The 288,358-nt window shown below is 33.6% G+C and overlaps 3 protein-coding genes and 2 long non-coding RNA genes across 12 annotated transcripts in view; 3 read left to right on the top strand and 2 right to left on the bottom strand.

Moving 5' to 3' along the window:
• LOC129225603 (uncharacterized) overlaps positions 1–5,639 on the top strand; it is an 11,917-nt gene extending 6,278 nt beyond the window's left edge. The window contains exons 2-3 of the long non-coding RNA XR_008580741.1: positions 1,259–1,303; positions 4,813–5,639. This is a non-coding gene — a long non-coding RNA (uncharacterized LOC129225603). The remainder of the gene's footprint in view (positions 1–1,258; positions 1,304–4,812) is intronic.
• An 8,235-nt stretch (positions 5,640–13,874) lies between these two features.
• LOC129225604 (aryl hydrocarbon receptor nuclear translocator homolog) lies at positions 13,875–201,345 on the bottom strand. 8 transcript variants are annotated; one of them, XM_054860066.1, is made up of 16 exons: positions 201,160–201,345; positions 178,930–179,012; positions 177,895–177,943; positions 91,874–91,954; positions 67,948–68,105; positions 55,321–55,493; positions 38,919–39,036; positions 38,261–38,290; positions 32,743–32,931; positions 30,444–30,624; positions 28,729–28,835; positions 25,206–25,356; positions 21,828–22,039; positions 20,055–20,320; positions 18,165–18,270; positions 13,875–15,777 (listed from the first exon to the last, which is right to left on the bottom strand). In XM_054860066.1, exons 4-16 carry the CDS (start codon positions 91,912–91,914, stop codon positions 15,578–15,580), a joined length of 1,932 nt encoding a protein of 643 aa, XP_054716041.1. In that variant the 5' UTR covers positions 91,915–91,954; positions 177,895–177,943; positions 178,930–179,012; positions 201,160–201,345; the 3' UTR covers positions 13,875–15,577. The 8 variants fall into 8 exon arrangements, with proteins under 8 accessions (XP_054716041.1, XP_054716037.1, XP_054716036.1 ...); XM_054860062.1 differs by lacking the exon at positions 178,930–179,012; XM_054860061.1 differs by lacking the exon at positions 178,930–179,012 and having other exon boundaries at positions 91,862–91,954.
• Positions 201,346–201,987: 642 nt separating this feature from the next.
• On the top strand, positions 201,988–215,579 carry LOC129225808 (uncharacterized). The gene is made up of 3 exons (XR_008580751.1): positions 201,988–202,071; positions 206,714–207,007; positions 215,511–215,579. It is a non-coding gene; the product is annotated as an uncharacterized LOC129225808 (long non-coding RNA).
• A 7,948-nt stretch (positions 215,580–223,527) lies between these two features.
• LOC129226770 (zinc finger protein 599-like) lies at positions 223,528–233,778 on the top strand. Its single transcript, XM_054861399.1, has 3 exons — positions 223,528–224,168; positions 229,231–229,408; positions 233,516–233,778. The coding sequence occupies exons 1-3, from the start codon at positions 224,100–224,102 to the stop codon at positions 233,776–233,778; spliced, it is 510 nt and encodes a 169-aa protein (XP_054717374.1). The 5' UTR covers positions 223,528–224,099.
• A 9,029-nt stretch (positions 233,779–242,807) lies between these two features.
• LOC129226771 (gastrula zinc finger protein XlCGF57.1-like) lies at positions 242,808–244,427 on the bottom strand. The gene has a single exon (XM_054861400.1). It carries the CDS (start codon positions 244,425–244,427, stop codon positions 242,808–242,810), a length of 1,620 nt encoding a protein of 539 aa, XP_054717375.1.
• Positions 244,428–288,358: the final 43,931 nt, after the last annotated feature.

The raw sequence follows: 288,358 nt of genomic DNA on the forward strand, positions 1-288,358 counted from the left end.
TTACAATTAGTTATTTAAAAAATTGTTCTCAGAATTTAGTTGCTTATGAATGGAACAATGGCTAGTGGCCAGAATCTTTTTAGCTCATTTGAACAGGTGATAAATAGATATTCTCATGTTGTATTTGGATTGCACTAATGATAACAGCATGAATAATTAATTTTTGTAGATAAAAGCTGAACTAGAAACAAAAGTTGGTTCAGAACACACAAAAAATCTGAAGCAGATTTCAGTAAAGCAGAGAAATGAGAGAAGCTCTTCTCACATTTTAATAAAATGAATCAGTTATTAAATGGAAAAATAATGTAAGAAGTATATTTTAGAAAAGAAAAATTTTAGTTTCTCTATTCAAATATATCCTTATCATAATGTTCTTCATCTACTGCAATTGAAACGTTGGTGTGATTATTGTTTTTTGTGCTTTTAAAAACAATCTCTAAGAGCAACCAACCTCCATTAACAACCACTTTTTTCTAGGAACAGAGAGTGGTTGCTCGATAGAAGTTTCACTATTAAACTAATAGTGTCTGTAAGATGTTAAAACATCAACGAATTGTTTTTTCTTTTGCATACTTTTTTGTTATAAGTGAAGTTTCTTCAAACATAGTTATTTAAGTCATTGGTGTCATTTTTGTTTTTGAACATCTTGTTATTTTGTTTCATTTTATGTTTTCTTGTAATTTGTAAATAAATAAATTAAAAAAAAAAAACTTAATGAAATTTTTTATCTTGTGTTAAGAAAATAATTATTACTTTTTAGATTTTTCTTTTAAAAGTTTCTTTTAAGAGTTGATTTTATGTATTATTTGTAAAACTATTAGATTGAAAAACAAATAATCATTAATATGTATTGTATAAAATGTTCTTGTTATAGTTTAAACTATCTTATGACTTGTAAAAATGTTATTTCAATAAGTATTAAATAAATTGACAAATTTTTAGTACTTATACGATTTAGTGTGTGCATTATTTAAATTTGATTTTTTATAGCATTGATTGTGTTTTATTGGGCATTTCAAAAATCCTCTTGTTAATTTTTGTGACTTAAATATAAATAAGATCCTATACCCAATACATTTAAATGCTCTTGCATTTTGTAAGTTGTTTTTAATTTTTATTACTAAAACTCTTTTAGTTAATATTTAGCTGTTATTTATGTTATCTTGGTTTTTTGGTTTTGCTTAAAAGATTAAAAATTTAAAGTACTAAGATGTTATTTTCATACTGAGATAATTTTTTATATTTTACTTTTCTGTAGGAGGAATAAGAATTATTATTCCAAGTTCAACATGTCCAGAAAAAAGTAAGAAATTTATTTACTTCATTGCTGAAATAAAATTTAACACTTTGAAATTAATTGTTTTAAAATATTTTTTTACAAATACAGTAGAATCTCTCAAAAGTGACACTAAGGGGACCAGACATCTTGTCCCTTAAATAAAGGTGTCCTTTCTTCAGAGGTAAATAAATTGATGCATATGCTGTGTACTTAACTCAGTATCATCTTATTATAAGCATAAACTAGTAACACTTTCGATTAAGTACTGGAAATGTTTCATATATACTAAATAAAATTCAGAATTATTCAAACTGAGGAAAAAATACTTAATTTTTATCAAAAATTTTGTAGCATCAAAGTTTTGTAATTTATTTTCATTCATTACAATTTTGAATTGATGTATCACATGTATTTGTTTAATGTCATGTAATTTGCAATGCAAAAAACAGTGTGATCACATTTCAAGTGTTCTATAAAAAGCTTGTCATGGGCAGCAGCACTACCTGTCAGAGCTGAGCATGAAGAAATTAATGAGAGGGAAAAGTATGAACTCAACAAGAGTTTTAAGAAGAAATATTTGTTTATTTGCATATAAATGTCAAGACAAACTTTTACCACTTAAATTTTGGGCAAAAAGTGAACCTCTGATCAAAATAAATTCAATTTTTCTAATGCTTTTATACATTTTTTTTTTTTTTTTTTGTGATTTTTCTCTGCCTGTCCCTTAAAAGAGGTACTACTGTCTTCTTGAGCTCTAGAGCACTTGGTGAGCCTTGACTTGCGTCACAATCCTGTCCCACACAACCCATTGTTCGAACTTCTCCTTAAATTGCAAATTTTCGCTATAGATTATAGGCAAGTCATTGAGTATGTCGTCTTTTAGTTTTTTCCTTGGGAATCCTTGGGGCCTAGTTTGTATCCTTGTACAGTTTAAGTTATTTTTCAGGCTGCAATTTGTGAGGCTCTAAGGTGATTTGATAAATTGCACAATATTTTTTCCTTTTATACATCTGTCGATTTCTAAGTTTAACCTTATTCTCCATTGGACTAGTTCACATTGGTATCCAGTTGAGATTCTTTTCCAAGCTGCAATTTGAGGAGCTCTAAGATGATTTAATAAATCACGCAATATTTGTTCCTTTTATACATCTGTCAATTTCTAAGTTTGACCTTATTCTCCATTGGCCTTTATTGCTACAGGTCCAATTATTCTTGGTAATACCTATCGTTCGAAAACAAACAAGTCATTTTCATCTTTTTTTTGTCCTTGTTCAGTTTTCACTACTGTATGTCATAATTGCATCTGATAATCGTTTTGATGTCTTATTTTTGATGGAATTGTGAGCAATTTTTAACCAATATATTACAGTTAATTTCCTTTTTAAAGCAATCTTTTAGTTGTAAAAAAGCCTTTTGATAGCACCGATTTTGATTGACTTTCCTACAAATTGAATTTTTTGTTTATGTTTTTCCACTTATGCTTTAATTCATGATTTATCCTTATTTTTGAAAAATAATTTTTATCTAGCAAGTCTTAAGCACCAAGATAAATATAAATTTACTGAATATGAATTACAATCGAACCTCCATATATCAAACTTCCACATATCAAAATTTTCCATTTATCGAAATACCAGCAAATTTATATGTTCATTACATAGAAAAATTATTTCTATGTATTGAAAAAAAATCTCTACATATCGAAAAAAATTTCGAGACATTCGTAGGTTTTTTTTCCCACTTACTATTTGTCGCATGAAAAATGAAGGTTAGCGGAGAAAATTATAATCACTAAAGGTTGCTACAAAACTCATAAGGAACCTGGGGTTTAGGGGTGTGTAGATAGGGTCTTTGTTCCATTCTGAAGTTCTTACATTCCCTCAAGTTTATTTCAAATCTTAGTTGCAGCCAGTAACACTGTAAAATCAGTTTCAAGTTATCCCTTTTGTCTGTTGATTCTAATTCCTAGTATTTCTAGCTTCAGTAAAAATCATTCAAGTTAAGTAGATTGATTTTTTACTTTTCTCTCGATTACATTGTCAAAACGAAAATCCCCTAATGTGCGGCGGTTCAAGTTGAATTGCCGAAGAATGAAGGTGTATGAAGGCGCAAAAATGAAATTTCTGTTAAATTTTTAATTATTATCTTTCATTTAATCCGATGTTCGTTTAAATTAGAAATTGGGTTTCATGCACGTAAATTAGTTTTAATTTTAATGTTTTAGGATTTTTTTTTATGACAAAGTAAGATCGTTTCTATGTATCGAATTTTTTTCTGGCAATTTGCTACTTCGATATATGGAATTGCTGCGGTTTTTTTTTTCTTTTCATTAAAAAAAATATTTTAATTTTAGTTACTTGTTCCCATTTGAAAGTAGATGTGACAAATTAATCACTGCATACAGTAATTGCAAATGAAAAGGGAAATTCACCATTTGAATGTTATTATTATGGAAACAAAATTTTAAATGATTTACCATTATTTGTAACTTTCCCAAATTGCCATTATTTTGGATCTTATTCGTTAGCGTTGAACAACAGCTAAGAAAAGAGTCCAACAAAAGATTGTTGGACTCTTTTTGACTACAGACCTGTTCCATGTGGATTCTACATGTCTCAGCATTTTGGGGTTTAGGCAGGTGCCAATCAAGTTTTAAAGAGTGCTTTTATTGTTATTTTAAGTCAGTCGTAGTCAATTTGACCTTTTTGAACACTATTTAAGATTGATTTCAAAGTTTTTTTAGTGTGGTGTAAAAGGTTTTTGTCTTAATCCTGTAACTTTATCTGACCAAAATTGATGCCAAATTAGCACTTTATTACTTTATTGTTAGGAAAAAAAAACTAGTATTAGTCCTAACTAACGCTAGAAAAAAGCTTGTTTTATCCTTAAAAAGTCCATGAATACTCCTTGGAAAAAATTTCCATTGTGTATGCACCATGTTGCTCCTAACTTAGTGTATCCCTACTTCATTCTTCAATTTGTGTGATTATCCTTTGTATTTTTTAAAGCTGAATCTAGTCATTATGATTGTTTTTTTATAACTTGAAGAAAGGCTTTTATGCTCTCTCATCTCTACTGTATCCTAAACTTGAGGCAGCAACTCCCTGCTTGCTGCAGCACTCAATCCCCTTCTGAAATATTTGCATGTGCTGGGTACCCTTCTTTTCAAATAAGCAGAGGAAAAAAAATAGTATAAACTTTATATAAATATTTCTTTGTATTTCTTAAGTAATAAATTGGGCCTAATTTTTCAAGGACAGCCCAAGTATGCATTATCTTCATTCTAGAAGTTGGCAGACAGAAAGTTATTAGTCAGGGCAGTGGGCTTTCCATTAGTCTTAGTTGGCTGAATGCTCAAGGTTATTTTTTCCCTTCTAATGTTAATGTTCAGATAAATTGCTTCTGTTTAAAATCAGTAAAAAGTTAAATTAATATGAAATAAAAATGATTGATTGAACTAGTTTTTAGATACAACTTTTTTGTTTTTATCAAGCCTATGTATTTTTTGTAATATAAATGTTTCTTTATTGTAGGAGAAACTACTGAACCTTCAAAAGAAAAGCCTTTCCATTGTCAATATTGTGGAAAGTCTTTTATGACAGTTTCAGGTTTGACTCGACATGTTCGTGTGCATACCGGTGAAAATTTGTTTCCTTGCGAAGAATGTGGTAAAAAGTTCACTCAGAAATGTCACTTGAAAGGACATCTTGAGATTCATGAGAGAAACAGAAATAACTGACACTCACCAGATTATTGGGAATATCAACTTGTATACAACACTTAATGTTTCAAGAACTGATATTTAAAATTCTCTTGTTATACAAAACATTTTATTAAATGCTAGCCACGGAAAAACTCGATTTCTTTTCATTCAAACTCGTTTTTTTTTAAAAATCTTTATGAAATAAGTATTCTAAAATATTTTTTTGTTGATCTTATCACATTTGTAAATTAATTTTTTACCCTTCCCAATGTGTTTCCACATACAGTAAACACTCGATTATCCGCGGATCTTTTCACATGCTTTTTTTTATAAACTCATGATTGTGTTATTCTTCATTTTCCCTTTTCCATATGTTTTTTACATTCAATGTTAGTAGATGAAATGTAGCCATGTTTGTAGCTATAATTTAAATATATTTATGAGTGTTTTTATTCTTACTTTTTTAGGTATTGTATTGAGTAGCATCGTTTTTTACCTATTATTCAGATTATCTGCCGTTACCGTGCCACCCTATTCCGCGGATAATCGGGTATATGTACTTTGTGTCAATGAAAAGATTTTAATATTTTCATCTTCTTAATTAGTAATACTAAGTTGTGGAACTAGTTGTAATAAATTTGACGTTGTTTTTGAACATTTTGGGGTTTTACAAATAAATGATTCATCATTTTCCTGAATTTTTCTTTTTAAATTTTTATCTTTAAATGTTCCAATGTAAACAAATAAGAATGTTGGAAACTTCAGAACAGACCTCACACTAAAAACATTTCTCCTCTGGTTAAATCCCTCCAAACAGCCTACCTTGATAGCATTATGGCATTTCTATTGGGAGGCAGTACTATATAAAACACCACACAGGAAATGAATTCTTATTATCAGGGGTGATTGTGAGTTCATCAAAAAATACCTGAAAGTTTCAAAGCGAGAACGGGGAAAGGGGGGGGGGGCGGTAATCTTTGGCCCCAGTTACTTAAGTACATTTTTGCCATAGTATTAAATAGGTCTGAGTCAAAATATTGTGTGTACATTTGATTACATTTTTTATGGGTTACATAGTTACTTTTGAGCTAGTGTTATACAAATTATCTTGACATTTGTCCATCTTAAGGGTAAAGTGTCCATCTTAAGGCTCTTGGGGGTATATTTGGTGAGTATTACATAAATTAAAAAAATTGCGGAGATAGGGAGATAAAAACGTAACAAAAAAAAAAACATAATTCCGGTATTTTCGGACATAAAAATACCGGAAATACGTCCGAAAATACTAGAAATTCGGTAAAATACCGGAACACAATCACACCTGTATTATAATTATTCATGGTCAGCCTGATTGTTATGGTATCTTTAGTTTGAGATGTAGCTTTTAAAGATATAGTTCTCAAGCAATGAGACCCCCATTCTCCATCTGAAAAAGTTTGCTTATGTTAAATCAGTGGTGCAATTTAGAGGAATGGCATCTCTTACTTTTTAAATTTTACTATAGTGCCTTTTGATTTTTTACTATAGTGCCGTTCTATTTGAAGCAATCAAAGTTCTTTAAAAAATAATAACACAAGATGTACCTTACACTTTCATTTCATGTCTACACTGATGGTTCCTCAACTGATGGAAAAATCAGTGCTGTTGTCTTCTGTAGAGGATTATTAGAGAAATCTTGTGTGGTTGAATTTCATGCTTCTAATTCTGATGTCTAAACCATAAAAGTCACAATTTCAGACATTCTGAGACTGGACACGACGCTTGAACAGGCAGTATTTTTTGTAGACTCTCCAGTTGCAATCTTGGCAACTGTCTTGCCTTCTCTCAACGATTGCTTTCTTGTTAAGGAGGTAAAGACTTACTTTTCCCATGCTATCATCGCTGGCTGGAGGATAGTTTTTCAATGAATCCCCATTCATTGCAACATGCATGAAAATTTAGAAAGCGGATATCTATGACAAAAATGGATCTAAATTGCAGCAGCCACTTTTCCCATCCTCCTTTACATCAATTTTTTATTCAGGTTAAAAAAAAGGCAGAGATTTTGCAGAAGGAATTTACACAAGTTTCAAATGGGGAAGCATAAAGGTACCTGCTCCTGTGGACGTACCTCATGCATTTTTTTGTGCTTTCGTCTTGACTTTCTATATGAACACCTACATCACATTGGTTCAGTAAGTAAGAATAACTGTCCTTTATTCTCCTTAGATGAAGTAATGAACCTTTTACATTTGACAAGGTGCTCTGCACACTTCATTTTAAAGAATGTTATCCCCAACAACTTTGCCATGGCTAAACTATATTGGGCAGCTAGGAGGCTTATGGTGGATATCATGACAGCCTTATGACATAGGGGAAAAAAATTAATAGCGTTATCTTATGTTTGTGTTTGCTACAATTCCCTTGCCTTTTTTCCAGGACTATACCTCTGCTAAATGTAATGTTCCAGATAATTAAGGATTCCTTTTATGGTCGGTTTTTCAGCACTTTTTCACTGCTTGCTTCACTATTTACTTCTGAATTGTATAAAATTAATCTATTTCCTTCCAGAATAAAAAACAACTTTACAATTCTGTAAACTTTCATTTCATTTAAAATTAATTCTTCATTCTTTGTATGGCCCCACCAGCATAAAAACTGTGACTCTGTTGAAATCGCAATCTACAGCTTGCTACCTTGTGGTGTAGATAAAGTAATCTTTCCAAATAAGAGTTCAAAGCTTACCAGTTTTCAGTGAAATGTTAAAAAAAAAAAAAAACTCCCGAAGAAGCTGTAGGGTATTCAAAAGTTCAAAACATGTGTTATTGACTTGTTTTGAAAACCTGGTGTCTTGTGCTGTTGTACACTTGATGAAAATTGATCTTCTATTTGAAGCAATCGAAGTGTAAGTGCTTTTTCATTCCTTTTCTTATCTTCTTTTAATTTTCCAGAACAAGATCCATTGTGTCCCATCCATTAGAATGTACTAATAAAGCACAAACATTCTAAGAGATATAACTATTATTGTAAAGCTTTGAAATCCTCAAGTCATCATTCCAACATCAGGGTTATTTCAGTTTTCACTAAAACTGTAATGTTAAAATAGTTAAGAATTCTTGGTAAAAATCATTAGTTGGGCTCTGTTATGTTGATTATTAATCATAAAAATGAAAAATTAAAAAAAAAAATTGTGACCAACTCTAACATAACATAACCGGTGGTTTGCTTGTCATTTTTGTTGTATTTAAAAGCCTTTGTGCTGGTATTTTGAAAATGGCAGCATTGAAAGTAAGTGCGGTTAAGACTTAAAAGCTATAGATATTTTTTTCACATCATTTATTGTGCTTTGAAGTGGCCAAAGGCACATTCAAGTATTTTTCTATTGATTTATAATGTGTCACAATATCCTCCATTAATACATTATTTTTTAGAAAACTGAACCACATACTAAGACAATGAACTTCATTTAATTGAAATTAAATTACTACTTCCCTTTTTAAAATCCTTACTTTTTTGAAATTGTTCAAAATTTTCTACTAAACGTTTTATGAATTTATAATCACTTTTCTCCACTTCTTTTCAGGCAAAATGTTTTTTTACAACCAACACCTTCATGTGCAAGATCTGCTTCTCCTCTTTCATTGATGAAAAAAGCTTACTTCTGCATATTCCTACGCATACTGCAAAAAAATATGCTTGTGAATATTGTTCAAAAACATTTGGTAAAAGATCTCATCTAAATGATCATCTTTGTTTACACACAGGCGAGAGACCATTCAGCTGTACAGAATGTGACAAAAAATTTATTCAGAAAACACATCTAAAATTGCATCTTCAGTCAGCTCACAAAATATATTTCATAAATTGAACTTTGTTTTTAATGTGTTTAATGAAAAGTTTTTTGAGTGACCATTGCATCATTTCTTCAATCATAAATATTAAAAATATGTTAAACCATGTTCTTGATGGATTTTTTTCACATACAATTGATAGAAAATTGTAAAAAATGCTAATTTAATAAATTACTTGTTAAAAGTAATCTTGATGTTTTCATTTGAAATTAAGCAGGTAGTAAGCGGTAAATTTTCACAACTGTAGCATTGCATATGCTTGGAACTGAGTTTAAGAGAAGCTTTTCTGAGCCTTAAAAAAAATTGGTAAAAAATCAAGTCGGCAGCTTTTCTCTTACAGAGATCAAACAAGGACCTAGGGGGTGAGTCAGGAGAGTTATACCTCTCTTCCCCTTATAGCAACCAATGATAGGCTATACCTGCATTTTAGGGACTTCGTCTTTCGAATATCATCTGGGGAAAGCCTTAAATTCCTCATTTCTTCCTTGAATATTGCATTTATGACACCCCTTGCAGTTTGTGTGGTCATATTTAACCCTATACTGCCCATATTAATATTTCCTGTAGAAAAAGATATTTATAAGCACAGAATGTTGTGTATTTTTGTTTTAAAATTTTTTAACCTAGGTTTGTAACTGAAATATTAACTTGTATCAGTAGCACAACTGGTTATAAGTTTTCAAAAATTCTCAAATAAATTTTCAAATTTTATTACATTACACAGGTTGAGTCTCTTGGCAAAACTCTAAGGGATGTTAGAAGGAAGGATAAGAAGAAACTTTTTTTTTTTTTAGGAGCATATGGTCGTAAACGCAATGCTGACGAGCTGCATGCACACAAAACCCGAAACTGGTAATGCAAAACAGGTCACAAATTCATTACGTAAAAACAAATTTTACACAACATTTTTAGTTTTTATGAAAGGGTAAAGCGGCTGTTGAACTTTGCGGCCTGCAGTTCTAATATATGAGTCGTAATGACAATCCATTTTGACAAACTTTCATCCCTCTGCACCTTTGTTGCGAAGCATGTATCAGAGCTACTACAAGCGCTGTAACTTTTAACAACTCCTCTAAACCTTTCTTAAAAACAAAACTTTTGTTTAAAATTGTCTTTGTGTAATAAATTTGTGACCTGTTTTGCATTTATTAGTTTCTGACTTTGTTTGCATATAGCCCATTAGCAACCATATGTTCCTATATGACACTTGTTTATTATCGTCCTCTCTAAACACCACTTAAAGTTTTTTCCAACCTGCACTGTATTGTTTTCATTATAGTGTTCAATGTTCTGTGCTATTTTAAAATCAAGTAATATATAAATAAAACAGTGGCTTATATATGTTTCAGGGTTCATACCCTTTAGGCAGAAAAAAAATTCAAGCACTTTTCAAGTACTTTTCAAGGTAAAAAATTTTGTTTTCAAGGCAATATCATAAATTTGTACTAAAAATATTGTATGCAGATTTCATTTACTACAAACACATAGAAATAAGGCAATAATACAAAAAAGTATAGGGAAACAAAATTGCTTTTTCTACAACGAGAGACGCTTTGATGAAAGATCTACTGCGTTGAAAGTTTTTCTGAAAATGTTTGAAAAGTTTGGTCATAAAGAGAAGCAGATACCAAGAGGTTTAATTTTGAGGTTTTTCAAAGGTTGCAGCAGTCAGATGTTTGTATATTTTCTAGAATCAGCAAATTAATACTTAAAAAAAAACCTTTCATAAGTGCTTTTAACTTTTATGGGAAGAAACTAAAATACCCAAGTTCAATGGCATTGCCAGAGAGGAGTTTTTGAAGTCACTCCCCCCCCCCCCCCGGTTTCAAAATTTATTTCCAATAGTCTATAAAGTGGTTTATTACAATATGAGGGCGGTTAGGACAAAAACACTAACCAGAAAGTTATTTCAGTTTGCACTATTAAGTTCTAAAAATATTAGGTTTGCAAATCATTTATAAGTATGCAAATCAATTATTCGTATGTATTTATTAGCTGTTCAGCCAATAAGGCATTTCAACTGTCCTCGAGTAAATTTAAAAATTAGGAAGTAAGATAAGTTGATGAAAGTCCACAGTCCAGTCTCTACACCTCAAAATATATAAAAGCAGCTTAAGCAGTGATAAATACTCTGAATGTAAACTTGAGCCTATTCAGCTTTCATTGATAAACTTGCAATAGACAATAAATGTGAAAGTTCAGATTTATAGAGCCATATTTCGAAATTGAAAAGATTCACAAGAAGTTGACATATATTATGACAAAAGTAGTTTTATTTTGGGAAAAAAAAAGGGTTATTGTTGAAATTAGAATTTAAATTTAGAAAAGCAATAATATTCAGGTGTAATTGTAATTTGTGAGTTCATAAAAAATTACCTGAAAGTTTCAAAGAGCAAAATGGGGCAAGGGGGGGGGGGGGAATAATTTTTAAAACTAAGACCCTGTTACTTGAATATACATATGTACAACAATAACTTTTGCTATGCATACAATTCATAAAATAGTTTATTAAGTCAAAATATTCTGCATAGAAATACCATGCCCAGTGCCTGTTGATAACCAGCAGCAGGCACTGGGCCTAGCTAGGCTGGTACTGGTCAATTTATTAGATCCAAATGAAGATGAATGACCCTCCTTAAGCTATCTACCCCTTTGCTGATTAAAGCCTCTTTCAGTAAGCTCCAAGTACCCACAACCTTAATAAAGTAGTAATTTTGAACATTTGAGGAAAAGGGGAAAATTGGAGATATAGGGAGGTAAAAGCATAAAAACGAACACTACTGGATTTCATGTGAATAATCATAACACAACCACCCCTGTTATACACCTTATTTATTTTAGCAGACATAAAAAAATGATGTACTTATAAATAAAATTATATAAATCAACTTTATATTTAAAATACAAACTTTAAGTTAATTTGTTAGGTGCTCAACTGCTGAAATTTAATTTTTTTTTTTTTTTAATCTGTTATGACCAAAAATTAGGTAAAGATAATCATTCAAAATTGCAAAAATAAATAAGCAAATAATTAAACAAGACCAAGGTAATAAATTCTTTAACTCTTTAGTTATTAAAATAAAAAATAAAATAAGCTAATCTGATGTAGCAGTGTCAAAATAACTACTAATTGCCAAAAACATAAAAATATTTACAAAATGCAAAGGGATTGAAATCTCATACAAGGGAAGCAAATTTTCGCGAATTAAGTTTAATGTTGTCATGTTTCCCATAAAATAAACTTATATTTTACTGAAATTAAACATAAAATATGCTAATCTACGGTAGCAATATGAAAATAACATCCGATTAGTGAATATATTTAAATATTTGCAAGATGCAAAAAGATTGAAATTTCAAACACGAGAAGCAATTTTTCGCAAAGTCTGAGCTCGTTCGACGTGGCATGTTTCCCATGAAATAAATTTATTTGTTTTTTATTAAAATTAAACAAAAAATATACTAATCTAAGGTAGCATGTGCGAAACTAACATTTGATTAGCCAAAATATTTAAATATTTGCAGGATGCAAAAAGATTGAAATTTCAAACACAAGAGCAATTTTCCGCGAAACCCGAGTAAGTTCAATGTTGTCATGGTTTCCAAATTAATTTCTTTGTTAATTAATGAAATTAAACAAAAAATAAACTAATCTAAGGTACCATATGTCAAAATATCTTTCGGTTGTAAAAAACATCAAAATATTTACAAGATGAAAAAGGATTGAAATCCCAAACACGGAAGCAATTTTTCGCGATGTTGCATACTGAACACATGTTCAGAAAATTGCATTGGTGAAATACTTTTTTAAAACTTCTAAGCACAATTCGTTGATTTTTGAGAGAATTTAAGCACTAAGAAACTTTTTCAAGGTTTTAAAACTTTTTCAAGGTTTTCAAGCACTTGAAAATGAACTTTTTTTTTCAAGCACTTTTCAAGGTTTTTCAAGGGCGTACGAACCCTGTGTTTTTATTTTGGAGGGGGGTGTTCCAATATAACCAATATTAGCTCTCCTCCCCCAATTCTTCTTTTTTTAATAATTAATTTTTTTTAGGGGGGGATGGGGGATCAACAGTGCCCTCAGCTTCTCATTTTTTTCGAGGTGGGGCAAGGACTTCATACTGTCATCCAGTGATGGCGAAACCAAAAGATAGTTTTAGGAGGTCATTCTTAAAAATGTTCGCTTGTGAAAATTTTTTTGAAATTGTAGTCCTAAGAACAGTTTTAGATAGTATCTGGTGATGATATAGGAAGGAAAAGTCTGGGGGCCTTCTGCTGAAATTTTTAGTCTTTAAAATGCCATTACGGGCTATATTTGTTGAAGTTGGGGTGATGAAAGAAATGGGACTTTTTGAAGTTGCCTCCGATTGATTGTGTAAAAAAAAAAGCTAAATTGATCCCCCCTCCACCCAATTTTTCGAAATTGAAGTTCAAAAAGCAGTTTCAGATTAATGTCGATGTTACAGGCAGGGCGGTTCTGGGGCTCTCCTCAAAAACTATCAAAATTGAAGTGCTAAAAACTAAGTTTCAAAGAGATATTCAGTGACACTAGGTGGGGGGATTTAAACGCTTTCCACCTTAAATTTTTTAAAATTGGTAGTTTTTTCATTCTCAGATTTCATACAGGAGCAGTCGGGCCCTCGTTCGAAATTTTTTCGTAATTGAAGTCAAAAGAGACTGGACCATATTTGCTAACGTTAAGGGTTCGGCAATTTTTTTTTAATGTAGATAAATTTTTGAATTAAAAAAAAAACTTTGAACATGAAATTAAAAATAATTATGGCGTGGATTAAATACTTTTTTTATTTAAAAATCTGTTAAAAAAGATCATTTCATTTATTTTTAATAATTAAGCTTGGCTTCAAGACTAACAATAAAAAATGACCATAGTTGGATAATCTATGGTTTCAGTACTGTGTAGACCTCTTGAGTTGTGTCCCTGTTGGTACACCTAACGTTTGAGCTTTTGTTTTTATCAATTACATAGGTTTTCTGAAAATAATGAAAATTTCTCTCATATAATAAATAGACGATGAACTAAACACTAAAGAATAACAAACAATTGAACAAAAAATTATACATTTTATTGCATCTTCCTGCAGTTTTGTACAATGTTTAATTTACTAAAAAGTTCATCTAGCGCTGAAGTTTAAAATTCAAAGAATTATTTACAGAAAATTTCAATTTGAAGTACATTTGAAAAATGATATAATGAGGCAATGTGAGAATCAAACCTAGATGAAGGTGAGTTAAACATTTTAAAATGTTCTGCATAACAATCAAAATTTTATACCAACATTTAAAAAATTTCAAGCTGAAGATGGTTCATCAATTATAAAAATATGAAAATTTTATTTTGAAATTGTAACAAGGTATTATGTCTAATGTACTGATGATTGAGAAATGTGAATGGGAATGGACAGGCCATATTTTTTAAAAAATAGCGGAGCCTACAAATGTTACAAAATACAACAAATAATCTGAACATATAGAAATAAAATCTTTTTTTTTAAAGTAAGCTTAATTTTGTGCTGTTTTTAATTTCACTTTTGTGAGACATATAAATTTGTATTGTAAAAAAGTAACCAGGTCTATCATTTAAAAACTTTTCAAAAGGGGTTTAGGGGTATTAATTCAATGCAAATTATGATCTAGGCTCTGAAAAGTTGACTTTCAATCTAATGAGGCTTAAACCCTTTCATTTGTTGATATAAAAGGCGAGGAAAGCTGATTTGCATTCGATTATGGTTATTGGTTTCGAACCAATCTAAGAATGTTTCCTCTTTAAACGCAAACATAAATAAGCTTGTTCTAAGTCGAGCATCAAGTAGCGAGAGCCACACTATATATTGGGGGGGGGGGGGGGAAATAAATGCCAACATATATAGAAATTCACTTATTTATCATAGTGTCTGGGGAAGGCAATTGCTACCCCCCAAACCTCTCCAAATGACGAGCTTGAGCATAACACAGTTAATTTATAAGTAACCCCATTGATAATCATAAAAATTAAACTCAAAGAGAGGAACAGAGATGCTGTAGCGATTCATTCAATGATTTTTTTTTTCAAAATCATAAATGGATGATTATGAAAAAGTAATGCTGTATAATATTTTAAAATCAAATATTTTAAATGCATAAAAAAAATCAAAATATAGTTGGGGCAAACCTAACTTGTCAACACTGTAATGCTGTGATTAGTATATGCATAGCCTTCACAATGCTCCCAAGTTAAGACACACACTTATTACACTTACCACATACTAACCACTCCAACTATGAACTCTTTTTTTTTTGTTGCTTAAACGCAAAGTTGATAACAGCAGACAAAACATTTCATGTTAAAAATCTTTTTTAAAGCAATCGTCTCATGATTTCTATATTTAAAAAAAGGAATGTAATTTGAAACTATTGATATCATCAAATCACGAAGAGACATAAAAACAGGCATTGGTTAAAATGCCCTAAAGACGGCAATTTTTGATTTTTCCATCCTTTAAAGAAATGTGTAGTAATCTACTGTTCGGGAAGTACAAAAGAAAATATCAGCATTATGTACAGTCAATTCCGAAAATATTTCCAAGTGTGCCAGTTATAGGTGCACAGCAGCGAAATGTTAAATAATGTAAACTCTCATGAGCAAGCGTGTATGAAATGAAGAGTCACATAAATATGAGTACAATGAGTTTCTGATAAAAATTATGGCGAACACTTTCCAGTGACAGCAATGCACCGAGAGTTTTCGTGAAAATCACACTTTTCTTGTTATTCGGGGAATGTGTTGAACATTGACAGTTCTTCGAAAGACGATGCACCACCTTGGTCCAGCATTTGTAACATATCAGAAAGTTCTTGTTGCTGTGGTCCATTTCCACCAGGTCCATGACTCTGAGGGTGTGGACCAGCAGTTGTAGATGATGGTGGCCCATCTGGAGTTCCTGGACCTTGCCATTGACCCCAAATACCTAAAAATAGTTAACTATAAATTAGGAAAAAGAAATGAATTTCACCAAAAATTGTAAAAATCCAGAAATCGCAAAATTGTATTAATAATGTAAGAATTAGCCTACGAATTGTTTACTAATTTTTTTATACTAAAAACACAGTATTTTGGGTTGTTATTTAGTTTTAGGTTGAGTCACTTAGCTTACATTTCGAAAATAGGGCTAAATAATTGTTATAATAATAGTTGTTATAATAATTGTGCTACAAGTTAATTTGCACCTGCTTTTAGTTTGCTGAATTTTTACAAGTCTCAAGACAATTAGCAACATCAAATATACATCACAAACAAAAAGGAATATTTTGTTTTCTGCAAAATCATACTATTTTTACTATACAGTGGAACAACGATATTTCGGACACGCTTAAAAACAAATCACTGCTAAGACGAATAGCCTTTGTGCTCCCCATCCTATTGTGTGTTGTTTTCAGATAAGACAAACAACTTCACTTTAATCAAGGCGAATAACAGTTAAGAAGAACTGATTCAAAATGTCCATTTAACAAGGTTCGACTGTATAATTATGCTTTAATTTAGATGTTTTGTGTTATTTGCAGATGAGAAAATATCTTAGAATTTTTGTGTAGAGTAAAAAAGATTATTTTTTTTTTGCGTAGTTTAGAATGTTTAGGGTACAACTAAATTTATTGATAATACAGTAGAACCTCTCAATAAGGGACACTAAGGAGACTGGACAAACTGTCCCTTAATTAGAGATGTCCCTTCTTGGAAGGTAGATGAATTGATGCATGTTGTGTACTTAACTGAGTATTATATCATAATAAATGCAAATTACTAACATATAAGATGTGAGTATTGAAAATATTTCATATCTATTAAATAAAATTTAGAATTATTCAAACTGGGAAAAAAAAAGGTTTTATCACATTCTCTAGCATTGAAGTTTTGTAACTGGTTTTCAAAAATTACAATTTTGAATTAATGTGTTATATGGATTTGTTGGATGTTATGTAATTTCCAATGCAGAACCAGGGTTCGTACACGTCCTTACAAGTCCCGTGTTTTAAACAGTGTGACCACATTTAAATGTTTCTATACGAAGCTTGTCATGGGCAGCACCCTATATGTCAGGTCCATACGAAAAAACTATTGAGAGGAAAAAGCATGAATGTAGGGCTCAGCAAGAACTTTAACATAAAAATTAAGAAATATGTATTCTAATGTCCAGACAAACTTTTACCAGTTAATTTTTGAACAAAAAGTGAACCTTGAATTCCAGTATAAATTCAATATTTCTAATCCATTTATACGTAATTTTTCTCTATGACTGTCCTTTAAATAGAGTGTCCCTTAATGAGAGGTAAACACATGGAGGTTTCTATTCAAAGGGACTGGGACCAGAAAAAGTGTCCCTTAAATAGAGGTGTCCCTTCAAGAAGGTACTGCTGTAAATACTCAATCTTCACGATTTTTAAGTTTGATTTTCCTCATTCTTTATAGTTACTGTTAATCTGCTAAACAAAGTTGTTGATAGGAAAAGTAGGCATAGCAAATTAGTATTAGTATATGAACTGGAGATAACATAAATAATGAAAGTTTTTAATAGATAAAAGCATTGCATTTTATAATATTTTATAGAAGCTCAATAAGCAAAGGGGAAGTAACTCTCAATTGAATGAAAGCAATATAGTGAGTGAAAAACTTTATTTATTCATGAACTAAATTAAATTTAGGAAGTAGCTTCCTCACTCCTAAACAAAAAGGAGAGAATTGAAGACACAAGTCTAACACATTTTTTTTCAAATGTTTACGATTTATGACTTTAATAAGAAAAGTCAAATATTGTATTGTAGCATATCTAGTTTTAAAAAAAATGTGTCTTCAATAACAATGTAAAGGGTATAAAGTTTTTGATTCATTATGCCCAACTTCCAAGAACTCGGTTACAGTATAATTTCCATTTAACAATTTCCTCAATTTAACGATACATTTCACTGGCCTGGATTTGACAGCATTGAATGTCTATGGTCCTTGATTTAACAATATCCTCAATTTAAAGATTACTTTTTTCAGTCCCTTGACAATCGTTAAATCGGAGTTACACTGTATATATTTTTTTTTTCTTTTGGATATGTGATCACAAATGATAACTAAACCAGATACAGTGAAACCTGTGTAAATTGACCACTTGAGGTGCAGTACTTGAGTACAGTGCTCAACTTAGGCAGGAGGTAAACTTATAGAGGTTTATATACATGATATAGGACTAATTCTGTACCAGACAAAAGCGAACAACTTAGACAGGTGGTCAATTTTACAGGTTTTACAGTAGTTAGTTTCTAACATATAATTAACATGCAATAAATAGCACTAAACAAGTACACATACCTCTTGGACCAGGAGCTGAGCCAAGTTGTGTATAAGTTGGACCGGATGGACTGCGAGCAGGAGAACTCATTTGGTTATAATTTTGGCCAAATGCTTCTGAGTTCGCCTAAAAGAAACAAGTTAATTTAAAGCAAAAATAATTTGTTATATGAAAAGTATTCAAATGATATTTCTGTCTTATCGAGTCTAATGGTTAGGACTACTGCCTTTGACTCAGGCTAAACTCCTCACATAGAAAGCACTCGGCCAATTTTCCCCACCACATGTTGCTACATTAAAATGCATGCAGCACTGCCTAAGGTTTCTAGCCAATATATAAAAGGTTTAAGAAGAAATGTATGATTTTGCTTTAATGCACTTAAACTATAAATTTTTTACAGCTTCAACTTTTCAAACTTTTATAACATCAAGCTGTTTGAGTTAAAATTGAATAGCTTCTACTTGAGTTGGAAAGGGCAATATTAGAAAACTCTCACAACCCGGACAATGGATACAATTTGAGTAACATTGCAGCCAGCATGTCAACAACTTAGATCAGTGATTTAAATCATTTCTTAGCTTAAACCCTGGAAATCTTGTTAAAAATTTGAAATTTTGCTGGTGTTGGGTTTTTTTTTAGTCAGTGTAACTTTTTTTAATCATATATATTTTTTTGCTTTTCAGGTTTATCCTTATTTGATCATTTTTATCTTTTCATATTATTTCTCCTTATTTAATTTAAAACTCAAAATTTAAATCAGTAGCCAGTAGAAACTTTTATATTAGTTCCTATTTTTTAATTAGTAGCCAATGTATTCAGGGATTTCCTTTTAATTGGAAACCATAAGGAAATCTCAAGTTTGGATCCAACAATTTCATTTAATATGAATTTCACCAATTAGTTTCATATTTAACACACAACTTCAAGGCAATTAGTTGAATGTAATTATTTAGAAAAGAAGTAATATGCAGTTAAGCAAATAACTTCATTTTGTTACAGTACTAACTAGTCAACTCAAAATGTTCTTATAAAAAGACTTACCAAAGTTTATGTCATGATCATTTAAGTATATGTGTTAAACGAAAAATGGTGAATAGGTAGGAAAGATGAGGTGCAATGGAAATGGAGATGAAAAATGAAGTGTTTGTTTAACTGTTTCTCATTATTCACACTCAATGCATTGAAAATAAGTTTTAAATATGAATTTAATTTTGTTACCGAACCTGTTTATTCTGATGATATTAAATAATGATTTAAATGCTTAATAGACATTGAAGCATTAATTAGCGATAAGGGCATGTTTGTGGTATTGATTAAAATTCTAAATGTCTCAGATGGATTTTCAATACATTAATTTTTTTTAACAACTATTGTTTTTTTTTTCAATAAAACAAGATAGATGTTTGCTTGAAATATTACGGACTACTAGCGCAGCCAGAATTACTTTCTATAGTTTTTTTTTTATATTGAAACAGTCCTTACATGTGTACAAACTACTATATTATGATTGGCAATAGTGTTGAAACCAAGGTCTCAGAAGGTGTTTATACCACTGGTTACACCAAACATATATTTCATATTGAAAATATATGTTGTTTACAATTTTGCAATGGGAAAAAATAATTTCCTTCCAATTTAAAAATTTTGAATTTTAACCCATGTGTGTGTGTACACTTTCATTCATATCTTATGAAATCTTCAGTTTTCTTTTTCTTTTTCTTTTTTTTTTTTTTTTTTTTGAGACTCATAAACTGGCACTGGTTTCTCAAACAAGACTACTTATTGACACATTCATGACTAAATTATTGGGATTCTTGAATTTAGCCCCTCACTTGCTCAAGTTTTATTTTTGAACGGCAATTTAGGTTGGACGTCTGAGTGTCTGAGTCCCGTTTTCTGTCTTCATATACCTGAGCTAGATGTCTCTGCACCCAAACTGCCTGTGGTGATGATGATGATGACGTAGTCGCAGAAGATTTTGAAATTCGAGTAAGAACACCTCCACTCGCGCTTACCACAGCAGATGGAGGTGTTTGAGGCATTGATCCACCAAGACTGCCAGCTCCTCCTACGCTTGTGTTCGGATAACTCAAGCCAGAGTGTTGACCACTGCTTTCGTAATTGGCGTAAACAGCTTGACCAGATCCTGGACGCCGTTCTGGAATACCTTGAGAGCCTAAAAATAAAAGTGAAGGTCAAATTTCGTGTGTGACAGTAATATCAGTACCAGTTAAATGGAACATTAGAAATAATTACTTGAATGATATTTGACAAATGACATTATTTATCATGATGATTACAAATTAATTTTATCTTTAAAGACAACATGAGTGTTAAAAAAATGCAATCAAGTTTTGATAAGTTTGTTATAAATTATAACTTTCATCAACATTTATTTATTTATTTTTTGTAAGATAACCTTTACAAAATTTTTGCTTTGGAGTTTATATAACTTGAAATCTCATTACAACGGAAAATGTTTAAAAGAAATTAATTTTCAGCCCCAATTTTATTTCAATTACACTGCTTGAATTTTGTTCTAATGAATAAAATTTGAGGTCTCTTGAAATTCGTTGCAATGGGACTATTCGTATGAACAACATTGTACGTGCCTTTAAACTTTTCCCCCACTACTCTGTAAATACATGTCAACTGAAACATTTTTACGATGGAAAAAAAGTTGAGTGGGATTTTTATGAAGCCTGATTTTTAGGGGGGAAAAAAACATTTCAGAATAAAATATTTCTTGAATTTGAAACACTATTTGAAATTTATATCATGTTTTTGATTTCTGATCAAATTAACAACAAGCTACTCATTTTCAGCTGATTAGATTTTAATATTTCATAATGACTGCCAGAAGAAACTCTTTTCACTAGTCCAATAGTATAATATCTTGTTATATAAACAAAAAAACATGGATACAGAATTTTTGATACCTTAAGGGCTATAATAATATTTGAAAAACTAAACAGGCACTTGTGATTTATGAATTCATGTTGCATTTTTGTCTGTTTGATTATTTTTACACTTAACATTTTCAAATTTAAGAGAAAGATTTATTAAATTATGCATAGCATATCTTAGAAACTTATTCTGATTAATTGTTATTCTGTAATACCTCTCAAAATGATTTTTTTTTTCTGATCACAGACACTGCAGACCATTATAGATTTCCCTATACATTTTTTTAAAATCATAACTAGAGTAAGAGCTTAAAAAGCAATCTCTTTAAGGGTGCAGTTTTTATTTTTTAATAAATGCTATTATCATTTAAGGTTATCTTTCTCACTAGTCACGTTTAGGTGGAACATAAGTTTTGAGCAATTTTAGAACATTTAAAAACATTATGTGTGCAGAGCGTGCTAGCATGCATTATGAAAACTTGTATGTGGAGATATGTCAGTTAGAAGACAAAGGAAAACAATAAACTAGAAAAAAGTTCTTTGGGAAAACTTCTTCAACATTAAACACATGATAGATTTGAAAGAAAAAAAAGATGTTATCCATAACTTTTCATGAGCAACCATTTTGATTAGATAATCACAATAAAGAAAAAGTCATTCTTTCCTATTTGGCCAATAATAGAGCTCTTCATTTTAAAAGTGAAAAAAAAAAAAAAAAAAAATTCAAGTATGTGAAAGAGATGGGATTAAGAGCCATGGTATCAAGTTAAAACATACCAGGATGGTGGGCACGTGGAACAACAGATGGATACACTTCACCGGACCGAGACAAACTATAATCAAGACCTTCTGCATGTGGCTTAGAAGATGATAGCAAATTTCCTGGTCCCATGGTATGGCTATACTGATTCATGGCATTTTCTCCAGAGGAACTGACAGGACCTTGGTCAGGACCTGATACAGGAACATCTTGTTGGTGATGTAGGCTTCTGTAAAAATCCCAAACATTTTAGAAAAGTTAAATTTTAGCATAAAAAATATATTAGTATTTGTATCGTTATTAAGTTTCCTCTAAACATTTCCAACATTAGCTTTTAAAATTAATTTTCATTTTACCCTATATGTTTGTTTTATTTTTTAAAACATTCTTAATGTATTTCACCTCATACATGTCAAACTTGTCTTAGTATGAATTTTTATGGTAGTTCTTTGTTTTAAAATTACTTAAAATATACCAATTTTGATTTCAAAAACTAATTTGTACAAGGAATGAATACAAAAAAAACAATGCCATTTTTAATTTTTCTGTATAAGACACTTTTGACTAAGAATTTAAAAGATGTGAGAAAAGTTCATTAATTAAAAATCATGTTTCATATTTTTTACAGCTTTGTCAGCTAACTTTAAGCATACAAAACTTTTAAAATCTAACAGTCAACTTCAACGACTGAAAAAAAAAGAGCTTAAGTAGCTAAAAGCATCGAAACTTTTTTCTTTTGTAAAAGAGTGCAGGGATTGTGTGCATAAATTATGCAGCATTTTGTCAATATATAACAAAAAGCACAACTGTACCAAAAATATAAAAATTTCTTTCTGTGGAAATACCTAACTTTTGTCTCAACTAGAGATGAGAACAGTCGGAAAAAACCCGGAAAATTTCCGAAAAAAACCGTTTTTTTCCCGAAGGAGTTAATTTCCACTTCGGAAAAATTGGGGGAAAAAAATTGAATTTTTTCAACTTTTCAGGGTTTTAATCGAAATTTTCAGCAAATAGTGATTAGAAATTTCTCACACTTCAATTCTGATGCAATTCCCCCCCCCCCCCGTTTCATGTTAAAATACTATCTAATGTTAATGCAAGTTGTTGTATGATACTATAATTTGCATATAGATCAAAAAACGTTCGATAATATTTTTTGTAAAAAAACTTAAACCAATAACCGTAGTGAAGAATCTATTTCCCTTCTTCATAAAACAATCAAGCATAACTTTAATCACAAATCATGTTTCTGCCGACTGTGCGAACCAAACGTACAGGATTAAGCAACAAAAAACCCGGGCAAGCAATTTTCCGAGAAACTTCATTAAAAATAAATTAATTAACAAAACACAAACTTTAATTGGTTTCAAACTAGCAGCCTTATGCAATAATACAGAGATGCAAATGCTTATCGAAATTTTCATTCAAGGGCCGCAACTCCTTTAATCAATCATATTTCCTTCAAAGCAATTGGTTTAGAGAGCTCAAACTTATCCATAGTTTAGGATAGACCTTTGACTCTAAAATAGGCCGTACAATGTAATGAATGGGATTGAGGTCTAGCGAGTAAAGCATCCACTCAAAAGATGATATCATGTCAAAAACAATGCATCTTGCAACACTCTTGTCTTTTTGGCCATATGGATCGGTGTGGAGTTTAAGGAAAATGTCCAGTTTACATTACTGAAGTGCTCTTAGGACCACAGAAGTACAATAACTTCAAAAATGTCCTTTTGGTTCACTTTTTAATTCATTTTACGGCCCTCATCCACAAAAAAAACTTAGAGATTTTTTGTCGCTTGTGCTGGTTCCATTGCAAACAAACAAAGCCTGACTTCGGATTTTGGTGATGTTAAACATTTTCTAGGGTGCTTGTCGTGTCTACAGACCAAATCCTTTTGTTCGGGGGGATATGAGCTAGCTGAACGGTAAATCAGTTAAAGGTATCCGCCTCTTCCAGCTTGGACTTGCGGCCTATCTCAAACGTTTCTGGCATCTTTGGAGTCATACGAATGCCTGAATTTTTTGGAACTAGTAAATCTTCTGTTTGAGCTGTTTTTACCCTTATCGTTCACAAAATTCCATCTTACGAACGACTGCTGCCGTGGAAACCCAAGGATTTCATTGAACTTACTTTTGGATGACCTGACGAGAAATTTGCAAATTGACCTGAAAGTGGAATTTGCAGTTGGGCTCAAGCTGAGATATTGTGTTTTAAAGTTTGGCTCTTCCATATATTTGATTCAGATGTCTTTTTTTTTTTCTTTTTTTAAAGAATTTTTCAAAAAAAAAAATAGTTTTTGATCAAATGACCCTAAAACATATTATTTATTAAGTAAAATACGAAACAGAGAACAACTTGGTTATAATAACTCAGTTTTCTTCAAAAATTGCTGGTATGACTACTTTTATTACTGTGCTCTGCACGGCTGTATGACTGAAACTCCAATTTAAGTTTTGGTTCAGCTTAAGAAAAACAAATTTAGTTTTGATTTGGACTTGGACTGGATTGGAAAAAATCAAAACTCAATAGCTTCCATTTTCAGGCAGTAACATTGTAGTAATTTTCTTTCAAAAAAAATATCAATCATGTTTGAAAGTCGAAAATTTCAATTAATATTTCAAGTTTCAAAGGCAATCTAAAATAGAAAATGCAATTGTTATGATTAGACACACATTACCCAATATTATAGATTGAATGACGACTTGACTTATTTCTGATGTTTGACCATGAAAGTTCTCAGTTATAAAACAATAAGGTTTTTTTTTTCCTAATTAAGCTTACTTTTATGTGTATTTCTGTCAAGCAGAAAAAGATGTGTGGATAGCATATATTTTTTAATGCTTAACCCTTTATATGTTCCAAGAAACACAGAGCTATTAAGAAACCCTAATTTTATTCATACAGAAATCAAATTTTCCATTTTTTCCAATTTGTCCCGAAAAAAATGGTAAAAAAAACGGTTTTTTTTTCCACCACTTCAAAATTTCCGAAAATTTTACATTTCTAGTCTCAACAAAACATCCTAGTATTAAGTTTAATTTACAATCAAAGACACTTCTTCAGCCAAAACATACTAACATACAAATGTAAAATAGTTTTAAATTTCAAATTTTAATTCGTTACATATTTGCTAAACAAATTTTAATTCATTACATATTTTCCAAGCAAATTTCAATTTATTGCATAGTTGCAAATTTTAAGTTGTAAAATATTTGCAGATTTTAAGTACCATACAAGAATAATTTTACATACTATAATTTGCAAAATTTTAAAACAGTAAAATTTCAAAAAAATTTTAAATAAATTAACAAAAAATATGTAGATTAAAAAAAATAAATAATAAACACAAGCAAGTGTATATTTGATAAAAATTTTACAAAATAATACTCACTTGGCAGATGTGTTTGTGCAAACTATGTACTCTATATCGTTAGTATAAGGGTTGAGGAAAGCAAAACTACTGGTTCTCAGCCAAACCCACTCACGATTTTTTGCTCGAAATCGATACATGACCGACATCACTTGACCTTTGAGTTTCAGAACTGAAACATTAGAAATGTTAAAAAGATAAATTAAATCAAATTTAAATAGATAAAAAATGAGAAACAGCCAAAAATTTATAAACTCTACACATACAGATGAGAGACAAAATAATATGAATATCCATGAAAAAAGCATAGTCCACTTCAGTAAAATAGAATGTGCATGCCACTTTGCACTCAATTCGGGAACTTAGTGGTCAAAGAGGCAGGGGCGGCAAATAGGGGGGTCAAGAGGGGGCGGTCGCACCCCCAAATTTTTTGCGCAGAATGATAGAAAATGGGTGAATTCAATTTATGTAAGTTGGAAATCAATGTTCATTAAAAGAAATCTCGCTGGTTCTCGGTAACTATTTGATGAAACTCGACACATTCCCAGACTATAAAAAGTGTTACTTAGGAATTCTTGAAGTATTTTCGAGCCTTTTCAGAACATAGAAAACTGATAGAGAACCATGGTTAATTTTATTAACTAAAGAAGACATTTTCTCATATAGGCTAAATATTTCATACTTGTGTGCCCAGTGTAACTATGGTATGTCCAATGTGAGAGGCTCGTGCAAAGTGGTTTGGATGCATGGTTTTCACAAGAAAATTTCTTGATATTTTATATTCACTTTACGCTCATTTTTTAAAGTATATTTATTTAATGAGTGTCCACCGCTTTCTTCTGTTAGAAACACGTTTCAGCTGCTCAATGCATTATATGCTTTCAAAAAAACTTCTTAAAAATGCATGTGATTATTGAATTAAAAAAAAAACATATCAACAAATACCTGTTATGCATATAATTATGCAAGCTCGGAGTGATACAAAATGGTCTTCAAGAGTTAAAACCATAAAAATATTTCTCTATAACTTCAAAGCAGTGATATGACGACTGGAAGAATTATTACAAAACGATTCTTTCAATGATGAAAAAGCTCATGCCTTTTAGCATGTTTGACTTCTTTTGAATTTTTATTCAATTTTTTTGTACTGAGGAAAGTTTTTGAAAAATACTTTACTCTATTAAAACATCTTCAATCCATTACCCTTAATTTTCGAACTATTCAAGCCACAGTTCAATCTACGACTGGTCTGTGCACCACACTACCATAGTTCAATTTACAATTGAAACAGAAAATAGATTTTACATAGATGTGTGTTTCAATCAAGGGTGAAACTTAAAAAAAAAAATACAAAAATCCACATGATGATGTGAAGTCAAATATTGATTTTTTAAATTTTGTATGAAGTAATAGATTCAGTTTTGAATGAAATTAACACAAGATTTAATGATAATTATTTTTCTGTATGGTTGGCTCTATATTATCTGGATTGGATTTTTGAAACGAAAAATAAAATGTTTCAGTTATGAGTAAAATTTTTAGCACGAGGCATGAAAAATTACAAGCAATATAGCGACAGACTGGTTATCACATCTAGAGACTGCAGTTTCGTCTTTGTTATGGACTTAGCAGTCTTGAATAGTGAATAACAGAGCTGGAGGCAGATGACATCTCATTGAAGCTGAGAGCAGCGACGAGGCTAGATTATTCACTGATAAAAAATTAAGCAACTCACAATTTTTGAAGTTGCCCTGGGTGATTTTGAAGAGCAAGATATAAAAAGAGTTCTCATGCATCACTTTGTTACTTCAATTATTAGCAAGTAGAGAAAGATTTTTTATGTCTCAGGAGGTTAGAGAATTATTTTCGAAGCACAATGGGCAAAATATTCAAACGAAGTCATACATGCTAAATGGCATGAGCTTTTCCACCATCTTTTATATTTAGCTGTACTGGCAAAACAGCACGACACTGGGCACTGATAAATTAGTAACACGATTCCGTGCTCTTCCGAATTCCAAAAATCATGCATTTAAAACTTTTCCAAAAGGTATAAAAACTTTAGTATCGAGATGTTTTGTATAACTTATTAGAAAGTGAATCAAAATTTTAATTATTTCTAAACACTAATTTTTATTCATATTAAACCGATTTTATGACTACTTCCAGTTAGCTAATATGTGCTTGGTACCGCACTGTGGTAGAACAAATATTTAAGAATCTCGACCCCCCAAATTAAATGCTGAAATGCCGCCCCTGCAAAGAGGTAAGGTATTAGCAGCTTAAAATCAGTTAAATGTGTTGCATTCATCTGCCATACTCTCTCAAAAACTAATAAAATCAGTGATTTGTCATAGGTTGAAAAAGTGATGATTGTTCAAATGCAGTGCACTGGTTTCTCAGAGAAGGAAACAGCCAAAGATTTGGGGCATGCAAGACAGCATTTTTTTGATATGAATAGCAAAACGTTTTTTTGTTATTTAAACCAACCTTTTCTTGCACAAAATGAGGATTGATAGAAGATTTTGCATGTGCTTTCTAGTGTTTGAAAATTTCAAATGCTTTTTGTTTTATTTTTATTTATTTTACTTTTGGAATTCTTATTTAACAAGTATCATCGATTCAATTGCTGATAGCATATTCCATTTTCACTTTTACTGGCATTTGGAGAGCTGTTGCAGACACTGTAGAGAGACTCCACAACTGCATTTTACTTCTCTTTCATTTTTCTTAAAACCAAGGACAGTTGCTTCATTTGTGTTAAGTACTTTTACAATATGAACGGTTTTTTTTTAAAACCTTTTAATGGACAATCCAAAATTTGTATCTTGCTTCTAAAGAATTTGATTTTCAAATGACGGGTGTTTATTTCCTTTTATCAAGCATGGTTTATAACCCAAAACTAGTCTTTAAAACAAAATTATGCAGACTAAATTTTTTTTTTTTTTTTTTTTTTTTTGTGGCATTATTTCCAGGTGCCAATGAAATAAAAACTAATGAAGAAAAATCTGCCAACCAATCACACTTAGCAAAAATTTTAAAACTTTCTGAAATATATCTACCAGAAGTCTAACTACAGTCAGCCTGTAAACTATGATTACACATTTCTGCAAGTATAAACCGTCTGATGTAAAGTCACTATAGTACATTATTTCCTTCTCTCAATAGTTTTAGGTTAGCTGGTTTTGGAATAAGCTATACAAAACAATGATATCAAGTGCTCTGGAAATAGTGCTATACAAAAACTGATACACAAGAGTTTCCATAATTCAGCCTATTTTGTTGAACTGAAACTATTGTAGTAAGAGGCTGTGTTTTGTTAGAGCAGGCAGGGCTATCTGTGTTAGAAAAAAATATGTCGCTACTGCTACACTTTTGACATTGATTTCAATTTTTTTATTTTTTATTTTAATCTTTTGAAAAAGAAATTACAAAAATATTGATACAAAGCTCAAAAATGTAAAATATGGTAAATATTTAAAAATACCAAGTTTAATTTAAGAAATAGATAAATTACTAATAAAAATAATTATAGAAGAATAACCTTGTTCAAAGCTTTCTTTCATATGCGTCTGATCTTCTGCATGGAAGAAGTCAAAACATGTTTTGCCTAGGAGTTCTTGAGGTTGATATCCCAAGACACCTTGAACCCTAGAAAAAATCCAAATTGACACTAGTGAGAACTTAAATTTTTAAAAACAGCATTTAGAGTTTTGTCTGAATAAAATGCCATGAAATAATTAAATAAATACAGTTTAGCAAATTCGTCACCTTTTATTTTACAATCAGTTCCTAGAATTTTGTTGTTCAGTTAACATATTTCCAGTAAACTTCCAATTCACACGAATTATGGATGTTTAAATAATGATTATATATCTGTGTAAATACATGACTGTAAACTGATTTTTCTTTCTTTGTTGGGATGAAGGGGATTTTAATATGAACTGTCATCCTTCTTTTGATGATTACTTGAGATACATTATGTAGTTCATTTTTTTAGACAGTAGGGGCATTTTAGAAGGACTGATGATGTTGATATTAGAACAGTTGCCCTTATTATGGTTGAGATTTTAACTCTTCCTTATCATAATAGAGATTTTTAGAAACTGCTGCTCTTATTTAAATGAGTTTATCAACAACTGTTGACTTATACAAATTGAGATTTTTTGGGAAATTACTAATAAAATTCAAAAACTGATACCCTAAATATTAATTGGGATTTTTAGGGACTATAGTGCTTATTGGAATGAAGGGATTTAGAAATTATTGTCCTTTTTTCAATTAAAACTTTTTGCCCTTATTTTTATGAACATTTAAGAGATACTGATGTCATTATTTCAAAAACGTTTTTAAAAGGCAGTTATTCTAATGGAGATTTTCGGAAGAGCTATTGATGTTAATAAGAAATTGTTTTCCTATTGTAATGAGAATTTTCAGGAAGACATATCATAACTAGCCACATTGCTAATCTCAATTCAACATTCAACACTCAGCTATATTACTAACTAGTTCTCCTTAGAACATTGTTTGTATTAAAAAAGTCATGAAATATCATTCTTGTTGAAATTCTGTCCACAATTACTTTTTTAATTAAATAACATAAACATTTGTCTTTTTGATGCCCCAGCCTTAAAAATAAAATAATCATAATATTATAAATCAAATAAATTATGCCTTCCTTAAAAATAAAATTCTCAGGAATTTTCTTGAATACTTTAAAAATTCAAGAACCAGCTGGTTTGCTTATGTACAATGAAGCATGTTTTTGAAAGGACTATATGAAAAGAACGTATAAATGAAAAAATGCATAATAGGTATACATTAATATACAATGAGATTCTAACAGAACCGATTACAAAAGTGTACAAATGATTAAACCATATAAAAAAGAAACAAATAAGCGATGCTTCACTGTATATATATATTTTTTTATTATGCTGCCAAAATAAAAGGAAATGGGCACTTATCGATTATAAGGATTAAAAGGCCAAGTTCACCCACTCGGTTTAGACTGGTATATAATGTATCAAATAAATTATGCCTACATCCAAAAGAAGGGATACTGTTAACAACATTTTCCAAAAATTCAGTATCATTTCAGTCCTAGCACTCATAAGATTTTATGAGGGATCCAGAATGTAGTAATAGTTCGTTTCTTTTAATCAAATTCTTTACATGCTTTCAAAAGTTGAAAATTTGTAACGTAACAACTATGACAATGCAGCAAAAAGCATTCAAGTTTATTAAGCAAATTCTCACCTTTGATCGACAAAAGAAAACTTTCCTTCAATATTGTGCCTTGAAATGAATTCATTCGATGAATTAGAGCCCATGAGATCACTGTTATTAGGTGTGCTTGTCACTTGCAGTCTTCCAATAGCTACAAGACAACAATGGCTAGCTCCGTGATCCTCTGGGTCTAATCGTTCAATTTGTACACCTGGAGGCAAAAGATCTAATCAAACGATTTCAAATGTTTTAACTGTTTAAACTTATAAAAAACATAAAAGTAATACAATTTTATATGAATTTGTATTTTTAAATGCAATAAAACTGTTCAAACCAAAATTTGAAATGAAGTGAAAATTCAATGTCTAACTCTATCAATAAAATAGGAATTTCAACTCCATTAATGCTGCATATTGGGACTGGAAAAGAATTTGAAGAAAAAAATATATTTACCACATAAATTTTGTATTAGTATTGTATTTGTAATATGAAAAATTTATTATATCAGTCTGTTGGTTACAATGCATTTAGAAACTAATGAATGGATCGTTGGCAGAAATTTGTTTTATGTGTGGGAGGGAGGAGGGGCGATTGAAGTTATTTCTGTTTTTTGGAATAGCTCAAGAATTAATCCTGATATTGTAAACATTTTTTTAGAGACAATTGGGAGCATTGGAAGAAAACATACATTCCACAAAAGTTTCATATTTTAATACAAATAAAAGAATTTTTTTTGAATTAATTTTCATGTAAAATTTCAATTACATGTTTTTGGTTAATACTGACAGCTTAGAGAAAAAGAAGAAATAACTAGTGTGCATTTTTAATTTAAACTTGCAAACTTTAACTAATGACTTGAAACATTTTCTTTCAAAATGCTCTAATTCCTAGTCTTTCCTATCAACTTATAAAATTTAAGCTGGAAATTATAGTTTAAAATAAACAAATTCTGTGTTATTATTCAAGAATATATTCTGCACTAAAAGTCACAATAAAGCCAAAATAAATAATAAGCTTGATTTTTTTCAACACAATAAACTTATGGCATAAGAAATTAAAGAAAAAAAAATGTTAATATAGTCATGGATAACTCACTTAATGTTATTGATTTTGAGATATATATATATATATATAAAGTGAATCTCAATCACACATGTGGTGATGAGAAAATTTGCTATGAATCAGTTTATAATGTCAAAAATAATAAAAATTCATTAATGCACCTAATACACAGAAACTTCCAAGGATTTAAGAAAATAAATAAATGATTAGAAAAACAATTTAATAATGTAAGAAAATTTTTATTTTATTCTACAACAGTATTTTAAATGTAGATTATTCTTCAGGCTGATCTTAATCCATTGTAGAAATCCACACATGCAAGATCTTAAACAGTAAATTCATTTCAGACAAATAAACTATACTTATACATTCCCAAATGAAATACGTTTTAATAACCTTGTTTTCTTGTTTTAAATGATGTTCTGAAAAGTATTTTCCATGTGAAAGTAAGTACCGTATTACCCTGCATTATCCGGCATGCCGCAAAATTCGGGGGTCGCCAAATTTTCAATTACACATGCCTGGTCCCTTCCGGCATGTTGGAAAATTCGAGGTTTGGAAAAAAAATTAACACTATAAAAAATATATGTTCAGCTTAAAAATGAATATTAGTTCTATACACATCTTATTAGTACTAATAAACAGTTTAATTTTGAAAAATATTTACTAACAATGTCATTTGTCCTTCTAACAAGAGAAATATTGTTTAATAACGAATAATTTAACAAAAATTAAATTAAAACTAAGTAAGCAAACATTTGAGCAGTAAGTTACCGCCTCTAAACCAGCACTAAAGAATTTACCATAGCTATTCAATAAATAAAAATTAAACTTACCTCTCTAAAAGAAACCTAAAATAATTTGCTTAAAAATATTATGAGCAAATCGCAGTAACGATGATTGCTTTCAAATTGATTACTTTATTGGTATATAAGTAAATTCATTAATAATGACCTATTAGAAATAACAAGCACATATTATATGCAACACTTTTTTTTATTTTAAAGAAGGTAACCTTCAGGATTTATTTATTTTTTCATACAGTGGTTTGCTTTCTTTTTGAAACGGAATGAGGAAATTTACTTTTGTTTTGTTGCAAAATTAACCTCAAATTATCCGGCATGCCGGAAAATTCGAATTTCCCGGCATGCTGTGGAACCTCGCTTTTTTCCAGCATGCCGGATAATGCGGGGTAATACGGTAGTAAAAATAACAAATGGAGAAAAATTTCGATGCTGATTTGGAGTGATACAGGTTATTTCCTTACCGCTAGGGGGATAGTTCTTTATATATCCTGTACAATGCACAACTGCGTAAGCATTGCCATCAGTAGACGGACCTAAACTATTCCTCTGTCGAATACGGTGCAAATGACCAGAACACTCTGGCTGAAAGTTGCCAATCTTCATGCGGGTAATAAAGCCTCTTCGAGACCCCATACATAATCGCATTGATGCTGTAAAATGAAATATTAATAAGTATAAAAAAATAAAGGCAGTGATTCTCATGTTATTATCATAAAACTCGGATTACTTGAATTGAAAATGTGATGAACATTATATTTATTCGATATTGTTGTTAAAATATTAGAAAACAGTGATAAGAAAATTGATATAATTATCATTCCCTATTATTTATTTTCAAATGCAACTATAAACACTTGATTTTTCAAATCAGTGCATTTTTTTTTCAGGAAAATACAATCAAAGTTATATGTTATTAGTGACTACATAGAGTGGTCCGAAAGTAAGCTTACACCCCCCCCCCCTTTGTTTTCAACATTATATTAGTTATAGGTAAATAGTAATTATGAGGCAAATCCAGGGTAACAGACTTACCAATTGTGGCACGAAACAAGTTATACTCTTGTTTCATTTCCTGAACTTTATGAAGAACCTGAACTCTACTTCAATAGAATGCAATCCACTTCTGAAAGTTTCCAGAAAAAAATACTTGTTTTTTTTTTTTAATCCAGTAACGGATATATCCTATAAGATGTATCTACCCCCCCCCCCCCTGTGGTGAGTTTGCATCACCACGATTTGTTTTGTTTCGATTTCGTGATTTCCGCTGGCGAAAAGTGCTGTTCAGAATCGGTTTGCGTTCTCCTCGCTCCTTGCATGGTGTTTGGTTCTTTTTGCGTAACTGATTGTGTCGCCCTGTTGGCGGAGCGCCAATTGCTCCGAGTCTGTGACGTCATGATAACTTTCTCCCTGTATGAGCTGTCTGTCAGTTAGAATTGGTTTTTGTTTATCATTCCAGATTTTTCTAGATGCTTTGGTTCGTTGTAACCGTTTTGAGTTTTTTTTGCTGTAGCACCCTACGGGGTCTACAGAGTTTGAGGGAATGGGGGACGCTATCGGAATTTCGGTGAGACGAGATCGGGCTGCCGTGTGAGATGGTGGCGTTGTTGACTGTATGAGTACAGTTCCGTTCTGAACATGCCATGAGAACGAGCATCGGGGAACGATTACGCAAGGTCAACTGATGACCATAATGGGAAAGTACTCTTCGTCCGGAATGCCTACAGATAAGTACTAATCTTTGAAAATTTGTATATTTTGGACTATTTTCTATATTTAAAAGTTGGAAATTTTTGCCATGGAATCGGCTCTTTTGATAAGAAAATGAATGAACTGAATGCTTTGAACAAATCAAAAGGTCTACCGAGTATTATGGTAACTTACAAATTTTGGGCCTTTGCCGTGAATTCTTCGGCATGAAATTAAATGAATATGAAAAAAAAAGATATAGTGTTGTAAAAAGCATGCAATAATTTCCATAATTATCAGAAGTAAACTTGGAATTAGTTTTTGTTCTCTAAATCTTTGGGAGACTCGCTAACGATGCTTTCTTATCACTGGTCGGTTGAAATTGAAGTTTTGCATTTTGAAATGCCGCTTTGCTATGTGCTCACTTTTCAAGAACATTAGTAATCTGAATTTATTTTCGATGTGTATGGGGCCAGAACAGAAAGTGTGATATTGGTAAAAAAAAGGTATATTTTCTGTGTGCTAACGTTGGTATGAAGCTATATCTGTTGCATGAATATAGTCGGGCACTTGTGTTTTTTTAAAGAATTTGGAATTGAAGATTTTCTGATGTAAGAAAATATTACGTCTGAAGGATTGGTATTAATTTTCTGAATATTAATTGTGAGACACGCCACTGTTTTGTTTTGATTATGAAGATTAATTGAAATTAAAAAACTGTTTTTTTATGAAAATTCTGACTCCTCATGTTTGAGTCTGGTATTCTTATTACATTACCATAGTTGTGCATACGGTATTTTTTTAAAAAAAGGAAACTGTTCTCATCACCGCGGATTTGGGTTTTTGCGACATATCGTTGAGACAACGCAATGGGAGGTAAACCAAGAAAAGTGGAAACGATCGGGAAGGTTTTGAAAATAATGTTGTGGTAAATGATTTTGCTTTCATTTTCAAGTTTCACTATCTTTATATTCTTCCCGGAATGCTAGCGTCAAGAAAATACTCCGTGATGACATTTCTGAAAACCTCCTTTACAGCCATGAATGCGAGAGGAATCACTTACGATCCGGCCATCTTCAAATAACCGTTCATGTATCGATAAGTACACCAATCTTCGTTATCTTTTATCTATGATTCTTTATATCATACACCATAATATGACATCCATGTATTTGTCACCCCTCTTCAAGATATAATTATTCTCTTCTCCTTCCATCTCCCCACCACTTCTTCAACATAATAAATAATTTTTTTATTTGAAATTCAGCACCCCCCCCCCCCCCCATGCTTGAAACCTTATGAATTACATCAATAGGACACCATCTATGTCGTGGCATAGCTGAATTCTGTGCCATGTTTTTGCAGATAAAAATGTGAGGTAAACAACTTCATTGGCGTAAACTAGGGGGGGGGGGCATAGGGGGGCAAGTGCCCCCACCTTTTTTGAGCCATGTGCAGAGTTATTATTTTGCCACCCTAGTTTTTGAGCAAAGGATTTTTTAAAATTCTTTGTCAAATGATCTATACCTTATTTTCAAACAATAAAATGTAATTCGCATATTACCAATGCAATTGTTATGAATTATATGCGAAAGTTGTACCCTAGTCTTCAACCACCAATTAGTAATTTCAACCTATAGTTTATCTATTTTTAAACTGCACCACAACAGCGCAATCTGAAGCACAGAAGAGGCCCGTGTACCTGATCCCAAAGTGATGACGAACCTCCCCCCCCCCCAATATATATAGCATGTGATCCTAGTTTACTAAATTTAGGTAATAAGCTAGGATTACATGCCCAAAAAATAAGTGTTTTCGAAAAAGAGCGGACATTTCGCATTCCCGAAGTTTTCCTTAATGTGAAATTAACTTTTAATCCTTTAACTGGCTCTAACATGAATGAACAGCCAACCATGTAATACATGGGTCAAAGTAGAACAGTGGTGCAATCAGAAAGGAGCTCACAGCCTCCCCCAGAATGCTGAGTTGAATGTTTTTCAAAACCTTTATTATTGATGAGAAGAAAAGAAACACGTCTTTGGAAAACAAATTGATTTTTAGAAATTAATAGTAATGTTAGGGGAAGATCTTAATTTCTTTTAAAAATAAATTTTTGAATTAAAAGTACTCAAAAGTATCAGCTTATTGATCAGGTATACCCCCCCCCCCTTCTCCCGTCCTATTTCTTCTTTTTTTTTTGTTCGTCTGATAATAAGAAAGTGTCGAAAATACTGCTCCTCCAAAGACCCCTCCTCTCCCCTCATACACCGGAAACATTACGAAGCATCTTAAATTTCATTTTCCAGTCTTCAGTTTCGTGAATTTTGCGAGGAAATACCCCAATTACCGAACAACATCGAGAATCGCTTAAAATTGCGTTTTTGGAGCTTTAATTTTGAAAAATTACTGCTGTACTATTACAAAATATGGCCTTACAATACAATCGCATTTTTAAGACTTGAATTTCAGAAAATATTCGGGCAAGGGTCCCTATACCGACTTTCTCCGACATCATAAGCAATTAGGTTTCTTGAACTATACTTACAAAAGTTTTAAGTGGAATAACCCCTGAATATAAAACATTGCTTTAATTTTTAGCACCATAATTTTGAAAACTTTACCAAAGAAGAGTTTCAGAACCTAGTTCCTGTAAAATGTTCAACGTTTGTCTAAAATTGCATTTTTGAAACTTCAATGTCGAAAGCGGGGGGGGGGGGGGGGGGGGGGGAGGAATTGAATTCAACTTAAACAAAATTCGATCGGGGACAGCCCTTGAGCTCTTTCCCTTGCCCTAAAGCCGATAAATATGGTCTATAATCAGGTTTTTAAAGCTTCAATTTCTAGAAATTCCGCTGAGACCCCTGTACCTATTTTTCCCCTAACATCGACGAAAGTCTAAAATTGCGTTTTTAAAGCTACAAGTTTCAAAATTTTTGGACCCCCCTTTCCTATCAGATCTCCATTTTTCTTTTGTTTCTCGATGTGCCCTCCCCCCCCTCCCTCCATTTGTTTCTGGTTGTGTCACTGAAATAAAATATCACTTTGGTACAGGGCATCACTGTACAGAGTCTTCATTCCTGGGATCCTGGAAAACAACTTCAGAAGAAAGAAAAATCCTTTCCAAAGTACTTAGAATTTCTTGAGCTTTCTATAGTCCATGGAATAATTCGCGAATTAAAAGTAACGCAACTTAGAAAAATAAATCTGAATTTTAGGATTACAAAACGTAAGCGCAACTGTTTGGTGCCATTGATCGTGTAAACTAGAAACACAACAAGAAAAGAGGGTCAGCAAGTTTTTTTGGAGAGAAATTTCATTTTTTTAAAAAACTTCACCGGATGTATGTGCGCACTACTCTTTGTAGCTTGGTTCTGTTTTAATACTTTGCATTAAAAGTTATTATGATTTCTTAAATTTATTCATTTATTTTTTGAAAAAGTAATTTTTTTCATTATTTTGGTTGGATGGCAGAATATGAATCAAATAAATTTCCCTTGAAAAAAAAAGTTTGCCCCCCCCCCCCCCCCACTTTACATGGCCAAGTTACGCCTCTGAACAACTTCAAGATAGCTGTATAACATCTTTCAACTATTACTGATATAATGTTGAAAGTACAGTGGTGATACATCCACTTCGGGACTACTCAGCGCAAAACCTTAGTTCACACTTTTAAGCTCAAGATACTTTTTTAAATAATAATTTTAAAAAAACAGCAAAAAGTTATTGCATTAAAATGATAATATCAACAGGGTGCTCCATAGGAGATCTCAGTATTAGGTTTTATTTAGCTTGATAATTGTTTAAGATAGTTGGCTGTTTGTATTACAAGCAAAGTACTATACAAGCATTACAAGAAAATGCAACAATATATAATTTTTGCTCTTGTAAAAGCAAGTTAAAACCATTGATCACACAAGAAGTAAAATAGAAACTTGAGGAGACACAATTATCCATATTCTACTCATGCTGAAGCAATTTTAAAGAATTATTCAAAGAAACAAAACATGGTAGCATAGAAACTTTACATTTTTTTTTTATTTTTTGGAATTAAAAAAAAATCTTTAAATGCACTTTTTGATCACACAATCATTAACATATCAAAAAATATAAATGAAAACATCGGACAAATGTACACTATGCTGATGTAAATTAACTATGGTGCATAACCAGAATACAATTATTCCTAGACCAATGTGTTTTCTCAACGCTTTTAAAAATACAAAAGTGGAAGAATATATGGAGGAAAGTGTTTATAAATAACCATGCAAAGTGCCTTAAATGACAATTACTTACATTGGTGACCTTCTTTCTTTACGGTTCCAGCTGAAAAGAAAAAAAGAAATATAAATATACACAAAGCACTAAAATTGATATTAAAGATAGCAGGACGTTTCATCACAATTATGAAAAAATAAATAATAATATTAATTTTTAAAAAAAGCAAACATCCAAAAAAAAAAAGTCACGCATATGAAGTGTCATTAAGAAATAAGTAGATAAAATAAAGAATTATTAAAACTTCTCAGATTGGTATCAAATTTTCTGATAATAAAACACAGTTCTTGAAGATTATTTTGAGAAGGCTGTGGGAACTTCCCATAACTACAACCATCAATAGCTTGAAGGTTTTAACTGGTAACTTGGGACTTTTGAGTTATCGAGAGTCGACTGTATATCTTTATTTTTTAATGTGTTAATTCCAAAGCACTGTTAACATTTAATTCTTGTGAAAATTGTCCTTAACTAAGAACTCTGTCGTCCATGTAAAGGAATTTTCTACAGAGTAGGGTCCAGGAGAGCAAAAAATTAGTCATTATACAGAGAACCAATTAAAATCAGCAACATATGTCATTTAAAATGAATGAGTGTTCTACTTCAGTGGAAGTATGAAGTGTATGTAAGACTGTATGGTGAGAGTTAGAGGAAAAGCCCAATAGGCAAAAGGACTTACTTTTCAAATCAAGAATGCGTCCAGCATTAGGAGATTCTTGCGTCGTCAGTTGTTCTCGCACTTTTTCCAAATCATCAGGATGGACAAGATCAAAGATACAAGCATTGAACCAGTCAGCCTTAAATTAAAAATAATTTATTTCTAAATTAAAAAAATATCCTTTCAGAAGAGTTTTTAAAAAATTATTTCAGTCATACAAAAGGATAATGATTTTAAACTAGACTAGTAAGGGGACTTTCAGATTTAGATTCCAGACTTAATATGTAAGGCATATAGCCTGGAGCAAAGGAGAATTTGAGGGGACATGATACAGTTGTTTCAATTTATCAAAATGAAGGATGTTAATAGATTAAATTTTTGCATGGAAAGAGGACGAGGGGTAATTGTATTAAGCTATTCAAATCTCAGGCTAACCAGGAAATTAGGAAAAAGTACATCTTCAGTAGGGTCGTGGGCACTTGGAACAGCTTATCAGAAGAGGTGGTAATGAGCGAGGGGGTGGATAACTTTAAGAGGGCCATTGATCTTCATTGAGGACTAATAAATTGACTAGGACGACCCTAGCTGAGCTCAGAGCCTGTTGCAGGTCTTTGTATTTGTATTATTTGTAAATCTTATACATGATTTTAGATAAATTCATTTAACATTTTTTTTTCTACATACTGGAATACTACATATCCATAATGCTAAATTTATCCCTAATTTTGTGGTGTGATTGCTACACAGGAGCAGCTACAGAAATAGTTTCTGGAGGGGGGGGGGACTGGAGAGTAGAAAGCAACCTTCTCCCCTCCCATTCAATTTTCCATAGCAAACTTTTCAGGAGGTTATTTTTAAAGGTTTCTAAGCTCCTTCAATGTTAATTCTGCCTCACTAAGCACAAAAATCACCAACATCTGCACTTTTAATCAAAATTGAATTATTCACACGGGATGGTTCTTTGTACCTATATACAATGTACTACAAGACCGTTATAACGCCGATTTATATAACGCTATTCTCTATAATCGCACTACTTTTCAGAAGTAAACAATAGGTTTTGAAGTTAAAAAACTCCCTCTGTTTTTTCTTGAAAGCATAAAAATTGTAAGGCAAATTAAATTTTTAAAATTTTTCCATCTTTCCATCTTAATTCAAAGTTTTAAAATGAAAATTAGCGTTCACAGTAAAAAGAAAATATCAGATGGCTCTTGAAAATGCAGCTGTTATGCGCAAACCATGAAGCTAGCAGAAGTGCAGGATAATTCACTTTCTTATGATTGTGAAACATATTTACTTGTGAATGACAAATTGTAATATTGGTGCTTTAATACTCATTGCAGATAAAACTCATTCTGAAGTGCTAATAGATAGATTTATTCTGAATATTAGTTTCAAAATTCGTGAAATGATCTATATAATGCAAAAACCTGTATAACGCAAAAGCTTTGGTCCCAAGGTGTGCGTTATAACGGTCTTCTACTACATAATGATTTGTAAATATGAAATATTTTTTAACAAATTCTGAGAAAGTAGAATCTGAATCAAATATATACAAATACAAATACAAAAGTGACGACCAGCAACAGGCTCTGGGCCCAGCTAGACTGGTCCTAGTCAATTTACAATCCCCAGTGAAGATCAATGGCCCTCTTAAAACTGTCTACTCCTTTGCTCATTACCACCTCTTCCGGTAAGCTGTTCCAAGGTTCCACTACCCTGCTAAAATAATAATTTTTCCTAATATCCATGTTAGCCTGAGATTTAAATAGCTTAAAACAATGACCCCTTGTCCTGTTTTCAGTGCTAAACTTTAGCCCCGTAACATCTTTCGTTTTAATAAATTTAAACAGCTGAATCATGTCCCCTCGGTCTCTTCTTTGCTCAAGACTGTACATTTTTAGCCTTCTAAGCCTGGAATCATAATCTAAGTGGGAAAGTCCACTTATTAGCCTTGTAGCCCGCCTTTGAACCCTTTCCAATACATTAATGTCTTTCTTAAGATAAGGAGACCAAAACTGAACAGCATACTCCAAATGAGGTCTTACCAAACTTCTATATAAGGGCAGAAGAACTTCTTTAGATTTATTTGAAATAGATCTATTGATAAACCCAAGCATCTTATTGGCTTTGTTGCTAGCAATGCTGCACTGTTGGCTAAACTTTAAATCCTGACTTATTAGGACCCCCAGATCAGTAACTTTGTCTGCCTGACTAATGACTGAACCTTGCAAATAATAACTTGTACACTTATTTCCATGCCCTAAATGTAGCACTTGACATTTCCCAACATTAACAGCCATACCCCATTTATCAGCCCACTCCGTAATATGATCTAGATCAGCGGTTCCCAACCAATGGGCCGCGGCCCACAAGTGGGCCGCGAACAGCGTGCGACTGGGCCGTGGACACTGGTCGAGAATCAGAACCAAAATTAATCTTGGGGTCTCAATTTCCGCCCTTTGCGAAAATTTCACTTTTTAAATGTATCGTCACTCAAAAGCCAATAACTAATAGTAAATAAGGAACTTGAAGATTAAGATTTTTCATATTTCTTGGGAACTTTCCCCTACAATAGAAGATGAAATCTAATGAATCAGAAACTCCTTCAAAGAAAATTGCCCAAAGAAACTAGTATTAGCTTCTAACTTCAAGTTAGAAATGCTCTTCCTTTGTTGAACTATGGCATGACTAACCAGTGTATTGAGACACTTGAGGGGCTTTTCGACAACATACCTATTTGATTGAGACTTTTGATTGCAGTTAAAAAAAAAATCATATAGAAATGCATTGAATGTTACGAGTTATTTGAGACTAAAACTATCCATGTTCAAACCAGATATCAACTCTCTGGTGGAGAAAAAGCAGCGTCTTCGATGGAGCTTTAGCTTAGATGACTTGTTTTCGAGTTTTCTTACAGCTATGCCAACTAAGTGAATGTTAAAAAGTTATTTTCTTTCTTAAAAAATATTTTGAAAAATTGTTCTTTGCAGTATATTTACATCAGTGGTGCAACATGAGGGGAAAAGGACTCTTCAGAACTCCTTCTTTTTAACTCACTTTTAATCCTAATACGGTATATTATTTACACTTCAGGACAGTTATGAGCAGATGCCCCCCCCCCCTCCTTCAGAAGGTAAATTATGGCTGCGCAAATAATATATAGTACTTAGTGGGCCTCAATGGTGTTTTCTACGAAATTGGTGGGCCGCACAACTAAAAAGGTTGGGAACCGCTGATCTAGATCCTCTTGCAGCTGATTTGCTTGTTCTTCATTTCCTACAGTCCCCATAACTTTGACATCATCAGCAAAACAATTCATGTTCCCAGAAATATTTTTGTGAATATCGTTCATAAAGACAAAGAACAAAACAGGCCCTAACACTGATCCTTGAGGAACCCCGCTTAAGACCTCACTCCAATTAGAATAATTTCCCCTTACAACTACTCTTTGTTTCCTTCCAGTCAGCCAATTTTTTACCCAAATGAAAGTTTTCGCTCCTATTCCTATATCAGCTAATTTGCTAAGTAGAGCAACATGCGGTACCTTATCAAAGCTTTTTGAAAATCAATGTAAACAACATCTACAGGCTTCTTATTGTCCAAAGCCATGGTAACTTTGTCACAGAAATGTAATAAATTAGTTGCACAAGATTTACCTTTCCTAAAACCGTACTGAAAACTAGTCAATAGATTATTAGTCTCTAGAAAATTTACTATCTTAATTTTCATCAATGTTTCAAAAATTTTGCAAACCACCGAAGTTAGACTCACAGGTCTATAATTTCCCGCACTCCCTATAGACTCTTTCTTGGAGAGCGGTGTAATGTTAGCCAGCTTCCAGTCCTCTGGCACTGTCCCCGAATTATAAGAAGCATTGAAAATGTTTGCGATTACATCTGCTTATTCCTCTGCACATTCAAGTAAAATTTTCGGATAAATATTATCTGGCCCCGGAGCCTTAGTCTCTTTAATTTTTTTCAAATGAAGTAAAACGTCATCCCTGGAAAATACAAAGTCCTCAAGCTGTACTATAGCTTGTGTCTTGTTGGTGTCAACTGTTGAGATACAGTTATCGTTAAAAACACTCGAAAAAAAGTTATTAAGAACATTAGCAATATCACTATCGTCCTGAATTAAAATTCCGTGCTCATCAACCAGTGGCCCAATATGACTATTTCGAACTTTCCCCGAATTAGCGTATGCAAAAAACCTCTTGGGATTCCTGTTTATGTTATCTGCCAGTCTTTGCTCCAACTCTCTTTTCTGAATCCGTACCAAATACTTAAATTTACGCCTTGCCTTACAATATTGGAGCCTATCTGCACTGTGACCTGTTTCTCTAAACCTATGAAAAGCAGCTTGCTTGTAATTTAGAGCGTCTTTAGTTTCCCTGGAGAACCACATTGGCCAAATTTTAGTGTTGACACCCTTTCTCCTAAAAGGAACCTGATCCCTAACCGTATTTGCTAGATTTTCCTTAAACTCTGCCCACTGAAGATTCACATCGCTATTGTCCAATCCAGAAGAAAAAACTGCTTTCAAACTCTGCCGAAGTGCCACAAAGTCAGTATTTCTGAAATTGGGCACAAACCTAAAATTCTCTACTTTGTGCATATCAAATTTAATCCCAAACCTAATACTGTTGTGGTCACTATCTCCAATGTGTTCCCCTACACATAACCCCTGAACAGAGCCTTCCATGTCGCAGAAAACTAGATCTAAAATCGCGTCCTGTCGAGTACCCTGAGTTACAATTTGATCTAAGAAACAGTCACCAATTACTTTCAAAAAATCCTCTTCTCTGCTATTACTATGGTAAAAATTATTCCAATCAATTCCTGGAAAATTAAAATCTCCCATTATGATGACTGACCCCTTGCTAGAAATGTCACTAATAATACTAAACATCTGTTCGTCTTGACCCTGGCTTAAGTTGGGTGGCCTATAAATATTCCCCAAACGTAGTTTTTTGCCCTTATTACTAATCAACTCCATCCAAACCATATCAATCTTATTAGGTTTGTCATTAATTACCAATTCATTGCAAATTAAAGTGTCTCTGACATAAAATAAAACCCCACCGCCTCTTTTACCTACTCTATCTTGTCTAAACAAATTATACCCAGCAATAGATAATAAATCATCATCACTTTCGGTAGCCCATGTCTCGGTAACTCCAATAATATCCAACCTCTCGTCTTTAATTATGCTTTTCAATTCTTCCATCTTGTTCCTAATACTACGAGCATTTGTATAAAAAACCTTAAGTAAGCCCATCTTACTTTTATTTAATGCTGCACGATTGTTTGAATCCCAAGTGTTAAAATCTTTTCTCTTATTAGCCACCCTATTTCCGTTTCTACTAAAATCCCGATAGTTAGTACCCTTTCGAATTCTGCTCCTTAAACCATGCCCCCATTTCCAACTCAGTTTTTTGATTCTGAAGCCTCTAAAATCAAACCACTAACCATTTTGACCCCTGTAGAGCTCAGATGTAGGCCATCCCTAGCAATCCAATCTCGTTTACATCTACTCCACACATCAATAAACCTGATACTACGCTTAACGCAAATTTCCTTGAGTACCAGGCAGGGCCTGATTAACGCACGGTCCCGTGGGTCTGCGGACCTGGGCACCACAAATTTAGGGGCACTAAAATAGCCTAAATTAACTTACTTACTTCCTTTTTTTTCTGTTAAAGTGAACGTTCCTTTTCAGCTTTGAAAAGAATCAAAAATCGTTTTAGAAGCTGCGTTTCTCAGGATAATTTACAGGCGTTTCCGTATTGACCATTGAAAATTCTGTGACATCAAAATTAGATTTCGATGATGTGATCGACACATTTGCCTCTGTTAAAGCCAGAAAGAAGCCTTTTTAAAGCTTGATGTCAGAATTAGTTAGTTTATTGCAGTTTTAAATTGTTTTTTTTAACTCATTTTCACCTTAAGGTAAGGCAATTTTAACTATGTGGCTATCAAATGTTTGGTATTCAAATCCCACGTTTCTGTAGTAATGTGTAGATTTCTTAGTATATTAGGTATCTAGTATAAAACATCGACTTTAAAATTGTGCTGATTTTCCCATGGGGGGAGGGAGGCAACATCTTCTTTCCAGGACCTGGGCACCAGTTTGTCTTGATCAGGCCCTGGTACCAGGTTCATACACCTAGCCCATTGGTTTAACCAACTCCATTATATATGCAGGCCTAAAACTTTAAGATCAGTTTCGCATTTTACGTTCAGCTGCAGATGCAACTTTTGTTCTCAGTATGGTAGAATTACAGATTCTAACAAAGAAGAATTGATGGACCAATCAAGATATTATGTAATTTTGAATTTCAAAATTCTAAACCAGTGAATTAAATCAGTGAAACGTATTCTTTCATGCTGACCTTCGACTTCAACTTTACTCCTATAGGAAACAAAAGTAGTTTTATTCATATATGCTTGGCGTTTTTTTTTTTTTTTTGAAATAATAGTTTGCAGAATTTGATTTGAGCTAGTTAAAAATAAATTGAAGAATATTTATGGGATAGTTAAAATTATTTTATTCCTTTGGGAGGCGTGCCCCCTCCCTCTCTTAAAATCCTCCACTGCAAGATTGCATCATAAAGAGACAGAGATAGTTTTTGAAAGGGACACTGGGCAGTAAAAAGTGTCCCCCTTCACACATACAATTTTTATGCTATGAGTGTGAGTTTGTTTTCCTTAAATAAATTCCAAAACATTTTTATCTATGCTGAGGAGAAAATAATATTAAAATATTTAATGGAATAGTTAAGATTTATTTCATCCTCTCAACGGGGCCAGGGACCCCAATTGTCGATGATCTTCAATTATTATATTATCAGGGAATTCAGGCAGAAATTTTTTTCAAAATTGAAGCTTTAAAATAAATTTTAGACAATCTTTGATGATATTAAGTTGAGGGGCAGTTTGGAGGATTCCTGGAAAATTTTAGATTGAGGTCCTAAAAACAAAATTTAGACAATCGTTAATGGTAAATAGGGTGCGTTTCTCGGGGATTTGAGTGGGAATCTGAAAAGCTTTACGGAATTGACATCCAAAATATGTGAAAGCCATTTCTGATGCCAATAGTGGAAAGGATTGGGTTTGGGAAATCTCCCTCGCCATTCTTTCAGAATCAAAGCTTCAAAAACACTCTTCTAGGTTACCCATGGGTGCAAGTTTGGTGATGTGTTCAAGACGGAAAATATTTTCAGCTCCCCCCCCCCCCCCCCCCCCGCCCGCATGCGGGCTTATAGAAAATTTTGTATGTATAAATGTTGCAGATTTTAACAATGCCAGTTTTGGAATCTGTGTCATTTAAATTTTAAGCCTTAAAATTGTAATATTTAAGTGTTTTGACATCATAATTCCAAAAAATCTAAAATCCGGCAGAAATTTTTTCAAATTGAAGTCCAAAAAACGCTGTGGTAGGCCATTTTGGTAAAGTTCAGGGAAAGGAGGGGTTCAGGGACTCTTACATCAATTATTTCAAACTGATAGTCCCAAAATCACAATATTGGGCAACCTTCAAAAAATATTAAAGAAAGAGGGGGGGGGAGGAGACGCCTATGGGCTTTTCCGAAATCGAAGATTTAAAAACAAAATTGTAATTTAAATTTCATAACGTTTATACGCTTTTTGAATGCACTATTGAAAGGATGGATTTCAGGAACCCTTCTTCGGCAATATTTCGAAATTGAAGTTTCAAAAACGCAATTTTAGACGATGTTGGATAATGTAAGGGGTAAAAGCGTTTTGCAGCATCCCACCATTAGTTTTTTGCCGATCCTAAACATTTTTGTTGTAGCAATAAAATCGCTTAGGACATAAGATTTTCACTTTTGCAACATAAATCAGTTCTGATTCGAAAGAATACCCAAGGTAGCGCCAACAAACTAGAAAAGAAGGAAAGGTGGGGGAAGGGTAAGGCCGACTAATGATAATGAACTGTCACCATTCCCCCACAGTCTTCATTTGAAAAAGAATTCTTTTATAAGATAGCAGGTGGTGAAATTAGTAATAAAAAATCGCTTCAGTGAAGTAGATATATTTTTTAAATAAGGTACCCTTTCCAACATTCATTAATTAAAAAAAGAAATAGGGGAACTGAATCCTAACTCCAGGCAGGGTTCCCGAATCGCATCCCTCTTAAGGCACTCAAATATAGCCTAAAGTGGCGCTTTAAATATTTTTGAGCATCAAAGAATTTTCAGAAGAGAACTCCCGAACCCCTTCCTCTTTCACCACAAATGTCCTAAAATTTCAATTTTTAAGGCTTCACTTTCTAAATTGTTTTGTAGGAATAGCACCCCTCTTACCTATAAACATGACTTATGACCGCCTTAAAAATTTTAATACTTTAATTTTGGAAACTTTTTGAAAAAATCTTCCTACATCCTTCCCCCTTAAGTCATCCAAAGATAGCCCAAAACAAAGCTCTTAAAATTTCAGAAACTAAAATGTTTCGGGCTGGGGGTGCGGAATACCCCCCCCCCCTCTCATTGTGTTTACTAAACGCAGTGTAGGTAAGTTTTTGTTTAAGATTTATTTTTCTATTGAGAGAGCAACTCCCTTCCAAAACATCGCCAAAGACAACCCAAAAGTTTTAAGACTTCAATTTCGAAAATGTTTCGAGAAAGACCACTGAATTCCCTAACTCTTAACTCACTCAAAAATAGCCAAAATAGCATTTCAATGCTTCCAGAGAGAGAGACCCCCCCCCCCCCCCCCCCGAACTAAATTTTACTAAAATTTGCGGTTTCCCCTATTCATCACCGAAGATTTAAGAATTTAAATTCTGAAACGTATTGAGAGAAAGCCTTCGAATTCCCTCTTCTTAAGTCTTCCAAAGATTACCTAAAGCTGAGTTCTGAATACTTCAGCTTTGAATATTTTTTGGGAAAGGAGAACCCCGAACCCCAAGACGGTTCAAAGTTGCGCTTTTAAGACTCCAATTTCGGAATTTCGCCTAAAGAGAGCCCCCTCCCTCCCTCTTGACATTGCCAAAGACAGCCTAAAAAATTTAAGACTTCAATTACAAACAGTTTTCGGGAGAGGGTTGCAAATGCCCTTTAACTTAAGTTATTTAAGTATAGCCTCAAATAGTTTTTAATACATCAGCTACAAAACATTTTCATGTTAGAACACCAAAACCATCTCTCATAAATTCACCAAAGATTGCCTAAATTAGTGTTTTTAAGACTCCAGTCTTCGATTCATTTTTAAAACCCACTTTTATATCATTAGAGACAGCCTAAAACTTTTTGACTTTTAAATTTTTAAGAGTTTGCACTGGAGAAATATCAAACCACTCCTAGCTTCAAAAATATTTTCAATTCAGTTTTTCGATATTTTTTACTGTAACCCGTGAGTAACCCCACACCCCCTAGATTGTGCAAGATATCAACGTTTTAAGACCTTAGTATCGTGGGTTAATTTGCGGACAGATTACCCTCTTTGCAAGAGCAGTAATTTTTCGCAAACTCGTGCTGCCGTTTTTTTTCTCCTTTCCTTTCTCTCCCTCCCCCCACCCATATTTCCATTCTAGCGAGTGTTCGAATCGATGACATTAGAATTTAATGATTCCTCAAGTCATTGTCAAAAATGTAGGAACGGTTTTCCCATCGGTGTTTCCAACCAGCTAGAAATCCCCCCCCCCCTCGATTATTTCCAAAATTCCCATTTTCATTAAAATCTTCAAAATCTTGATAAGTTTCTGTTTTACATGGTATGTGGACGCCCTTTACTGTGGCGAAAATATTTCATCTTGTCAGCAATCACTCTCAATCAGTGATGCAGATTCAACTCTTAAGACATTTTAAGAGCGTACATAATTTTCATTTATGCGTGTCAAGTTTGCAAAAAAAAAAAAACACAAATGAAAAAAAACGAAAGGATGATCGAAAATAGCATGAGAAAAGGCTAAATTTTCAATTAGAGCCGATTGCTTCGAAAAATTAGAGAGAATAGCGAGCAACTCCTCGGTCTGCAATGCAGCGAGTTGGAAATAAAGCTATACCTAAAAAAAGTCAAACGGCGCGAGCCGAAAAGTCACTCCTCCAAAAGCACATGGCGGAAAACCGCGAGAATGTCGATGTAAATTCGTGGTTATGGAACGGTCCAGTAATATTAAAGCATATTTTTCAAACACTCAATTTTTCTTTTTTCATTCAAAATTAAAAGAAAGTCATTGAATTTCTTTCCGTCCCGACCTCCGTCTCGAAAATTTTGTCAAGACGGAAATCCGTCCTGAGACGGAAGGTCTTGCACCCATGAGGTTACCTTTGGTAAAGTAAAGTAAAAGGATAAGTTTCAGATATTCCTTCCTTCCCTTTCTATGCTATTTCCCTTTCTTCTTTTTTGTTTTAATTACTGATAAAATTATTGTGGAAACTCAGTCCCAAGTTTTCTTTTTTAAAACTATTTGAGTATTTTTGGTCATAAATGTTGAGAAATTTTCAATTTCCAGTCTGATAATTTTACTTGTTTGAAATACAAGCATGTGCAGTCTCTGTAAAAATACTTTTAATAATTTCGACTTTTGTGATACTTTTTAGTGATACAGGAGTGACTCTTTCCCAGAGTGTAACAGGAAGAGGAATCATAATTTGTCAAGATTATTTCGAAAAAATATGAGGATTACTTTAATGATTTTTTTCGAAGAAAATTGGTTTCAATAGAGCCAGAAGAAAAAATAGACTCTCACTAATGCATCCCCCCCCCCCAAAAAAAGAAGTATTTTGCATGCATGGCGCATCTTCTGAGTCAGCTTAATACTTTTACATTGTAGTGACTTAACTAGGAGAGGTGAGGGACATTATTTAAATACCCTACAATAAAAATTACAAATTAAAAGTGGAGTAAACTCCTCCCAAAAATATTACAAAAGATAAAACTAAACCTGTGTTTCTATAGCGAAAAGTTCAAAACTTTTCTCGGTCATTCAAGATTGCCTAAAATTTTGACTTCAATTCGTTAATGTTCCGACTAAGTACCCGAAATCTCCTCCACTAACATTATCGAAGGTCAGCTAAAATAGCATTTCTAGAGTTCCAATTTCCAAAAGTTCCCAGAGAGGACTTTGAATCTCTCCTCTCTCTAACATCACCTGAAATCGTCTAAAACTACGTTTCTCGAACTATAATTTCGAATATTATAGGGAGAGAACCCTTGTAGCCAGAGGCGTAGCTAGACCCGACTTTCGGGGGGGGGGAGGGGGGGTTACTTATATAAGTATATATATATATATATATATATATATATAAAAAATGTATGTATGTATGTATGTATGTGTGTGTTAACTTTTTTTCAGTATTAAAAGAAATAAGAGGGAGGTGAATCTTACATATTTGGAATGGGGTGCCCCAAGTCCGATGCTTGTGTCAAACAAAACAAAAGCAAAGAATTTTTTTTTTTTTTTGTCTTTAATGTTGTGGAAAATTCAACTTTATTTTTCTTTTCCCTACCTTTAATTTAAAGTGAAATTTTCTGGCAACGGGGATCTTATCAAAAACAGTCTATCCAAATCAGGGGGAAATCAAATATCTGATGAGCGTGTTCCGTTCATTTCAGTGTGACTGATTAATTTAGAGGGTAACGCACATCTACAAAAGCTGGCCTCCTTGAAAGCTAATACTAGATACTTCCATTTCCGCCTTTAAACTGGATGTTTGGCTTTCAATCTCATCGGTGATCAGACTATAAAGACTATTTTTACTAACTTCGTTTGCACTAAAAGTATGAAATAAAATAAAAAAAGACTTCTTGAATTATAAACCGCAAAAAATGAAATTGCTTTTCATATCGTTATATTTATATGTTGCTTTTTATGTATTTACATTTGGGCTAATTCTAAAGCAGTTAATAAAACCTGAATTTAAAAAAAATTAAGGAAGAAATATAGATGTTAGAAAGTCACTCGCTCAAAGCTGCATACCATCTGTTCTCCTCTCAAGTTTTTATTTTTAATTTTATTACCTGCTTTAGAATTTACATAAATATCTATTTGAGAGAGCAACAGCAAATTTCAAGTGTTATAAACAGAAGTCTTTTATTTTCTACTTTTTAATGCGAACCAAGCTAACAGAAATAATCTAGATTAATTTCGTTTTTAAACATTTTATTCGTGTAATGCTATGCAATTTTTCTTTTGAATTAAAATAAAATTGCCTTTAGAACGGTCCGATGGCTTTGCAGACTGTACTTCGTTTTCTTCAGACGACGTTAACTTTCTCTTTTTAGAGCAATCCTTTTCGTCATTTTCATTCTTTTCTTTGGGTTTAAAAAAGCTTGTTTTGCTCGCTTCATTATGCAGCTATTTTCACTTAGAATGTACTATTCTAAACAGGCTGTACGTTTCCAAAAGAATATTTAGTTAATACTGGTTGAAAAATCAATGTGGATTGTAATGGATACTCTGGTTAGCAAAGGCAGTTTTTGACTATGACCTTTGACACACAGGAGACCAGATCAACAAAAACTTCTATCGTCTCGCATTCCGGTTATGCTATCATTTTCGGATTCGAAGCCCTGTGATCTTTAAAGTAGCAAACAAAAACATTTTCTTCAACTCAGAAACAGAGGAATTGTCTTCAAGAGCGGACAGCTGAGGAGCAGTGGAAAAAAGGGAGCAATGCGAGGAAGATTAACAAAAGGACAGTCGTTTCGCGCACTTTCTTGGAAGAAGCGTAAAGGGGTGAAATTCAGAGGTTTGACATGTAAAACTTTTCAATTTCATGGTTAAACGTCATTCAAGTTAAAAGCCATTTCGCTCTGTTATCTGGATTAGTACTGTTCTTTGGTTGCTCTCTCTTTCTTAAAATTGTGATTCCTAAGAAAAACAAAATGATAGGAGTGACAAGAAAGTATAAGATTTTTTCAAGTGATGAAAAAAATGAAAATCGTAGAATATTGGCCAAGTTAGATTTTCAGCAATTGCTAACCTCAAGAGGATAAATAATGAATCCAAAAAAAAAATCAGGGACCAAAAATCAATAAAAGACTTTTTCTTGAAAAAGATATGCTTAAAGTTTCTTTTACTGTCAAAATGATTCCTTAAACTCGCAATAAAGCACTTAATAATGTAATAAAGGAGTAAATACCTAACAAAACTGATACAGAGGAATTTTATATCAAAAGCCCATATTGTCTTTAGTATCGATTTCAAATTTTCACCATCATATTCCAAATTTCTATAAAGTTTCTTAAAGCCCCCATATCTCCAAACCTCTTTTTCTCGATTTTTTTTCTTTCCTGTGAAATTCGAACTATACAGATTCGACTGTATGCGGGAAATTCCCACTGTGCCGCTCATAAAATTAAACAAATTTAACGATTTGCAGAATCTATGACAAAGAAAGGCTACATATACGTGGATGTAACAAATCAATCTCATTTCTGAAGCAAAGTGTCAATTTCACTCAATTATCAAAAAATTGTTGCAGCAGAGGGAGGTGTCTTTATACTTGAGAGTCACTCATGGAGCAGATTTTCAATGGCATTGGGGGGGGGGGGGGGCAAAGTGAGTTTTTGACCTTTGTTACTCAGAAAAAAGTCGTTTTGATTTTTTTCTTTTTCTCCTTTTTTTCTTTCTCTTTTTTCTTTTTTTTTGAGACAAACGTTTCGGGGGGGGGGGGGGGTTGTCCCCAACCCCCCCTTAGCTACGCCCCTGCTTGTAGCCCCCCCATTTAAAACAGTCCAAGATAATCTACAATTACATTTTTAGAAATTCAATTGCAAAATTTACTGGAAAGGGAACCCGAATCTCTTCCCTCCGGATGCCTCACATTATCAAAAATCGTCTGAAACTGCGTCTGTACTACTACTACAATTTCGAGACTTTTCTAATGGAGAAATCCCCGAATACCCCTACTTCTGCGTGAATATTTTATTTACGATTAGGTTCTAATAATTTCATAATTAATTGCTAATGTTATTTTCAGTAATGAATTTCCATGAAGTGGTATGGGGGGAGGATGCTATGGGGGGAGGATGCTATCTTTTAAGTTCACCAGGGATGCTTTAGACCCCATAGGTACGTCACTGAGCACCTTTAATTTTCACATGAGTATCTTTATTTCTCTTTCATGAAAAGCATGATGATATTCCTTGATATTTTTACTAAGTGTTAAAATGTTTTAACTTTCTTTGTGTAAGAAAGGGGGTAAAAATTCATTTGAAGGGTGTCAGAAAGAGCTCTTTCTTATCAAATTTAGAACCTGACTTGATTTCGTGAAACATTAGTTCCTCCTCTCTGCAGCACCGTTTCATGAACACATTTATTTAAAAATTATCATGGCATAAATAAAATGCATAGAAGAAATGATGAAAGCTGGGTGTATGTGATGTAGAAGCTGGTTAGGAGAAGCTTTGTTGCCAGTCAGCCACAGCAAAACATTATGGACTTTTAACCTCGTCTATTTTTTTTTTTTTTTTTTTTTTTTTTTTTTTTTGAGCTAATGGTAGTACCGCAGTACCCCTGGTGACCCACCTGGGCACACCTCTGTTTGTAATATACAAATACAAAAGTGACGACCAGCAACAGGCTCTTGGCCCAGCTAGGCTCTCCCTAGTCAATTTATTAGTCCCCAATGAAGATCAATGGCCCTCTTAAAGCTATTCACCCCCTTGCTCATTACCACCTCTTCCGGTAAGCTGTTCCAAGTGCCCACAACCTTACTAAAGTTGTAGTTTTTCCTTATATTCAGGTTAGCCTGAGATTTGAATTAGTTAAAACAATGACCCCTTGTCCTGCTTTCGGTGCAAAATTGTAATCCATTAACATCATTCATTTTGATAAATTTAAACAACTGAATCATGTCCCCTCTGATCCTCCTTTGCTCCAGGCTATACATATAGATAAAGTTGAAGACTATTGAATTAGTTTTTAGATCTCAGTAGTAGAACTGTTTCAGTAGTCACACAGATTAAAATATTCTATAACGTAAATTGCATTTTTCAACTAAAAAATAAAATGCTCAGAAATTTTTTAAAAAATTAAAATTTTTTGATAATTCAATTCAAAATGAAATGGAAAACTAAATAAATAACTAAAAGAAATAATCATAAGTGCTATGTTTTGAAAACTTGAAATATATATATATTTTTTTAATTTGCATCAAGTATAAACTTTATTTTGAATTTTCAAAATCACTCCTTTTGTGGTTTTAATAAGTTGAAAACATGGCATTTTTTGCATGTTTTGGCGTTTCTTTGCAGCCACATTTGATGAAATACACGTGATTTGTTGCGCAATCTTTTAACATCTGCTTTCCATAAACAACATTTCATAATATATTCTCATTAGTATACAATACAAGCCATATTGAGCAAAAATACGAAGTTATTTTTTAGTTTAAATACGATTTGTTTTTAAACATCGATCGGCATGTCGCAACGAATAACGCATGATAAATAACAGACAACTCATTATCCGCCACTGCACACTATCAGCCGGCTTTTAAACACAACAAAATATGCAACCTACTGATTGTGCTGCAGAAAATAGGTAAAAGTCGGCAGCAATCGCAGATTCCCCCCCCCCCCTCCCGCCTTTGCCTCACCGTCTAAAAAAGTCTTCTTCCTAATATTATTATTTTCAATCAAACGTATTATTTAATTGAAAACGTTGACATATATTTTGTTGCTGAAGAGTTATAGTCTAAGATCCCACTAACGAATTTGTATCCACATTTGCTTCTTTTTAAACAAAACACAATTTTTACACATAATTATGATTTGAAAATATGTTTCTGCCAGGTTCAAAATATGGGAGGAAGCAGGGGGGAACTCGCACCGCCGCACCTTGCATTTTAGGTTTTTTTTTCTTTCAGTATTTGCTTCATATCTAAAAAGCTATTTACTTGCGAGTGAAATCCTTAGTTAATAAATTAAAGAACATAAAATTACCTTTCAAAAGGTGTTTATATAGTTATTGTAGCTGCAGGAGGTGAGGAGACATTTAAAATCAGAGTCCGTGATTTTTAACCTGAGTCCGAGCTAAAATGAAGTGATTTGTACAGGCAAGGTCCCAAAAATAAAACAAGGGTAGAAATAGTCTGTTTTTCAAAAATTCACGAGCTTTGAAATTAGTATCTCCACTCTTCTTACAACTACCATAAAAATAACTTTTTACTGTAGGTACTTTTTTTAAGGTAATTTTATGCTGTTAAAAATAATAATGAATGTTTTTACTCGCAAGTAAATAGTTCTTGAGAAATGAAACGAAAACTGAAAACACGTACCCAAAATCCAAGATGTCGGCGCGAGTTCCCGTTACTTTCGGTCGTATTTTGATATTCCTCTGGTCATAATTATGCACAAAAATTGTGCCTCGTTTAAAAAACGGACGAGGGTAGAATTTCGTAGAAAGATCTTGTGCTATTCGGTTTTATACTAAAATAGGTACAACTTACCTGAGATTGATTCAAAACTGGAGCAACGCTGTCAGACACATATATGATTCTTCCAGTATCACAAGCAACAACAAATAAGAACCCATCGGCAGCTTCCAGAATAAGATGCTTTAGCTCTTGATCAGTCAGAAAAGAAGGTTTGTAGCTGCCGTCAGAACTTGTATTACCAGTGCCTGAAAGAAATCAAATAAATGGAAATGAAATAATAATAATAATAAAAAGGCCGTGGAAACAGTATTAAGGTAAAAATACCATATATACTCGCGTATGAGTCTAGTTCCTTACTTTTAGGTGGAAAATCGGGAAAAAATAAAAAACCCATGTAAAACCCTACATTTTGAGAAAAATCAAGAATATTTTTCCCCAATTTTTGAAAATAAGCGTTTTAAAAAGATCGAAAGTTAAATATAACAAGCATTCTTACGATCGAAAACGTGTGCCTTTTGTATATTAAGGATTCATTTCTGCGATAGCGATTTTTATGAAGAGTTCGTTTTTGCGGTTAAGGTTACTGTTGGCCTGTTGTTTTTGATTTGAGTTGACATCAAGAAAGTTTTGTTCTGCAGCTATATTACATTATTTTCTTTTAAGTAAGCATTGATTTCCTCATAGACAACTATCGGAAAAATTCGCGAATCAGGCAAATCCTGCACTTTTCGAGTAGTCTGTCTTTTACTGCTATTATTTAGTCGTAATTTCACAGTGATACCATCTAAAATTAAAGCAGAATGTGTGAGTATTTACTTTAGCGTCTGTTTAAAAGAGTTGGACTAAAATCGGAAAAATATTCATTGTTTTTCAAAGAATTGTTCGTTGAAATTTTTTTGGAAAATCTGCCCCCCCCCCCCGGATAAGTCGATCCCCCCAACTTTTAATTTCATTTTTTGTACTAAATTTCTCGACGTATAAGTACTATATACGGTATTTAATTTAACCATTCTAAGCGCAGTCTATTTATTGAATTAATACCAGTTTTCTAGAAAACCTTTTCAGGTCTTCTTTAGGCCTCTAAGATCGTACAATCATTTCTTAAAAAAAAAAAACTTCATTATTGTCTTTTTAGGCACCAAACTGAGATTTGCAATTTTAGAATTTTCCCAGTCTTAAATGCCATCATTAAAATTATTTCATCAAAAAATTAAGCACTTATTCTTCATCCCCTCCCAAAAATTAATCAAGGTCATTTCGAAACTTTTTTTGTTAGGATATAAATATTTTCCATTTTAATTGAATGCTTTAAAATTTTAATTATTTAAAATTAAATACCTTCAGATAAATTCTAAAAGGTACTTGTACAACAGTGGAATACTTGTGTGTGTTTGTAATGCATTTTTTTAAAAGTTCATTTAAATTTATAACATTTATTATTTTTCATAGAAAATTAAGATTTCGGGGTAAAACTTAAAAAGGATTGTAAAATATATTCGAAAGTCAAGTTATTTTTAGAAAAAGTGAAGGTTCAATAACATTAAGGAGAAATGATTTTGATGGGGAAAAAAACTTTCCTTCTGTAAACACAAAAGGATTAAATGATGTTAGTTAATCGATTGAAAAAAAAAAAAAAAAAAAGAGGAACCCCACAAAAGTTATTGATTACAAATAATGACGATATGTACTTTACAAAAGGCTTGATTGGCTAAGCTTGAGCTTAGAATCCTTGTTAATCGCCAGTTTGTTTTTTTTGGGGACAAATGTGGAGGTTTTGTAATTACTTCTCGAAGTAAAGTTTTCGTTTTTACTATGGAAAACACAAAACAATGTATGAAAAGTCTCTAATTAGGTGTTTGTGCGAAGGAGGGGAATAGGGCACGTGTCATCTACAAAAGAGCTCGTTCAACTGATTTCGTTTGTGTGTGTTTATTTATTTACGAAAGTAAGTTTTCTGTACAGTACAAATTCGGACAGCTTTGACGGGTATGAATAATGACAATAATTCTTAATTTAACACCCCCTCAAACAGCGTATTTTATTTAAATGTTTTCAGCAAGGGAGGGGACTTGTACTTTGTTCGAACTGTCCAAGTGTAGTAAAATAAAATGCTTTCTTTTTTGTGTGTGGGGGGGGGGGGGCATTTTGTTTGGATTGTAATGCGTGTTTGAATGAAACGCATGCTATGTTTTAACATAGAGCGAAAAGACTGCCTTCTTGCTTTCACAAAAATGAAAGTCTTGGATTAAGTGGTATGTAAAAATGAAAAAGTTGCTAAATAACTGAATTAAAAGTATCATCTGACAACTTCCTATTGAAAATTTTTTTAATTTTCTATAGGAGAGCTTGTTTCCAAATGCTTTCAAGTAAATTTTTAAAAAAAAGCGATTTTGTCGTGTAAGATTTATATTGACTTAAAGGGAAAATACCATTTTCCAGTAATCTATGAAAGATAATAACAATATATTACATGGTTAGTAAAATCCTGACAGTATAGTTAAACATTTAGAGCAGGAATTAGTAAATGGAGGGAGCTAGTCCAATCTCAGCAAAAGTTTGCCAAAGAGCTCAAGTCACGTGGCTTAACAACGACGAATGGTCGACACGTTTTGGGTGAAACTGGTGAAAGAAATCCGTTTTCTTCCAATGCTTTGCTTCAAAATCAGTCACGTGACTTGGGGTCTTCCTTCACGAATGAAAGTCTTCCCTCCCTCCAATTCATCCCTTCTCGATGGTGAAACCCTTTTGTAACAAAACTGTAAGACTTACGCCCTTTAGGCAAAAAGAATTGTTTGGGGTGACATGGGGAAGACAGTAAGTAACAAATTTCGAGTTTTTCGTTTTTCTCACGGAAAAACAGTAAACGCTCAAGCAAGCCCGACATTTCAAAGTTTTTCGGTGAGGGCGAGACGGGGGGGGGGGGGGAGCAAAGGGTATGAACTCTACGCATTTTATGGGTAAAAAGCATCATAATACAAGCAAAAATGCATTATAACATTTTTTTTTAAAATGTCCCTCTCCCTCCCTCCCTCCTGATTGCCCAAATGACGGGCCTGCGCTCAAGCATGGAATCAACAGTTATCCAATCCAATCAGCAAAATAGTTTAGTTTCTACGAGCGACGGAAGATATGGCACTTGTATACGATATACTTGGCCTGGCGTTTTTGCCTTCCAATATAAAATGTACCTTTTGTGACTTATTGTTTTCCTCATGTCAGCCCTTCAATTAATGAAATGATTCCAGCCCATAGGTCAAATTTTTCCGTGCTCGGAGTTGAACGAGTTCATCTCAAAACCGGTTATAAAACAAGATAAGCATGAGTTACTTTTATCGAGCGTCAGCGAAACAAGTTTTTCTATGTTAACAATAAGAAATAAATTTCAAAAGAAAAATTGTCTAAAAGGGTATTTCAGTTGTTCAATTTCGAAAAAATTCCGGTAGGGACTTTAAAATTTCGTTTTCATAGCCTCAACGTTGAAAGTTTTTTAGTAACAAGTTCCGAACCTCCCTTTTCTCCCGACATTACCAAAGACATCCGATAAATGTAAATTTAGGTCTTCAATTTCGAAAATATTCCGAGGAAGAGCATTAGTCCTCTCTTATAACGTCTGAACATGCAGACTAAAACTGTGGTTTTGAAATTCCTAATGTCGACAAATTTACAGGAACGGCACTCAAAGCTCTGACCCTTCCCAAACAGTCGAGTAGCAGATAGATGGGGCTGCTACTCAGGCGTGAAGCAGTTTTGTCTAAAATGCATTTTTAGGACTTCAATTCTGAAAAATTTCCGGGGCATTCTATTAGGGAAAACTTTTTCTCCAACGTCACTACCAAAGAAAACTTGTAATTGTCTTTTCAAAGTCTAAATTTCGAAAGTTTTCCGATGGAGATCTGTAAATCTTCTCATTTCACCTAATGCCTCTAAAGACGGCCTAAAATTGTGTTTTTTAAAACTTCAATTTCGAAAATTTTCCGGTTGAAAGCTCCCGAACCCACTTTCCGCTAACGTCAGCACACAGATAGCTTATTATTATTTTTTAAATATATTTTTACATATATACATTTAAGTGAGAGAGCTGTCTTTGTTGGCGAGGGGGCTAAAGCATCCTATTATCACCAAAAAGCCTATTATAGCTAGTTCTTTAAGAAAGAGCGGCAAACAGAGGAACCATTCAACCACTCAGGGCGGCAGAAACTGTAGCTCTGACACTGAAGTATTGATATCTTTTCTATCAAAAAGTCAATTTTTGAAAATTTTGACTTAACGCCTTTTAGAAACAAGCTCTTCAAAACAAGCTCCTGAAAAACCCTCATTTTACAAATGACTGAAATCTAAAACTTTAAAGCGGAAGGTCTCTTTTTCAAGGAATGCAATGCTCAATGACAAAAATCAATAGTTGAAAATAAATCAAAATTTAAAAAGTGGCTATTTGGAAAAAAAAAAATTAAGTTTTTTTTTTTTTTTTTTTTTCAAAAAGCTGTAGCAAAATAAATAAATATATATATAAATAAATTTATGAAAATAAACACATATTTTCAAAGGATGCATATCATTTAATAGAAAAAAAAAAGTTCGCCGGCCGTCTTGTCGAGTGGTCTGAGAAATCCGACCCGGGTATGTACTTTCTCTCTCCTTTAGTGTCCTTTCTTTGTGTGAATGTGTTGTTGTATTGTGAATGGCTGCCTGGTCCTTATGGCCAAGCTGTGTACTTTGGAAGTATGGCTTCACACCAAATTACGGTACAGTTCGAAAAGCACAGAAGAAGCGCATCCCAAACATTGGATGTAGTACTCCTGATGATGTACTCCTATTGTTCGATATTTTAAAGCGAAACCTTACTCGAATTTGCGCATGCGTCAGGTCTTTTCTGATTTTATAAAAACAGGGGTGATAGCAAGAAGGAAGTAACGAGCAAGCAAAAACTGAATGCATCGGGAAAAAGTGCGCTTCCTTTAAACCATCACCCTTTTTTCAATTGGAGTCTGCTAGTCGCGGAGTTCGAGAACAAACAGTAGCTCCATAATCCCAAATTACCGATCTAGCTGGCACAACAGACTGACTTGCAAATAAAAGAAACTGCATCAAAATATCGTGAATCGTTCCAGAGATACGGCACTTAAATTTTGTTAAAAATCGCAAGCACCCAGCCATCTTTGGTGCCCTGTTATCTCGGGACAAATTTTTTTGGGGGAGGGGAGGGGGAGGGAATACACCTGTATCTTACTTACTTTTGAATTTCAACATAATGTTGAATTCAAAAATTTCGAGACTATGAAGGTGGACCCTGCCTGAATTGACATGGACAGTGAATATGAATGCCCCTTTGCATATTTTAATGAAATCCTTTTTTCTTCTAAGAAGTAATGGTTTTTTTCTTTGTTCTAATTTTACTATGCGTTTTAATTAAATTCTTATTTCTTCGGGGGGGGGGGGGTTAATTTGTTCTAATGCTAATGCGTAGTTTAATAAATTATTTTTTCAGCGGAGAAAAGAGGGACTCCAATAAAAGGGGGCCTTTGAGGTACTAATATGGATTTTTTTTTCCATTAGGACACGTTTTTAGTTCTGGCGAGACAGATATTTTCGTTACTTCAAGGAAAGTTATTTTAAATTAGAAGCATGGGCATCGTCGTGCGGGTACATTTAGTTTCAGATATTTTCAGAGAAACTTTTCTTGAAGCAAAAAGGAACTTTTTCGAAATATAAACTACAACAAAGAAATATTGAGAATTACAAAGTATTTTGGAACAAAACTTCGCATTGAAATAATTCGCTATAAATTTGTACATGGAAATAGGGAAACACGGGGAGGAGGGGGGTGGAAGCACATTAAAAGATCTCTACCTCGCATTTCTATCAAAAGTTGAACAGTGAGCAAACGGTTCATTACTGTATTCTGCAGTTTGACTTGGCAATCAGCACTGGTACTCTGGATAATTATTGTGGAAAAAGTTTCAGAATGCCACGGATTTAAAATTATTTTAATTTTTTCTTTTGTAAGTTACGTTTCTTGATTTCTGAATGCAATATTTTCATATTTTTTAATTAAAAATAGGCTATAAGATACAGTAAAACCTCGCTACAACGATATTTTGGGGACCAAAGAAATCTAACTGTTGTAAAGGGATATATTATTATATAGAGGGCCTACCATATTTTGGGAATACAATAGGTTTTTTTTTTATTTTAATGTTATAGTATATGCACTACTTGGGTATAAATGTCTTTGGGTGATTCTCCAAAATCCTAACAATATTATGTCCCAGGAGCCAAACACAAGGATTGTTTGGCCTAGAATTCTTTTTCTTTTTTTAACAGTTAGAAATAACTTTTCCGATGTTATTCCATTCCTATTAAAACAATAATTCATTTATTTTTTCCTTTTTTTTTTTTTTGAATAACCAGTAAGTCACTCTTTTGGCGTGTCTCCATTCGTTTCTCCAATATACTTAAATTATTTTAAAATATTAAAATCAACATTCCACAAATTTTATTTGAAGTACTAAATTAAGCATACTTAAAGGTGTAAATAACATCCTTGAACTACATTTAATTATATAAATAAGCAAGGTACGTCATTTTAAAGTTTGTCCCCAGGTTTCATGTCATTCTCCTGTCTTAGGAATGAGTTTATTATTATAGATTTAAAAAAGGAATTTTTAATTTGTACTACAAACCCTTACTAGTTGGGTAAAACTTATTAGTTGGATTTGGAAGTTATTAGTAGTTTTACCTGTTATTTTGTTGGATTCCTTAAGTATTTTGTTAATATAATTTGTCTGCTGTTCTTACTAAAACTTTAAAGTTCAAAAATGGGTATGTAATATTTTTAATAATTCTTATAGTGGTGAAAAGAAATAAGTGCACAATAAGCAGAAAGTCTTCTCTTGTCAGAAAAAGCGGAAAAAAGGGCAAAAGTTGATAAAATAGGATTATTTTCATTATTTGAGAACCAAATTTATCGTAATAATGGGGGGTTGAAAATTTAAAAAAAAAATAGTTTTACAGGGGTTTATTGTTGCAGAGAATATTGCAATATTGAGAGGATGATAACATTAATTCCTATGCGAGTTCACCGGAACCACGAAATATTACCGTAGTAGAGGGATTATCGTTGTATCGGAGAGCGTTGTAGCGAGGTTTTACTGTAGAAAATACAATATTCAAAGCCAAAAACAGGAATAAAATGTAAGAAAAGTTTCGTGAATATGTATGATAATTGAATAAATTGTTTTCCTTCTTGAAATTAAATAATAGCACACACAAAATTTGCAAAAAAACATTAACAGGTTCTCCGTAAAAGAAGTCGGACTGCAACATAATAAAACAAACTTAATACAAACTTCTAAATAGGAGCAAAAAAAAAAAAAAGGAAAAAAAATCATAATGCACAATTTATTCAAGACTGTACCACTTTAAGACGGATGTGAAAGCAAAGAAAACATTTACAGTTTTTATTTCAAAAACATTATTACCAAAACTTCATTCACTAAGTGAAGCTGGTTTTCTCGCTATAAAAGAAATAAATATCCAAACCCTCTCCTCCATCCACGAGTGAAAGTCCCTAAACCATTCACTTAGTAGTACACCCCATTTTGAATTGTGTGAATAATTTAAGCAAAAGGAAAAACGGAGATGGATAAATTCCGTCAAGAGCAGGCCATTAAGGAAGCAGTTTCAAATTCGTGGTCGAAGATGGAGTTCCCTGGAGATTCAGGGAAAGTTATTCAAGAAGTGCAGATGACATAGCATCCATTAAATATTAAGCCATCTCAGCGGCTAAACTGATCCTTCTCTACTCCGACCAATCACGGTAGACGCTGTCGAGCCACGTCACACATTTAATGAGCTTTAACTATATCAATAATTTGGCGCCACTGGACGCCCCAAACAAGGGATCACGAAGAGAAGGCTCCGGCGATTGCTTTTGAGTCGCCCTTTTCTCACGCAACCATACGAGTTTCAATTGATTAAAGTACACTATCAAATTACAGTTTGATTACTAACTGAATAAATAAAGGACAGCGAACATGACTCAATAAGTAAAGATCCGGTAAAATTCATTTCGATTAAATATACAGATAAGATGGCAACGAAGCATTCTCTTTAAAACAAATAACAAGTTCGTTCAGAATTGAACGATCCCCCGCTTTCACGTTTACCGAATCGATTTTTCGACAACCGCTGAATTTCTCTCAAGTAATTTGAGGTTGTAAATTTTTCAGGGAACCTTCTTGACATTTACAACAGAATTTTGAAAATATCTATATTTAAAAAGAAAAAGAAAACATTTACTGGATCGACGGTTGTGGGAGTTCTCGAACTTTCTTCGAACTTCGGTTCGCTACTCTCATGAGTGAAAGAACAGGCGCCAGTTTAAGCAATGCTTTCCGAGACCAAGAGACTGGATGTCGAAACTTGACAATGAAGTTAAAATTTAAATGTAAAGTAGATTATAACGTGTGCAGCATATACGCCAGGTAGAGGTTTTTTTTTTTTCATTTGAAATTAGACAAATTTAGCCTAATACATTTGTACTCTGAAGCAAAATTATAAACAACAACGTTTAATACATTTAAATTAAAAAAAAGCCTTCAAAAAACACCTAGGAGCTAAAAAGCAAAAAATAACCGATTACACTTGCATGCTATTTCCTACCCAAAAACCTAGAAATAGAATTTATTTTACAATTTCAGTACAAAAATAAACTAAACTTAACACCCAATTATAAAATAAACAATGATTTTAATGATTACACGATGAATTATTTTAAACACCTAACTAATTATATACGATCTCTTAATTTTTAATAACCTTTTGAAGTCGGGGACTCCTATAATTACTACCTAACGTAACTGACAACCCACCGAATCCTGCATTAAACACTAATTTATCTAAACACGATATTAGTCTTTAAAACTAAATCTACTCAGTTACATTAGGTAGTAGTTTGTAGCAGTGATGTGCCGGATCGTTAAAAAAGTAGATCCGCGAATACGGATCCGGATCATTAGTTTCAAGATCCGCGGATACGGATCTCAAAAATGTTTTGACAAATTCAACTATCCAAGTTCCGATTTTATTACGGAAAGTATTCCCGTCATAATAATAACACTGTTTCTTCAAAAAAATGTCATCTATGGCGAAAATATAATAAAGACTATGATTTACTCTTTAAAGAAATCTCCGTTAAAATTGAGGGAGAGTTGGAAGGAACGGGTCAGCGCTGCATTAATGCTTAAATAGAATGTGAAAAATTATTTCTAACTTGCACGGTAGATGTAGAATACAGGAGCAAGAGTGTAAAGCTGCTACTGGATAGGCTAGAAATAATTTTTCGCATTTTATTTTAGCATAAATACAGCGATGACCCATTCCACCCAGATTACTCCGACCGACGGAATAACAGAGCCGGGAACACATTTACAAACAATAAATAGAGAATTTTGTCTCACTTGTTTTTGAAGAATGCAGAGAAAAACCAAAATGAAGAATAACAGAAATCCCAAATCAATAACAAAAGCTAATATAAACTAAAAATTAAAAAAAAAAAAAAAAAAAAAAAAAAAAAACAATCCTCAGAGGGCCGTTGGTGTCTGAAATGATACCTTATAATTTAAATAGGGAATAAAATCTAATTTAAACGGAATTTAAGAGTCTTTTTTTTTAATATTTATGAATTTTTAGAATAGAAAAGATACGTCAAAAAAAATAACGGATGCGGATACAGATCTTTATTTTTCCTCGGATATCCGGAACATCACTAGTTTGTAGGAGGCCCCGACTTCAAAAGGTATTAAGAAATTGGGATAAGATTAGGAAAATTAAGGAGATTGTATATAATTAGTTAGTTATTTAAAATAATTCATCGTATAATAATTAAAATCAGTGCTTATTTTATAATTGGGTGTTCAGTTTAGTTGATTTTTGTACTGGAATCGTAAAATAAATTTTATTTCTAGCTTTGGGTAGGAAATAGTATGTAAGTTTAATCGGTTATTTTTTGCTCTTTAGCTCCTAGGTGTTTTTCGAAGGCAGTTTTTTTTAATTTAAAAGTAATTTATTTTTTGCTTTTCAGTGGTGTAAATATAAAATAAGTTCGTAGGATAGAGTATGTGGTACATGACGTTGAGGCCTTTCTTACGCGCATTTTGAGTAAGAAAGCGTCTTGCACATAAGTCTGAAAACAACTAAGATGAGCATGGTAGAGAAAGAAATAGACCACAGCGTCTCGGAGACTTCCGACGACTGTGAAGGAAGGCTTTTTCAAATGCGCAACATGTACAAAAAAAAAAAAAAAAAAAAAAAAAAAAAATGTCTTCATCATTAGTTCGACTTTATCAAAGAGTGCTTTCCGAAAACAAATCCACGAGTCACTAAAAAAACAACAGAAATCACTTTAAGTTTAAAATTGTAACATTGTAAATTATATTTCACAATAATACGTATCACACAACCCTCGATAACGCTGTCATAGATTTAGGAGAAACACTTTGCGAAAGGATGAGTATACGTAGATCTCTCAACAGAGTCAAGACTTGAAGTAATAGCTCGATCTGATTTAGAACCCTTTAAACTTTTAACTAAACCTCACGATAAACGAGCATTAGCAGAAATGCAACAATTGATACATCTCATTTCTGATGAAAGGTACTGGATTCAGTATTTAGTTAGAACCATTTAAATGTTTACGGTTTCCCAAACTACAAATAAACTGTAACTTGCAAGTTGTAAAATTGTAAATTATAAATTGTAACATTGTAAATTGTAAAATTGTAATTTATGTTTGACAACAATACGTGTCATGTAACTCGTGATAAAAGTCGCATGGTTCTTCAAATGCCCCCATTGTAGATGAAAATAAAAAATTCCGTTAGAATGAATTTTATGTTTGCTTCAGAGAATCCTTGATTCAAAATTTTCATTGCGATTACTCTAAATAATCTTGTTTTTTAGTACTTTCTTTCACTATAGGAAAAGAAAACACATGTCTTTGTTTTATGGCATTTTTTTAACAATGGGTTTTATATTTAATCGTTTGTGAGGGAAATTAAATGAAATTTATTGTTTTTTACCCATAACTTTTCTCTAAAGAACAAATAGGGTAAATCAAAGATTTGGAACCTTAGACTGGACTACCACCTATCCATTAAACAAAAAAAAAAAAAAAAAAAAAAAAAAATTCATAAAAACCGGTTCACTAAGTGAGACGATATACAAAGTTAAGAACAAATCGCTTTAAATCTGAGTATGATATTTGAAGAGTTCCCTCAATTTCATCAAACCCGAACTTGATTACCATTAGACCGGCGGGGAAGTATTCCGTTTCAAAAAAAAAAAAAAAAAAGATCCTAATCGGTACTGGCAGGGGCTGCTTAGAAATTTTGGGGCCCGTCACAAATGATTTTTCCGAGCCACTCTCCATATTGTTTACCCCTATAGTTCACCACTAGTTTTAAAAATATTAGGCCCCCTTCATTCTCAGACCCGGTCCAACAGGTGTTTTCTCCCCCCCCCCCTTGTGCACGCCTCTGGGTACAGGTGTCTTCAAGTATTTATGGAGCATTGTACAAAACAAATCCGACGAGTTCAGAACCTCTTCCTTTTTTTGCAGCATGCTAATTAGTATAACCCTAATTTCAAATTAAACTGGTGGCATTGTGAAATCGGACAACAGTTACAACATATTAGAGAATATGAATTAAATAATCGGGGAGGGGTGTTCTGTATTCAATTCCCTTTAGATTAAACACTAAAGATGTTTAAAAACTGAACTTAAAAAAATAATAATAATAATAATAGTGACTAAATAAAGTTCAGTTGAAAATAATATTAAGGTAATTGATTCAGCTATTAAAGTAGCAAAATATATTTAATTTACTGCTATGCTACGTAGTAAAACATTAATAACACCTATAAGTAAAAATTAATAGGCGGCGAAAATTAATCATCCACATGCCGCGAGAATTATCGTTCAAGACGAAAGCAAAATCTTTGCTCTGAAAATACACCGGTAACGGAAAAACCACGTGACCGCCCGCTGACGTAAGCTAGATTAAGTATCCACAACGTCTGAAATTCAAAATTTCTTCGATTTCTCCGGGACCCCTTACCCGATCCAGACCAAATTACCATGGGACCATCTGGGAAGTATACCCTTCCAAACAAAAAAATTCTTTTTTTGTTCGATTCAGTTGTCTTGGAATAATACGAAAACATACATAAAAAAGCCGCAAGACGAAATCATAACCTCCTTTTTTGAAGTCGGTTGAAAATACATAATGTGAAAGAAGCTATATATGCATGATCAGAAGTTATACTGAACACCTATTTCGATGTGAAAAGGAAAAAAAAAAATGTAACTTATGGACATTCGACAAAAGGCTGCCGCTTCTGCCGAATGCCTTTACTTCCTTGTAGATGGCTCATCTCCTTTTACATAGAAAATAGGGATTTTTATAAATCTGGAACACATGTGCACTTTCAAGCGCTCTTGTTTACATTTTTTTTAAACTTTAGTGTAAATGATGGCTGGTAAACCTTTTTTGCTTCAACGGTTTTGTTGACTTCAACCAACTTCTTACCTGGTCATTCCTAAAAGAACAGCTGGCCAGAATGCTCAAGATCTATTTCCTAAAAACCTAAGAAAAACATCGAATACAAAAACTTCAATAGTTTACTAAATTAGGGGCTTACCTCTTAACGTTTTCATGTGTGCCACTGCCATGCGTAGGATGGTCAACTTATCTGGCTTTCGAGCTAATGCAGAACAAGTAGGCACCATGTCTGATAGCTCGGTAATGTAGGCGGTCATTTTATTTCTCCGTCGTCTTTCGATCTCACTGTGATTTTCCCTACAATCACAAGTGAAATTCAGCATTAGTAACGATACAGAATAAGGAAACTAACATAACGTATATAAAATATAATCAATACTGAAAAGTAAATGAATCGCTAACTGCAGAAAGGAAACGCGACCAAAAAATAGTACCTGTACAGGAATGACTAACTACTAGTTTGCTTCTCTCTCTTTATTTATTTATTTATTTTATTTTATTTTTTTTTTTGCAAGACTTCATAATGTGTTAATCTTTTTTTTAGAAAAAGGCACCCGCAATCTAAAAACCAAACAGAAGAGTTTTCTTTCTTTAACATAATCAGTTCATATAACTACCTAATCAATAATTTAGCATAAAATTCAGTTCCGTAAGTTTTGGATATCAGCCTTCTGCACTTGGCGAATCTTTTTCAATGAATAAAGGTTTTGTTGAGGTTAGTTGAATTTATGCAAGTACAGTGCAGAACCTTTTATCCGGGAACCAAAAAACCGGGAAACCAGAAAACCGGCAACCTTTTGCCGATTTTCCCGTCATTTTTTAAAAATACGCATTTTTTTTCAATTTTTGAAAAACTAAGCATTTTTTTTTTTTTTTTTTGAAATACCTAAAAGAAAATGAGCGGTTTCTTAATATATATCATATTACTGAGCTATAACTCGGGAAATCATTTACAAAATGAACTTCAAAGGGTTGTCTTTAACGCAGGGAAAATTTTCCAGAATATTTTCTTGAACTAAAGTACACACGTAAGTCTGAAACTTTTGTGTTTTATTCCAACTGAAAACTAAAGAAATAAATATTGTCACATTATAATGCAATATTTTATTGAACGGCCTTTAATTAAAACCGTTTAGAGCGAAAGTGACGTCGCAAAAACGCGTGAAACGCCGCGATTCTCGAATTTTCCGGATAGTTGATGGTGGAATGTAGAAATCGTTAAACACAAGACTATAATAAGACTGCAGGAACTCATAAATTAAATTTCAATTGGTATTAACTTAGTGCAAAAGCAATAGTTATCAATAATCGCTAACGCCAAACCTTTACAAAAAAGTGAAAAAACAAAATGCGTTCATGAAAACAAAGACTATAGTAGAAGAATCGCACATTTACGTTCAAAAAAACTTGTTTCTTGTCCTTCCCTTCATTCTCTTTAACTTTACAACATCGAAACTTGGTGTTTTTCTTTCCTTTTCAAAATGAATGTGAGGGTCTCAGGTCTTATTAAATAACTTAGGGTTTTTGGTTTTTAAATTATTCTTTCACTAGTAATTTTTAATGTTTCGTTATTGATAAGCATTTCCGAACTGTTTTCTTCTTATTTAAATACGTATTACTATTTATTATAGTAATTCAAGTTTTATAAACAATGGGGCAAAAGCTCTTTTTTGCGATCCAGAAAACCGGGAAATTCAAATATCCGGGATAGCTATGGTCCCGAACTTCCCGGATAATTGGTTCTCTACTGTATTTGATTTCGGCTGATTTTGGTATGATGATTTAATCATCATGATTATAGCTGCTACCTAAAAATGGCTTCCACTGAGCTGCACAATCGAAGGTAACACCCAATTTTCCATGCAAGCCAGGCATAAAATAGCAAACAAACTAAATGCTTTTCCTGCGAGACAAAATCTAAATTCCACATCCTTTTTCCAGAAAAGAGAAACTTATGCTCATGAATCAAGCAAATTCTTTTTTTATAGCCTGGAGACTAATACCCCAGCTGCTTTTTTGGAAGAGGCCAAACTAGGTATATTAGGTTATTCAATTCTGCTTGAAAAATTAAGGGTCTAATGAAATCTCGTTATCAGGAGATACAGAATCTGCAAATGTTAAAACTATTCCAGGAAAGGTCTTATAATGAGCACACATTTCTTGTTCTTGCTCGCTAGTTGTCTTCAAATTCAAACTAGGTAAAACGTCGGAGACATTGAAATTAGGGGTTGCTCGGAGTGTGGAATCGGTCAAATAGCGCACGGGAGAGGGGGGGGGGAGTATCAGGGCGGTCATTCCAAGCTCGTCAGCTTGCGAGATCGAGATTTTTGCTCCCGTGATCGGTTGTGACATAGAAATGTCGCAAAGTAGTATTCTAATCTACTCGAACCTAGCCGCCACCTAAGTTCAAGTAGAATAGAATACTACTTTGCGACATTTCTACATCACAACCGATCACGGGAGCGAAAATCTCGATCTCGCAAGCTGGCGAGCTTGGAATGACCACCCAGGATCGACGTTGAGCCGATTTTTCTTCCGACAACACTCTTCATGTTGATCATGCAAGAATCGCAGTCCTTGTATAACAATCGATGTTTACCGCCAAACCGCAGAAATTCTGAGAGTTAAACCTTTTTGTTGAAATGAATTTTCTAAAAACTTTCACTAGGGACTATATTATTAAATTGCATAAAAACTGTAGCTTGTAATAAGAACTCAATTGCAGACTTGAAATTAACAATGTGAAAGTATCCTAGGTCTGTTGCTCGATTGATTCCTGGCACTCTTCTTAATTTTTAATTTCAATGAAGATATTTAGCATGTGAAATTAGTTTAAAGAATTCTGAAACTTAAAATGCTCCTTTAGAAAAGATTCAGATCCTGTATTTCATTGTTTTTAAATCAAATAGTGTGACTTAAATTTTAAAAAGTCCGATTTGAATTGAAAAATCAAGTCCAATTTTTCGAAAAATGTAAATAGTGTTTTTTACCATTTATGCTCGATATGGATTACGGATATCACCGAATAAACAGGAACGTATTACGCAGCTGTGAATTTTTGTTAAATATAATCAAAAAGAGACAGATTTTATAAGAACTGGTCAGAATTGATTTCTGATTTTAGAGAAGGGGTACAATTTTGAACTCAAATTACTCAAAAGTACTGCTTGGTGGGTTGCCCGTTTTTACACAATACCGTCATTATACAGAGCAAAATACTTCACAGATGCCATTAGAAAATTTCTGGGACAAAAAAAAAAAAAAAAAACTACTATAAAAGAGGAATACATTAGGAAGAGTAGGCCGATCCAGCTCACATTCTTACTCGTACACTTCATAGTAGTATCATAAAAAGGAAAAAAATGGAGAAAATGACGGTTATATATCATTGCGGCAAAAAAAAAAAAAAAAAAAAAAAAAAAAAAAAAAAAAAAAAACATTTTTGAATAGAAACACTTTATTTTGAAGGTGCTACAGAGATATTTTTTAATTTGTCAATTAAGCTAATTTTTTTAAAAAAACAAACATTGCTTTTTGACTCTTATTTTTTCTTCTATTTTTGGCTGCCTATTATTGCATGGAAAACTATTTCGTTTTAACTAAACTACTATGATAACAAACAAATATTAAGTCATATTTTATGACTTATGGTACAAGCAAAATACATTGTAGAAAAAAAGGGTGTGGTTGCCTCCTTGAGGCTTGACTAGTTAGATTTAAAAAAAAAAGTTTGTAAATCGAATGAAACTAACTACAGGGTTCATACTCTATTTGGACAAAAATTTTCCATGACTTTTTCATGACTTCATAAAAATTTTCATAACCTTGTTACTCAAGAATGTAGTACTATTTAATGTCAAACTTGCCAAATTTCAGAAATGGTCTTTAGAAAAACTTTTACCTGAATGCCCCTACTACCTAAATGCGAATACTACACACCAGCACTTGTAACTGGAAAAATATCAGTGCAGAAACTAATAAATTATTCATATTTGTCTTTGTCATATAAATTCAAGTAGAGTAAAAATATAATGAATTCAATACACTGAAGTTTAAATGTTAAATAAATATTTTGTAAATGGGGCAGAATAGTAATGAATGGGACAAAAATTGAATGAGTTGTTATTAAGTGTCTAATAATAAATTCACTTGATAAAAACATTGGTGTCAATAGTGCATCTAATCGCTCATGTTATTTGACAGTATATTCGTTTATTAAAGTAAAGTCACGTTTTTCAGAAAATTCATTTTTCTAAACCAGATATATTTCAACTGGCCACAAGGATCAGTTTTGTGAGCTGTATGTTGGGCACCTCCGTTTTACAGTATTATAATTCCCCTATTTCTATGCTATATTGCCTGACTAAAGTCTTCGTTTCCTAAAGCCTTCAAAATACTGAGATAAACTCTGATACATTAAATAATGAAATTTATACAAGTAGTTGAAACGAACTTGGATGCAACTGAATTACTTTTTGATGGGTGTGGAAAAATCAAGAATGTGCATGTCCACTATTACAAAAAATAAAATACAAGAAATGCTGAAAATAATGGTGAATTTAAAATTATAAGAAAAATAACATTACAAAAAAAAAAAAAAAAAAAAAAAAATACCGCGAGCGGTTGTTACAGAAACGGATGAAATTGGATTCCAAAGCTCGGATTTGTTTTTGAGATCGTTCAATTTATATGAAAATATTACTAAATCACTCAATATTTCCAGCGCTCTTTTAGTTATTGTTACTTTCTTACTGCCCAAGACATTTTTCATGACTTTAAATAAATTTCCATGACTTTTAATGAAAATATTTATTTTCTATGACTTTTCCAGGTCTGAAATTTGTTTATTTTTTTCCATGACTTTCCAGGATTTCCATGACCCGTACGAACCCTGTAACTAGATGCTTCGTTAAAGCATGTGGCATTTCCACATCTTGAAGTACGCTTAATGAAGAACTTACACGAATAGTTAGCTATAGTTATGTCACTTGTGTTAAAAGCATTGAGAAGAGATAAAATGGAGGGAGTGAATCCTTTATATCAAATAAAGACAGCAAGTCACGTGATAGATTTTAAAGCAAAGCATTCGAAGAAATCAGGTTTCTTTCGCTATTTTCACCCAAGACGTGTCAACCATTCGTCGTTGTCAAGTCACATGACTTGAGCTCTTTGCCCAAACTTTTGCTAAGCAAATGATTGGACTTGCTCTCTCTATTTACTAATTCCTGCTCTAAGGTTAAAAGATATAACATCGTGGTTTGAAATACAGACATCACAGACATTGAAATATAGACATTTGAGAAAAACACCAAGTCGGGACCAAATTTCAGGATTTTTGTGGGTCACAATGAAATTTTTTGGGGGGAAAGAAAGAAAAAATAAATAAAACGAATACGTGTCTTCAAAAACCATTAGAAGAAACCACTGCAAAATGTTTAGCAAAATCAAAAATGGTGTGACTTGACCGAGTCTTATAAAATCTGTCTTCAATCATTGCATAGTTGTTCGATGTTTCGAAAATTGAATTGTGCAACATAGAATCATTGTTGCAATTGAACTATTTTACTGAGACAATTTCACAGAGTTTCATTGCATTTTATTTTTTCATTTAAGAAGTGGAACATACTACATTTCAGACGCACTTTCAAGGTGCATCAAATCTAATACCTCATTCTGCTAGACCAAGCAATATCGTGGAGAAAAAGCTCATGCTTTTTCTAAGCGTGGAGATACTAGTCACGATAAAATGCATCGATTCTCAATATCGGCAATGTGGTTAGAGGCATTACAGGGACCGAAGCTCGGGAGGGAGAAGACGAAAAAGAGATAGCAAAAGGCGGAGGACATTAAAGATACTTCCGCTCAAGAGCACGCAAGCCAGACCTTAGCACTGATAGCGATAATGAATAGTCATTTCTCAACCTATGGCTGGATTACGAGCTGAATAAGTTAGCTTTATCTAAAACAACACAGGAGCGTAATGCGAAATCCCTGCAAGTAAAATTATTTGCTCTGAATAGGTATTTAGTGTCCATTAAAGTAGATATTTCTGAGGTTTCAGAAGAAAATACTGAATGAGACTACAGGAAATTTATGAAGAATCAACATAACTCACACGCTTAACATATTTTGCATAGTTTGTGGAAAAATCTAAACTGACCTCATTTATTCCGCATCTCTGACACATAACAGATTTAGAGTAATCTTGTGGGGAAAACTAAATAGACCTTTTTGAGTTCTGCATCCTTAACACGTTAGATATTTTGCGTCATGGGTGGGAAAAATTAAACAGACCGTTTTAACCTTATCCCTGAATTTTTTGCATTAATTTATACAAAGAATTCATAAATAAATCAGGAAGACACTTAACTTATTCATCTCTATTTTATCAAATCACGAGTACGTTACGTAAACCAAGGAAACAAAATGAAACAGCACATGAAGACACAGAATTTTTCAACCGAAGAAATTAATTTTTAAACCACGGGATGCCCATGAACTTCCTATGCTTTTACTTTTTAAGGTCAAACTCTTTAAAGAAATGATATTTATGCAAAAAAAAAATCAGTTGCGTAGCGGGAAGTTTTAGATCGGTCTTGGTGTGTGTGGCAGAAGGGGGGGTTCATTTATGATAAACACGTGGCGAATTCACGGGGAAGGCGATTGTTGACGATCGCCCCCCCCCCCCCCCAAAAAAAAGCAAGAAGGTTAGTAAGCCCGAAAAATTTCCAAAAGAAGACTATCAAACTTTTTCCCCACAAACACATCACAAAAAATCGACAATCGTATTTTTACGATTTTTAATTCCAAAAAGTTTCCCTCCAATGTCATCGAAGATCTTCAAAAATCTTGAGTTTTTGGAGCTTCAATTTCGAAAAAATCGCCGGGGAAGATTCCAACTTCCGCAGGAAGACTAAAACCTCACCTCTTCCTCCTTGAATCATACACATTATTCGAAAAAAAAAAAAAAAAACTGTACGCTTCAATTCTTCAAACTGTTTTTAAATTTTATTTTCATTAGTCCTCTCCCCCCTCCTCTACATAATATATTAGTCATTCTCTAGTCCCAAAAGGATCATCTGGATCCGCCACTGCACATGAGGCACCTAGAGCTAATGGACTTGATCACTGCCTTTTTGACAAAGGCAGTGACTTGATCCACTTTAGCTCTGAAAGTAGCAGATGTTGACAACAAAATGTTACGTTCGTAAATGAGGCGTTCAGAGCTACAATGGACTAAGTCGAAACGGATTTGATCCACTTTAGCTCTGAATTCCTCATATATTGACGAATTCGAAAATTTTCCAGGACCGAAACGCCAATAAGGAATCATTGAATCCTGAGTCCGGGATCAACTTTATGTGAATGGAGGACAGATTTTTTTTTCAAATAAGCAGTAGTACCGGAAGGCGTCCAGTACGTTCCAACACCAATTCACCCCTCATGTGCATAAATACATAGCGTGCTTACATATATTTCTATATGTATAATTTTAATCATTTCTATTGAGATTATATAACCCCTTCTCCCCCTTCTACAAAAAAGTATTTTGTGTACAGCAATACGAGATCGGAAACAACAGGTGTTCGAGGGGTAAAAAAAGGAAATGCTCAGGAAATGATTCCTAATTTATGGCTATAACCGCTACCACATCCACTAATTAACAGAATTCCCGAAAGACTATTAACAAAAGTGCTCAATAAAATGTTCCAGTTCCTGTCTCATTTAATTCCCTGGTGCCTCAAAAGTTAATAAATGCCATTGTAGAAATTTTCTCCAGAGAATCCATGAGGTGGTTTGAGTTAGTAGTATAAGTAAAGCCAAATAATTGTAGTTAGCATTTTCTGCTTTGCGATGAACACCTGCGACTTTTAACTTCACATTGCTGTCAAAAAAAAAAAAAAAAAAAAAAAATCTTCAAGTGTATTTTTACCATCTTTTAGTTATGCCCATGAGTGCAGGTACAGCCAGCCTGTACATATTTGGAAGTTAGCATTACTTCATTTTTATGAACATATAACAAAACAAATGAGTTTTTTAAATACAATTATCGAACGTATAAAAAGATAATGAATAAAAATTCAATATAAAAAATTCTAGAAAACAAAAAGGATTAAAATTTTGCAAAGCGACAAAATGAGTTTAGTGAAGGTTTCCAATGGAAAATCGACGCATATCCGAAACATTGTTTTTTTTTTTTTTTTTTGAAGGGGGAGGTGGGGAGAGTTTGATAAAACAAAACAAGCAAAGTGATCTCAGTTTTTTTTAAATGAGCAACAAAAAAACTGGATTTTAATTCACTTTTTGCCTGCAAATCAATTCCACATTTTTGTCACTTCTTTCATGCTATAGGCAGTGTTCAGTACAGTACTCTTTAAGCGGGGTTTACTCGTCACAAGTGAATTACGCTCGTAAAGACGTACCATTGTACCAACCAATTGTTTCTGATTTCTTCACGAAATCCGGGTTCTTGTTAAATCAGAACTCGTTACAAACGAGTTCCGACTGCATGGTAGTTTATGCACAGGTAAGGGCTTCTAAGACAAAAAAAAATCTTTAAAGGTAATATTTGATAGTGTTAGTGGCCATGTTTACATAAAAAACGGAACCAACGAACGAAACCAACCAGGATACAGACATCGATAACATACAACCAAAAGCTTGCACATTGAAAATTTTGAGCCATTCCTTGACAATGACAAATGATCTTTCTGATTTGTTAGTGAATGAAAATCACTAACTGAACACACACTGATCATGGAAGCGTTAATGCTCCATAAAGGACTATAGAGAAGTATAATTTATAACTGCCAAAAGAATATCATAACTATCTCTTTTTTATAATCACTGAGTTAATGTTTTTTTTATTCACGTTTTAAATATGTATCGAAATAGGTACGTACACTTACACTTATATATATACTATTTATCTTCCACTAGAAAGAAGTATTTTTTTCAATCTATTGAATCTGAACCCCAACTGGAACCCTTCTAATAAGTCTTAATTTACGCGGTTTTGATTTCCGCGACATTTCCGTGGAACGTAACCCTTGCCTAAAACGAGGGACTGTATTTTTTACTTTCATATCCATCGAAACAAGAACGGGTTGACGAATTTTTAAACGAAATAAAAGGGTTTGGGAAAAAAGCCATCAATTATAAAAACAGTCAAAGGCAAAATCACACAAAGTGTGTAGAAGAAAAGTAAATTTTGAGCGCAATTAGCAGCAAGCTAATGCCCTAGTGACACACGGGTTAGTGTACGTTTGGCGAATAAGGACCTGAAAAGAAAAAATCGATGAAAGACATTTTTAAAAAGGGCGGAGGGTTGTCCTCGGTGCGTGATGGAAAGATTGTGATACAGCGTTACTCGATACGCTGACCTGACAACAGAGCAGGATGTCAATTACGGGGGAACAGGAAATTTATTTTGTTCCGCCAATATTGTAGAAGCGGCTGAGCATTAGCTGCTCTTCCTTTCAGCTCACAGTCCCTAACAGCAGTAGCTAGAAATCAAACAGGAGTAGGCCAGAAACTGGGGCACAGTTGATGTTTTTCGGAATTTTGAGATGAGATAGAATCGGACAGCAATTCTGGGGAAAACAATGTTGTTTTTGTTTTCAGAATTTGTCGACTGATTTTCGAGAAGGGCACGCATAATGTAGCTGCTTTTTGGTTCTCTTTTCATGCTTTAAGACTCAATTTAGCTCAAGAATAAAGATTACACACTTACATTAAACATGAAAAAAAAAAAAAAAAAGATAAACAAAGGAAAACGCTTTAGCATGTACGTAAATCAAATTTGATTAATCAGGCATAAGATCACCGATATGGCAGGATGGGGCATGGACGCCCACATGCAAAATTTTAAGGGGGTGGGGGAGGCTCAGATATTTCCCTCATAGTTTAGCAGGATATTTTTCCCGTGGAAACCGATTTCAGTACAGATTAGCGTTAATAAAATTTGACATTTTTAATAACCTATTCATTAGTGGCTGGAGAAGAAATGTTTTTACATTTACGAAAAGAAAAAAGTACTAAAAGCAAGAAAGTTTTAATTTCTAGAAGGGGGGGGGGGCTGGAGCACTACTTGCCTCTCCCCTCATTTGGGCACCCATGGGTGGGGGGGGGGTATTTAAAAGAATGTGCAAACGAAACGACTAAGACTTTAGTTTCAAATCTGCTAGACTCTTTGATAAGATATCGAATCTGTAACGAAATTTCAACTATTTTAGAACCCAAGATACCATGCTCAGTGGTTGGGGGGGGGGGGGGGGGATCTATAGTTGATGAAAATGTAAGAAATTGCTTTCCGCAATTATTTATCTTCTCTTATTTTTAGTTCTTTAGAAGTTTAATATTTCGTATGAAATATTACGTATGTGTTAATTTAGGGAAAGAGAAAATTTTGTAGTGAAAACATTGTTGTTGGACTTAGTTTGGGCGGAGAAATAGAATTTTGTTCTTTCGGTTGCAGGATGAATCAATGATTTGAATTAGGAGCACCGTGACACGGATTTTCCAAAACTGAATCATTTTTTATTTTTTAAAACTAACAAAGGATTTTAATGTTTTAAGTTGAAAATTTATTTTTTTTCTACTGAAACAGAAAAATAGGTGAACAAAAACGATGTTTTTACTTAAAATATACAGCTTTTCGACCGTTTTACTAAGATTTGGAAATACAGGGGGAGCTACAGTTCCGGTTATTCTGTTTAGGACTACTTATGCAGATCTCGTTCTAACAATAAATGTATGACATTGGTTTAAAATGTTATATGGACCAAGGAAAAAAGAAATATGAAAAAGAAAATACTAGTTTAAATTTCTTTACCGCCAAGTGAGGACTTCTTGGCTTCTTTATCAAAAGCAATACTAATAGCTAAATTGCTGTACTTGATGGAGAAACCTTTCCTGTTCGAACGCTCGAATACGCTTCAAATACGTCATTGAAGCAAATGGAAAGCGAGATGAACACATTTGGTGCTCAAATCAAGTTTTATGTTTCTTGGTTATAGTTTTTTTCTCTAATCGCACCTTTTCACCTGGTAGGGAAAATTTGAACAAGTGTTTCCTTATTGCAAATTTTCTTTTCCCTTAAGTAGGAAAACACATGGCCACACAGGTGGCAGGGCTAGGGGTACCCTAGCAACGAGGCTCGGGGTGAAAGAAAATAATAGTAAAATTATACCTCTTATTTTAACACCCATGTCAAGGCCCATGGAAAAAATTGAAGGGGTCCGTTGAATGATCTGGCAAGACAGCCCCAGAATAAGTGTGAGACCCGTAATATAACGTGTATACCAAGATGCGGACTTCGTAGTGGCTTTGAAAAAAAACCAGGACACAATATTACTGAAAAATCAGGTCAAAATATTTTTCATCAGGAAAATCAGGACAACTACGAAGTCTGAAGTTACAAAAACTTTCGTTGGTTAGAAAGAGCTCGAAGTAAGTCTCTAAACGGGACAAGTTCAATTAAAACCACCCAGTAATGCTTTAGAAATAGGAAACCGGGGGGGGGGGGGAGGAATGGGTCTAAAAAGTTCTGCTACAGGGATTGGACAGTCTCTTTTCACTTAGATGTCAAAAGGTAATATGCCTAGCAACTTATCGCTCAGATCTGTTAGAACGAAAGTAAACACAATGAAACCTTCTGTCGCTCTTCAAATAATGTATTCCAATAATTATGGCAGCTACCTCACTCCCAGTACGGAAATTCGCTTTCCATCTGATTTGAATTCTCAAGATGTAAGGACACGCTTCATTGTTACGTATTCGCCATTCCCCCCACCCCAGTGTGGCAATTAATCTCAAGCAAGACTCGCGTGCTTGTATGAAAATCTCATTATCGACTTATTTTTTTGTGTGCCGAGGAGCGCTTATTCGGAGATTGGTGTTTTAAGTGCGGTGCCGAAACGGCTAATGGGGTCCCCTGCAATTACCACGCTCTGGAGCTAAGGCACATGCAATGCCCCCATCATCCCCACATGAAAATCAATTCCTCTGCATTTCTTAAGTCATCTAACTATCAATTAAATTTTTTATTGGTTAAATGATTCTGTGAAATTCTTTTTAAGATCCCTTTACGCGGGCGGCTTTCGTGATGGAAAGTTCCTGCAAGCGCTAGAGATGTAATTAGCTTCCGCCGTTCAGAGGAACGGCGAGTGCGAAATCGGGTTCAGAAAACAGATGGTGCGGAGGAAAGTAATCCCTGCAAAATTTGCGAACGGTTCGCTTCATGTAAGCAATTTTTGACTTTTATTTACTAACAATCGCTAAAATAATGTAAGAAATCATGCTCAATAATTAATCATGCAACGAACTTAAGTTAAAACGTAAAATTTGAATCAAAATTCAATTAAAGAAGAACATCAAAATTAGATGCTGTATTCTCAACTCTAGAAGATATATTGAAACGTTTTAAGTGAAAAAAATTATAGTACAACTAAAACTTTCAGGGACAAAAAAATTACATACATTTAACCTTTATCAGAACGTTCTACATTGAACATGATCAATATTATTTCTGCCGTGTGCAGGCAAACGACAGTATCTGCAGAAATGAGTTTTCTAGATAGTTGACGAAACGCGTTTGGATTCCATACTAACAATAGGGAAATGTTGGAATTAGACGCCTTTTTCGCGCTTTTTTTTTTTTTTTTTTTTTAGCGGAAATCAAATAAGCGAGCTTGTACGGTAAAGATAACGTACAATAGATGACAAAAATTCAAAAAAAAAAAAAAAAATTGCAGTTATTGCCCTTTACCTGCACACAGCAGATTTGCATTAAACATGTATTGTAAAAAGAAAACACTGTTGCACAGCGACTTCTTTGATAATGAAATAAGTTTAACCAGTCAGAAAATCAACTTGTTTAAAATACAAATTGTATAAAATACTGCATACTCGTATTTCGGGATCTCACAACACGTAAACGCAATATTTCCCTGTAATTTGTGCTATAACAACGTTGGTTTGCACATTAAATTTTCTGGCATTCTTAAAGCTACAATAATCTCTGAACTGCTGAAATTTCAAGAAAGCACAATTACACTTAAAAAACTGCAATTGTTTACGTAAATTGGTACCCATCTTTAATGAGACATGCTACAGAACAACAGAACCAATATTCGTCATGCGTTAAACAGGGCCAGCGGTCAGCTCACTCTCTCTTAATGTATACCCCCTTCAAAAGACCCTCTAAAACAACCTCATAAACAACTTTCTATGGAGCAATGACCTCCGTTCGTGGTCATCCTAAGGTATGACTAACTCCTCCCCAAGAAAAAAATTCTAGCTTGTTAGAAGAATCCCCCCCCCCCTGCAGTAGAAAACCCTGGCTGCGCTAAGTACCCCGAGTTTTTGTTTTCTTTATTCCTTTACCAGAAAATCACATGTACTATCTCTATAGGAAGCATTTTTCTTGTGGCTAAAAAGCTTTTTTATCATTTAACACAAATAAATTACTGCCTATGCATTCTGAATATGCATTCCATGTCACCCAAATGAATTCTTATTGAAATGCATACCAATGCAGCGTTCGAGGTCTTTGGTGATTCCAGACCTGTGAAAATTGCTTCGGATCATCATGAAATAGAAGTCAGTAGTCCGCGGAAGTAGTGGTCGATCATAGTCTTTAAACACCCTTATTTTCACGTTTACAGTAATTTAAAAGGTTATACATTTAGAAAACTTTTTCTTGTATGTACTATCATTTTTCAGTTTAGAGTTTTAAATTTTGAATTAAAACCAATTAGTTGCATTAGATTTTATGGAAAACAAATCAGATGTAAATAAAATGCTAATAAATATATATGTAAAAGCATATTTTACATTTATCTACATTTTGTTATAAATATCATACTGTTTGAGGACCAGTTACTTTTTTATCGAATTTCTAACTCTGGCAGTGTAACTAGTAGGTATATAGTTCGTTGGGTGGTGAATAATGCTGAGTAAAAAGAAATAATAAAACCCCGTAGTTAGTATGTCACTATGATTGAGTTAAAAAAATAACAATAAATAAGCAAGTCAACACTAAATGAATTATCAGTTCTTTGCAGGAAAAACACTTGTATATGTTTTGGCAATTACTATGAGAGAAGTCGTTTGAAAGCAAGTAATACAAATATGCAAACTGCTTGTGCAACGAAAAAATATTCAGGAAAACATGAGCAAATGATAACGATATTGTCTGTGCAGAAGCAACCATTATTTGGTAGAGGGCTGTTTGCGTTACTCATGTTCATTGCGTTCCATGCGTGCGTCCATCGTCGTTCGATAATTGAGACAATGAAATGAGGTAAAAGTTACGCATGGTTATATTCCAGCAGGAAAAATTCTAGTGTCAGAAAGCTTTGGTCAAGGGTAATGAGACATGAAATTTCACGTTAACTTATTGGAAGAATACAGATGGCATTGACAGGAAAATAATACATTTCTCTTCCTGTTTTCCGTAAGTTATGAACGATTCACGCGGCTAGGCTTTTTTGTAACAGAATAAAAAATTTACTATTTCAAATCCATTTATGTAACAAAGTTTTGCGCTTCATCATTTACAGTCAAGTGCCCATACTTAGGACAGTTTTAAACTTTTATCTTTAATAGCATATCTTAATATATTAAAAAATCAATGTCCTGAGATAACATATATGTATGTATATATATATATATATATATATATATATATATATATATATATATATATATATATATATATATATATATATGATATATATATAATATATAATATATATATATATATATATATATATATATATATACTAGTTTTTACTCGCGGCTTCGCTCACGTTGATGTAGTTTTTTTTTTTTTTTTTTTTCAATTGATTCAAGTTAATGGTTATTACAGGCAGAGGTCAAATAGTTACGAAAAAAATTTTTGTCTCTAGTTTCGCCGACATTTGAAATTACCTGCCCCCTTAAATGTATCAAAAGGTATGATTAAAACTGAAAATCAGGGGGAAGGGGAGTAAATGAAATGTCGGGAAGAACTGGGAAGACACCCCAAAATCACAAAAAATATGGTGATTATAAAATGATGCTACCTGAAATGTTTCCAATAAATAGTAAAAAATTTGGCAATTGTTTGAAATTGTGTGCAAAGACAAATTAATGGAAGTTTTTGTGCTGTTTATGGATTTGCTTAATTTAGTTGGCGAATTATTTTACGTGGTTAACAAATTAAAAGAAAGAAATACTAAAGAAATGGCGATATTTGGTTACATGGTGAAAATTGAGAAACAGTATTGCGTAGTTTTTAGCTTCCAAAACAGCGACAGTTGAAAAAAATGCCTTATTCCCTAGCCATTGAAATGATTCCACAAAAAAAAAACGTTATGCTAGATTTACGCTGATCGATTAAATACCCAGTCAACACAAATAAAAAAACCCATTAATTGCCTCAAAGTTACATTAAAATGGAAAATAATCAGCCAAATCCATGTATTATTTGCCAATCTTGTGCAAATATCTTACTTCAAGATTTGACTTGAGAAAAGCCTTGAACAGTCACGAAAAGCAAAGATAGTCAACAATACAACAATAGTCGCTATCAACAGGGAGTTGAGATGATACACTAAATATTGTATTGAGTTGAGGAAAGTCTTCGAACATGGAACTAAAAAGCTTATAACTCGTTTTTTACTCTACTTAGAAATTTCGAACAGGTGCCATCTTCAGCAGAAAAATCAGAGCTTTCGATGGACATATAATGTTAATATGTGCAAGTATTTTTTCATCCCCATATTAGAGAATTTATACGAAAATTGTGTTTTATTGCCCCCCTAAGGGGGTTTTGCCCCCCATAACTGGACGAAAACTACCCTATGTGTTATTCTGATGCATAAGCTATATTATTGTAAAGTTTCATCAAAATCCATTCAGTAGTTTTTGCGTGAAAGAGTAACAAACATCCATACATCCATACAGACAAACTTTCGCATATATAATAGTAGTAAGATATATCTTAATATATAAAAATCAATGTCCTGAGATAACATATATATATATATATATATATATATATATATATATATATCAACGCACAGCCAATACCGCTGAAGCATCAGGCTTGAAATTTGGCAGGCATGTCCACATGATTACGAAAGTATCCACTAAGAAAGGATTTTTCGAAATATCAATTAGTTCAGGAGAAATTAATTAAAACCCCTTAATTTCTGTGAAATTAAAACCTGTCATTGAAATTTAAATCCCTTATTTTTTTTGGAGGCTTTCCTCCATTCAAATCATTATTCAGTACTTCATCTCAACTTTTGGTCGATAGCGAATTTTAAATTTGATATTGTTTTTGTTTCTCACGTGATTCTCGAGGCTTTTCTCAAGTCAAATAATAATGTTTCTGTCTTTTGCTTTCATTTTTTCAAAACTAGAAACGAAGTTTTTAAGAACATCATCCCAGGTGGACTATCCTTTTGAATTTATAAGAGTGCAGTTTCCTGTAAAAGTTTGCTTTGCAATAACCGTTAATAAGTCACAAGGACAGACATTAAAAGTAGCAGGGATCGGTTTAAGTGAGGACTTTTTTTCACGTGACCAATTTTATGTAACTTGCTCGAAAGTCAGTTCATCAAGCAGCTTAATAATTTTAGCACCAGAGAAAAAAAATATGTTGTATACAAAGAAGTTCTTGCTTAAACATAAGTATAACAATAAAATGTGGATGGCCTGTGTTTGCAAAGATAATCAATACTTTAAAGAGATCGTTAATAACAGTTAAAGATCGGTTAAGGACAAGGGCATATATATAAAGAGTCCAGGGGCCCCGGGATCCTCCCAAAATTAGAAAAAATTATCGGTAATAAGTAATTATTATAGGGGATTTTCGAAACTAGGTGCACCAAGCACTGTTAACCCCTGCTAATTCCATTACCGAGCAATGCCGGGTACGGGAAAGCTAGTTAATCATATGTTTTCAATTTGAACGAACTATTCTATTTTTTGGATGTGCCTTAGTACTTCTCCTCATGACAAAGTATAGACGTGTAAATATGTCCTTAAAAAAAGAGAGAGAAAGAGAGAAAAAGAAAAAAAAAAACGAGCTGATGTGTGCATCACATGACTTCCTTTGCTCCAATTTAATGATAATAGTGCTTCGGAGTAAGCAAAGAAACACTTTAAATAATTTCACTCCGAATTTGTTGCAAGCCGAAGCATAGAAAACATTTTATACAGATAAATTTTCCCAATATTGGCAGTTTTAATGTGATTCAATGGTTAACTCTCTAAGTATGGCTAAATTAAAACCAGATTTTTAGAAAAAGAAGAAAAAAATACCACTTAAGTTTACATTAAAATTAAGAATGATTTTACCCCGAAAAGGTGTAAAAAAACCCCTCTGGAACATCCGAATGCAACCAAACGGGGAGGTGCACAACTAGATCCCACTAGGAGTCTACGTACCAAATTTCAACTTTCTAGGTAGGATATACCGTTTTTGAGTTATGCGAGATACATATGCACATTCACACATACATACGTACATATGGACGTCACGAGAAAACTCATTGTAATTAACTCAGGGATCGTCAAAATGGATACTTCGGGTGTCTATATTTTCTTAAGCATATATCCGCGTGTGGTCGGGTTGGAAAAAAAACTCAATATTCATTCGGGGACGAGCAAAATGGAAATTAAAGCCGATTTTTGAGTGAACATTTTTTTCGCGAATACAATACACTTCCCTTTTTGTAAAAAGAAGTAAAAATGGTTATTGTCCCAAGTTAGAGACTCTCCTCCCTAACTTAGGACACTTAGTCAACAGTGAGCTAGGGCTACTAACTTGGACAACAGTGAAATAGCTGAGCAAACGTTGCAATTTTGAGAGAAACCTCCTGATTTTTGGCTTGTAACGTTCTTTTCAATGGATCATTACGGTTATTAACACATGCACGGGCGGATGGGGGAGGGGGGGAAGCCAGCTTCTGGATTTGGAGGGGGGTCATGATCGGAAAGGGAGTGGTCAAAGTACAATTTTTTGCTCAAATAGGGGATGTGGGGCGATTTTTTTGGAACATAACTCTTTAAAATACAGTTTTAAGGAAGAGGTCATGACCCCCATGACCTTCCCCACACCTATGCACGGGAACTTTTTAGAATCGAATTCTCTTGCACGAAAAAGAAAAACAAAACAGCCAAATCATCTAGAGGGAAGCTATGGATGGAGAGGCAAAAAAAAAAAAAAAAAAGAAATAAGAAAAAAAAAAAAAAAAAAAAGTAGGAATTGATACCCCTACCCTTTTCCCCTTTTTTGGAGTGGGTCAACAAGAGAGTCAAAAAGGCAACGTGAACTGAGAAAATGTTTTTGGAGTTCAGATTGCCAAAAATTATTGAAGCTATATTACAGCATTAGTTGTGTTAAACAAGGATTCTGATATTATACATTCAACTTCTGTATTTCTCTATCTCCAACAAGCCCACAAACATTATACATTCTAAGACTATTTCTATTTACATACATTTACAACGTCTTAATCTCACTCTTCAATAAATCACCAAATAAATACACATAATTCGATACAAATAACAACTTACCTAAAACTACTGGAACACTGAAAGAAGCTTAAGCATGTCCTACTTTATAGTCACATCTAAATATTTCGTGGCTAATTACATATACATTCTTTGTTTGCATAAACATGTCGGGGCTTAAATGACGGAGTTATTCTTTTCTTACTTATACGTATTAAATTCTACGACGTAAAAAGAAGTGTAATTTAGAGTTCTCACACGTTTGACCAAAAGCACATGCTTGTAGACGCCGCAATAAAAAACTAATTTATCCTGTAGAACCAGGCTAATCCCAACGATTGGGAGCGGTAGTCGTCCAGATTACCAAAAACTGAAATTACCGGAAAATTGCTATTTTACAAGTCCACTTAACTCCTAAATGCAGCATGTTTCCATTTGATAACGTATCCATTTATCTACTATATATTAAAATCTGTTCGCGTCCGTCTGTCTGTCTGAAGATCGATCTTCTCGAGAACCGCTGCGAATGGAGAGTCAAACGAGATACCGATCAATTCGAAATTTTCCAAAGAAAAAACAATAGGACCAATCTCGTAATCGTGCGACTTTAATTAGCGGAGATATTAATTAAAACGTTAATTAACATAACGCTATATATTAAAATCTGTTCGCGTCCGTCTGTCTGTCTGTCTGAAGATCGATCTTCTCGAGAACCGCTGCGAATCGAGAGTCAAACGAGATACCAATCAATTCGAAATTTTCCAAAGAAAAAAAACAATAGGACCAATCTCGTACTTGTGCGACTTTAATTAGCGGAGATATTAATTAAAACGTTAATTAACATAACGCAATTCAGGAATTTTTATTTCTTTCCTGTTGCCATTTTGCATATGCGTGAGCAAGTAAAATTCTAATAATTGTTTTAAAAAAGATTTTTTTGGCTGCTGTCCAAATCTTTAAACAACGTTTCCATCTAGAACTTCATTTTAAATTAGTTTAAAATTAGTTGCCCTATTCGGACATAGCCTTTATTTTATCGTCTGTCCTTTTTTTATTTTTTACATTCAACGTTCTTAACTCTTTTCAGCATATGAAAGTTATTTCTTTAGCTATGTTTATTGATTGTAGTGTAAGTTTATCATTCACCGGCCTCATATTTTGGTACACTTCGGATGTGCGACTAATTATGTTTATTTTGTTGGACTTTTTCCCGTCACATGGATGAGTTTTCGAATTGTAACAAGTCTCTTTTTCTTTCCTGTTTCTATTTTTAAAATACAGTTTATATCGTTAAAAGAACATGTTATATTAAGATTGTTTGGATTTCTATGTGAAACAGAGTTGAACAAAAAAGATTGTTTTTAAGGATTTTAACTAAAGCTAAATTGGAATCCGATGACTTGGTATTAAATTAATGCTTATTAGTAGTTATTTAGTCTCGGTGCTTTAGTTTCACGTAATTAACCAAAAAGTATGTGTCATTCTATGTAAAAAGCTGATTGTAATTGTACATAAATAGTTCAGACATAGTCTATCAGATGTAATTCATTTTAACGTGAGCACAGATTATAGTTGATAATGCATACATTTTCATCTTTTGTGCTAATTGAAAATACTCATAACTTGTATCATTGATAACTATGATTAACGTTAAAGAGATTTTTGCCAAAAATATGCTCTACTGGTGTTTTGCAAACCTTGCATTCCGCGTATTTATTTACTCCTTAGCGCTTTAGAAACTGATGTCAGAGTAATACAAAAAGTTCAATTGGACATCTCTTTCATTTTTTAAGTAGCCCGTGCAACGCCGGGCACGCAGCTAGTTTAGTCTTTTAAAATATGAGAACAAAACTGAAGCTTTGTTGTTGCTAAAAACCAATAAGATAAACATTAATGATGTTTGAATAAGTTTTTTCGCTCTGTAATTATCAAATCAAACGTGTCAAAAACTAAAAAAAAAAAAAAAAGAAAGAAAGAAAGAAAGAAAAATTCATTTCATTAAACGAAGGTAACGCACGTAATTTCTCCCCACTTGTAATTTGAAACCATTCCGTCCACTTAGTGGTGTCATTTAACGAACAAACATTTACAGTGGCTCCCAAAAGTCTTCGTACACCTACGACTTTCAACGAAATAGGCCCCAATTCATTGGTTAGAATTAATATTTCGGAATGGGTATTTATTTATAAGATCTATGATCAATTTTTAACAAAACTACATGAAAAGTTTTTCAAAAATATTAAAACTTAATTTTTTAAAATCAAAAACCAAAAAGTGCCGCAAATTTCATCTCACAAAAGTCTTCGTACACTTTATAAAATGTCTATATCTTATTGAATAATCTAACTTTTTATTAAGTTATTAATTAGTAGAATATCCTACAGTATTCATAACACTTTTTAAACGTCTGGGAATAGATTTCATTCTTTTTCTTTCTTTTTTTTGCGTAATTTCTGAGTAAGTGTTCAACCACACTTTGAGTCTTACTGTTTCTAGCTCTATTTTCGTTTTAAAGCCCTATTTTCGAAATCTAGCCCCCAGATATCTCTAAATACGTTACATTAAGTTAAAATCTAGAGATTGAGGGGGTATTTTCTAAACTTTAGGACAATTTTCGAGGCACTAGACGCAAACGTTGAAAGCCGTGTGCTTCTTATCGTTATCTTGATGAAAAACAAAGTTGTTTCCAATAACCAAATTTTTGGCTAAGAGTTCAAAATTGGTTTTTAAAATATTATAAAGGAACAGCATGATTCATTATTTCATCAAAAAATTACTAACTACCAAGTCCTGATGCTGATATGCACCCTCACACTAGAAAACCTCCACCGTCCTGATTAACTGATCCGAATAATTTCTTAAGATTAAGTTCCTAATTTTTTCTTCTACATACAGTTATACAACAATTTAACCAAAAATGTTAAATTTATTTTTATCTGTAAGTAAGACGTGATTCTAAAACGTTTTTAGCTTATTTATCATTGATTTTGCGGCGAAAAGCGTAAGCTTTCTGTTTTTTGCACGACCAAGAAAATTTCTGCGGGAAGAGGTCTCATTTAATCCAGCTAATCAGAGAACTTGACGAACAATTTTAGGTGAAAATTAAATGTAAAATGTTTCATTTAACTCTGCAGAAACTTTTACAGCACTCAAATGTGTATTTTTTATAAATTTTTTAACTTTAAATCTCCGATCACGTTTTGTCAACTTTGTCGGTTGACCTTTTCTTACCTTGTTTTCGGTCCGATTCCTTTCTTTAAAGCATTTTATCAAGCACTTTACTATACAAACAAATAAATTAACTAATTTAGAGACCTTTCAAACCAATTTACCACTACTGTGGGAAAAAAAATTCAAATTTTGAATGGTGTTTGTGGGTTTTTACGAATACCAGCCATTTTACAGTAATAAGCACAATATTAAGGAATAAATAAACAAAAAATTAAAGCCAAATAACTCTCAAGGGTCAACACAATGCAAAAATATTAATAAAATGGCATATGATAGTTTTAATCATGAATTTATTCGAAAATATTTGAGTGTACGGTGACTTTTGTGGCGTGTTATTTCTCTGTCTCTTCGTTTTCTGATCCATTTCAAAAAGAAGATCCGTCAATATTTTGAAAAAACCAATGGGTTGTATTTAGTATGACATAGGAATGATGTGAAAAAATATTGAAGTTCATATTCGAATTCAGTTTCGAGTTATATTGATTTTTCTAAAAAATTTCAAAGTGTACGAACACTTTTGGGAGCCACTGTATGTATAAGAGATGGACATCCACTGACGGATTTGAACAAAAATAGCAGAAAATTCAATCATTCACATGGAGGAAATGTTAAGAAGGTTCCATTTGAACATTGATTTTTTTTTTCATTCATTTTGATTCTCTAATAATTATTTTGATATTCACAAAAATACGAAATAGAAGGAATCCATGATTTGTTAAAAACTTCATCTTATTTTCAAGTTTGGGAGGGGGGGGGGGGGCACACACCGAACCTGTTCGAAAACCCTGTAAAACATCGATGACTTTTATTTCAACCAAAACGGCAGGAAAATGTGTTCCCCATGCGTTATGAAAACAAATGAGAAAATACTTGATAGTTTAAAATGTCTTTAATTTTTGGTGAAGTAGGATATTTTTTTTCTCGAACAAGACAGTTAAGGAAATGATTTTATATGGTACTTGAATCCAGATATAACATTGGCGAAATACCTTAACAAGAAAACATAAATGAAATACTCATCGAAGAAAACACATAGGAAAATTTTCTCACGTATTGTAAAAATATAATGGACAATATATCATCATGGAAATGATATCTTTGCAACAAATGTTCAAAACGTAACTCTACATTTAAAGGAATTGAATAAATTTCGCAAAAATTCAGCGTGATTTTTAATACTGACTGACAGGCGGGCAGCGAGAGACGGTGTAAACCCCACAGAACCCTTGATTTTAACATTATTACCAATCCTAGCATGGGAATATATGTTCAGGTAAAGTTTTATTATGAGCTCCAATTCTGGCTGTTCTCGGGGGTGCACACACAGGGAGGGAAGGGGGAGGGGTCATGGCACAGACTGCGCCATTGAAATTTTTAGGGTGGTCTTTTGTGGGGTATTTTTCTCATTTAGGGGGGGGGGGCTCCGCGATATTGAGAGGGAGGGTGCGCCCTTGCCCATAGGGGTGCACCCCTGCTGTTCTGGTGTTGACTAACACCCTTGATAGGTAAAATGTATTTTGCAATGATTATAAATGAAGTAAAATGACTAGAAACGATCAGAGAGAGAGAGAGACATCATGCAAGAAAGTTTCAGAGATCAGTTGCTTGAGCAAATATCGCAAAACTCAGGCTAATTTACAAACTGACTGACAAACACAAAAAGCCATTGAATTTCGCAATAATTTATTATCTGGAGGACGACGGCTATAAATGATCAGACACACATTATGCAAGAAAGTTTTTCACAATTCATTAAAGTAAATTCCAATATTCAGCATAATTTGAAAATCTCAATACACAAATCAAGCAATGAATTTTGTCATAATTAATTTACGACGGATGACGGCTAGAAACGATCAAAACCACATTATGCAAGAAAGAAAAAAAAGATTCTTTGAATAAATACCACAAAATGCTTAATTTTCAACCTAACAATCCCTGATAACGTAATTATTTTGCAATAATTTATTATATGACAACAGCAGTCTGAGTCACAGTATTCTAGTTTTATAGAATTCGATTAATAAGGTTCAACACATGATTATCATGTTTTTATTTTATTTAATACCGGGCTATTTTTATTGCTCTTGTAATATTGTTATTGGCCAAACATTTTCCTGATTGATGTTTGTCTGTAATGCGATTTTCAAACCAGAGACAAAAAGACGATTTCGACGAAATATATTATCGTTTTCGGTCGTCATCCTTCGTGGAAGTTTTATTATAGACAGTGCAAATAACTAAAACTAAATAAGTGAAATTAATTTTAAATGTGTGAATCCAGTTAAAGAGAAAACAAAAAGCTCAATTACAGCGATACTTGCCTGGCGAAACGCTCTTTGTCTTGCATATTATCGTCATCCATCCTTGAGAACTTAGGTCCCTGGATGTCCTCCTCATCAGAGCTAAGAAGGGGGAAAATGTTTGTTAGTCTCAAAGATCTTTTATAATCAAAACAAATTAGATTGAATACAAAATATTTTGAACGCATGTGAAACATTTATTAAGAATCCTCTTTGTAAAATTAACTACACTCATCAGAACTGAGTGGAATTTATTTCACAAACGATATGCATCATAATTATCAACCAGTATAGTAAGTAACTTACCATGAAAATTAATTTTACAAAAGAAAAAATGAAAAATATGTTAAAAGGCAGCATTAAATAAACCACTTACAAGCTGCAATAACTATTTGTATCAAATCGATTTGTTTTGGAGTTAGCACTCGAAAATAGGAATTACTACACATTAGTTTATTCAGAGATTTAAATTCGCCTGTGTTTGCTCTACGAGCACGAGCAAAAAGCTAACCAACGAAATGCCTTACAGGTTACTTATCCGGTGAATTGGCTGGCCAAGGCTTAATATGTTCTTCTAAATGTTTGAACATTCTTAGTAATATATAGACAGACATTGCCTTTTTGAAGTACATCTCTCAATGATTGTGTGGGAGAAAGATTACGATATCGAGCTCCGGAACTTTTTTGGTGTAAGTTCTTGAGATTAGCATTATGCTCTGCATTCGTTCAATATGGTTTTGGATAACATTCTTCGAAGAAGAGAGTTTCCTGATATAACTTCTGAGACTGGTGAAGCCTTTGTGTCTCAATTTAAAATGGAATTAATGGGAAAAGACGAACTTTTGCCAATCATCAAGTCTGTTTCCTATGACGAAGAATTCATTGAAGTCTCAGGTGGCGAGGGTTTTGTGCGGAGGAAAAAACCAATGAAAAGGAATTCTTGCGCACGGCATTCAACTTCCACGAATATTTAGTGCACGCTTACATTTTTTTTACAAAGTTCAAAAACATATTCTGCAAACAAAAGTATAAAAAAATAAAGTACTCTTATATCAACGCTAACAAAAATATCTTTGGGCTACTAGTTCTTTAAATTATTCCTTTAATAAAAACTCACCAGCGAATCAAGGATGGCGGAAAGTGGGATTAACATTTCAAATGCCAAAATTGAAAGAATGAAAATTTATCTTTTTTCTTTATTCAAAGTTCTACTCTAATGGTAAGAGTCGCACCTCTTGACTGAACATTTCAGTCATTGCCATTTAATGACCCCTCTCTCACATCCCCCTCCCCCCCCCCAAAAAAAAATCATAAGTGAAGTTAAAGAAAAAAAAAAAAAAAAAAAAAAAGATTAGCCGTGAAATGCTTTCTCAGGAAAAAAAAAGGCGATTGTTCATATTAGAAGAGTAAAAAAGACAAGAAAGAAAAGTATTTTCAAATGTGTCGTAAATAAGAAAAAATATTTTAACGCTTTACAACATTCAAAAGCTTTTTTAATTACGTAAAAATTATTAATATATATATATATATATATATATATATATATATATAAATATATATATATATATATATACAGGTAGTTATCAAAATAATGGAAACACTCTGTGAAACTGTGTTGGGAATCGCTACTCTGCCGTAAATGTTCTGTTAATAAAGGTGCCTTCTGACTATAATCACTCACACTGGTGAATCCAGACGGTGATTGAGTTTTGTGGTCACTTTTGCTTTTATTGTTCGCTTTTTAGACATTACAATCCGCTTCAAAACCCGTCGGTCTCTTTCACTGAGCTTTTCATTCCGTCCACTATTTTGCTTTGCTGAGCTTGTTTTACCGCGCTGTGTGTATGCTGTTATGACTTTAGATACTATACCTCTGGAAAAGCCAAAAAGTTGAGATGTTTCTGTTAAACACTCCAACTGGACTCGCTCCAACAATTTGGGCTCTTTTAAAATTTGAGGGGTTCGAACTTTTACGCGCTTGAAAAAAATCCAAAACTTCCAGAACTTCAATTAAGCCACCATATACTACCAGAATATGTACATTGCTATTTGTAAGAAAAAATCAGAAATCTAGTTTTATTCTTTATTACTTACGAAGCACATTCAAAAATCACTTTTATTCACAGGTGTTTCCATTATTTTGATAACTACCTGTACATATATTAGGCCGAATTTGAGTGTTGAACGTTAAAAATGAATTTTTAATTCGATCACACATATTCTTTAAGAGACTTTCCTAACGATTTCACAACTGAGTAAATTAAATCGAGAACATAGACTTATTAAAATATCTAGCATCTAACACTAGGTACTTTATGCATGATTAATGTACAGAGAATATAATACAACTCGGAATTCTCTATTCTCTGACATTTTCTTCGATATTACTTGCATCAACATTTAATTTAGAGCAATTCATATTTTGATTCAGCGCTGCTGAATTTATTATGATCATATTAACTCAGCAGTTATGGTTTATAGTGATACATATAAAATTTATGGAAAAAAATTCAAAACGTAAGGGATCGTTTAAAATCTTCTAAATTAGTGATTTTCGGAACAATAGCAGACTTTGAGTTAATATTTTGAACCATAGGTCAGAACAAAAAGTAGTTTGAAGGAAATGAAGTCGTTTCCAAAATTTTAAAAGTATTTTTTTCTGAAAGAGCATGCTTAAAAACATAGGATTTAACCTTTTTTAAAAAATACTTTGTTTAAGTTTAATATTTAAAAAAAATTACTTAAATCGGTGAGCTTTCATCGTTTATGCTTCTGACGATGAAATCACAAAAGATGAAATGCCATTCAGTGTTGCCATTCACAGAACAAAATATTTAATTCGCATCTTTACTCACTTGTATTGGCAACGATATGGTTGATAGCAAGCGTAGAGCGCAATTTTAATTCGCTTCTTGATTATCACAACGTGGAAACGCGATCGAAAGATGCGCCAAAGAGCATCATTTGTGACGTCATCAAGACCACGCCGTGTTTGAAAAATCAGACATTTTAAAAAATTAGTTAAAAAATAATTGTTGGGAAAATGAAAGTATTTTTCGGGTTCATGTTTTTTTTTTTTTTTTGCTTATTCTATCAATTTCAGTGACAAAAAGTACTACTTTTGACTGAAAGAAACAACCTCACTCGGACTTTGATCTATTTATGAAATTATCGCCGGTAAAAGCCATGGATTGTTTCGTTTTCAATCATCACTAAACTAAGAGTTGTGTTCATTGTTAAAATGATGTAATTCATGTAAAACGAAAAAATGCCTAGTGTACACCATCGCTTTCTATTGACTAAGAGCCGCATTTGGAGGTGCTTGACTTGATCAATGGTTTTGCTTTTATAATTATTTTTCAGGAAGAAATACTTTTTTTCTCATAAGTTTCTTACATCTCCATTTCGCTTGATTTTGATCGCTTGAATATTGATTTAACTTGTGTATAAACTATTTTCTTTCATAAAATTGAAATAGAAAGTCAGCACTTAAGGAAATAATCTGAAATGTACCTAATCGATAGTCTTTAGTGATGGATAAAATATATATATATATATATATATATATATATAATAAACTTGAAGATGTACACTGACATAAACTACTATTGAACAAATTGTTATAACTAAGCAATATCATATCAACCATCTCATTGATTAAAATTAATTCATGTTTAAAATTAATGTTAAAATAACTCATTTTTAGAATAAACGTTAATGGGGGGGGGGGGGGTAACTAATAATAAATTATCCACTTAATGGGTAATAGCCTTTAACAAGTGGGAACCGCTGTCTCAGACTCATGCCCTTTTAGCAATATTGGCAGGAATATGATCTTTCTCAAGGCTAATAAGTTCTATATTAGCACTTTCCCATAATATTTTACTTGTACCCATTAAAGTTGATATATTAGACATGGTTGATAGTTATTAAAAATATTTTAGCTAAAAAGAGAGTTTTAAACAATATTATAGTTTATATCTGTTTTAGTCGCCCTATGATTTGGCCGAACCAAAACCATATCATATGCAGTGAAACCTGTGTAAGTTGATCACCTGCGGTGCAGTACTTAAATGGTGAATTTAGACAAGCGGTCAATTTATGGAGGTTGATACATATGATGCAGGATTAGTTCTGTTCCTGACAAAAATGGTGAACCTAGTGGAAAAACTACTTTTGAAATGTAGTGGCTACTTCTCTATTTTGAAAAAAAAAATTAATATATTTGAAGCATACACTCACACCGTCACACAGTTTGATGATTTGATCGAAAAAATTTGAAAAGTTGCTCACATTAACAAATTAGCTCATTTGAACATGGAATATTAATTATCTGTTCTTTCTTTTTTTTTCTTTTATAAATCATTTTTACGAATTCTCGCTGCAAGAAACGATTAAAAAGTTGAAATAATCAAATTTTTACAATTCGGCTATGTGAAAAATGTAAATAGGAACCGTCACATAATTTGATTAGATAAGGAAAACATCTTTTAAACAGAGGAGATTATTATTATTATTTTTTTTTATCGAACTACTCGCTAATCTACTTTTTTCAAAAAGTAGTGTGCTACACTACAAACTACTAAAAAATGTAGCTACTACAGTAGCGTCGCTACTTGCAGCGCGCAACTTCCAACCAATGGGTAAACTCACAGGTTTGACTGTAGTACCTAACGTTCATAAAGATACAAATTTTCTCAAGCCATCTAGCTTAACACGATCAAGGGAACTCGTCTCAAAAGTTGAATAACATGCTTAGAGGGAGCTCATCTCAAAGAAATGGTGAGTAACATACTAAATGGGACCTTCTCAAAGGGTGATTAGCATGCTTAATTGGGATCTCATCCCAAAGGGTTAGCAGCATGTTTAATGGGAACTCTCTCCGAAGTTTGGGTAAGAGAATTTGGAAGTACGATGGCTTGAACTTATGGTTGATTTAAGCAAAATCGTAGGTGTAACTAATGAGTAGCTACCTTCAATCTGAACGAGAAATTTGACTTTATAAATAAAATAAAACAAAGAGTTATTGGAATTCCGATGATTATTTTTAGTTCAGATCTCTTTGATAACCGATTTCTTCATTTTCCCCTTCACAACAACTCTTTGCTTAGAATTTAAAAAACCTCAAACCCATTAAAATTCCTAATAAAAAAAGAGCATGGAATTTTATGTTTAAAAAAAAATGTTTTGGTGGCATTTTTGCAATTGTTGATGCACTCATAAGCCTTTACGCAAGTTTAAACAAACAATACTGAGACCCTTTTAGCATTCAGTTACGTCATTATTCATAGATTTTCATTAGTTACTTAATATATCATTATTTTGCGCCAAACCTATTAAACTTTCTAGGTTTGTGTAACAGGCAGGTTTGCTATTAGCATACATGATCACTTTGCATCACAACTTCCACAAATTAAAAACACTCATGATTTCTGTTCTTCTTGAGTCACTGAAATCGACAAGGCCTTCCACATATGCTCACACTCTCAAAACGAATAAGTAATACTTAATATTAAAAATGCGAACTATTTATTTACTAGATAAAAAGAAAGTAAAACTAACCTTTGATGAACTAAATTTCAGAATCTGAAAAGTAAATTCTATCAAGCAAGTTTTGATAGCTAGAATGAAATGGCTCAAAATTCTTTGAACTAAATAGTAATGAACGTTTAACAATAAAGTTTATTTCTAAAACAAAAAATTAAATACATGGTCAAAAAAGTTTCTCAAATGTATTATATCGATAAAACAAATGAAAAAAAAATACGTATAATTTCGACCTGATTATTGTCAAAATCGTATCTTCACAGAAAGTTGTTTTTCATTTAAATGTGTTTTAAATTGAAATTTGCGCTAAATTCTTGTTTTTTGTTTCAATAAAATTATTTAGAAGATTTAGCTTGCAATTGTTCCTGTTAAAACAAAACACTGTGAATCTATTATTTTTATAGACAAGCATTTGATATCAAAATATGTGAGTTCATTTTGTTAAATTTTCGTTCAGGTGTACAAACTGGAAACACTTTCCCCTTCACTAGTAAAATATGTCAATCAGAAATATCACGAAAATTTAAATCTTTATTTTACACAAATTGTTTAAAATCAAGGAATTCAAATGCAATTGTGAGCCATTTCAAACTTTACTCGCTCATGACATAAGCAATTTTAAGAGAACAAACAAATATACAATCAACATATAAACAATATTTCTCCCGGATAAAAGGATTCACACATTTTTTATACACAACATTTAATGCTTCTACCCATACATTAATAAAAAGTTATTATTTTCCAAAGCCAGAACGAAAATTTCAGATCAGATTTATTACTCAACTACAGAAAAAGCATTAATTTTTGAATAATTCTGTAACTATAACCTCATGTAAAATTCGAATCTTCGTCCTTTTTGGCTAAAGCACTAAATTTCTTGAAAAAAGCGAAAATAAATTATTGCAACCATCATCGGTTTTAATACAAAGTGTCAATAATTTAACTTGCATGCTGACGTTTTAATGTCAAACAATATCTATAAAATATTGTTTTTTTGCTAATGTACACTTGGTACTTGGAAAATTTACTACAATTTAATGATGGTTTGCCAATTCAAATAACTGGATCTGAGAAACATGTCGTAAACTATTAAGTCACGCCAACATTTAAAGGTGTCAATAAAATAAGTCAATCCACAGTGGTTTTGATATTTTCTTGAATTATTTTCTTTACAAAAAAAAAAAAAGATTGCAATAACTGAAGGAAGAACAACTATATGAATGCCACTCTCAATAAACTTGCTATTGAGGAGAAAGTTTAGAATTTCACTTCAATTAAACACAAATAAAATGATATATCGCGATAAATACAGTTGGTAAAATTGCAAACATCGCAATCAATTTTTTCCACGAACAAGAAATTAAAAACGTAACAGTTTCCAATGCATAGAAAAATCCCTTTACAAAATGTGTAATTAAGCACTGCTTAAGAAAAAACAAAAGCATATGTTTTTTTAAGTTGACAAACGTTAATAATGATAAAATTTAAAAAATAAATTAGTAAATAAATGCAAATGTAAAACATATTTCATTAGTCAGACTAGATATATATAGAAACTTAAATAGATATGTAAGTGTTGGGTAACACACCCTTTTTTTTAACTGATTTAATATAAGTTTTGTCTCTAAAAAATATTTCTTAAAAATATTAGTTCACGCATATTATGTTCCTTGAAACTTGGCCACAGTCGAATGGGTACCATAAGAGCGTAAAAGTAAAAAGAAAATCAAAATTAATTTGAATTCTGAAATTTTGAATTCAAATTATGCATTTCGCAACCACGAGTTGCGACAGGACCCTACTCATTGGTTACTACCCCACTCGCTTGTTTCTAGAAACGGTTCATGTCCCTCCTCTTGGGTGGTTATGTGTGCATAGTTGTGCATGTGTAGACTTGTGTGTGTGCGTAGACCTGTGTGTATGCACGTTGGCGTGTGTGTATGTGTGTAAAGGCGAATGTGTGGATGTGTGTGAGTGTGTATGAGAGTGCATGTGTGTAGGACATGGTCGCCACCTCGCCACCGACCAGGAGCAGAGGCTACCGCGAGGTGTCGCCCCTGCAGAGAACGGTGGGGTTGAAAAAGGAACCAAACATCAAAGGACAGTCAAATAAAAACAATTAGCAATCGTGATTACTCAAAAAGTTAGAAAGTACTGTACAGAAGAACGCAGCCGGTTGCAAACGTAGCATTCTACGAAAACAGGAGATTGAGATTCAAGATTTCTCTGAGTTTTGAAGTCTTTAACTTGTCTTGATCGTGGTGTAAATCATGCATAATGAATAACTAAAGAGTTTGTTATCGGTCAAACAAAGAAAAGGGAAACATAGTAGCCATCAAACTGATTATAGGTAAATTTTGAGAAACTTCAGTTCACGCATGAACAAATTTTACATCATTATACAGTTAAAACATGTCAACAACGATACTGTTGGGATTTCAAAAATATTGATATAAATAGGTTATCGTTACAGACATTTTGGATATTTTCACCCCTAATGCCGTGTGCATATAATATATTGAGCTTTAATTAAATAAAATTTAACTACTTAACATTTTCGACCCCACTGCGACATATATGTCCCGTAGATATTTCCAAAACACCGTATAGGATAAATAAGCTTCAAATTAAGGGGATGGCTTGCCCCACTAGTTATTGTAATCACACTGCTACTTTAGTTTACATACTTTATTTTATCTACTAAAGCCTTAATTTAAATTTTTTTCGAAAAGAAAAAAATAGTGTTGAAAGGGTTAATAATTTTAAAAACACGCAATTCAGTGGCGCAGCGAGGGGGGGGGGGTGAAATACTTCCTAGGGGCATTGGTTTTAACATAAATGCGCATTCAAATACAGTTATTTAAACATAAGGAAAGAGTGTTTTGATCAAGAAACATCCCCCCAGAGGGTGCTTTTAATCAAAAAACCAACCTCAGTATTTTTGATTAAAAATTTTCTCCAGAAGGTATTTTTGATTTTAAAAAAAAATCCTCCAAAAGGTGTTTTTGAAAGTAAAACGTCCTTCAGAAGTGTGTTTTGATTTAAAAAAAAACTGCGCTAGTGACACAATTCAATCTTTTAGTAATTTTAGCTTTTCTAATTATTAATATGAATAAAATTTTAGAATGTATTTGCACACTGCACAAAGATATTTTCGTTAATATCAGCATTAAGATCATCTTAACGTAATGAAAATTAGGTCAACTTGGCCACTAGTGGCACCTTTCGTTTGTTTATGCACTTTACTCTTTCCTACTACTATTCTTGATTTTACAAAAAGAATACCTATGGTTGACAAAGAAATTCTCTATTTTTGTTCTGCATTTTTTTTTTTTTTTGATTCTTTATCAATTGAATACCAGTACATTTTAGCAGTTATCCCAATTTTCCTGAAATCATTTCTAATCACCCGCGCTTTCATCATTTCTTATCTTATGTTCGGGACGTAGCTTTTAATTATAAAAAAAGGTGATAACTAAATTTTAAGTAGTTCTTTTGCTTTGAAAAAAAGGCATATATCATCGAAATAGACAGGTGCACCTGAAATATGATTATCGCTGTAGACATTGGAAATACATTAGGTAAATGAGAATTTTATCCGGAACAAAAGGAATATCATAACAGACAGGGTTATTGTTACAGACAGTATTGTTATACACAGGTTTCACTATACGATGATAAGCGCTCGAAATTCGCCGGGATTGTAATTTCAGAGAATATATAGCTACAGCTGATTCAAAAATTCACCAACACAAGGGTGTGTGGGGCTATTGAACATGATGCAATTTTATTTCAGTATGCCCATACCTTAAAGAGCGATTGTGGCCCCCTCCCTCCAAAGAACCGAGCCCCTTAAAAAACTGAAAAACTCCTTAAAAATTTCAATGGCGCAGTCTGCACCAACTTTCACGCATTTACTTGCCATAAATTCCCGCCCCCCCCCCCTCTCCTTAAATCAGTTAAAAGTTTCAAAAAATTCAGAGTTCGCACACACTTAAGCCACACCCCATTTTGTAAGGACTCTACCACAAATATATCAGAAAGATCAGTTTGCTTCCTAATGAATTAATGATTCATTAGCCAGAAGATAATCTTATGCGATTACTGATGGAAGAGTTCTAACAAAATGCGTAGGCTAAAAGAGTGCGCGATGTGCGAACCCTGGATTCTTAAAATCAATTTCGCACTGATAAAAGGACAGAAGGAGGGAATGCTTGACAAGTAAATATTGTTGATTGATAGCATAGCATCTTGAAATCTCTGAAAAATGTTTCGATAAAATCATAAAATCATCTGTTTCAATCAGTTGTAAAAGAAATGTGGGAACACGATGTTTTTCAGAACCTATTTCCGTACGTTAACAGTCTGAATTACCATCTATAATACTAAAACTGAAAAGTGGTTCCCAATGCAAATTAAGCCCTCGTTTCAATATTTAGTACAAAAGTATTCAAATGTGCCAGGGTCCGATCAAGATATCAGGAGACTTTAAGCCAAACACTTTTTGGATGTCCCCTGTAGTCAAACCTTACAATTTTAAAGCCATTGGATAAAATGATTTTGGTCATTTGGGGGAGCCTAAAAAGCGGCGGCAATAGGCCGTGGCCTAGTTGGCTTATTCAGTAATCAGACCCTGAATGTAGCAACTACCTTGAGACAACATTTTCGACTTAAACGCGACTAATTTGTTCCTAACTTTGGGGGAGTAATTTTAATAAAACATTATAATTTTTTCAGCAAATACATACAGTAAAAACTACAAACAACCAGCAAAAAGGTATTGAAAAAAAAAAAAAAGGCTTACTTCAAAAGCTAGACAAATAGCATATTGCATAATACAATAAAATATTGCTCAACGAACTTTAAAAGATCGAAAGTTTTGTTATTTGTTATTGAATTCAAGTTATGTAATGGCAATTGAAATGGGACTGAACATTTTATTTCATTGAAACGGATATTTCGTTGTATCGGTATTCGCTGTAATAAGATTTTACTGTACAGTAAAATCCCACTGAACGAACTTCAAAGGAACGAAAATTTTGTTCGTAGTAATAGAATTCAAGCAATATAATAGCAATTGAAATGGGACTGAACATTTATTTCATTGAAACGGATGTTTCGTTGTATCGTTTAGAGATTTTACTATTATAAATTGAATTGCGCGTATGCTGGTTGCGCCCAGATTGGCAGGTGTTAGAATTACCCGGATTCCACCAAAAACAAGCGAACATTAGAAGGTGCTTTCATTTTCAATGAAAACTAATTATTATCATTATCCTACTATTAATTTGTTCTACAAAAGATCAATCCTGGTTTTAACCGATTACACGAACAGTAGTAAAATAAAAATACTGACTTATGAATTTCATTCCATCCGTCACGCTTCACGTTAACATTCTATTTAAAATCAAGATCACGAAACCCATTAATTGGAGGAATGGTGATAATGCAAATGGAAAGACGGAAATATTTTTTAAAATGACGTAAAAATATTTACGAGCATGATAAACTCGGACATTCATGGCTTTTGATCCACTTAAAACAGTTCAAGCATAGTTGTTGTTCCAAAAGAATGGGAACGAGACGAGACTTGCATGTCATTTCCATGAAGTAAAACTCAGCACACTAATTGTTTAAAGTTGTCAACGACATTTGATTGCTTTCAAATGCACAAACGAATATATTACTCCTGAAGTTTTACACTTGCCCGTAGAATAGACAATGGTACACAAGACGAACACAACCTCTCAGAAGACAGTTTACAAAATGAATTATAGCCCACAACCAAAGAGTTATTTTGAAAGAGAAGACGAATTTTATAACAGTCAGGAATTTCAACCAGATCGCTACTAAGGGCCTAATTACTCAAATGCTTCTCAATTTTTAAGCAAATCCAATATTATTTTGGTTGACAATATACTATTACAATAAACTACATTAGTATCGGTAATCATTTAAACAGATAAGTATATAAAAGCCAAAAAAAAAAAAAAAGCATTAAGTGTTCCCATGGGGCATTGGTCCACTTGACAATTTCCGAGGAGGGCGCAAATCGAAATTAGATTCTACAAGGCTGTCTGGAAGCCATGATGCACAAACAAAAGTTATACATTTATTTCTTACTCCTAATACAAAAATATCTAGAAGGTTTTATTTCGTTGGCTCTCTCTTATTTGAAAACACGCAAAATATAATTTGAAGTTCTGTCTAGAACTAAACGAGCTTACTTATTCGTATACCAACATCGACTTTCGGATTCCATTGAATCAATTTTTAGTAAACAATTGTTCAAATCAAAAAGATCTTTGAAGCAAATCGGCCTTTACGGGATTTATATTTACATTAAATTTTTTAATTTTCCGTAGGCTATACTATTAAGTTTTTTTTTTTTTTTTTTTTGAACTGCTCAAAATTGAACGAAAAACTGTACAAATCATAAAATTAGATCTGGGAATTAGGTGTCCGCACTATGATCTCTTGAAAAAAAAGGAAAAATGTTTGTTGCAGAAATGAAATTTCCTCAAAAGTTAAGGGGAACACAGGACAGACAGACCGACAAACACCCTATTTTTCAATATGTATTTAATTACTTTGTTTAATTTTTATTTATTTATTTATTTTTGTTGAGAGATATTTTTAAGATACAAAGAGCTTTATTCTTTCACGATTTTTCTTTTCTTTTTTTACGGGGAAGTAAGCGAAAAAAGTAAGCATGAACAAAAACATGTTTTAATAATGAATACAGAATGTAGTTACATGTAATACTTATGGGTTAAAAAGAAACATTACTACTAGCAGTTCCCCCACTCTCTCTCTCTCTCTCTCTTTCTCTCTCCTCTCTCTCTCTCTCTCTCTCACACACACACACACAAAAGGGAAATAAATGCTTTTTAAACTGAAAGCGATATCAAACGACGCAACTACAGTATTTCTCGCTCTCGTTTCGAAAACCGTGGGAATTCACTTCTATCAGACAGCGAGCACAAAGTAGGTTTACCTGAAAAATTATGACAAAGAAAAGTTGATTTTCACTGTGATCTAAGACAATAAACAACTGTTGAACCGTCGGAATATAGAGGAAGTCGGCAACTTCAGATCGCCGGCATGCCAATGGAGAAACAATATTTCCGGCGTGAGTTGGAGGCGGGTTAATAAAGACACGTCCCCCATCTTCGCACTCGGCTGGCCTCCTTTATTTCTTTCTTACTAGCAATTGCTATTAATCTACATTGTAATTCAATTGCGAGCTCCACACGGAACCACGTAAAAAGGATAGCTAAGCAGATGATCGAATGAAACCGCTCATTCATTTCGCATGTGCCAGTTCACTTCTGGATTAACTTTATAAGCTTTACATTTAACTTTCTTTTTTTGCCTCATCAAAACATAACAACCAGGTCGCCCCCCCCCCCCTAAACCATTGTAAATCATTTTTTATTCTCAAGCGTAAACTTTTGTGTCATTCATAGTTCATAGTTAAACCATGGTCAAAAGTTAAATTTTACCTAAGTACCAGGGTCGATAGCAGGCCTTGTCAACCTAGTCAAGAACTACGGCCCCGGCTCCGAATCGGAGTAATATAAATTTTTCTTTTTATGGAGGATGTGGGGCCCGGCAAATAAACTGACAAGGGGCTCGCTTTGGCTCTCGGCGGCACAGACAAGTACTTCAACAAGTACTCATACTTCGCACAAATATGATTAAACATGTATGCATATTGATGGTTTTTTTTTTGGTACTTTTTATTGACCCCATCAAACAGTGTCAGAAATTTTTCGTACTCAAAGCTCCATATTTCTCAGCATGACCCCCCAATAAAATGCTAGTCTGTATCCGCCACTGTTAGTAATAGAATTATTTATCCGTACAGTCAAGAAAAAAAAAAGTCATCAGATGCAAACAGCAACAAACAGCTTAAACAACTTGACTTTAAAATATGAACCCCAAACTGAAGAAAAAAAAGAACTCACACTGATGTGACATGCCCACCAGCGAAACTCAGTCATTGACTCCTGACCTTGCCGGCAAACTAATCCACCATGTCTTAAAGACTAAAAAACACTGAGAAAAATTCACATTAACAGTTTCCTGTCGAGGCATAATATTTATGGGACATCTTGCTAAAATCCATGCACGTTTTGATAATCCAGACAAGAGTATGCTGCTCAAGGATACATCCTTAAGTAGAAGTTAGCAAGAGACTTCGATACAGCAGCTATATGGGAAAGACATTAGCATTTTTTAGTAGACCAAAAAAATCTTTATAAATTACGAATGTTTGGATCTTATTTATGTACTATTTTCAGTTTATGTCTTATGTTTTTATTCTAAACAAAACTGTTCACATAACTGAATACATCTCAAAAACAGAAATGCGCCAGAAAGATGCTAAGCAAAACAAAATTTCTAAACAAATGTGCAGTTTTTATTTTCAAATAACTTTCATAGAAATGATTATCACTCTTCAGTATTAATTTGTAACAACTAAAACTGATAATGCAATTTTGTCTAACGTTTACACCGACCCGAAGTTTCCAGTTCGAATTTGCTTATCAACTGCTTACAGAAAAATGTGTATGAGTCATTCATGTCAAGTGATCCAAAGTTTTTTCCCTCACTTTTTTGTATTTCTTTGAAATTTGGCTCATCAATTGTACCCTTTAAGGCAATCAAAAGTCCAAATTTTTAGATTTTTATCTCTATTATTTTTTTATTTATGACACTTTGATTTTTCGAAAAACCCTCTTTTTTTCATGGATGCTTGAACATAAAATGGACGACAACTCAGCACCAAATATAGATAAAAAGATTTGGTAAAAAGCATTTTAAAGTACATTAGTTGCTGTTTAATGGGATATGCAACATGACTAATTTCAAAAAAAATTTATTTTTTAAAAAATGAAATTTAAATTTCTCAGAAAAGGTATAATGAATTTTTTTTTTTTTAATTCTCAAAAATTTGTGTGTATTTTATCTTCATTTGTGCAAAGTTTCAAGTTGGGATCTCAATGGGATCATATTTTTATGAATTTTTAAATAAAATTTGACTCATGAAATAATGACATTTTTCAGATTCTAACTAGTTAAATATGGCGTTCTCTTACTGGTGATGATCTAGTAAGTGGTGATTGATTATGACTATGCTTGAAGTGAGCTGACATGAGTTTGTAGATTAGTATCCCCCCCCCCCTTAAGCCACACAACCACGTTTCATCTTTTTTTTTTTTTTCAAAAAAAAAAAAAAGCTGGCATGTAAGAGTTATAATCATAATAAACTGGGACGCACGCTGCTAAACATCAGTAGTGACTAAGGCTTATAAATGGGGGGAGGGGGTCATAAAAACTAAAAGTCTGAAAAACTTTAACAGACAAATAGAAAAACTCATTTGCAGCTTTTTTTTTTCTTTCGGAAAGTGGGACGGTAGAGGGGAGGGGACAATCTGGAATGAAGTTTAACAACATGGAAGGTTATGCTCAAACTAGCAAAATTTGTTTGATCTATAACTGCTTTAAATATATGTATAAATAGATCTCGCTGCATTGCTCTCCTTTACAACTGAAATTAAAAAGAAAACCTTAAAGAAAAGAAAAAAAAAACAGCTGCACTCCAAATGTTGTAGAAAGACAGTTTTATGCGGACAGACATATGATCTGATACTTAGATTTATTTTTAGTTCAGTGTGAAAAGAATGGAACAACACGGGGGAAACACTCCTATTTTACTATGATCTTGGGACAAACTATTTCTTTCGTGCCTCCAAAATTGAAAATTGGTGCAGGGGTAGGGGATGAAATGAATTATAACTCCTTATCAGATAGTGAATTAGTCAAGTACACTTTGTGAAGTAAGGATTGAAAAAGAAACACTTGGTCTGAAAAAAAAAAAAAAAAGCATCAGGTGAGGCATGACTAGTATAGTGTTAATCGTTGGTGTGGGTGTGGGGGTGGGGTAATGTACTTTGTTTTGATTTAAAGAAGAAAATTTACCAGCTTTTAATATGTTTTCTATTCATTTTGTTTTATTTTATTCATTTATTTATTTTTTACATTTTGAAAATAGTTTTGAAAAAAAAAAGTAAATAATAATAAAAGTGGTGGTTCGGGGGGGGGGGGGGGGGGTTCTTGCTTTAAAGAAGAACATTTACCAACTTTTAATAAGTTTACTATTCATTTTGGCTATTTATTTATTTATTTATTTATTTTTACATTTTGAAAAGTTTTGAAAAAAAAAAAAAAAAGATAAAAAGTGGTTGTGTGGCTTGGGGGGGGGGGGGGGGTTATACTAATCTACAAATTCATGTCAGCTCATTTCAAGCATAGACATGATCAGTCACCACTTACTAGATCATCCCCAGTAAGAGAACGCCATATTTAACTAGTTAGAATCTGAAAAATGTCATTATTTCATAAGTCAAATTTTATTTAAAAATTCATAAAAATATGATCCCATTGAGATCCCAACTTGAAACTTTGCACAAATAAAGATAAAAATACACACAAATTTTTGAGAATTTTTAAAAAAAAATTCATTATACCTTTTCTGAGAAATTTAAATTTAAAATTACAATTTCATTTTTTAAAAAATATTTTTTTTTTTTTTTTTTTTTTGAAATTAGTCATGCTGCATATCCCATTAAACAGCAACTAATGTACTTTAAAATGCTTTTTACCAAATCTTTTTATCTATATTTGGTGCTGAGTTATCGTCCATTTTATGTTCAAGCATCCATGAAAAAAGAGGGTTTTTCGAAAAATCATAAATAAAAAAATAATAGAGATAAAAATCTAAAAATTTGGACTTTTGATAACCTCGAAGGGTACAATCGATGAACCAAATTTCAAAGAAATACAAAATGGTGAGGGAAAAAATTTCCCAAATTTTGGATCACTTGACATGGAATGACCCGTATGTGTGTGAGGGGGGGGGGGGCGTTTACATTGTTCGTCCGGTTGCTTAATAAGGCTTTCTTTTATTTTCCACACATCAGTCAAAATTCCAAAAGCAGCATCGTCGAATCACACAGAAACATGAGGGAAAAAAAAAACATAACGTCATTCGATGCTAAGAAATGAAGGCCATTCGTATTAGTTTATCCAAAAGATTCGTATTCCTACTCGGAGTTTTCCAAAATAAGAGAATTTCCAACGGAATCCCGTCATCCTGCCCCGATTTTTAGCTCTTCACGTAGTAAATCTGTTGATGTCATTGTGAAGATTGATACTAGCCTGAAAACAATAAAAGATAGCATGCAATACACCGATAGCCTAGTTACCACATTCAGAGACTGCAAATTTGTCCTTGTTTGGACTCATCAGGCTGGAATAGGGAACAACCGAAATGGAAGCAGATGTCATCTTATTGAAGCTGAGAGTCCTAATAAACTGATAGACAAAGCAAATTTATCTCACGAGCAAAGGTCCGCAGACGTAGTACGGTTCAGCTCGTAAATTGAACGCAAAATTGCATTAAGCAGTAAGTTACCGCCTCTAACTCAGTGGTGGATACAAGGGGAGGGTCATGGGGGGTCATGCCCCCCACCCCAAAACGGTCGATAATAAATCCAAATTGTGTTCAAGCACTGTATGAATTAAATGTAAACGATTACTAGAGACGTACCGTGTACTCAGTAACTACTCGGTACTCGGCCAAATTTTGATCAGATACTCGGTCAATACCGAGTAGTTGTAAAAAATGGAATGTTGTTGAGGCAAATTTTACAATTAATAAAAAAAGTACAATCATATAATACACTGCAATCATTTACAATTCAAATTTACAAGTCAAATTTAAATCTTCACATAAATAATAGCCTATGATCGAGTAACCCGCGTGTTTCAACAATGAAACTCGAGCCACGGCATGATAATTTAATAATGTTCTTGGTCATGTTTAACATGCAGGGAAAGGCTTTATTGTGACAAGGCTGAACTCGATTCAGTAACTTAACTGTTTTACTGGTAAGACTTTTATTTTAGGAAAATGAAGAAATCAAATCAATTAACGTTATCTACTGGAGTTAGGGTTAGAATTTCAAATATAAAAATATCACCAAACAGGGGTAATTGCTTCGTTCAATTGTAGAAGAGTAGAAGCAATTTTCACCCGTCATACCCTGACGGGCGACTTTCTAGTTTTGAGAGTAATGAAATTTGTTATGCTTCAATGGAGTAAATCTTTATTTTAATGTCCCCAATCAAAGTTAATAAAACTTATTTATTAAAAATGGGGCAGCGTAAAAAATATGAAATTTTTATATTATTATGTTTGGCGGACTAGAACTATAATAGATTGATATAATTTGTTTTAATTCCAACTTGATTAATCATACCTTTTATTTATTTGTAATTTTAAAACTAACCTTTTTACAAAATTTTTGACACAAACAAAATCCTATTATATGGACATGAAGGTCTATATTACTATTCCAATGAGTTCGAAATTCATCACGTGTGTGTCGGTGGTTCTTATAAAACATAATTGGTACTTAGTAACTCGGTACTCGGCCGAGTAGTGAAAGGCCGAGTACGGTACTCGGTCGGCCAAAGTACAACTCGGTACGTTTCTAACAATAACAGTATATTTTTAAATAATTAAATATTTTTGAAGTAAATGTTTGAACTACTACTTCGTTTCATTGCAAATGACATTAATTTGCAACTTTCATTCCACTTAGGTGCCTTATTTCTGGTCGATTTGGTGCTTTTTCTTGACCACCAAGCAGTTTCCAAAATTTTTCGTACCCACAAAACCGTTGGTTCGTTCATGGAAGAGAGGTCATTCTTCAGCATGACCCCCCCCCCCAAATGGTTTTCTGTATCCGTCCCTGTCCCAACTAGGACCTTAGCTCGAAATGGGACAGCTCAACTCGTCTGTTTTAATCTCTGTTGTGTCTTAGAATGACGAGACTTGTAATATGTATTTCATCTCGTTTATGTTTAACACGTAATAAAACGCATTCATGTTAATGTGTGTGTATACATACGACAGCCATGAAGAAACAGGAACTATATTTTCAATATAGCAGGAGAGAAAATGGCATGAATGCATACATACAAATACAGAAGAAAAAAAAGAGAGAGAAGAAAAGAAAATAAGGAGGGGGGAATAAAGTAAAAAGAACGCAAGCTTCAAAATCGGAAAGCAGAAAATCGCCTCTTCATGTTTTTACGATCCCATTCTCTCAGGATATTTAGGCAATAAAAATTGCGCGAATTTCGTCTTTCTCTTTCATTTCCTGAAAAGCAGGCCGACAAGATGGGAGGAACGCATTTCAATATTGGAGGAGCGAGATTGACCGCAACACACAAGGCAGTCTTATAAATTATCCACTAGCTGCGGACGTGGGCCCGAGTCCGTGGATCATTATGGGAAGACAGGGACCGTTTTTTTGCCTTGTTTTTTAGGCGATAGTTAAGAAATGGATGCATTTCTAGAATTGCATCGAGGAAATATTGATGAAAGCATTCGCAAGAGAGGGATTCAGTGATTCAAAGCTGAAATTCCGAAAATCTTCTTTGTTGCCAACTAGATCAGCTGTCGCCAATCGTTAGAGCTTCACGAACCACTAAATATGAACTAGAAAATCGCCCGTTAAGGTATGACGGGTAAAAATTGCTTCTACATTTGAATGCATCAATTGTCTGTTTGGTGATATTTTGATGGTTGAAATTTTAACCCTTACTCCAATGGATTAACCCTAAACTCCAGCAGATAGCGTAAAATAGTTAAGTTACCGGATCCAGTTCAGCCCTGTCCAAATAAAGTTTTACCTGCATGTCAAACATTGCCAAAAAATATTATCAAATTATCATGCCGTGGCGCGAGTTTCATTGTTGATGACGCCAGCGTTACTGGATCATTGGCTGCATATAGTATATGAGGATTGAGGAATAAAGAGAGGGAGGAGGTAAATACATTTACATAATAATAGTCACAAAACTTTTATTGTATTAACAAAAAATGCACCAATCCAAGGTAGCAAAGTAAAAGAGTAATTTTTTTTTAACTGAAAATAAAGGGGGGGGGGGGTAATTTCCTAATATCACACATTTTAGCATGATTTTGCTCCTGTTTGTTTGAAATCAGTTCATGGATTTTTGGTCCAGTGACGTCACTGCAAGAGGGAAAGACCGGCGGGCGGTACCGGTTTTGTGATACCGGAGGAAAATGTCTTTCCACACAAATATGTTGTTCAAAATTGATATTGCTTTTTTCCCTAAAATCTAAGGTCTTGATCAAGATGACTAGGAAGTGCTGTCGTGCCATTGCAGATCAATGAGGCCTTCTTCTTTCATGCTAAATTTGCTATCGTCTTTTTTTTTTTTTTTGAACTACGATATTTTCAATATAAATAACATGTGTATTAGTCATATTAATATTATTCATTTATATCAAAATATCGAACATTTTGATATTTTTGAACAATGGCCCTATCAAACATTTCTCACTGATCTTTAGTGGTCCCTGGATTATTGTTTACAAAGAACGTGCACTATTTGAGGCACTTCGATTTTTACGACGTGGGAGTAGCGTACACGTGCACTAATTCAGCATTAAAGAGGGAGAAGTGTTGGAGAGATAAAGAAAGCAAATCTAATTCAAGTCTATGTGGAAAAGATACATTTGGAACACCTCACAACAAAATGGAATGATGCTCAAAACGATTCTTATTGAAAAGGATTCAAAACACGAGCTGAGGAAACAAATTCAAGAAAGGTATCTAATCTAATCAGAGTAAAAGTTGTGATCAGCAGTATATGAATTAATCCTCAAATGTCAAAAATTTTGATGGGTAATGTAACATCTTAAAATTGAGACTATTGGTAACCTATTGAATAGCGAATTCAAATAACCCTTGCAGCTCATATGGATGGTCTAGGCAACTGAAATCTGACACAATGGACAACAGTAAGTTATTTTGGGAAAATGCTGTACACTCAAGAAACACAAATTTTTCAAAATTTCATAGAGTAACCCAATTATTACCAGTAGCATGTTATGTAAACCGCAAAAAAAGCTTTCGGAGATACTGAACTAAATTCTTTTGACATGTCTCTTGTTTCACTTTCACTAGTGCCAATAAAAAAAACTAGAGAAGTTTGCTATGATGCATTTGTCCCTTAAATATGAAAAAAAAAAAAAAAAAATTGTAGAAATAGCAAATCTATTTATTTTTCTACACAAGAGGACTACAATAAGACGTTTGTGTGCGTGTGTGTTAATGGCGTCTCGGAAAAATGGTAGTAATGTGTTTTCTTTAACCTTTTCTTTTTCTTTCTTTTTTTTTTTTTTTTGTGTGTGTGTGTATGGGGGGAGGTCAGGAAGAAGTTTTCACAGCATTCGGTATTTATTCTCAAAACGGACCCTTCACAATAAGAGCTATAGTGAAACCTGTGTATAACGATACTGTCTATAACGATATCCTGTCTGTAACAAATTTTTTTTTTTGACCCCCCCAGCAAAATGTCAGCATGAATAATCAAACTGTCTATAACGATAACCTGTCTATTACGATATCTTTTTTTTTTTGGTCCCAACAGTATCGTTGTAAACAGGTTTTACTGTATCAAAAGAATGGACCTGTCACAAAACCATTAGCATAAAAACCGTGCCCTTAATATCTCGATTCTTGGCACACATTATTTTCATTCACTTAACTTCACCCGGCGGTTAAAATTCTAGCATTTTCTCGAAGCTTCTAACTTTTAGTTATGTTTTCCCTAACAAGTTTTTGACAAGAGAAACGTGGTTCAAATAAATGAAATAAGTAATTAAAAAATCAGCAAAAAAAAAATTAAGAATATAGAGGAAAAAAAACGATCCTTAATTTCAGAATAAACTCTTGCAACGAGAAAAAGTTTTAGTTTAGTTAGTAGTAAAGTTCTTGGTTTGAATGTGTGTCATGAAATTTTTCTGCAAGCATTTACGTTTCATTTATCAGGTTGCAAACAATAGTAATGAAACCTTTCTGTGACTGAAAAAAGTGATGGTCCTACAAAAACACGTGTTTTTAACTTCTAACGCAACAATAAATAAAAAGAAGAAAACAGGCACTGTGTAAAATGAATTCGTTTCAAATCGTCACATCAAAATCATAAATTTATAACCCTCTGGAGAAGTATGAAATTTTGCCGAAAGCCTGGAATGTCAACTAACAATATTTTTTGTCACACATCGGCGACAACTTTTAAAATTCGTCGCTACGTTTGAATAATAAAGAATCATAACAACTCGTATTTGCATTCGAAAAAAAAAAGATGTAGTAGAGAGTCGTTCAAAATGAGTAACCGCACGCATCCCGGGTCACATCCAGAAGCGAGAAGAAACCAGTTCTACTGGTGAAAGATTTAGTTTTCAATCCCCCCCCCCCCCTCTTCAACTTCGTAAAAACCGAAACCTATTTTGTAGCAAACGTGGGCAAGAGGCAAAACAGGAGCTTTTATACAACTTTCATTCCCACTTGCGTGTTCCGACAAATGGAAGCAGTCAACGACAACATTTGCGACAAAAGAAGCCGCTTTGAAGACCTTCAGCGAGAAATAACAACTGATGGGAAACTTATTGAGGAACGAAATGAACGTAATTTTTATTCAAATAACAACAAGAGTCGAGCTGAAGGGGAAAGCAAATATTCACATAAAGCAGGAAAAACATTATTATTTCTGAACAAAACTTGAGCGCGTCTGTCTGTGTAGTCTGTGTGTGTGTCTGTAACCCTATCTCCTCAGGACTGTCACAGACATGTCTATACCAGGTCAATACTCAAAAGCGGAATTTCTTTAAAGAGGGGAGGGGCTCTTAAAAGGTAAAATTTATTTAATTATCCCATTAAAAGTTTTTTTCTTTATGTCAAAAGTAAAATTCTTTAAACTATAGTTAAACACAGACAAAGCATCTATATTTGAATAAAATCACTTCGGTTTGCTACAGGAGTAATATTCGAGTCGGAGGACACATGTAAAAGAATACATAAAACTAACTAAACTCCCTGGTTTCGAATTCGAGGGTACAAAACATCGAGATTCGCCAATAAATTCTTCTTTAATAGGAAAAAAGTGTACGCGTCCTTTCAATGAACGATGCAAATTGAAATTATGTTGTTTTCCCTAGCTTGTAAAAAATAAAGACACCACATGTTACTTTCTCGGCGTAAAATAGAGAATTTAATGGAAATGACATGCAGTACCAAAATATAACCTCAACTGCATCGTGGCTTTACAAACAAAACAGCAATTGCTTCGAAATTCACGACGCTTTTAAGACTCCAATTTCGAGCCATTTCTGGAGGAATGCCCTCGTACTTTCTATTAAGGCCGATTCACATGGCGACCGATCCGTCCGCCCGTTCCGATTTATCGGACGTGACGGATGGGTGTGAAAATATTGCAACATTCATACTAGCTCCGTCCGATAGCCACGGGAAGGTGTTCACCCGCTAGGGGTGAAGAGCGCGGATCTAATGCCGTTCTTTTGTCGCTCTCCTAATCAAAATAAAATTAACAAGAAGTTATAAGCGATGTTGCTGTGATTGCAATAAGCCTTTTAAAAATACGTTATTGTTTGTCACGAACGTCAAGCGAGCGGTTAGTAGGATCACTCTGAACGTTTAAAAGAATTTGGGGCAGTAGAAATTAAAATGGCCGAATGATAAGGGTAAGCAAGTAGTGTAACAGAAAATTTATCAAATTTCTGTCTACAACATCTCTGTCAAAAACGTGTCTACACACCTCCCCCACCCTCTTATATTTAATAGAATTTAAGAGAGAAATATTATTATTATTATTATTATACTTTTTTTTCTGAAAAACTTGTTGGTTGAAGTTTTAGCAAAAAAGTAAAAATTGAATGAGAATTGTACATAAAAAAAAGCATCTGTACTACATTCCACTCCTCCCTCCCCCCCCCCTTGATCTTCAGTAGAATATATGAGAGAAAGATTAAGTGTTCAAATATTTTGAAAAAAACTTGCTGGTTGAAGTTTTCGCAAAAAAGTAAAAATTTAATGACAACTATACATAAAAAAATCTATTTAGTTTGAAATTAACCTAGGCATGCAACAGATGAAACTTCGATTCGATGCTACTACAATAGGTGTTGATATTTCATATAAGTTCAAGCTAGAGCACTCTTCGTCTCTTAAAACATTTAAAAAAAATTTTGGTCTAATATTTCAATCGTTTAGTAATAACTGAGCGTTATATGATTAGGTCCCGGACTTTGACGGCCTAAAAAATCGATAAAAATGCTCTTAAGAACTGAAAAAATGTTGTTAAAAATAGCAAAAACAACCTTAAATATATAAACATTGTTCTTTAAATAAAGGAGTTTTCTCTATATTTTAACATGGATTCTCACTTGAATTACTATTTATTTCTTAAATTTACAAACAGTGTTCTTAAAATATTTATATTGAGATGAATTTGGGTACAAATTTCCTCTTTTTACGATTCAGGATGATCGATAAAAAACTTTGACTTCTTCAATTTGTTGTTGGATTCTTAAATATGTTGCGTAACTAAATTTTTACTGGGAAGTGAGCTAAAGCATACTCTTAAAATGACAAAAGCTACAAAAGAATTCGATTATTATATTTATCCAGAAATCCAAAAAAGTGACAATTTTTGAAAATGTCAGAATATTTCTGACAAAATAGCACATATTATATTCATGAATAAGTTCATGTCAAAGCCTATTTATTCAAAAGTTTGAAAAGTCCAGCAAATGTTTAAGACAGTTTAATATCATTAGGATCTGACGACATTTTAACGCGTAACCATAAAAGATTTAACTTGTATGATTTTTTTTCTTGTTAAAATATGATTTGCTTCATCACATTTCGAAACAATGACTATTCAAACAAAGATTCAAAAACTTCTACTGACTAATTTAAAAAAAAAAAAAATAATAATGGGTTTCGTTAATGGTCCCACTGCCAATGTTTAGCGTTAGAAGCTGGTTTTGCAAGTTACTATGAGCTGTGGAATTATTTTTTAACGAAAAAACAAATTGCAAAACTAAATTTTCACGTAATTATATCTAATTAAGCATTCCACGCAAAATAAAGATAATTGAGTAATAACCCTCATATAACTTCTAGGCATTCTCATTTTGAAAAACATCAACTGTCTTTTGAAAAATAACCACAAATTTTGTACGAAACTAGCAGTAAACAGAACGAGAAATATTCCCGCAAAAGTAAAAACGGCGTCTCTCCTTTGATTGGCTATCACATTCGCTCCCCGAATCGGACGGCCGTCAAAATCCAGCATCGCCAGAACGTGACGGGAGCCGAGAAATTCGGCGTGCTGTCATGGCAACGGATTCCGAAAACCAGTTTGGCAGCAAAAATATCGGAACGGACGGACGGTTCGGTCGCCATGTGAATTGGCCTTTACTAAAGAACTTTCCGAGGAGAAAAAACCGGGTTTGAAACCTACTGGGGTTTTAGAGATGGGCAGATTCGTATTCGTAAATCCGAATCCGAATTTGATTCACAGCACCTTAACGTGTCAATCCGAATACGAATACATTCGTATTCACAAGTGTGAATTCGAATAGATTCATGTTTGCTAATGTGAATCCGAATACGAAATTCGGATTTATACCTATGAATCCAAATCATTTCTGATTCACATCTATGAATGCGAATCCATTTGGATTCACACTTGGATTCACTGAAAAATTCAATTTAAAAGGTCAATATAAATAAATAAATGTTTCTTTGTACCTCGCTACAGTTCGAGTTTTGGGTGTTAGCGAGTTTTGGGATGTATATTTATTGGCGTCAAACTAAGTAATTGACCCGAAAATGAACTTCCTACTATTTGGAGCCCCAAGTCGAATACTACTGGACCCAGGTTTTAGACGTCCATAAAAAGTTAAAAATCATGATTTTATGGTCATAAACACAAAAAAATTTCGCTCATTTTTCGTACAGTCAAGTGCCCATACTTGGGACAGTTTTGAACTTTTACCTCTAGAAGCATATTAATCATACGTTTTCCATTCGAACGAAGTATTCTATTTTCAGGATGTACCTTACTACGGCTCTTCAAGACAAAGTATAAGTGTGTAGATTTGTCCCTTTAAAAATAAAAAAAAAAAAAAATTCATTCTCCCAAGTTAGGGACTTTCCTAGGGGGTTCGTGATAGCGAATTCTTCCCTAGCAGATATAAGACTAGCTTTGAATTCTTCCACAATATCAGTGGAGTGGTATCGTTGTCAATGGCGTATTAAATTCGAAGTATTCAAAATGTTCACCTGAACTTCTTTAGTTTTTGAGGGAACATTCGCATCACATTTTAAACATAAAGCTCGAATAGATTTATGAGAGGCTCTCTCTAGGGAAATAGCATCGGCATTATCACTCACCGGCTTAAAAAAATCACCACTTAGTGCTGATCTAAGCGAAAATCGCAATTTCTGAAAAGGTTCGCATTCCGAATTCAGAGAATTGTCCTCGGAATAATAAGTAATCTTACTAAAAGAAACAAAAGAAATTCATATTGTTATTAAATAAATGTAACTGAAACCGAAGAAAAATATTAAAAAATCATAGTAGCAATTAACATTAAAAAAGAAAAAACTCACAAAGTATATATATATGAAACGAGATTACCTTTCAATGAAATTAAAAATAATAAATTGGATACATACCTATTAAGAGTTAAGCTTAGAGTGGTTCAAAAAAGCTTTTTTTAGCTAGAGTCCAGGACACACCCTTTTTTTTTTTTTTTTCAGACTTACTAATAGTATTGTGCTGTAAAAGTTTTAGTTTCTTACTCAAATTTTAAGAGGGTGCTCAATTTAACATTAGTCGTAGCATGGGAAATGTCACAAATTTGGAAACATTTAATTTCCCCAGCTGTGGTTTTGTAAAATATTTTTTTTTTTTTGCAATGTATATGCATATTACTTTTGTATATTATAATTGTAGCATTGTTATTTCAGTTCAATGTAATTTTTAACGCCCCTCCCCATACTTACGATGTTTGGGGGAGGGAGTTGAGCACTCTCTTTCAGTTGAAGTAAGAAGTCAAAATTCTTCCGGTATATTACTATCCACAAGTCTAAAAATATTGAGGGGGTGTCCTGTTATCTATTAGAAACTTTTTTTACATGTATTTTTGAACCACCCTAGTTAAGCTATTTACTTATTCACTAAAAAATAAACATACAATCCCCCTCAACTTACAGTAAGTCAAAACAGTAGGGGGAAAAAAAGCAAGCTTTTTATAAGATAAGAGTTCTAAAAAACAGTCTTCTTTTCAGTCTTTGATGAGTTTTATTAAAATATTTAAATACAAGAAGCATATGGTTTCCTTTTCCATATTATTTCCTTTTTTTTCCTTCGATAAAAGATAGGTGTTATTTATTTTGATTGTTAAAAAATTTCTGGGAAATACACCCATATGGATATGAGACTTCATATTGTAGCAAGATTTTATCAAGTTTAGATGTGTAATTATTTTTTACTGATTTCTGAATTACTCAAACTTAGAGTTTATGAATTTTTAACTATATATAGGAAAAGAATTATCTGATTTAACATCTAACTTGAGCATTTTAACTTGTTAGTATCAAATACTATATTTAAATAAATTTAAATTTCAAAAATTCTATTTAAATCAGAAAAATCCGATTTAAATAAAAAAATCCGAGTTTATATATATATATATATATATATATATATATATATATATATATATATATATATATATATATATATATATTTAAAAATCCTGATTTTTATCAACCCTGTTATGAAGTAAGATCCAACAAATTAAACACTATTTTATAATCTGTTTAATAAAATATGTAGAGTTTTTTGCTGTTCTTGAGTACTGATTAAATATTTCCCGATTCATCTGTTGAAGATCATTGTATTCTGTCAGTGCATTATGTTTTTATACATCATTCATTAAAACTTTTTATACAGTTTAACCTCAAATTATTTGACAAAAATACTAGCAGATTCCATCGTTATTTCCATTTGAAATTGCATTTGAAGAAAAATATCAGCAGCAGTAAAAAACATTTATCGCCGCTTAAATTTCATTATGTTTCATAACGAAACTACCGTTATTGCCACTCTAATCTCTCTTAAAACGGTCTCCGTGCTTGGTCATGGCGGCCAATGGAAGCAGTATACCTCTACCCTATTATAGTACTCTTTGGTACAAATAAGAACGTTTTCGCAGTAGTCAACGGTTGCGATAGTTGAAAATAAATGCGAAATACAAAATACAACCAAGCTTTCTTTTACGCATTTTCTGTGTTTTCGTGAGAAATTTGGTTAGTAGAACTGTTAGTAAATAATTATCTTTGAGATCGATGCTTCCTTCCGGAGATAGAGTGTTGAAATATATGATTGTATTGTTGAAAAAAAAACCGTTTTCTTCCATCATAATATATTTGTTCTTTTTTTTTAAACGAAACGTTTCAGAGAGAATCTGCATTTTCAACGGTACAAGTATCTGTAACATCAACAAATTTTTACAATCAAATTTGGTCCTTTGTAACATCAATCACTGTATATTCATTATATTTTAAAGTTGTGAAATTGAGATAAATTATCTGTGGTAAAATTATATAAACAAATCAAGTTTCAATTTACATGACTTTGGTAGAATTCCACTTTTAAAACTTTTAGACCCATAATAATATCGTCACTTTTCTTCAGAAATTCACTAACACCGAAAACTCGACCGTAGCGAGGTACAGACAGACATTAATTTATTTATATTGGGCTTTTGAATTGAATTTTTCAGTGAATCCAAGTGTGAATCCAAATGGATTCGTATTCACAGATGTAAATCAGAAATGATTTGGATTCATAGGTCTGAATCTGAATAGATTCGGATTCATAGGTATGAATCCGAATTTCGTATTCGGATTCACACTTGTGAATACAAATGTATTCGTATTCGGATTGACACGTTAAGGAACTGTGAATCAAATTCGGATTCGGATTTACGAATACGAATCTGCCCATATCTGGTTTCAAACTCCACACTTTCCTCTATTCCCATGAGATGTGGCTTACAATTACGCTTTAAGACTTCAAATTTCGAAAATTTTCTGAAGAAAATCCCCTGCAAATTCTTTTTTCCTCCCCTATTTTCTAACATCATCGAATATCGTTTAAAGCAGCGTTTTTGTAGCCTCCAATGAGAAAGAGTTCTGAACCTCATGCTTTCTAATAACGTCATAAAAAATGGCCTACAATTGCGTGTTTATGACTTCTATTCCGAAAATTTTCCAGGGAAAAAGTCCTCGACCCTCCCCCCCCCCCTACCTAACTTTGATTGAAGATCCGCTAAAAATTTTCTTGGAGCTCCAATATCTTAAAGTGACTGTTGATAGTTCCTAAAACCTATCCCTTTCCTTCACGTCGCCAAAAAATGGTCAACAATCGCATTTTTAAGCCTTTAATTTGGAGAAAACGTCTAGAGAAGAGTCCAGAGTGAGGAGGCTGCAAAACCAGAGTTGGGAGAAGGGTCTCCAAACCTCAATTCCCCTTAATACTACCGAAGATCGCAAAAATTGCGTTTTTAGAAAAAAAACTAATCACATTTCTTCAAATAAACAAAATGCGGTATACTTAAGTTCCTTAACTTTTTTGTGCGTTATTTTATGTTAACCTCCCCCCCCCCCCACCCATTAAATGCATTACTCATTCGCTCCTCCTAAAATGATTGATCCGAAGATTTTACATGTAATTTCTAAATGAAAAACATGTAACATGATTACATGTAATTTCTAAATGCGTATGTGAATTCTCGCGATTCACATACGGCATCTCGACAATGCGCAGAAACACGAAACGATAATGATAAGTCATTGGTCGAAGCCGCTAATTAGTTACTACTATTCACATATTTATGAACATGAAAGTACTAACTAATAAAAGCTTACTACTAACATGGTGAATAGTAAGTAATCAAATCTCTGCTACCACTATTCACAGGATTCCAACATTTCACAAGTAATTTCCAAATTCTTCAAATCCACATGCCTTTCGAAAAGGCGGTGAAACGCGAAGTGATCATGATGGTAAGAAGCAGCAAATTACTACCAGTGATGTTCCCATCAATTTTTCTGATGGTATACTCCCAGTAATCCATTACTCACAATATGTGAAGGTGATCATATACATAGTATGTCATAACATGAAATTTTATGAAGCTTGAGGGTATACGCTATATGTCTAAAAAATGTTTGAGAGTGTATGGCGTATATGGAGACCGCTATGGGAACACCACTGATTATTACTACTACTCTTCAAACGAAAGTATAGAAACCAAGAGTGGGTGATTATTTTCTACTACAGTGGGCGCCGGTTAATTGAATCAGTGGTTAATTGAATCAACCGCTTTAATGAATCAAATTGTCAAAAACTGAATAAAATGCAGCTTTATTGAATTAGTCGCTTTATGGAATCAAAACTGTTTAGAACAAATGTGATTCATACAAGCGGCGGCCACTGTACTATCATGAGAACAGTAGTAATCTGTTCTTGGCTACCACTTATTCATATCGATATGATCCAAACATTTTGCAGGTAATTTTCGAATTCCTGCGGTTCAGATGTGGACAAAGCGGCGAAACATGAAGTGATCATGATCAGTCCATTGGTGTGAAGCTGCAAAACGGGGGACATTAAAAAAAAAGTGAAAGGCTTTCGGCAGCGCTGAGGCTTCTTCTATTCGGTTGTGGGGTTCATTAGCGAGAGGCCGTTGGAGCGTGGAAAGGGCCGTTTGCCCCCAGCCGGGCAGGGTCAGGCGGAACTAGTGAGGAGGCTGTCACGCACGCTTTCTTTGTGAGAGTGAGACAATGGAGCGCGGCCAAACTGGTTTCCAAATCGACGAGAGAGCAGAAATTTCGAGGGAGCATTTTAGTATTGATTCGCCAACATCAGAAACAAAATTGCGAAAATTTATATATAATTGTTAAATAGAACTTAAATACAAAGCCTTGCATCTAAAGTTCATAAATAGTACTTTTTTTAAAGTTTATTTTTGAAATAAAAGAGGTCCTCAATGTAGACAATTTAGCGATCGGTTCATCAATTAATTTTAAAGGAGAAGTTAATTGCGTCAAAAAATGAGCACAACACAAAGTATGGTTTATGGCCAAAAAGCGTACCTAAGATTTTTCAACGATCCCACTTTTCCCCTCCCTACCCTCCCCTCGTTTGCGTGTGTGAACTAAGCAGTTTCAAACAGAGCAGAATTTTTATTTTCTATGCATTCAAATATAAAATTGAGCAATTTAACGAAAATTGCAGAACATTTCATAAAAAAATACGTAAAAAAGAGCAATTTTTAAAAAAACTTAAACAGTAGTGCAAATTATTACAAACAGACATGAAAACGACAGATAATTAACCATTTGAAAACAAAATAATGCAATTACAAAAGGTAAAATTTCATCCAAAATTAAAAGGTCAAAATGCCTGGATTTATAATGATGCCAAGCAAAAGAAAACTTCATAGATTTTATGGACTAATAAAAAAGTTTTGAACTTAATATTTCTTGAAATTCGTCGTAATACTTTCTGAAATCAAACTAAAATGTTTAAGTTCGAATTGTGACAATAAAAATGGTTAACAATAAACATATGCATATCAGAAGTTTAATCAAATCATGTTTCAAGTCTTTAATCCACTTATGTTACCAGCGTATAGTACTACTTACAAAGATAGCAAATAAGTTAGAGCATGCAGTGTGACTGGCGCAATTCATGCAAGACGAACAAATTCATTCAAGCTATTGACCACTAATAAACTTCACGCAAACTACTCAAAGGATTAGAATTCTATTGTATTCATCTGATAAAGTCAAAAATCTTCACTCAGTTATGTTAAATCCTTTTCTTCTTGGATGCTCAACGAACAGTTTTATAATTCCCCCCCCCCCCTCTCCAGTGGTCGAAATGTTCTACAAAAAGAAAGTTGATTTATTTTAGGAGAGCTTCAAGGATGTATTTTGAGTTCAAAATGACTAAAGGATGAGGAAAGGAATTCACACCATTTTCAGACAAAACAGCAATTATATTTGAATAATTCACAATTCATCTCTTGTTTCTCACCAAACAATCTAATTGATCCGATCACTTCATTTAACGCACTGATACACTTCATTATGCGTGTTTGGGAAGTAAGAAATACATTTCGTCATTTTGCATGTTCCTTCCAAAAATATTCTTTCTCGCGAACTTAGTTAACTCTTTTTTATTATTTATCTATTATGTACTTATTTCTTGATCATCCCTTCTAAAAGATTATGTGTGACTAGAGCTGAGGTAAACCGTTTGGTTAGGTAACGAGTTCGAGGCAAAAAGGTCGCGGGTTCGATACTAGGCGGTAACTAATACACGCTAATCAATACCTCAGGATTAGGGATAAGGCATTTGTTATGAATTTAGATATTGAAATGTAGATAAATGGTCTTCAATTTTAACGGAGCCAAACCAGACTTCCACTTTAAAGGTGCTCTTGTTCCTGAGAAAGTATTGCGCCAACCAGAGGGCATATGGACCCTGGGAATGGGACATTTCTCAGGTCGTGCTCGATAAAACAGAAGCCGTACTTGTCAGCCATTCGTCGGGGTGGTAATATATACTCATCGAGTTCGGTTTATCAAGTGATCTGCATGAAATTTTCCACTTACTTTTCGTTTTTCAACATATGTTTTGTACGATTGCTTTGTATGACTAATTTATTTAATAAATGGCACATCAGCAATCACTTTTTAACAAAATCTATTCCTCATTCAAATTATGAAGATATCTATAACAGATGTTTCCAACATAATTAGAGCATTCAATCTTGATTTAGAAATATATTAGAAATTCATCAATTCGAAATGGAAATGCACCAAGTCGCTACATAACTTTTCCTCGTCTACGAAGCGTTATTTACAAAGCATCATTTCCGATTCATTCGTAATAAACTTGTATGTATTATAAATAAAATTTAAAAAAAAGAAAGAAATGACAAGAACAATTTATGAGCAAACAGTGTGTCAGCTGCTTGAGGAACCGAGCAAAATCATTTATCAAATCGTTCGGCCTTCCGCAAAAAAAAAAGAGGGAAAGGGTGAAATATTAGCGGACGAGCCAATTAGAATCTAAATTGCATTTTCCAATGGGCACGCAACATTCCAAATGCAAGCAGCGGGGGAATCTTCGCAAGGTCCGGTTCGGCAGTGGCAGCTGCCACCTATCGATCTTGGGATAGATGGATGGACTATAATTGAGAGTAATGGCGGCAGCAGGTGATGCTTTCTCTCTCTCTTGTTCGCTCTCTGCGGATGCAGGAGATACGAATCGGTACCGGATCTCGCCCTAACCTCACGACTCGAAAGCTCAATTCAGCGAGAATTAAATACTGCGCCGAAAACAATTACATTCGAGCAACATAAAGACGAATTAATAGAAAGCGCAAAGACCAGCAGCCTTTTATTGCATGGGGGAGGGGGGACACTGCTCTTTATGCAAACGGTCTGAAAAGTACCCATAGAAGCAAAGGAGTTACGTATATTGTTCAAACATACCATTATATAAAAACGTATGTGGCATTAGACAGCCGAACTCGGTAACTTTTCTTCATCTGAAATCTTTTGATACAACGTTCCAAGAAATAAAATGAGATACATATTTTCAGTAAATTACCGCCCATTAGCCAGGGCTAAAGCAGAAATACGTGAAATACACCGCCAGCTCAGTCATTTCCAGCCGAGAATTGCAGTTTCGTGCTTATTAGCACTCATCAGCCCGGCATAGGAAAGTGACTGAGTTGGAGATGGAAAACCTCTTAAGGAAGTCAAAAGTGCCAAAAAAAAACTGGTAGCTAAAATAGAATTAGCACGCACAGTCACTTTCCTATGCCGTGCTGATGAGTGCTAAGAAGAACGAAACTGCAGTCCTCTGCTGGAAATGACTGAGCTGGCGGTGTATTTCATGGAGATACATATTTGTTGGAAATTGTTTTAATTGACAGATTTGTTTATTTTATTTCATTTTTATAATTATTTTTATTTTATTTTATTTTTATTTATTTTATTTAACCACTAACAAGTAGTACTAAAATACTGAAATATATAAATAAACTGAAGGCGTGCGAGAATCCGTTAAAAAATTAAAATATCGGAAACACAAGTAGTACAAAAATATTTTCATTTACGTTCATAAATAAAAAAAACGCTTTTGTGGGAAGTGCCGGGAACATTTTATACGATTCAGAAAATTGGGATTTGAATCACATTAACAAGATATTCCATTTCAAAGATCATAACTAGCGATTTTAGCTCGATCGTTCGAAAATATTGCGAATATTCAAGAATAGAATTTTAGGGCAAAATAAGAACATTTTCAGAATCAAGAAAGCTTGATTTGGTGCCTTCAACCATCTCCACCCGCTAATATATACTGAAGTAATAAAATACCTTTGCTCTAGAATTTATGAAAAAGGTTTAAAAAAGAATATTTTTCTGCATTTAATATTTACATCTTACTATAGTGCGGGATGAAATTGATCCAATTTCATCTCGCTTTTAACTATAGATTTGTTGCCCCCCCCCCCTCCTTTTTTGGTGCTCTTGGCCTATGCCTCTTGTGTTAGGCCTTAATCTGGCCCTGCTTAAAGATTAAAGTCATAAATAGTATAAGACCTAAAGATAACTTAGAAACTTACAATCTGATTAAAAGGTGAACAGAATTAGAAATGTTTTGACAACGCCTGTAGAAATGTTTTGACAACGCCTTGCAGGGGGAGGGGCAAGCACACAAATAGCCGACTTGCAACGCATTCTTTTGTTTATTAACTCAAGTTTTTTTTTTTAAAACTGTTTCGACGTTTTTCAAAATGTAGTTGCAAAAAGTGATTAAATGTAACATACTTAGACCAGTAAGACTGCATAAAGAGGAGAGACAAATACACTGCTTGCTAAACCATCGATTTCTTTCGGATCATATTTAAAGCTTTTACATATCAGATTTAATATTTACTACCAGTGCTTTCATCCCTCATGTAAAGATAAATAAAACGAGGGGTAACTCTCCCCCCTTTTTTTTTGGCTGGAAAGACGAGAGCAACCTTAATCGATACAATCAAATCAAGCCACTGGAAATATTTAGTGAGCCATCTCCTTCACAGAGGCATTATCTCCCCCTATTCCTCGGAAAGCAGCAAAGCACCCACAACCAGGTAGAGCCCCGAGATTACGGTTGTTACGTGTTTAGTAATCGATTGCTTGGGACGCTCTCTGCTTCGGTTTCCCCCCAAGGAGAGAAGCTCGTGGTAACGATCGAGACACACACATCACAGTCAACATTCCATTTTGGAGATTAACATCGGATTGTTGTGCGCTTACTGCTGCGAGAGGATAGCGTGCCTCCTTCCCTCGGAATTTCGAATTCAAAACATTTATTAAAAAACTTACAACGTTCATCTCGATGGTGGTTTGTCTCCAAAATGATACTTAAAAAAAGGGATGTAGCAAGTTTCTTTCTTTCCTTTTTTTCCCAAGGCTTGAAAATACTTTTTGACAATTTTTAGAGGAGTGAAATTTATTTAGGAAAAGTAAATACGAAAACAGCGAAGACCGCAATAGTTATTAATTTAACAAAGCAGTGGTGCCCAACCTACGGCCCGCGGGCCACACGCGGTCCGCGAAGCTGACCAGTTGTTCTGATTAACATTACCAACCAAAGGGTCAAGGCAGTGGCGTAGACAAAAGGTGTCCTCCCCCTCCCCCCGCCCTCCCGAAACGTTGGTTCAAAAAATTTTTAAGCAAGCAGAAAAACTCCAAAAAAATTTTTTCTGGAAAGAAAAAAAAAAGAGTACGATTTTCCTCTGCATATCTAGTGTGTATGAAGTGTTATAAAACTCACTGATCCCCCCCCCCTCCTCCGGGGTAGGTTTCCGAACCACCCATCATTATTCAAGTTCGACAGAAATTGTTTTCATGTGAAGATAACTGTGATGAAATTACATACAACAGCTGCTAAAACAAAGAAATTGTCATAACAAAAACTAAATATGGCCCATTGCCCCTCAAAAGAAGTAGGACTGTAACTACCTTCACCGAAGAATTTTTCTAGTCTTTTTGCTTCAAGTTATAATATGTAGTAAAACATACAATGTTCACATGTGCCCTCCCTTCCCCTATCTTTACTAATATTATAAAGAGAGAGGGCGGATTTTTGTGTGTTTATATGTTCGAGGTAATCTCCGGAACCACTGCACCTATTTGAAAAATTCTTTCACTATATGAAAGGTGCTTTCTTACTGAGTAACATAGGCTATAATTCGAAAAAATCCGATAAATAGTTCTTTTTTTATTCAAATTTTGGCCCAAATTTCACGTAAATTGCCTATTATTGGCTATTAAAGGGGTGAAAAATTGCTTGCACACATTAATATTATATATCGTTAAAAGGGGTTGAATTTTCTGCGTTCTAAACAATTTATTTCAAGGCTCTAACTTAATTACGGCGGGAGTAATTTGCGTTTTTAGCTCGAACTTTTTTAGGCTTAGCTGAAATTTAGGCAATACTTTCTTCATTAAATCTACCAATAAAAAGTGAAGGAATTGTCCTACAGTTTTCTTTTTGACAGAATTGGAAAAAGCGAGATTTTTTACTCCAGATCTCTCTCGACCTTTGGTCGAAAAAATTAGCTTCTATCTTCAAAGGAAAAAAAGTTACAAGCGTTTTTAAATCAATTTCGAAATATGTAATTTTGATTCAGATTGTCAACCATTTTATTTTCGCGTTTCCATGGTTACGCTTTTTGAATCCTTTGCATCTGATTTCTTAAACTTATTTTATTTCATGTTTCCATGGTTACGCTTTTAAAATCCATCTTTCGCATTTTAATTTCTTAAAAGTATTTTAATATCTGTCGTCATTGTTTGGAATTGTAATTTTGCATGGTGTTTTTTTTTCTTTTATTTAAGTTATTCTTTAAGTTATTAAGTTATTCTTTTAATTAACTGTTTAATATATGTCACTTGACACAATTTTTGTTCTCAAGGTAGATCGGGCAAAGCCGGGCACCGCAGCTCTTAATATATAAAGATTTGAAAGCTACTGTTAATGTGATTTTATACCTCTTTGTTTGTTTGGCGAAACATTTATTATTGCCAAAGAAAAAACATCCGCTTCACTCGCAAAAAGGCTGGGTTCCGGAAGCAGGGTCGCTTGGCAGTTTAGGCGCTGTGCAGGTTCAGTCTAGGATTATTGTTTTAAGGCAACCAACCGTTAATGTAATTCATTGTTTTGGCGATTTCTTTTGAAAGAAAAGAAACTTTTGATTTGTTTTTATCCGAGTGAAATGTACGACATTTTCTTCTTTTTTCTGACGATGATTTTTGAATGTTCCACGGGATGTTTTTTTTTTTTTTTTTTCGTTAGACGGATGGATTATGATAGCGTGGTTGCTGGGCAAGTTTGGCGATAAACAATAGAGCTGCAGAGTTATTTTTACATTTGAAAGATATTATTCGATGTCTTTTTTTTGTTTATTTGGCGAAATAGTTCAAATTGCAGTAAAAACAGCTTCACTCGCTAAATCGAGTTTTAAAGCAACAGTAAATCTTATTTAATGATTTGGCGGTAAGTTTTAAATTTCAAAGAAAATGAAATAGTTTTTTTTTTTTTTTTTTTGAAAAGGTGTGTACGCATTTTATACAAAAAAAAAAAAACTATCATTTCACATCAGAGGGGGAGGGGGCGTCAATTTTTATTTTTTTTATTTTTAATTCAACGGACTTCCATTAAATTTTTAGCACGGGTATCGCTGTGCGGGTACTGCTAGTATCTTATATAATTAAAAACTGAGCGTATGTACCTATGTATCTATGTCCGAGTAACTTCTCCCGAAAGTCACTGAACTGACCATCGAACCAGGTATCGATGGATTCGTAATCTTTCCGTCTTCATATTTGGCTATTTAACATAATCCTCCGATAATAATTAGCGTAGATATCAATTCGCAACTCCAACGAACTATAGGGGGCACTGAAGTCACTGTCTAATGGCGGACTTAAAAACTAAAACAAACGCACATGGTTACGTAGAAAATGCTAAAAGTGTTGTGATTTTTGTTCGTACGTGGGCAATTCCACAGAAATGGGGAACTGATGACCAATTTTTCAAAATCATATTTTTCTCACAAATTAGGTATCATTTTGAAGCTTATGAGTTGCAGTATAAGAAAATAACACAAATTATCACAAGATTTCAATCATTTGAGAGTTACAAGCCTTTAAACAAAGGTATAATCGACACGTTACCACAACTCATTTTTTGATATCTTATTGAACTTAGTATTTTAAGCTATAATTGCAATATTTTTCAAATTGTAACTACTTCAGATTCTTGCCACAACACTGTAGAACAAATGTAGCATAAAAAATGAGAACTGAATGTTTCTTTTTTTTCTGTAGACGCCCATTTACAATAAGCACTTTGATGAAATTACGTCCGACACCAAATTAACTAAATGTTTGTGCTGTGTAAAATTGGATAGAATATTTTACAGAACATTTTACCTGCAAATCAGAACATCAGTTACTATTGAAAATGTGCAATCCAATCGAAATTCAAAATAATAGTTTTTTGTTTTTTCATGGTGTCGGACGTAAGATAAAAATTACGTCCGACACCGCATTACGTCCGACACCCAAAATTTTAAAATTTAATACCTAGTTCTAGCTATGAGATTTCTCTGAATTCAAACAGAGGAGGTGAGAGACTGCAGTAATCTCATTTATTTGCACTGTAGTCATTAAAAATGTCTTTATTAATAGTTGTACTTCCTTTAAAAGATTTCTTTTTAATAATGAACCAGGAAATAGATTAACCATTACTCATCCAATTTTTTACAAAATATATTTTTTTCTAGAAAAAGTTAACTTAAAAAAGAATTATGAATATACATTTTTTTTTCAAACATCTCAACTCCACAAAGTTCAGTGTTGAACATGAGTTAAATCAGTGTTCACATTCTTCGGCAGTATATAATATATACCGCACAATGTATGCTTTTGTATTTACCATGAGAATGTAAGGCTGATCTTACAAGCGCTGAAAACATGCGGCTCAGACCGTAATGTAGAATTCTCAAGTTTTATTGAGCAAATAACTTGCAATCCTGGAATAAAAACGTGCATGTACTCTGAATGTGAGGTTTGCATTAATAAAATTCACTTGTTCAAATCAAAAGCAGATATCCAATCTACCCCAATACAATATTTTCAGTGGCAAAAAGGTGATGATATAATGTCAAAAGTAGAATTACTTAGTACATGCAGAGAAGCTTTTGGGGAACTTGTAAAACAGAAACGAAATTTTCTCCTTCACACGTTTGTTAAACGAGAGCAAGCTCAGACTTTTGAGCAGTTAAAATCTCAAGTCAATGGTGAAAATGTTGTAAGGCAGCTAGATTTTTCTGAAAACCCTGCAATATTACATCAAAATGAAATTCAATCGGCATATTGGGCACATGCCCAAGCCACCGTCTTCACAGCTCGCGCATGGATTTCCAAAGAAATCACTCAAAGTTTTGCCATAATTTCCGATACTTTAGATCACACTAAAATCACTATACATAAATTTGTAAGTTACCTTTTAGATTACCTTAAAGCCAACTACCCAAGTATTCAAAACTTTCAAATTTTCTCAGATGGGCCCAGTTTGCAATTTAAACAAAGATATTTATTTGACCAGAAGTGCAATATGAAACTAATCTGGAATTTTTTTGCGACGTCCCATGGGAAAGGGGTTGTCGATGGCATAGGTGGTACAATAAAAAGAACTGTTTGAAGGAATGTAAGAGCTGGAAAGGTGTTCATCAGTACACCGCTAGAGTATGCATCTGTGACTTCGTCATTAATTAAAGACGTGCATGTACACTACATAGCATCGGAAGAAATCATGCAGGATTCCGCAACTTTGCTCCAATATTGGGACAAAATCCTTTCAGTTCCAAGTATTCAATCCGTGCAACTGTGTCAAAGCGATTTTGTCCAATAAAATTTGTATTTCAGACACCTCTTCTTCAAAAACGTTTAAGACTGTTATGCTGTTTGCAGAAGAAGTGTTTGACGGTGATGTCTCCGACGAATTTGAAGATATGGATTTTATTTCAAATCTTAAAGTAAATGACTGGGTTATCGTTTGGTATGAGTCTGTACGTTACCTAGGATGCATCACTCAATTAAATTTTGAAGAGATTGAAGTCTCAGTGATGCATAGGGCAGAAGGTCACTTTAAATGGCCAAAGGAAAGAGGATAAAATCTTTTACTTGAAAGAAAATATCTTTAAAAAAATTTCTCCACCTATCCCAATAGGAAGTAGAGGACAATTCAAATTTAATGAAAATATTTAAAGTAATATTGTAATATATCTCATTCATTATCCTTTACCATATTATTTAAGATTTTAAACAAAAATAAAATTTATTTAACTTGGTATTTAAAACTTTTATTTACGTCCGACACCATGTAGTTTTGTACATATTACGTCCGACACCAAGATTTTACGTCCGACACCAGTACCAAATTCCATATTTCAAGTCTTAATACTTCCAAAATTAAAATTTTTTCAATGTGTTATTTATCTTTCATCATTGTTCTTTGGCATAAAAGTAGTTACAATATTATGGATTAAACCATTGACCTGAATCTTAGATTTCAGTTTTGCAAGTCTCATTTTTCAGATTCAGCTCATACGTCCGACACCAAAATTTGATAATTTTTTTTGTCTAAATAAAATTTTTTGTCAGAAATTCTTTTTATGGTTAATAATTCTACACATATGAGTAAGTATTTAAAAAAATATTTTGATCAGTTACAAAATTGCATACCAGCAAAATTAATTGTTTTTTAAGCAAATTTCGTGCAATTCTTACGTCCGACACCGTGGAATTACCCACGTATGATTTTTTCGCTTTATTCTTTTTAAATTAATTTTCAAAGTCTTGTGGATATTCTGGCCCACGTAGAAAGAAATGAGAATTCAAGAAGCATTACTAAACGTCAAAGATTAATGCAAACTACGTAGTTCGTAGTTTTAAGCAGCTATTTCCACGATGTTGAATTCGATATTTATCAATTCTTGATAAAACTAAATAATAATTGTGGCCTGACAAGAACAACAATTAATGCTAGAAAATTCAATATGACATTACAAATGGTAATCGAAAGAAGATGATACTTTTTTGCCTTGCTTGGCTAGCGCTTATTGTTTTCCATTTGTAGCTGAGTTATTTCTCTCGAATTCCCGAATCGGTTAATTTAAAAAATTTCTGTTTCGATTTTTCTAATTTCTGAGTTACGATTTAATTGTGTCATGTTATGCAAATCATCAACAAAATTCTCACGGATATATGGTGGTAGTTTTCTTTTCAGTTGATTGACCATTATTTCTTTTCACTTATCGAATTCTGTAATCTTACTACCATTTTATTCCACTCATGATAAAAATTAAAAATGGTTTGACTAAAAACGCGAAATCTCGCCAAGGCTACTTTGCTCGCACTATACTAAAACTATAACCCTAAACAAATTTGGCGAAACCTTTCAGCTGAGAATAAAAGGAATAAAGTAAATTCTTTCTCGGTTATTCATTTTTAGTCCAGTCAATAGATACATTTTACCTTGCAAAAAATGGGGTCAAAGATTTTATTTTTTTAATTTGCACATATTGGTGCCGACATGGAAAAACCAAGTTATCCAACACGAAAGACCCCGGGAGAACTTTTGGGGGCCGAAAAATCACAAAAATTTATTACTTTTTTTGTTTTTTCTAAAATATCTCCGAAACGGTTCAACTTAGAAAAAAGTTTTAAATGTAAAGTTTAAAGAACATAAAATTTCCTACAACTTTTGTATTTACAACTTTTTTGTAGCACAAATAACAAGCTTGCTATAGCTTTTTGAAAATAGGCAGTTTTCCTCCACTCCGAAAAAAAAAGCTTTCACACTGAAAGCAAGGCGTCATAATTATTAGAACTTCAATAGAAACTTTAGTTTCAGAGAGTTTATCGACAGTTAGAGTAGTTTGAGTTTCTTGCTCACCTCCCCCCCCCCCCCGCTGGACACAGTAGCAATTCTGACTGACAGATTAGTTCCCACACTCCAAAAACAAACGATGTATTATGAAACTGAAATACATATATACGCATTCATTTACAGCACATACGACGATGCTATAATAATTTTTAAAAAAACCTTCCCCACTGCTCACGAACTAACTTTTCTGATCTGCAGAGGTAGTCTTCATCAGACTCCAATAATAGATGATATATTGTTATTTGTAACTGGATTACACAATATATACATTCATTTGAGGGATATAATTCGTACATTCTAGTCTAATTATTGCAAACAAAGATGCGATTTTTAAATATTAATGTGAAGGAATGAATATTAGGCAGCTAATAAGCAAACAATCAACACAGTCATGCATCTATGCTCTGATACAATAATAATAACAAACCCTCCCCCACCGCTCACGAACTAATACTTCTAGTCTGACAGAGGTAGTCTTCAGTCAGACTCCAATAACATATGATTTTTGCAGTTTGTAATTGAATTAGAAAATCTTCTCATTCATTTAAAGCACATAATTCGTACCATCTATTCTATTACAAGCGAAAATGCAATATTCGAATATAAATGTGAATGAATAAATATTAGGGTGATAATAAGCAAACAATAGACATAAAAATGAATAAATAAAGGTACAATAGTAATACGTAATGAACACTTTGAAAAAATTCTGCAGAAACTGACTTTTTGAGGCACGAAAAACCCAAAAGAATTACCTTACAAAATGAAAATCCAACTGTAGAAGATTAATACATACATCTAAATTACAGAGAGATTCATTCGACCTTAAAGCAGATAGAGAAATAACAACAAAATACGCTGTTTATCTTCTTCGAAGCCGTTTTGAAGGTCCAGGTTCTCCCAGTTCAGAATCTGTAGGGGGTAGAAAGAAGCTGTGGTCCTTTAATTGTTCATCTCCTTGTTGCGGTAATTCCAAAAGCTCCTGGAACAAATTATCTTCTTCAGCAGTCTCATCCAAAGATGAAATTTCTGCAACATTTTCACAATTTGTGCCACTGCAGTGTTTGCACGTGCTGGAGCATTTTAAACCTGCCTTGTGACAAGAACAGGCTCCAGTACAATTTTTCTTGCAGGTACAAGGTACCATCTTCAAAAGATTCTGAGTAACTGAATCTCTTTTCGTGTCAACATGCATTAGACCTTGCGTCCTGCGTTCCCAACCCCATTTCTCTGGATCAATTATGTTGCCCAACCAACTTTGAATTTGGTGGTAGAACCGATATGAGTGATACCGCCCAGCATGCCCCCCCCCCCCCCCCCCGCACGTTGGACGTAGCCCTGCAAGATTTATCTTAGCCCTGTATACTAGTTTTATAAAAAGATTAAATTGCAAAGTATCCAAAGATAGGTTCAAATACTTTACGTCACCTGTGTATAATATCTGCAAAATGTTTTTCTCCAGCTGCAGCTAAGGAAGGCATCATGATGACAGATTGGGTCCATAAATACTTCAATAGCTTCCTTAATTTTAGGTTTTTTTTTTTTTTTTGACTATTTTGTACAACTTAATTTTGCCTTGGCCAAAGATTGCCGAAGTCGTATCACACCCACTAGACGCATGGATGAAAAGAATATTGCTGGGGTTAAACTTAAAAGATTTAGTGGGGGAAAAAACAAATCACAAGCATTCCCTCTTCCAGGTTTTAAAAAGAACAAGTTGCTGAAAGGCTGTCCTAAAGCTGTCATCAGTCCTCTCGCTCACTATAACAACCTTTTCAATTTCTTTTGCCTTTGAAAGAGCAGTAAGTGAGTGAGTCGGCATCATCTTGAGTCTGCCTGACTTCAATACCACACTCTTCGAAATATGTCTCAAGAAGTAGAATAAGACAATTCTTTTTGTTATAATTTGCTAGAAATCTTTCTTTAGGAATTTAGTTAACATGTTAGGTTCAACCATGACTTCAAGGGAATAGATTGATTGCTCATGATATAGCGTTTGTGACAGGCAGTGTGAATTGCCACTTCTTTTAAGAACTTCAAAAAACGCTGATGTTCTTTATTTTGCCGTTTTGCGCTGCATCTTTGAAGATTTTTTGTTCCCTTCTCCTTCACAATCTTTATTTAGCATTCATGCAAACTGATTTCAAAAAAAATAATGATAATAATAATTAAAAAAAACACCTTGGGCAGGCGTAATCATTTCTAGGAAAAAAATTGTAATTCAGAACACACAAATTGATAAAACATACTCTCGCGCAAACCCTGAAGTGACCAACATGAGTAGCTATTGAGTCGATTCATCTCATTTGGAGAAAAAAAAGGGGGGGGGATGGAATGGGGGTGTTTTGTTTAAACTAAAGGGAACGGAGGCATTTACCCTCAGCTGTGAAAGACAAATGATTTCCAAGGTCAGACTGCCGGCGTTTCTCCTTTTTTCCTCCGTTATCCGATGCGCTTTCACGCACTTCGCTGAAGGGGTTCAGAAAAAGTGTGACTTTCAAGAAGCTGTAACTCGCTTGCTTTTCATGCTACAAAAATGTTGTAATGACAAAAGTTGAAGGAAATTTAATCCTCTTTAACATTTGCATTGGAAGTTTTTTTGTAATTTTAACCATTTTTGAGATATTTTGAAAATACTACAAAAAGTCACAAATTTTTGGGGGTTTTCGGCCCCCAAAAGTTCTCCCGAGGTCTTTCGTGTTGGATAACTTGGTTTTTTCATATTGGCACTAGTATACACAAATTTAAAAAATAAAATCTTTGACCCCATTTTTTGTAAGGCAAGCCCGTTTTTTTCTACCTATTGACTGGACTATTGTTCTACGATAATATATTCAAGAAAATATTTTGCATACTGTCCATTCCAACTAAATGCTGCTGTAAAATATGGTAAGTTTAATTAATTTAAGATTTAAAAAAAAAACCCATATTCTTACAAATTCATACAAAACAATAAATTTTTTTACCTTGTATAACGTTATCCAAGTTTGTTAATCCAGAATTTTCGCTTTCACCAATTATTAAGGAAATAATGAAAACTAACATTATTTTGAGAAGCTCGAAAATACTACTAAGGGACGAATTAATTTCTGTAGCTGAAAGCAAACTAAGATACATCGATTGCGTTAATAAATACTCAGAACAAACTGCCTGTGTTTACGTCAACCTGCCTGTGTTTACGTCAACAGACTCACGTGGAACGCAACGTGGCAATGTTTTAGTTTCATTTGCAGTTTTGTAAATCACCGCAAGGTAGCGTATTCGAGCGCTGGAGTTCCGAATTAAAAACTATTAATGATGACACTTAGATTTCGACACAAAATCCCTATTTTTCGAAGGCTTTCCTCCATTTAAATTATTATTCAGTACTTCATCTCAACTTTCCGTCACAATGCTTTTATTAAAATTTGTAGCGTGAAGAAAATCATTGAGAAGAAAGAACTGTTGCCATTTTTTTTCTCGAATATGATAAAATAAAATTCTGTCTTTTGTTTTCAAGGCTTTTCCTATAATTGGGGGATTTAAAATGTTTACTTTTTGGTTATTTTTCCGCAATCTACTGCAAAATTTTACCGTTTTTTTTTCTCTCTCTCTCTCTCTTTGTTCATGCCTGATTCTTGAACACGCTTCACTTGACATAACTTTTATTTTCTATGGGGACCGTGCAAGGCCGGGCGACGCAGCTAGCAGAGAAATATTTTTTGCTGAAAGTTTGTTTCCGTTGCAGAAAATTTGTACATAAAACTTAATATTATATTGTTTCATTTAATATGCAGCATTACTCCAGTACACCATACATCCTCATATAAATAATAGCCGATGATCGAGTAACCCGCATGTTTCAACAATGAAACTCTCGCCCCGGCATAGTAATTTGATAATATATATTTTGGTAATGTTTAACATGCAGGGAAAGGCTTTATTGTGACAAGGTTGAACTCGATCCGGTAACTTAACTGTTTTACTGGTAAGACTTTCATTTTAGGAAAACGAAGAAACCAAAACAATTAACGCTATCTACAGGAGTTTGGGGTTAATCCACTGGTGTCAGGGTTAAAATTTCAACTATCAAAATATCACCAAACAGACAATTGCTTCGTTCAAGTGTAGAAACTATTTTCACCCGTCATACCATGACGGGCGATTTTCTAGTTAAAATATAAAGATTTAAAAACTATTTTTAAATGTATTTGATATATTTTTAAAGAAATAACGTGTAAAAAAAAGCTTAATTTATATAAAATAAAATAATTAAAAAAGAAAATTGAACATGTAGGGTAACTGAAAGCAACTGCTGAGTCAGATATCCACAGGATATCTGAAATCTGGCATCCCTAGTTTAAATTAAACATTCAGAGTATATTTGCACTCATAAAATCACAATGAAATTATAGTTTAGTTTTTCGAATATAATAAGAAAAATATCTCTAAAAGTTCTCCAAAATATTTTTTTCTTATTCTTTTCATACCACTAATGAGAGAAGGGAGGGTCTGCACGAACTCTTGGTCCAGGGACCCACTATGGCTTGATCTCGCCCTGAGGACTGCATAAAATTACTATAATTATTTTTCCCAGCTCATTTACTACCATGTCCGAGCGTAAACCTCACACAAGGTGGACATTGTAAAAACAATAAATAATCTGAGAGACAGGTTTAGTTTCGGAATCTTGTAAACAATCCCTAAGAGATGTTGGCGGCGGGGAACCATTCATCTGCAAACAAATCCAATCCTGAACAAAAGATCGGAGACTGGACGATTCAAGAAGAGCCACAACGTTGCCCATTGTTCGGTTTGGAATCTGTTGCATATGATTATGATTTAAGTAGTCACGAGGACAATTTTTAGGGCTTATTTTCTGTGCGCGGGCGACACAAAGGAAAACCACAGCAGACGAATGACCTGCCTTATGCCGCATCTGAAACAGAGAAGACATACTTGCTCCCCTGCTTCTACTTTTACAGCATTATTCATACGATTCCTAAAATTACATTGCGCTCCATACGACATCGGTAATGCACATTTTAGAACTAGTACTTCGAATAAATAAATTTTAAACAAAGAAATGTTCACAAATCAGGGGCATTTTTATTTGTGGTTCGCACTACGGCGACAAGAAGTAATATTACACGAAAAACAAGAAAGGATGGGGTCATGCTAAAAAATGACCCCCTCCACCTCCCTCCATGCTCAATCTACGGTTTTAGGTACGAAAAATTTCTGAAACTGCTTGGGCAGGGGCGGCAAATAGGAGGAGCAAGAGGGGGCGGTCGCACACCCAAATTTTTTTGAGCACAATGATAAAAAATGGGTAAATTCAATTTTTGTTAATCGCAAATCATTCTTCATATTAAAAAAATCGCTCTCATTCTGAGTAAATAGTTTTTGAAACTCGACACATTACCAGGCACAAACAAATGTTCTCCGTTGAATGCATGAAACACTTTCTGACTTTTTCAGCACAGAAAAAAATGACGTAGAACCATTGTGAGCTTTAAAGAAGCAATTTTCCTATATATAAGGCTAAATTCCTCATTGTGTGTGCCCAGTGTAACGATAAGACCTGGATCTATAAATTTCGGACCCCCTGCAACAAAATCTGTAGGGCCTCTTCCCAATGGCTAGCAGTGTACATTTTCAAACCTTAGTGTTTTTTGTTTTTTTTTGTTTTTTCAATTTCTTGGGTCGTTTGGCCCCTTAAGGACGTCCCCCCCCCTCCCCACTGCGAGATCTATGGGAACGCAGATCCGGGCCTCGATCTGGAACGATGGTGGATACAGTATGAGAGGCCGTGCAAGCAAGTGGTGTGCATGATTTTCAAAAGAAAATTCCTTGGGACATAACATGGATTTTACGCTCATATTTTAAGTGTATGTTTATTTATTGAGTGTATATTGCTTTCTTCAAGTAGAGAAACATTCCAGCTACTCAATGCATTCATTCACAGAAACTTCTTAAAAATACATGCTATTTTTGACAACATAAACATCACACATCAAAAAATTCCTTCTTTAACTATGACTCGGAGTGACACAAGATGGTCTTCAATAGTTAAAACAATAAAGCATTTCTCGATAATTTCAAAGCAGTGATTTGACGCCTGGCAGAATTATTGCAAAACGATTCTTTCAATAGTGAGAAAGCTGGCGCCCTCTAACATGAATGGCTTCGTTTAAATTTTATTTAATTTGTTTATATCGTGGAAAGTTTTTGAACAATGCTTTACTCTATCAAAACATCTTCAATCCGTTACCTTTATTTTTTGACTATTCAAGTTTCAGTTCAGTCTACAATTGAAACTGTTAATGATTTTAACTTGTATGTTTATTTCAACCAAGCGTGTAACTTTTCAAAAAAAATCTTACTCTGCTCCAATTTTTAAAAAAAATCAATTTAGGATATGTAACAAATATCTCCATGATGATGAAAAGTTAAACATTGATTTAATATTTTGTATAAACTAATAGATTCATTTTTAATGAAAATAACTCAAGATTTGATGAATATTTTTCTGTATTGTTTGCTCTATAATATCTGGATTGGATGTTGAAAACAAAAAATAAAATATTTCAATGAGTCACGAAGCATTGTTTTGTAGAGAGAGGCTAGACTATTCAATGATGAAAACTGAAGTCCCTCGCAATTTTTAAAGTTGCCTGGGTAATTTTGAAGAGCAAGATCTGAAAAGTGTATTTTTATGCATAGCTTTGTTACCTCAACTAATTTCTTAACTATTCCAACCAGCTCAGCTAGTTGAGCAAGATCATTTTTATGTCTCAGAACGTTAGAGAACTTTTTTCGGAGCACCATGGATCAAAAAATTTTTATCTTTAGCTTTACCGGAAAAAGAGCACTACCCTGGGCATTGATGGATTAGTGCATGATTTCCTGTTCTTCTGAATTCCGAAAAACATTCATTAAAAATTCACGAAAAGGTAAAAACTGTAGTATCAAGGTGTTTCATATAAAACGAATTAAGATTTTATCATAAATTTCAATACATTTTATAAGTTATCATGTTTTTAAACATTATTGATTGTTAATATTAGACTAGTTTTATGACCACCTCTTGTTAGTTAGTGTGTGTTTTGTACCATACTGAGGTAACTCATATTTAAGAAGCTCGACCCCCCAAATGTGATGCTGAAATGCCGCCCCTGTGCTTGGGTGTCAGTAAAAAGCACCAAATCGGCCACGAATAAGGCACATAATCGGCACGAACGTTACTAATTAATTTTATAAGCAATGAAAAGAAGAACTATTCCAAATATTCACTTTCAAAAATAATTAATGAATTGAGGGAGTGAGAAGCAAAGGGATGTAAGTGGACATTTTCAAGATTTTAGTAAAATGCGTTTAAAGATAACGTCCTAGGTAGGCTTTCATTGATTTTTTAAAATAAATCATGCTTTACAGCAGCATCTACCAGGGCTACTAATTCTATCTCTTGCCCCAAGACAGAGGAGAGGTTCCCCTACTATTTGTACTGGTTATCTCCAAATTTTTAATTTTGTCACTTACATCCCTTTGCTTCTCACTGCCTCAATTGAAAAGATTACTGAAATTGTGTACATTGTTTTCATTAAGTGTTAGAATATAATGTGGCGTGAAACGGACACATGACGGGGGGGGGGGGGAATCATGAACCCCATGACCTTCCCCTTTTCTCCGCCCCTCCGTTAGAAATCAGAAAGGTACTGAAAAATTTCTCAGTTCAAATACAGCTATGAATAACCCTTAGGTCAAAGCGATCTTCTAAAGGGAAGTTTACGCTCCAAACGTCTTATAACCAGGGTTTTGTTTCTAACATGAGAAGAGCGGGAGCTTCATAATCTTCAGAATGTATTTTAATGAGTAAATAGCCTGAATTTCGCCGATAAAGAAAAAAAAAATCTGATAAAATTTAAAAGAAGTGAAGTTGAGGTCCCATGTAAATTAAGCCCTGATCCTATCACATTTTCACCTTACAGACCCTCGTATCTGTCGATTGTTCAATTTCTCGGCTTAAGATGCCACAGCAAGCCGTGGCAAATCAGTTCTAACGACGATTACTCACTTAATCATCGAAAGATGGTGCTACTCATCATAAAAGGGAGGGAAAGTTTGTCCCGTTTCCTGCACGCGAAGAACGTATCCCGCATACCTTAGTGCTTCATGATTTCGAGTATCAAACCCGAGATCCTTGAGCTCGATCTCCAAACTACTAGTACCTGAACTCCATGTTCCTTTAAAAAAAAAAAAAAAATACATATTACCTTTGAAAAACCAAACACCGCGGGTTCTGATTCGACTTTTTAGCGAAAATGAAATGGTCACGAGGGCCGCAGACAGACAAGGCAGGCCCCTTGTCAGTTATGTCGCCGGGCCCCTCCCGCCCACCAAAAAAAGAAGAAAAAAGAGTGGATGATAAGAAAAAAGGGGGGAAAAAAAGAAAAGGAAGGAAAAAAAAGAGGGAGGGGGAGAGAAAAAAAAATCAAAACTGCTTACTAGAAAACAATTAAGTCTATTTTAAGAGCCACGACAGCCCATACCAAAGGAGTAAATTTTACTTATTCTTTGTTTTCTCTTTTTCGGAGTAAAAATTGTCTGATCGTAATCTATATTAAACACGGCAAACAAGCAGGAGTTGTAAACACACTAAAATAAATAAATAAAAAAAATGGCCAAAGTTCCTATCTGGGCCCCCGCCCAGAGTCACAGACACAATCGAAATTTTATATCATTTATTTCATAAATAGACCATATCTACCACTAATAGATGATCACAGTCAATAAATAGGGATACTGATCACGGGCAAGGAATTGACCCTATCAGAATTTCTTATCTTACGCTTCTTATCCAGATTTGTGTTTTTTCTGAATCACTTTATTTAGGTTAATTCAAACCGGTCTGTTCCGTCAATAGAATTTTGGCCAGACAAAATGTTCGGCATTTTTAGGAAGTACAGAAAACATGCGAATCAGGAAATAAAAACAATTACTTTTTTTATTTTCTTAACAAAGTGTTAAAATCACAGTATACATTAAGCTACATAGGGAACAATGTATAAATATCATTTAGATATTTTCTACTAAATGTTCTGCTCCCATTCATGGCAAAATTTCCATGCATTTCTTTACGTAAGATCCTTGCGGGTAGGAATGACTAAATAAAGAACCAAAAATGAATGAAAGACAGAAATTTTTGGTTCTTCACGACAAAAAGAAATTAAAATGAAGAAAACAGATGTCGAGAATATGTTTTTCTGAAAATACCAAATGCTGTAAGCTGTGAGAGAATAAATAAAATCTTTCTTTTTTTTAATAATTTATTCTACCTCAGGGTTAACTGCTCATAAGCCGGAGGTCTTTTAGGGATGGAAAAACAGCTGCCGTGAGTAGCATGGAAAATTCCAAATTCATCAAAAAAATTAATAAAACCGGTTTTCTCTTTTCCTAATAAAATTATGGAGTTGTTTGTTTCATTGTGTTGTTCTTTAAAACTAAATTGACTGGAGCCGAAAATATCAGATGCTACGTTTTATAATTTGCAACATTAAAACCAGATTCCCCGAAAAATAAGTTAGCGTCTATTATTCCTTGATAATAATAATAAACCCTCCTTGAATGAATGTTCTTTAACACAAAACAATTTTGAATTAAATTTATTTTTACATTTAAAATGTTCAAGTAGGACTGTTTGATTACTAAAAAGTAAACTAACTCAAAAATAACATATGCAGGGTTCTTTCTGAGCAATATACAGTCGGAACTCCATATATCGAAGTAGCAAATTTCCGGAAAAAAATTCGATATATAGAAATTTCGATATATAGGAACAATCTTATTTTATCGTACAAATCTCCTAAAACACTAAAATTAAAGCTAATTTTCCTGTATAAAACCCAATTTCTAATTTATACGAGCATAGGATTAAATGAAAGCTGAAAAATAAAAAATTAACAGGAAATACATTTTTGCGTTGTCATACATCTAATTCTTCGGCAATTAACTTGATTCGCAACATTAGGGGGGGGGGTCGTTTTGACAGTGTAATCGAGAGAAAAGTAAAAATTCAATCTACTTAACTTGAATGATTTTTACTGAAGCCAAAAAGACTAGGAATGATAATCAACAAACAAAAAAGATAACTTGAAACTGATTTTACAGTGTTAGTGGTTACAAGTTAGATTTGAAAGAAACTTGAGGGAATGTAAGAATTCCAGAACAGAATAACGACCTACTTAACAGACCTCAACCCCAGATTCCTTATGAGTTTCGTAGCAACCTTTAGTGAACATAATTTTCTCCCCTAATTTTCATTTTTCATGAGAGTCTGAAATGGAAAAAAATCTACGAATGTCTCGAAAAAATTTTCGATATATAGAGATTTTTTCGATATATAGAAACAACTTTTCTATGTAATAAACATAGAAATTTGCTGGGATTTCGATATATAGAAAATTTTGATACGTGGAAGTTCGATATATGGAGGTTCTAGAGACGTACCGAGTACTCGGTAACTACTCGGTACTCGGCCTACTCGGCCAATTTGCCGAGTATTCGGTACTCGGACAAATTCTGATCAGATACTCGGCCAATACCGAGTAGTTGCAAAAAATTGAATATTGTCCAAGACAGATACTAAAATTTATTAAAAAAAAAGAGCAATTATTATATTCTGCAATCATTTACAATTAAAATTTATAAGTCAAATTTAAATTTTGAGAATAATGAAGTTTGTAATGCTTCAATGGAATAAATCTTTATTTTAATGTCCCCAAAGTTAATAAAACTTATTTATTAAAAATTACGCAAAAAGGTAAGTATAGAAAATATGGAATTTTTATATTAAAAATGGATTTTTGCTACAAATAAAAATTAGTTATAAAAAATGTAAAAATACCTTTGCTTAAAAAATAAAAGGAAATAAAACAACGTTAAAAGCACAGTGCAGGAACACTGCAGACACATGTTTTGGCATTGCAAGGAATTCCTTTTCTCTCGTGGAGCTCGTGGATTTAAAGGCATCCAACAAAAGTCGGATTTTTTTGTCAAATGTCTTTACATTCTTTAGCTCACATGTTACGACTGAAAAAGACGTTCCTTGCAATGGGTGGGGGGGGGGGGGGGTGCAGAGACACATGTCTGCAGTGTTCCTGCACATATGTTTTATATGCTTTTAAAAATTATTTATGTTTGACGGACTAGAACTATAATTGATTGGTATACAGTGAAACCCCTCCTAACAGACACCCCTCTTATGCTGACAATTTTTAATTCCACAGTTCCAATGCAAATAACATTATTAAACCTCTGTCCTGCGGACACCTCTATATTGTGGACAAAAAAATTTGCCCCGTTAGTGTCCGCATTAGAGGGATTTTACTGTAATTTGTTTTAATTCTAACTTGATTAATCATACCTTTTATTTATTTATTTTTAATTTTAAAAATATTTTTCTTTGTAAAATTTTTGACACAAACAAAATTGTATATATAATGCATAATTAAATTTCAGCAGGAATTTAGTTTTAAAAACTATTATATGGACAAGGAGGTCTATACTACTATTCCAATAAGTTCGAAATTCATCACATGTGTGTCGGTGGTTCTTCTTAAAGCATAATTGATACTTGGTAACTCAGCCGAGTACTCGGTAACTCGGTACTCGGCCGAGTAGTGAAAGGCCGAGTACTCGGTACTCGGCCAAAGTGCTACTCGGTACGTCTCTAGGAGGTTCGACTGTATTTAAAAACAATAGCATACGTCAGCGGTTCCCAACCTTTTCGTCCTTGCGAACCCCGTCCAAACTCCGAAAGAGGTTGGCGAACCCCTTGGGTACAAGGTAAAAAATAACAAGCAAAAAAAACGTGCACACACACGCAGACAATAAAATTTGGGAGTTTTTTTTTTTTTTTGAGGCATTACAAATATTGCTACGAAAATGAATTACAAATATTGCTACGAACTAAATTGATCGCTAACAAATGAATGCAAAACAAATTCACCAAAATATAAACACAGCATAACACAATTATTCTGTGTTGAGCTTCAATCAACCTTGAAAAAAAAATTTTTATGTAAAGAATGATCTTTAAAATACCTTTCAAGGAACTGTCTTAGATTAACTAAATGAACTTTTTTCTTCAGATGAAGATATACTGCATACATCAATCGTTTGATTGCAGAAGAATTTTCTTGTAATTATGCTATAAGTGCGGAGTAAAATGCGTAGATTAAAAAATAATAGAAGCGTCTATTTTTCATTTACTCTCATTTTTGCAAAAAAGGAAATTTTTAACAAAAATATTTCTAAGCTCACTTACTACAAGAGAAGTTTTCTTCACAAATTTCATAAATTCCTTATTTACACACAGCGCAAATAAAGTTGCATGGTTAAATTCCGCTGTTTTTTTTTTTTTCTTATTGCGTAAACCTCATACTGCCAAACTTTACCCACGAAAATTTTTTTAAGTACTTAATTTTTCATACTTCCCGTGATATTTTTGGGTCGCCCGCCATTCTTTCTCTTTTTCAGCAATGAACCTGGAAGTAAATTGTACTCTATGTAGTGTGAAAATTATAGCAACAAACAACAGCGTGATTTCACTTCTATGCGTTTATGACTCAATGCAAGAGAGGAGCGATAGGTATTCGTCGGACCCAAAAGGTAAAGAAACGAAACATCAAAATATTTGAGACGCTCGCATATGTTCCATGTAATGTTTTCATCAAGTTTAATCAATCATTTCGATTAAAAGCTTCTGAGGAAACGAAAGCTTTCAAATTCTTTCATCAGTGGACCGTATTTATAAATCGGAGCTTTTTTAGCATGACTTCAGAGCAATCATTCTCAATGAAAGTGCTAAAACCGCCGCTTTACAATGACAGACTAAATTCTTCAAATGTAAAATGTGTCAGAAGGTATGCAAATATTTCCATGCTAAAAGCATCGAATGGGCGAGGGGGAAATGAATAAAAAAGAAGCAAAATTTGCTTGAACATGAGACTTCATCAGACAAAGGCATGTTAAAACTCCGCCATTACAATATTTTTTTCGCGAACCCCCTGAAAACCTCTCGCGAACCCCCAGGGGTTCGCGAACCACCGGTTGGGAACCGCTGGCATACGTGATCATTTTTCTTAAAAAAGTGACTTTCAAAAACATTATTCCCCCCCCCCCGCCTCCCAAAAAAGTGACATTTCGAGATCGAATTCGTAAAGTTAAGACGAGTTTTGGCGAATAATTTCAATGCCTTTCTAAGGGGGGGGGGGTTGAGGGGTATTTTTCTTTTTCGAGGGGGGTCTTGCTTTTGGGGGTCTTAGCGATATTTATGGGTGGTACGCTTTTGCTCTGAGGGGGGGGGGCACCCCTGAAACTCTAGAAAGATTGTATTCGTTGATCAATCTGTAGCTACTATACATTTATCCAAAAAAAACATTAAATGTTTTTATCATTGAATAAATGTAAACTATAACATTGTGTAAACAACTTAGATAAAGCATTTTTATCAAATCAGAAAAGTTTTGAGCTTCGGATACTAAGCAGCGGACACTAAAGGGGCAACAAAATGAATTTTTAATGTATCGGTTTAGATAGCTACCCAATAGAAAAAAACGCGTCAATGATTCGGCAGACCAATGAAAAACGGGACAAAACACTCGTAAAATCTAAAATTACCAAAAGAAAACAGGGAGATCAAACAAATTGCTTCAAATACAATTCGACAAGTTGAAGGATTAAAACATGAAAATGCAAACATATTTTGAATAAGCCAAACTTTTTGAAAATGCCACAAACTTTCTAACTGCTCTAAGGTGCGCATAAATCATATAATAAATACCACAAAATTGAATCAGTACATACAAATACTCGAACATTTTTGAAAAAAATTAAAAACAAGATTTCAAACCAACAAATTATAATCTTTCCCGAAAGCACTCATAAAATTTGGCAGATTTATATCTTCATGCTTGTTTTTCAGCTGAATCAATTTCTAATTTTTAATTCATTTGCATAAAAAATCTTATTTGTTTTTTCTTTTTTAAGCACTTTTATTATACTTGGCCTGATCGTCACGGAGTAATATGAGGCCTGGTTTTGCTTATATCTCAGCAACTAGACCACTTACAGACTTCGAGATTTCACTAAATGATTTGCTTCATCATAAGGTACAACTTAACGCTGAAAAAACATAATTCTAAAACAAAATTATTATTTCGGTTAGGTTGGAAAACAGCAAATTTCATTTAATTTCTCCATTAAATGTTTAAATATAAAACCCAGTTACAAATTTTGTTGCCTTGCGACAGTAATGTTAATAGTAATCATAATGAAAATTTTAAATCTAGGCTTCTCTGTACATAAAAATTTTATTTGAAAACGAAAAACATTAAAAATAACAGAATTAAAAAAAAAAAAAAACACTAAGCACTTTTCATAATGCACTCAAAATGGCAAAATAACTTTTCTGGGTCAGAAAGAACAATTTAAGTATTCTTGTAGTTTTCAATTATTCCAAGAAAAAGACTTCTCAAATGAAGAAAAGTGCGCTCAAGTCATTTCAAACTAAACTTCCCCATTAAGAAAAATATGCATGTTTCAACACTCAAATGTATGATTGAAAGCTAGATACGATTAAACATTCTCTACATGACTTGAGCCGCACTTTTCTTCGTTTGAGAGGTCGTTTTTTTTTTTTTTTTGGAATAATTGAAAACTACAGAGATACTTAAATGATCCTTTCTGACCCAGAAAAGTTATTTTGTCATTTTGAGTGCATTATGAACAGTGCTTAGTGTTTTTTTTTTTTTTTTTTTTAATTCTGTTATTTTAAATTTTTGTTTGAATTTTAAATTGTTAGATCATTTTCCTAACCGCTTGAAGAAAAAACTTGTGACGGTAAGCAGCAGTCACATGACTTTTTTTTCACAGTAAAATTTGCGACAAATCTTCGGCATGGAAAAATGTTTTCTTGTAATCCTGAACACGTGTGCATGTAAATAATTTTGCAATTTTGTGTTTTAAAAATGTTGATTTTATCAGTTATTTTGTCCTATTGCGTTTGCTTAAAGAGATTTTAGATTTGGTATGTTGCATGTTTGGCGAAGAATAATTACCTTTAAGAAGACGAAACAAGAATAATTCATGAGCATTGCAAAAAATAAATAATTTTAACAATTTAGGGAAAAAAAGTTGACAAAGTGGTTATTAAAGGGATATTTTTAACTGACCAGAATTTAAAAAAAAATGAACATTTTTGTTGCAACACTGATTGTTGATAATCCTATAAACGTTCTCTACAGTAAAACTGTTTCAAAAGACGCGAAAGTGGCGGAAATTTGATAAATTTGAACTTAATGAGTTCCTAATTACAAAGAGTTTCGACCGAAAGGATTCCGGAAAGTCCGGATTCATTAAGGTTTCAAGAGAAATGGAAAAGAAATCTAATGAAACACGTAAAAAGTACTAATTCAACAAAATTAGGATCAGGAGTTGTCTAATTTATAAATGTCGCAACTGACTTTTTAGAAATCAATCGATTTTTTTGACCAACGCGATCCACTTCATTCTGAATAACATTGATTCCACAGCAATTAAAATGCCATGGATAGAATAGCAAAGTGGTTTAATTTATTTGCTACAAAATCCAGAACATGTTTTAACGCAATAATGCCAAACATTTTCAAACGTGAAATCATCTTCATTCCCTACAAATACAAGTAATTCAAGTCGAATGGCACAATAGATGGTTGTCAGGACGTTTTTGGTTTTCAAATGGCAACGGAGTCAATACTTGTGTTACAATTAGTGATGTTCCGGATATCCGTATCCGTAGATAACCGAAGGAAAATAAAGATCTGTATCCGTTACTTTTTTGACGGATCTTAAACGGATCATTTCTATTCTAAAAATTTTAAAACATTTGAATTAAAGACTCTTAAATTCCGGTTTTATTCCCTATTTGAATTATAAGGTATCATTTCAGAAGCCAATTCGTATACCCCTCCCCCCGTTGCAAAAAGGAAGGGGAAATAAGTTTTAAAAGTGTGTATCAGTGTTTCTTTTTGTGGCATCGTAGCTCCTAAACAGATGAACCGATTTTGATTGTTCATTTTTTGTTCAAAAGGTGACTTGATCGAAAGTGTTGGCCTCGTTTTTGTAGAACTTCAATTACCGGAGATATTAGTTAAAAACCGACTTAACGTTTTTCGCAATTATGGTAGTAAAGATTTACCGCAGTACGTTAAAAATGATGGCACAAGTTGAAAGAACGAAGTTTTCTGCGTTTGATATTTATTTGAAACTTCCAACTTATATACCGTAGGAGCTATAATCTTGTTAAGTAAATTTTAAATGCAATTCTAAGCATTTATACGCGTGGTTGATAGTGATTTCATAGTCGGAAAACAAGGAGAAAAAGCTTAGTGATTTAAAATTTTTACCTGCTGTCAGTTCATATTTGTTAACAAATGTGTTCGGCTCTTGGGGCATGTTTTGTTCTTAATTTTTAATTTAATATTAGTTTTTGTTATTGAGATTTGAGGTTTTTGTTATTCCTCATTTTTGTTTTTCTCGGCATTCTTCAAAAAAAGTGAGACTAAATTCTCAATTTACTGTTTGTAAAGGTGTTCTCGGCTCTGTATTTCGTCGGTCGGAGTAAGTTCGGTGGAATGGGTCAGCGCTGCATTTACGCTGAAATAAAATGCGAAAAATTAATCCTAGCCTGTCTAGTAGCAGCTTTACACTCTTGCTCCTGTATCCTACATCTACCGAGTAAGCTAGAAATAATTTTTCTCATTCCATCTAATGCAGCGCTGGCCCATTGCTTCCAACTCTCCCTCAATTTTAACGGAGATTTCTTTAAAGAGTAAATCATAGTCTTGATTTTATTTTTGCCGCAGTTGACATTTTTTGAAGAAACTGCCATTATTCTGACGGGAATACCTTCCGTAACAAATTTTACGTTTGGACAGTTGAATTGAGTAAAAACAAATTTTTGAGATCCGTATCCGTATCCGCGGATCTTGACACTAATGATCCGGATCCGTATCCGTATCCGCGGATCTACTTTTTTAACGATCCGGCACATCACTAGTTACAATCATCCTCACAGAGTTCATGTCTGTATTAAAAATAAATTCTCAATATCTGAGATAAGTGAATACATTTCTTGAAAGCTTTTTTTTCCGTCCAAAATAACCAATGCTATTGGAAAAAGATATTTTAAAAATGTTTTGATTATTACTTATGTTCACATAGCACAATTTGAAAATCTTCCAAGTAATCCAGACTGTGAAACTGCAGTCTCTCGATGTGACAACCGGGCTGTCTGGTTCTGCTAGCTCCGGCTGACTGGGTCCCGCAAGAGGGCGTCAACCTTATGGCCTCTAAAAGGCGCAAAAAAAAGGGAGGGGGGGGGGCAAAAAGAATAAAAAAGGGCAAAAAAAAAAGAGAAAGGAAAAGGAAAAGAAAAGGAGATGGTGCACAGGTTTACGAGTTTAAAGAAAAGAAAAAAGAAGCAAAGGAAAGTCGCACAGGTTTGTGAGCGGGAAAAAAAGGAAATAGCACCAAAATACAAATTTTTTTTTTTTTTTTTAATAAGAAAGGTGTTCAGATTTGAGGACGCATAAGCGGGAGAGCGCATCAGCCCGCGGACCATTCCGCCCCGGTCTTAACCCTGGCTTAGGGCTGATAAATTACTGCTAAAGTGCTAAAAGACAATACTTTGCTTATCCAAAAACCAATACATACTCATTATTTTCTTTTTCCAAAATTCTACGTTAAAGCTATTCAACTGGACAATCTTGATATTGTCTGAATATTTGCACATAAGGTGCACCGGATACTAAGTTGGGCAAGAGTTTAAGATGAAATATATATGAATGATAACCTCCTTTTTATTTAATTTTTTACAATGTTCTGTTCGACTGCAAAACTTTTTGTTAAAATTCGCACACAAAATATGACGTAAAGAGTACCTATATTATTTACAGCTGCTGGTTATAGCGCAAAATGTTCTACGAACTAACTACGATCATTTGAGGATCATAGCGTTTTTTGAGGAATGGTGAACACGAGGCAGAACCCCTTAATTCAAATTAAAATACCTTTTACCATTGCCGGCAACACATTTGAATGGGGTTGTTTCCTTCAGTCAAAAGTACTACTTTTAGTCACTGAAATTGATAAATAGAATAAGCAAAAAAAAAAAAAATAACATAGAGCGAGAAAAAAAAATTTCATTTTCCCAACAGTTATTTATTATTTACTTTTTTTAAATGCCCGATTTTGGAAATGAAGCGTGGTCTTTATGACGTCACAAATGATGTACTTTGACGTAAGATCCCTATAGTGGAGGAGTCGACGCATCCGCCATTTTGGAGCAAACTTGATCCAGTGCTTCGTAGCGATGGCATTGCGGCTGATGTTTACATTTCTTTAGTATGTGCTGAATTAAGTCAAATGGGTGGTTGTTCGGCTGTAAATTGTGCAAACAGCTCCAAAAAAGGATTTCAGCTCTTCAGATTTCTAGCAGATGCACAAAGAAAAAGGAAATAGATAATTAATAGCCCGCGAAGTGACTGGCAGCCTGGAAACGACACCAACTGTTTCCAAAATTTCGCCAATGTTCACCTTCGCTTTCTGACTCTCTCGTTCCCTATTTGGCGAATGATAGCCAACAAAGGTAGCTTTCCCTGTTGTACGCTTGCTCCAATATGGCGGATGCGTCGGCCTCTCCAGTTATAGGGGTTCTACTTTGACGCGCTACTCCAATGGCGCGCTGATTGTCTACGCATTGTTTTTAAAAGAAACGGTTGCTACTAAACAGTAATATTAACAACAATCATAACGAGAATTTTGAATGAATGCTTTTCTGAAGCAAACACGAATTTCACTAGCAGCAATATTGCGCTGTAAAATTTTTATCTTTATCTAATGCCAAAATATTGCGCTCTGCACTGATGGCATCATGATGGCATTTCAACACTTGTGATGTCATGAGCAGAAGCGTAAAAAATAAAATTGAATCTGCTCACCAATTAAAATATTTTTAAAAAAAATAGTAAACTTTGTCGATTTATTTTAAAAATTATAAACCTATGTTTTTAAGCATGCTCTTTCGAAAAAAAATACTTTTAAAATTTCGGAAACAAACCAATTGTTCTATTATTTCATCAAGATGCACTGCAGGTTATAGATAATTGATTGTTATTTTGATCTTCAGATATAATCTTATTTAATATCTACAAGAAATTCAATATTGCGCAGCTTCCTACTTCAACCCCGAACATGAATTTAAAAGTTTTTCTTGTTCAAAATATTAAAATCAGAAATAAAATTCGCCTCTTTTTTCCGGCAGGATTGATTGAAGCAGCGAAAAAGCTGTTAAATTGAACAAATGCTTTTATTTTTTAATTAGTGGTACCCGCACGGCTTTGCCCGTAGTAGAAAATCAAAAGATCATTTGATTCGCCTGTATATTTACAAACAATGGATGATGAATTTATCGCCAATTGGCTACGTTTATTCGCTCTCCCATTCCACGTCATGATAATTTCGTAATTTACTCGTCCATCTTATGATAATTTTGCTACGGAAAATGTTCTTAAAATTGAAATAGAAAAAGAACAAAATCGAATTTTTGAAAAATCGCTACGAGGTGCACACCCCCATGCTACAAACTAATTTTGTGCCAAATTTCATGAAAATCGGCCGAACGGTCTAGGAACTATGCGCGTCACAGAGATCTAGACATCCTGACAGAGAGACTTTGAGCTTTATTATTAGTAAAGATTATTACATTCCTAATGATATTGATCGAATTATATGTTTTATCAATAAAAAATTAAAAATGATAATCATTTTCGGCTTTATTTCATTTTTAATTTGTAGTTTCCCCTCCCCCTCAACTCGACCCCCCCCCCAAAAAAAAAAAAAATAAATAAAGGAAAAGAAAAGAAAAAGAAAGAAATGAAAACACTAACTAAAGGTAGTGTTAGAATTTCCAAAAATCGCTTACCTTTTATTTAAATTTAAATAAAAATATGAATTGCTCATCGCATTTTATCCCAGCATTCTGAGGGCGAGCTATTTCAAAACTTTTTCAAAATTTCTCTTGTAATTCAATTTCTATTCTCTTTCTTCTGAAGTTCAGCACTTGTTTAATATTTTTTGCAGATAAATAGACAGGGTGTCAACGATTTAAATTAATTGACTAAAATGAGAGACATTAATCATGATTTAGGAAATAACAACAACATTGATCGAAATCATTAATGAATTTCAACTCTAGAAAGCTTGTTGAACATTCTTAACTTCACTAACTCTGCTCTTTCCTCAGAACAACTTTTCTTCCTCATGTTGATTCAGGGTTTATCCTCTCGTTTAACCATGTATCTATTCAAATTTTTCTCCTTACATAATGAAAATTCAAATTTTTTGTCAGTAACAGTTGATACATTTCAATAGGTTTCAATAGGCTTTTTTTATTAGTTGCGACTCCATTCAGGGCATTTTTCTTAATGAAAATAATGAGAAAATCTTAATTTTTTTTATAGTACTTTTTCAAGAAAGTGGGCAAATAAAAATGAGTAACTATCTAATTTTAAGATACTATTCTATATTCTATTTCAAGATACTATTCTGTATTTATGGCTTACTACTAATATGCTTTTTGTATAAAATTCGAATGATATGAAATTGTAATAAATTGAATTTACATAATTTCATAAAAGTTTTTTAGTGCAATACTTGAGATAGAATGATTTTGTAATTTGTAAAAACATCAAGTACAAGTTTATATGTACAAATGTAAATTAACTAATAACTAAAGTTTCTAAAGTCTTTTTTAAATAAATCGGTTTAAATTTTTAAAAAATCTGATTAAAGTTTTTAAAAATCCGATATTTTTGCTTTTTTGAAAAAAAAAATCTTTTCACCCTATAAATACCACAAGTTTTTATATAAGCACTTTTCACGACATTTTTGTACAAACAACAGTCCTGAAGCTCTTATATGAACGACAACTTTACTTTGAATGTAAATTGCAGAACCACATTTATAGTGTTCGCGAATTTGCAAACGGCAAGAAAATAGATTGAATTAAAATTAGTTGAACAGAATATTTGACTGATCGAACAACAGAACTTCACAATAGATTCTATCTCTGCTGCTACCATAAAGTTTAAATTTTAACAAGAATAACTTTTCACTGAAAGATATGATAAAGTAAGCATCATAGTTCGCTTTGTCATAATTTTCAAGACTTATACTTATAAAATCCTTTCCCCAAAAATAACTCTGGCATTTTTATTTTATTTTTTTTTAAACTATAAAATGATTATAAAATAATTGAACCACATGCATTCTGCACGTTGCGTAAAATGCTCAACTTAGCGGGAAAATTGCAGACATATGTGCTTTGGGGAAAGTAGAAAAACCCCCTTTTCATTAATTTCTTATTTCTCAGCGGCATTTTTTTTTTTTTTTTTGTTATAAAATGCTTAATTTCAGCATTTTGGTATTAATGAAGCATTTTTCTTTTTTTGTACTTGTAGAAAAGGTTGAAAACTTTTATTTATGTCACAAAACTGCTTCTGATTTATTACTTATATAAGATTGGCAACACGAACCAGCCCCCCCCCCCCCCTCCACTAAACTTCCGAGAAATTTCTACCTCAGACCATGCTTGTTTTGTAAGCATATCATTTTTAATGACTAGAGCTTCCAACCTCTGCCCACCTGCGTAGCGGGGGGGGGGGGGTAGAATTTATTCTTTGAAAAACACTGGCGCAAGACGTGAAGAAATAAAGTTGCGTTAGAAACATTCTGCTGAGTTGTACACGAAAAACATGTCTCCTAACGACAACATTTTTTAAGTGACATTACTATTACAAAATTGGGGAGCCTGTAATAAAATAGTTGAGTAACCTGATTTTAAAATCATTATTTTATTGACAAAAATGAAATTTTGATTTTCTACCCGTGATAACTAACAATACAGTCAAACTCGCTTATAACGAGCCCTGATTTAACAAGAACCCGGATTTAGAGAGGAAATCAGAAATACTTGGTTAGTACAATGTTAAGTCTATGGGAGCATAACTCGCTTTTGACGAGCAAACCCAGCTGGTAAGCGAGCAATATTTTTGAGATTCGGAAATTTTCAATTGACTTCCAGCTTAGTTAATCCTTTTTTGTAAATTTTCTTTTACATTCCAACGTCAACCAAAGTCAGTGATAAATCATAAATCCTGAGAACAAGTGATGAGAGTATTTTTTTTTTTTTTTTAATTTGTGGAGTAGAGAAACATATGAAAATTATATATGTGGGTCATTCTCCTGCAATGTGGAATTTTGCAATCCTGAATTTTTAATTTTTTGAACTTTTCAGGAAAGAGGCAATTTGGCGATTTTTAGAAAGACAAAATATGTATCTTGGTAAAATTGCAATAGTTCATGAAACATGTACATTTATTTATTTTGCAGATAATAATGTTTTAGTTTGTAAAAAGGACAAAAAGTGCCATTACCATCCCATGTTAAAAAACCATGTAAAAATTCCAAAAAAAAAAAAAAAAAATTTTTAGTGGTTTTAAGTTTTACAATTCAGTAATAGTGATAGGCTGACAGAAAATAAAAACAAATACATCATTTTTAATATTTTAATAAATTAAAAATAATTTTGAGATTCTTTATTTTTAAAAAAATATACTGAATGCATTACATCATTCATTTTCACTCGTTCAAATTTAGTCTTATAACCTAAAGTAAATATGCGTTCTGCAATACTAATAGAACTAACTATTTAAAATACATTTATTTAAAAAAATAAACATAATAATTTGAGGACAAGCAATTCTGTAGCACGGACGGTAATGACTATGGAAGAATGGTAATGATCATGGCAAGATGGAAATGACGTATACATGCTTAAAATAACTTGAAACAAACATACAGTAAAATAAATGTCAAAATGCTATGTTTTTTTTTTTTCAAAACAGAGTATTATGACGTCATTCCTTATGTATTTATTTTGCATTAAATACAGATGCTGCGAGTTTCTCTACTGAATTTTGTTCCTCTTTTGCTAAACAAAAATATCTACGAGAAATGAGCAAAGGAGGATCTTTAATAACGCATAAAATCTCTTCTGGGATATCTGGTGCTTGTCCTCTTCTGTGTGTGGACCAACAAAATTACTTTTTGTTTTTGATCTGGACATAAAGTGGATTCTTAGACTATTACTTTGGTTTGAATAAACAACACCTGCACATTAAGGTCTGAATTAGTTATCATCCTATGGCACATTACATTTAAAACCAATCGATTTAAAATATAATGTACTTTACGAAATGATAGTTAACTGGGAACCATTGACCATTAAAAATGACATTAACCCACAGCCCAACAGGTACTTATTATCTAAGATAATTTTAAAAAAAGTAAGTTTAAGAAAATTATGCATCTGAAATATTAAAAACAATTCAATGTATCGAATTTGAAGGTAAAAATTTATAAAATTAAAAAAACAAAGCAAATAGTTTTATTCTATCCTCAGTCTGTCATTACCATCCAAATCTTTATTCTTTGTGCTGGATGGTAATGACATGGATGGTAATGATATTTCACTTTATTTAACCTGGCATAGACTAAACTGTAGCTAGCATTCTAAAAATTTTGCACATTGTTGATCAAAGGTTCATCTAATGTAAGCAAATAAAAAACAAAAATACATAATAATGTTTAAAATAACTATCAATGGATATGGATGGTTATGACAGCAATAAAAAATTTTCTACTTTGATATTTACACATCTAAGCAAGATGCATGAAGATTTCCATACAGTAAATTTTTGCTTTTCATACAAACTTAAGGTTAGCTGTTACTAAAACTGAATACTGTTTTGGTTAATAGTGCCACCAAGTAGTCATGAAAGAGTGTAAAAACTGTTGGATGGTAATGATGCAAAATGTTAGGGAAAAATTAAAACTGTTTCACAAAAATTTCAAAAATTGCAATCAAACAGAAAGAAAAGAAACTTCGTTTTAAATATGATTAAGTGATGCAATTACTGTCTGACCACGGATTGTATGGAAAAAACAAACATCCGTTTTACAGCCGGAAATGGACAAATCTATTATTTTTAGCGATGTCAGCTTTTGCAGAAGCAGAGTTTCATTCAAATGAGCGGAATACGCGGCATCAAATTTTTACTTTTCCCTCTCATTCAGATAGATTCGTCTCATCTGGACGTTTGAAAATTCCATTCAATCCGTGGTCGGACAGTATAAAATTTTTTTTCAAGATATTTTTTAGTTTTATTTACAGTATAGTTGGATCACAAAAGACAAACATTGAGTCGAGGGACAGTGGATGGCAATGACTTTTTAGTATATCTTTTTAGTCTCAACAAAAATAGGTATTGTCTGTCACTGTTAATTCCATGTTATTTTGTTTGGTAGAAGGTGACAAATAAATAGTATTAGAAAAAAATAATTTAAAAAGATTTATGAGGTTGCAGCGAACATGGGACGGAAAATTTCACGTTTCTAGAGAATCACTTACGTGTGTATATGTGTATTCCTCAAAAACAACGACATATGAAAGAGACATTCAGACAGTTCAAAGCAAAGTAACCAACTTATTTGGGACTGAACAGTGATTAAAAACAAGAAAAAAAAGCAACTATGATGAATTTTTATGATTTTTTTCATGGATCCGCTTTTTACAAGCACTCTGTTATAACGAGCAAATATCGCGGTCCCTTTGCGCTCGTTATAAGCGAGTTCGACTGTATCTCAGAAAATTTACCAAGGGGAGAGGTGACGAAATGAGGGTCAGCAGTAACTGCACTGAAAACTGACTCACAGAAACAAACGATAAGAAAATTCGGATAAAAATACCCCTCCCCCCTCTAAAAAAAGGTGAGGCATATTGAATAAGTAGATGCATTTTTGTCCTGGAATTGGAAAAAGATGTGAACAACTTCAATGAAATTTTGTCCTTGAACATGCATGGCTATTTATTTTTATTGGGGAGATCTCCCCAAGAAAAAGCAGGTAGGCAGCGAACTATTTTTATGAATTTAAGATATATAGGGTCAGGCGTTCACACTTATCTCCTCTGGCCAGGGCCGTCCGAACGGGAGGGGGGGGGGGGCGAGCGGGACAATCGCCCCGGGCACCATGAAATGAGAGGGGGCCGTAAGGCGCTCCCTCATTTCTTTTATCATAGATGCACACTCATAAACACACAAAACAGAGAATCATTGAACTAATTCTCTATTTTTTTCCTAGTGCACGAAAATATTCCTCTCTCCCAGTCTTCAAAACATAAAACATTCGTTTCTTTGTATCATTGAAGCAGATACTAATAAAAACGCGATTACACTCCATGTTTATTGATGTTAGGGATGGAGGGGGCTCAGGGACAGTCATTGACGATTTTTTAAAAAATAGATTGAAATCGATTCCTCCTGCCCCCTGCAAGTTTTTGAAACTGAAGTTTGAAAAACGCAAATTCGGATAAACTTTGAAGGTTTATGGGAAAGAGAATCTGAAGCCCCGTCCCCGGAAAATTTTAGAAAATTATGGTCCAAAAAACAGGGGCTATTCTACTTAAAGTTTTTGTAAGTGTTGTTTAAAAAATCTATTGCTTGTGAAACTAAAAAAAAACACGTTATGGGGACCCTTGCCCGAATATTTTCTGAAACTCAAGGCTTAAAAATGCAATTGAAAAGCCATATTTTTTAATGTTAGGGCCAGTAATTTTTCGAAATAAAAGCTCCAAAAACGCAATTCTAAGCGATTTTCGATGTTGCTGAGTATTAGGGGGACTTTCCCCTGAAACTTACAAAATTTTGATTCAAAAAAATGACATCTTTGTTTTTAACATAGTATATAAAAGCTAGTATTACATTGGTACAAGTAAAACCAAAAAACTCTTGAAAGGAATCAACAAATTATTTATTCGTGTTCTTAGTTTGATCAATAATGAGTAACTAATTCAGTTTTAATTGTTTGTTATTTAGCTTGTGGAGTAACAATATACAAGTTTAATATTTAGATTTTTAACATTTCCATTTTTCGAAAATTTTGGGGTATTAATACATAATAAATATTAGAAACAGATTCTTTGTTTGCATTTTAATTTGTATGGGGGGGGTCAGGAAACTTTCGAACCGGGCGCCGTCAGCTCTTCGGACGATCCTGAATCCGGCAACGTCATCTGCGGGTGAATAGAGAAGATTTGGGTCCTAAAACCGTTTAAATCCCAGAAGATCCCCATCTTTCTTTCCTTCTATTTGGTCAGTCTAGAAATTTAGGAATATTTTAAGCTTGACAACTAAAAATGTAAAAAGAACGGAATAAAAATGAATAATCGCAGTGATATTGAACATCGATTTGTTCAAAAGGTCTACTTAATTTAATGTTAAAGAGTTGGACTTTTTTAGCGCTACATTAAAAAATATGTACCTTGAAAAAATCTCCAGGGCACATTTTCATAATTAAACAAACTTGGCAATACACGATCTCTATTTTCCGAAATCAGAATTCCACTCCCAAAAATGAAAACAAAGCGAATACTTACACAAATCTCCTTCTCTTGCTGTGGGGGGAGGGCGATCCAGGTAATTGCGCGGCGGGAGCCGTCGTGACCCCCGCCATGCCCCCCACGCCAGGCATGGGCCCCACCGAGGGGGTTATATATGATGCTGGAGGCGTGTAATGCGGGGGCCCCGCGTATGTAAACATCTTCGAACCCTTACGTCCAGTGCGTTAGCATAGTCCACACGCGATACACACACAGCATACACACAAACACAGAGAAACGTATCCAAGGCGCAGAGCTTCACTCTCTGATGAAATCCGAATAACTGCGAGCGGGAGCGAAGGCGGCCACCGCCGCGACACGGCACTTGATTTCAGCCAGGGACCGGTTGTAAAGTGAGAAAGGGAGCATTTCGTCCTGTTTCAGAACGGATGTAGACATTGTAGCGATTAAAAAATGATTTAAAGGTAGTGCCTTCAAATAAGCGTTGCCTGTATAAAATATTGCAGTATTTAAGCATTATTTATTTTCTGCGATGATTGAGACATTAACTAAACTCATTGCGACCTGTTATTATTAGAATGGTATGTCCAAGTAATATTTAGACTAGTAACTAGTTTTCAAAACACGAAGACTGTCAGAAAAGTATCCGACATTTTTTTTTCCCGAAAACCAGATGGATATGAAATGCGTTTGCATGCACTGACCTTGGACCTTTGTGCACAGGCGTGAATTTTTTCCTGTCGGTCAATAGTGTCGGTCTGGCAAGCAGAGTTTGACAGAGTTAGAGTGTCGGGATTTCAAGGACGGATCCAGAATTTTTTCAAGGGAGGGGTGATTGTTTTTATAACTTTCTTTTTACACTCTATACTGATTTTAAAATATTGATCATATGGTTTTTGGATTTTAATTCCGAAAAAGATAGGGTCCAAAACTCAAACCTCTCTTTTCCCAACTTGAATGAAACTCGTCTAAATTTGCGTGTTTTGAACTTTATTTTCGAAAAATAACAGGTGGAGAGTCCCTCAAGTGAGGGATGATCGCCCCTTCCTTGCATCTGTCCTTGCAGGCTTTTGTCTTATCTTTTTTTTTTTTTTAAATTTCAAAAAAAAAAAAAAGGCAGGACGACTGAAACAGCGAAAGTACTTCAAAATTTTCCAGAAATAGGGTGAGACAAGTGGAAACCAATCAAAAGATGCAGACGGCTTTCGGTGTCGATTTCTCAGCACATTTTTCGCACTTGGGCAGAGCACTGATTTTAGGCTTTAAATTTTACAGCCCCCCCCCCCCGTTTTACCACCACCCCCTTAAGTGATTTTTGACAGGTACACACAGAGATGTTTTTAATGCCTCAAGAAGCGTATTTCACTCAATTATAATAAGAAACACAACTCAAATTTAATCACGCTGCTTTCATCCCTTTTATTTATTATTTTTTCTTTAATTTATTTAAAACAAAATTTAACACTAGAAAAAATGAGAAACAAAGCAATTGCAATTTTACCAGCATTAAGTATTAATGTTTTGTTACTTTAAAAATTTTTTTTAAACAAGATGTTAAACATTCTAAACTGTTAAAAATCAAAGAACCAGTACACATCTCTTTTTTCTTTGCCATCTCCCATTTCCATTTCATCTTTGGTAAGATAGTTTTTTTTTTTTTTTAAATGGAATTAATAACTCTATGCTCTTTAACAGACATTCTTAACGCCTCAAAAATCGTATTCCACGCACTGAAAAAACTCGATTCAAAACTTCGGTCATGCTTATTTTCACTCGTCATTGAAAATAAAGATTTGAAATTGTGGAAAATGAAAAAAAGAAAAGAAAAAGAGAAGCAATTTTGAAAGTTAAAATCTTACATTTGAACTGTTTATAACATTTTCAATACTAAATGTCAAACACTATAAATGTTTTTTTTTTCTTGTTTTATAATTTTAAAAAGTACACATTTATTCTTTTTCTGTTCCCTCTTTCCCCTGTCTAATGCAATTTATCACTGTTACATGATTTTCATTGTTTTTCTTCATTTTGCTCCTCAAAAATGTATTGCACTTAAAAAAGTCAAGACGTATTTTCAGACCTTGAAAAAGAACCCACCCAAGTAAAAAAAAAAAAAAAAAAAGCTGATATATTGCAGTTGCCGGAAGAGGCTTCTAGTAACGAGACCAGATTACCATTAAGAGCTAAGCGGGCCCATGCATTGCCGAAGACTCACAAAATAACTCATGCTCGTGTTCCTACATCATACTGCCTAAAAAGGCTACATGCGTTGACAAACAGAATTACTGTTTGCATCAGTAGTCAATTAAAAATAAAAAAAAACTGTCATCGTGCAAAAAATGCTATCTGCAAAAATGCTACTTAGCGTAAGTTTCAATTTAAAAAACATGAGGAAAAAATTTGCAAAACAATGTTCAAGTATCAAGCTTACAGACAATGATCAAGCATAATTTCATAGGGAAATAAAATACAGTACATAGCGTCGCAAGCAAGTTGACCATCCCCACGGTCAGGACTGCTGAATATCAACAGTAATATTTTTTGTTGATAATACTAAGAATGAATTCATCTCGCTAAGTTTTAAACTGAGTTCTAAGACAAGAGCAGGAGCTCCTATACATAGTATTACGCAACACACCCTACAAATTATGTCCCCATCAGGGACACATCGATGGGAGTTAGAGGAAAATCAACTCCCATCCTCCTCTCCACCGCAGACCTCCCAAAATTTTCCTTTTTTCGAAATTTATGAGGTAATAATGCAGTATTGATTTTTCAAATACCGAATGTCTACCTATGCGTTCTGTGTTATATACGAGTTTCGAGCTATGTTAGTTATCAGCGCAGGCTCCTATATATCATTTGGTAAAATTCAGATCTTCATTCAGTAAATTGAGAATCCCCCCCCCCCCCCAATGCAAGTTCAAAAAGCTCTTGCCCACCTTTTAATATTTCTAGTATTAATATTTCGTATTTCATGTCAGGAATCAAAATTAGCACAATTGAATTTCAATCTTACGCTAAATCCTCCTACAATTTTTGCTTTACTCCCCATCACCGTCACGGTCTCTCACCTGTTTGCCCCGCCTCCCGCGACAAGCCAACAACCAATAAGGCGTGTTCACTGGCGAATTAGGGCGGGATTACGGATAGCACAGGTAGGAAAAGAACAAGAAAGGCCAAGGACGTAGTTTCTTTCTCTCATTTTATTTTTCGGAAATGCGAGAGGTTTCGAATTTTGCGCTGGCTAAGATTGCGGTGACCAACCCAACGTAAAGTGATTCTTATAACATAGAAAAAATAGCAGTAATCATAAAACTACCAACTGTCAAACCACTGACGAGTCCATTTGGATTGACTACTTAAATGCTACCGATTTTTTAATAGTAAAAAACCTGTCGCGTGATAAAGATCTAACGAATAAAACTCTTCCGCTTGACGGTCTGTGCCAGCAGCTAAACCAATACAAATTATTTTTTTTTGAAGGAGTTTTATGTTTTGAAATTTTAAGCTCCCTCGACCGAAAATGTATACAGAAAATTGTTAATGATTATTCTGAGCTGACTGCAAACGAACCAAAGCCATCTGAAGTAATTAGGACCGACTCAGTTGGAAAAATCAGAAATTCTGGACAACTGAAAACGCTTCAATTTCGACATTACGCACAATTGCAGATGCTATTGTTTTAACAACTCACAAAACATTTTAAATTTGTTTAGCTAACGCATTGAGAAGAGATAAAATGGAAGAAGTGAAGACTTTCATTTGTGAAAAAAAGACACCAAGTCAGGGGCGTACACAGAAATTTTGGGGTCTGTCACAAATGACTTTTATGTGCCCCCCCCCCCCCCATTAGATTACCCTACTGTTTCGACCTCATTTTAAAAATCACGGGCCCCTTTAAGGTTCGGCCCCTTTTGCATAGAGCCAATGATTAGACTAGTTCCCTCCATGAACTAATTCCTGCTCTAAGAGCTAACGTACTGATGTTTTCAACATCTACAGGTATATTTCTCAGGCCTAAAAGTGACCTTTGGTTTTGAAAAAAAAAAGTAATTTTTCCCGTCAAATTTAGGAATTTTTAAAAAATATATAGGAACTCATTTTTTCAAAAAAATGAGCAGTTCAACATGTTTTATCACTATTCCGATTCTACAAAGATGTTCAACAGATTACGTGAATCAGAAGAACACAATCTTCTATCGATTTCTGGAAAATAATCGATTGCAACGACAATATCAACGATTAATCCAAATCTGATCCATCCTGACACTTACATCTATTGAAGCAGAGAGTTCCGCCTATTTCTTAGTTACTAAACTCCCAGTAATTTACGGGAGTAATCTAATTAATAAAATTTGCACAGCGATGACAAAGTTCCCAGTAGAAATTCATAATGAACTTCCTACAAAGGAAGGAAACTGCAAGCTTGAAAATTTATCACAGCATCTCTGAGCACAGAACCAACGTGATGAGCACGCCAAGAGTACAACTTACAAATTCAAATCAGAAAATCTCTAATCCCACCTCTCTTGAACCCAGTCAGCAGTTCAACGAGCCAAAAGTCAGCAACTTCCTTGAGCCCGCACTTTCTGTCTGGTTTCATGGGAGAGCAAGAAGCTGACCGTGATGACCAATCTTTCCACACGGTGTTCGAGCTCTTCAGGAAAAGCGAGGGCGGGAGGATAGCACTCATGTTTGTATTTAAAATTCGATGAAGTCCTCTTATCAGAAAGTCTGAAAAGGACACACACAGCAGTTCCTAAGCCAGCCCGTCATTTAGGAGGGGGCAATTGACCCTCACCCTCCTCCCTGGCTTTGAAAAATTAATGTATTTATAAAAAGGTGCGCATGATTTTTAGTTGTCTTTCGGTATAACGTGCATCGAGTATATACCCTTTGACCTCTTCCCCTCCAGGAAAAATTCGAAATGACAAGTCCGCTTCTCGGCCTCATACAAAAAGGGGGAGAGGCTCCAACGAGCGGCACTTGGAATAGAAGGAAATTAAAAATTGAAAATAAAAAGATATACGTTAAAATTAATTATTTTTGTGGACAAAATTTCTATGGATGGGATTCGGCCAGTTACGCACTAGTTTTTTAATTTATTGCTAGCAATGGTACCTTTTTCACACTACCTATCATTAAAAATAGGAGGGGGGGATTCCTTAAAAAATTTTTGCCAAATTTAAAAAAAAAAAAAAAAGGCATCCAGCCGAGTCCAGTTTTGTCGCAACTGTGGTATATCAAGAAATTGTTTTACAAACTTCAATTTTTCTATGTACAATTAGTTCCACCAATGGCACCTTTTCCGCATTGCCCATCATCGAAAATCGAAGTACTTTTGACCCACCCTAATATATATTATCATCGAGAAAGGCTGAATGCCATGTGCTGTGGAGGAATTGACCCTAATTCCACACAAATCTTTTTCTTTGGCTGCGTCCTGTTGCGAGATTTTTAAGTTGACTACGAGTCATAATGTAGAACTTACCCATCGCCCCTTTTAGAGAAATTTTTCAGCTTAACTTTTAACATTATTCTTTTTATAAGCGATATCTGGTAAACTTCCGCTGTATCACGCTTACAATTGCAGTCGGAATTTTCTCCCGGGGATTAGTCAAAACAAGTCCGATTTTTTTTTTGGTTAGAACACTCCTAAAATGAATAAGTACGTGAACATATTAAGAACAGCACTGGTGGGTAATAACCTACAACCACTTTGCTGTGTTTCTGATCAAACTACATTGTAGAGATAAAAGCACTGGGACATACATAATTGTCTGTATTTATCAATTTTTTGTGATTGCTATTTTGACTGCTTTGGTTTGCCAATTAATGAACAACGGCAGACGTAATTCATCACTGCCGGATAAGTGGACTGTTAATAAAAAAAAACCTTTATAGTATATAGTTAATAGCGAGAAAAATTCGATCGTCCCAATAATAACAAGACTTGGTTATTCTTCTTCGGAAATAAAATTTCACAGTTCTTCTGTCAGTAACAAGGGGGAGGGGGGGGGGAGATCCAGCAAAAAAGATTTATTATTTTCTTTTGAAGATAATAACGCAATGTGAGAATTTAGTATAATGATTGGCATTTTTCGCAATTCATGGCCTTTTCATTGAGTAGCGATGGAACTCATAGGATTTTTGGCGATTTAGCATTTAACTAAGACATAAAAAGTCGTATGTCCTCCACGAACAAAAAGAGAGTCTTTCATCCGACAACGCAATTTCACTACGAACATAAGTAATGCGAGAGGACTCGGAAAACTGACAGCTGCTCCTCCATTCCCATTTTTTTTCTTTTTAATGCTGATTGGCAACAAGCACGATCTCGCATGTTAAACAATGCAAGAACTTGTCAAAATAATGGATATTAAAACGAGCAATTTGAAGCTCCCTATTTTCAAGAATTATTGCCTTCTTAAATTACTATGTGCTCTTGGTCTTAAAAAATGCTTTGTTAAGTGAATGTTCAGTTTTCATTAAAAGCTCGTCTACTCTACAATGAAGGTCAAGATTCACACAGGGTCGCCACGTGGCGACCTAGTTTGAAAAAGTCATCCCCCCCCCCCCCGTCTTTAGTTCCCTAGAAAAAAAAACTCCTGGGTTAGCTGGAATCAGGGCCCGATTAACTGAAAGTGAGGCCCTAGGTCCAAAATAATTTGGAAGCCCCTGAAGGCTCTATCGCAGTTGATTTACAGGTTTGGGACGGGCCAGAATGCAGTTTTGAGGGCCTCTTTGCTTATAAGAGAACTATATTGCACTTCAGCGGAAAATTTTTCGCAATTTTAGCCCTGAATGGCATAATTGTATGACATCTTTGGTCAGGGCCGGATTTGGAAGTGTGGAGGCCCCGGGGCAACGAAGGAGTGGAGGCCCCTAATCAGGGCTCGAAAAGATCATAATTTTTTCGAAAATATCCGATACTTTGATATATATATGTATATCCGATATTCTCGATTTTTTTGATCCGTGAAAGTTAGGATATTTTTGTAAAAATTTTACTGTGGGGGCTCCGTTATTGTGGAGACCCAGGGGCAGCAGCCCCGCCTGCCCTCCCCTAAATCCGGCCCTGTCTTTGGTAACGTTAGAGGAAGGAATTAGGTGCGGGGACTCGAATTTTTTCAAATTCGAGTCGTCAAAACATTCAAGTCGTCAAAACAAAATTTATAATATATTTAGCAAGCTGAAGTCGGGGTGGCTCCTCGGTGAATTTCCGAAAAATTCCAAGTCCAAATTACTAAATTTTAGACGATCTTTAATCATGTGGGTGCAGGGCGATGAAAAGCTCTCTCCCGAAAATTGAAGTCCAAAATACCGTCTGAAAGTATCCGCTCCGCGGACGCCGGCCGTCGTCTGTAAGGGTGGTCTTGGTAGCCATATTTGGTCATTCGCAAGATGGAAGCCGACAAGACTATTCAAGTGCCTAAGTTTCCAAAAACGGAATTGGATGTTCATTGCAATGCAAACCATTGAAAATAAAGCAAAATTTGTCGTAAATCGTTTTTTCACTTTTAATTATTTCCTTTACGCAAAACTTGATCTTTTACAGTGTATCTTCAAAATTTTATCTTACCCTCTTTACTTTAGACGCAAATGCGCTAGAAACTAAGTATTTTATTTACATTGTAGTTTCTTCGGGATTTTTAATTTCAAAATTAATTCTGTAAAACAAATTAAAAAATCTATTCTTTATTATCTTAAATTTTTCGCGTAGTCACAATATTTCGTCATTCGCAAGATTTTCGGAAAATACCCCCAAACCTTCCCTCCAACCAAAATTACCAGAAAAATCTAAACTTGCGCTTTTAGAACTACAATTACGAAAATCTTCAGGGTAAGGGTGTCGGAAACCACATCCTTTCCTCTACTGTCATCAAAAGCATTCAATTGCTTAATGAGGTCTTCCATTTCGAACAATTTAAACTCCACATCACGATAGATCATCTAAAGCTAATTTGGTTAAAATTTCAGAAAATATCCGGGAAAGTTCTAGGAATCCCATCCCTTCTCTTTCGTTAAGAAAAAGGATTCTAAAATCGCGTTTTAGGGTTCCGAAATTCTAAAAAACTCTGGTGGAGGACCCTGATGTGTGCTGGAGGGCCCTTACCCCTAATGTAACCGAAGAAGACGGAACCACATTTTTAAGAAACTGCTTTGTTATTAACACCATTAAAGATCGTCATGAGTGCGTTTTAAAGATGACAATTCTGAACTCCGGGAGAGGGGGGGGATCCTTAAAACCAATTTTGTCCCAAAATGGAACCAAAGTTGACCTACAATTTGATTTTTAAGCTTCAATTTCGAAATATTTCCGGGAGGGGTCCCAGAACTTCCCTTGTTCTTAACTTCACCAAAAATCGTCTAAAAGTGCGTTTTCAAAGCTGCAACTTTCAATTTCGAAAACTATTGAGGAGGGGGGGGGGCGGTACTCCTCTTTTCCTAAGATTACCAAAAATTGTGGATCTTAGAACTACAAATTTGAAAATTTTAGGGGGAGGTCTCTCGAATCTCCCTCGTTTCGAATGTCACCAAAATTTGTCTAAAAATCCGTTTCTGCAGCTGAAATTAAAAAAAAAAAAGTCAGAGGAGATTCTTCGCACACCATTTCTTTCTTTAATGTACCCAAAGACGGCCAACAATCGTATTTTTAACACTTTAATTTCGAAAATTTTCCGAGGGTGTACCCCGAACTACTTCTTCCCTTGGTATTACTCAAAACCATTTGGAATTACGAATTACGTCTTTTATAACTACAATACAGAAAGAGTTACAGGGTAAGTCCCCAAACAATCCTATTTTCGCAAGTTTATATTACTATATTACTAACACAGGTGGCTGTTGCACCAAAAGAAGGGGGGGTCAAAGAAGGTGCGAGGGAGGGGGCAGGTTAGGTGGGCGGTTCCTGTAAAGCTGACTTTTTTTTGAAAAAAAAATGGGGAACTGAACTTTCACGACAGTTCAGGGCCGTATCGAGACGCCCCCCCCCCCCCGAAACCTAAAATGTTTTGTACAATAAAACAGAAGATTTTTTTTTTTTTTTTTGAATTTCCCATATCAGAAAAGGAAAATAACAAAGTTTTTTTTATTCTTAATTTTGTAACAAGTGAAAGTTTGAATAAATACAGAAAAAGGAATTCTAATTCTCATTAGCTGCAACGCATACTTGAAATTTAGATCCTTAATTAGGACTTCCTGCTATCTTTCCTCATTTCAATTCAGGTCCAAGGCAGGCCCCTTGTTAGTTTTGCAGACTTGCCATCTTCCAGGAGCGTGCACAGAAATTTTGGGGCTCATCACAAATGACTTTTTCTGGCCCCCTCCATTTTGTTTACCCGTATTTTCACCACTAGTTTTAAAAATACTGAGCCCCTTTCAGGCTCGTGCCAAAAGGTGTCCCTTCTCCACCCCCCCCCCTTGCAAGCCCCTGCCTTCCTCCCCCTAAAACTCTTATAAAACTTACACTGCACCGATTTCGAGCCGCGGACTCCCAAGGGCCAGTCCCCTAGTTTCCGATTAGGTTATCAAGATGGGCCAAATTCAGCTCCTGATACATCCTGAGTAAAATATGTAGTAAAAATCATGATTCTCGTGTTTTTGTAGCATATTTTTCAAGACAAATTTTTGTGACTGATATGCTTCATGTCTTGCCATTTATTTGATACCAAATTCAGTATTTTGGAAGCTCTTTTGTTATTGCTTGTTTTTATCTTACTTCTACTGCATACTGTTAATATCTTAAGAATGAGAGAAAAAAAAAATCACACTTACTCTGCTCTATTTTCATTTTCTGCACTACTTGTGATTGAAAAAAAAATGTTTGCTTGAGAAATATTTCGTTACAATAATTTTTAACTTAAATAAAATGAGTGTGTCTTACAAATTTATCATTTTGTAAGACTGCGCCATCAACTTCTGAAAAGAGTAAGTAAAGTGCTTCAAATAATTTCAACTGTTTTAGAGTCGTTGAAAATTATTCAAGTTTTTGAAATTCCATGAAAAATTCTTCAATATTGTCTCTTATCAAGAAAATAAAGTATGAACTGTCCAAATGGCCAGCATATTAATCTTTAGTTCTTATTTTCTGAGAATCTCTACACCATTTCTTTTAAACCATTTTATACAATTTTTATACTGTAGGGCATTTGATGAAAGGGGGGGGCGGATGTTGGGGAAGTGATCAAAAACAAACTACACTAACAGCCGATATGAGCAAAGAAGATGTGCTTCTCTTTTCTCCTCTCTGTCGATTAATGTCAACGATTTGTCGAGCAAGTTATTTTTATTTTGATTGATCTTAATTTGCAAAAGAATGCTTAACTTTTGAAAGGCTTTTTTACCTATTTTACTTCATATTTTTGTAGCCTCAATGACTCCATATAAGGCCTCAAAATACAGATGTTTTATATATATATATATTTTTAAAACAATTACCCGGGGGAAAAACCCCCGGACCCCATGAAATTATGGATGTTCTACACCCGACTTAAAGGGTCACTCTCCTGTTATCCTTACCACTATAAGGTCAATAAAAAAATAAGAAGAAATTAAAATAAAAGTAAAGTCCAACGGTGGAACCATTAAAAGTTGGAACAAAAACATTTTCTACGATAAATATTTTTATGCGTGTCTATATGCGTGTGTGTGTGGCAATGTGCAAATCCGGGCCCCTCCGGGAAAAAAATTTTGAATACGGCCTTGTGACAGTTTGATTGAATGACCTTCTTTAAAACATTCTGGTTATGGTCTCAAAAATTGGGGCAGATAGCCCCTTTCTCCCCCCCCCCCATTTCAAAGTTCCATTTTAATTTTAATGAAATAATAGCTTGAGAAAACTTCAAAACGCATTTATTAAATCAATTCTTCTTTCTTTACGCATGTGAATCGATCAATTTTATCATTTTTTGATCGATCGTTAATTTTAAACTTAGAAAAGTGAGGGGGTAAAGCCCCTATCGAGCAGCCTATGAATATGTACTTGAAGTTGCTTTCGCCATAAAAGATATATATTAGTAGTGATTTTCAATTCATTTTATTCACAAAGGGTTAGTTTGAACTTCAATTATTCGAAATTTTCCATAGGGAGAAAAGGGCGGCTTTTGACTCCAATAAATTGTTTTGATTGAAATATACGCACAATTAATGAGAACACAATGCGATAAGTTTCGACTCTTGCGTTTTATTTTGGTTAACCACCGTGAAAGTAATCACAGTTGTTTGTATGTTACAAAAATAATACAAATGTTATGTTAGGAAACTGTCCCCTAAAATTTCAAGATAAGTCCCCCCCCCCTTTTTTTTTCATTCATGGAACTGGTAAAAAGGCTAAAAACTAATTTAGTACTTTAAAAATGTAAGTACGCATTGCATTTTACGCGTTTGTCATACAAGAGCTGAAAATGTTGCTTAGTGCTGCCATCTGAACGAAGAACTGTAAACGAAATCGAGGACAGTGCTAGTAGGGGCGTGACAGCGATATTTTCTAAGTATGGATGTGTTATTGATAAAAGATTGCTGTTTTGCGTTCAACTTTAATTCGATGTCGATGTCATAATTGATGAGAAAATACATTTATAAAAGCTTTCTTCTTTAATAAGTAACACTTTATGGAGTGAGGCCAACTTACTCTGGTTTCCACGGTTGATAAAAGAAACACCTCTTTTCTTTATTTGAAAAAAAATCGGATTTTTTTTTTACTAAAAACAGATTTTGTTAATTTATTCTTTTTTTTCCCCCATATCCAGATGAGTCTGTTTCCCAAACATTTTTTAACAATCAAAATAAATATTTTACCCTTTTCTAAAATAATAATAATTGTTATAATAATAATAAATTTTAAAATAATATAGAACTATATTAACTGAAAAAAAATGAATCAAAATAACATAGAGCATTGAGTTATTTTCCTCAAGTAATGAATATTTAAAAAAAAAAGAATCTTAGAATGAAATGCATGATTAAGGGAAAAAAAAGAAAACACTAGATTTTTGACTTTTAAATCCCTAATAAAATTCATCCAAGGCTGAAAAGCAGACTTTTATTTTTTTTTTTTGCTTAGAATTCTTGTCTTATTAATATGCATATTTATTGGCACTGTTTGAAAGTTGAAAATGACTGTATGATAAGTTTATTTTTAAATTAATAATTAAATAGCTTAATTCCTAACAGATAACTATCCAATATACTTTATTATTTTTAATTTCATTGAAAAGAATCATTCTAGTTTCTTTCTTCTTTTTCAAGTTCTTTTCTTTTTAATATTATTGCTATAGTGATTTTTATTTTTCTTCAGTTTCAATTTATTTTATTTAACAACAGTATGAATCATTCTTTTTCCTTATGGAAAGATCGTTAAAATTAATATTTGTTAATACGTTTTTGCTAATATGCCCATCAAATTCATTCTTCTGAATTTTAAAAATTTTTATCTTTAAAAATTATGATGTGATTCATTTTAATTAACTTATTTAAATTGTGTTGATTTAAATCGCTCACCCTCTTTTTACTTGGGTTATTAACTTTTATTTTATTGCTGTGAAGCTTCTGCTGTGTTCATTTCAATTTTGTTGAAGAACAATTTGAATCTAGCATTAAAAACAGTGGAGTTGTTTCCAAAATTTCAAAAGTATTTTTTTTGGAAACATAGAATCTGACCATTTTTTAAATAATTTCTTTAACTTTAATATTTTAAAAAAATTACTTAAATCTGTGCTCTTTCATCGTTTAACGCTTCTGCCGATGACATCACAAATGATGAAATGCCATTCAGTGATGCCATTCATGGTCCAAAATATTTAATTCGCATCTTTACTCGCATGTATTGGCAATGATAAGGTTGGTAGCAAGCGTAGAGCGCAGTTTTAATTCGCTGCTTGAATATCAAAACGTGGAAACCTAGTAGAAAGATGCGGCAAAGTGCATCATTTGTGAAGTCATAAAAACCACGTCTTGTTTGAAAAATCGGACATTTAAAAAAAATTAATTTAAAAAAACTGCTGGGAAAATGAAATTATTTTCTGGGTCCATGTTATTTTTTTTTGCTCATTCTATCCATTTCAATGACTAAAAGTAGTTCTTTTGACTGAAGGAAGCAACCCCGTTGCAATGCAATATAGTGTTCATGGTTTTGAATTGATAAAAATTGCTTTCCCAAATTTTGTTCAAGAGTGCCTTTCATGGTGGTACCTACACCAATAAAGTTTGGATTTCTTCTAAATATTCAATAATCTTCGGATAGGTTCTAAATAATAATTATATTTTTTCCATTGAAATAACTTCAGAAATTGAATGTTCTCATAGAGAAGTAAGGTTTATTACTACTAATTTTGGCAAATGTATGTATGATATAAAGTTATATGATACAATTTCATGCATCATTTCAGTTTTTGTTTTCCATAATTATTTGTGAGAAGCTTTACATAAAATATTGCCTCCAATAGAAAAATACTTTTAGAAAAGCTTAAATATAGAGCTCTGATCTTTAAGAACTGTTGCAAGGAAATAATTTTCCTTTTGGTAATTTTTCCGCCGAAAATTTTTAAAGTTTAAACTAATGTTATCATATTAAAAATAAATTTGCTCCAAATCATTTTTAAAGATCTTTGATAGTGTATATTGAACTATTCTTCACACAAAATTATATGCTTTAAATGCAACCTGTGTTTCGTCTCTAAACAAAAGCCAATTAACTATTCAGTTGCCTAATAGCCGAATATTCAGCCTTGCTTGTAGCCAAACATTCCGTATTCGGTTAAATCACTATTTGTTGCATCACTATTTACTACATTCATCTTATTCATTCAAAGAAACTTTATAAAGAAATCCAAATATATTTCATTTCAAGAGGGAAAAAAACATGACCAATGTCTGTGAACAGTCTGTAACAATAAGCAATCATAATGGTAAATTTATCTCTTCTATAGAGAGTTGGGTAACAGGCATAAGTGAAGTTCTACTGAATTGATATATTGAAGAGTCTTGAAGCCTTGAATCAGGTACTTATTTTATTCAAGGTCGACTTAACCAATACTATCTAAAGAAGAGAGAAAAGTGCACATTGCTACAGATAAAAGTTCTTTCCTACAGTTGCATAATACAAATGAGACAACCAGCAACAGCCTCTGGACTCAGCTAGGCTGGTCCTAGTCAATTAATTAGTCCCCAATGAAGATCAATGGCCCTTTTTGAGCTTTAAATGAGACCTTGCTCATTACCGCCTCTTCCGGTAAGCTGTTCCAAGTGTCCACGACCCTACTAAAGAAGTACAGTGCCGGCAAGAAAAAATTTTACATTTAGTTGGCAAAAAAAAAAAATTTACATGCAAACTTCTTGTCATGATTTTATTTGGCATGCTGACTAGTTATTTGTCCAAATACTAAATATTCGGCCAGATTTTAGACGAATATTTGGTATTCGGCCAATTCACAAGCAGGGCCTGATCAAGACAAACTGGTGCCCAGGTCCTGAGTAAAAATTGATGCCCCCCCCCCCCCCCCCCCGCATGAGAAAATCAGCACAATTTCAAAGTCAATGTTTTATACTAGAAACCTAATACATTAGAAACCTACACATTACTACAGAAACCTGGGATTTGAATACCAAACACTTGATAGTCACCAACTAATCATAGTTAAAAAAATTGCCTTACCTTAAGGTGAAAATGAATTAAAAAAACAATTTAAAACTGCAAAAATAGCAAAAAAAAAAACTAATTCTGACATTAAGCTTTAAAAAGGCTTCTTTCTGGCTTTAACAGAGGCAAATGTGTCGATCACATCTTCGAAATCTAATTTTGATGTCATAGAATTTTCAATGGTCATCGGTCAACAAGAAAAACGTCTGTAAATTATCCTGAGAAATGCAGCTTCTCAAACGATTTTTGATTCTTTCCAAAGCTGAAAAGGAACGTTCACTTAAACAGAAAAAAAGGAAGGAAGTAAGTTAATTTAGGCTATTTTAGTGCCCCTAAATTTGCAGTGCCCAGGTCCGCGGACCCGCTGGACTGTCTGTTAATCAGGCCCTGTTTACAAGGAAGCATGCCAAGTAAAATCATGACAAGAAAAAGTTACGTAAAGTTTTTAATTGCCAACCAAACTTTTTTTTTTTTTTTGCCAGCACTGTACAAACTCTGTAGAATTTATTTTTATATTTTTCTGAAAGTATTTCTTATACCCACGGAGATATAAGCATTTCTTTCGAAAATGCAAACTTTATTTTAAGGCTTTCGGCGCATAGCACGCAGAGTTTTCTGTCAACTGATACAAAACTTTCAGAATATTTGACAGCATACAAGAGAAACATAATAATAAAATTTGAAATTAAAATATTGAAAATTTGTTGAAATATAAAAAGCAGTGGAAACTTCACTGTGCGTGCGCGAAAGATATCAATTTTTAACCTTCATAATACAAAGCCCAGATAGCTCTTACACCTCGTGATAAAATTCCAGCTCGATAGCTTAAAAATCCAAAAAGTTATCAGCAATCTAATGAGCCGAATTTTAACAATTCTTGGATAGGCGACGAATCGTAAGGGGTCGTTCGCAAACTGGTAACACTTGCCTGCCGTCATTTAGTGTAATTCATGATAAAAACAGATTATTTGTGAACGATCCCTCACGAATCATCGCCTATCAAAGAATTATTGAAATTCGGCTCAATAGATTGTTGATAACTTTTTGAATTTTTAAGATATCGAACTGGAATTTTATCATGAGGTGTACAATCTATCTGGGCTTTTTATTATAAAGGTTATAAATTGTTATCTTTTGCGCATGCGCAGCGAAAATTAAATTTCTTTAAACATTCATATTGCATTAAATTTTCAATATTTTAATTTCAAATTTTCTTATGTTTCTCTTGTATGCTGTCAAATATTCTGAAGTTTAGTAACATTTGACGGAAAACTCTGCGTGTTATGAGCCAAAAGCCTTTTAAAAAATCGTATTTTTGAAAGAAATGCTTATATTTCCATGGGTATAAGAGATACTTTTCCGAAAACATAAAAATAAATTATAATAGTTTGTACGGTTCCGGTAAAAAAAATCTGTACATTTGGTTGGTAATTAAAAACTTCTTTTTCTTGTCATGATTTTACTTGGCATGCTCCCTTGTGAATTGGTCAAATACCGAATTTCAGCCACAATCTGGCCGATTACTCGGTATTCGGCCAAATTACTAGGGAGCATGCCAAGTAAAATCATAAAAAAAAGTTTGCATGTAAAGTTTTTAATTGCCAACCAAATGTAAAGATTTTTTTGCCGGCAATGTTGTTTTTCCTAGTTTTCAGGTTAGTTTGAGATTTGAATAGCTTTAAACAATGACCCCTCGTTCTGCTTTCCACACAAAAATTTAATCCGTTAACATCTTTCATTTTGATAAATTTAAACAACTGAATCATGTCCCCTCTGACTGCCCTTTGCTGCAGGATATACATATTAAGCCTATTAAGTCTGGTATCATAATCTAAATCCGAAACTTCCCTTACTAATCTAGTTTTCTTTGAACATTTTCCAAGACAGAAATATTTTTCCTCAGATAAGGAAACCAAAACTGAACAGCATACTCCAAATGAGGTCTTACTAAACTCCTATATAAAGGCAGAAGAACCTTCTTAGATTTGCTTGAAATAGATCTAGGTTATAATAGACCTAAAATGAAAGGTTAGTGTCAAGTAATCGCCACGTCACAAATATAGCTGAAAATGAATTGTACTCTGTCAAATGAGAAGTGATAAGGGATATGGGATATATAAACATAAAGGGTTACTGCTTTATCCAAAATTTCCCAAATTTATGATTACAATTGCACGGTTGACTCTCCTAGAATGAAACAAAGGTTATTAACTTTTCAATTTGTTCATCATTTGAGAACACTGCAACCAAAGTTTTCATTCAAATGAAGAAAGATCACATACATTTTGTTTTTTTATATATTTTTTAAAAAAAAGGCTCATTCTTTCCTTTTTAGGGGACATCAGTTTTTAAAAAAACATTAATATTGAGCATGATTAAAAAAAAAATTTGAAACTCAAAAAAGATTTATGCTTCCAAAAAATCATTCAAGGTGGCATTGTTTCCCGTTTTCCTAGCGCCAAGCGAAAAACCGTATTCGCTAGTATCACGTTGCTCTGTTTACCTCCACTAGCACTTCTTATCAAATAAAGTATAGGCATTAATATCATATTATACTGAAGAATTTACTGGGAATTTTTTCTGCGTTCTTCTGTTGAAACTCAATACAAAAACATGATAGAAGATCAATAAGGGATAAAAATTCAAACTGTTGCTATTACAACTACTGAAGCTAAAGTTATAGCAACATCAGAGACAGCCAATGAAGTCATTTAGCTCCATACATTTCAGGGTGTAGTAAAATTAAAAACAGTTTTGACATTTTAAGAGGATAACAATAAACCTGTGAAGCTATCATACAACCCTGAATATCATATGCATGAAACTTACAAGCATTTCCATGTAGTTGAGAAATTGTAAAAGGAAAAATTGAAAGTTGAATTGGTGCAGACAGAGAAACAAGTTTCCAACATCTTGAAAAAGCCTTTAATGGATTCAAGACCACTGACTAAATGAAATTGCTCTTTAAAAAAAAACTAGATGCAGTTAATAAGTAAAAGAATGAAAATTAATTTATATTAATTACATGTTATTAGCATTCTAGTTCTTGGCCCTGGCCATTGGAAATGAAAAATATTATTAGAGTCAGTTCTGCTGCCCCTTTTTTGTTCTCACCTTTGAATTTATCAATTATGCATCACATAAGTTTTATCTTGTACAAAGTTGACTTAAACTATCTCTGTTCCCTTATTTAATGGAAAACTACAAAAGTTAAAATGTACTTACTCCTTAATACCAGGCTTTCGTCTTTTACCCGCTTTGTTTGAATCAGTACCTGTAAGAAATTTACATCTTTTAAAGAAAAATTTAACATTTTAAGACATCTTCATTTACAATAACCATACCACAAAAGTACTAATAGTCATTAAATACATTAAAAACAGAAGTTCTATAAAGAGACAAAGAACCAATAACCGTTTGAGAAAAAATTGGAACCCAAACTTTCCACCAACAATCTCTGTATGGCTTTCTCTCTCTCTTTTTTATTTGTCAGGTTTTTTTAAATATTCAGCATTTGTTTTCTTACTGATTGGAGCAACAAATAGCTGAACCACAGATTTTTCAAAGCAGGATGTTTTGGTAACTTTAACTAACAACTAATAAACTAAAAAAATACAGTTGGTAATGCATAAGACCCCATTCAGAAAAGAATTAGTGCAGGGAACTAAGTGACAATGATTACATTGGCTTGTTATGGAATGTCATAAATATAAAATTCATTCATTTATTTGTATGCAAAACTAACACAAACACAAAAACCGAATAAAATTATTATCTCATGCAGAAAGAGGATGGATATAAATTAAAAACATAACATCCAGGGATTAAGTTGTGTCATCAACAGAGCTCTTGTCTTCAAGCTGTTCAGTCCATTGCAATTGTATGCCAGTTTTTACCCATTAGATAAAATTTAGACTGAGTATTTAAAAAAAAAAAAAAAAAAAGACTACACAGCTTGGCTTCCATATTTCTTTTACTAGAAATTAAGCTTTGATAACATCATTCAAAAATATGCAAAGTGTACATTCAAAGTTCTATAGGAATGTATTAAAGTGCCTGAGATTAAAAAATTAATAAGTATTTATTCAACATTAAATGAACTGAAAAGAACATGAAACAGGTTCTGAAATAACATTTTGTGCAAAAAGAGAAATTTTGTCATAAAGTTCTCAGTATGATCATAAAAGGAGAAAGTCTGAGCAGTCAAGTTGAAAGAAAGATCTGAGCAACAGTGAATCAGAAACAAAATTTGTGACTCACTTGAAAGTCCTTTTAGTAGAGGAGTTCAATCCTCATGATGAAATTCATGATTCCGTCTTTGTTGCCAAATGTTAAGACAGAACCTGTTAAAAAATTATGGATGATCTTAGTGTTTGTGATAAAAAGATTTTAAGCTATTTATACTGGTTTCTAATCTTTTATACTTTTCTCAAAAATATAGCAATAATAAATCTTGAAATGGACCTCAAAGAAATTGCTTGGAAGAATGATCCTGCAACAGTAAAAATGTTGAAGTAAAAGGAGTTTCAACCAATGAAATAGTTATTGTGTAGTCGGGTGCCTATCTCCCCTAAGAACATAGAGCAATGACACACCTCCTTTAAATACTAGAAAATCCCCTAAGAATGAAAACTTCCCAGAAAACAAGACATACCCCTAAAAACTTCAATAGCAGAGTCTGGACTGTCTAACTCTGTGGCATCCCAAGTGTAGCAACTCATATCATAATATTATGTATTCAATTTTCAGCTGCTTTTTGGAAAATTCTTGATCATGAAACTGAACTAGCCCAAATCAGTGGCTGATCATAGGTTACTTTAATGGAGATTTAAGGGACATAATGAAATCTTAAGTATGTAAATGACTTTAATTACATGTTAAAACAAATAAGTTTTTCAGAAGTTTAAAAAAAGTCACATTTTATTTCTTACACTGGTAGTCGTGCCTCAATTTGGCACCTATAGTTGGGGTTTTGTTGCTGATCAGACTAGTTTAGACATCTTAATTTTTTTTTTTTCAGACTTTCACCTGAACACATCATTGATTTCCAGTGGATCCCTTCATATGTGAGTTGAAGGCAATAAAAGAGACGACTCCCTAGTTAGGTCTGCTGCTGAGGAGGGTGTGAGTTCTTCTGGGTTTTCACATTTAGAGTTTTCCACCATGGCAAAAATAGAGCTAAACAGACAAATGAAGACTCCTTCTACTCACTCATGGTACTTTGCAAAATGTCCGGAAGAGTCTTCACATTCATAGATCCCATCAAACCACCTAAAGAATTTGGAGTAACCATACAAGTGCCCTCAAGCTTTGTGAGGGTCAAAAGACCTTTGCAGAATGCCACTGGTGTTCTGCTGATGAGGACTCACCTGCTCACATGTTGGTTTGCTTGGGATTGACAAAGGATGAGGTCCTTTGAGACCCACATCTGTTTTTGTGCTTTTTGGAGAGATTCAGATTCATGGAGATTGTTGTCCAGCTCTGCTAGACTGAGATATGTCAAAAAAAAAAAAAAAACCTATTAGGAAATTCTGACATTTTGCATACTGAAGTACCTGTAAATTTCTTCATACTGAAGCCTATAAATTTAATTGAAAAAGTAAAATATTATCTTAATGTCATAGAGTCAAAGCCCTAAAGGTTTTTGAACTAACAGACCCTTGTTGGCTAGTGTATTTGGCTTTTTAACAGACAAAATAAGAAACGAAATTATTCCAACTTGGAGCTGAAAGGGAAAGAACTAACATGGCTACAAATGACAGAAATGAAATTCGTTTGAAGGTTGGATATTGTATCTGAAGATGAAGCTCCTGTCCATTTCTCCAAATATGAAAATAAAACTAAAAATGACAGTGAAATTGACTTATGAATGTATTAGTTACCTTTCATCAATACTTCAAGACAAGTTTGAAAATCAATTTTAAATGTTTCAAATCATTGAGCCAATGGTCATTTTTTCATTCATTCTTCCACTTACCAAGTAAAAATGTAACTGAGTTGTATTTATACCTTTCAGAACTTGTTCAAAGAAAGTAGGAGATAAAAATTTTGAATTTTCAAAACAACATAATCCTAAAATTCATTTTATCGGATGAGAAGCTCTGGATTAGGGTCTGGTGGGGTAAAGTGGTCATAAAATCGCAGGTTTTCAACTTAGGTGGATAATAAATACAACAAATTCTTTAAACACTTCAATTTTTTTTATTGTTATTTTACATTGCATTATTAAAGAACACGGTACATTGAATTTTAGGAAGAAAAACATTGATTTTAGTAGTTTTATAGCACTTTCTTTTCCCTATGTTTTTATGACCACTTTACCCCATGGGGTGGGGGAAAGTGGTCATAGCATGGGGTAAAGTGGTTATATTTAAAAATAGAAGCAAAATCATTATAAATAACCCTAAAACTTATATATTTCTGTTGCTTTTATAGTTACAAGTATATTCACGAGTACATGCGTGTACGAATATATTCGTGTCGTGTTATAAACGAGTAAACACGTTCCTATATGAGCAGATACATGTATACATCAGATATATGCATGCACGTGCCTACTCAAGTATATACGTGTATATACGAGTATAAGTATATATACGAGTACATAAGCATGTATACGTGATTACCTACAGGAGTGTATACGTGTCTACATGAGTACATACGTGTCACGTGTATACACGTGTCATGTGTATACGAGTATATACGCGTATAAACGAACATCATATGCTCGTATGCACTTGTATCTCAAGAAAATACGTGCATACTTGAGTATATATGTGTAAAGTAGACGTATATACGCATATATAAGTATACATACATACATATACGGGTATACACGAGTTAATTCGTGGATACATCCAGTGCGTCTTTGGAGTATGTATCTACTCACGTATATATATGGAAGCACGAGTATATATGCATGTATTCGCGTAAACACGACCATATACCTGTATAGACGTATATACGTACATATACGTGCATGCACCAGTACATGTGTGTATCACGAGAATATACGCTTATATACATGTCGACCTACAGAGTGAATTTAAGCTCTTGGGCAAAAATCATAGGGGTGTGAGAGGGAAGGATAGGAAGTTAAGAATCATAAGGAAGTTATAATCACTGACGCGCTACTTGCACAAAAAGTCAGAAACTGATGGATGCAAAGCAGGGCACAAATTTGTTGCACTAAGATGATTTTACCTAATATTTTAGTTTTTAAGAAATATTTAGAGCAGTTGTTAAAAGTTACGGCCTGTAGTAGCACCGCAACAAAGGCGCAGCGGCTGATGAAAGTTTTTCAAAAGTCTCGTTATTGCAACAGAGAGTGCTTTGTGATTGCGAAACACATTTATTACAGCTGCAGGCCGCAAATTTCATCAATCGCTTTAAAACTTTCTTGAGACCTAAAATGTTGTGTAAAATTGTCTTTGTGTAATAAATTTGTGACTTTTTTTGCATCCATCAGTTTCTGGCTTTGCGTGCATGTAGCGCGTCAGCATTGTGTTTGTGACTATATGTTCCTTATGATTATTGCTTCTTATCCCCCCTTCTAACACCTTTTAATAATTTGCTCAAGAGTTTAAACTCACCCTGTATACTTGTATTTCTTATGCTTTTATGTAAATGTCTACTCGAGTACGACCGCGTATATTACGTGTCTACCTGAGTATATAAGTTTTCATGTATATATGAGTATAAGTGAGCATATACATGTATAGTAGAATGTATAGCTGTATGGATAAAAAATACTTGGACATACCCATACACGTATTTATTGGCGCATTTATGTGAATACGCCTATGTACGTGCCTACACGAGTATTTATGCGTATATATAAGCATTTACTCGTATTTTTAACCCCATTTACTGTAAAAACAATACATATTAAGTAAAACTAATATTTAATCTGTATCGGCCTTATACTTAAAGATTAAGTGACATTAGAAGAACAATATTCGTTAAGCCTAATATTATGACCACTTTACCCCATCTTACTTAAATTGTTCTAAAAAATTACCTAAAATAGATTCAGCTAACTACTAATGAATAAGAGTTCTTGAGACATGTAGGAAGCTTCCTGTACAGTCAATCTGTTCCTAATTCTAACAAACAAAATTTCCCAAGGAAGTTAAAATAGGTGTTTAGATTTTAAAACTTTTCATATTCACACAAAATATTTTTTTTTACCCAATAAAATGTTGCCAGTTGCAAAATTTTGTATTCAAAATGTAGTTTCTAACTGCCCTACTCTAAAATAAAATTTTCACATTCATTCGAACATTTATTTCCAAGCTATAGCCATTTATTTGACGTATGACCACTTTACCCCATTGACCACTTTCCCCCACCAGACCCTATAGTTCACTGACACAAATTTTCATTTTTGAAATGAGCATGCATCACATAAAATAAAATTCTGTTTCAGTTACACATACCAGAGTTGGTGAAAAAAAAAAAAAAAACTTTTTTTTTTTTTTTTGTTTAAACCAGGTTTATTTGGTTAAAATATGATTTGCAAGAGAGATAATTTTTTTTTAGGAAAATCACAATGATTTTATCAATCAATAATTAAGGAATGTTTAATATTCATATTTGTACCTAACTTCTTTGTAAGTAAAACCTGTAAAGTTGACCACCCTTGTAAGTTGACCACCTGTCTAAGTTGACTGCTATTTTCAGGCACGGAATAGATCTTTTCTTATAATTCAACCTCTATAAGTTGACCACCTGCTTAAGTTGACCACTAAAGTAGTGCACCGCAAGTGGTCAACTTACACAGGTTTCACTGTAATTAATTAAATAGTTAAGAGTAAAATCTTGTATTTTCATGCAATCATACATAAAGATTTCTACAGGAGAATATTGTTTGAAAATCTTTAACTGTTATAAAAAATACAAACTACGTAAATGGGCCTTGGGATACATAATCAAAGAAATAATTTACTGTGATAGTTCAGACATTACTAATTACAAATAACAAAGAATAAATTCTTGTAAATGAATTTCCTCATAATACTTGCTATCTACAATAAATAAGAAAATAAAAGGAAAATTAAAATCATGCATTCTTAAACATGGAAAGTATTTTGCAGAATCTACGAATAAATCACAAGTCTGATGTACATTACAGAACTTAAAACATTAAAAGATCAATGCATATTTTGTTTAAAGATTTTTTAAAAAGTTACAAATCATCTAATTTATTTATCTAATGTATCAGTGACAAGAATTATAGAAGCAGGACAAGTAGGTTTTAAGAAAATCATTATGTTTTCCATTGTAGACAATATTTCTCCTGGTTTAATGCATTTAGGAACACAATGTTTTTATCAAAGAAAATGAAAATAATTAAAAGCCTGAGTATAAAAATATTCTTTTAACATATTTTAATAATAAAGACTGTCATAAGAATGAATGTTTATTGATTCTTCCACCATTCATACATGAGACTTCTTTTATTTTAATGGGATAAAAAAAGTTCTTTGAAAGGTAAAAATTTGATATTAATTTTTTTATAAGAGCACCGAGTTACACACATATTTTCAGTTTTCATAATTTTATATACAGTGAAACCTGTGTAAATTGACAACTTGTGGTGCACTACTTTAGTGGTCAACTTATAGAGGTTGATTTATATGATATAGGTCTAATTCTGTACTTCAAAAAAGCGGTCAACTTAAACAGGCGGTCAACTTTACAGGTTTTACTGCATTTTCTTTTCTTCCTCTGACTGCATCATCTATTGAGAATGCAAAAAGTGTGCAGGTATAAACACAATTTTAAGCCTACTCTAAGTGTTCTTGGATTTCTTTAACTATTTTTATCTCTCGTCATTTAAATATTCTAGCATTAAAATTTAGATACACTAGGCAACGCTTGAATGGCACATAACCTATCTCAATGAGTTTTAAGAAATCAAGCAAGTTAAGTAGTAAATAAAGTTTTGGCTGAAATGTGCTTTTTGGACTATTTTGAAATGCGAAAGATTGAAAAATAATGATAATTAAATAAATAAAAAAAGAGCTACTTGGCTTTTTTCTCCATGTAATTTTAGAAAAACTTATCTTTTTAGAAAACCTATTTTTACCTATATTAGAAAATCTGTCTTGTTTTTTTATGTACCTAATAAAAAAGCTGCATTGATTTAAAAAAAAAAAAAAACAAAGAAAGAGAAAAACTATTTAGCAAACTTGCATGACCAGGGAAGTACCGACCAAAACTTGCTTTTGGAGCAATCTTGGGAGCAGGAAAATGGTGAGTTTAGAGCAGTAAAAATGTGAATTTGGAGCAGCCTGGAGCAGTAAAATTGCAAATTTAGAGCAGCTTGCAGCAACAAAAATTTAAATTTTGCATGAATTTAGAGCAACTATATATTTTACACACAGAAACACGTGTGTTGTTATGACGTGTGTTGCATTTCTAAGACTTGAATTTCAAAAAATTCCCGGGGGAGCACCCCCAAACCCCCACCTTTGTATGTCATCACTGGAAAACAGAGAAAGAAACCCATACCTTATTTTGTCAAATAGGGGGAGCCCGAAATCTTCACTTGCTACGCCTCTGGGAATAGCTAGGGGTTGAGGGGGGGGGGCTACGATTTCGATAGAGTTTACACATGTGAGGTGGGGTGTAATCTCTTTAGTTTGGCCTAGGGCGTAAATAAATGTTAATCTGGCCCTGTTTGTGTTTAGCATGAAAAAAAAAATTATTCGCAAACTTCTTCCCACCTTTTTTTCTTCCTAGTAGACACTGTAGACTGGGATCCAAGTACTCTGAACAGGTCACTTGAGAACCATTGGGAATTGATTGATACATAAAATCCAATCTTAGGCCAACAGCCACACATTACTAGTTTTCTGTTTTGCATTTTTGTACGCATATATAAAGACAGAATGTGTGTGAGCATAGGCACAATAACTTTTTTCATAGATGAGTGCAGCATAAACTCAAAAAAAAAAAAAAAACCATACTGAGTTTTGAGAATAAGAGCAGACAAATACAATATATGGAAATTCTGATAGTCAATTTTCCATTTTTCTTCATTACTTAATACAGTAGACACTCGTTTTGCGCAGGTTCATTTTACACGGTTTTGATTATACGCGGTTTAAGATATGACACCTTTATTTAATTTTACGCGGATGTGGCAATGCAAACAGATAAATTTTTCCCCTATTTTAAAATCTAAACTCCTAAAGATTTCAGATTACACGTAATAAACTGCATTTTGAAGTGCTAATAATTGAGGTTGGGCCAGTAGCAGATTTTAGGGGGGCAGCCCCCCCCCCCAAAGGATGAATAACTATTTCATTTATTATTTTTAATTCACTTCTCTTTTGCATTTTTTAAATATTTTTGTATGTAACTAACACAAAACATACACAGTATATTTTGAATAAAAGCATTTGTGTTTACCAAAGAAGAACAGGGTGGCGACAGGAACTGTGAAAAAAAGTTCCCTGACTTTTCCCTGATTTAAGTTCACCAAATTTCCCTGATTTACGTTACCAATAATAATGGTTTTCTTTCTTTGCTCTACTTGAAATCCATTGTATGTTTGTATAAAATGCAGTATTTTAAATGTTTTAAGTTGTGTAAAGTTGTTGTATTTTTAAAAGATGCTACTTTTTTAATAAAATGGTTAAAAAAAAACATATCAAGTCAATTTTTTTGGGGGAAAAAAGCCTATAAAGCAGCATATTAAATTTTTCTACATGGAAAGATAATAGAAAATTTAAAAAAAAAATACTTGACTTCCAGAAACCACTTAGCATAAGAATTTTAAGAAACTATTAAAATTACTCTTAAAAACATATGTGTATTTATGATAAAACTAAAAAGCAATTGAAATTATTTTGAACTAAGTTTTCAAACAGTATAATAATTGTTGCAAGAATAACAAGTAATAGTGAAATAATAAAAGTAATGTAGTTATTCTTATATAACTAAATGACATATTTATGCAAAACAGATGAAACCATTTGACATCCATTCATAGGGAGCTTTTCTCTAATCAAGAACATAGGTTTTAATGAATGAATACAGCATTTTAACAATAAAAAAAATAAAGATATTTACTTAAGTGCACAAGTTAACTCTATTTCAAATGATTTCAGTATGTAACGGAAAAAAAATCTTAGATTCCTTTTGTAACAAACAATTTTAAAATGCAAGAAAAAAAAGCAATTAGTTAATTTTAAAATATATAAAAGAAGAATACAACTTGGTTATAAAATTTAAGAATCACTTAAGTCTGAAGAAATGAAAACCTTTATAATCTGCGGTGACAACTAATAGTATAACGGCAAAAAACAAAGTTTTTTTATTGAAAGTTCAATTTTAGAAATTAAATTTAAAACGCGAAGAAGTAATAACTTTTAAGCTTTTATAGTATTAATTCAAAAATCAAATATTTCCTCTTGAAATTGTGATTACAGTACGCTAATTACTTCGAGACAATGGAATAAGGCAAAGGAGCTAAGGCATTAATGAAGGCTTCCTCTTTGCATGTATGGTTGTTTATTTTACGTAGCATTAAAAACGTAAACGGAAATTTCAAGCTAGATAAAATAAACAACCTAACAGACACAGAAGCAATCTTAGGAAGTTCATCCTGTGGTTAATAAGTAAGATTCAATACTTTGACGCTGAGGAAAAAAGATGCACAAATATGCGGCAGCGTATAATTGCACTTCATTAATTTTATTTATATTTTTTTGAACAGATAATTGGCGGAAAATGCGTAGGGAATTAGAGTACTTAATTTTGTAAAGCAAAAAAAAATTTTTTTTTCTTCATAAAATCAATTTTCCCTGATTTTTTGTTATTTTTTCAAAAATCCCTGATATTTCCCCGACTTTTCCCTGATTAATAAAGTTCCCTGACTTTTCCCTGATTTCCCTGATTTCCCTGATCTGTCGCCACCCTGAAGAAATACTGGAGTCAGAGGCCTAGAGTGGCAGAATAAATTTAACTTCGTTTTCGAATTAAAGGGAAATCGCAATTCGTTCACTAATTCTTCGTTGATGGAATCAATAATTAAAATTTTTTCAAAAAATGCGTAGGCGCACCTAAGAGTCATTTTGATCAGGATGAATTTGCGAAATAGATTTCTTTTTCAGCTTATCAAAAATGCAAAATGAAAGAATTCATATGGTAGTTTCTTGAAAAAACCATGATATTTAATGGAAACAGCATGTAGTATCAATAGGTTGACTGTATTTTGGCTTTAAAAACAAATCAGCAACTGCTTTGAAATTCACATAAATAGTTTCTGAATTCTTCAAAAAAACTTATTTGTTATAAAGTTATGGTTTTAATAATCAAATAATACAAATACAAAAGTGATGACCAGCAACAGGCTCTGGGCCCAGCTAGACTGGTCAGAGTCAATTCACAATCCCCAGTGAAGATCAATGGCCCTCTTAAAACTATCTACTCCCGTGCTCATTACCACCTCTTTCGGTAAGCTGTTCCAAGGTTCCACTACCCTGCTATAATAATAATTTTTCCTAATATCCATGTTAGCCTGAGATTTAAATAGCTTAAAACAATGGCCCCTTGTCCTGTTTTCAGTGCTAAACTTCAGCCCTGTAACATCTTTCATTTTAATAAATTTAAACAACTGAATCATGTCCCCTCGGTCCCTTCTTTGCTCAAGACTGTACATTTTTAGCCTTCTAAGCCTGGAATCATAGTCTAAATGAGAAAGTCTATTTATTAGCCTAGTAGCCCGGCTTTGAACCCTTTCCAATGCATTAATATCTTTCTTAAGATAAGGAGACCAAAACTGAACAGCATATTCCAAATGAGGTCTTACCAAACTTCTATATAAGGGTAGAAGAACTTTAGATTTGTTTGAAATAGATCTATTGATAAATCCAAGCATCTTATTGGCTTTGTTACTAGCTATGCTGCACTGTTGGCTGAACTTTAAATCCTGACTTATTAAGACGCCCAGATCAGTAACTTTTTCTGCCTGACTAATGACTGAACCTTGCAAATAATAACTTGAACAGATATTTCCGTGCTTTAAATGTAGCACTTGACATTTCCCAACATTAACAGCCATACCCCATTTATCAACCCACTCCGTAATATGATCTAGATCCTCTTGCAGCTGATTTGCTTGTTCTTCATTTTCTACAGTCCCCATAACTTTGACATCATCAGCAAAACAATTCATGTTCCCAGAAATATTTTTATAAATATCGTTCATAAAAACAATGAACAAAACAGGCTCTAACACTGATCCTTGAGGAACCCGGCTTAAAACCTCACTCCAATTGGAATAATTTCCCTTTACAACTACCCTTTGTTTCTTTCCGGTCAACCAGTTTTTTACTCAAACGAAAGCTTTCCCTCCTATTCCCATATCAGCTAATTTGCTAAGTAGAGCAACATGCGGTACCTTATCAAAAGCTTTTTGAAAATCAATGTAAACAACATCTACAGGCTTCTTATTGTCCAAAGCCATGGTAACTTTGTCATAGAAATGTAATAAATTAGTTGCACAAGATTTACCTTTCCTGAAACCGTACTGAAAACTAGTCAATAGATTATTAGTCTCTAAAAAATTTACTATCTTAATTTTTATCAATGTTTCAAAAATTTTGCAAACCACCGAAGATAGACGCACAGGTCTATAATTTCCCGCACTCCCTTTAGACCCTTTCTTGAAGAGTGGTGTAATGTTAGCCAGCTTCCAGTCCTCTGGCACTGTTCCCGAGTTATAAGACGCATTGAAAATATTTACAATTACATCTGCTAATTCCTCTGCACATTCAACTAAAATTTTTGGATAAATATTATCTGGTCCTGGAGCCTTAGTCTCTTTTAATTTTTTTTAAATGAAGTAAAACGTCATCCCTGCAAAATAAAGTCCTCAAGCTGTACTATAGCTTGTGTCTTGTTGATGTCAACTGTTGAGATACAGTAATTGCTAAAAACACTTGAAAAAAAGTTATTTAGAACATTAGCAATATCACTATCGTCCTGAATTAAAATTCCGTGCTCATCAACCAGTGCCCCAATATGACTATGTCGAACTTTCCCCGAATTAGCGTATGCAAAAAACCTCTTGGGATTCCTGTTTATGTTATCTGCCAGTCTTTGCTCCAACTCTCTTTTCTGAATCCATACCAAATACTTAAATTTACGCCTTGCCTTACAATATTGGAGCCTATCTGCACTGTGACCAGTTTCATTAAACCTATGAAAAGTGGCTTGCTTGTAATTTAGAGCGTCTTTAGTTTGCCTGGAGAACCACATCGGCCAAATTTTAGTGTTAACATCCTTTCTCCTAAAGGGAACATGGTCCCCAACCGTTTTCGCTAGATTTTCCTTAAACTCTGCACACTGAAGATTCACATCGCTATTGTCCAATCCAGAAGAAAAAAACTGCTTTCAAACTCTGCCTAAGTGTCACAAAATCAGTATTTCTGAAATTGGGCACAAACCTGAAATTCTCTACTATGTGCATATCAAATTTAATCCCAAACCTAATACTATTGTGGTCACTATCTCCAATGTGTTCCCCTACACATAACCCCTAAACAGAACCTTCCATGTCGCAGAAAACTAGATCCAAAATCACGTGCTGTCGAGTACCCTGAGTCACAATTTGATCTAAGAAGCAATCACCAATTACTTTCAAAATTTCCTCTTCTCTGCTATTACTATGCAAAAATTAATCCAATCAATTCCTGAAAAATTAAAATCTCCCATTATGATGATTGACCCCTTGCTTGAAATGTCACTAATAATACTAAACATCTGTTCATCGTGACCCTGGCTTAAGTTGGGTGGCCTATAAATGTTCCCTAAACGTAGTTTTTTGCCCTTATTACTCATCAACTCCAGCCAAATCATATCAAATATTTCATAGTTAAAATATAAAGTAATTTATAAAAACTCAAATGAGGTATGGGCTTATTTAATAACCTTGCCCTCATGTTATAAACATTATGACAGTGTTCCTAATTAAAAGCCCGCTCATTATACGGCATCTTGTGACATTATATTGGGTTTAGTATTTAATTGGCTTGAAACGAAAGATGTTTTCCGTCCACATTCAACGTGTATTAGTGCAGCCAGGGGTGCCCACAGGGGGGGATTATGGCGCAAGTTGCGCCATCAAAATTTTTGGGGGGGATTTTTTTTTCCGGAGAGTTTTTTGTTTTGAACATGAAATTTTTAAATTTTGGACAGAAAAAATATTTAAACTCATTCAACAAGAAATAGATGCATTAATAGTGCTTTTTTCACGTATTCTTGAGGGCAGTCTCCCCCCCCCCTCCCGCAGTGTTTCAGAAATGAGGCCGCCAATTTCATTTTAGCGATGCAACTAACGAAGAAAAAGGGAAACTTCGTTGTTTTAAAAAATTAAAATAGTAACTTTAAATGAACAATTGAAATAATAGTGCCAAAACGTTTTTTTTTTGTGAAATTTGAATAGAAAATGTAATCTTAAAATACAATTTAGGAACATCCATGATTCTCTTTCATTAAGAATATCTAAGTAAGGGCCGCGGAAAGGTACGCTTCAAACATTTTTATCAACGAAAAAAGAAGTATTCAGTATAATACACTTTTCACTAGCCCGCAGAGTGGGTATGTCTGCCTAGTCGAAAACAATGGGCTCGGCTCAAATTAAAGTATTGTGCATAGAGTAAAATTAGCATAAAGGAAGAGAGGACCGGCAACAAAACTAACATGGTGCACGCCTTGTCTCTCGGCGGCTCTGGTTATACAAAACCATGTTTCATGGTTTTTCAGTTAAAAAAAAAAATACATAAATAAATAGGACAGCTTCATTGGGATATCCCATATGATAGAGGTAGCCGAAACATTCTTTTTTTTTTTTGATGAAAAATGTTGTCCTGAAAATCTTTACTAAGTGGAGAAAAATGTATGGGTCGCCGAAATAAGTTTGAAATAGAGAGAGAAAAAAAAAACAGTCAAATGCAAAGAGAGATTCAAAGTATTGTAATGAATATACTCACAACAAAAGTTCTAATTGTTTGAATGTAAAAAGCGTAAATAAATCAAATCTTGATGCAGGTGGCATATTTAAAATAAAATGAAGTGGAATAGAGACCTGAGGTATCTCAGAAAATTACCACATCCGTTCAAAATGTTAAAAGTCCTTTTTCTAAGGCCGCAAACGCTTGTATTGCAAGAAAACAAAAATATTAGGCAGGAAATTGAAAACTTTATTATGAAAAATCCAAGCAAATAATCGTGTTTGGCAAAGGAAAATTGGAAGAAAATATTAACACAATATGTTTACTAATAATTAAAATTTGCAATGAAGATAGGAGAGACGTAGCCAAACTGAAAAGAAGAGTGGGGAACTCCAAACCCTTCTTTTTCCGTCCCCTAAGCTGGCCTGTGAGTGACTTTTTAAAACTTAGGTTTTGAAAAACTCCCGGGAAAGCTTTCTCAAACCCCAACCCTTACCCTAACGTCATTAAACATTGCCTACACCTGAGAGCTTAGAACTGCAATTTCAAAAAACCGTGAGAGTGCTCCCCACGTAACCTCCGAGAAACGCCCTCAAAATTAATCATTCATCATCATTCGAGGCCGAATAATTTTCGTCTTTTCTACTTTATTTAAAAAAAAAAAAACTCGCTGAGGTTTTTCGAAACTGTCGTTCTCCAAATATTACCGAATATCTTTAAAAATTTCATTGTAAAAGACTTCCATTCATAAAATGTTTCAGGGGAGATCTTCAAAACTTTCTACCCCTCTAACATTATTTAAAATCGTCTACGATTGCGTTGACTGAATTTCAATTTTAAAAATATGCCAGTGGAGGACTTCCAATCTCCCCACCCATTAACATTACCAAAAATCTTCTAAAACTGCGGTTTCAACAGATCGAAATTTTTTCGAGAGAATGCTTCCCCCCCTCCTCTTTCCTCTCTCTCTCTCCAACATCATCGAAAAATGTCTTAAATCTAGCTTTTAGTGCTTCAATTACGAAACGTTTCTGGTCTCGAGCTCCTTCAAAACTCCCCCCTCCCCCTTTTCATCAAAAGTTCGATTAAATTATGTTTTCGGAGCTTTAATTTCAAGAAACTGGCGGTGCACTAAATTTTCAACAAAAAAAATCTACAATCGCGCTTTTAAGGTTTCAAAACTTCAAAAAAGTTCGGAGGTGGGGGCGCATCTCTTTTCCTTAATATCACCATAGATGGTCTAAAACTGCATTTTTCGAACTACAATTTTCAAATTTTTCCCGGGGGAGAACCCCCGGACCCCTCCCCCCTTATACATGTCACAATAAGAAATAATTCACAATTGGGAATGCATGCTTGGAGTTAGCATTTTGAAAAATTATAGAACGATGACCCCGAGTCTCTTCCTTCCTTAACATCACCACAGATCGTATAAAACTATGTTTTTCAAATAACAATCTTGAAACTTTTCGGGGGAGATGCCCCAGATCCCCTTTTTTGAACATAATTAAATATAACGTACGATTGTGTTTTAAACTTAAATTTGGGAAAAATATCGGAAGATGCTTTCCTGGACCTCATCTCCCCTTCCTCCCAAACTTAAAATATAGTCTAAACTGTGTTTTTATGTCTTCAATTTCGAAATAATGCAGGAAAGTAGCCCTCCGACACCCCCTAATTCTGACTGTATATTATCCTTACGATTAAACTTATATTACTAGTACTAAGGTCTAGTAATATGACTATCCCTGCCTGTTAAACCAGAAGCCAAATCTTCTCTCTCTCTCTGCACATTAAAACATGGATGCGCTTGAAACAATTAAGGGCCCACCAAAGCGTACCCCCCTCCTCAGAAGTTTTTTCACCTAGCGATGGCCCTGGTACTCTTTCCAAACTTTAATGACCGTGTCTCTTTTTCAATGAAGGGAACACATCACAGACGACATGGAGTTGGTGCCCGTTTCAAAGCTGGAACAGACGATTTGACTTTTCAATTTTTTATGCATTTTCTGGAAGTGGCACAATTCTGCATGAATACGTGTGACAGTGATGAGAGTCATCTAAAATTGTGTTTCTAGTACTGCAATTTTGAAAAATTTATAGGAGAGAGGCCCTGATTCCCCCCTCTTTCTTTCACACGATCAAAGACAAGCCTAGAATTGCGTTTTTGCAGTATAAATTTCAAAAAACAGCCGGGTTAAAGGCACCGAAATTCACCTTCCACTAACAATATAAAGATCTATCAAAACTGCGTTTTTAAAGCTAAAAGTTTGAAAATTTAAGTGGAACGCCCCCCGCCCCTCTCGTCAACATTATTAAAAAATCGTCTTACATTTGGTTTTCAGATCTTCAATTTCGAGAAAATTTCAGGAGAGCTGCCGAACTACTCTTTTTCTTAACATCACAAAGATCGACTGCAGTTGCGATTTTAGAGCTTCAATTTCAGAAAACTGCTTTTTCCCCCCATCCAAATATAGCGTTTTTAAGGCTTTAATTTTGAAAATTTTCCTGGTGCGAGCCCTAGGATCTCTTCTTTCTCTAACATTACCACAGATAGTCTAAGACTGCGTTTTTAGAACTACAATTTTGAAAACAAAGGAGAGCCCTCCTTAACACAACGTTAGAGTATCTACAATTGCGCTTTTAAAGTTTCAATATTGAAAAATTACCGGGAAGGGGCCCTCAAACCTTTTATCCCCCTAACATCAGAGATCCTCTAAAACTGGTTTTTAAACTACAATTTCGAAAATTTTCCAGGGGAGAAACCCCCGAACCCGCTATCTAAGTGACGATAAATTTCCTTTTCAGGATTCATATTGCATACATCTAGTAATGACTCCATTCTAAGCCAGAAAGTTGAATCCACTCTCCCTGTAATTATTCATACGCTCGAAAAAAAAAAGGTGTAGCAAAATTCAGGGGTACTCAAAACTTGTTTACTCAAGTTCCACGCTGTAAAATTTGGGAAGACAAGGCGGATCAACAATCCAACAATATTTCAGTTCAAATGGTATTTGTTAGCGCTCCCCCTCCTCTCCCGTAAATTTGATTGGAAATTTCACACTATAAAAACTATTACGTTTAACCCAATTCGAAAGCGGGAAAATTTTTGGGGGGGAATTTGCGCCATTGAGCTTGGGGGGGATGGGCACCCCTGAGTGCAGCATAATATTCATGTACTTAGAAGTTGTTAAGAAATAACTATTAATGTTTAGTTGTCTTAGGTTGGCAACACAGTTAAAATATTATATCTTCAGAACGTACTAAATTAGTTCAAGTAAAATGTTTGGTCTTATGTGTTTGTAATGTGCTTGTGTCTTTTATAATAAAATATATTTGGCCATTCCCACTGAGTAATCTCTGCATATAAGTAAAAACTCTACAGGTCATGGACCCAGAGTACCGCAGAGTGGCCGATTAAAATGTAAAAGTAAAAAAAGTGAAATAAGAAGAAATAAATTTGAAGGTAAAAATTGCAGTTCGGAAAGAATTGGCTAATATGGCTGAAGATATGAGTTCTGTCGAAAAACTGAAAGACCAAAGTAACTTTGCAGTGTGGAAATTCCAGGTAAACATAATTTTTAAATCACATTCATTATTTAATATTGTAAACGGATCTGAAAGAAAAGATGGTTTAAATGATAATGCACTTACTTTATGGAAGAAAAAAGATGCTCAAGCACAGAAAATAATTGTGACAACTATAGACAAGAAAGTTATGATGCATATTTTAAATTGCGAAAATAGTTGTGACATGTACAAAAAACTTTGCGGAATTTATGAACGCGATTCTGAACAACAAAAATGTAGCTTACTTCAACAATTTTTTAATTACAATTTTGATTCTGTACATGATATTGCTATGCACATAAGTAAATTAGAAAATATAGCATACTGTCTAAAAGCGCAGGATAAGAAAATTGATGACGAGATGGTAATATCTAAAATTCTTTCAAGCTTACCAGAAAAATATAAACATTTTCGAAGTGCATGGGAATCGACCGCTAAAGAAGATAAAACATTAGCTAACTTGACAGCTCGGTTGTTAAATGAAGAAAATAGTAAGCAAAATTCTGAAATTAAAGAACAAAATGTGGCATTTAAAGTACAAGAAAAGAAATGCTTTCGATGTAATTCTAAAGATCACCTTGCTAGATACTGTCCTAAAAGTAGAACTCAAGAAAAATACGTCAAAGAAAATAAATATTACAGAAATAATAGTCCTTTGCATTTTACTAAAGATAATACAAATCAGAAAAAACAACCTCGTTGCGGCATTTGTAAAAAAGCTAATCACGTAGAAAAAGACTGCTATTTTCGAAATAATTCAAAGAAACATGTCTCATTTCTTGCTCCAAATGAAAAATCTTATCAGAAGTGGATAATTGATTCGGGATCCTCTAGCCATATGGTAAGTGATGAAACAATGCTAGAAGATGTTGTAAATATCTCAACTGAAATAGGTCTTGCCAAAAACTCAGAAGTTATGGAAGCGAAAAGCATCGGAACCTTTAAAACTGATAACTGCATTTTAAAGCAAGTACTCTATGTTCCTGAACTGAGCAAAAATTTGCTGTCAGTTAATGCAATTACCAAAAATGATGGTGAAGTAAAATTTGTAGAAGATAGAGTAGAAATTTCAAAAGATGGAAAAATTGTGTTGAAAGGTTACAAAAATGAAATAGGACTTTACGAAGTAGGGTTGAATCAAGAAAATGAAGCACTATTGACAGAAGATAAGAATAATGCAGATGTATGGCATTGCAAACTTGGACATATGTGTGTTAAGAACATGAAGTGTCTATTGAAAAATTCAACAGGAATTAAGCTAACAGAAAAAGAATTAAATGATGTATCAAAAAATTGTGAAGTATGTCTGAAAGCTAAGCAAGTAAGATTTCCATTTAAAACTGAAAGACGAAGAGCAACTAGACCATTGCAAATAATACATACTGACATAAATGGCCCCATTAAAGTAGAAACATGGGATAAAAATAGATATTTTCTAACGTGCATAGATGATTTCACCCATTTTGATATGGTATTTTTGATGAAAAACAAATCTGAAACTCTTAATATTTTGAAGGAGTATGTTGAAGAAGCTGAAGCAAAATGGTCACTTCGAGTAGCAAAAATTCGTTGCGACAATGGTGGAGAATACAGATCAAATGAAATGAAAATATGGTGCAAGTCAAAGGGTATTGAGCTTGATTACACCGTTCCCCATTCTCCTCAATTAAATGCTAAAGCTGAACGCCTCCATCGAACTTTGCTTGACAAAACTCGTGCATTGCTTTTTGACTCAGGTCTGAAAAAAGAAATGTGGGGTGAAGCATTGAGAACAGCAGCTTATATTATAAATCGTAGTCCTACTGAAGCTACTGATGTTACACCAGCTGAAATGTGGTATCAAAACGAACCTAATTTGTCCTGATTGCAAATTTTTGGAAGCGTAGCTTATGCCAAAAAACTCGGATACCTAAAAAAGTTAGATTCCAGAAGCTTATGCTGATCAAGTACTTCAAAAATATAACATGCAAGATTCAAAGCCAGTTAATACACCATTACTGAAAACTTCGGTTGATGAAACAGAAAAATAAGGAGAAGTTGTTTTTCCTTTTCGAGAAGCAATAGGTAGTCTTTTATATTTGTCATGCAGAACAAGACCTGATTTATCTTTTGCAGTGAACTCTAACAGTCGACATCTTGAAAATCCATCAAAAGAAGATGTCATAAATTTAAAAAGAACTCTCAGATATTTAAGAGGAAGTTCAAGCTTAGGAATATCTTACTCCAAAGAAAGTAGTGACAAAGAACTTATTGGTTATTGTGACGCAGATTATGCAGGAGATCGTGAAACACGTAGAAGTACTACGGGATATGTGATTTATTATTGTGGTGGACCTATTAGTTGGTGCTCAAGAAGACAGTCAATTGTTGCTACCTCCAGCACTGAGGCAGAATACATAGCAGCAGCTGAGTGTTGTCGAGAACTTATGTACCTCAAAACTCTAATTGAAGAAATAACTAGTGAAAGTATATCTGTAACTTTAAACGTCGATAATCAAAGTGCTATTACTTTAATTAAAAATGGGATATTTAACAGACGTAGCAAACATATAGATGTTAGATTTCATTACATAAAAGAAAAAGTAGATGAGGGTTTAATTAAAGTAAATTATTGTCCAACTGACCTACAATTTGCAGATATTTTTACTAAAGCATTGGGGTTTTTTGCAAATTTCTGAAATTTAAATCTAAATTGGTTGTATGACCTTACTTCTAAAAAGTGACTGGCTAGTTTTATTTATTTTTCTTCTGAAGAGTAAAATTATATTTGAATTCGATATTGTTTAACTTGTTTTTCTTAAAGTTTTTATTTTAAGCATGCCTAAAGCATTAATAATTAAGAGGGTGTGTTAAGAAATAATTATTAATGTTTAGTTGTCTTAGGTTGGCAACACAGTTAAAATATTATATCTTCAGAACGTACTAAATTAGTTCAAGTAAAATGTTTGGTCTTATGTGTTTGTAATGTGCTTGTGTCTTTTATAATAAAATATATTTGGCCATTCCTACTGAGTAATCTCTGCATATAAGTAAAAACTCTACAGAAGTTGACCTAAAGGAATCCTTAAAAAAAAATTTTAATGCATTTTTTTTTTTAAATAAAGTTTTGAAAACTATATTATGAAATATCAAATGTGTGGGGGGGAGGGGGGCTATTCAATTTTCCAGGAACTCTCCAAAAGATTTTTCTGTATCCGCCCCTGGGTTGGGAGACTGGAGACATTTTATGCAATCGGTTCCAGAGCTCTTTCCAGAAGTAAAGTTATTAAACTCACACAGTTCAGAAACTCACTGGAAGAAGAGCTTTCAGTAATGACAAAGGAGGACAAAAGCAACGATGATACTGACATCGATAACATTGAAACAAAAACGTTAACATTGAAAATTTTGAACCATTCCTTGACAATAAAAATAATCTTTCTGATTTGTTAGTGAAGGAAGAATCTATCACGAAAGGAAGATTCTATCATGGAAATGATCTTGGATGCATTAATGCTCTGCTTTGAAGTACAGAGAAAAATTCGGGACTATCGAAAGACTATCATAGCCAGCTCCTTTTCATAATTAATTAATTAATTTATTTGTTTTCTTTATGCATGTTGGCATGTTGTACATATAAATTGATATAAATACACATTAAACTTATTATGCAATTAGTCATCACTAGAATAAAGTTTTTTTTATCTACGGAACCTAACCCCTATTTTAATACTAATATTAAGTCTCTATTTACGCGGCATTTCGGAGGAACGTAACCCCCACGTAAAACGAATGTCTAGTGTATTATTTGAACTTTTAAATCAACTTGTGTTATTCATGGGAAAACATTTTTTTTTTTTTTTTCAGAATAATAAAGAAAAAATTCCCGTTTTATTTTACTTTTCTACAAATTGTTCAAACCCTGTAAAATAAATTTCCTTTAATACATCTATCACTTACAGAAAATTTATGCTATGTTGAAAATAGAGTAATTGAAGTAAGTAAACAAAGCTAGGGGTGCAAGTTAGCTTGATCCTCAAAATCCTGATGAATTTTACATACAGAATAGTGCTAGGATAGAAATGCTCAACTGCTCTTTGCACTATATGGCAATCCAAAGGCGCTAAATGCAGAAATGCCTATCCCTACTAAGAGCGTGGTGCACTGTCTTCGAATGTCTCAATAAAAAGAGAAAAAGAACCCTGAAAACAAAATCCCTAAAAATTTCAATGGTGCACTCTGGGCCATGCACCACCCTCATGGGCATCTGCTTTATAGCAAAAAGTAGAGTTGGAAGAAATAAGGATAGAAAAGTTGTGCATGGTCATACAGGGTTGATTTGTTTGTTCCCGGTGGCCAGGAGCATTGGCAGCTTGTAAAGGGGACAACTGCCTCGTCACTTCCAAAAGTAAAAGGTCCTTGTTCCCTCCCTTTTCAGGGTTGAAATTTAATGATCGATTGAAAAATTATTTTTTATAGGGTGGATTTTTTAATTTCATGAAAGTAAAAGCTAAACATTCCAAATAAACTTTACTCATATTATTTCATAAGAGTGGAACTTTGAAGTGGAAGGGGAAAGTCTACGCTGGCCATCTGCCCAGATTTTTGATGCCACATTCTACATTTTTATATGGATCAGTAATGTTAAAAGTCATTAAAAGTAATACAGCACAATTTCACAAAAAAAAAAAAGTCTCAGAGCTTTTCTTCTTCGCCCCTTTTCCCTATACTTCATTTGACACCCCATTTTTTTTTCTTACACCCAGCCACTTATGGCCAGGAGACTGCTTAGTGGTGAAACGTTGCAAAAAATTCAATTGTACTGTGTGAGTTCCTTTTCTAAATTTTGAATTTTTTTTAATTAATTTTTTAATCTAAAATTTCACATATTTCATCTAATTGAGGGGTGAAAAAATATTCCCACCCCCTAACATTGTATGTCTTTGGAAATGGGTTTTGTATTCTGAATAGTAAGTTTGATTTTTTTCGGGCCCTGCCCATAACAGCGAAAATATGTTTCTGCTATTTTTTGAAAATGTATATCAGTATAACATTAAAACAGTATAATTTTGATTTAATGATTCCCTCAATTTAATGATACATTTCATTGGTACGAGTTTGACTTTTGAATGTCTATGCTACTCGATTTAACAAAAAAAATTTCCTAGTCCCTTGAAAATTGAAGTTATACTGTAGTTGTTTGGTTTATTTATTACATTGTAGTACAAAAACTCTAAATTTTCTTGTCACTGCATTTGGTCCGTTATAAACCAATTTTTTGGGGCAGCTTCTAAAAATTTTCACTCCTCGTTAAAAAGTAGACAAATTAAAACATCTTATAATGTGTGATTACAACTGCATTGGAAGTTGGGAGAGATAACAATGTGATTCAAATTATTAGTTCAAATACTATTTTCCCTAATTGATAATAATGTGTCACTTTCAAGATGCAAAAATTATGCTTCAACTGAGAAAAGTTTTTAACTAATACAACTGTTACCCCACTTGAACGATCCATGGACAAACCTTTACTTAATTTTAGTTGTATTGCAAAGTACTTCTTCGGGAAATCAAAGATTTTGCAAGATATTTTTAAGCTTTTACAATTTTATGAGTTTCAGTAAAGACAAAATGTTTTCTACCTACATAGGAAGTTTCAATAAAAATAATGCAGCAAATAGAGAAAAATTGACATCGTCGAACAAAAAAAATACACCATGCATCACTACTCTCTATTGCAATATGAAATTCATTGTTCTACAACACTCATAAAATTTAAACTTAAATTTGACACATAGGACGTTAATTTAACTTTGTGGGGAGAAATCTCTTAGAATAATCTCAGAGACCGTATGAAAAACTGGGTTAAATCTACAAAAACTTATTAATTATTCTCAATGAAACCAATAAATAATTGAGATCGTTCCCTTAATTAATATTCTACCCAAGACTCAATTGAAATCAAGAAGCCTACCTGGTAGAGGCTGAGATGGTGTAGGTGCAGTAGTAGTGGCCATTTAATTTCAACAATGCTTTATTTAAAGCATTGAAACTGCCGTTATTAACAGCAAAAACTTCTTAATTGAAAGTGCATAAACGATCATGAAAGTATTAACAAACAATAACAATCTTCTATAAAATGTTCCAAGTCGTTCTAATTCACAACAGTGCCTGCACTCTCGTTGTTAAACTACACAAGGGTTGCAACAGTTTCTGCTGCATAAAATGTTTGGCGCGAATTGTGAAATTCTGACATTTTTCAGTTGGGGAAAAAAAACTCAAAAAAAGGGAAAATATGTCAAGCGGCTTTTTTTTTTTTTTTCAAATGGATCTCAAAATGTGTTACGATTTCAGCAAAAATCCATTAAACTTTCCACCAAATCTGTGGGAAATGGAAATATATTTGCAGCTCATGACGTAAATATTTGAAAAAAAAGGGGGGGAGGGGTTCAATAAGTTTTATCTGTGAAAACTTTGGGAAATATTAAATTAAGTTTTGAAAAATATCTCGTACAGTTTTTTCAGTGAAAGGTGCGAGGAAAATCTCAATATAATGTACGAAAAAATGCTTCCATAACTATCTTAGAAATTACATATTCAGCAATGTAGTTTTATGGGTTTTTTTTAAAATTAAATATTAATCTTTCATTCTCTGCGTTTTGATTTATGCTTATGTTTTCACAGCAAAAAAATTCATAATTAGAAAAAAACGCCAAAACTAGTGATTACTTAAGAATAATAGACTGCCCTCCGTCTAAATTTCCATTGCGCATGCTCTTTAATTGGTACAGCCGATTTACCCCCATATTGTTGTGATAGCCATCATCAAACGGCAATGAATGCACGTGCGCTCAATAAACACACATGAGGTTTTAATTCTTATTGAGTAAATGTCTCATTGTTTTTAGATCGTATAATTCTAAGATATTTTTTATTAAGTCGAAGAATTGATCAGAAATCCGCTTTGGCATTGTTTAGCTCCTCAAGGAACAAATACGTACCCTTTACCCTTTTCTGTACCAATGAATACTTGGATTTAGACATTTTGTTAAACAAACATTTGAAATACTGAGTTGTAAATCTGTGCTATTTTTGTATTAATGGTTTATTTATATTTCTGCTCAAGTAAAGGTAACCGTTTTTTAATGCTTAAATTTTTATTGATAGTAGTTGAAGGTAACTTTTTTACACATTTTTAAAATAGCCTCTGGGAACTTCAATAATTTTGCTGATGATGTCAAAGTTATGGGGGTTGTTGACTGAGAAAAAGTTAAATAGCTTCAAGAGGATGTTGTTCAGATTACTAAGTTATGTACATAGTAGTTAATAAGGTTATGGAAATAGGCATACCTTCTGTTATTTTCAGATTCTCTGCCTCTGCGCTACAGTAAATGAATTGTTTTTCAACAAACTGAAAAATAACTCTATTTCTTCATATAGGGATGCAGCTGTGGGTTAAAAAGTGGAATTCCCTGCTCAATTAAAGTAATAAAATCTCCAATCCATTGCCTCGGTCTGTTGGAGTGGCTTGATTTCGTGTAATCAGTAGACTTGACTATTTACAAAAACATCTGCATAGAATTGGCATAAAGGATTCGCCTTGTTGTCCTTTGTGTCGCCAGGGTGAAATGGACAGTGGTCATCTCGGGCACTGCCCCATTATTTTAAAGTTTTTAAATGACAAGTCTAAAGACTCTAAATTATATTCCATTTGCTGTTCTACTTCTTCATCTTATTGGGTTACTCATCGATTAATGGCAGAAATGCCACAGAAGGGCATGGGATTTTTTAAAATGTTATTTCCTGAGGTCCATCATTAATGAACAAGAAACCCTTTGATCTGGGCATCAAAATTAGTCAGTAGTGCAATATAGGAATTAAAAGTACAGGGGCCTTCCCCGGGGCAATAAATGCCATGCCGTCTGTTGTCACTAGACGACTATCGACAGTAGCACCCAGTTGTACAGGGGGCTTGCTTTGCAAACCCTCTGGTCGGTGAAACTTAAGGCTAATAGCTGGAGATAGGTGGGGTGTTGTGGAGAATAGTACCTATTACTTCTGAGTGATGCAGTGCATAGTTTGCACTGTTCAATCATTTGGTTCGAATTTACTATTTGGTCATTGCTGAATACTGAGCAAAAGATTTATTTTTTTATCACCCATTGAAAGTTTTATACATTTTTTATTTGTGCTTATACTATGTTTAGTGAGCATTTTATATAAAATCTTGTACTTTAGTGCATTTCCTTTTTAAGGGTGTGCAATCTTTAATGTTTAGGGGAACAGAGACGGCACTTTTAAATGTCAAGAATGGAGACATATTGCAATGTTTTGCATAATTTTCTGACGAGCGTCGGCAGAGTTTCAGAAATAGGGATATTATTGTACCAGAAAGTTGAAATTGTGCTTGGAAAGGCTCCCATACTTGCTCGCTTTAAGGAAAATTTTCAAATATTGTATGAAAATGAAAAAAGCATTTTTAAAGAGGTAAGGAATTAATGAACCTAAAATTGTAAAATTTTAGTGACTTTCGTATTAACTTTCATTTCTATGTGCTAATGGTTATGGTACCCCTGTTGAACCCCATGTGCACGCCTATGATTTTAGGATCACTTTTGAAAAAGGTCACGTTTCTCTGTAAAAGTTTTTGTTTTTCATCAATTGTTGCAGTTTATAATGTTCCGAAGAACTTTATATTGTATTAGTTGATCTTGCACAGGAGTTTCAGTTGATTTTTACTTTCTTCTATATCTAATATATAGAAGAAAGTATTGGATTCGTGCAAATTTTCGAATTTCGAATTTTGATGGATTCGAACGTTTTGAGGTGTGCTGAGTCCATTTCGACCATTTTTGAAAAATGTCTGTCTGTGTGTGTGTGTGTATGTATGTATGTGTGTGTGTGTGTGTGTATGTATGTGTGTCACGTCTGTGTGTGACCAGTTTTTTGTGGCCGCTCTACAACAAAAACTACCGCATGAAATCGAACGAAATTTAGTACACATATGTGCCCCTATGTGAACTTGTGCCCATTAGTTTTTGGCGCGAATTCCTCCAAGGGGGGTGGAGCAATGGGACGTTTTTCGAGTTACGCGTGCTTGCTATTCCTCAGGAAGTAACTGGCGGAATCAAACAAAAATTTGGTCCATATGTTGGTATTAACAGGAACAGGTGCTGATTCAATTTTGGTGTCAATAACTCAAACGGGGGTTGAGCTATAGAACGTTTTTTGTCGTCAATTGTGACTGCTGTATCTCAAGAAATAATGAACGGAATGAAAGAAAAATTTATCGGCAAGTAGCCCTTAGTGGGTATAAGAACTGATTTTATTTTTGTGTCAACAGCTAAAAAGGGGGTAGCGCAATCACCCGTTCTTTTTTTCCATTTTGAGTGCCCTATCTCAAGAAGTAATGCTACGTTCTGGTTGAAATTTGGAATATATGTGAATCCATATGTAAACAGGCTTCGGTTGAATTTTGGCGCCGATCGCTCCAAGAGGTGTTGCTTTTTTTTTTTTTTTTTTTGCGAATAAAAATATTTTTATTAATGCAACAATAAGAAAGATAAATCGTAATAGATTGTCGTCTGCGTATTTCTCGTGATTTTAATTGTATGGAAATGACAGGAAATATTATCTCAATGATTTTAAATTTTTAACTGTTGCCATCTTATGTTTGTTAACAAATAAAATATTTGTAATTCATTCAAGCAAGGCTTTTAAAATAACTTTCAAATTTCGCTCTTTGCTTTGCTTTTGCAATAATTCAGACATTGGGATAGTCGTCAAGTTTTTGCATGTGTCATTTTGTTTTTGTTGGGAATATTGCTTCCTCGTCAAGCATGGGGAGGGATCAGAAAAAAAAAGAAAAATATAGAAGAAAGTTTCGTGATGGCCACAACATACTAGTTTATGTTGTTAAACATCATACAGAGTATTCTGCTTTGGGGGCAACAGTGAAGTTGATAGAAATCCAAGTTGTACTGATTCTTGAGAAATTGTTGATGGTTCTGACAAGGGTGCCCATCTCCCTCTTTCCCAAGTGCACATGTGTATCCCCCCCCCCCCGAGGGGCGTGCACAGAGCTTCAGTAATAGGGATTTATATAACCAACAGAAAAGGGGTAAAGGGTGGCGAGGAGACAAAATTAGGTGAGTGTAGGTCATTGGTGGCATCTGAATTTTTTCAAATTGGGATTTCAAAATGAAGCCGGTGAGTCGAAACCAAAACTGAGGATTGGAAATATGAAACTGATTGTAAGCATAGCATTCTCTCTGCAATGGGGGAATCGAGGGTTTCTCCCCCGAGAATTTTTTGAAAATTTAGTCTTTAAAAATGCATTTTAGATTATCTTTGGTAATGTTAAAGAAAAAAGATTCAGATGTTGAGAAGTGTGGGTTTAAGGAAAAGACCCCCCCCCCCCCGAAATTGCTCGAAATTGTTGCTCTGACATTGCAATTTTAAATGATCTTTGATGTGGAGAGGAATGATTCGAGGGCTTTTCCTCAGAATATTTTCAAAATTGATAGATTAACTTTAAAAAAAATTCAAGATGATCTTTGATAAAAAAACTGAAAAAACTAGCATTAAAATTTATTAATGTTGCAAATATACATTGCTGGTCTCTGGGAGTGTCCCTACAGATTTTGTTGCAGGGGTTACCCAAAATTTATAGATCCGGGCTTGCTTATACGAAGAAAATTGTCTTGCATCGCTGATGCTGTACACAGGATCTTTAGTCCTATTTATTATTTTTTTATCCGTGACACAAAACCAACCAGAAGAGGGAAATTACCCTCTTGGCTTTGAGAAGCTAAACAAGACGTAGTTTCCGTTGACTTTTGACATAATATGCATTGAGTATGTAGACCTTTTGGCCCTAGGAAATATCTGAAATTACAAGCCTGTTGTCCAGCTATGTGTAAATGTATGATTTTTCATGGCCAGTAGGAGCCAATTACCCCTGCTGGCTTTTACATATCCCCTTAAATGAAAGACCTGAGAAGAATATAGAATCACGTCAAACAAGAAACAAAATAATTTGGAAAAATAGAATGCAGGAAAACATATTTAGTGTTGGTAAATTGTATATGCTTATTATTAATGTAAAGACAATTAATTTTAGACAAAATTTTTTAATAAAAATAAATTTTAGTAAAGTTTAATAAATTTTTGTTCCATTGTTTTTTCTCCAGTATCTTCATTGAGAATTGGTAAATTTAAGAAGCACAATCTAACTGGTACCAGAGCCTGTTGCTGGTTGTTATGTTTGTATTTTTATAACTAAGTTATGAATGTACAGAAGACTTTAAAAGGATTCAGTTATTTTCATGGAAATCGATTTTTTGAAAAGAACCCATCTGAATTATCTGGGTGGGAGAGGGGGGTTTTCAGTTAGGTTTTGGCAAGCCCTGGTCTGAATAAACAAAATATACTTTATCACAATTATTTTCATGATCATTGAGTGTCTACTAAATAATTGTGTTTTTTTTTTTTTCCAGATTTTATAAAAATTCAAAATTTTCTTGCAGTCTCTTCAGCAGACATCAACCATGAAGAAACCTGATCTGATATAGAAACTTCAATTCATCAATTTTTCTGTGTTATGTCTAAAGAAAATGAAAAATATGATATTTATGAACAAAATCACGAATTTTGCTATTTCTTGTTTTTATGTTTTTAAAAAGCATAAAATGTGATTCTATAAGTTCATAATATTTAGAGGAAATTAGTGGTGTGTGTTTATGTGTTATAAATTATCACATGAATGGCTAACTAAAATGATTTATATGAAGTTTTAAATCTGCGCAGCCTATAACCAAGATGTATGCAAACTTTAGATTTTTGCAAATTTAGGCAATGATTTGTTTAGAATTTCTCTGATGTTATATTGAAAGGTTTTGACAGAATATTATTGTTTACATAAAAAGAAAATATATTGTAACAAAATTATTCATTTAAAATTCATTTTAAATCAATCCTTTGCTTTTTTAATTTTTGCATTTTTATTGAATTTTACAAGTTTTAGATAGTCTGTTCATTTATCTGAAACTTATATTATTTGCATGTGTTTTAATTGTTTAATATTATTATGTCGCTTCACAGCTCAAAAGTTCTGTTTTGAAATTGTCTTGATTAGTACAAGATATGAAAAAGTAACTATAAGATGCTTTCATATAACCATACTTGGTTATAAAAACAATAAAAATAGTGATATATCAGCATTCAAACAGAATTTTATGCTGATGAATTGAACTCTGATAGTCGAAAGATCTTGAATCTTATTATTTAAATGCTTATCGACTAGACTTTTGTAATCGATTGAAATGTTGTGTATGGTATCATGCAGCTCTAATAAGTTGAGTCATGACCTTTACAATGTTAATTTGTTTTGGGGGAGTTTAGAGAAAAAGGAGTGCGTCAGGGTCATTGCACAACTTATCAGAGATATACTATTCAAAAAATCCATTCCATCAGAAGTGTTGCTCGACTCTCTTTAGAGACAGGTTTTGTGAGCATAGTAACATGCTACACATATTCTTAAAAGAAAACGTAAAGCTGAGGTTTCAGAGAGGGAGAAGGAAAGTACCACGGAAATAGGTTTTTTGGAAAAAGAGATTTAGCTGAAAATATGCGGAAAATTGGGCATTGAATGCAAACAGTTAGTCTGGAGTGTCCTCATCTTTGCATAACTTATTTGACCCTAATTATAACTTCATTTCATTTATTTTTCACTTCATATTTGCTAAACTTAAAGTATAACTTATAAAAGATAACTTATTTTAAATAAAAATTTGTTGATCTTAATTTATATATGTACAGTGAAACTTCTCTGAAGCGAAAACTCTCTGCTCCTGAAAAAAGTGGTCGTTAATGGAAGTTGGTCGTTCTTAGAGGTCATTTTTGAACATGCAAATATAGCACCATAGTTGTTATTTACCTTCTTCCTGCAGTGTATTAATCAAGAACATTATGATAAGAATGTATTTAAATAAAGAAATATCTTTTTACAATTTTTAATGTAAAATATACTTTTTACAAGATTTTTCTATTTGAGCTTTAAAATATATGAAGAGATTTGCCTCCTTCAGATTCTTTGTTTTTCCTAAAACAACTTTAGTTTCTAGTTTAGTTTTCAGCTGCAAAAATAAATTTCTAATATGTTCTAATTATTAGTGCAAGATAAGATCATCTATTTCTGTTAGAGTTTGTTGTGTTAACAGGTTTGATCGTGCAGTATCCCCGAATTCAGCATTTTCATTACCTTCATTTTCCTCGTCGAAATCTGAGTGCCTGAAAGGCAAAAACATTTTCTTTAACCGCTAATTTCCTTTCATTTCCTTTCTGATATTCCTTTTTTGTTCAAGTTCATGACTTCTACACGTTTCTCGAGCGTGAGATAACACGCTTTTTCGAAATTTTGACTGGGATGTATGGTATGGTGATGAAAAAAGCAGAATGCAATTTCACTGAAACCAATTCTTGAGCTATTCAAAGGCACTAAAAATAGATTTTGTGCACTCTGATGAACCAGGAATCCTCCGTTCTAGCCAAGGGCGGATCCAGGCTCCGGTTAAGGGGGGGGTCACCAAACGTGTACCCACAAACAACGGTATCTTGCTGGTGGGGGGTTTACGACATGCTCGTCAAAAAAAGGGGGTTTCTTCGGTCTAAATCGTAATTTTACCATATTTTGTTATGTATGAAGAATCTGAAAACGTTGGTATTGAAATCTTGTGCTTGTTTCTTACTTACCAACAAATCGTTGTTGCATTATTAACATATATAAAACAAAAAATACAGTATGCTTCTAAGAAAACTATGTATATTCTAAATGTTACATTTTTTTAAACTTTGTGAAGGCTTGATTTTTCTAATTTGAACTAGGAGCAGCAGCAGTCATTTATGTTGGCCAACACACTAGATTATACTAAAATGAAAATGAAAAAATTACAAAACGAACAAGAATTTCAAATTACAAATACCATACTAAATAGTCAGTAACTGATTTTAGGGGAAGTCCAGGGGGTTCAGGCTCCTCCCAAAGGAATAAATTAATGCAACTATTTCATTTAATTTCTTAATTGACTTCTCTTTTACATAAATAAAAATCTTTCAGTCATGAAAAAGAACACAAAACACACAAAGCATATTTGATTAAAAGTATTTTGTTTGCTAAGGAAGTACAATAGACTCTCTCTATTCTGAACACTCATTGGACCGAACAAAAGTCTTCAGTTTAAGAGGGTGTTCAGTATAGGGGGAGACAGAAGTAATGCATACATGATTCCCGGGACCATCAAAATGTGTTCAGAATATCTGGGTGTTAAGGTAAAAGAGTCAACTTTACTTCAGGAGTCAGAGGCCAGAGCTGCAGAATACATTTAATTCATCGAAGAACCTAATACCGCGTTTCGTCTGTTAATTCCTCTTTGAGGGAATCAACTATTAACATTTTAAAATAATGTGTAGCCTAGAAGAATCATTTCTATCCAAGAAGCTATTTTGGAAACAATAGATTTACTTTTTAGCTTATAAAAATGTAGAATGAAAAAAATCGCATGGTAGTTTCTTGGCTAAGCCATATAATATTAATAGAAACGGCATTTAGTATCAAAATGGTATGTCATCTGTATCAGGGCATTAAGAACAAATCGACAACTACTTTGAAAAAAATAATTTCTACATAAAATAAAATATAATACAATACTACTAATGTAAATATACTATAAACTAAATACAATAAAACTTACACGTTATGAAGGCATGATTTTCTTAGTTACATAATATTTTATAGTTAACACATAAATTAATTTATAAAAAATCAAACGAAGTATGGGTATAATTAAAAACCTTAGCCTTGTGTTATAATCATTATGACAATGTTCCTAATTAAAACCGCTTATTTTATAGCATCTCGGTGAAATTATACAGGGTTTTTAGTAGGGGAATGTGGGACAAAGTGAAATAGTTAACATGACTGAGCTTTTTCAAAATGAACAAATTGGAAATTTGTTTTGAAAATTACAGTACATAAAGAAAAAACATTGTATTTTATAACAAAACTTGCATTGAAACCTTATTTTTGATTTTTGGCAGTAAAATCGTTTCTTCAAATAAAAAAGTGGAAAATGTTCACTTTTTTTCCCATGGGGCAAAGAGAAAATTGAAATATTTTTCGAATGAAATATGTTCTATTCCATTGTGAAAAATATTTTTGACCAAATTACTCAGTAAATAAAACTCGGGTGATTTATTAGATGATTGAATGAGAGACTTTGAGTAATTGTGAGAAATATTAAAAACAAAAGTAAACTAAATATTAACTAAATAAATACTGCATTGAATATTAGAAGGTAGGTCCCAATTCATCATTCGATAATATCAAAGTAATTTTTGAGTTACAACAAAATATTACAATTTGAGTATCATTTTTAAAAAATTGCTTGTATTATCATACGATTGGATTTTCGGAGGTAATTTTTTCTTGACTGGAATAGACTATACATGGCACATCTTACTACATACTTAAAATATTACTAGTTAAGTAGCGCTAAAAACAGAGTAGATATTTCACCATTTCACTTTGCCCTGCTATTTCACTTTGCCCCACATTCCTCTACTAAATTGGCTTGAAATGTTAAACATATTTTACCTCCACATCAAAAGTGTTTTAGTGTGTAATATTTATGCATTAAAAAGTAGTTTAATTAACCTTAAGGGATCCTAAAAACATTTGAAAATAAATTCATGAAAACTTTGTTATGAAAAATAACATTGGTGAAGGTGAGCGCTTTTCAATTTTCGGGGTCCTTTCTAAACATTATTTTAGTATTTCTGAACAGTTTTCTTCCACACATTTTCTCACAAGACAAAGTTTAACTTCCTTTTCGACTTCTTTGCGGGGTTTCACTGTTTTACGCACACTTAAAGAAATTTATTTTCCACAAAACAACTATTTTGCGAATATTAATTGTTTATGTGCAAATATAGATGTAACCGCAATAGAGGTTTAGCAATGATCTATTCAAACAATATATTCTTCTTTAAAAAAAAAATCCAATAAGTAATTCCAGGTTATAAAAAAAAAACCTATTTGCCAGAATTTGTTTATAAATATCCAACAAAAATTACTTTAACCCCTGCCCCACCCCCCTCTTTACTTTTTTTCTAAGCAAAGCCTCTACATTGTCTCGTTTTTTAGAGGTACCAGGTATTTTGTGTTGAGATATGCATTGCAGTCTATATATAACTGCAATATGCTGCTTCAAACTGCTTAAAGCCAGAGCTCTCAGCACAAAAATCTTTCTAATTTAAATACAAAAACGCTTCCCCCACCCCCTATTTTTGCGCTTGGATTTAATTTAAATTTGTACACAAATGGGGTGATCCTCAATTTTTCCTTCGAAAAAAATCTGTAACTGGAAGATTAAAAAGGATCTGGTGGGTAATGTTTGGTTTGGTTAAGGGGTGTGGGGTTATGACTCTCATGATCCCCCCCCCTCTTGGACCCACGTTTTTCCCCTCCGTAAATTTTGCGCTTCGATATAACTAATTTTTTATACAAACTGGGTAATCCTCAATTTCTCCTTCGAAAAAAATCTGTAACTGGAAGAATAAAAAGGATCTGATGAGTAATGTTTGGTCTGGTTAAGGGAAGTAGGCTTATGATCCCCATGACCCCCCCCCTTTGGATCCACACTTGCCCCTCCCCCCCCCCTTAATTTTGCACTTGGATATAATTTAAATTTGTTCATTAAGTGGGTGATCCTCAATTTCGCTTTCGAAAAAATCTGTAACTGGAAGATTAAAAAGTCTCTGTTGGGTTATGTTTGGTCTAGCTAGGTGGGGGGGGGGTCATGACCCCATGACCTCCCCCTTGACCCACACTTGCCCCCCCCCCCATAATTTTGTACTTGGATATAATTTAAATTTGTTCACAAACTGGGTGGTCCTCAATTTTTCTTTCAAAAAATTCAGTAACAGGAAGATTAAAAAGGCCCTGTTGTGTAATGTTTGGTCTGGCTAAGGGGGGGGTCATGACCCCCCCATTGGATCTGCGCTTGGTTCTAGCCCCCTCTCCCGTAAGCAACCAAGAAATTCCAGGAAACAACCTTTTAATGAAGTTCTATTCTTATCAACCTCCCTCAATGATCGCTCACGCTTGACTTGCCTTGAGATTTGCATGTGCCACCTTAGCTTCCCAAGGGTCTGAAAAACAACGCCCTCCTTTTAGTGACATTTTTTGATGTTCAAAGCAGAGAGAGCAAGAAAGGAACATGTATGGACCCACAGAAGAATAGACTTTAATCCCTTATTTTGGTTTCTTTCCACCTTCGTTAACATAAGAAAACTATTCTGTGTACAAACTCTATGTTCTAATGCTTTTCTTTTGTTGTCTCTTTTTGAGTTTTCTCTAACAAAAATTCCTATACTTTTTTTAATGTTGAGGTTTACAATTTGCCAGTCGTTGTGAGAGGTTTCAATGGTCTTTCTCAGAGGTATTTTAACATTAGTCATATACGGGGGAAATTCGGTGCCTCAGAAAAGTGGTCATTAATGGAGGTGGTCGTTATATAGAGATGGTCGCTTATAGAAGTTTCACTGTATATATATATCGATACTAATATTATAAAGAGAGAGGGCAGATTTTTGTATGTTTATATGTTCCAGGTAATCTCCGGAATTACTACACCTATTTGAAAAATTCCTTCATTACATGAAAGGTGCTTTCTTACTGAGTGACATAGGCTATAATTTGAAAAAATCTGATAAATAGTTCTTTTTTATTCCAATTTAGGCCCACATTTTACATATATTCCCGAATATGGGAGTGAAAAATTACTTGCATATATTAATATTATATAGGGTAAAATTTTCTGCCTTCTAAACAATTTGTTTCAATGCTTTAACTTAATTACAGCGGGAGTAATTTGCGTTTTTAGTTTGAACTTTTTTAGGCTTAGCTGAAATTTAGGCACTACTTTCTTCATTAAATCTATCAATAAGAAGTGAAGGAATTGTTCCAGAGTTTTCTTTTTGACACCACTGGAAAAAGCTACATTTTTTTTTACTCCAGATCTCTCTCAACCTATGGTCAAAAAACTTAGCTTCTATCTTCAAAGGAAAAAAAGTAACAAGCATTTTTAAATCAAATTCGAAAAATGTCATTTTGATTCAGATTGTCAACCATTTTATTTTTGCATTTCCATGGTTGCGCTTTTTGAATCCATTGTTTCTTTCTTCATTTTGCATTTAATTTCTTTAAACTTATTTTCTATTGTGTTTCCATGGTTACGCTTTTAAAATCCATCTTTCGCATTTTAACTTCTTAAAAGTATTTTAATATGTGTCGTTATTGTTTGGACGGGTAGTTTAGCATGGTGTTTTTTTCTTTTTCCTTTTATTTAAATCTGATTGTTGAATATATGTCACTTGACACAATTTTTATTCCCAGGTAGACCGGGCAAAGCAGAGCAATGCAGCTCTTAATATGTAAAGATTTGAAAGCTACTGTTAATGTGATTTTATACTTTTTTGTTTGTTTGGCAAAACATTTATTATTTCCAAAGAAAAAAACATCCGCTTCACTTGCAAAAGGGCTGGGTTCTGGTAGTGTGCTCGCTTGGCGCATTAGGCGCTGAGCATTTCAGTTTAGGATTATTGTTTCAAAGCAATCGTAAATGTAATTCATTGTTTTGGCGATTTGTTTTGAATGAAAAGACTTTTGATTTTTTTTTATCCGAGTGGAATGTACGACATTTTCTTTTTTTCTGACGATGATTTTTGAATGTTCCACTGGAAGTTTTTTTTCCGTTAAACGGATTGTTTATGATAGCCTGGTTGCTCAGTGAGTTTGGCGATAAACAATGGAGTTGAGGAACTATTTTTACATTTGAAAGATATTATTTGATGTCTTTTTTTTGTTTATTTGGCAAAATATTTTAAATTGCAGTAAAAACCACTTCACTCACTAAATAGAGTTTTAAAACAACTGTAAATCTAATTTAATGATTTGACAAAAAGTTATAAATTCCAAAGAAACTTTAATAGGTTTTTTTTTTTTTTTTGAAAAGATGTGTACACATTTTATACAAAGAAAAAATATCATTTCACATCAGAGAGGGAGGGGGTGTCATTTTATTTACTCAACGGACTAATATAAGTTTCTATTAAATTTGAGATTCTAATTCCTTGATTGATTTTGACAAGTGGATTTAAAAGAGCACTTGAAGATTTTTTTTTTTTTTGCTAACATCTGTACTGTAAAAACATGTTCTGACTGCTAATTTTTTGCATTACTTTGTTTGTATATTATCAATTTTGTGAAGTTACTTGGTGTTAATCTGAGATAAGTTAAGGATCCATTTTGGTAATTAGCAATTTTTAAATTGCAGCATTTTAAGTCTCAAATATTTGAAGTAGTGTAATGGCACCAGTAACGTACTAGGGTCCAGTAACAGGCAGTCAATCAGTCATATGTTTGGATTTAAATAATAAGAGTTTTAGGCGGGTAAAACTGATGTTGCTGTGGCACATGAATACAGTGCAACCATCAAGTGTTCTAGTGAATTTTTTCAGCCAGTTGATAGTTACAAGGCAGTGGTGGAAGATTATGAACAGCTACCAAGAGGTCACCTGGTGTTTCATGTTCATTTAAATTGAATTAGGCTTTATTTCTAAAAATAAAGAGCTTTTGCACATTTTGAAGAGAAAAAGGGATTTTTTTCCTTTATTCATCCTTTCCTCATCCTATCTGTTACTGTGTATCATCCCATTTTTCGGTGTCTGTTACTGGAAGGTCGGACCTATGTTCGAAATTGAGCAAATAAAAATAAAATTAACTAATTCAGAGAATCCAGAAGTAGCCAAATGTTAGATGAGATATATAGTTGCATGATAGAAAAATAGTTTTAAAGGTCTAAATACATTAAAAGGGTCAGAAAATTTAGTTAACCTGAGAGCGATGTCTGAACCATGTCTGTTACTGGTGCCGTTACTCTAAATGATTTTGTAATCTAATAGCAGGCCTTCACATACTAAATGTAGATTCCAGTTATTGCTATTTTGAAGGTAAATCTTTGTTACTACTTGCGAAAGAATAACTGTTAGTTTAAGGTTTTTCATTAAATTACTTTCTTGTTTCTAGCAATCATTTATCTTTCACCATTTTGTTATAAAATTTTTAATATTTCAAAATTATTAAAGTTTATACTGAAGTACAGAAAAATATTAGTTGCAATTTAATGAAACAGAAGTTGTTTCTGTATGTGTTGATGATAAACATACATGCATGTACATACTTTTTGTTTTATTTTTATGTTTTAGAAATGGAGCAAAAATCATCATTTGCTGAAGTTCTTTTTGGACATTCTTCAGACGTGCTTTTGAGTCTTTGAAGATAAGCTTTCTCTTATGATATGGTGAAAAATTTCTTGGATATCATACAATTTAGTTTAAACATCAAATCATTTACTCTATTGGTGTAATGAAATTTTGAACTTTTATTTCTCTAACGTAAATTTTTATGAACGTACATTAACAGACAAACGCACAATGTTCAGTTTATGTTTTTTATGTAAAAAGATGTTTCTAGATACAAGAAGAAAACTCTGAAATTTTACATTTCATGTTTGCTTAATGTGCTGTGACGTAGTGAATCACAGAAGTAGCGTTGAAAAAATTCCGCTTTCAATTTAACGCCAGTCAGACCACGAACAAAAAAGGACTAAACCCCTTTTAAAATGGAACAAAAAAAAATTTATTTACAGAGAAAAAAAAATAAAAAACGATTAATCATGACAGATGGGGTTACAATTTACTCATGGCAAACGCAGTTGCCTCGTGGTGATCACAAAAAAAAATCACGGTTTCACATATGAAACCGGAGAATGCCTATGGGCACCTATTTTCCGTGAAGTCCAAGAGCAATCTGCCCTCCCAAAGTTCAGACCAAAAAATCTTCGTGAAGGCATGGGGCTTGTCCGTTAAGCCCCCTTAAAATTTCCCATTGGTGAGAACATGTTGACGAGCACCGCAACGTAATGGTTCCGTCGAGAACTCCCAGCCCGGATTCGCTGGTTGATCCGGCGCCTCATTAACATGAGGATACACCTCCACGTCTGCAGGTTTGCGGCAAGTCAAAAAGGATCACCGGCCAGGTTTGACAGCAGACTCGACACACTCAATTTTGAAACTGTCCAAAGTGTCGCCAGCTAGTCGGGTCCCTTCTTCAGGTGCGGGAATCCAACCCAGACACAAAGGGTAGTAGAAGAATAGCTGTCCGTCAGTTCCGCAGAGTTCGGATGGGCATCCCCGTCGCACAATGGACGCGCGGCATCAAAAAAAGGGCACAGGACTGAAGATGCCACAGCTCCTCCCCCCTTGAGAGAAAAATTTGCATGTGCAACCACATCAAATTTAGGAAGACGCGGGTGTCCATTGGTCAGAGAACTCGACTCCCGAAAAGACAGCTACAAATTCGAAAAACAAACCCAATTAAAGAGTACAGACATCCGACGCGTGAACCAACCTTAGGTTTTCAAGTCTGCCAACTCTTTCAACTTAAGTTCATCAAAGACAAAATTTTACAAGCATAACCTGCGTCACTTAATTCAGTTTGGAAGTGCATCATATTCCTTAATGATTTTTCTGACGTCCAAAACTTTTAAATTTCAGTAGCTTACAGAAAAATTAAATGATCTAAAAGTTTTCACATATGTTACGCACAAAACAAAATAAATAAACCCAAAATAGATTTCAATTTTATTCGACGACCAAAAAATAAAAAAAAAACGATAAAAATACCAATTTCAAAAAAAAATGCGATGTATGGCAATTAAAAACCCACATAGTCTGTTAATTACCGCGATTATTTACAAATAGCCTCGGGGATTGTTATGGGTCCCGTCTACTAAGGCCGTCCGCGTTTCCGTTTAATTTTCCCGGCTTATGCTCGATTTCAAAATTGTACTGCTGCAAACACAATGCCCAACGAGTAAGCCTAGCATTAGTTCCCATCCTTTCCCTCAGAAAAGTGAGGGGGTTATGATCGGTTTGGATTTTAAATTTTTCGCCATTTAAATAGTGATCAAGTTTTTTCAATCCAAAAATTACAGCGGCTAACTCCTTTTCAACAACGCTATAGTTTTTTTCGGCTCTAGAAAACTTTTTACTGAGGTAAACAACAGGGTGTTCTTCCCCGTCAGAGATCTGAGCTAAAACTATCCCCATCCCATTTTCACTTGCATCAGTTTGAAGGACGAATTCTTTAGAGAAATCAGGTGCAAACAGAACGGGGCTTTTCAACAAACTTCCCTTTAGAATTTGGAACGCCTCCTCACATTCCTCTGTCCAAACTACCTTTTCTTTCCTAATCCGCCCTTTCAACGCACTCGTTAGGGGGGCTGCTATCTTGGAGTAGTTAGGGATATACCTGCTGTAATATCCTACCAGTCCGAGGAACGATCGCACCTGTGTTTTGTTAGTGGGGGTGGGAAAATCTTGCACGGCTTTCACCTTCGCTTCGCTGGGAGATCTTTTCCCCGAACCGACGTCATGACCCAAAAATTTTATCCAATCTTTCGCGAACCGACACTTAGATGGCTTAACCATTAGCTCAGCCCTGCCTAACCTTTCCAACACCGTGCTTATATCCGTCATATGCTGCTCCCACGTCGGTGAATAGATGGCTATGTCATCAATGTATGCTGCTGTGCAATACTCTAGACCATCCAACACTTGAGATAAAAGCTTGACAAAATAAAATGGTCCATTCAAAAGCCCGAACATCATTTTTTTCGGCCGGTATGTACCAAAAGGAGTGACAAAAGCAGCGTACCTACTTGCCCTTTCTGTCAGTGGAATTTGAAAATACCCCTTGGTCAAATCCATTAGCGTGATGTATGGAGCAGCACTCACGCGCTCAACCACCTCCTCAATATTTGGTAATGGGAAAAATTCTGTGCGAGTAATCTTGTTCAATTTTCGATAGTCAACACAAGGTCGGGGATCTTTCCCAGGTACCTCCACCAAAATTAGGGGACTGGTATAATCTGACTGCCCGATTTCCACAATTCCCAGATCTAGAAGTCTTTTTATTTCCTTGCGCAATATTTCCATTTGCCACGGAGACATTCTATAAGCTCGCGATCTCACGGGGTCGGCGCTGGTCAGCTCAATGTCCATAGTGACCAATTTAGTACTCCCAGGCTCCGATGAAAACACCCTTCTATGTTTCTGAAGCACTCTTCCTAGTTGGTCTATTTGTTCTTCGGTTGCTTGCTTCTCTAAATTGCTCGCCCGAAGCATCTCTTGGAGATCAAAATGGGTAGGAACTGGCAAGGGATGAGGGATTTCCGCCTCTTGTTCCACATCTTCTACTTCCTCCTCCATTATTAAATTTACTCGCTCGGGGCGCTTATGATATGGTTTTAGTAAATTCACATGATAAATGGTGCCTTTGTCCCTTCTCTCAGGGACGTCGACAACATAGTTAGTTTCCGATATTTTGCTCGTAACTACTCCTGGACCTATCCAGTTCACTGCCATTTTATTCACTTTATTTGTCGCCAGTACTAATACCTGATCGCCCACCTTAAATTGCCTATTCACAGCATTCTTGTCATACCAAGCCTTTCTTCGTACCTGCATTTCACTCATCTTTTCTACCGCCAAATCCTGACATCTTTTCAAACGGTTGGTCAAATTTAAAATGTACTCTACTACATTTGGGTCAGATTCTTCTGGCACCATCCAATTCTCATAGAGCAAAGTTTTCGGAGTCCTCAAATTTTTCCCATGAACGAGCTCGGCTGGGCTAAATCCCGTACTCTCAATGATTTACTGAACGGAGGGCAAATAAAGCCAACGGTAAATTTTTTTCCCAGTCTTCTCCCGATTCCACGCATAATGCTTTTAATACACGTTTGATGGAAGAATGCATCCTTTCAACCGGATTTGATGACGGGTGGCAAATAGAACTGTGTCTAACCTTTATTCCAAACCTGTCAAAGAATTCTGTCGTTAATAAACTGGTGAAGGAGCTCCCTAGATCGCTTTGCACTTCCCAAGGGAACCCAGTCCTGGGGAACGTTTTTAACAAGGCATCAATTACATTCGGGGACTTAATATCGGCCACAGGTATAGCGTCAGGATATTTTGAGGCCATACAGATGGACGTTATTAGATATTTGTTCCCATTTTTTGATAAGGGCAAAACTCCCACAGCATCTATATTTATGACTGCAAACGGTTCTGAAATGATAGGCACGATTTTTAAAGGCGCTTTCTTTCGATCACCTTTCTTTCCTACGTGTTGACAAGCATCACACGCCCTCACATACGACTCAATTTCAGCATAACGATTCGGCCAAAAAAAATGACGCAACACTTTATCCTTCATCTTTGTAGCACCCAAATGGCCTGACGCGCCATCATGACAAAATTTCATAATCTTTTCTGTCAATCTCGAGGGTATACAGAGCTGCACCCTTTCTTCTCCCAGCTTAGATCTACTCAGACGGACCAGTTTTCCTTTCATGCATTTAAAATCCTTTCCCTCCCCTTTCGAGACCTCTTCCCACAAGGGCTTTAGAACAGAACACAATTTCTGCTCTTTCTCGAATGATTTGGAATCTATTTCAGCTAACGCTAATCCCTCAAAAGGCTCTATGGAAGGTAGTGAGAAAGAGTCCAACTCTTCCACTCCGGGAGGGGGAAAAACGTTTGCGTTCAAAGTTTCCTGTGTTGTGGAATTCACTTCCGTTCCTCCCTGTTTTCGACGTAAACTTCCCCTCGTTTCGACTGTGTTTAAGACCTCTGGTTTTGATTTTTACCGAGAAAATAATTCCGCTGTCCTATTCCCCAAAAGATAGAATCTCGCTTCGCTATCCGTGTTTTTTATCACTGCTTTAGAATACACACAACCTTCGTCGGTCTCTATGTATATTTTTGCCAAAGGCAAGCATTTACACTCTTCATCTAAAGGTTGCTTCACGTAAACATATTCTCCCGTAAAATCTTCTGTTTTGATCCAACTGCGGGGGCAGACATCGAAGGAGGCCCCGCTGTCCCGAAGGATTTTCCGAACCTCCCCATTTATTTTCCCAGTACTTATATAAGGGGCAAAACACTCGCTTAGTTCTTTCGTGTCTCCAATATGATTGATTTGTTCCCCTTGCGCTCTCTTAAATTCAGGGCAATTGGGTTTTATATGTCCCTTTTGTGAACAAAAATAACAAACAATTTCCTTTCTTTTTTCGAAATTACTGTTTTTTTCCCATTTGGGGGGCTCTTTCTTATTAGCACTTTCCGATTTAGTATTGCTAGTTTTTGCCGGATCATTTCCTCCTTTCACCCATTTTTCTTTTTTGTGCGTTTTGGGGTCGTTTTGTTTTCCCTCCGATTTTTTGAAAGTACGCCGAAGGCTCTCATAGTGATCTAACCTTTCAGCGAGGTCTGACGCCTTACGGAATTCTTCCCAGGAGTCCAAAAAGTGTTCCCTCACCTCAGCAGGGGTTCTCTTTTTTAACTGCTCCGTGAGCAATAACTCCTTTAACTCCTCGAATGTATTTACCTCCGCGGTTTCTAGCCAATTGTCTAGATAGCTTCTTAATTCGAAGGTGAGATCTGCCCAGGAGGAACCAAACTTCCGATTATGTTCTTCAAACCTAATCCGCAATTCCACAGAATTTAGTTTGAACCTCTTCATTAACAGGCGCTTCATGTGAGGAAAATCGTCGCTTTTCTCAAGGGGTTCCTTCACAATTAGCTCTGCTACTTCCGGGGGCAACAAAGGAATAAGCTGGGAAACCCACCTCTCTTCCTCTATCTCCTCTTTCTTAGCCTGTCTCTCAAAAATTTCAAAAAATAACGAGACATCTAATTGCTTCGGGTCAAATTTTGGGACCAGATGCTTTAAATTTGATCTCCTAGAAGTATCTGTACTCGCTGACCCATTTGAACTCAAGCTAACCGTTTCTACTGCGGTAGTTAGTTTCGGTTTATCTAGTTCAAATTGTCTTTCTTTGTCTCTTTCCCGACATTCTCTCTCTAATTTTTCTCTTTCCCGCTCTCTCTCCCTTTCTATCTCTTCTTTCAAAAGTCTCCAAGTCGATTTTGCAAATTCTTCATCATAATCTGTAGCCCCTACAATCGCTTTAAGTATGTACCGACGTGTATCTGAGTCAGACGTTTCCACGCCAAACTCCGAGGCTATCTTTCTCAGATTATCTTTTTCGATTTCAAAAAGAAAAGAACCCATTTTGCACAAATAGATTTTTAGAGCGTTCCCCTTTTATTTTTATGCAAAACCCTAATTATTACATGCAAAATCCAACAATTCACAAAAACAGCATGCACATAAATATCATTCTACAGCTCTATTTCACTAGATTTATTTAACCTGAAATCTATATCATCCAAATAAATCATTAATTTATATGACTTTCCTTTCCAAACTGAATATCAAAGATCTGCAAAACAATTTTTTTGCAGTCACTCACAGAATAATTCTCACAAGAAATCTTTAGTCAAATTCTATTTTCGAAAACATTGAAAATTTTTACAAACATTAAAACTTCAATTTTTCCACCTTTTACACAGTTTAAATTCTCTCTCAAAAAAAAAACCACAAAAGCTGCCTCATCGGTAACCAAGAAACAAAGACCGGACTCACCCTTTTCTGCGTCCTTTTCTATCATCAGTAATCCAGTAGGGGGAAAGGCACACACAAAATAACTTAGTTTCGATCAGCTCTTGGACTACTTTAGGTAAAAATAACCTTACGTTTTGAAGAGAATTATATTGCAAAAATACATTAAAAAAAATAGAAAGACCAAAGTAACATGGGTATGTTTCAATCTCTCTGAAACATGATCAAACCGCTGCCACCAAATTAGCTGTGACGTAGTGAGTCACAGAAGTAGCGTTGAAAAAATTCCGCTTTCAATTTAACGCCAGTCAGACCACGAACAAAAAAGGACTAAACCCCTTTTAAAATGGAACAAAAAAAAATTATTTACAGAGAAAAAAAATAAAAAACGATTAATCATGACAGATGGGGTTACAATTTACTCATGGCAAACGCAGTTGCCTCGTGGTGATCACAAAAAAAAATCACGGTTTCACATATGAAACCGGAGAATGCCTATGGGCACCTATTTTCTGTGAAGTCCAAGAGCAATCTGCCCTCCCAAAGTTCAGACCAAAAAATCTTCGTGAAGGCAAGGGGCTTGTCCGTTAAGCCCCCTTAAAATTTCCCATTGGTGGGAACATGTTGACGAGCACCGCAACGTAATGGTTCCGTCGAGAACTCCCAGCCCGGATTCGCTGGTTGATCCGGCGCCTCATTTACATGAGGATACACCTCCACGTCTGCAGGTTTGCGGCAAGTCAAAAAGGATCACCGGCCAGGTTTGACAGCAGACTCGACACACTCAATTTTGAAACTGTCCAAAGTGTCGCCAGCTAGTCGGGTCCCTTCTTCAGGTGCGGGAATCCAACCCAGACACAAAGGGTAGTAGAAGAATAGCTGTCCGTCAGTTCCGCAGAGTTCGGTCGGGCATCCCCGTCGCACAATGGACGCGCGGCATCAAAAAAAGGGCACAGGACTGAAGATGCCACAGTGCATTACAAAAAAACATATGAAGGTTCTAGCATGATGTAAAAGATGCAAAGTATAAAAAATTATACAAATAAAAATTTGACGACCAATAGGCTCTGGGCCCAGCTGGACGGATCCTATTCAGTTTATAAGTCCCCAATAGAGCCATTTCCATGGACATTTTCGACCCCGGAAAAAACCTGCTTTTCACCGCATTCCGGTTATTTGTAGGGTATATGTGGATTTTTTCTCCTCCTGCTTGCTTCTGGGAGCAAAGCGGAATTTTACCCAGAATGTTACACAAAACAAATTCGTCTACTAGTTGCTAAGGATGCTGGGTAAAAACCGCTTTCTGTGGCACAATGGAAAACCTCTTTTTACATGGAAACATTGAATTTTTCAATCTTTTTTTTTTTTTTTGCGGAGCCAGAGCGGGGATTTACCGGGTCGAAAAGTGTTATGAACGTGGCTAATGAAGATCATTGGCCCTCTTAAAGCTATCCACCCCCCTGCTCATTAAAACTTCTTCCAGTAAGCTGTTCCAAGTGCCCACAACCCTACTAAGGAAGCAATTTTTCCTAATTTCCAGGTTAGCCTGAGATTTGAAAAGCCTCAAACAATGTTCCCTGATAACTAACCCCGTGTGTTGTTGTTACTCCAAGAGTTTGACCATTTTATGTAGCAATACCCAATGTGCGAAAATTACTAGGAAGAATGATGTTAAGATGGAACTACTATTTGAAAGAAACTAGTGCCAGGTTTTCCTGTTATTTTGATTGTTTTTGTAGAATATGATTCTTTTTAGTTATGTTTTTTTGAAAATTCATTCAATGTCCCCAACATTGCCGTCATGCATATACGCACATTGAGTGTTTTTTCAAAGCATGAAAATATTCCTTGACATTTTTAAAGGAGTGGAATTTGTTTGAAGGAGTGAAATATATGAAATTGGTGAAGGGGGACCATAATCAGGATTGACTCTACAGTCTTAAAACAAAAACCTAGCATTCTAATACAAATACAAGTGTGATAACCAGCAACGGGCTGTGGGCCCAGCTAGACGGATCCTAGTCAGTTTATAAGTCCCCAACGAATATCATTGGCCCTCTTAAAGCTATGCACCCCCTTGCTCATTACCGCCTCTTCCAGTAAGCTATTCCAAGTGCCCACGACCCTACTAAATAAGTTATTTTTCATAATTTCCAGGTTAGCCTGAGATTTGAAAAGCTTAAAACAATGACCCCTCTTCCTGCTTTTTGTACAAAAAATTTAACTCATTAACATCTTTCATTTTAGTAAATTTAAACAATTGAATGATGTCCTCTTCGACTCTCCTTATGCAACTAAGAATGAAATGGAAGACATCAAGGAAAGAAGTGCAGGTATCCCTCTTATAACACGATTAATTTGTTCCATGTAGTATTGAAACCGTGTTATATGAGGCTATTTTTAAAGAAGTTTTTTCAAATTATTTTTTAACCTAATTAATTATGCACGTATCATAAATCATGTCAATGTTTACCCTGTTGTATCAAAACCATGTTCCGTGTTATATCAAAAGCATGTTATTCGAGACCTTGAAATAATGTAAATCAAGGAACGTGTACCGTGTTATATCGAAACCAAGTCAAAAGGTGCAAATTTTATAATAGCTGAAATTTCGGCTCAATAGAACATACAAACGAAAACTGCCTACCAGAACATACAAAAACCCACTTATTTAAAAATAAGAGTTGTTATAAACGATAGAACTTAATTATTTTACGTACCTCAAATTAAAACTGTTATGCACAGCAAGAAAAAACTTGAGTTTTTTTATAGCAATAAAGTTCAACTGAGCAACAACAACAAAACAAAATATAAAATAAAATAAATAGAATTATTCTATTTATTTATTTTATATTTTGTTACAACATCATTTTTATTTATCGTTTGCCAAATTTAGCTTATGTTTAATCCTAATGTTATTTTCTTACAATGCATTGAAAACAAAATAATATTCATCTTTTTGCTTTCAGAACACTGATGAGAAAAATAAAGTATGTATTTAAAAGATAAAAGTTAGTGTTATATAGGGAATTCAAACTTTTGAGCTGAAGACAAACAAGTTTTCATAAAAGTTTCATAAAAATGAAGTAAAAACTTATTACAGTAATTATCATACATTCTTTAACAGTATTGAACAAAAATGAAATTCCTTTTAAAATTTGTTACATCAAAACATTGTAGTATTTAAAATCAAGGTTTGTACCATGTAATATCGAAACCACATTCTAATAATCGCAAATTTGGTACCGTGTAACATCGAAACCGTGTTATACGAGGGATGCCTGTGTTTTGATTTTAAATTTAAAACTGTTTTGCCATTTGGTATTTTAAAAATAACAAAATATGCAAATGTTATGTTTAAAAAAGTCAAATAGGGTTTTCTCCACTGCACTACCATATTTTTATTTTATATACAAAGCATTAAAAGATGCTTTGTTATTATTATTATTGTTTTTTTTTAATTTATTTATTTTATTTTATTTTTTTGTTACCAATTTTCAATGCATGAAATATGCTTGTAGAAAGAAGCATTAAAAATATCTCTGCCCACACATATCGCATCACGATTAAGGACACCACCAAAGTTTGCATGGGAACAAAGTTGATGATCAATGGACATAGGATGCTCAACTACTCGGATGCAAAGTGTGCCTTTTATTATTCATCTTATATTAACTTCCCTTGTATTTTATTTGTAAATAATTATCTTTAGTTGTTTTGATGGCGACTGATTTCCCTGCAGTGGCGACTTGTACCTTGAAAAAGTGAGGGGGCCAAATCATGGGTGCGCTCGCACCCCTCCCTTGGTTAAAAAAAAAAAGAAATTTAAGTTATTTTTTTTAATGTTTAAACTTTCTGAAAATAATCATGTGTGTTAAATAAATAAAATTGAATTCATTTTAAACACAGGACAAGCTACAAAATACTTAAACTACTAAGTAAATCATGAAATATATTAATATCATGTTTATGTCCATGATTGTCAGCAGGTTGGTGCACTTTCACCCCCTGACTTCCAAAAATAAAATTTAATTAATCAGATGGAGGAAAAGCTACAAAATGCATCCCGAAAATTATCAATCTCATGTTTATGTCCAGTACACTTTCCAGCACTGTAGTACACCTCCCTTGCAGCACCAGTAAGGGACTGCAAGAGAGGCACTTTCACCCACTGGATTTTCAAAATAAATAAATTTTAAAAAGCAATGATAATCTAATATTTTTAGTAGTAAAATTATTTTTAATCTTTTAATAACTAATCATTTGAAATGAGTAAAATTAATTTTATTTCAGGCAAGGTCAAATTACAAAAGAGCAAAAATATTGTGATCAGAGAAATATGTAAAATTTTTAAACTAATTAACTTCAACAAAGACGAAAATACATCTCAATATTCGCTTTAAAATAAATAAAATAAAATTAGATAACTAAATTTAAAAGAACTAAAATTAAATAAATTAAAAAATTAGTAAAAAAATCTTAGCGATTCACATGGGGCTTTTACATTTTGCATGTGAAACTGCCGGCGCCCATGGGCAAGATTCAGAATTTTTATGCTGGCAAAGAAAAAAATATCAACCTCCTTTTGTTTTCTCCAAATTATTGATAACTTGTCACATTTTCTTTGAAACTACATAAGCAGTAATTTAAAACAAGTAATAATTTCTGTGTAACAATGGGAAGACATTTTTTGAATAAAAAAAAATCTTGTAGCGATATATTCACACATATACATACAACACAACACACAACAGTGGTACATCTAGAAAATAACTTTTAATGGGGTTGGGGAAACAATAGGAAAGAAATTTTATCAATTTGATTGATTTGATTTGCTCATCAAATCGCTCAATTTTGAAACTTGTTATTTTAAATTCTCAGTTTTAGATGTCTTTGGTGATGTTAGGGGAAAGAACGGTACGGACTCGACGGAAATTTGTAGAAATTGATGCCTTAAAACTCTGTTACAGTCCATATTTATTGACGTTAGGGTAAGAGATGGAGCTCCAGGACTCTCCCCGAACTTTTATTTTATTTATTTATTTTTTTGAAAAATAAATAGAAATCAATTCCTTCTCCTCCCTCCAATTTTTCGAAATTGCAGTTCTAAGATCGCAATTGTAGACAAACTTTCAAGATTTTTACAGGAAGGAGTTCTAGAGCTTTCCCCTGGAATTTTTTTCAAAATTGAAGTCCTAAAATCGGACTGAGGGGAAAAAAAATCTTCGTATAATTCGTGGATGTCACGATGATTTAACATACAATTTTAGCAATTAAATTAAAAACGTGAAGTAATAATTTTTAAGGTATGTTCGAATCTAATATAAAAAATAATCTAAAAAATGATTATTTCCTCTCTAAATTGCTATTATAGTACGCAATTACTTGAAGATATAGAGCAAAGAAAGAAAGCAAACGGTCTATCTTGTGCAAATGAAGGTTTCTTCCTTTACTGTATGTTGTTTATTTTTCATAGCCTTAACTGAGTAAGAATATTCAAGCTATGTAAAATAAACAATAAACCGGCAGGGAAATGGTCTTGGCGAATCCTGTTGCAAATATTGAGGTTCAATGCGTTGGTGTTGAAGAAAAAAAAACACATGCACACATATAATCCACGGCAGCATTCCATCCGCATCTCATTAATTTTACACTTTTGTAATAGTTATCCGCAAAAAAATACAATACATTTTTTTTTCATACACATTCGCACAAAAAATAAATAAATAAAAGAAAAGAAATAAAAAGTTGCCTGAAAAAAGTGAGGGGGCTCGGACTCCCTCTGGCTCCTCCCAGGAGCCGCCACTGTTTCCCTGTTAATCCTATGGGGGGTGTATGAATGTGCAATGAAACTTTTCAGGAGTAACCACCCTCTGTTCCAAGAAAAAATTGTTCATTTAAAGAAGTGGTCTCACAGACAAGTGCCAACATAATGGTTACAGTCAAGCATCGTTAATGTGAAATTTCATAACTGCTTTATGTGAAATATTTATTCGGTCCCATGAGTTTATAACCACTTAAAATTTATCGTATAAGATGAAATCCAGTTGACATAAAATAGTTGGTCCTGTAAATGTTACATTAACAAGGTTTGACTGGATTGGATTGTTTGAACAATGTACACAAAATTAAAGCATTGAAAAATTCAGAAAAACAATGGGGTTGTTTCCTTCAGTCAAAAGTACTACTTTTAGCCACTGAAATCGATAGAATAAGTAAAAAAAATAACGTGGACCCAGAAAATACTTTCAATTTCCCAACAGTAATTTTTTAATTAATTTTTTTAAATGTCTGATTTTAAATGCCTGAAAACAAGGCGTGATCTTTATGATGTCACAAATGATGCAATTTGGTGCAGCTTTCTACCACGTTTCCACGTTATGATAATCAAGAAGCAAATTAAATATTGTGCTCTACGCTTGCTATCAACCATATCATTGCCAATGCACGTGAGTAAAAATGCGAATTAAATATTTTTCTCCGTGAATGGCAACCCAAAATGGCAGTTCATCATTTGTGATGTCATACGACAGAAAGGTAAACAATAAAAGCGCACCGATTTAAGTAATTTTTTAAAAACAGTAAACTTGATCAAATTATTTAATTCGTGTAAATATAAATCCTCATGTAAATATAAATTCATGTAAATATAAATTATTTTTATTTTAATACTATAAATGTTTGCTTTGTTTTACTTTTTTTTTTAATTATTCGTAATCAGATTTTCTTATCAGAATAATAAGTAATTTTGTTAATTAATAGTTTCACCAGATTATTAATATTAATAGTACATAAAATTCATTTTTTATATGAATCATATACTTATTATGTTAATTTTTTGTTCTAAACTCTTTTTTTTTTTTTGACGTACTGTAAAGGACCATGCAAGGATTGCTGAAAACCTAGCAAACCCCAAATTTTGAGGCATGCTGGCTAATACAGTGTAATACGATAAAAAAAATTTATGATACCCTACAAAAAAGAATATTACAATGCATCCATTGTTAGATGAATTTTCAGACAAAATGGTAGATACCAAGTAAAATATTTTAAAGGTATTTTTCTTTCAGTTCACTGTACGTTTATCTGCTATGACTATCACATAACCTACAAAAACCATCCATATTCTAACAACTTGATCTACTTTTATGTACATCATTTTTGGTTTTAAATATGAATCTGCTAGTTGATTATTCAATTGTTTCTAAATAGTTGTTCACAGCATATGTCACTTTGTGTTTACTGTTCTAACATCTTTTTGTTTCAGAATAACTAAAATTGTGTAATTAAGTTAAATTTTTATGCCGCTAATAGTGTATTTTGGAAACGGTCCGTACGTCATCATTGAGTAACTTATTCATTTATTAAATACTGTTTTTTTTTCTTTATTTACAGATTTTATTACCGCTGAGCCATTATACTGTGAAACTTGTGGCCAGTGTTTTTCAGTACCTCTACGAATTGAAAACACACCAACAAATCCATTCTGGAGAAAGTGCTTTAACTTGTGAAATTTGTGGGGAGTGTTTTAAGAGGAAATACAGTTTAACAAAACATTTGAAAATACATTCAGGTAATGACTGTCAGAATGCAAAACTGACTGTTAATTTATCTATTTCTGTTCAGTGTTTTATCATTAGTATTAATACTGCGACTCTCAATAACTCAAAGCCTTATAATTTGAATGTTCCTTTATCTCTAAGTTTCCATTCGGTCCCAAATTAACTGTCTCTGATAAGTATGGTATCGTTGTAACTATTCGACATTAATGTCTCAGAATTTCAATTATTGAAATTATTTTTTAAAAATTTCATCTTGCAGGCACTTTATGAGCAATAAGGTTAATTTTGAAAAAATCAAACATCTTCCGAGCAAAAACATGGGATTTGATGCATATCCCCTTGTATAAAATAAAATGGGGTTCAAATGAGCCAATTTTTAGATTTTTAAAATATGGGCTTTTTGAGTTAATCTCACTTCAAAAATTGTTAATTTTTGAAAATTTCAAATTTTTAAATTTGATTTTCTAGGCTGTATGAATCTTCGTATTAAAATAAAATATGCCATGAAACTAACACGAAAGGGTTTCAGACTGTCATCTCTGTTTAGTAAAAAAAAAATCATAAGGGGAAAATCTTTTATTTGACCTATTAAGACCTGATTTTAAGCTTTATGACAATTTCAAATAAACACTTAGGATGACACTGGATTTCAGAAATCAAGGAATTCTATTGTTTGGGAATATCGGTCTGGAAATATTGAGTAATTCAAATGCAGGGATTATTTTAGCCTTCATGATCTGATGATCATGTCAATCATTAGAACCATGAAACATCATAGCTTTGTCATTAATATAATTCTGAAACTATTTTTATTTAAAAAATACCTTTTAGACGATTGCAATGGACGATGTTAAAGTCTAAAGTTGGGAATCTGGCATTGTAAAATTTTTCTATATATTCGTATTTGAGTTTATGCTTTGTTTTCGACTATAAATTGCTTTAATTTTTGTTATAAGAGTTACAATTTGTTTTATGTGTATAACATATTTACTGGAGCTTGTATGTATTTCATTTAAAAATAAATTTTAGGCTTTTTTTCCTTTAATAGAACGATTTCAAATGTTGATATGAAAATGTTAGTTTCAAGTTTTTGCATTTTTAAAAGTCATTAAGTTTTTGATTGAAAGATATAAAGTCGTTACTTCATTTCTTTGCATCAATAAATTTATGCTAAATTAGCATGAAATGACAAGTATCACAAGGTCATTGAGTAGCTGAAACTAATAAAGGGAGTGTTAATTTGAGATTTTATGTCAACCTGGCTTGTTTTCCGAATCAGATAGAAATTTTTAACTTATTCAGTTTTCTTCCTTTTTTTAAAAAAAATTGTTAAAATATTTAAAATAAAATGTACTTTTTTCTCTCTCTGTCACAAAGTTTTTTTTTCTTCTCAAAAATTTGATTTTCTTCGCTATTTAGTTGTTGTTTTGACTAGGATCTGACAAATCCTGAGCGACAGGTCCCTTGGATGACTAGTTCTTACAGAACAAGAATCATTCATCTATCATGTTGCACTGAATTTTCCTATAAACTCTGAAAAATATTTTGACACCTAAAAATTTTCCGTCTCCCAAGATTTTACAATTTTTGTAGGTGTCTGGTTATAGCTATTGTTTTTTTTTTTGGATAGTTACAGAAGTGTATTCTAACTTTTACCTTTTAAGTTTTTGACTTTTACTCATGCACTTTTATGTATGAGGCAGTGAGAAGCAAAGGGATATAAGTGGACATTTTCAAGTTTTGAGTAAAAGCGCGTTTAAAGTTCCGGTCCTATGTAGGCTTTTATTGAAAAGTTTTTCTAAATCATGCTATGTAGCAGCTCCTACCTTGGCAACTAGTTATATCTCTTGCACCAAAACAGAGAGGTTTACCTACCATTTGTACCGGTTATCTCCAAAATTTAAATTTTGGTACACTTACGTTCTTTTGCTTCTTATTGCCTCATATATGATTTAAAAGTTGTCTCTTTTCAATCGAAGCCTTTGTTCATTACCTTCTCGTAACGATAATTTTCTCGTAACAATCAAATTTAATTTCTTGCAGTGTCTAAAAGTATTTCTTATTTTTAAAAAATGAATATCCAGGTCTCGCAGCTGATAGAAAAGGTGAGCATTATTCTGAAACAAAAAGTTATCGTATTCTACCTGATTGGTTTACAAAAGAAGATAGTTTGGGTCATAGAATTTCAAGTTGGTGCAAAAAAGTTGACGAAGATGATGTTGAATGCTTTATTTGTCATAAAATTATTTGCTGTACAAAAAAAGGATTTGGTGCTTTATCACAACATGTCTCTACAATAAAGCATCAAAGAAATGCAAGCTTAAAATTGTGCTAATAAAGGCTGATTTGTTAACTTATTCCCAATTACTTAGTATTAATTTTACTTATTAGCAATCACAAATATTAAAAACAGTATATTTTTTGTTTGTCTTGCTTGTTAATTTATCAATATAAAAATATTTCACCATATACTACCGACTGTATTAAAAGTTTTCATTTAAGAATTGGCACCATTTTGTGCAAGTCGACACAATTTTAAATAAAACTTCCAACTTACAACTTGTTATGAATTTTTTGCATTTAGTGCTTAATGCATTTGAAAAGCTGCTTAAAAAGTGCTTAAAGAGGGCTTGATTTTGGAAAATGAGTGTGAACCCTGTAATCAAATAATAATAAAATAAACATTTTATTTTTCTTAATTTTGCATTAATTTCAAAATTTACGTTTGATGGTAAAAAAATTTTCAACAATTAATAAAATCAACAGCTAGTATAAGAGAAATAAAAATATAAAAAGATCCCAAGAACATGCAAAAATGTTCTGAAATCATTAGGAAAATAAATTAAATTTTAGTACCATTCATGAGACATATCCTCCCTCATAAAAACTTCATTCTTACTCAAAAATATCATCAATCAATGTCCATTTGCATAGCCAAAAATAAGTGATGCATCTTTATGTAAACAGGAAACAATTTGTCGAAAATTGAAACTAGCAGTTGGAACTTTATTTAAACAAGAAATAAGTTTTCAAAAATAAAACTAGCACAATAGGAACAATGCCTTACAAGATGATAGGATTTAAATCAACAAGACAGCACACTAAACAATTATTTGACTTCACCAGAAATATGATGGTTGAAATTCAGACAAATGTCAAAAAGACCCTTTTTGGAAAACCATTTCAATTTTGAGATATAACACTAGAGACCTAAGAAGAAAGGGTAGTGTAAGCAGGTGGTTTTGAGTTGACAAATTAAAAGGACATTAGCTGAAGTTCAATTCAAGCATTCATATATAGTGGCGCCAGGCTTTGAAAATCACTGGGATGCATAAACAGAGAACAAAAGAGGAAAGGAAGAAGTAAAATTTCAAATTTTAACCTCAAAGAAAATGTACTTTCCTTTTTTAAATAGAATACTTGATGAAAAATACCAACTTTAGGTTATTACAACAGGCAATAGGTGGCTGGTGCATCGAAAAAATGGGATGTCGAAGAAGGTGCGGGGGGGGGGGGGGCAGGTTAGGTGAGCAGAGCCCCAACAGCTGACCTTTTTAATGATTTGAAGTTTAACATTACTATTGATTAAATAACCTCTAAAAAATTAGAGACGTGACCTAAAAAATTGGGATAGATGACGATAGTAGACCCCTTTCTTCTAATTTAGAGTTCCATTTGACTTTTTACAAAATAATAACTTGAAAAAATACAAAACCGACACTTATTAAGTCAGTTCTCCTTTCTTTAAACACCTGAAACGATCAATTTTATCATTTCTTTCATTGATCATTAATTTTAACTTAGAAAAGTGGAATGGCAAAGCCTCTTTACATTATAAGTGAGGGGGCAATTGCTCCCCTCCCCTGTACAAGCTGCCTATCCAACAGAAATGTTTCTCTAAAATAATGATATGCAATCATTTCACAGCCATTGCACCCCCCCCCCCCCACACACACATGTACTTCCATGATTGAATATGCCCCAGTTATGTACAATTTAAAGCATCTTTTAAATTATAGCCTTTGTTAATCACCTTCTCTTAAAATTGATTTGTGTTAGGAATTTAATTTGTTCCAATGTTTAAAAATATTTCTTATTTTTAAAAAATGAACATCCAGGTCTTCCAGCTGAAAGGAAAAGTGAACATTGTTATGAAACAAGAAGTTATCGTGTTCTACCGGAATGGTTTATAAAAGAAGATAGTTTGGGTCATTTAATTTCAAGTTGGTGCAAAAAGGTTGATGAAGATGAAGTTGAGTGCTTTATTTGTCATAAAATTATTTGCTGTACAAAAAAAGGATTTGCTGCTTTAACGCAACATGTCTCTACAATTGTGCATCAAAAAAATGCAAGCTTAAGATTGTGTGCTAATAAATGCTGATTTCTTTATCTTAATATATTGTAATCAAATTAATAATGCTAGCAAACACAATTCAAAAAAAAAAAAATAGGTAAATTAGTTTCGGGTAGAAGCTGTTTTCTGTTTTTTTTTGATGACAACACTGGGAAACAGTAACACAATTTCTGTTCAAATCAGTTTTTGAGCTGTTTTAGCTTAAAAATAGGCATGCTGTTTGCAAAACTAATTGCAGTAAATTTCTGGTTATCCATGGTCTTTCATGAGAAAAAAAATATTAGTGATGATTAACTCTAAATGTAGATATATATATATGCGCGCATTTTAACTTAACATTCCTGTTTCTTTCTTTCCCATACCTTCTAATGACATCAAACTTTCCACAAAAGAACCAGACTTTTATATCAACACTATTTATTTGAGTAAACGAGAGACCAGACCCATTTTGTTCAAAAAAATTCCTCTAATCTGCCTTATACATTTTTGAAGTTACCTAGCTTGATCTCTTTCAGTTAATTTGTTTGTACGTTGTTTTTGTGTGTATCTATGTAACCCGTTTCCAATAGTATGTGATCCTTTTTTAGCTTTTACATAAACTCTTTTCATGTACTGTTATTGTTTTAGCTATAGTTAAATGCAAGTGTTATTCTTTTAAGCTATTACACACGTCAGTATTGTTTTTTACTTACTTTGTGGATTATTCACGACAGTCACTTATCCGTTGTTACCATCCCACCCTATTCCGTGGATAATCAGGAATTGAATGTGTAGTTTTCTTCTACCCTGTTGGGTATTTTCTTTACACTTTATGTGAATGTATCACAAGAAACTCTATTACTCTTCTATTGACTGATATAAACCTTTTCAAATTGAAATCAAATGCTTCTTTTCCAAAGATTGTTATTATTTATCACAAATTTTAATTCACTTTACTGTCACGGCGAAAGTTTAATTCCGTGTTCATCAGTAACAAAAAGTTTTTTTTTTTTTTTTTTTTGCCCTCTACTTTTTCAAAAATATGCTATATTTTGTCAATTGGCAAGTTTGATCCCTATGGAGCTCAGCATAATGCAATAAAATTGAGTTTGTTTATGGACTTAAAGGCCACTAGTTATTCAAAAGAAGTCACAGATCTAAGATATCGAAATCGCTGTTTACCAGTGTATTTTTATGGCTTTCAACATTTTATTCTATCATCACTCAAACATAACAGTTTTGCAGGTTTCTTAATTGTGTTGAGAATGATTAATTTGGTATACCTGCTTTCAATGAGATTTATTCTAGTTGATAGACAGTCGCTCTAAAATATTTCACTGGTTTTTATTAAAAACTAGAAAGTCGCCCGTCAAGGTATGATGAGTGAAAATTGCTTCTCCATTTGAACGAAGCCATTGTCTGTTTGGTGATATTTTGATTGTTGAAATTGTAGCCAACCAACTCCAGTGGATTAACCCTAAACTCCAGTAGGTAGCATTCATTGTTGACCATTTTTTTGTTTCTTCATTCCCCTGAAATGAGTCTTACCAGTAAAAGTTGCCGGATCGAGTTCAACCTTGTAACAATAAAGCCTTTCCCTACATGTTTAACGTCACCAAAACGTGTTATCAAATTATCATGCTGTAGCGCGAGTTTCATTCAACAAACATGCAGGTTACTTGATCATCGGCTATTATTTATATGAGGATATTAAATTAAGAAAGAAAAACCTTTCTAAAACCAATTTTATTTTATTGAGCTAATGCTGATACAGTACTGTATGTTTAAATAATAGCACATATTTAGAGTGATTAAAATTAAAACAATCTTGATATATCTGTTGAAATATATTCATGAAATTGGACAAATCATATTGTAATGATGTAAATACTGACTATTTATATTTATTACATGGGAAAAACAAAAATAGAAGTCTAGTGGTAGCATAAAGAGGCTAAAAACTTTGAAAGTTGGAGTGATCTTGCTAGTCACAGTTGATATTTAAACATCATTATAACAAATTTAACATAAAAATGACAGATTCCTCAGACAAATCCTTGTTAAAAAATGCTATTACAATATCAACTCATTGGAAGTGTTTTTTTTTTTTTTCAAATAATGCAAAAAGTAAAATAATTAAAGATAGGTTGTTTTTTTTCCTTGCAGAATTTTGACAGGGTACAGTAAATATTTTACAACAGAACTTTTGCAGAGCTGCAATAACATTTATTTTACGTTCCAGATTTTTAATACATCCATCTAACAAATGATTTGCAATAGGAAGTTACTATGAATATAATAAGAAAACATATCCATGAGTTCAGTAAATATGTTGTAACTATCACTATATTGTTACTTCAATAAAATGGAGGACTTTAAAAATTTTAAACACTCTAAATTAAGAGCTCACTTGTAAATCATAACTAAAACAACACACATAGGCATATACATTAGTTTGATTACAAAAGACCAGGTACATTCTTTGCACATTGCAAACAATGCTTCCTAATTTTCAAACAACGTTCTAAATTTTACACTAAATAATGAAATATGTAATTACATGTTGCAGATTTCTATGAAAATCTGAGTGACATACTATTGAGTAAAGAATATCTAGAAAAATATGCAATAACTATTTCGACAACTTTATATACCTGGCCCATTATGCACAAGCCCATTGACATAACATTCTTACACAGCATAAAAAGCGAATTCTAAATGCTAAAAGCAAACACACGGACATTTAATCTACCATGAAACCCGGTTAAAAACATACAAAATTTGCAATATTATTTTTATAGAATTGCCTGAATCACATACTACACTGTGTTATGATGGCTTGAAGGATTAAATCCATGAAGTATCTTCACCGGTTAACCATGTTGCTATACCATGCACTTTCAAACGGATAGTGGATAAAATGAATCCTCCACATTTGTGTGGATTCTTTGTGAGTACATTCCATATTTTCAAGCATGATGATTACATCCACTAATGAAACTTTGTACAAGCTTCTAATATAATACACATCAATAGCAAAATATAAATATACATATATTTTTGATGCAATCACATATTAACGGAGATAAAAACATACACATACTGTCAAATGAATTTTCACATGCATAGCACTTCAGTCTGCTTATATATCAAATACTTTTATGATTACTTCTGACATAATGTTAAAAAAAATATGTACATTTAATTTTGCAGTTTTAATTCATATTGAACCTCTTTTTCCCTCTAAGACAGAAGGGTCAAATTATGGATGATTAAAAATGTTCTGCTAGCTTTACTGCTGAGGTAATTAAAACTCATATTGATTGAATGGATTCAAATGTCAAAAAAATCACTGCACTTAAACCAAACACAATAATTATAATCGAAAGAGCTATAATGTGGAGAAAATCGTTTGATATGGACAAAAAATAGTAATATAATCAGTTATACTCATATTTCTCTTCAAAATATATCTGGTGAAAAAACAACTTTTAACACTCAAACCTCAAAGTACAGTACCCGCCACTAATAAAATCAACTGCTTTTTAAAATCAAAACTGGAAGAACAGAATCATTGCAATATCAAAACATGCTAAAACTATCTTTAATAAAATCACCATCGCCGTTTTATAAAATCAAACTTGTAGACATCAAACGTAAAATTTTGACAAGGAAGCACCAAGAAATGAAGGAATTTCAGAAGGTGACAAAATCTCAGTGCCAAACTTGCCCATCCTAATAGATGTCAAAAAAGTGTTAGGTGTTAATTGATGCACTATAGAGCAAAGAGGAAAATATAACGTAGAAAGTTACAAAACAATTTGAACATTTTGTTAACTTTCAAACTATATTGAACCTTAACTTTTCCGTTATGGTAAAGTATTGCTGCATTGTTGTTTAATTAAAGCCCTTGTGCAAATAAAAAAGAAATATGTACTTCACGTTCATTTAAAATGTCAACTATATTTTAGAACACTTCAAACAAAAATAAATGAAATAATTCATTTTGTTTTTAGAGTTGTATTTAAATTTCAAAACCTTTCATTTTTTAAGTGAGAGTAGGTATGCCAGTTTATAAAATCAGCCGTTTTATAAAATCAAGTGTCCTCAGAACGAATGTGATTTTAATAAATGGCAAGCACTGTATTGCATATAAAATTGTCTTTCAAATATAATGCACAACTAATTTGCAACATGCACTATATTCTAGTTGATTACTTTGCAGGTGCTAATTCATTTTTAAATTTTCAAATCATAACTTTTAGTGCATATGTTAACAAAAATTTTCCAGTTAAAAAGATATTTCGACTAGTTTTCAGTACAAAATCCCTTTAAAAACTGCAAGATGCGTAACTTTTTCTTTCAAGAAACAAAAAAATTTAAAGGGAATTTTTAAATTCAACAAGCAGGAATGAGATTTTAAAATAAAACATGCTTTATAATAAAAACAAAAATAAACAATGGGATGAATTAATAAAATATCCAACAAATAGTGGATCAAATATAACATTTTACCTATCTTACACACCTTGTTTCAAAAGATAGCTTGAAAACTCAGAATAATGCAAATAACAAAACTAAAAATTTAGTTTAAAACTCTGTAATCTAATTTATATAATTATATAGCAAAAATCAATACACACACATATATATATACATATATAAATTAATTTTGTAAAAATATTTAACAACACAGCATGAGATTTTACAAGAGTATGTAGTTTAGACAACATTCATTTCAGAAAATATTGTTTATTCAAACTCATACATGAGAACAAGCATTTCTTTACAACAATTAAACCTTCTAAAATTTAAAAGTTTGAAACTCGGACTATCAAAATAAACAGATCTACATTACTGTAAATAACTTTTCACAGAAACAATTTTATTGCTATTTGGCAACAAAGAAATCAATAAACAATTAGTCAAAATCTTCGTTTGTAAAATTTTTATAATTAGATTTTTGACTAATATGATTCACAAACATTTTTAAAGCAGCCTAATCAATTTTCACTACCCGATCAAAATACTTAAAAAACCAAACCTCCAAAATTTACCTCCAAAAATGGAACACGTTTGTTCCCAATAACTGAATACATTTTTAGGAAGTTTTAAACGTATTGTAACAATTTTATTTTGTTTTAAAATCTATTTCATAATAGTTTTTACCAAGCACTATAGTTCAGTAAACTTGCTAAAATCTAAAATAATTTTCTGATTGATAATTGCGAACGCATTTCTGGTAAATCTTCCAAATTTGTTTCAATCCACCAAAACAGGAGGGAAATAAATATTTAATGCTGAAACATTTTTGAAAGAAAATCTTTGAATCGACTACAGTAACCCTTGGATATATTGTTCTTAAGCAGTAACTTTCTGCCACTAAGCCACGGCTAAAGCATAACTACATGCAATATACCAACAGCTTGGTCATCCTATTGAAAGACTGCAGTTTTGTTCTTGTTATGGGCTCGTCAGTCCAAGGGTGCCTATTCCCCCCCCCCCCCCCCAAAAAAAAACAATAACAAATTTTCAACCTTCTTTCCCTTTTTTTTATTTTTTAGCTCTTTTTTATTTTATTTATTTTTTAAGTATTTTTTATTGATTTATTTATTTATAATAATAATTATTATTATTGTTATTATATTAGAAAAGTTCTGTGCTATGCCAACGACATATAAATAAACACACACAAACTAAATAAAATAATGAAATAAAATGTAAACAGAAAAAAATAAAATGAATAATTTAAATTTAAAAAAAAATCAATAAATAAATTTAAATAAATAGATTAAAAGACATTTTAAAAATCCTGCCCTAAAATTTTGATGGCGCAACTTGCCCCATAATCCTTTCTTCAAGGCACCCCTGCATCAGTCTGGAATAGAGAATAAGTCTCTGCATAGGCGCCCATATGCAAAATTGTAAGGGGGGGGGGGCTCAGATATTTTAACCATGGTTTAGAAGGTTCCATTTTTCCCATGGAAGCTGATTTCAGGACAGATTAGAGTCATTAAAATTTGACATTTTTAATAACTTATTCATTTATGGCTGGAGAAGAAATGTTTTTACATTTTTGAAAAGAAAAAAGTACTAAAAGGAAGGAAGTTCTAATTTCTAAGGGGAGTTCGAGGCCCCCTACCCCCCTATATGGGCACCCTTGAGTCTCTGGGTGGGATAACCAAGCTGTCGGTATATTGTACCTGTGTACCTGTTTGGGGGAGACAAAAAAATATATATATAGCACTGTTGATATGTTTCTATCATTTATACGTTTTTTAAATTGATCCCTGCAAAACATAGTAATGTATACCTATAATATGTTTCTTCCTTTATACGCTTTTTTCATACAGTCCCTTAAAAAGCATGTAAACGGTGATTCACTGTATATATATAACTGAGGTCATTAAAAATACTGATTCAAGTACCTGATTTGTGCATACCGATTCAAGTAGCTGATTTGTGCATCTACAATAGAGTTAGTTTATTCTTACCTTAGGATGAATTTCTTATAATAATAATAAAAGGAAATTGTATTACCAATTGCTTTTTTTAAATAAAAAATGAATTTAAAATATTTCATTGTTTTTTAATGAAATACTACTTGAAATAATAATTAAATGTAGTCAATTCCGAACAATTAATTACATGTCTGTTTTACCTTATTGTAAAGTCAGTCTAATGTTCTTGACTGAAAAGTTTCATGAGAAATACAATGCTTCTACTAATTAAAAAGTCTCAATTTTAAAGCAAATTCTTATTTCCTGTATTTTGTCAGGAGCTAGATAAAAGGTGCGATATATATCTGAATGAGTAATATAACAAAGAGTTGTTGTATTACTTATTTATATGCATTTAAAAGCAAAATGTTATAGGGTATATGGGGGGGGGGGGGGTTATAAGGAATTCAAAAAGGCTTTTGACAAAATAAGAGAGATTATTTTATTGATGAAGAGAAACAGTATTTACCAAGACTGCAGAGTTTGAGGAAAAATAATGACAGACTGCAGGAATTTTACAGCCTTCTACCATGACTCTGACTTTCATTTCCTAGCCATATCAGACTGCAGACTAGAAGGGAAACAATATAACCAAGGGTTGTATTTCATTCTGAGTACACTCTCCAGAACTGTACTTAACTTTTTTTTCTGATATCAGTAAATGAGTTAGTACAGCTTAAAATTATGATATTTATTGTCCTTTCACTGTTGACAGTTCAATTTAAGCTTATCTGCTATTCTTAGTTTCAATAATGGATTCAATCACTTCTGTTATTCTTTTTTTCAAAATCCTATATAAACATGTAAGTAGTGTACAAAGTGCTTATATTTTTCATAATCTAACCATTAAACTCTTCAAGAGGCGAGTTCTTAACTTGTGAAAAGTACATCATTTACATGCTTCTAAAAGAAGATCACATATATAACTTTTTTTTTAACAAAAAGTTTTTACTTGTAGTCTTTTATTTTATTTTTTTATTTTTTACAACATAAATGACTTGAAGTCCTTATTTCATTTTAACTGTATTGCTAGAATCAATTAAATTATAACACAGATCAAAGTATTAGGTACTATTGTAACTTTAACCTGACCAAAAATCCATATACCATATTTAAATTTTAACTTACACAACTGATTTGACACTTATGATGTCACCCAGCGAAAGTGAAAGTTGCATACTCTTCATACGAAATCTTTATCAAATATTACCTGCATGAACATGGCTAAAATTTGGTTCATCGGATTTGGTAATGAATTTTGATCATCAAATATTAAGCAACTTTTACAAACCTAGGAATCTAAACTTTCAGATCACCAATTTACAACACATATATCTTATGTGTGCAATGCAAACACATACTCAAAGGCAAAATTTAGCGCCAGATCTACGATTTTTCCTCGCCAGGGTAAATCTTGAAACTGCAGCTCTTACTTCTTTTTTTTTTCCAAGTTTTTATATCTTGTTTCAATGAAAAGTAACACAAAAACAGGGTAAACTTGCCACCTGGGGCAAGGACCACAGCTTGCTCTCCCTAGATCCGGCACTAGTAAAAATGGACAAAATCAGAACGAATGATTTTACCATATTAGATTATATACTTATGTTTTTATCAAAATCTCAAAGTTGAAAAAATACCATAAATTGAAAGGAATAACTATTTTAAACACAGCATCCAGTTATCTTCATTGTTAATCAATATTTCCATTGTCAGTTCATTGCTTATTTGAAGCAAAAAAAACAAATTTGTTTTAAAGATTTAAAATATATATCTATATTCTGTAACAGATAAAGAAAACAGACTTCTCTGTTTTGACCCTGATGCATTTCAAAAAAAAAAAAAAAGCTCAGAATGGCTGTTTCAAGAAATCAAAAAAGCTTTTCTTTTAACATATTTTATACAGCTGAAATTTTAAGATGTAAATATACTATATATTTGTAGTAACATAAATATATATTTAGTAATGTATGAAATAAACAAATATGCAAAAAAAAACATGGTCAACAAAATGTGTAAGGATAAATTGTTCATACAAGGAAAAACTAAACAAATAACAATTAAATAATAATAGAAAAAACATTTAAAATTTCTTAATTTTAAACAAACTTTGAAATTTATGTTTGAAGGTAATTTTTTCTCAACAATTAATAAAATAACAGCTAATATAGGAGAGAAATAACAAAAAACATTTCAATTCAGGAACAAGCAAAAATGCTGTGAAATCACTAGGAAAAGAAGTTACATTCCAGTGCTTATTCTCACTATATCAGCCATATTCTCACTCATGAAAACTTCATTTTTACCCAAACTATCATCGATAAATGTCTATATGCAAAGCCAAAAATGAGTGCTGCATCTCTATGTAAACAGAAAATAATTTGGCAAAAGTTAAAACTAGCACAATAGGAACAATGCATTAAAGATGGTGAGATTTTACTAAGCAAAACAGCATGCTAAAGAAATATTTGACTTCACCAAAAATATGATGGCTAAAATTCAGATAAACGTCAAAAAGACTTTTTTTTAAAAGTTTGATAAAAGTATAAGAAAAAAAATCACAGATCTAAGAAAGGATCATTACTGCGGGAAAGCCCATTCATTTTGAGCTATGGCACTAGAGACACAAGCAGCAAGAGAAGTGTGAGCAGGTGGTTTTTCAGTTGACAAATTGAAAGGACATGGCTTAGCAACAGGTTTCGTATCATTTGATGTGTTAAAATGACAAGGCTTTGTCATTGGCTTATCATTCGGAGGTGCATTGAAAATATATGGTTTACTCAATGATTTAACTTCATTTGTTAAACTACCAAAATGACATATTGGCTTAGTGATATCTGCTGTAATTGGTGATTCTTTCATGCTCATTCTTATGTGCAGATCTAACATTACTTTTCGGGTGAACTTGAGTCCACAGTGATCACAAACAAACGGTTTTTCACCCGAGTGTGAACGCAAATGTTTCTGTAAATTGCCCTTTTGACTGAACTTTTCATCACAAAGTTCACAAACAAATGGCTTCTCACCGGTATGTATGCGTACGTGCTGTTGGAGAATGGTCTTCTGGCGAAATCTTTTCCCACAATGCTCGCATCCATAGGGTTTCTCCCCAGTGTGCACACGGATGTGTTGCAAGAGAATTGCTTTTTGGCTGAACTTCTTGTCACAGAAATTGCAGGGGAAAGGCTTTTCTCCGGTGTGGACACGGATGTGTTGGACCAATATTGCCTTCTGAGAAAATTTCTCGCCACAGCGCTCACAGCCATAAGGCTTCTCTCCAGTGTGAATTCGGATGTGTTGGTGAAGTATTGCCATCTGGGTGAACTTTTTTCCGCAGTATGGGCAAGTGAATGGCTTTTCTCCCGTATGCAGCCGGATGTGTTGATCGAGAATCGTTTTCTGGTTGAAACGCCTTCCACATTCTTCACAAGTGTAAGGCTTTTCCCCAGTATGGATTCTGATATGTTGCTGCAGAATGGTTAACTGGGAAAACTTTTTCCCACAATACATGCAAGTGTAAGGTTTCTCGCCGGTGTGAATACGGATATGCTGCTGGAGAATAGCCTTTTGATTGAAACACTTGTTGCAATGTTCACAGACGAAAGGCTTTTCTCCGGTATGTATTCGCAGATGCTGTTGCAGATTTGCTGCCTGATTGAATTTTTTGTCACAATGCTGACAGATATATGGCCGTTCGCCAGTATGTATGCGCATATGCTGAGTAAGTGTTCCTTGAGAGTTAAATGTCTTTTTGCATACTTTACAAGCAAATGGTTTTGAGTGAAATAGGGCATGCTGATGGAAACTGATCTTATCAGCAAAAGTTTTGCCACACTGATCACATATCAAAGTTTTGTCACCATTAATCTGTGGTAATGAGCATATTATACTTTTTTCTCCATTACCTTGAGGTATAGTACAAACTATACCTTTTTCACCATTTAACTGCGGCACAGAACATACTATACCCTTTTCTCCATTTAGTTGTGGCACAGAACATACCAAACCCTTTTCCCCATTTATTTGGGGTACAGAACATACCACGCCCTTTTCCCCATTTATTTGGGGTACAGAGCAAACTAATCCTTTTTCTCCATTTATTGATGTTCCAGAAACATTCTGATTTCCGGGTTTTTGTTCTTGTTGATCAAAAGTTCGTCCTGGTGGGTATAAACCAAGAGGAATGGACTGGAATGCCATCCCCGAGAAAAACAAATTCAACATTTAAAATTGTAAATTGATACACTGTTATCTTCAATAAATTGTTCCCAACTTCACATTTCATGGAAAATGCATCACTTTCTAATATATCTGAACATCAATTTTTATTTATGCTTGTTCTTTTTTAGTCATAAAAATTAAAATGCTATTTTTACAAGCAATCATATATTTTTTATAACAGCTTAACAATATATAATGTTGAACTTACAAATTTCTACTTTGAAATCTGTTTAAACAATGAAAAAATACAGAAAAGCACTGAATAATTTTACTTAGTCATTACTTCTTGTAATTTTCTTTTAAAGATACCACTGAAATTAAAAATAACCCCATATTTTCCCCTTATTTAACCATTTTTAAAAATGGTTTTTAAAAGATACTTTCTTTGCTAAAAAATTAATACACCTTCACATTTATAGGATATGCTTTCTTATCCTTAAAATTCTTACTGCAATATGAGAAATGTAAACTTCGAGAAACAAGCTTTGGTACAAATCATACAGAAAATATTTAAGAAAAGAATTTTCTTTTCACTTTTAAGTCTGTAACAGTATCGATCACATAATATTCCAAACAGATCTGAAGTAATACTTTAAAGATGTCGGTTCAGTTCTTCTCCAAAAATTTCAGTATTGTCTTTGTACCTAAAATGAAAATAATAGAAATCAACATTGAGGTTAAAAATTATACAAATGCAAAAAGTAATTATACAAATACAAAAGAGTGGCAACCAACAACAGGCTCTGGGCCAAAGGCAAAGACAAAAAAAATTATACTAACTATTAGACCAATCCAGCTTCTGGTTTTGGTGGAAGTCTACCTAATATGAATGCACAAATTGGGGCGTTTCCGAAAGGGAGCATTCCATACACCAGTGGGGTAGCTACAATGTTTGCCCCCCGAGGGCGGTTTCTCAATTCGCCCCCCTCTTGTGAAGTAGCTAATACACTAAACTAACAAAGGTGTTTAAATTAAAACTAGAAATTTTATTTAAGAAAAAAAAAAGATTTATTTTATTCCACATTATTCTTGTAAAGAAAAAAATGGGGGGTGAGAGGCTCAGAACCCACTCTGGAAAAAAGTTGTTGAATTTCCATCAAAAATCTCAATTTTTAGCAACGTTCGGGGTAAAGGCAGCTTGTGGTTTGCTCCCATTTTTTTTTCAAAATGAAAGTTTCTTTTAGCATTTCCTTTGTTAACATTAGGGAATCTGAGGCACCACACAAAATTTTTTGGAAATTAAAGCTTTAAAATAAAAAGTTTAGGCTATTTTGGAGACGTTAATGAAATTAAATGAATGAAAGGGGGGCTCAACCGAACCCAGCACTGCGACCAGATGTCTATTGTACTAGTCCCCAAACAGAAGTCTTAAAACAGACCAGTAGCTGAAGCAGAATTCAGCAAACACAGTTCAAGCAAATGATGACCAAGGTGCTCAAACCTATAGGCAGAAAACACTTCACAATCACACAGGGTGTGAGTAATAGTTTCTTCCTTAAAGAGGTAACCTCCTGCAAATTGAATCATTACTGACACCCATCATAACAAGGTGCCGATACTTTAGGTGTAAAATCCAGTAAGAAGACCAAACATCTTCATAGGCGTCGGAGCCGGGAGCTGGGGGAGCTTGAGCTCCCCCTGGAATATTTCAGACCGGCTCAGCTCCCCCGGAAAAATTCTCGCACAGCAGCTTTCTGTCATACATTGTTTACCTCAAACCTGATTTCAAAAATGTGATCTGCCTTTTCTAAGAATTTCCACCCAATAAGCAACAAAAACAAGGGACAGACGGAGTGGTCAGTGCACTTGAGTCCATCTTCACCATTTTTCTCACTGTTTACCCACCTCTTGATTCCCGGAAGAAGATTAACAGAATTTTAGACAAGCTATCCTACCGGCTGCGGAAAAGTGGGCTTTGCCCCGCGACCTGCAAAAATCAGTACCAGTATCGATAGGGGTTTGCTCCCCACCTTGAGCCCGTGTTTCGAGAGCGGCATCGCAGTTTAGTTCACATTCTTATTAGTTTTGCCTCGCATACCGTTTTTTTGTCGCGTGATCACAAAAAGAATAGTGAGTCAGTTTTGCATTTAAATATGAATAATATGGAAGGTGATACAGACATAACTATAAAAAAGGTTACTAAGGTAAGCAACTTGTTCAAATCAAATGATTTCAACTTTCCAGAAACTTATCTCGTTTTAAAATATCTGACTTCTTAGGCACAATGTAAAGAATTTCCAGCGGAGTCCTTTGAAACTGGTTGATTAAAATAAACTAGCAAAATTTTACGTGAAAGTTAAACTAAAAGATCAAGTGGTATTGTTCTTTATTCATTGCAATTACCTACATTAAAAATAAATAAATAAATAAATAAATAAAAAGAACTCGGGGAGGGGGGGATCCCCATTTACAAACAAATTTATTTATTTATTTTTTACTCCGTCGTTTATTTCTCTGTTTGATCATTTTCACTCCTTCATAAAAAGTTAAGTCCCGAGCAAAGAAAATTCTTTAAAGATTTCCCAAAAGTCTAATTATGTAGTTACAAAACAATAAACAGTCCTAAACTAATTCTCAAGGGATCATGAACGTACATATATTTCGGGTTTAAATTCTATGTTTCGATCAAAAGGTACCATCAGATCGTAAAAATGTCATTGTTCTATGATCTATCGAAACCGAAAGTAATCTGTTGCCAGATAGAGAACCCGTAGAGGTCCGAAATAGATATTATTCAACGAATTTTTTATTTATTTTTAATGGGAAATATTATCAAAAGAAACAACATAAATCAGCGGCGTACTCAGAAATTAATTTTGGGGGCGCAAATTATTGCTGTGATAAAAAAACGCAATTTTTAGAACTCTCCCACGGTAAAAAATTAAAAAAAAAAAATGTGCTAGTTACTTTATTTCATTTTAAACCGTCAGGGATAGATTTTTTCATGAAGTTATAAAACTGCGAAGATAAATATCATTCAAACAATACTAAAGGAACAAAAATTCACATAAATCAAAATCGGTGAAATTTTCATTATTATAATATTCTTAAAATCTTTCAATGGTTATAAAAACAGTTACTGTGTAAAAATCCGTTTTGAAAGGTGCGAGTTTATTGAAATAAAAAATTTTGAACCTAATACTTCACGAAGTTAGAATTTTTCATATTTTTTGCTCTCCTAGTTTACGATTTTTTTGTCACTTACAGATATATTTTCATGTCAAAATTGTAACTTTTCATTTATTATTTTTCATTTATTAAAAAATCTCCTACAATATTTTAGTTTCTCTCAAAGACTTTTACTAAAATTTATCTGAACAATAAAATATATAACGAACACGTCATTTTAACACATTTCTTACGTTCTGTTTCTCCACCTTAATGTTTCATCCTTTTCCCTTTTTCTAGTTCTCAGAAAATAAGACTCTTCTAAATGCTACTCTGCCGAAGTCCTCCTTTTCATTCAAACTCATTACAGAGCGCCTCAAATTTTGTTTTCAGGACTCGGTTCCCTGAAAATTTCCGAAAGAGAGTCCCTGAATACCTTGTTCTCCAATAACATGGGAAATTAAATAATATTCCGTTTTTGGAAATTCAATTTCAAAAAATTACTCGGCCCCTAACCAGGGCTTGATTACCTCACCGGCCAATTAGACCTGGGCCTAATTGACCTGGCCTAAGGGGCTCCAAATTACCGAAAAAAATATGCATAGCATTACAACTATACGAAAAAATTCCATGTATTTTTAAAAGTAATAATAAAAAAATAATGACTTTTTATTTAGAAAAGAACTTCCTTAAAGTAGAATTTTTATTAATTCTACCAGTAGCGAATTTACCATGCCACAATTTCGAGTGACCCGAAGGGGATTCGTGAATGCATATGATTAATAATTTACATAGTTCTTTGGCCCACGAAAATGAATTCCGACAGGGCTAATAGAGTCTTCAGGGAGCCCTGAAATTATTGCAGGCCTAGGGCTTCACATTTTGTTATTCGGGACCTGCCCCTAACGCTGACAAATATCATCCGCATTCGCGCTTTTTAGAGATTATAATTTCGAAAAAAATAAAGAGAAGGAACCTCTGAACCTTTTCTGATAACACCATTGAAGAACGCTTTCTAGAACAACTTTGAAAGATTACCAGAGTAGAGCCCTAGAACAGCCTTTTCCCCTGACATCATTGAAGATTGTCTACAATTTTGATTTTGGATCTTCAAATTCGAAATATTGGGAGGGAGATGTAAATCGATTTGAAATTCGATCGAGGACAATCCTTCGAGTCATATTAGTTTCACTAGCGTTAACAAATATAGTATATAATCCGTTTTTAAGACATTAATTTCGAAAAATTTTCCGGGAAGTTTATTCGTACCATTTCTCCCCTTAATATTCCAAAAATCGCTTAAAAAGTCGTTTTTAGAACAAGAATTTTGAAATTTTCCCCGGGGAAGGTCCCCGGAACTCCTCTATTTATACGTGCTCATCTTTGAGTACTGACCAACCCCCTTTCAAAACCGGAGTTTTATCACCTCATTATCTCCATATACAATGTATTTATTAAATATGATTGAAAACTTTGCTGGGAAAGAGAGAGAGATGGAGAGAGAAACTAATTTCTTATGGTCAAAAAAATTAAGTCCCCCCCCCCCAAATTATTTTCTGCTTATGGCATAATGTGTCTCAGCTCCCCCTATTTCCACTAAGTTCCTACCTCCTGCGTCTTCATAATACTATTTTTGTTAAGAAGTCTGTTGCATTTCTGGCATGTGATCCTCAGAGAGAATCAGGTCTGTCCTCCTTAGGAAGACAAGCTGAATATGTTCAATGTCATTGCGAGATAACCTTTCCGATGGGAAGGTTTCTCTCACAACAGCCATCTTAAACATACGCACTGCTTGAGCATAGGACTGTGATTGACCAGTCCTTACTCTTTAAGATGCAGCAGTTTGAGCAGGGGAAAGGAGTTGAAACCTCCGATCGATGACGTTGGTTTCTTCTACCTTCTCGGGAATGACTGGCCCAGTGGCTTTCGCCTTCTGTAACAGCCTCCCCTTTCCTGCCTGCGCCTGTTGCATTTCTGTGCATAAATGAGTATCCCTGCCCCCCTACTGCAGTGTCAGTGGGTTGCAGATATGCCCCTTCACCAGTTGGTGGATTGCAAACCTGCACCCTCACCTCCTCCAGCAGCAAGGTTGCTGGCTTTTTCCATCAAGCCAGTATCCAACTCCATAGGGGCTGGGAACTGGGCGGTGGTAAAAGGTCAACACCTGCACAACCACCCTGTACAAGTGCAAGGCAAAATACAACGAGGTTTCGCCCGGTTCCTTAAGGGGATTGTTTAGACATTATACAACCCAGATGACATCTATCCATCAGCACAATGACTCGCACCTTAAACTGGGTATCCATTTTAGTCGCCTTTTACGACACGCATGGACTACGTTGCGACTATTCTGTTCCGGTCACCACACGGAGCTTGGAGACGTTAAAGAAATCGGGAATGTTCGGATGATCATTTCGAAAATTTTAAACTCCGAAATATGCAATTTTATCCTATCGTTTTACATCTGCGTATGCGTATTCTAACTCAGTTGCTGGCGTCAGGGGAAAGAGTGGTGCTGAGGCTTCTTGTTGAAACATTAATTTTAAGGTTAAAATTAATTTTAAGGATATCTCTGGTGAAACAGGGAAGGCTTGGGTGCATGCATTCTTTGGAAATTTTTCGGCACTGAAATCTCAAAAACACAATCGTAGGCTGTCTTTGAACCAAAAACGTTGTAAAGTCAGTCTCTCCTGGAAATTTTCTGTAATTGACAACCCACTTTAGGCTTTGTCTGATAATGTTGAAAGGGAGAGGGAGCAAAGATAGGCTTACCTCCTAAGTTCTTTCTTATAACTGAAATCTATTTAAGCTCTTTTTGAGAAAGAAGGGTTAGCGGGCTCTCCCGAGGAAATTTTTAAGAACGATATTTTGGGCTATCTTTAAGGAAGTCAGGAAAAGAGACGAGCAATTCAGCGTCCATCCCCCGAAAATTTATCAAAATTGAAGTTTTAAAAATGCAGTTTAATTCTTTATAGACGTTAGGTGAGAGAATAAGGTTTTGAAATCGAAGTCCTAAAAACGCATTTTAGGCTAACTGTGATCAAGTTAAATCAAGGACAGTCATTGTTCGAGTGCTGTTTTTACAAATTCATATTGAAGTTTTAGAAACGTAATTTTGTGCACTTTATGCTGAGACTTCAGAAGAGAGGGTGGACATTTTCTCCAGGAAAGTTTTCCCAATTAAAGGTCTAAATATGTAGTTTTTGGCTATTTTAACTGACGTTAGATAAAAAGGCTGGGATCCGAGATATGCCCAGAAATGTTTCAACATTAAATTTAAAAGGGTCAACTTGCCGCTCCTAAGCAAGTGAAGCCTGGGGTGGACCAACCTCTCTGCCCCACCCTAGCTATGTCACTGTCTATACATACTAAAAAAAGAGGGGGGGTGGAGGTGCTCTTACAGGAAATTTAAGTGCTGGAATTGGTCAATTTGTCAAACTTTTTTTCTCACTATTTCTTCTGAAAAACTAGAATTTATTTCCATTGGTTAACCTGGTGAAACAATAAAAACACCTTTTTAGTTCATGCAGAGCGATATTGGTCTTAATCATCAATTTAACAAAATTGATGATAAAGAGCAGTATAGCTTTCAAAGTGCTTTCTATAGAGCCTTCAGCAGTAAAAGACACATAAAATGTGCCACAAGACATTATTTAACCATGCACGAGAAATATTCAAACAAGAATAAGTACAAACAAGGTCATGCTACCAATTGAGGCAGTAAGAAGCAAAGGGATGTTAGTGCACTATTTAGAGTTTCGAATAAATCGCGTTTAAAGTTCAGATTCTAGGTAGGCTTTCATTTAAAAAAATTTCTAAATCATGCTTTACAGTAGAATCGATTACGGTGAGTAGTACTCTCTTTTGTCCCCAAGACAGAGGAGAGGTCTGCCTACCATTTGTACTGGTTATCTCAAAATTTTTAATTTTTTCACTTACATCCCTTTTCTTCTCACAGCCAAATTGGGAACTTCAATTTCCAGAAAATACTAGGGAAATCCCAAGACCTCTTGATATTACCCTTTAGATCCCCCCCTTCCGGTTTGAATGTTTAAATACTTTTAATAATGTGACATTTTTCATGGAAAACAAGTATCTACTTTTGATTGGAATTTTAATAATGAAAATAAAACATTCAGAAAAAAAACTGTTAGCAGTGCCATTCAAAGGTAGTTTTCACAAACATGATTTCTGCAAGGCTTCAGACTGCTGATGAAATCAAGCCTTAGTTTTGTGTGAAAAAAGTGTCTTCATCAAGTGACAAGTCCCAAGTGAAGATTGAAAAGAATCAACTAGTAAACTAGTTGATCCAAACAACTAATATAAAATTAGCACTGATCAGACGAGTGACCGAAGCAATGGTTCGGTTCAACTCTAAGACTGAAGGCAAGGCATGGTATTTTCAGTAAGTTACTGCCCTATAGTTAGGGCTAAAGCAGAAATACATGAAATATACCGCCAATTAAGTCATCCCAGCGGAGGACTGCAGTTTTATGCTTATTAGCACACAGCCTGGCTTAGGAAGCGACTGAGCTGGAGGTGGAAAACCTCTTAAGGAAGCCAAGAGTGCCAAACAAACTGGCAGTCAATATAAAATTAGCGCTGACCCAACAAGTGACCAAAGCAATGGTTCAGACCTCGGCTGAAATGACTGAGTTGGCGGTATATTTCCCGTATTTCTGCTTTAGCCCTGGCTATAAGGCGGTAACTTACTGAAATTCATCCTATTAACGTGTAAAAGTAGGATCTGAAGATTATATGGCTCCTCTACCTCTTTTGCTAAAAATTAAGCTGGGGTGTAAGTAATTAAAATATTTTATGAACACTCTAAGGTACTATTATATTATATTTATATTCTTTACACATAATCCAATTTGTCTTTGTGGTTATAATTTCAAATATCAGACTAAAGTGTTGTTTCATATATTTATAGGCATAGCAAAAACAAATACAAGTAACCAGTATTTCATCAGAGGTGAACATCCATCCATTCTCTTAAGTTAATAAAAAACATTATTTAATATGCATATATTGCATATACAAGGAAGTCGGTGTTTCTCTAATGTTTAATTAATAAAAACATATTATTTAAGTTTTACATCAATGAAATAATAAAATTATATTCATCAATAATTAGCAACATGCTTTAATGTGAATAAGTAAATTAAAAAGTATATATTTGTTCAAACTAATAGAAATGATAATTTTTGTTTCTTTTGTACATTCAACTGCTGTATATTTATTCATTTATTTTTGTTTTGATTTTTTTTTTTGATTTTTTTATATTTTTTGAAACCAAAACAATGAATTACACAAATATTTTCTCACAGTGTATCATTTTAGATGGAACTTCGTAAGATTGAAATTGACATTCAGAGCTTTCATAACTTAGCTTATTATTCATAAAATTGTATTGAAAGAACTTATTAACGTTATTTTATCACATTACAACAGTATTTTCAAAAATTAAAGTGAATTTTTTGCTTTGAAAAATGTACCAGTTACAGATTTAAAAAATTAATATTTATAATTGAGATAAATGTATAGTATTTCCAATAAGAAATTTTAAAATCAGCATCAAATATATTTTTTGAATGTTTTGATTTCTTTATTTTTCACTTTGTACACATATGCAAAGAAAATCATTAATGTTGTCCCTGTACCCTATGTTTTAACAATTTTTTTGAGCAATTTTCATCGATCAAAACGAAAACAATCAAAACAAACTTTATTTTGAATCATCAACTAATTCCTTTTCAAAAAAACGAAACTGTGTCTTAACAATCCTGTTTATTTTACAAAACTGAAAACGATACTATCATCTGTCACAAGCAGACGATGTACTTAAAGGACAAGTGAAGAAATGAAGTAACTGTTAAAAAAGTCAAGAAATATCAATCACGCTAAATAAATAAGAGTTGCTAAAACTTTTGGGGAAAAAAATACTAATTCCTGCAATAAAATCTTACCGTGCCATTGAAAAACTGCCCATGTCTTTTATTGATATAAGTTGGGTAGTGATCAAGAAATGTACTATTTTCCTGTAGTGGTTACATTCCGCAGTGCAGATATTTTTTTTTGGCAGAATAGATAAAACAAGATGCGCAAACAGAAATTATCCTAAAATAGCAATGCGAAAAAAAAATTGCTTTCAAACAAAACTAATCCTGACCAAAGTGAATCGGTATGATTTTAAATCATCTTCCAATTTTGTATGATACGACACCTATATGGTAAGAGACGCTGCCAAGCTACATTTTTTTGCATGGCTTTTTTTTGTAAACAATCACCCCGCCTCGTTGCCATCGTTGCCAACATAAGAAATTCTGCCTATTTAAAAGACCTAACTTTTTTTCAAAAAAAGGAGGGATTGTAAAAAAAAAGATTTGTTTTTTTCCTTGAATAGAAAATTAATATGACATTATTTTTTTGACCGATTGAGAGCTATTAAAGTTACGCTGAAAACAAGATCATAAAACCTTTGCATTTATCGACAAAAAAAAAAGCTGGTTATATATCGGGACTCTAGTTATGTCAGCGCTGGATGGCTGGACCTAAGATTTTCCGAAGTCTGGGCAAATCTTGAAACTGCCGCCCCTATTCGTATTACTTCTAGCTTTTGTATTAATTTTCAATGAAAAAACACAGAAATAGAGTGAAATTGCTGCCGCCTTGAAGAAGTCCAAGCAGGGTCGATCCTAGCAGGTGTGCAGCGTGTGCACCGCACAAAAGGGCGGCCAAAGCAAGGGGCGGCCGCAGGCCACATCATATAGTTCTTTTAATCAAGCAAAATTCCTCAAGAATTTCTTAAAAGATAACTTATAATAATTCAAATAAATATGCTGAAATTTAAATGTTCAATCATCAAAGTAAGTGCCGATTTCCCGACAGCATAGCATAGTTTAAGAAAAATAGATTGTTAGGGAACATTGTGTTCGTTCCTTGTACATTAATATCTACTCTTTACATGCATGCTTCATTTGGTTACAAAATTTGTAACAGAACCGGTAATCAGGTATGGATACAGGGGAGGGGAGATGAGGGAAATGGCCCCCTCCTGAAGCATGAAAGGGTGCCTTCTAAAAGGAGCACTCAGGGCCCAGGACGGCATAGACCTAAACAATGAAGACATATTTTATATATTATGTTTAAAAAAAGCTATACTGATCAGATACTCTCTCAATCATTTCAAACAACAAATTCTCTTTTCAACATTAGCGGATGCGTGGAGAGACTCGAAAATTGCGAATCCCCTGGGAGTCAAACATATATAAATGACGAATTAAAATTTTGTAATTTTCCCCCTTTACAGCATTTTTTTCGAACTAAAATCACGAATGAACTGCCCGGTTTCAGATCAGGGCTCTTGCCCCGGGTAGTAAATTTAAACGTAGCTCCAAAACGAAGATCCAAAAGGATGCCATGACCTCCTTGACGAGACTAAAGAAGGCTTTAAATTGCGTTTTTAGGTCTTTAATTTCGGAAAATTTTGCTGTTTGAACCACCGATCTTAAGAACCTAATTAAATTTCTAATTCACCCTTTCCACCTTAATTTAATCATGAAAATGTTGGCTTTAAAATCCAAAATGTGTTTTCAGAGGACAGCCCTTCTTAATGTCATCAAAATTTGCTTAATGACATTTTTCGTATTTCTTTTTCGAAATTTTTGCGATGGAGGGCCCCGAAATCCATACCCAAACATTACTACCAAAGATAGTCTCAATTAGCATCTTTAGAGAGACCGCTAATCCCACCCCTTCAGTTTGAAATTGACTTCAGTTTCAAAAAACAGTTCGTGAGGGCATGGGCGGATTTATGGGGGGGGGCGAGGGGGGTCAATGCCCCCCCCCCCAGTCTTGGGAGAACTACATACATGGTAACAACACACCTTCAAAAATGTGAAAAGAAAAAATCATGATTTTTTTTCTTTTAGAAATGGCCGAAAATACCTTTTTTCGTCCCTTGACTTTGAAACAAAGGACATGAAGCACAGAATTTCGTATTATCACTTCAATCTCATGAGTAAGATTAATTTTATTCAATGGTTATTTATGTTATTGTTTAAGATAAATTCATGGTGTTTTGTCCATGGGATATTTTCAATGCTGACATCCATTTGGAAATGTACTTTATTGTATTTATTTACTTATTTATTATTTTGCTTTCTTTACTCTTAAATGTGTTATAAAAACTTCCGCAATTATTCCTAACTAGGCATTTTATGTCTTTATAATACAATTAGAAGCATGAATTTAAAAAATAAGTCAAGTATTACGCAAAACGAAGAAACTTTCATTTTTTAAATTAAATTGCGAGTACTATTAATACCTTTATATGAATTTTCGATCAGATGTCAGGTTTAAGGAAATATTCTTAGGCTAGAAAACTATCTTGAAGAATAACAGAAATAATTAAAGAATGAAATTTAATTCTCGAGTTTAAAGTGAAAATAATACAAATAAATAAATAGATAAAACACCTTGCAAACATGCTGATTTCATACTGTCATGTCAATGTATCCTGACATTTTCCTGTCATATCAATACGTATGCAGTATTACAAAAGCAAGATCATCTTGCCTAGACCTTGATTTCATGCTGTCATGACAACATCTTGATATTATCCTGTCATATCAATACGTATGCAAGATTACAAAAGCAAGATCCTCTTGTCTAGACCTTGATTTCATGCTGTCATGACAACATCTTGATATTATCCTGTCATATCAATTCGTATGCAATATTACAAAAGCAGCCTACCTTGATATTTTCCTGATATTATGCTGCATACACCTTGTCAGTCAATGTTGTGGCAGCCTGCTGACAGCATAAAAGGAGTAACATAACAACATTGAGGCAACATTAATGCAAGATGATTTTTCTTGCATGTCAATCTTTATGCAATACTGAGGCAAGATATTTTGCTTAGTGGGTAATAAACAAATGCAGTGATCAGTCCTTCATAAGTTATTCCTAAAACAATACTATTCCACACTAATAACTAAGCAACCAACTTAGCGAAGCATAAAGAATTCAATGCCACGTGCAAACTTCTCTGAACCGACTGACTCAAAGGACGAAGCAGGAAGATGTGCCAGCAATACGAGGGACGCTGGATAGAAAGAACTGTGCGCATGCGCAAGTATCAACGTAGGTCCACCTGTTCTATTGTGTACTAATTACCTTGATGGCGAAAGCATGAAATCAATATCATCTTGACGGCGTCAACATGTATGCAATGTTGTTATTGTAAGGTAATATCAATATTGATATTTTAAGATGAATGCAATGTTGCATACGTGTTGTTATTGTAATATTGCTTTTTAATCTTTATGCAAGCTTTATGCAGTATGAAACACGTCAATATTAACGCCGTCAGTATAATATCAAGATCTGTCAAGGTTGATGCAAGAAATTTTGCTAGTAGGGATATGAATGACGAATTAAAATTTTGTAATTTTCTCCCTTTACAGCATTTTTTCGAACTAAAATCCCGAATGAACTGCCCGGTTTCAGAACAGGGCTCTTGCCCCGGGTAGTAAATTTAAACGTAGCTCCAAAACGAAGATCCAAAAGGATGCCATGACCTCCTTGACGAGACTAAAGAAGGCTTTAAATTGCGTTTTTAGGACTTTAATTTCGGAAATTTTTGCTGTTTGAACCACCGATCTTAAGAGCCTAATTAAATCTCTAATTCACCCCTTCCACCTTAATTTAATCAAACGTAGCCTGAAAATGTTGGCTTTAAAATCCAAAATGTGTTTTCAGAGGACAGCCCTTCTTAATGTCATCAAAATTTGCTTAATGACATTTTTCGTATTTCTTTTTCGAAATTTTTGCGATGGAGGGCCCCAAAATCAATACACAAACATTATTACCAAAGATAGTCTCAATTAGCGTCTGTAGAGAGGCCCCAAATCCCACCCCCTCAGTTTGAAATTGACTTCAGTTTCAAAAAACAGTTCGTGAGGGCACATTGAACCCCTGCACGCTCTTTGTCCCATCGTTATCAAACAATGCGTAAAATACGATTCTCTAAAAAACTCTGGAGGAGAACTGCCTAACTTATGTAACTTTTCACGGCGCTAATGCATATACCCATCAATCGTCGAAATGAGATGGAAAAAAGTCTATAGTTATGTTTTTCGGATATTAATATCGAAAGATATCCGAAAGATCCGCCGGAGCTTCCCAGTTTTGTTAACGTCAACAAAGATAGTATAAAATTGCGCTTTTAGAAATATTCACTTGGGAGCCCTAAAACCCTTCCTTCCCCAAAATAGCCTAAAACGGATTTTAATTCCGAAAAATATTTCGGTTTGGAATATTTTCATGTTTTTCCTATCGTTTTCCAATATAGCCAAAAATGGGTTTTTGAAACAATAGTGCCGAGAAATAGAGCCCCCAGATCCCCTACCGTCACGAAAGACAGCCTAAATTTGCGTTTTAAACTTCAATTTCGAAAACTTTCGATAGGAGATGATTCAATCTCCCTCCCTCTAGCAACGTCAACACAGATAACCCAAAACTGCTTGTTTAAAACTTCAGTTTCGGAAAATTTTCGGGAAGAGCGCCGATCTTTCCTAAGCTACGGTCACAAAAAATAGCTTCGAATTGATTATAATTTTGAAAGAATTTTAGGAGAGAACTCCAACATTACTTTTTCCCCTGAAGTCTCGAAAAAGTTCCTAAAATTGCGATATTTGACGTCAATTTCGAAAATTTCTCCATGCACCTTGAATATACCTGACTCTTTTCTCCTTGCAACCAAACATAACCAAAGATTACTAAAACTATTTTTCGCACACCAATTTCGATAATTTTCTGGGAGCAATGCCTCCTCCTCTGATTCTCCGTCCTTTCTCAGATGTCACCGAAGACAGACCATAAAATGCGTTTTTACGACTAGTAAATTTTGGTATCTATTACTTCAAAGATATAAATTGTACCTAAGGAGTTTCTTATTATAAAACTTTTCTTCCTTTTTATAAGTTCATCATCTTGTTTTCGTTCTCTTTTTTAAATTAGAACTTGATATAGATATTTGAAGAATATATTTATGTGGACGTCAAAAATTAGTCAAAATATGCAAATTACTCTTGAGGGGCGGCACATTAGATCTTTGCACTACGGGCGACCGACGCCCTAGGATCGGCCCTGAGTCCAAGAAGCAAGGCCCTCGGCGGTTTGCTCCTCATCTCTAGATGTGGCAGTATAGTTGCAAAGGTGTATACATTCAAAAAAATTTCAAGGAGGGGGAGATTGCTTTTTTTAAATCTGTTACTACTCATCTGATTTGAACCTTCTTAGAAGGGGGGGGGGGGTGTCACTTTTTTTTTTTTTTTTTTTGAAACAGCTAAAATATAGCCATTTAACAAAGGAAGTCCCCGAACAATGTTTTCCTTTTCCATTGAATGACAAATAAATATTTTAAAAATTGATTTTTAGAAATTCAATTTCGCAATAATTCCGGAGAAATGTTTTGAAATCCTATCTCCCTCCCATCATCGAAGACTCGAAAAAATTGCACTTTTTGGAACTTCTGTTTCGAAAAATTACCGGTGGAAAGTCAGAAACCATACCTTCTTCTATACTCCATGAGATTACTATAATCGCATCTTTTAAGACTTAAAATTTGCAAAATGCTTCGGAGAAGGCCTCGAAATTCCTCTTCCTCCTAACACAGGGATGCCCATCCCCCTCCCCCCCAATAGCAAAGGGCTCATTCTTCAATATACCACCCCCCCCCCGCCCCTCTCTCTTCCAAGAGTGAAAGCCCAGATTTAACCCCCAAATTATTTCTTGGTTTGGGGGATTAATTACACAACAGAAAGTTTCCGTAAGTTCCGATTAGTTTCCATGAGGGAGATTTGAACCCCACCATTCCTTTCTTTAAGGTCAACAAAGATGGCCTGCACTTTCGTTTCAGGAATTCAGTTCGGAAAACTACCGGGGGGTAGGTTCATTCAAGGTAGGGGCAATCACCCTTCTCTTGTATCCGTTTACTTTTCTAAATGAGCTCTTGTTCAGAGTTTGCACACCTCGTAAAGCTAACAGTGTGTGAGGTGTACATGGCACCATGCGAACTCTCTCTCTCTCTCTCTCTCTCTGATCCTGGAAATCTTATTTTACATTTTCTGCTACATCAGTACGTACGCAACTAATGTACATGTTTTTTGGAGGACAAAAACAAGTCTCATGAGCTAAGTGGGTGATCTAATGTTATAAACTGGGCTTGATTTGAATTGGAGCTCAGCTCCCGCACTTATTTTCAATTTCATGAAAATTTTCTCCTAACCGGTGGAACTCAGGCCATTTACACTTTAAAATAAGTTCTGAAAACTATAGGACTCATACAACTTCTTTTGTTAGAAATTCATCCCAGATTATAAACATGTGACCGGCAATTAAAGAGCCAATACAAATCATGTCAAAATCGCGTTAGTCATTGCATTATGATTTTTTTTTTCTGAAAAGGATATGTTGTTAAGAAGTTTTTGAAAGTCAACTGATCATAGTAATTATCCGAATGCTGAATTAAAGACTGGGTTAACAAAAAAAAATAGTGTTATTTTTTTTTTTTTTTGTAAATTCAAGAATGTCAACGATTGCCTTTTTCAGCCTATTTATCCAATCTGATACTAGTCAGAGGCACCTACGGGGGGTGGGGGGGGGGGGCATAATACTGAAAGACCGAGGCCGTTGAAATTTCTAGGTTTTTTTTCTTCTCTTTTTTTTTAACTCTCTATTTGCGGAGCTCTCGTTTTTGGGAGTCCTCTCCCACTCCGTAGCATTTGAGGGGAGTGTGCTATCGCTTTAGGGGAATGGGCGCCCTTGCATTATTCTCATTATTACACGGTGGTGTCAAAAATGACTGATACATTTGATAAATCAATAAAACTAAATGGGCAGCTATAGAAATTATACCGTTTGTTGCGTTATGCTTGAGACAACAGTAAATTTTTCATACTGACACACTTTCAAAATTAGTTACAAAATTAGTTACAACAGATGGGCGCTACGGGAGAGTTTAAAAGGTATAAAAGAAAACGCAGTCCGTGATTCGCCAAAATGGCCGGTATGTTGAAAAATCAATAAAGACTATACGGACTGCGAAAGAAATACATTGTTTATTTGCAATGTGCTTGAAAAAAATATTAAATTTTCAGGTATAAACACCTGTAACCGCATCTTAATACCTACAGCGCCATCTGTTGAGGAACATTATAACTAATTTTGAAAGTTTATCAATCTGAAAATTTACTGTTTGTCCTAAAGCTTAATGCAACAGACGGACAATTTCCATCGCCGCCCGTTTAGCAGTCATTGATTTTTTTCAAATTGTGTCAGTCGTTTTTTGGAACACCCTGTATATGCTCACCATTGAATGACTGGAAAAACTTCACCACTTGAAAAAACTCTTTTCATTTTCTTATCTATTATCTGCATTAACAGTAAATCAATATTTCAATCTATAAGAGCAGCAAGTGTGCCTCAAGAAAAGAAACCCTATTTTTTCTATTTCTAAAAGTTTTTTCTACATGATTAGAAGGTGATAGCTTGCTAAATTCCTTTCAGCTACCAGTTTGTTGGTAATCTCAGCTTTAATGGAAGAACATCTGCCTCAAACTCGGTTATTGACTATTCCAGACTGATGAGTCCATAAGAAGGGCGAAGCTGCAGTCTCTGGAATAGGGAGTGTCCTGGACTCAAACTGAAAAAAAAAAATTTTTTTGAACCACCCTAAGGGACAACTGTTGGACCGGGCCCGAGCCTGAAGGGGGCCCGAGATTTTCAAAAAAGAAGGGTGAAATCAATGTAGGACGTAAGGGGTAAACAATATGGAAGGGGAGCCCCGCAAAAGTCGCTTTTGATGGGCCCTAAAATTTCTGTGCACACCCCTAGGGAGGTCCCCTGTTATTAGACCAGAACCATGGAAAATCTACGGGGCTTCCATCTCTGACATAAGAGGCTCGACTAGAACTTGGGCTTAAAACGAATAACTGTTTTCTATTATTGCTGCAAGAGATAGATGCAGATTTAGCGTCTTGTTTTCTGGATAGGATGTCTGTAGAAAGATTCTCAGGGGGACGAAGTTGGGGGACTAAAATCAGCTGTGATTTCTCCGTCGCTCTTGCTATGAGTGTGCACATTCCGACGCTTTAACTTAATATCGTAGAAAAAACTCATGGTGTACATCCACGTGGTCATAATCATAATTCCTGAAAAGAAACAAAACCAAGTAAACATCTCAAAATATTTTTATAGTCTTAAAACATAAATTTTCAAGATGATATTTCTATATGCAACTATTTTATGTAGCGTATTTTACGTTCACTAACTTTAGAACCAAGTTTTCTTCATATTCGAGAAAAAAATGGCAACACATCTTTCCATGGCCCCACTGAATTTCCACCATAGAGTAAAGAAATATATATATAATTTCTTTACTCTATGATTTCCACTTACGCTATTTATTAAGTGGGGCCATGATCTTTCTTAATGATTTTCTTCACGTTACAAATTTTAATAAAAGCGTTTTTACGGAAAGTTGAGAAAAAGCACTAAATAATAATTTAAATAGAGGAAAGCCTTAAAAAAAAATAGGGATTTTATGCCGAAATCTAAGTATCACAATTAATTCGCAACTCCAGAGCTCGAATACGCTACCTTGCGGATATTTACAAAACTGCCGAAAAAACTAAAACATTGCGTTCCACGTGTTCATTTTGGGCAAAACAAACAGTTTGTTATGTGTATTTTTTTTTAATTTGCGTAATTCATCATTTGGAATCGTCATCCGCAACAGCGTAACATCAAAAATATCTGATATAAACTGTGAGTACACATTTTATTTATCTTGTTTTGAGTGAATTTGAATAAATATCAGTTTTTCAATTCGATGAAAAAAAGCGGACTTAACAACATTGACTGGACACTAGAGCCATGCTGAAAAATTGCTCTTTTCCTTAACCTAATTCCACTTTAATGATTTAAATAACCTTTGTTACTACAGCATCCAACTGAAATGGACAGTATGCAAATAAATTTTCTTGAAAATATTTATCGCAGAACAGATTGAAAAATCTAGAAAGAACGTTAACAATTTGAACAATAAAACATAAAAGTTTGGAATTTTTATCGCTAAAATATCGCGCCAACTTTACTTTATTGGTCTGCAAAAACTGTCATTATCGGAGGAAGAGTTTCGCCAAAAATCTGTTTATAGGGTTATGGTTTTAGCATTGTGCGAAAGAACAATGTATCTTGACAAGGTTTCGCATATACAGTGGCTCCCAAAAGTCTTCGTACTCCTACGACTTTCAATGAAATAGAATCCTATCCATTGGTTGCAATTATTATTTCGGTATAGGTATTTAATTATAAGATCTATGATCAATTTTCTACAAAACTACATGAAAAGTTTTTTAAAAATATTTAAACTTAATTTTTTAAAAATCAAAAACCAAAAAGTGCCGGAAATTTTATCTCACAAAAGTCTTCGTACACTTTAAAAAATGTCTATACATTATTGAGTAACCTAACTTTTTATTAAGTTTTCATTTAGTAGAATATCATGCAGTATCAACAACATCTATTAAACGCCTGGGAATAGATTTCATTCTTTTTTTCTTTCTTTTTTTGCGTAATTTCTGAGTAAGTGTTCAACCACACTTCGAGTCTTACTGTTTCTAGCTCTATTTTCATTTCAAAGTCGTATTTTCGTAATCTAGTCTCCAGTTATCTCTAAATATGTTACATTAAGCTCAAATCTGGAGATTGAAGGGGTATTTTCTAAACTTTAGGACAATTTTTGAGGCACTAGACGCAAACGTTGAAAGACGTGTGCTTCTTATCGTTATCTAGGTAAAAAACAAAGTTGTTTCTGATAACCAAAGTTTTGGCTAAGAGTTTAAAATTGGTTTTTAAAATATTTAAATGAAGAGCAAGAATTATTATTTCATCTAAAAATTCCAAACTACCAAGTCCTGATACTGATATGCACCCTCGCACAAGAACCCCTTCACCGTCCTGATAAACTGATCCAACTAAGTTCTTAAGATTAAGCTCCTCATTTTTTCTTCTATTGACAATTATACAACAATATAACCAAAAATGTTGAATTTAATTTCATCTGTTAGTAAGACGTTATTCCAAAACGCTTTGGAGCTTATTTATCATTTATTTTGCGACAAAAAGCGTAAGTTTTCTGTTTTTCGCACGAACAAGAACTTTCTGCGGGAAGAGCATTTAATTCAGCTAATCAGAGAACTTGACGAATAATTTTAGGTGAAAATTAAATGTAAAAATTTTCATTTAACTCTGCAGAAACTGTTACAGCACTCAAATGTGTATTTTTCATAACTTTTTTAACTGTAAATCTCCGATCATGCTTTGTCAACTTTGCTGGTTGACCTTTTCTTGCCTTGTTTTCGGTCCGATTCTTTTCTTTAAAAGCGTTTTATCAAGCATTTTGCTATAGAATGGAATAAATTAACTAATTTAGAGACATTTCAAACCAATTTACCTCCACTGTGAGGAAAAAATTCAAATTTCGAATGGTGTTTGTGGATTTTTACCAGTACCCGCCATTTTAAAGTAATAAGCACAATATTAAGGAATAAATAAACAAAAAACTAAAGCCAAATGACTCTTAAGGGTCAACACAATGCAAAAATAATAAAAACACGACATATGATAATTTTAATCATGAATTTATTCGAAAATATTTGTGTGTACGATGACTTTTGTGGCGTATTATTTCTCTGTCTCTTCGTTTTTTGACCCATTTCAAAAAGAAGATCCGTCAATACTTTGAAGAAACTACAGGGTTTTATTTAGATTGACATAGAAATGTTGTGAAAAAATATTGGACTTCATATTCGAATTCAGTTTTGCATTATTTTGGTTTTACTAAAAAATTTCAAAGTGTACGAACACTTTTGGGAGCCACTGTATTTCCATGAAGAATGAATTAAATGCATGATGATTTCTTTTGATATCCAATCATATAGTCATAGAAATAAATTATCTAGTGTTAAATGTTACTCTTGACATTCTGTCACGTATGTGCAATATGTGACAAAAATGTCAACAAATGCCGGAAACGTCACGAAACTGGACATACTATGTACTAATGTATAGAAAAAACGGTACAAAATGAAAATGCTGTTCGAAGCGAGGCAAAAATTTATGAATTCCGAATTCAACATCGTGAAAATGGCTGCTTCAGAACAATTTACTATGTTTTCTGCATTATTTTTTTACTTTCGTAATACTTTTTGATTTCTAATCTCTTTCTACATGGGTCAGAATAACCAAAAGAGTTTGAAAAATCTTTTCAAATGAATAAAGAACAAAAAATCATACATGCGAACAAAAATTTCTGTCATTTCCTAAGTTTAGAAGCAATTTATACGTTACAGCGTGCGTTTGTTTTAGTTTTTTCATCCGCCATTAGACAGTGACTGCAGCGCCCCCTATAGTTTGTTGGAGTTGCGAATAGTTTTTGGTGGATATCTCCGCTAATTATTATCGGAGGACTATGTTAAGTAGCCAAACATAAAAACGGGAAGAATACGAATCTATCGATACCTGGTTCGGTGGTCAGTCCACTAGTGTTCAGGAGAAGTAACTCGGGCATAGGTATATGCATAGGTACATAGGTACATTCGCACAGTTTTTAATTATATAAAATGAAATGCATTTTTAGAAAAGAAATTTTAGTGTCAATGGTTAAAATTAACTGATTTGAATCAGTAATTTTAATCATAATTTAAAACCATTGATTCTTTTTAAAAATATTTCAGTTAAATATAGTTTGAAAATTCAAAATTTCACTGTTATGCCCTTTTCTTAGTGCAAGCTTTCAACCTAATTTTTTATTTTATCCCTATGTGCAGCAAGTTCTTCAATCTTACCAAAGATCCTCAGGACACTTTTGTACATATATCAATGATGGGCCTTTTTTAAATATCCAACATTTTAAAACCAATAGGGGCGTTATAGTTCTGAATGGGAATGTGAAACTTATTTGGAGGTTGTAATTAGATTTTTTAATTTTGCGCAATGAAAAGAATGGGAACATAATTTAAGCAATAAGTTTACTTCGTCATTTTTTTTGCTAATTTTACAGCGTTGACCCTGTAAAACTGTTTACGTCTTCATATTCCGATGGTCTTGTAAGGAAGCCAAGGAAACATGGAAAGGTAAACAAACGAACTGTAAATATGTGTGGGTAAACATTTTTATTGCATAGCTTTCAACCTTCCAATAAAAAATACATTTCATGATTTGTTTTTCTTTCGCAAAGTATTTCTTGGTTTAAGTTAAAAGTTATTATGAAATAAATAAAAAAATGCCTCTTATCTTGTATCAACCAAAAAAACAATTGAAATAATTATTTTATAACTCTTAAAGCAATATTTTAGGATGCCTTTTTTTTTTTTGGCGACTGATAAGAGGAATTGTACTCTCAAATTACTCTCCTCGCTTCGCTTGGTTATTTTTTTATTTGTAACTAGCTGAATCCGCATTGCTGTGCAGGTGCTATGAGTTTAAAAAGAAGCTCTTTTTTAGAACACATGTAAATTTCCCTTCTCACTCTGAAATAAAAAAGAAAGATTATTTTTTCCCTATTAGCTCGATACTTGTTGTTTTAAAAGTGTCCTAATATTTTATCGAAATTGTGTCCTAATTTGCTCATCATCCTCACTCTGACACTTGCCTCCCTATGTTGCTGATCCGTATATGTAGTTTCCTTGCCCTCATAGCTATTCCACAGGAAAGACAACTTTCAGTAGCAATTTCTCGTAATATAAAATGGAGTGAAGTTTAATTTCGTATGATATGATTGAACTCCCAACAACCCCCGCCCCGCCCCCCCCCCATCTAACGCGGATCTGTACATGTAGTTTCCTTACGCTCCAGCTGTTTCGCAAAAAAGAGAACTTGCAGTATAATCCAGTCATATTAGACATTAAAATCGGAAAGTGCGATGTAGTTCTGATTTTTTAATATGTTGTTTGGGTCAGTGGTAGTGTAAATATAACTTTGCAGTTTTGAAAAACATGTGCTTGCTGCGTAATTCGCGAAAAGTAGCGAAATTTTCAAACTTTTTTTGGTTTTTCGGTTATAACTCCTAAACAATCCAACTTTTGATTTAAAACGTGCATACTCATTTTAAAGCACATTAAATTTTAAACAATTTAAGCTCAAGTGGCGTTCTTTGGCACTTTTCAATTGGCAGGAAATATTTTGAATGTTTGAGACAAAAGCAGCAAAAAAAAAAGGAGATCCACATCCTCTTCATCATCCATCACGATCTGTTGAGATGTACTTTTAACGATGGCGGTTCGGATAATTTTTCAATAAGTTTCTCTACTTGTTGTTTTCTTCAATACTCTCAAATTTCAACCTAGGGAGCAACTCGTCATTGAGGTGTCGTTTATTACACGATTTGGAAAAAAAAAAAGCGTTTCTTAAGGAGCACTCTGATGTTAGTGTTAGTGTTAAGAAGTCAAATATAATCATATTGCGCTTGCGCGCAGTCGTTCTAATGTATTCGAAGACAATAAAAACGTCCAAGAGTCATTCCAGTTCTCCAATAAAGTTAAACATGAACAAAATTCATTAAACTCACCGAAAAAGCACACAACTGAATTGTTTAATGTTACAACTATGGATTAGTTCTTTCGGGCTCTCCTTTAGTTTCATTAGAACCTGTTCATCACACAAGTATGCTCACAAACTAGGCAAAAATTTATTGATTCGTAAAACCGTAAAGTTTCTTCCAGTGTACATAAAAATCCTTTGAATTCATTCCGTTTTCCACATCTCATGTAAATTGAGGCAAGCATTTTTTACGTAGAAATCGAGACCTGCTAAATGAAATAACAGATTTTTTTAAAAAATAACAAGCACTTTTCATAATGACTCAAAAGGACAAAATAACTTTTCTGGGTCAGAAAGGACAATTTAGAATTCCGGTAGTTTTCGAAAATTCCAAGAAAATGACACCACAAGCAAAGAAAAGTGCGACTCAAGTCATGAAAAGAATTTTTTATCATTATCTAGCTTTCAATCATGACTTTGAGTGTTGAAACATGCATATTTTTCTTATTGGGAAAGTTTGGTTTGAAATGACTAGAGCCGCACTTTTCTTCGTTTGTGGTGTCATTTTCTTGGAATTTTCGAAAACTAAAGGAATACTTAAATTGTCCTTTCTGACCCAAAAAAGTTATTTTGACCTTTTGAGTCATTATGAAAAGTGCTTGGTATTTAAAAAAAAATTCTGTTATTTTATTCTTTTTAGTGTATTTCAGAAATAGAATAATTTTATCCTCGCGAAACTTCACCTTATTTTTCATATAAATGTTAGGTACTAAAACTTCAATCATTTGGCACTAAAATTTAATCCTTGTTCCTCTTTAGGATTTATGCTTGCTAATTTCATGCTTGCTTCAGAGAAGCCTTGATTCAAAACTTTCATCATTATTGATTTTAACATTACTGTTGAAAGGCAACAAAAGTTATAACAATGGGTTTTATTTTTAAACATTTAATGGGGAAATTACGTGCAATTTGCTGTTTTCCATCCTAACTGAAATATTAATTTTATTTTAGAATTTTAATTTTTCAGCGCTAAGTTGTACCTTAAGACTGAGCAAATCATTTAGTGAAATCTCGAAGTCTCTAAGTGGTCTAGTTGCAGAGATATAAGCAAAACCAGGCCTCAGATTTCTCCGTGACAATCAGGCCAAGTATAATAAAAGTGCTTGATAAAAAAGGAAACATTTTGGTAATGTTTCTAGGTGCATTCCTATTTTCCATACTTTCTGCTTGAATGATTTTTCAATAAGTGTAAACATTCGATAATATTGCGCTTAAAGTGTACAGGGGGTACATTTTTCTTTCTGGGTTTCCCGATGAAGCTTTACATTTGATATGATGAACCTGGACAGTTTGATTTGCCTTTGCAAAAAGAATGAGTGAACTTTCATTTTCATTTATACTTTGTTTCTCTGCTCGTCCGTCTTCAGATAATTGAATCTCATTAGAAACTCGTCTGATCCCAAAATTAGTCTCTATTCAAAATACAATTCGGTAGGTAACTTTCCAGTCGAAAAATGAAATACGGCCGAAAATTCATCAATGCTAATTTTTTTTTTTATAACCGCTGTGTTTCGCCAGCACACATAACTTATATAAATGCACATTAGAGTATTGTTATGTCATTCTTTGCCACTTTTTTTAGTATAGAATCGTCCATATTGTGTTAAAAAGTGTTTTGTCTCATTTCATCAAAAATAGAGTTTTCCGATTATTTGTTTGTTTTTTAATTGTTAAAGAACTACTGAATCTACAGACTTCGTTTTTGGCTTAAATGAAAACTAATTGAATGTACTGTAACAGTATGCCCAGTCTTTTTCAATTAGAGTGGTAACTCATATCCATGTTTGGCATGGAATGTAATCGAAGCATATATTTTTTTTTCCGCCAAAAATGGCCAATTTTTGAACGCCACTTGAGCTTAAATTGTGCAAAATTTAATGTGCTTAAAAATGGGTATGCACATTTTACATCAAAAGTTGGATAGTTTAGGAATTATAAAGGAAGAACTAAAAAAAGTCCGATGTCTTGAATTTTCTTTATAAGAGTAAAAATTAACTTGAATTCCAGTGGTTTAAAAAATTAAATTTTTGGAACATAATTTAAGATTTTAGGAAGAATACTTTATATGTTTCAGAATTAATGTTTCATTGTGTTATTAGTAATAGGGTTGTTTCCTTCACTCAAAAGAACTACTTTCAGTCACTAAAATTGATAGAATAAGCAAAAAATAATAATAATAATAATAATAATAACATGGAACTAGAAAAAACTTTTATTTTCCTAACAGTTATTTTTTCTTAATTTTTTTTAAATGTCCGATTTTGGAAATAAAACTTGGTCTTTATGACGTCACAAGTGGTGTGGTTTGGCGCGCTATTCTATTGGCGCGCTAAATATTTACGCTTTGCTGTCAACCGCGTTTCCAGGTTATTATAATTTGCAATGTGCGCTAATGGCATCATTGAATAGCATTTTATTACTAGCGTAAAAATTGAATTTCAATCTGCGCATCGATTAAAATAATTGTTAAAAAATGTAACTTTGCCAAATTATTTTAAAAATAGTTAAATCCTATGTTTTTAAGCATGCTCTTTCAGAAAAAAAAACCACTGTTAATCTTTTGGGAAAAACCCCATTGTTCTCTCATAAATAACTCGACAAAATCAAGAATCAAAACGTTATTTCTGTGTGCGAAAGCAAGCGATCTACCTAAAATATTTTTCCGATACTCAAATTTAAAGTGAATTTGATTTTGATTTCTAACACCAGCTAAACCACCTTCTACGCCTCACCCCCCACATTATCTTTCAAAAAAAATTTCAAACTTAAAACGGCATTTACTGAGATGTAATCTTTTAATTTCAATATTATTAACGTAATATTTTAAATTGTTTATGAAAAAAATAAAATCCTCCTGTAGCAAGAAATGCAGGAATTCCTTTACAGTTAAAATTTGTGAACTGTTTGAAGCAGTAATATTAAATTAACCTTAACCATCAACGTCTAAACTAGTCATCCTTATCTATACTAATAATATAAAGCTGAAGAGTTTGTTTGTTTGTTTAAATGTACTAATCTCAGGAACTACTGGTTCGAATTGAAAAATTCTTTTTGTGTTTAATAGTCCGTTTATTGAGGAAGGCTATAGGCTTTTTTTTTTTTTTTTAATCAGATTGATAGGGATATTTGCAATTGCAAATTAAATGTTTAATTGAATGTTTAGTTCTATGAACTCCTAATCAGAATTTCATTTTAGAGGAATGGGGGGGGGGGGGTCATGCTCAAGAACGTAGTCTTATATACTACAATTTTCTTGAAGTTAAGTTTCTTTAGGTGTCAACAAAAGCACAAAATCGGCTATTAGTTTGTTGAAAACTTAATTTTAACTATTATAAATTAAATATTTATTATTAGCTAAACTTAATTAATAATAAGTCAATACATTAAAATGACCTAGGTTAAGTTGTATTATAACCTGTTTAGGGGACCAGTATTCACACCAGCCAACACAATACAATAAATAAATACTACGAAAATCTAATGAAAATTAAATATTTTATGGACATAATACGTTTAGATATTGATTAAACATTATATCATAATACTCGACACAGGACACACATCCATCTTGTATGCAGAAAAATACAATAAAGTAGTAAAAAAATGTACTAAACATAATAGTAAAAAATGCAGCTAAAATTTTCTTTAAAATTAAATATTTTATGAATATAAATCGGACATTGATGAACGCTCACCGATTCTTTTCAATTGTAGAAAAATTAGAGGTGAATGAAGACGTCGGGATCTCAAAGTCTTATATACAAGAACTCCGGATATGCTTCCATCGGTTTCGGGTACATTAGAATTTTTCGACTTTTCGAAAATGATAACAATGGTTTTTTCCTTCGAACGCTTCATTATTTTTGTTACAGGTAGTCCTTTTTCTAACAAACGCGGCTTAGTTCTGCATAGTTTCCGTCGAATTCGATAAGCTAATTTACGGGAACCTTCGTGCAACGAGGTTTTGGACAAACACAACACTAAAATTTTACATTTCTTGCCCGACGCTACGTCCAAAACACTTCATTTAAACTATTTACAGCTCATTTAAAAATAAAATCAGCACGAACAAAACGAAACTATCTAAAAATTACTACAGAAAAGAATAATCTAGAGAGACTTAACGTAAAAAATATTTACACATTGCAAGAACTATCGGCGCTGCGATTAAATTTGTTCCAAAAGCAATCGGGCGGCAGACACTTCTTCGTTACTCATTATACTGGCGCCTGAAGACTGCTGCCGCAAAGAAGAGACTGTCTCAAGCAGAGCTATTTTACTGCCAACATACAAATCATATAAATAGAAAAGTGACATATAATACCCCCCCCCCCCAAGAAAAAAGGAATTCAAAAATTATTTACTCTCTCTTGTGGTTTCGGTCAGGTTTTATTTTCTTTCTTTTTCAAACAGACATTTTCACTACTCAAATGCAATGAACCTTCCTTGTATAACATATTTAAAAGTGTTGTCACAAATTGGGGGGGGGGGAGTCTTACGACTCCCATGACCCCCTCCCCCCTTCTTTTTGCATCCACCACTTCATGTAATGCCCAAAAAAAAAATTGAATTCAAAAAGATATTTACTTTTTCTCATGGTTTCGACGGGTTTTTTTTATTTTTTCAAGTGAACATTCAAAAATTTCCCCACGGTTTGGGGGAGGGGGGGATCATGACCCCCATGACCTTGTATCCGCCACTGCTCCTAATAGATGGCGGGGTTAGTTTAGTTCTATGAATTCCTAATAGATGACAGGGTAAGTTAACTCATGGAGAGGGCGCTGGCCCACAGTGTCGATAGCTGCAAGGAACCTTGCCGCACGGTTCAGATGCTACGGTTTTGTGGGACAGCTGTGGTCAGCAAAGTGATTTTTGAATGCGTTTTTTTTTTTTTTTTTTTTTTTTGATATTCAGGTACATAATTTGATTTTAAGGATTTTTCTATACTGGGTTTTGTTTTCTTTATTTCTCCGACGTTTGTTTTTGTTCTTATAGTTGAAGATAGTTACTTATCAAAGTAAATAATTTGATTTGTCAAATTATTCCAGTGGTTGGAAGTAGCGACGCTACTGTAATAGCTACATCTATAGTAGTTTCTAGTGTAGCGCAATACTTTTAAAAAGAAAAGTAGAGTAGCGACTAGTTCGCTAGAAAATAAAAAGTAGTTTATAGCCATTTCTGAAAATTACTTTTTATTACAAAAAAAAAAAAAAAAGATGAAAACATGCGCTTCATTCCATGTGAAATCGATGAAAAATATTAGTCCTTGCAAATTCTCATGTCAAACAATTCTAATAAAATTTACGGGATCTACTGTACCCGAATTTGACAACAAAAAACTGTTTTATATAGTTTAGATCATTAGTTTCTGTGTGAGCGCGCCCCCCCCCCCCAAAAAAAAAACTCTAAAAATGGTAAAAAGTAATGTTTCGGTAGGTACTTAAAAAAAATATTTTTTCTCAGCTCCTATGAGGGCGAGAGTTTTCGACTAGGTTTTTTTCAAAGCTTTTGTGATAGGATTTAAATTGGTATGTCACTTCGCAAGGTTATGCGACACTAATGTTTCAAGGTCATAAAAAGCAGAGTTTGGTATTTTCAGAAGAAAAAAACAATAAATGTGGCGCGTATGTAGTTTTAATTTTCAAAATGGGATTGTAAAGGGTTCTTTCCAAAAGGAAATAATGAAACTTTGAGATAGAGATTTACAGATATTTTTAGATATTGCAGCTTTTCCCACCATGTAGTTGTTAATAACAGTAGTTAAAAGTGTGATAAGAAGTAACTACTTTCACTACCATAGATGTTGATAAAAATTCAGTCCGCGATTGTAATTAGCTCATAATGAAAAAAATGGCTTTTTACTGTCTCACCATTTAACTTACTGAAGTTAAGTAGCGAGCCATAGACATTGGTATCTTCTGAAGATAGTTACAGAAAAAATGCAGAGAGCAAAATACTCCTAATACCATATGGTAACTGGTTCACTTCTTTCTTTGAGTGGTTCTGACCACTTCCTTTGCTTTTCTCCTGCTGTCTACTTTTGAAATAACATTATTCACTGTGCATTAAGAAAATTTTCAAAGTTCGGGTAGTGAAGTTCTTTTTGAAAAATTTTACTTGAGTTGTTTGACATGAATTTGTGAGGTTTAATATTTTTCACTGATTTCACATGGAATGACGCACGTGTTTTAGATTTTCCTATTTAATCGGGTGTTTCTCAAAAATGAAACAAACGTTTTTTTATTCATATAAGTGTGTTTTTTCAATGATATGAAGAAAAACCAAATTAAAGATAACCCTTTTGAGATACTGCTCTTTGAAATTGAGACAAAATTGACGAAAAAAATTTTTTTGTTTGGTTTTAACCTCAGATAATTCAGCAATTATTTGAGCTATCAAGATGCCACTTGCATGCCTTTCGGACATAACAACAGGCTGCAAACGAGGAAAAAATTAGATTCAGAGAACTCTTCTCCTAGCAGATAAAAGCCGGTGATGTTGGGATTTGTAAAAATGCGATTTTAAGCTTACTTTAGAAGCAAATCGTGAAAAATCTACTATGCATAGAGCTTTTGTTATACTACTAGGCTCTTCTACCCCAAAAGTTGATCACGATCACCAAATATCTGTATTGTAACCGTATTAGGTAACGAGTAATGAACGCACAAACTTGGTGATTTTGTCATTTCAGTCGCGACGCAAAAAAAGAGACCTTTACAAAATTATGAATATTGGCAGAACCATACAACTTATGGAACTGTAACTTGGCATAGCTTCCTGTAAGTCCTATATGTACATCCTATAAAAATTTCATGAAAATTGGAGAGGTTCGAGTAGGGACCTTGTCTGAATCTAGGACACTTGACATGGAATGACCTTGTAGTAAAACATGCAATTATCACTTATGGCTTCCCTTTTCCCTCTCTATGCTTCATATATTTTACAACAAAAACCAACAAAGTTCATACACAGAAATAAATGCTTCGAATAATCAAATCAATTAATTCCCCCTTCCTGAAATCTTTAAACGACGGGGCGTCGTTTAGGTGGGTCGGGGGGGGGGGGAATGCCCCTCCGCCCCTCCTCCACTGAATAATGTTTTTGGGCTTGTCTTTTGCTGTTTTCGATGAAAATTATGAAAGTATACACCACTCGTCAAGAAAAATTTTAAATGACAGACCTGGGCGTGACCGGAATTTATTCAGCAGGTTTCAAGTCTCATGGTGTACATAACCCTTTTGGATTCATTTGGAAAACAGCAGTTGCCAAAATTCAAAGTCCTGGAAGTTTTTGAACAAATGTTGCATTTATCTATTTGAAGATATCTATTTATCTATTTGAATTATGTTTGGAAACACGATTTTTTTTTCGAGAAAATTGTATAAGTCCTAGCGACATCATACCTAAAACTGTTTTTATGCATCAGAAAACATGGAATACCATGAAGTCAACTTTTCCACTAAGATTGAATTATTAAAAAAAAAAAAAAAACTTTATGGATTAAAGAAAGACTTTTTTTTCAAATAATGAGCAGAGTTCTAAAATAACAGCATTTGCAGTCAAACAAACTTCAAGGTTGAGCAAAATCTTCTACAGTACCAAGCTAATGAAACACACCCTGCATGAGATAAGATGAAAGAATTTAAAATCGTTTTCTGAAATAAAACCACATAAAGGAGGGAAAAGGGGGATGGGAGGCGGGCATTAAATTTTTGCTTTTCTTCAGAACTGCGAAATATTGTGAGTTGAATTTTCTCGTTGTCCAATTTTCCCTCCTGGTATGTTAAAACGGGCAACATGTCTCCGAAATCAACGCCCCTTAATTGCTCCAAATTGCTCAAATTTGCGAATCAGTATAGAATATCCACGCTATTTCGCAACGTCTGTCATCAGACCAACTCCTCCCCTACCCTTAACATTTCTGATACCATCAGCAGCAACCACAAAATGAAAGCTTCAAAATCTGTGCTAATGTCTTCAAGAGGGCATTAAATATCGCTCGTCCCGATTTAAAAGCCACTTAAAATGTCATAATTACTTTCGTGTTACCTACAACTGGAAAATTACAGGGGAGTGGCTATATTGTAAATTCGGACTTGTGATTGATGACAGGCTAGCCGTGGCAGGGTGACGCCTGACCTGGTGAAAACCGTGCCATTCAGTGACAGAGGAACACCTGGTTTTGGTGTGCAATTGATGATTCGTGGCCACAGTGAGAATCTTCCTTCCCTGTCACGATCTTGTTACTGAAGAAGATTCAGTTCATCAGCTACGAAATGCTGAAATGATTAATTCCTTACTCTATGTTTTTAGCATTGTTAAGACACGCCTCCTTTAGAAAATAAAAACTAGTATGTTGCGGCCATCACGAAACTTTCTTCTATATTTTTCTTTTTTTTTTCTGATCCTTCCCCATGCTTGACGAGGAAGCAATATTCCCAACAAAAACAAAATTACACATGCAAAAACTTGACGACCATCCCAATGTCTGAATTATTGCAAAAGCAAAGCAAAGAGCGAAAATTGAAAGTTATTTTAAAAGCCTTGCTTGAATTAATTACAAATATTTTATTTGTTAACAAACATAAGATGGCAACAGTTAAAAATTATAAATCATTTCCATACAATTAAAATCACGAGAAATACGCAGACGACAATCTATTACGATTTATCTTTCTTATTGTTGCATTAATAAAAATATTTTTATTCGCAAAAAAAAAAAAAATCAACACCTCTTAGAGCGATTGGCGTCAAAATTGAACCAAAGCCTGTTTACATATGGATTCACATTTATTCCAAATTTCATCCAGAACGTAGCATTACTTCTTGAGATAGGGCACTCACAATGGAAAAAGAGAACGTTCGATTGCGCCACCCCCTTTTCAGCTGCTGACACCAAAATAAAATCAGCTCTTATACCCACTAAAGGGCTACTTGTCGAAAATTTTGTTCGATTCCGTTCGTTATTTCTTGAGATACAGCAGTCACAATTGACGACGTTCTATAACTCAACCCCCGTTTGAGCTACTGACACCAAAATTGAATCAGCACCTGCTCCTGTTAAGGGCAACATATGGACCAAATTTTGTTTGATTCCGCCAGTTACTTCCTGAGGAATAGCAAGCACGCGTAACTCAAAAAACGTCCCATTGCTCCACCCCCCTTGGAGGAATTCGCGCCAAAAACCAATGGGCACAAGTTCACATAGGGGCACATATGTGTACCAAATTTCGTTCGATTTCATGCGTTAGTTTTTGCTGTAGAGCGGCCATAAAAAACTGGTCACACACAGACGACATCACACACAGTCATGACACACACACACACACGGACACACATACATACACACAGACAGACATTTTCCAAAAATAGTCGAAATGGACTCAGTACACCTCAAAACGTTCGAATCCGTCAAAATTCAAAATTCGAAAATTTGCACGAATCCAATACTTTCTTCTATATATTAGATATAGAAGAAAGTAATAAGAAGAAGAAATTCAGTTTGGGGTGCTTATTGGCTTTGAACTCGACTTGGAGAAAGATCTCTGGGAAATTATAATTATTGCTGCAACGAAAAAGAACATTAGTTAAAAGAAACAGGGCCCACACCCCTGCAATGCGCGTTGAGTCGCAACGTGCGTTTGCAAAACTGCAAGCAAGCTATGGGACGTGCATCAGTTCTGTGATTGCGCTGTGTTTATGACAATGTAAATCCAATTGAATATTTTAGTTGCACTGAAATCCAGGCGTGATGCCTGTAAATTATGTCATAGATTTCACTAACGCGTGTTTTAGCTGTAATCAACAGTGGAGTCACGATGGGAATTCACAGTGATGTACCAGGAAATTTCCTTATTCGGCAAATTTTGGGTGATAATTCGGCAAATTCGGAGATATAATTACAATATTGCAATTTTTAAATACCCGAATGTTCCTTTCCATTAGATGTACGTATGTGTGCATACCTGTATTTTATCATTCTGCAAAATTTGGAGTTCCATCGACAAATTGAGAATTTTCTTTCTCCCAAAAGTTTTTTGCTCTGACCATTGATAATTTAAACGCACGTTAGCTCTAACATTGACAATTCTTGTGCGCTTTGAAATCCATCTCCTACCTGCCTGTAAATGGTTCTATAGTTCGTAAAAAAAAAAGAAAGGGAATTTACTACTTAGTTCCTGTTTTTAATCTGGAAAGGCCGCGAACCTCACTCTTCTCTTATAATCACATAAGATCGTCAAAAAAGGCGTTTTTGGAACTTCAGTTTCGAATTTTTTTTTTTTTTTTTTGGGGGGGGGGGGGAGTTCCGGATCTTATACCTCTCTAATGTCATCAAAGAGGACTTAGAATTTAGAGAATTTAGAGGGGGAGCTAAGTGACGGAAAGCTGCAAATTGTGGTAAGAACATGCCACTTGGTAAGAATGTTGTTAATGACTATACTATATAAAATTAAAACCCAGAAGCATCTCTAAAAACGATTTCAATCCAAGATGACGGCATTTTAAAAAAGATTATCCACGCAACAAATTTCTTAATGTAAATCATGCAAGAGAGGTTTTTGTACCGAAATATTTGTTTTTCAGGACAAGGCTTTTGTTTTGTGCGTTGTTAGCTAAATATTTATTTTAATGTTTTTTTAAAAAATAATTATTTGCAAAAGAGATTAGGTACACGCAATATAAAAGGGGTATCCTACCTTTGGTCACAGAAGAAAACTGACAAACCTGGAGCGTTGTAAACCTAACTATCCTCAAATTACTCTTCCTTGAAACTCCACACCCTTCTCCCAGCGGTGCTACTAATTTTAGAAGCAACCCGAGCAGGACCGTTTCGGAGAAAAGTGTAGCTTGACTGTCGTTGCAGCCATAGTGTCCTTTTTTGTTCGAAATCGTGTTTCTTTCAATCGTCTCTTGAGTTTGGGGAACAGCCAGAAGTCGCAGGGGACCATATCAGAAGAATAAAAAACCTGTAAAACCACAAGTTTTTTTTTTTTTGCCAACAAGCTTCTGAATCACAATCAAGTGCGAAAAATCTGCTGGAAAATTGTTTTTGAAAGTCGTCTGCATCTTATGAAGGGTTTCCATTTGGCTGTTGTCCAGTTTCTACACGAAAAAAAAAAATCCGGAAATGTTTCTGAATATATTGAGCAGCTGGGGGTGGTTCATGAAATTTTCAAAGCCTTTTTGGACGTTTTCGCAATCCTTTTTTCTATTATTTTTTTTTATTTAAGATCTTAACTATAATGTTATGTACTACAACAATGATTGATTCTTTCACATCGAACAGCAACAAAGGTGTTGAACTTAAGATTATGAAATAATTCGTGCTTTTTCCCCCTTTTTCCTTCTTTCTTCCTTTTTTTTTTTTTTTTTTTTTTTGTGCTTTCTATGCAACATTTTGCACGATTTCAATTTGCAGATGTCAATTCAATTTCATGGTAAATACTGAAGGGACCAATTGAAATTAATGCATAGTTAACATTACCAGTAAAGCCTTATTCAATAAGCATTCATACGATTCGCAGCGGGTAGCTATTGAAATTTTAGTGACAGCGTGATTAACAGCATAACAAATGCCAATTTTCAATAAATTGAAATTAAATTTGTGAACAAGGTTTACAAGGAAAATCAAAAGAAAGAAAAGTTGCATATCAGCGCTGGTATGTCTACAGATATATCTTTTAAAACACTTAACCTCAGGTAGTTTAACTCTTCGAATTCGGAGGATTAATTTGCTAAAAGTTGAGTCTACCAAAAAAAAAAAAAAAAACAATCTTAAGTTTTATCGCAGGGTTGGAATTTCATTTAGCTTCAAATTAAGTTTCTTGTTATAGAAAATGTATAATTAATGCATGGGACGATATTTTTGTTTAATTCACGCAATCAAATGGTAAAACAGGTACACTGCTATTCAAATAAGTTGTACTAATAAAGCTCTGCTGAGATTAATAATACTTCATGCCAAAACATAAACAAAAAAAAAAAAATCAAATGAGGAGCAATTTATCAAAAGGGAACATATCCACTTTTAAGAAAAAATCATTTTATGACATTTTCTAAATCTTTCAGATGACCTTTATCAAATCATTTACTCTCAAGAAGTCCAAACGTGGAAAATCCTATTTTACTTAATAAAATGTGGCTTTTTGATCGAAAGGTAACAAATCCGTCCTCTGCACGTTTTATTTTGAACAAAAGGGGACATATCCTGAAAGAATCAGTAGTACGAAGACTTATAGATCCAAAGGAACACATGTCCAAAATCCCCAAATTTTAATCCACTACTTTTAGGTTCACGTACTTCGATAAGAGAAAATGAGAAGGTCAAATATAAGAGTTTTGTTGAATTTGGAATTTTCAACATTCAGGTTTTCGTTCAAAAGGGCACATATCCAAAATTAAGATGGCGATTTCTCCTTGTTTTTTTACACAAGCATTTCTTACTTTGGGCCATGATTTGCTGTGCTTTTGTGCTCAATTCTGTACCCAGAGAAGTGGATAAAACTATTTTGCTCTCACCCTAATTCGTTTTTCTCGCCTCCTGAACATTTTTGGAAAATGGATATGTTCCCTTTTGATAAATTAATCCTCAAATATGATACAATGACATCCGGGCATCATTTGCCTGCAGACTACACTGTTAAAACTACAGGATGCAATCGGCACCTTTCAGGGGAGAAACACTTGTTCACCAGCGGCACCCAATACGGAGCCGAATTGGCACCTCTAAATAGGGTGAAAAACAGGCACCTTTTAAAAAATAGGCAGCCGGGGTGGAAAAAAGGAGAGAAATGGCACCCTTACTGTAGATCCTCCTCCCCTCCCCCCTTCCCCGTTGTGCGTTTTTGAATACAGTTGTGTACTTTTTTTTAAATAGTTTTCTTTTGATTCATGATATTCTACGTTTTGGCCATTTTTCACAGTGAACTCAGTACTGGAAATGATTAAAACTTGTAATTACAGCATTTGATAATGTTTCAGAGTTTTCCACATAGTTAAGAAGTGTTCATTGCTTTTATTTATCTGATAGTGCTCTAACTCAGTGTTTCTGGTGTGGGTATCTTTTGACCCACGGGCCGGTAAAAGCAAATGAAAAACTCTTCGGACTAAAGAAATCTTAATCGTTTTCTTAAAAATTCATAAAATAAATAATAATAACTCGGGGGCCGTGAAAAACGTGTGAAAAAATTCGGCGTTCTGATGAGTTTTTTTTTTTTATTTATTTACAAAGTAACGTTAAAAGTTAATAAAACAATAAATATCTACCCTTCACTTGGTATCAAAGCGCTGTCACAAATATGTTATAATTTAAAGACGAGTAATTATTTAAATAATGTAAGAAATTATACATTTATTAAAACCTGACCGTGTCGAAAATGAAGTATAGAGGTACTTATGAATTATTTACACGAAGAGCCAAAAATATTCTGGGATATTACAGTTACGGAAAAACAAAATCGTTTCATAAACGTTAATCAAGAGTAACAAAATAAAATGCACAAGAAATTTTTCCATAGTTTAAAAACCAAAAGAAACTTCTAACGCAATCGAGACATTAACCGCTAACAGGAAATGATTCAAACACTTGAATGAAAAAGGAAAAAAAAAAAGCCAGACGGAGAAAGATTTTTTTTTTTTTTTTTTTTTTTGCTGTTTACGTTTTCGCATGCTAAGTCTAGTATATCCTAAAGCACAAAAATCATTTTTATTCTGGTCCTCACTTGTTGATTATTGATAATTTTAGCTGGTTATTTTGGTGATTAGTTATGATTTTATGGTGATTATTTTGGTGATTTGCTTATCGAGTACTTAAGAAAATAATGATAGATATTTTTGGTAGCGTTTTGAATAATGGAAATTTCACGACAGTAACAATAAACTGAACCTAAACGACAGTATCGGTAACTGAAAAGCAGTAAATGCACTTTTAAAGACTTTTAACTATGTTTGAAAGCCCTAAAAGCTACAAAGTGATCAAAAGCTGTACTTACTTGTTATTTCGGATAATTAATCCTAGAAAAGTTGTGTTTTAATCCAATAGTGTGCTTCATTCAATGTGAAAAACACAGATGCAACCACCATTTGTCCGCCATATTGAAGTGGTTGAATGCATGTCTAAGACAAAAGCGCATTCGTAGCAAGTCTTTCTGTGATTGCATGTTGTTTTGGCTCCTCTGCTCTATTTCTTGACCAGTATTGCACCTTAGGATACCATGCTTTCACCTTAGAGGGAATATATTCACTTGTCTGGAACCCCTGGTTATAACAGTGTAGACGAAGGACAAAGTCAAACAGGAGGAACCAGATGGATAAATGTCGGTGTTTCTGTGGTTCATAGACTTTGGAGTCAATTTCAAACCACTGGTTCGGCATCCAGGAGGTTCAGCCAAGAACAGCCAGCTGCTACGAGGAGCGCCGATGACTGATAATTGACGTTATGTTCACACAAGAACAGAGCTGCTATACACAGTGGGGGCGAAAACGCCAAACAGTGCTTATATAAATGGTTTTTTTTTTCCTATATTTAACCAATTGAGGATTAATAAATTTGCACAGGCCTACCTCTTAGGCAATCAGAACTGTAATTTTAGAACCCTTCGACCACTGCAAAGCTAAAGGGAGCCTTTAGAAAGTTGGAGAACCATGAGCGCGGGAATTTAAAAAAAAAAATGCTTTTAAGCAGTATATATTTGTTTTCCTTATAAAGGCGGGTACACTTAATTTCTCTTGTGTCCAAAGACAGTAATAGGACGAAAAAAATTCTCAAACGGAAAATCGGTTTTGATCAGCACCGAAAACTTGGGAATTCAAGGTGTTTTTTTTTTCGAAACACTCTACAAAAAATTAGACTCTTATGTCCTGCTTGAAATTTATATTAATTAGTCATCAATGGTCTGTAGAAAGACCCTGAAAAGGAATTCAGCTTAATTCAGACATTGTCCGCACTTCACGTTCGCCACGTTAAGCGGACAGACGTACGTTTTCCGAAAAGGGAGAAGCATTCATACATTGCGACCGCGAGTAAAGCTCGTGTCAATACTCTCACTCAATAGAGAGAGCGCGTGCGCTTATCTCGTGGAGACCAACGAAATGCGACTCCCAAATCATCGGATGTCAGATATCTAGCTTCTCGTCCCGTACAATGCGACTTGCTGTCATGGCAACGCCGATCGAAAACTGGTTTTAGGGAGAAAATGCGTCGCTCACGTGCCGTACGGACGACGTTTGAATGTTGCTTTAGCTGCGTAAACCTGCGAATTTTGGACCTTGAGCCCAAACAAATCGAAAAAACTCTATAATAACATGCCTGTGTAACAAACAAGCGAACTTTTTTAAGCGCTTTTTGGCGTTTTCGCCTCACTTTGCGCTACTCGGTTCATCTCAGATCCTCCCTGCACCCACAGGTTGGTTTCAATGACAATCGTGCTTTGAAGGCTTCACGAAGGTGGTCTGTATGCGAGGCTGTATGTGTACTGTCCGTTTTCTATGAGAAAGCACTTGACTCTTTTCTCGTCGCGTGGTATCCGATAATTCTATTTCGCTGTTTTCGGCAGAAGGTATATTCGGATCTTAGTATTTTGTTGTAAAAGCAGCAGTTTTTAAAATGCAACAATAACTAAAATGACGACAGACCAGTGAAGCAAGTGATGTAAAGGACACTAAGCCTTTTTTGCACATTAAAATGTACGCCCAAGTTAAGGATGTATGGTTTTGTCTCCTTTAGAAGCGCGTGGATTGCTTACCGATCACTCTCGCGTAAAATGGAACTCTGCGTTCGAGGAGGCGTGGCGAAGTGCCTTCTCGTGAAAGATGGACAATACCACTCACAGCACGCCGTAGGATGGATCGTTTGAAGTGGATACGATATGTCCACTCTAGACTGGACGCCTGATCAATGAAGGGCTGTTTTCTTTACGGATAAGTCTAGGTTTAGTCTAGAAAGCGATATTAGGCGCTATTTGATCTGGAGAGAACCCGGAACCCGTTATCAACTGTCAAACATGCGTGAAAGAGATGCATACATACGGATGAGGCAGTGTTTGGGTTTGGGGTGGTATCTTTTTGGGTGAACGCACAAACCTCCATGTCTTTCCGAGGGGAAGTGTGAATGCTGAGGTTAAAAGAGATGACATTCTTCATGCTTATATGCGCCCATATCCCAGGGCAATAGGGGATGCTTGTCTGTTGCATGCCAGGACGGATACAACGGAGGGGCGATCGCCCTTCCCTTGAGGGACCCTGCAAAGGCAATTTTTCCAAATTGAGGTCTTAAAGCGAAAGTCTTGGCCATCTTTCATATGACGTTATGGAAAGGAATCGGGTTCGAATCTCCCTCCCGGAAACTTTTCGTGATTGAAGTTTCGAAACTGAAATTTAGGACGATCTTTGGGGATTCTAGGAGACCTTCCCCTGGGAATTTCTCAAAATTTTAGTCTTAAACCCTCGACTGCAGACATCTCAGTTAGTGTTAGGGAAAGGAATGGGTTCAGTGACTTTTCTCCGGTAATTTTTCGATACTGAAGATCGCAAAGGAAAAAAGAAAGGAATAGATTAGGGATTGCCTTGGCTAATATAGGGAAGTTGCAACCTATTAAATGTTCATATTTTGACTATTGGATGTTTGTTAATTGACCCTCAAAACTAAAAAATTCACCATCGCCGAATTTTAAAGCACCGTGATTGATTTTTAAAAATCCACGCGCAAAAGTGCGCTCTTCTGAAACGTCACGAGCTTACGTCACAGGGCACTAATGGGTTGCCTTCCGTCGAAGATCCCTTGTTTTCGTACGGATTTTGAGCGCGCTGATATTTTTATTTTTTAGAAATTCAATAATCCTTTTGAACACACTATGGAGGCCGAATTCGTTAAAGCACAATCTAAATAATCTTCCTCAAGTAACATCAATGATGATATTCGAATATTTCCGAAAGGATGAGAGATTTAATGTTCCAGAAATGCGAGGAGTTAAATGCGAGGAGATAAGCCTTTTACGTTTCGTCTTCGAAGCCAGCTGCATGCCCTTCGTCTTGCTTCTCCCGTATCGGAAGAGCGCATGACGTCACTTCCTATGCCATTTGACGTCACAAGCGCTTGAACTTTAAAAATTAATTTAAAAAAAAAACTACTTATCGTATTGCAAAACAATTTTCACCTATGATGTTCATACATGTTACTCTATCATATAAAAATAAAATTGAAAAATCGATAACTTCCCTATTCTCTATATTTTATTTGTTTTAAAGAAAAATGGTGTGGCAGCCCCCACCCCACTCTCCCCTCTCTGAGCAAGTAAGGTAAAAAAAAATCGCCCCCTCCTTGAAAAATGTCTGGATCCGTCCTTGGTTAAATGACGACAACAAAGATCCCACACGGCTCACATCGTAGATGATTATCATCAAAAAGCAACATTTCTGCCCATGGAGTGTGGCTTGCTCGATCCCCGGACTTGAATTCTACCGAGCACGTTTGGGACGCTTTAGGGAAACGTCTAGATGCCCTCCTACCACTTCATCAGTATCAGACCCTTGCAACCGCTTTGCAAGAGCAATGGCTCTTGCTTCCAGCATCACACATCGCTGTATGTACTGTATTGCTTCTAGACAAGAGTTATATTCGATATTGAAGGTACTTTTCCTATAGCCCCAAATTATTGTCCGATTATGCGAAATTTTTTGGTCGAACTGGCTCTGTACTTACTAAGAGGCTGCGAAGAAATGGAGTCGTTTCCAAAATTTTAAAAGTTTTTTTTTTCTGAAAGAACATGCTTAAAAACATAGGATCTAACTATTTCTTAACTAATTTGTTTAAATTTAATATTTTTAAAAAATTTCTTTAATCGGTGTGATTTCATTGTTTAAATTTCTTGCCGATGACATCACAAATGATGAAATGCCATTCTGTGCTGCCATTCAGAGAGCAAAATATTTAATTCGCATCTTTACTCATGTGTATTGGCAACGATATGGTTGATAGCAAGCATAGAGCGCAATTTTAATTCGTTTCTTGATTATCATAACGTGGAAACGCGGTACAAAATGCGCCAAAGAGCATCATTTGTGACGTCATCAAGACCACTCCGTGTTTGAAAAATCGGACAATTTAAAATATTAATTAAAAAATAACTGTTGGGAAAATGAAAGAATTTTCTAGGTCCATGTTATTTTTATTTATTTATCTATTTATTTATTTACTAGCAAAAATACCCGGCGTTGCCTGGGTCAGTAATAATTATGAGAAAAAATCGTTACTTGCTTTTGTTTTCTGTTTTAAGTGAAAGAATTTAAAACACATCTTTTTGACGTGATTGAAAATCGAGTTTCTTCCTTTCCCATAAAACTAAAATAGCAATAAGTACAAAGAACAAAATAGTATTGACTTAGAAACGAAAGCACTATATTTAAGCATAAATAAATTTCCAAAACATGAAATTAATCTTCTCATGTTTAAAAAGATTAATCTGTTGATACTTTTTTTTTAACATGGAGTCTAAAACCTTCTTTGTATGGCTATTGAACTACGAAGTTTTTAAAAAAATGTAGCCGCGCTCGTAATCTCCTTATACAGTGCCCGCCACTAAATATAATCACTGGATTATAAAATCAGCCGCTTTTTAAAATCAAATCTAAAAGAACAGAATCCTTGCAATACCAAAACAAGTTAAAATCATCCTTTAATAAAATCACTTTCGCCGTTTTATAAAATCAAACTTTTGGGCGTCAAGTATAAAAAATTGATAAAGAAGCACCAAGAAGTGAAGGAATCGGTCTCAAAAGATGAAGGAATCACAGTGCCAAATTTGTCCCTTCAGTAGATGTCAGAAAAGCGCTTGTTGATATACGATGAACTAGAGCAAAGAGAAAAATGTAATGTTGAACGTTACAAAACATTTTGTAAACTCTCAAACGATATTGAATCTTTGATCTGCAATTCTACCAACCAAACAAGAATGCGTCAATATTTTAAGACTCTTGTGCAAGTATAAGAGAATGTTCCTCATATTTAGTTAAAAGGACAACTGTATTTGGGACACTCATAAATGAACATAATTCATTACGTTTTTCGAGTACTTAAACTTCAAAACCTTTATTTTTTTTTAAATGTTGCTTTTAAGGTATGCCGGTTTATAAAATCAGCCGCTTTATAAAATCAAATGTCCTCAGAACGAATGTGATTGTAATAAGCGGCGGGCACTGTACTTACTTTAGTTATTTTGGGAAATTTCAATCATTGTGGGCTCTTGGTGCGATTTTACCGAATTTGCGGGAATCGTTTTGGGATACCTTCGATGATGCTCCCCCCTTCTTTCCTTACTTTGTAAAACGATATGATATTAATTTTCGTTACAGAGATATTATCGCCAGATGCTGAGATACTTTTGGTCACCATAAAATGGCACTAAAGAGTTTCACCCGAAATGTTTCCAAAATAAGTAGTAAAATTTGGTGATTGTTTAAAATTGTGCAAAAAGGAAAATTAATGGAAGTTTTTGTGCTGTTTATGGATTTGCCTAATTTAGTTGCTGGATTATTTAACACAGTAAAAAAAGTTTTTTAAAGATTCTTTGATTGGCGATATTTTTTTTACATGGTGAAAGCTGAGAAACATTATGACGTAGTCTTCGGCTTCAAAAACAGCAAAAATTTTCGCAATCTGCTGGATGATTGGATAATGAGTAAGTGTTCAATCAGCATAAATAATAATAAAAACCATTAATTACATTAAAGTTCCGTTTAAATGGAAAATCATCAGCCAAATCATGTATTATTTGCCAATCTTGTGCAAAAATCTTACTTCATGATTTGACTTGAGAAAAGCCTTGAACAATCACGAAAAGCAAAGATAGTCAACAATACAACAATTGTCGCTACCGACAGGGAGTTGAGATGATACACTAAATACTGTATTGAGTTGAGGAAAGCCTTCGAACATGGAACTAAAAAGCTCATAACTCGTATTTTATCTTACTTAGAAATTTCGAACAGGTGCCATCTTCAGCAGAAAAATCAGAGCTTTTGATGGACATATAATGTAAATATGTGCAATTATTTTTTCATCCCTATATTAGAGAATTCACACGAAAATTATATTTTATTGCCCCCCTAAGGGGGTTTGCCCCCCATAACGGGACGAAAACTACCCTATGTGTTACTCTGATGCATAAGCTATATTATTGTCAAGTTTCATCAAAATCCGTTCAGTAGTTTTTGCGTGAAAGAGTAACAAACATCCATACATCCATACATCCAGACAAACTTTCGCATATATAATAGTAGTAAGATTTATTTATTTATTTATTTGTTTATTCTACCAGTTTCAGTGACTAAAAGTACTACTTTTGATAGAAGGAAACAACCCCATTGTCAAAACAATTTTAAACCATTTTATCTTTTCAATCCCCCGCTTTCTCTCGTTATTCATTTCTCTCTCTTTTTAAAATTACTTTTGTATCGCCCTTCTTTATGTATTTAATTTTCCCCCAACGTTCGGTGTAGAAATAAAAAGACATACTGCGTATGCCTGTAACCGTCCTTATAATACGCCACCATCCGCCTCAGAAAATAAAGGAATACCCTCGGAAAATAATTACACCCATAGCTGATTCATTCCTTTTCCACACACAGTTTACGAACGATAATTTCTTTCTGGTCTCCAAATATTAATAACAGCTCCGAAAAGGAGCGCTGGGTAATTGAACAATTTCGGGACTGACTGGACGGCTTCTCAGCAGACAGAAATTACAAGGGAAGGGCACTGTGGTACGCCCGAGGCTCTGATCGCACGTTTCCATTTACCTCATTATGTGCTGTAATCCATTTATTTAGACATACACTGGGACGGGTGAAACTACAATTATCGTTATTCCACTGAAAGGCATCTTTTGCGACAATCTGTATTTTAGAATTAGCAAGATTCATTTGGATCTGATAGAAGACAGAAGGAACACGAGAAGGAGGAGCTACGTAATCGTCGAATCAAGTGGATGTAATGCCCTGAGAATGCGAGTCATCGCTCTGTGACATTATATCGGTATCTTTTAATTTAATAAATAAATAAATGAAAAGCTGCGGTGAGTCTATAATTTGACCATATGGGGGTAGGAGGATTTCTTACACACCCACACCAAAAG

This window comes from Uloborus diversus, chromosome 7, assembly GCF_026930045.1.
Source record: "Uloborus diversus isolate 005 chromosome 7, Udiv.v.3.1, whole genome shotgun sequence".
NCBI classification, from domain to species: Eukaryota; Metazoa; Arthropoda; class Arachnida; order Araneae; family Uloboridae; genus Uloborus; species Uloborus diversus.

Coding starts and splice junctions, on each gene's coding strand:
- LOC129225604 (XM_054860059.1), bottom strand. CDS start 160,228: ATGTTTACATACGCGGGGCCCCCGCATTACACGCCTCCAGCATCATAT. Junction 68,106..91,861: donor TTCGCCAGGCAAGTATCGCT/GTAATTGAGCTT, acceptor TTGTGATTGTAG/GGAAAATCACAGTGAGATCG. Junction 18,271..20,054: donor TGCAGAGACATCTAGCTCAG/GTATATGAAGAC, acceptor TGTTTCTTTTAG/GCGAACTCAGAAGCATTTGG.
- LOC129226771 (XM_054861400.1), bottom strand. CDS start 244,427: ATGGCATTCCAGTCCATTCCTCTTGGTTTATACCCACCAGGACGAACT.
- LOC129226770 (XM_054861399.1), top strand. CDS start 224,100: ATGATGTCCTCTTCGACTCTCCTTATGCAACTAAGAATGAAATGGAAG. Junction 224,169..229,230: donor CATCAAGGAAAGAAGTGCAG/GTATCCCTCTTA, acceptor CTTTATTTACAG/ATTTTATTACCGCTGAGCCA. Junction 229,409..233,515: donor ACATTTGAAAATACATTCAG/GTAATGACTGTC, acceptor ATGAACATCCAG/GTCTTCCAGCTGAAAGGAAA.